Genomic DNA, 242,828 nt, shown 5'->3' with positions numbered 1-242,828 from the left:
TTTACCCAAACCTGTATGATGTAGCCAGACATTTCATGTGTACCTCAGCCTCATCTGTGCTGTGTGAACGGGTTTTTTCCAAGGCTGGGGAAATAGTCTCTAAACGAAGAAACCGCTTGAATCTGAAAACTGTGGATAAACTGTTATTTCTGAATAAAAACTCATGACCAGTTCCACAAGCACACCCTCTTTACCAGTGACACCCGAGACATACTTTGCCAAAATCCATGAAATAATGTTTTGTCTCGACTGCACTTCATTTTATTGACCACTAGGTGTCGTACTCGAGCTGTGTGTGTCATTGAAGCCTCCAGTAATGAAGCATGTTTTTAATAAAGTGTCGAAGGTTCAACAAAGCCTCGATCAAGCATCACTTAAAAAAAAAAAAAAATGCTCCATCAGCAGAGTCCTGTGCAGGTTGTGAGGAGAAGTAAAAAGCTTACAGCACCTGGTATTCCCAAGCGGTCTCCAATCCAAGTACTAACCAGGCCCGACCTTGCTTAGCTTACGAAATCAGACAAGATCGGGCGTATTCAGGCTGGTGTGACCGTAAGCGACAGTCTCATGAACAAACCACACTTTTATAGATGCTGCTGGGACAAGACGTGCTGTTACATTGTGTCGGGAAAGTTTGGGGTCATTTATTATACTGAGAGAAAAGTTTGATCGGATTAGATCCAGAGATCTTTTGATTTAAAATCTGCTTGTTTACCCTCCAGACGATCGGGTCAAACCACAACAGCTAGATCTGGTTTCCAGTCTTTGTGGTCCAACCTCCAGACCTGAGCCTCAGTGAAGCTCTGATGGAGCTGCATGAACATAATACAGCGTCAACACATCCTGGAAAGATCATCTTGAGGTAGAAGGAGGCTCCTCAGTACTTAGTTCTGAGTTTTCAACATTGTGCTGGTTGTTCCTCCAGAATTGGAAGATAAAATAAACTTTATTCATCCTGGAGGAAATTGTTTTGCTAGAGTACAATACAATAAACAAAGGTGAGTGAAATATACACAATTACACAGAGATTAGTAGTAAAATAGAAATGGAAAAAGAATACAAAGTACAAAATGCAAAGCGTCTCAGTGTTTGTGTGAAGTGTCTAAATGGATGCCAAGGAATAGTGTCAAAAAATAAATAAAATAAAAAATAAAATTACACACTTCCAAAATGTAAACTGTAGCAACAACAAGAATCAGATAAACAGGAAGTGAACTGAAAATAAAAGTAAACAGATGAATAGAAATATTGCACGTGAACAATGATAATACAGATAGTGAGACTGTCAAGGAAAAGTCTGATGATGCTGCACATGGAAATAAGTCCGTTGATCATGTATCCCTCCTGCAGCAGAGGGAGGAATTGTACAGTCTGATTTCCACAGGTAGGAAAGACCTCCTGTGTCGTTCTGTGGTGCATCTCAGTGGTCTCAGTCTGTGACTGAAGGAGCTCTGACAGGACATCAGTGTGGCATGTAGGGGGTGAGAGGTGTTGTCTGTGATGCTGAGCAGCTTCCTCAGCTTCCTCCTCTCTGACATCTCCACCACAGACTCCAGCTCAACCCCCAGGACAGAGCCAGCTCTCCTGATGAGCTTGTTAAGTCTGTTAGTGTCAGCTGCCTTCAGCCTGCAAACTACAACGTAGAAGAAATCTGTGGATGTTCTCAGTCATCCAGGTCATGATAAGTCTCAAGCAAGCATAAGTTATGGCAACTGGACTAACCTCGTGTGAGTCGAAAACGTTTCACCTCTCATCCAAGAGGCTTCTTCAGTTCTGAAAGCCTGGTGGGGAGTACCAGATATTTATCCACCAGGAGGGTGGTGGCAAAAACAAGTGGACAAAGACCCGAAACCAATAGACTCGTTAGGTGTTAATGTGAGTCGTTAGCCTTTGATGGGCGGTCGTTACCCCTCCCAGCCCTCTAGGAGGGTGGTTGGGGGTCACCTGACTGCAAGTGGGACAGATGGCTGCACCTCCTTGGGAGGGCTCTAAGAACGGCGTTGTAAGTGGGAGACAAGTGGTGTCTGAGGCCCCCTCCTCTGTTCAAAGATGGCCGTTCTTCATTCATGTCAAACTAGAACGGCCATCTTTGAACAGAGGAGGGGGCCTCAGGTTAGTCCAGTTGCCATAACTTATGCTTGCTTACAACGTAGAAGATGACACTGGAAACCACCGAGTGATAAAACATCACGTTTCTGCAGACATCCAAAACGGTTGCTTTAGAAATGAGAAGCTCCTCACTGTATCAGCTGAGGTTAAAGAAGTTGTTGCAGCTGAAACTCATTCATCACTGCAGTAATTATCCAATGGAACCTCTCACCTATTTGCTGAGTTAACTCCAGGTGGTGGTCTGTCTGTCTATCTATCTATCTATCTATCTATCTATCTATCTATCTATCTATCTATCTATCTATCTATCTATCTATCTATCTATCTATCTATCTATCTATCTATCTATCTATCTATCTATCTATCTATCTATCTATCTATCTATCTATCTATCTATCTATCTTCCAGGAGGAGTCAACCAGGAAAAAGTCCCGTGCATGGGATGACAGAATAACTCTATTCACAACTCACCACCTCCATGGTACAACACCTGGAACATAACCTTATCAGATGCTTGGTGGACAGAATGCAAGATAAAGAAAAACACAGTTCACTGGCAGTTTGCTACACTTGTGGATCCATCAGCAGCCTCCACAGGTATTTATTTTTTCTTCTATTATGAATCAGAAATGACTACTGACATTTGTGGTGATGATGATCTTCACTATTATTCAGAAGTTCACATGTGGAGCCTTTTGGATCAAGATGCAAAGAGAGTCTGACAAAGTGCTAATGCAGTTGTGGAGGTGAACCAGTACCTGGCTGATCTCCTCTGGAAACAAGTGCAGAGCCGCTGATATACTGGACCACCCACAAAACTGTTTACCCAAACCTGTATGATGTAGCCAAACATTTCCTGTGTACCTCAGCCTCATCTGTGCTGTGTGAACGGGTTTTTTCCAAGGCTGGGGAAATAGTCTCTAAACGAAGAAACAGCTTGAATCTGAAAACTGTGGATAAACTGTTATTTCTGAATAAAAACTCATGACCAGTTCCACAAGCACACCCTCTTTACCAATGAAATCCGAGACATACTTTGCCAAAATCCATAAAAAAATGTATTTTTGTCTCGACTGCACTTCATTTTATTGACCACTAGGTGTCGTACTCGAGCTGTGAGTGTCATTGAAGCCTCCAGTAATGAAGCATGTTTTGAATAAAGTATGAAGCTTCAACAAAGCCTCGATCAAGCATCACTAAAAAAAATGCTCCATCAGCTGTGTCCAGTGAATGAGCAGCAGAATCCTGTTCAGGTTGTGAGGAGAAGTAAAAAACTTACAGCACCTGGTATTCCCAGGCGGTCTCCCATCCAAGTACTAACCAGGCCCGACGCTGCTTAACTTCCGAGACCAGACGAGATCGGGTGTATTCAGGCTGGTATGGCCGTAAGCGACAGTGTCAGGGACAAACCACACTTTTATAGATGCTGCTGTGACAAGACGTGCTGTTATATTTTCTACCTTGTAAATTGAAATAAACACTTACTGTAGCATACCCCCTTGATTGAAGGATGACACCGATGATTTTTCAGGTTTATTGGCATTAAACCCTCAAATTTCACCGTAAGAGCTGGAGAACACACAAAACAATGTGTAAGCTAAACGCTATACGCTTACAACCATAAACAACTTCGACTTAGCTTAGCTTTAGCTATAAAATTCAACACATGTACATATTCGGTTCCATGAAACATTCAAAATTGCTCTTCTTTACACACAAACATACCTTGTGCCTCTTTCAAAGCGGCTGCTAGGTGCAAAATACATATTTATGTGGTGATTTCTCTCCGCGTCCTTATCCTTCTCCGTCTTTATATTGCCGATAAGCTAATTCGCGCTTGGTTACAACAGGAAGTACCCCTTTCAAAATAAAAGTGTCAACCGGAAGTTACGTTTGACTCGTAAATAAAGGTAAAATTCCAAAATAAAACACAGCAGTTATCTTTAGCAAATGTACTAGGTTATTTACACTTACATTGAATGAACAGGACCTTTTCAGGAGCCTGTCTGTGTGACTCTACTGCTCATTCACCGGAGACAGCTTGCAAAAGTCAGAGGTCAAATATAAATATTTGAAGAGAAAATACAGAAACAAATGGTAAAAGCAGCAGCAACAGTCAGTCTTGACACTGTTGGCTGATTTCATCCAGAACATTTCACAAATGTAGTGCATCAAAAGTTTAAAACAAGACGAGGAACATTAAAATTATTCTTAAAAACAGGCAAAAGTGATAGAACATTTTTTGAATGATATGGTCGGTACCGAGGCCGATCAATGAAAGACTGTAGACAAAGTGTGTTCATGTGAATTTATTCTTTTATTCTGTGGTTTAGGTGCAAGAATTCACCAAAACACTGACAAAAAAGGCTAAATGAAAAAGCTCATACAGACACTTAAATCACCTAGAAGGTCCACTTTTTTCTTACATAGAATATTGCAACATGTAGCACATAATGTTCTGTGGGCTGTGAGCCTTGTTGTTTTTCACATCACCTGTTTTAGCTAGATTACCAGACTATACAAACATTAATATTAAAACAATTTTAGCTAAAACCCATCTGCAGCTGCACTGTCCTTTAAACATGTGAGTCAGGCGTCTGTCAAAAATTCCAAATGTGAGTTGTTCTGGCGCAGTTAGAATATTATCACCATTTCTTTAATTCCTAAAGGTGAAGATCTGAACTGACCACAGAGCAGCCGCATTGATCTGTTTGTGATTCTATTCGTCTGGTTCATGGGTTCCATATCCAAGTCGGTCTGCGGAGGGGAAATGGGCCCAGAAGGTTCTGGCCAAGTCATTGATTTGATCGTAGCCGGCGTGTTTCCTGAGCTCCTCCACCCAGCCGAAGAAGTCGGAGGCAGTCATCGCCCAGTTTGGGACGTCACGTTTCTGCCTTTCCTCTACAAAGGAAATGAATGAAGTGACATGGACTGAACAGGAATGCTCACATCTGCAAAGTTCTAACAAGCTACATGTGTCTCTTACTCAAGAAATGTTTCACATATTGAGGATTCTTCAGAGAACCTTTCATGAACATTTGTATTAAGCCAGACTCAAACTACAGAAGTATTGAAAAATGACACTGCATCACACACTACAGGATATTCTTCAGATTATGATGCCAGAATCAATCAGAGAGCAGAGCGCCACGAACTCTTATGGGGAAGCAGATGGAAATAAAATGTGGTACAACATTCTGCTGTGACAATAACACTAAAAACAACAGAAGAAGATGACAGCAGTTGTTTAGTGTTGCTTGGGAACGGCATCTGCTGCTCTGGATGGTAGTGATTTGATCATGATCATCTGAATATCCATCCATTATCTGCACACCTCTTAATCCTCATTAGGGTGGTGGGGGGCTGGAGTCTATCCCAGCTGACTATCACAGGGCTACATATAGAGACAAACAATCACACCTACGGACAATTTAGATCAGGGGTGTCAAACTCATTCTAGTTCAGGCGCCACATTCAGCCAAATTTGATCTGAAGTGGGCCAGAGCAGTAAAATCACAGCATAATAACCTGTAAATAACCAATAACTATTTTTTTCTTTGTTTTAGTGCAAGATAAAGTAGATGTCCCACAGAGGCTAAAGACACCATAAAACACAGCTTCTGTTTCATTAAACCTGTGTTCCATCTGTGAAAATGCAAAAAAGGAAGGTTTCCGTGTGTGTGTGTGTGTGTGTGTGTGTGTGTGTGTGTGTGTGTGTGAGGCATTTTGTCGTATGTGATTATTTGACTGGGATCAGGTCAGCTACAAAACTGCTGATAAAACTTTGGTCGGCTCACAGTTTACTTCGAAAAAAGTTGCTGTTTTTATCCATGTGCAGCGAAACACTCATCCTCACCTGTGTCGAGTCCATCCTCCTCTGCACCTGAAACACAGCAGCACAAACAAATGAAGAAAAAAAGACAGTACAGCCCTAATAAGCACTTTAACTGTAAGCAACTCTGTTAGAAATGGGGTTTTGTGTTTTCTTTCTCGTCTTTTTTGACCTTTTCCTGCCTGGCCTGTTTGTTTTCCTGTTCTTTTTTGATTTCCTGTCATTCCTAAATGATCTTTTCCTGTATTTCCTTTTCTTATCTTTTCATATCTTGTCTTGACTTTCCTGTCTCATCTTTTTTCATCCTTCTGTCGCCCCCTAGAGGAGATAACAGTGAATAAAATGTGGCAAAATGGAAAATCCGACAGTGTGAGACTTCGTCCTGCTCTCAGGCTCTCTGTGTTTTGGAGATTTTTTAGCGCTCTCTTGTCATCTTCAGCGGGAGCAATCAAAAACTAACATCCAGGTGAGAAACCTGGATGCTGAAAGAAACTAAACAAATCCACCTGATCCACCTTCTTGTATTCTTTCTTTGCTTCTTGGGTCTCTTCAGGCTAATAAAAGTCTCGCCCTCTCTTTGGGATTGTATTTTTCTGACACAAAAGAAATGTAAAAAAACAACAACATAGAGGTTAGGTTGACTCCAATATTTTAGTCAATCTAAAAATATGGATTTCTGTTGATTAGACTATAAAATCCTGGTTTCATTATACAGTGGTGCTTAATGTAGTTCAGCTGCTGAACTGTGGAATGCATTAAAATGTAGACGTTTGCTGGATCTCACCTGCAGGAATCAGCAGCAGCACGAGGACATTCAGCAGGATGAAGACACTCTGAAGACGCTTAGTCATGATTGAGCTGAAAACAAAGAGTCAACAGACGTTCTGAAGTCTAGATATGTTGTATCTTTAGGAACTCAGCAGTCGCATGAACATTACACCAAGAAATGATCAAATGTTCTCAACTCAGTGTCCTCCTTTCTGAATTCTGCCAACACTATGTGGCATCCGAGCAACACTAAAGGTCCAACCATCTGCATTTACACTTAGATCTTATTGTCATGACTCCAAGTGAGCAACTTGTTAGTTGAAACTCCACTTTAATCTTTAAAAATGCCTCAAAATGTGAAATTGTCCTACCTGGATGTGGATCTGCGTCAGGGTTTGGGTGAAGCTCTGATGATGGGTGCGTCCGGCTCTGGGTCTGATGCATTTGGAGGTTTCTGCTCCGTTTTCAGTCCACATACCTGAAGCGACCGCTGACCTGCAGGCGTCATCCGGCTTTTCACAGCAGGACGACGCCCGACTTCATCCAGACAGCAGCATCATTGTTTCAGCGACGACAGGCGGACACGGCTTCCATGTGAAAAAGAATCTGAGAGTGGACATTATTAGGACAGGAAGAACTAAAAGCAACAGAAAAAAAAGAAAAAAAAATTATTTTGTTTGATATTTTCTGTGGACATGATTTATGGTGGAACAAGAGACTGTTCCAGAGTCTGGGTGCATTAACTGAGAAAACCCTTGAGATATTGTGGTTTCTATAAATGTAACCAAGAGGCAGCCTGGTTAGAGGCAACTAAAGACAGAACCCTGGGTGCTGCTACATATAAGGGAGTGGGAATGATGAACAGCTGCCTACTCTGGCTGAGATGGTCATTCAGGTAGCAGGCAAATAATTTAACAATGTACACTGTAGACCACTAGTGAAAACTCACACTTTTATCCATGTGTTAACATAATTGCACAAGAGTTTTCTAATCATCAATGAGCCTTTCAACACAATTAGCTAACACAATGTAGCATTAGAACACAGGAGTAATGGTTGCTGGACCCCTATGGAGATATTCCATTAAAAATTTCCAGCTAGAATAGTCATTTATCACATTAAGAATGTCTAGACTGGATTACTGATTCATTTAATGTTATTTTCATTGACAAAAAACTGCTTTTCTTTCAAAAATAAGGACATTTCTAAGTGACCCCAAACATTTGAACGGTATTGTATGATGTGGCTTAAAACTGGAGAAAATTATCAAATAATAACTGACCCTCTGACTGACCTATAGGTGCTATCCCACCTCTCTTGCTTTTTAGGTGACTGAGCTGACATTTTAGACGAGTAAAAGGCCTGATGAAAGCAGAGCTAAACCATAATATCAGTCAGAGATGAGCAAATGATTAACATGAATCAGTTTTATTACCGCGTCATTACTTCACATGTCAACATGCTTATATCGACAGAAGATTTTGGAGCCGCCGTTCTGAATCCCAAAACAAACAGCGCCTCCAGATAAGAGAGGACACATATTGACACTTGATAAATTATTCAGAAGATAAATATTGACTCGTTTAATGTCCAAAACCATCACCACAGGGTGTGTGAGACGCAGCCGGTTCACTGATATGGAGCCAAAAACGTGATCAGTGGAAACAGTGATCAGGCTTATAGAGTCCAAACACACGCACACACACACACACACACAAACACACACACACACACTGTCAGTTTAGCAGGTACACTTTGCTAAAACTCGTGTAGCTTCAAACATCAGTCCTACGATAAATCCTCCTGTCATGAAGGTGGCTGTATTTGATATTGATTAATGTACTGTAGTGTCTCTTATTTACCTTTAACTGATACAAATAGAGTGGTCAAAATAATAGAAGCCACTGTCACTATACAATTTAGCAGCACCACAAACTAACCAGACAGTTTTTTCTAACATCTCTCTAAAACACCTTCAACAAACATAATCATTTCTTGTAGGCCTTTTGTATCAGACTCAGGGTCCTGTTTTCTGCCCCTAAGAAGGTTTTAGCCAGTGCCAAAGAGAAATGACCAGTATCAAAATAATAATAACTGAGAATTTAAAAAAATATATAGAAATATTTTGAGCCCAGTTTTGTTAACCCCTTGATGGCTGAATTTATTTAAAATTAAATAAAACAACATTTTTTGTGTGTTTTTGCTTTCCAGCTGACGCTAGAATAAGTGGAGATTTTTAATGTATCTATCACAGATAGAACAGATATATAATAATACTAACAGACATATAATAATTAGGTCCCACTCCGACTTGCGAGAAACCAGTGCTTGCAAAAGGTTTCGAGGTACGTATTGACTATGTACAAACGGGTATTGGGGGAATGGATACGCTATCTCTGCTGCAGTCTGAATGAAAGTGGTATATTGTAAATTCACAACATTAGGTGTGAAGGGGTTAACTGGGGTTTCTTATATCCAAGTATAATAGTTCAAATAGTCAGAAGTAAAAGGAAAGCGCCTAAATTTTATATAAGGCCTATTCTGAGAAAGGAAAAAAATGTTTTAGCTAGGTGTACCTAATACACTGAGTAAATTATGCAAAAGAAACAGTTAAATTCCTGCAAACTGTGAACACTGAGTTCATTATGATACATCTCAGTCAGGGCCTTAATTCAGCATCGCAAAACTGGACTAAAAGCACCAAGTGATTCTCATTAAACCTGCCTTAGACTGTGACAAACCCCCACTGCAAAGACCCCAGCACTGATCTAACTCAATCCACTGACTGCTCTCAGTGCTGATTATCATATTGACAGTGTTGGGAGAGGATTTACACACTGACTGCACCGGAGCCAAAAGGCCACCTGAACCTGGCAACTGTGAGGAAAATACAGAAATACACACTAATACAAGAACAACTGCTATCTAACTGAATCTAAGCTAGTCCAATCCATAGAGGTGGTTTGTGATTTTCAGCTACTCAGATGTTGTCATACATTAGTTGCCAGTCAAATGCGATTAGAGTGAGTTCGACCCTAAAGCCAAACAAACAGTCCCACCTAATCAACCAGTGTGAAGCAGCAGGAGAAGTGGCACCAGCAACCAAACAAGACTATATTTCCATAAAGGTTAAATCGTACAATGTGAGGCAGAACACCTGGAAGTTGCAGAATGACGACTGACTATTAACTGACTATTAATGAAGCTTAACCCTCGGAGCAGCATGTTAAAAGGCATGTTATCCAATTTGTCATTGCCAGAAATTGTAAAAACAGAAATTATCAGCAGAAATGTAACTCCATAAAGGTCCCTGAACTACTCATCTGTGACATATTGTTTAATCATACATAAATCTAAGCCTAAAAAGTCTAGAAATAACACTATGAACAGACAATGCAGCTGTGCTAAAGGTCTGCTGGAACTGTTTCAAAACAACAGCTCCAAAGTGAAGACGTGTCATTTTATTACAGTCTGTTGCTTTGACTTGGTCTATCTTTTAGAGAGGGAGAGAGAACCTGGTTTTAATACAAGTTTATTTGTAACATCTGGATCTTGATGAATACCGCATGTCTGCTTTTAAGAACGTTATCTCAATTATTTCTGTGCTAATTGCTCCAGGTGTTTGAGGTATAGCTCCTCTTTTGATTGGTTGTTGCAGCCTTTGAGTCTAGTATAAATATGCATCTAAATGTAGTGAAATTGATGCCAAACAAAGAACTCAGTGCCAACAGTGTGCAATAATTTAACTGTTATCACATGTACTGAAAAAGCTTTCTTTGACCTTTAAACAGTTTTGTCACCTAAACATTCAAATATATTGACATACATGTTGCAGGAACCTCTGCTGGTCAGTAGATGGTGCAAGTTCTCAATGAACAAATGATTTTCCAAGTGAGTTCTGTGTATTTTCCCTCTGTCAGATTCGTAGTGAAGTAAAGCTCGACTCAGGTCATGAGTCCTTTGTGTCACTGATTTTTACCCTCCAGAACCGAAAGCTCACATTATATAGCCGAAACTGCCCACTCAAGGTTTCCATCCGAGCAGTCTGGATAAATATTGTAAACAGCAAATCTCACATCTCTGTGCCTCTGTGTGTGTGCTTATGTACCTGCTCCCATGCCAAATGGGCCTTATATCGATATATCCTGTCTCTAGTCATAAAAAGGTAAAACACCATTAATACTCCACTGCTACATCAGCTACATCAATCAGCTTGACCTGCTGCACTGCAACATTTTAGAGCACAGCTGAGCAAAGGCCGCTAGGAACCATGGGAAAAATAAACCGCAGTGTTGTGACGGGACGATGAGGTGTACAAAAATCTGTTGCTTTTATAGAGCTATGGCCTCTTGGGGTTCATCTGTCTCCAGTACACTGCAGTCCGAGCTCATCTGTGTCTACATCTGAGTGAACAACTCTTTAAAGTTAGTCTAACTCCTTCCTGGTTCTCCATTTCCTGTTTAAATATGGAGGCATGGAAGAGCAGACTACCCCATTCACTGTTAAAAGACAGATGAAGATATTATATGTACACCAAACTGTAAAACACTTGAAGTGTGTCAGGAGTTTTATCCTCTGTCATCATCCGCCTTGTATCCTTAGTTCAAACCTTTGAAGAAGGACTGTACAGACTCTGACGCCTCTGCTGGCACCACGAGGACTGAATGTGATTGTCTGTGGAGAGACTGTAGGGAGAGTCTCTACAGTCCCTGTCCTGTCAGTCACTCAGTCAGCCCCCTTCCATCCCTCCCAAACCTCCTTCTTCTCCTCTGTGATCCATCACTCAAAGCGTTCGTAGTTCCTGGTTTGTCGGACCCGTGGGACCATGTCCAGCAGCAGCCTGCGGCAGATCAAGAAGAGGCTTTTTTAGAATGCAGGAAAGGAAAACAAACTTTTTCATCTACTTGCAGTCCAGCACTGCAGACACACATAAATTAGTCTTAGGTTCTGGGTGTTGCTCAAGGCAAAAAAAAAAAAAAAAAATCTCCCAGCATCAGCAGCAATGACTGCAAACTTCAGACTAGAATTAAAGAGTTTGTCCTGAGAGAAAGGTTCATTCAAAAACTGTAACCATCTCCATTCCCACCCACTGTTCTGCTATGATGGTGTTATAGATGTTGTAGCTTTTGATCTTTGCTCAGTGCTACACTCAATTTCCTGGTTTAGGAATTTAAAGGTTTTTGAAACAAAGCTGAACTGAAGTAGACTTTCCCATGACTCAGTCATTTCTGTTTTTATTACTACAGTGTACAAAATATGACCCGTAGCCTGCAGTTCAATTATCCGATCTCAGTAAATCGTTTTTTCACAAACTAAAAAATACAGCAGCTTTAATCCTCTGATCTCCTGAACCCACCAGCGGTTTTAAAACCCATCAAAATGCCAAAAAAAATCACCTTTTAATACAGTATTTATCTGTGATATGTTTTGTCAGAAAACTGTCAACTTTAAGCTCAAAACTGTCATATTTCATCAAAAATCACTTTATTCTACATAAATAAACCATTTGTACCAGATTTTGTAAAACAGTAAAAATTCTCCACTCCTCAGTGCAGCTTTGAAATCATTTGTGACTCGTGTGACCAAGTCATGTGACAAAAATTGTGGGACTTTCAGCTGAAGTGCAGGTAGTGTTTACACAAAGGAGAGAGGAGACAAGTATCAAACAACTTTAAAAAAATGTAAACCATCTATAGCATGTAGAGTCATGTTTTTTCTGGTACTGGTATAAATTTTCGTTTATTTTTTGTTAATGATTTATAGCATTATAACTTTGCCATACTGCACACAAGACATGTCTGAGGTCTGTCTACTTGTAGCCATGGCTGTGCTGTTTCAATGGGGGTGCAGGACTTTAAATTGCAGTGAAAAATGAGTGCACAGATATGATAGGAAACTGCTTGAGGTTCAGAGGGCTAACATAGTTGGGGTTTTAAATGGAATCTGCACCACCTAATTAGGCAGTTGGCTTTTAGTCCATATATATCTGACAACCTCATTAATTCCATGAAATCTTTCAGCTCTCTTAGCCTTGAATTGATGAATATTGACTACATCTATAAATAATGTGACATGATCAGTTTTTGAGCTCCCTCCCTTTAAAGACAAACGTTTACATCTTACAAATATTATCCAAATATGTCTTAAAATCATCTTGAAAACTAACTTGAATATTTGATGTGCTTTACAATTACTGCCGGCATACCAAATGAAAAGTTAACATGATCTTGGAAGTCATCGTCACTTACTTTACTCCGTAGGCGAGGATGATCAGTCCTATGAGGACTCCTATTGTTCCATCCAGGTACCACACCTTGGGCTCATGCTTGAACACTTCAGCACTGATGAGGATGGAAAAGCCCATGATCCCTCCCACTAGAGAGTTAAATCCTGGAAAGGGAAATACCCAATGCAACCTTTTCAAACAGATCTAATATAAAGTACTGATGTTTTTTTTTAAGGGGTCAGAGTTCAGGCCTCAGAAAGTTGTAAAGAGTCCAGTGAACATGTGACACTGACTGTTGTGCTCTCTGAGAGCCTAGTGGTGTGACACATGCTTGAAATGCCTCTGTTGTCTCTCAAATACTGAAAGGTCATCTCATTACACTAAAAGGTGACTGACCAAGACCCTGTTCTGGTGACGAATCCAATGAACTCAATGTGAAGACAAAAGACTGATGCCAACACCATTTGTCTTACAAGAAAATCCATACAGTGTGACACAGTTAAAGAAAACAACAAGCCCCTTACCATATATCACTCTGCTTCATGCAAAAAAGAACATCTATGGAGTGCCATCACCTCCATGTCTGCTGTGTGTTTGAGCACACCTACCATCAGTAATAAGAGCTCGGCTTGTGAGGACTTTGCCCAGCATGAACTTGACCACAGCCAGGATGATGCATACCAAGCCGCTGACGATGGACACGCTGAACAAGAAGTCATCCTGGGAGAGACAAACAAGCACAGAGAGTCATCATTGGCTTCCATGTTATGGACCATCTTCACCATTTTCAATAACAGTGGTGTCCCACAAGGCTTAATCCTTGGTCCTTCCTCAGAGTGGTTGATCTGTAATTACTACTACAAAAAAAGAAGGTTTCAGAAGACACTGCAAGAGCTCTCAGGCCCTAAATCTTCAGATTGGTGGAGGACATTTAGGCCACTCTATATGTTGATTCACAGTATATGTTCTTATAAAGCAATGTCACACTTAAACACTAATCTTAACAAAGATGCAAATACACTATCAATATATTTCAAGAAGTGTCAAACGTAAGTCAGTGAAGCTAAATGTGACTTTAAGTAGGGGTTAGCTAGACTACCATTGTTAGAGAAAGCAGCAATTTCATCACCACATACTGGATAAACAGATAGGTGTAGTTGAAAGTCAGAACTCTCCATCTTTATTCATAGAATTCCACCAAAGTTTCACTGTATCCCCTCTGTAACCAAAATGTACAACCTTTCCGTTAGATTTTTATTTCAGTAAATCCCATCTATTTATCATCTACATTCTCTTTTACTGTCCACAAACCCACAGTGATTTCTTCAGACAGCTGCATCCACACAGCAGCTCAGCACTACACCCCCACATATCCTTGTTTACCCTATAATGACAGTTTGTGCACCTTAACGATGAATGAAGCTGTTCAACTATCAACCATGACACCCCCCACTGAATCACATCACTTCACCTCTCACCCATTTACCTGAATTATACACCAAAAGTATTCTCCTTTGCTTCCCACAGCTCTTATTTAATTGCTTCTGCTGACAAATGCTTTTGATCAGTTCAGGGTTGCAAATTCTCTGGCCCTTCATGAGCTGTACTTTTGGCTAAAAAAGAATTTGAAGACGACTTTGTTGCTGCATCTGCTGTGAGCCTCACTGCAAAGAGTGTCAGCTAAATGCCTAAAATGTAAATGCAGAAAGGACGGCTGGAGGAGGAGAGATGGATGAGAAGAGGAGAATAGAAAGGGAGCTGCAGAGCACTCAGTGCCTCTGCGGCAGCATTAATATTGCACTATGGCCTTGGAGCCATGAAAACCTACTTTGGCAAGCTCGCAGACATCAAAGAGGAGATGTAGAAAAAACCTCTGCATAGACCTGAGTCTGTGCTGTGAAAATAAAATCTAAATTGCAAATTGTCCTTAAAGTATCGGACACCTTCAGCAACAAGGACATATCTTCTGCTTCAGCAAAGACATACATACATACATTTTTTCAAATGGGCTATATTTATAGGTTTTGAAGGTTCAGTCTGTAGACATTAAAGGTTAACAGATGAACAAAGTAGTTACATGCGGTGTTCCACAGGGATCTACCCCAGGACCGCACAAACTTCAACTTAAAACTCCATTGAAATACCTTTGTTTATATATGTTTTGTATATGTTTAAATAAAAGAGAACTTTTCATCATGTATCTCTCAATTGTAATTGGCTTTTACTCATGACATGTAACCAATCAGCTGCTCCAAACCACAGAGTGACTAAAGACAGAGCTGCCACATTAGAGCCAAAGTAACACATTTTAAAATACATTTGTTTTATCAGGAATTAGTGAAAAAAAATTACAGTACATATAGTAACAAAAATGCAGATTAATAGGTTGAGTAATTGTTCAACCCCTAATTTATATGATCTCTAAAAAATGCTTTACTGTGAGATGATGCATAATCAAGTTAATCTCTTGAAAAAACAATAAGCTTTTCGAGCAGAAAATGAATAAAAACCTGATTGAAGATTGTAAAAAAAAAGGGGGGGAATAAGCTGGTGTTAGATTAATGATTTAATAAGCACACTAAAATACTAGGATTAATATAGTCATGTTACCAGGTGGTCAAAAGACAAGTATAGAAAGAATATTTGTTAGTCAAATTCATAGCTATAGTTCTTTTTGTACTGAGAATTCCAGCGTGCATGAGCAAAAATCTCCAAGCTTGTCAGATCATGTGACCAAAGTCAGATTCTATTTGATCTTTGAGAAGAGATGGATGAATGTATTTAGAATTTTAATTTTAAAAAAATGTGATGTCCTATGAAGAGGTACATCTACAGTAGTTAAATCTGCATGTCCAAGCTTCCACTTGCATGTGGAATACAGCAGAGGTGGAGCAGTCACAGGAGAGCACGGCACCAATCACGGTTATTTAGTTATTTTGGAATGTTGTGCTTCCAGTCAGCTGAAATGAAGGATGGCAGACTGTGACTCTCTGTTATCAAGGGAAATCCCCAAGCGACCTCCTAATCAAGATTCAAAGTCTGTGGGCTGACATTTCGACCCATGGCAGAGGAAAACGCACAGGCAGAATGAGAGATAGAACTCATGACAAACACACCCTGCCCAGAATATGAATACAGCATCTGACATTTCTTTTTGACAGCTAGAGATCCCTGAGCAAAATCAGCCATCCGGCACCTCTAAGTCCAACATTAACTCCAGTCTTTTAGTACAGACTAAACAAACAAGAGACAACCTGTTAATTAGTTAAGAAAAGTTTCAACCTGACATGATGAAATGAGCTGATTTTCACTGGGTGACATCATCTCACTGCACTGTTTATTTTCACTTGTTTGGGGAAAATAACATCTTTCCCAAATTGACAACTGATTCGGGGAGTAAAATCTGTTGATGATCATGTATTAAACAGATTTCATTAGCACAGAGAGGATGTGAGAACTCTCAGAGGTCACTGCAGCCCTTGAAATTAATTTCAAATATGAAAAACCCTGTTGGGAGCGAACAGGTTTTCACAAAATGCCTGTATGAAGAGAAGAGTTTTGCAGTGGATGCTAACTGACATTAATTGGCCACAGAGGACTAGCAGAGCAGGAACAGTCAGGTGTCAAAACCAAACATCCTCCTCCACGTTTCCTCTTCGCCTCCCCCTCCCATCCCTGTCGAACCGCTGCATACCTAAGCAGCTGCTTACCTTATTAACATTTTATGAAGACGATGAAGAGGGGGAGGAGGAGAAAATAAACCTTATTATATTGCAAAGGCTGTGAGGCATGCATAAGCTATATATAACTCCAACTGTGATCCACCAGAAGCCAGGCTGGTAGAACCCGAGTGTGTGACAGAAGAAGAGCAGGTCGACTCAGAAAAAACACAATCTGTCTGCCTCGCTGCTCCCACACTCTGCCTTTGTTTATGCTTTGGTGCTCGCTGTGTTTCAGGCCGTCTCACTCCCCGGCTGCAGCCACAGATGAATAGAAGGAAAACACAGTGGGTCCAATAAATCAATAAAGGGTTTCTTAAAAACTAATTGAATTTTGAACCTGAGTGAGTTGCAAAGACTATGAGACTCAGAAATGTGCATTTCTTATTGTTCTGCAACTGATGTAAGAATATGAAAAAATCTACGATTAAAATATGTTCAGCTATGTTGATGAGTTTAGGTTTCATGCTCTATATGGCAATCCTCAAAACAACATGTACAGACAGGAACTTAATAAAATGAACAACAAAATCAGAACAAAGCGTAGCATAGCAGGGAATTAGTAAATATATATATTTTTGTAATCAGTGCTCACAAAACAAACGTCAGATTGATGGTTCAGTCTTTCAGTGTCAGTGTCAGTTCACCTACATTCACCTTGACACAAGCACATGAATATACTATAACTATATATAACACTATATATAACTCTATATACATAACCATATACTGAAAAGTATAATCATGTGTTCACTGAATCCAGCTGTCGCATGAAAACTTAAAAAAAGGATTATAAATTAAACTAACCTTTGTGAATGTTGGCAGGACTTTGTTTATAATTGGAGAAAAATGAGTTTCAGAATAATTTGTTTTCATGTGGTTTAGAGAGAGATGTTGATGTCTTTCAGCTGTTTCAAATGAAATCACTGTGACACTGTGTAATCTGAGGTTATTTTTGTGACATGTAATTTAAAATCTACTGGATCATTACAGATCAGGTCACTATCTCTTGCTTTATCTACACAGACTTTATGCTAGCATGTTAACTTTAGCGTCACTACCTGATGTGAGTTGTTGTGCATTAGTAACAGTAAGTTCTACCATCTGTACTGCATTATAAAAAACATGAAACACCACCGTGACTGGACCAATTCTGACACTCAACTAATTTGTTATTCTACATACTCTCCTCTGTTGACATCCTCAGTGTAATGGCTCTTCCAGACAGAATACAACAACGGCGTCGCTGCTCTCAAACCTATTATTTTCAATGGTGAACTTTTACTGCTTTGTGTTGTAACAAGAACCCTCAATACAAATGATTCATCCAATCAGGCATGGAAGATAAAAATGTTTTCTTTACAGAGAAGACGTACATTTTCAAAGGCACATTCCTTAAGAGTGCAGTTTTATAGCGTGCTGTTTGTAATATAATTTTGCTATTCAGCAGATATGAGTATTGAAACAGTCATTTGCAATTACAAGACTTAATAAACCTTTTTACAAAAACAGCTTTGGGCATGCAGATACAGCCTACTCTTTAAAGCATGTAATCAGGCATTTGCGGCTAAAACAAACAACAATGATTCTCCAAATTGCACCAAAGTGAATTCGATGATAGAGTTAAAGTAGACAACGCAAGGCCTGAGCATCAGCACTCTCTCAGTAGTAATTAAGCTCACGACGGTATATTGTTCCCATATTTACTCATCATTCTCATCATTGTCATGATCATCATCATCATCACGTTCAGATTCTCAACAGTGTTGCTACGGTGATGACTATTGCCTGGCAACCGGGTGGCAAAGCTATTTGCAGAAGTGTGAAAGCTCCTGAGCGTTCACACCTGAAATTTGTGACATTCTTCATCCAGCAGCAGCGACAACAACGCAGTTACACCTCCTTCACGTACATTCTCTCTCTCTCTCACACACGCATACAGCCTGTTAATAGAAAAAACAAAAAACTAATCTAATGTTGAGTCTGGAAATCATGTAAGTTTGCATGTTTTCAATCCTAATTGTCTTAACAATGGAAAGTAACTCAAGTAACTGACACTATCAAGACATATTCTGTATACTTTAATGTAAAAACAAATTTAATCCATCTTGATTTACTGCCACCACAGCATTGGACTTACTAGCACGTCCACTTTGATTTGACTTTTGCACCTTTAAGCCTAAATGCACCTACATCAGTAGGTCAAAGCAACATGACAGCTGATGACTCCATGAGAGCGAAGCTGCAACTTTGCATCACATGATGCCCTTCTAATGCTGAATCTGTACGACCCGCATGACCCCAAAGCATCCAGCAGAAAACATACATTCAGTGGATTCAGTAGAGGGTTATTGTGAATGGCAAATAGCAGAAACACACTAGATTCATTTGTGTGTGTTTTTTTGTTTGCTTAAAGACAAAATCCAAGAACGAGAATCCTTTATCTGCTTTATGATCCAAACTGCACATAAAACTTTCTGTAATCCAAGAACATTGTGTTTTCTGTGTGTTAATTTCTCACCACTTCAGGTAGCAGCTTGGTGGCCAAGTCATGGATGGCCTTACCCAGAATGCACAGGGAGGACAGGATGAAAATCACACCCAGGATAACACAAGCTCTGCAGAGGAAAAGCAAAGAAGACAACCGGTGCTGAATAAGAACACAAACACAAATTATTGTGGCAGACAGAAAGAAAACGAGAGCAAGCCACATCTTTATTTCAACACTGAACAGATCCTGATGCAACAGTCAACCCCAACGCTGAAAGTCCACATTAATAATGAAAGAGGTGTAAGCTGGTACCTGCAGGGCCTGAACCAGGATCTCAGAGATACTGAGGTGATTAATTTGACTTCTTCAACACAATCCACTCATATGAGAACATCTTGACCAGCCAAACTCTGACAGAGTGAGTTTGTCTCTAAACATCACATTGTGATTTTTTAGTTAAGTGGTGAATTCATTTTACAATACAATAAACCACAGTACACACATTTAAACATGACTAAAGTTTGAGGTAAAACCACCTGAAAAGGAGTCTGTTTAAAGACACCACTGGATTACAGTATGGGAAATGTTGACTTCAGCGCTCCTGGAGCTTGATCTACACTACAGAATTAAATTTTATGTATCTAGCATGTTTATGTATCTATGTTTCAGCTCCTTCCACGGATGTTCAGTAGGATTTAGATCAGGGCTCATAGAAGGCCACTTCAGAATAGTCCAATGTTTTCCTCTTAGCCATTCTTGGCTGTTTTTAGCTGTGTGTTTTGGCTCATTATCCTGTTGAAAGACCCATGACCTGCGACTGAGACCAAGCTTTCTGACACTGGGCAGCACATTTCTCTCTAGAATACCTTGATAGTCATGAGATTTCATTGTACCCTGCACAGATTCAAGACACCCTGTTCCAGATGCAGTAAAGCAGCCCCAGAACATAACAGAACCTCCTCCATGTTTTACAGTAGGGACAGTGTTCTTTTCTTCATATGCTTCATTTCTGCATCTGTGAACATAGAGCTGATGTGCCAAAAAGTTCCAGTTTTGTCTCGTCTGTCCATACAACATTTTCCCAGAAGCTTTGTGGCTTGTCAACATGCAGTTTGGCAAATTCCAGTCTGGCTTTTTTATGATTTGTTTTCAACAATGGTGTCCTCCTTGGTCGTCTCCCATCAAGTCCACTTTGGTTCAAACAACGACGGATGGTGCCATCTGACACTGATGTACCTGGACCTTGGAGTTCACCTTTAATGTCTTTAGAGGTTGTTCTGGGCTCTTTTGTTACCATTCCTATTATCCGTCTCTTCCATTTGTCATCAATTTTCCTCCTGCAACCACATCCAGGGAGGTTGGCTGTAGTCACAGGAACATCAAGCTGCTTGGAGATGGTCTTATAGCCTTTACCTTTAACATGCTTGTCTATAATTTTCTTTCTAATCTCCTGAGACAACTCTCTCCTTGGCTTCCTCTGGTCCATGTTTAGTGTGGTACACACCATGTCACCAAACAGCACAGTGACTACTGTAACCCTATAAATAGGCCGACTGACTGATTACAAGTTTGTAGACACCTGTGATGCTAATTAGAGGACACACCTTGATTGAACATGTCCCTATGGTCACATTATTTTCAGTCTTTTCTAGGGGTACCATCATTTTTGTCCAGGTCTGTTTCATGAGTTTATTTTTTAAAATAATTCTGTTGAACCACGGTTCAAAAGCAATGTCTGATTTTCACTGGGTAATTTTCATAGAATTTTTATTTATGATTACTTTTGTCAGATTCAAATTATTTCTGTGACCATTGTGGGTTTTTCTTTCATTAACCGAGGGGTACCAACAATTTTGTCCATGTGTAGATGCATCGCTGGTGTTATTTTACAGCTGTCTAATCTGCTTGGAATCTGCTGGGTGGACTCAGTTGTTTGCATGTGGATCAGCAGCTACATATTCCACACATGCACTACTGCTGAGCCTTTGCACTACTGCGCTTGCAGTCACCGTTCGGTCACAAATTTAATTTTGAAATGTCCACGCAAACTCTCACGGACTTCAACGGATAATAAAATTTCCTGAATGGATCCTGCATACTCATGGATGCAGAAGTATAAAACAATAACTATGAGCCTTTGGTGGCCGTATGACAACCGCAACTGAGTTTAATCAAGTATTTAAACTTAAAAAGATAGATAGTTGGATAAACGACACTTTACTGTGACAATATATGATCCAAAATGACAGATAGCATCCATCTAGTGATTTACAAAGCGAACGTGCTCTGTGTGAATTTAAATGAAGACAACAGATGTCCTTTAAACACCTTTAACCAATTAACAAAGTCTAGCGGGACGCAAAAACCAACTAGAGCATATGCCCTGGTCATGCATGGTTACCAGTGTTGATGTGCTTAAGTCTGAGGGCTGCTCTCGAGCATCACTTGGTGTCCTGGGTTTTGACCAGATGAAGTAACCACGGCAACACCCAACATCTCTCTGGGAAGTCCACAGCAGGACACACACACACACACACACACACACACACAAACACACACACACACGGGAGCTCTGTAAACCCACTAACAGGCCTCCTGTTGTTTTCTGCACACTGTGGATGTAAAAATGACACCAAATCTGTGCTGCAGTTTTCTCCACAAGAAAACAGCAAAAAAGTCACCGAAGCCTTCAGCAAAATATTGATTCTGTTTTCATACATCCACATCTAAAGTGGATGACATCATTTTTTAATATCAACACTGGCATGACAATTGCATTGTGCTCTAACCTTGGTGAAGTGAATGAGAGGGTTCTTGTTTCAAAAAAAAAGCTCCATGTTTCATTTAGAAACAGAACTCCCTAATTCGTCTTGTTTTGACACCTCTGGCTTGTTACCTTGGCAACCAGTCAGGACTCGGGCATCACTATTCAACCGCATCTCCTCTGTCAGACACAGACAGATCAAAAAATTAAGAAGAATAGCATGAATCCTCTTGTTGTGCATCAATGTTTTCTCTCTCAGTCTGCTGAGAGCTGCTGACTGTCTGCAAACAAGCAAAGAAAACAGCATTGCTGCAAGAGAAAAACAGAACCACGGCTACAGCTGAGGCTTCTGTGTGCTAGCTGATAAACTGTGTTCACATGGGAATGCATATAGCAGACGTCTATTAAAGCACTGCTATACTTGTGCGTCCATGTGTGGGTGGTGATTCCCACCTTTCTGTGTGTTTCAGAGCATCTCTGCATAAATATACCAGTGTGTTCGTGGCTGTTGGTTCGTGTGAAGCCTGGCCTCTTGGTGAAGCCAATTACTGGCTGAGCAGCTTCCTGAACTCGGCCCAAATTCTCCAATTAGCTGCTGGAATGACAATGAAAAAGTGCTGTCAAGTGGATTTCTGTGGATGTTTTAATGAGAGGATTTAACTCTGTGTCAAACATCTTATCAGACAGATAGCTCATTTCAATCAGTTTGGTGCTTAACCTCAAACATTTATTATGTTCAGTTTGTCTATTTGATCACACAGAATCAGTTAGTAAAATTATTTCTGTGGTTAATAAATGAACTCTTTCTGTTACGCTAGCTAAGACATAAACATAAAACTTAACAGGTGATTTGTGTTATCTCTGAAGTGTTAGCAGCACTATCTATTTTGAATCTTGAAATAATGGACAGCTTTTGAAAAATAAATGAAGGCATATTTTGTGTGGTTTACATAAGATGGCACTGTTTTTTTAATACTGATTTCAGAGTTTGTGCTGTTGATTCATATTTGAAATGTAATCTGCATATAAACAAATATTAAAAACAACTAGTTTTTAAGCTAAGCTAGGCTTTAGCTCTGTATTAAACCAAGTTATGAAAGCGGTATCACTCCTCTCATCTCAATTTGATAAAGAAAAAATCAAATAAGTAGCCCTTCGTTGATCATGGATTTGGTTCTAAAAGGTTGGAATGTGTTTACTCTCTTCAGAAAAAGGAAATTCTGGCAACTAACTGGTATTTTGTTTGCATCCTGTCAGATGTTTGTCAGCTGAATTAATATCTTTTTCCATGTGTGTTACCGTCTCGTCTCCAGAGGACGTGATCTCATCTGTCGTCTCCGCAGCAATTAGCCGTTGCTCCTGAGACCAGGACTCATCTCTGCTCCTGACTGTGTGCTGGGATTGGCAGATTCACTCTATGAATCCAGCAGATGCTCCAACAGTAAGGACGGAGACGGTGAGATTGTTCTTTCATTGGACGCTTTGGTTTTGGTTGAATTTCAGTGTTTGATGTGTTGATTATTACATTTCAAGTATTTCTCATCTAAATAGAAGAGAGCAGAAACAAAGTGACGACAAGCGCATCACACTCTGTTTTCTTCTCTTCTCTCTCTCAGTGACCTGGTGGGCGTCTGAACGTTCACCAGGCTCTGAAAAACCAGCCTCCTCGCACACATGCACACCGTTTTCAGCCAGGTGGAGATAAGATGTGAGGCTCTCGGCTGTGATCGGTCCCAGCGGGCCGAGGCTGACGGAGCTGAAGAGGCCTGCTGTCTGCTCTCAGGACAAAGCCGACCACACACTCACACTCTGCCACATTAGACGCTGTGGACGCTCAAATGGATTTCATTACATTTCTGGGTTCGTGGATGGAACTAAACCTTGTGGGAAAGATGCAACAAAGCCTCAAACAACTGCAGCCGTCTTCTAATGTGAACTAAAAATAGAAAATACAGAAACAGAGCTACTGTCAAGTCAACACTATTTGGGTCTGAGCATTGATAGAAAATATAGCATAGATGGGCAGTATAAATAGAACACAAGTCAATTACGTTTTATGATAACTTGCAAGATTATTTTTAAATTTAATAGATTTTGACGACACTCTCAGCTTGTTGTGCTAATTTCTTTGGTCCTTTGTCTTTAACACACTTTTAGGTGGCTGATTTTTATTTTGCTACCGTTAAATGCAAATGATTTTTCTAGGAAAAGATCTGCCTAACATTGTATCTCCTCAGAATACAAAATGGGAATGTTTTAGTTTTATTTGTGCAAGCCATCATGTTATCTATTTAGCATATAATTTCAGCCAATTTAAAACACCTCCAGGCATTTCAAACACACACAGACTCCCAACTAAAAGTAATTTACATGTTGTTTTTGAGCAGGTTTGAATGGATGTGGGTGAAAGTGGTTGTACTTACATGTACTCGCGGTGTGCTGAGTGGACGGCAGCGGCGTTGCTGTACCGCCACAACACGATGACAGAGGACAACACATCCAGCGTGGCATCAAACTGCAGAGTGAAAACAAACACATTTTATTCTCTCTTCAAAAAAATACATGCTGTTAGTTGAAGTGGAAGTTTTATAAACTGGACTTACAGCAAATCCAAAAGCTGAAGCACTGTGGCGCATAATGGAAACAGCTGGAAAGAAAACAGAGAGAGACTTTAGAAGCACATTTTCCCACTGTTCTTTATTCATAGCCAAATAAGAAAAAAAGAACTGTCTGCCAAACCAGACTAAATTAAATGCTAGCAGTCGCAAGCAGACAGTTATATCAGTCCTTTATTTCACCCTCCTAACCCCAAAACCCACTAGCATGTTTGTTAGGCATGCAACCTTATAAATGGACATTTATCAGGGCCAGATACTGCCCTTTAACTACCCACTGTTCTGTCTGAAAACTTAACAAATCTCAGTATAAAGTCATGATAATTCATCAAAATCCCTTTGTTGTACATGTTTCATTTAAAGCTTCTGTCTAACTGCAGTTCAGGACGCTGACTGGATCGTCTCGTTTAACTGCAGTGACCACTATTGAAGATGATCATTCACATCAGCTCCTGCAGCAAACCTGCCACACAAAAGAAACACCATTGTGCTGATTGAGGGTAATTTGGTTATGTGCGTATTACTTGCTTGCATTTGGCCCAATGATAGTGAGATGTGGATCTGTTAGAAACAAACATGTAGGCACTTGCAATGGGTGGGAATGAGGAGAGAAGGAAGAAGAGACAAAGATGCAGAAGGGGAGGAATCCCTCCTCCCAAGTTTATTTTTAGCAGGACTCACAGGGGGCCAGCAACTCGCCTCAGCTCTGCATACAGACGCACAGGACTGTGGTATCTCTTTCTCCCCTTTAGCTGCTCATTTTGCTTCTGCTTCAATAAAATCAGTTCTTCCCCCAATCCCTCTTCCCTTCCTGTTCACCCTTTTTTCTTTCCCTCCAGCCTCCCGAGCTCCCCTCTCCTCCACCCTTTCTTTTCCTCACTTATTGCTTCATCTACATTCAGTTCCTCTCTCTAGGCTGAAGGCACAATCATCCACTCTCCTGTCATGGCCCAGACCAAAATGAAAACAGAAACAGATGCTGCTTTCACACTCTCTCAAGAACAACTGAACAGCCATGAATAACTGTTGAATACAAATAAGTGGATGGCTTTTATTTTTTTAACCTGAAATCTGCAGAGATGCAGCATGAATGTGGTGCCTTCAGCAAATTGTAAAAATGATCTTGAGATGTAGACGAGATGTAGTCGAGTAGGACAATAAAAGATGTCGGCACACAAGCTAAATCAGAAAACAATAGAATATGAAAATCTGTCTTTATCAAAGAGTGCAGATAACGAGATCTAATATTTTTCTTAACCTCTATTTTATGTAAAGCTGGTTTGAAACACAGTGTGGTTTCATCTCAGTCCCAGAGTTTATCTACCACCAAACAGGATACATACATATACTGAACATCATATAGTGTAAAGTCTATTAGCTCATGACATTCTAAATAAATAAACATGCAGGGTGGAGATGTTCTTCTTGTCAAAAAAAAATAAAAATAAAGAAGTCAAAACCTGTGTGGATTTTCTGTCAGCGTGGCAGCGACACACGTTTGAACAAATAGAACCTGACAGCTGTTGAAATGAGAGTAAATAAAGAGCTGGGGAATGCACAGGTGTCACACATGTGCCAGAGCTGACATGATAAGGAAAAAGTAGTCAGGAAGCAAGGCTTTCCCAACAAGTGAAGGACTTTGGCACAGTAACTGATGTGGGAATGTATGTTAAGTACAAAAAAAATAAAAGTTAAGGCTTATTGAACTTCATGGCTTTGCTGTCAAATGCACTCCTACAAATCTAACATTTCCTCCAAAATCATGAGAAAGGATGCACTGAATCTGCAGATGTATTCTGTAATGGAAATTCTTCAGATATCTGAAAAAAGCCCACATTCCACTGTGACTTTTTCTTTCACGCCATCTAATACACTTTTTCAGTTTTTAAAGTTCTCATGTGGGTTAAAGACCCCACAGATCTGACTGTAACGCAATCCAGAAGTGTGTATCTCCTGCTCCTCTTCCCTTCCTCCCCTCTTTCCTCCATTCCTCCACTCCTCGCTCCTTCATTAGGAGCAGAAAGAAGAAATTGTGTATAAATGAATCTGCTGCAGCTCTGCGGTCGTCAAAGCTGAGCCCAGCGATGGCTAATTGGTTCCCAAGAAAGCAGGGTGGGTGTCAGCGGGGATGGAGCTCCAGCATCGCATCAGGGCGTTGCACACACACACACACACACACACACACACACACACACACACACATACAATCACACACACAAACGTGCACAGTTGAGGTCTCTCGTCTCCCTCCTCCTTCCTCCTTGTCACATGTGACAAGAGAAGCAGGAGAATAGAAGATAAAACACCTTCCAAGCTCTGCTGCTCCACTGGCTGTTTCTGCAGCTGCAGTATGCATATGGGTGAAACACTTTGCTATCAAGGTTGTTTTTACACTTTGTCTCACTGTACTGTTGTGGAAACGTGTACGCCTTGTTATGAAAACAGCAACGAGGAGCACAGTTACATTTCCATTCATTCATTTGTTCATTCATTCATTCAATTAAGCTTCACTGGAGAATAGATAGAGATGAAATGTTACCTCCAGCTCAGACTAAAGCTGAAATTGCCCAGTTATGTGTCAAACTGACATAAAACGGTCCAGAGTTAACCTTTCCTTCACTCGGTGCAGCAGCACTTGTCAAGTGTGATTTGTGCCATGAGCATGTCATTTTCCCCACTGTGATGTCTGCATTATAAACCCAAAGCTGCACCTGCCTGCTCACATTCAAATTCACACACACTTGCATATACGGTACAGTTTGCTTACAGGGGAGCTGATCTTTGCCATGTTTGAATAATGCTAATGTTTTACACGGTATGTTACTCAGTGGCTATCACTCAGCCATCATGACGGGCTGACAGGGAACAGCAGCAGGTGGTGGTGACTGGACTGACGCCCTGCAGAGCTCTGGTAGCTCACTGAAACACTGCCAGGACACAGGCTCAGATTCCTAATGAAGTCCTTTATACTGAATACACCTTACCACGTTTCCGCGAATTTCCTTTGAAATTCCTTCGTCGCCTTGTCTTTTTCTTTCATCTCTTCCATTTGTGATCAGTGTAGCTTCAAACAAAGAGTTTGAATGCTTGTATGGTGGAGGATTTTACCCAGAATTGTTATTTACTTCATTTTGTCAGGCTTCCAGTCCACTTTTAACTATGCCAAGCTAAACGTCCCCTGCAGCTGTATATTTAGAATACAGAGTACAGTAGTAATCTCCTTATTTAACTCTTGAAAAGTGTATTTCCCCAAATATTGACCTCTTTCTTTACTAGGAATAATATACTATGCTAATCTATCCTAACATCATTGTTACAAGCTTTGTCTGTCTGCATTCTCTTCATCTTCAGTCCATTAGTCTCTTCCTTTGAACAATGTTTTGTTTGGTGTGACTAAGTTTACGATGCGACCTCAAGCAGGAGGCTCCTTTATGTAAACAGACATGTCAAAGTACAGAGATAACAAACAAATGTAAAAGATGGTCTAATGCTGTCATCAGCTGCTTATAAGCAGGATTCTCACACGGTCTATGCTCACTAAAATGTTCTTATTTACAGTGGGACTCACAACTGAGGATATAATTTATATTCAGTACGCTCTGGCTTGTTTCCAAGGAGCCAGTGACAGCCCTAGGGAAGATTTAACAAGTGTTTAATGAGCGATCACGCAACTTTTGCAGTGGATTTTGTGCTAATAAATGTTATTTTTCTCTACAGCGCCAAAAAAATAACAGGACGTGGCTCTGCCCTGCAATAATAAGACCACAGTAAATCTAATTTATGCTGCTGTAAAAATTAGATCATCAGCGGCAGGAATATAAAATCTTAAGCACTGATTGAATATTTTCATAACTTCACACTTCACATAAGAGGTTACACTAATGCTAGCTTATAGTACACATATAGCACATTTTTTAACAGAACTAAATGAGGTTGTGGTTTTTGATTACAAATAAAATGTTGCTCCAGTAAAGACAGAACTGTCTGTGTGAACAATTATTTGCAGGTAATATTTTTGTAAAACTGATAAACGCCGTGGCTGTAGTACCTGGTTATTCCAATAGATGGAGCCTCTTACTGTTTAATGAGACGGAGTTACAGGTGTGTTTGCTGACCACCCTTAAGGGTTCTTGCTGTCTAAGTGCCAGCAGTGGCAGCCATGTTGATAAACTCTGAAATGGATGTAAAAATTGTGGAAAGTTATCTAATGGCTGTTCGGTTACTTATGCTAATGCTAAGCTAGGACTATCGAATGCTAACACAGGTCAGGAGCTGAATGTCTGTCAGGAGATACGCTGCTCGGGTTCAGGAGCAGCAGGACTCTAATTACATGTGTCCAACAACAATCAAATTAAAGTGATGAAGTGAAGCTCTGCTCTGAGTATAAATTTATTTTAGAGGTGGCATTAATTACTGACAGATTTCCTGGACTGACTAAGTCGCTGTGACAGTATTTATGGGCATCTGTTCAAGCTGAGCAGCTGTTTCCTGCAGCTGGACTAACAGTAAACAAGTCAATCCATCATGAATATCAGGTAGAATGATAATTTTTTATATCAAACTGCTGCATAGAGATTAATAATGCTGCAGGATTTATTTACTGTTGAAGATTGCAGCTTGTTGCCGTGTTTAATACTTTAGATTTAATTGTCTTCATTTCAACAATTAATCATTTATTGACTGCTAAAGTGGCAGACTATCACTTAAGGAAATTATGCATCCCTAACTTAAATTTAATTCAGACATTATCTAGTTTTAATACTGAAGTTTTCAAGAGAAAACCAAACCAACTGCTGATGTAATTTTTGTCACTATAATGCAAAGCACCTGCAAGAGAATTACTGTCACTGAAATTAGATTTTACACTCTGCAATGGATGCACCTTTCAGGGAGGAATGTATTAAACACATAGCTCAAGTAGGACACACAATAAAGAGGGAAGCTGACCTGTCCTGCTGCTCTACCAGCAGTTCCTCATTAAAACAGGTAGTGGGCAAGATGTCTGAAAGAGCTTCGAATGAAAGGAGAAAGAGGCGGATTTTCAAAATGTCTCCATCCTTCATTGCAACAACCCACTGGGTCACTTTGATAATTCTGACAACAAATCAAATATCAATTTTTAATTTCACACTCAAAGATGCCTCCAATGAGTTTCTTAACTGCAGCATTTTCTTCGGTTTGCTCTGTTTTCCTCCACAGGGTGTCATCATCGAAGTAAAACAATTATGTGCCTGTAATGATGTCGGACCGGAGTGACTCCATGTCAGATCTCTGTTTGCTAGAATAGCTGCTGCTCCGTCTCCCTCATTCATCTCCTCCCCTGCTCATTTCTGCAGCTGATTTGCAAGCGGTGTCATGTTATATTTATAAGTGAGGGCGGGTCTCACTGCAGGACTACAGCAATGTGACAACAGTGTCTAATGAGAAATGAAAAATGTTTAGTGAAGACAAATGGCCTGTTTACTGATGTGGAAAGTTTTTTTAAGCAAGCTAAATAAACACAAACACGTTCACAAACAAGGTGAGCAAGAGCAACACGCTATCACAGGAAACTCCAATATCTCTGCACGTCTGCAAACCAATCTCGAGGTGATCAGCTACACTGCAGCAAAGCCTCTGCTCTGTACTTATATCAAGAACTAATCTGCATTTACTGCAGGGGAGGGGGAAATCGCATCAGTTGAACATTAGCATGTGCAGTGACTGATCTGTGAGATAAAACTATGAAGCGGTATTTTAATCATTTTCAAATCAACAAAAGTCATCATCTCAAGTCAAATTTTACCTCACGTTTCAAAAGTTACCTGACACACAGCTAATCCTAAGTTTCCCCTGTTGGAAAAATCTGTAGAAGTCTTTACAATGGGACTTGAAACCCAATTTACAAATTGGAAAACGTGACAAAATTTGGATTAGATCTACAAAGCGACTCCCTTCTGTTTCAAATTAATCTCAAAGGGACATTTGATGTGCAGAGAAATTGAAAGAGGTGATGTTAAAAGTCTAAGACACAGTCAGTAATCCTCCCTGTCTTCTCTCAAACCCAGAATGAGTCACTGTATCCAGCAAAGGATCCTTGACACGTGGAGGTTAAATGAAAAGAAAAAACAGAATGCTTACGACAAAGATCACACAGTCCTACCTCTAAAAGAAAACAAACTTCAACAATGGCAGTGAGAGTGAAGGTCGATTTTAGAAATGCACCAGCAAAAATGTTCCATGTTGCTTTGAGAGAAGGCATGCAGTGGGAGGCTAAACTTTTAGGAGTGAATTCACTATTAGTGAAAAGTAAAGATCTGACGTGTGGACTGTCAGGGTTAGCGTGTTGAAGAGCTTGTCCTTCATGCTGTCTTTGAATTTCAGAACTAATGTTTAATCAAGCTGTCGGGTGTCACATTAATCCACAGGGTGTCAAACTAATTAACAAACCTGTCCTTCAGCTGAAGGACCCAACAGCAAGCACCCATGACTTTAGAGGGTTTTTTTTGTGTACATGTCTTTATATGTTAAGCACACACCATAAAATCCATCAAAGCAAGAAGCTTCAGGTGCTACTCACTGAAAGCGGCGATGGCCAGGACAATGGTGACCACGATGGACACCCAGGACACCCACAGAGCTTTCTTGCGGTAACTCTGAGCTTCATGAGGCTTCAGACGCATGCTGCTCTCCAGAAGACCTGCGGACAACATGACAGGACTCAGTGACCCACAGTGTACAAATATAACTCAGAGAGGCCAGAGGAGAGACATAAAGGGGGCAGTTTAGCTCTGTTTTCATAGCTTTCAAGCTCAGTTTCCATGATATGAACAGTTTTAAAATGACACTTATTCAAATGACTTAAACATATATAACAAAGAGGAAACATGAATTTGTGCAAAACAAAGTTCTAAGCTAAGGTGACCAGCAGTACTTGAGGAAATGCAAGCAAAAATAAACGTATTTCTCCCTATGGTATCTTTTTGTGTGCTCACTCTCTGGCATGTGTAACAGGTAGAATAAACTCATCTAAATAATTATTATTAATGTTTGCAGTCAGACTTATTTGCAAATTTACTTACTTATTTTGCAATGTGTTAATAATGATAAGACAAGATAAGATAAGATAAGATAAGATAAGATAAGATAAGATAAGATAAGATAAGATAAGATAAGATAAGATAAGATAAGATAAGATAAGATCTACTTTATTCATCCCAGAGGAAATTATTTTGCCAGAGTACAATAAACAATAAACAAAGGTTAGTGGCATATACACAATTACACAGAGGTTAGTAGTAAAATAGAAATAACAAAGAATACAAAGTACAAAATGTAGTTTCTAAAAGTGTTTGTGTGAAGCGTCTCAGTGCGTAAAGTGTTTCAAGTGTGTAAAGTGTCTAGAAGAAATAACAATTAAAATAAATCAGAAAAACAAAATAAGATAACACAAGTAGAGATGTAAACTGTGTGCTAATACTTATAACAAGAATGAGTAACAGAAAATGAACTGAAGTAAGAGTAAACAGATGTATTGCACTGGAGATATTGCACTTGAACAATGATAACGCCGATTATGTGTCTTATATAACTGCTATCCATCGTTAAAGCACTCTGCAGTACTCTGAAATTCAATTCTGTTTCTACAGTTTTCACTGTATCATGGTAAACTGTTGGGTGACAATTTGCAGAATATTGCATCGTATATAATAGTCATTAAAAGGAACAGCTCATCTGGTGCTGTTTTGGTCAGATTGATTTGTAGGGATGCTGTAGAGGTGGATTGATCTGACACATTCAGGGACAAAGTCTGTTCTGGCACCATAACAACAAGCAGATTTGAGCAGGGTCTTTAAAAACACATCCATTTCACTTCAGTCTCTGGTCACTTCACCAAATCAGGATATTTACCAAATTAAGGTAATGCACTGATATTTTTAAGTTAAATTCTGGTTGCTAAGAGTGTTCTAAACACACCCTTTCCTATGCATTAGTTAAAAGATGGAACACCTGTCACTGTTTCAATGGCTGCCTCAGACTTCCCCAAAGGCAATCCAGGATGTTATTTACGGAGTATGTCCTGGCTACAGCAGTGATTCAGGTAACATGTCTACTGGAGTGCAGGATGTCTGATTTGAGCGCAGTTTGGAACAAGTGGGGACAAAACACAGGAAGCAGAAAGCAGCATGTTTAAGCAGAGTTGGATGAAGTGTAAACAGATTTCCAGCGCGTTCAGTGAAACCTTGGTCTGCTCTCCATGGCATTACGCACAGTGTGCGTCCTGGCCACAGGGCATGCTAAACTTTAAACGCATTTCACGCTGCCTACCTCGGTCCTCTATGCTGTCTGTAATCTTCATCTCCTGGTCCATCTTGAAGCCCTCTGCTTGACTTTCCGCGCTGGGCTCTTGCTGCTCCTGCTGGGGGTCCGCCTGCTCGCACTGGCCGTTCACCACCTGGGGGTCCACAACTACAGCCGGGTCCGGGACGGCGGTGGAGTCTGGCGGTGTGGAATCCGTCATGTTGTCTGCGGCGGGACGCGGTTCCAGTGAAGCACCTCAAAAATGTCACACCTGGGTGAGGAGCGCAGCTTCTCCAACAGACAGAGAGCCGGAGACGGAGGGAGGAGGAGGAGAGAGGGAGACTCCTTGCAGGGCTGCGAGTCCTGTTGCGCCAAAACGCAAACTGTGAGGCGAAATAAGACCGGAAAGTAGGAGACGTGGGCTTCAAAACAAACGCCCATTTCTCACCTGAAAATGATGCAGAGATGTTTTGATGCCTGAGTAGACATTATGCCTGGGGCTCTTAGATGTTTTTCATTTAGTCAAATAATGGTTAAATTATCTTGAAGCAATTTTCGAGGCAGTGACAGCTACTTTCCGTTTCCCTAAATGCTCAATAAACAATCAATGATTTAAATTCAAGTAAATAAACTATATGAAAAGATATAACCTATTTTTAAATAAAATGTAAGACAATAGATTACATTACGCTTGAAAATTTACCATTAAAAAAAAACTGATGTTATGGCCTCATGACTCACACTGGATTAGTTACTGAAGTCCATATCAAAGTCAGATGCCATACCAGCTACACTTTTAAAAAAAAGAAAAAAAATTACGGTAAAATTCTGGCTGCTGTGGTCGCCAGAACGCTGCGTAAAATTAAGGTAAAACATTTTTTTCATTTACAGTAAAGAAATGTATGGATACTGCTGATTTTACGGTTTTTAAAAAAGTGCTCCATTCCATATTTTACTGGAAAAAAAAATTTCAACTTTAAAAATTTGAAAATTTACATGAAAATACCATAAGCAATAAAGTTTGTGTCACCTGTTACAAATATTACAGCATTTTTCCATGATCAGTACAACAGTTGGTATATTTAACATTAAATTTATGTATTTTTAGCTATGACACGGTTGTAGCTGCCATAAATATGAAAGCATATGCCCATTATTAATGCAAAAGTACATCAATTTGACCAGTACAAACTGTGATCTTTCCATGAAATAAATCAGCACATGTATATCTAACCGTGAAATATATATATATATATATATATATATATATATATATATATATATATATATATATATATATATATATATATAGTTTATTGTATTTATTTTTTCTCATTTTCTTCTATATTTGAGTCTTACAGGGTTAAGAGTTCAACTTTTGTTTGTTATAGAACCATCTCTACTTTAGAAGTTACAAAATATCACTTTTATAAAATGTTGAATGCTGAGTTTTTTACTTGTGACACTTTTAAAATGTTTTGGAACTTTGAAGCTTTGGGTTAGCAAAAGCAGCTAAGCAGCTAAGCAGCTATCTGTTAGTAGCTGATGCTAACAGCTGCTCCCACTAATTACAGCTTCTGGCTCTAAAAGCAACATGGCGGCTGTTTATTTTGAAGGTTCTGAGTGGAACTAGGGTTCCACATGCCGACTAACCTGACGGAGGAGCTGCTCGCAGTCTGGACGGACAAACCAAGACTAATAATTCACGACAGGCTCCGATTCGCGGCTCCGTTCAAACGTCCACAGCTGGACTCTAATTACTGAGGTCGTGACACCTGCGCTCGCGCTGCTGCTGCTGCTCCGCGCGAGGAGAACATCTGTCCCGGGAGAGCAGCCGGTTACCAGACCGGTACACACCTGTAACCGGCACTGTTTAGAGAGGAAAATAGTCCCAATAAGTACTTTACCTCTGAGATAAGGTTTTACAGTTTATTACTTAACTTTCTCTGCTTGACGCCCACAAACAGACAGTATTTTCTCCTCAGCAACAATTCAAATGTGATGTTTCCTGAATGTTGTCGGTTTAAATAATCATCACACTACACTAGAGAAAGCAACGTGGTTGGGTTGCTAAGATACGGAGCCCCTTGACAGGCAGGTCTGCATTAAAATTCAGTTTTATCCATATATTCCAAATTCATCAAGTCATTTCAGGACATTTTACATAGAAAGTCTAGACGTCACAGTGTTATATTATAGAGAGAAACGCAACAAATCCTAACAATTCCCTGCAAATTCATCCACTGACTGAAAAGAATATAATATAATAGAATAGAAAGCCTTCATTTTCATTATACAAAGTACAAAGTAATTTGAATTTAAAATGGTAGCAGAAAGAAAATTTTTAAGATGCTACGTCAAATTAAATTTAAAAAAAGTTCCTAATAAGTAGCTGTACAAAACACAATCTCATACACATTCAACTTTTAGTGTCCTGTCTTTACTTGTCCAAGTCTATATTAGCTACTGCTCAAGATCAGAACAGGGATTTTATAAATAATCTAATTTTAATATCTTGATGAGTGTGGGCGCCTAAGTTCATATGTCTGGAGCCAGACTACAGGTGCAAGGAATCTAAAAAGTATTGTAATGAAGCTATCTGAAAACACTCTACAGAAGCTACACCAGCACTTGGACTTTCCAACTCACTGCTGAGCTTCATTTCTGTTCTTGGTCTCTGTCTCCCTTCAGTGGAGGACGCAGAGAAATGCAGGTGGTATGAAACTGATGCTTGCACTTGTTAAGACACTATTTCACATTTTGTGTTAAAATTAAGATGACCTGTTTTTCAGATTTATTGGTAAGCTTTACCTAAATCCAAAGTAATGGCTAATCTAAGTTTAGGCCAAGTTTTGTTTTCATATTCATCTAATATTGCTGTGCTCTGTAAAGACTTGGTTGCAAAAAAACAAGGCGATATTTGGTAATGTCTGTGTTAAGCAAACTGGAAACACCTATTTTGAGATGGACATTTTCAGAAGGTTGCATTTGTGGAAAGTCTTAAGTGTTAGAAGTCCCCGCTTAATTGGTGTCACATGGTGGTGTTCATTTTGTTTTATTATGTATTAAATTAAATACTAATCATTAAACAAAATTCTCGTGTTATGCCTCTGGAAAGCACACAAAAGAGAAAGGCTTTACATGCTTACACACCTGCAACTGTCCTGCTTGCATTTCAGTCAAAAATGCTAATCTCTAATTGCAGTGATTCTTATTATTTTTAAAGGATTATTTACTTCTTTTAATATTTGTATAGTTTTTATGAGGTTATTCTTCTTCTTATTATTATTATCTACAATATACATTAACCCTTGTGTTATCCTGCAGGTCAAAATTCACCCGTATTAAAGTTTGAAAATGTGGGGGAAAAAAAACGTCTTCACAGTGAAACTTGTGATGTCCACATTTTCAACATTTTTTGGGAAATTTTTAAAAAATTTTTGGTGGAAAAAAAGAAATGTTTAAAAAAATGTTTCTTTAGGAACATTCACAAAAAATCAACCAAAATCCAGCGAAATTTGCTGGATTTTGGTTGATTTTTTTATGAATGTTGTTAAAGAAAATATAAGAAGTTTTACTGATATATATGTAATCACTTTAAAAATTTGGGGATTTTTTGGAAAATTTTTACTCTTTTTTTGGAAAATATTTACAAGAATTTTCTTGCCAAATTTGGGGGATTTTTTTTTAAAATAAAACTTTTAAGTGAAACTTTCAAGGAATTATTGGAATTTTCTTCCTGAAGGATTTTTGCAAATTTTCTGAAATTTGAAGAATTTTTGGCAGAATTTTTGGATTTTTTCAGACAAGGAAACAATATTTTTTGGTGCCAGTATATGAAAAAGTTTCCCTTAAAAGTTTTTTTTTTTTTAAATCCCCAGAATTTGGCAAGAAAATTCTTTTAAATATTTTCAAAAAATGAGTACAAATCTTCCCAAAAAAATCCAGCAAAATCCCCTGGATTTTGGTTGATTTTTTTGTGAATATTCTCAAGAAACATTTTTAACATTTCTTTTTTTCCACCAAAACATGTTCATGAATTTCCCAAAAATGTTGAAAATGTGGAGATCAGAAGTTTCACTGTGAAAATATAATCTTTTTCCACATTTTTAAACTTTAAAACGGGTCAATTTGATCCGCAGGACAACACAAGGGTTAATGTGGAACTTGCTTAAATATGGAACTAATATGTAAATAATGAACATAAAATCATTTGTTTATTTATTTTTTTTACTTTTAATAAAAAATGTATGAAAGATATATGCCATGGACTTCAACAGTCCCTCAATTATATATTGACCCAACAAATTAGCATGAAACTTTGATGGTTGTAATTCCCATCAGTTGCCGCTGGAGGCGCTGTTTAAAAAAAATGGACGACCGGTTGTAGCGCAGCTCCTCTTTTCGTCCTTCCGGTGCCCCCGCCGCCCCGCTCCCTCCCGGTGCTAACACCGTCGGGCTTGGCTGTGGGAGCGTAATGGCGGTGCACCGGGGACCCTCTACGAAATGGCTCTTCACCCGGGAGCAGCTGGAAAACACCCCGTCCAGGCGCTGCGGAATCGAGGCTGACCGGGAGCTCTCCTACCGGCAGCAGGCCGCCAACTTAATCCAAGACATAGGCCAGAGACTCAACGTGTATCCTTCTGAACCGACCAGAAGCCGGCCGACAGACGGGATAGTTCGAGTTAGCATTAGCATATAGGGAGCCGGAAAGGCGAGGCTTGGTTTATTTCGCATTTTAACTCTAAAAACACACTTTAAATCATTTTTCATAATACACAGAGTCTTCTGTGACTAAAACCGGCTGTTTATCTCAACTAACACGGCGTTAAACCGCCACCGGAGGTGTCGCGGCCTACTAGCTAGCTTAGCTATTGTTTTGTCTCTTTAGGCTGCAGATTCTATTGTTAGCTTTATGTCTAATGACAGCAGGAATACATTAGCGCTGACTCAGATTGTACGTGTGTTTTAAACTTAACACCAACTTACAAGTGGACCCCTTCACCGTTTGATAAGTTGAAGCTAACGTCTTAATCCTGTCATCGGTTTTAACGTGGTTTTGACTAACGGGCTCACGTTTTGCTAGCAATGTTAGCTTAGTGTTATCCGTCAAGGTTTGTAATCTAATGCAGTTTCAGGGTTTCCATTTTATTTCACTCTCTGTCATCCACGTATTTTCCTTAACTGTTTACCCAGGTCTCAACTAATAATCAACACTGCTATAGTTTATATGCATAGGTTTTATATGATCCACTCTTTCTCCAAATTCCATAGAAATGTAAGTATCACTGCAATTTTGGTCGATACCATAATTACTGCTGGTGCAGACTCTGAAAACTGACCGAGTTTCTTTTTCTGTGTAGATCATTTCTCAGACCACGTTGTTCCTGGCAGCTAAAGTTGAGGAGCAGCCCAGGAAGCTGGAGCATGTCATTAAAATAGCCCATGCCTGCATTAACCCACAAGAGCCTGCTCTAGACACTAAAAGCAACGTAAGTAAACTGTGACTAAGGGATCGATTTTGATCTACATGATTCGCTGTTACATGGACACTGTGTCGGCAACATTCTGTCTTGTGGCTTCTCTGTTTGGCAAAGATGTTGCTTTATAGATTTTACACGGTTTGTGCTGATACAGAGAGCGGTTTTGTTGAGACTGGGATAATTGAGGCGTCGAGTTTCTAGTCTTTTTGATTCATTTTTCTGTGACATATGTGTCGTACTTGTTCCTCAGTTGTTTATAACTCCTTATACTCACTCACATCTTCAGTGAGGCTTTGGAGAGAGAAGATACCAACAGAATGAGATTGATGATCGGTTAATTAGTGATGTTTTTTCAAGCACGTTAGCTTCACGACTGTAAGAATTTACTGCTTTTCTTCTCAGTAAATTTGTAGTCTGTTAGTTCTGTACTAGTTGTTTGGCTTTGGAAAACTCTGGGGACTATTCCTCCACAATATTGAGGTTTAATAAACCAAAAGACTAATTGGTTTAAAAAAGAAGAATCAAACATAGTCTTTACATTAAGTGTGAAACATGAGCAGTACTTAAACACTAATCAATCCATTCAGTCCACATCAACTTCATTTGATAGCTGTTCTCAAAACCAGCTGCTCTCTTTGGCAGACAGCTGTCTTCGTCAAGCGCGTGGACTGGTGAAATAGTTGTCATATAGAAATGAGCAGTATTTTTCTGTATGGATTTACTGGTCTTATCGATTTCCAGGAATGCTAGAGAGGGAGGAGGAGAGCGAAACCTGAAAACTGACAGTAAAACCTGGAGCTTGATTTTACAGATGCCATTAGGGAAGTTAACAACATATAAATCGCAGAACTGAGTTATTTATAAAGCTGTCTGTGTCAGTTATGTCTGAAAGGTGCAGAAGGAAAATGACAACCTTAAAGTGTAAAGACAAGTAGGTGTGTCTAACGTGATCTGGATGGCAGCATGTTCCAGATGTTGTTTTGGTTCAGTTAGTGAGGTGAATGGTGGACATTTAAAAACTCTTCTGAAAACAACTTCTCTGTGAAATGGCTTTTAGATTATGGCATATTTCAGACATTTTGTTTACGTAATATCTGCTATAGTTTGTATATAATATTTAGCTTACAATGTCGCAAAGGAGATCTGGGTATAAAAAGACTGTTGTTGAATACTGAGCACTCAGTATGGTCAAAGATAATTTAGTTAACATTCACTTTTTTTAGTGGTTTTTCAATGCAGTTTGTGTCCGCGCTGTGGCTGATATTATGATTTGAGAGTTCAACGAAAGGATACAATAGTAAAGTCAAGAGATTTCACACTGTTAGCTTCTTCTTTTCATTTTCTTATTTGTCATGAGATGTCATATAATGGATATTAGATGTTTTTGCAAGTTTTCAAACCAATTCACTTGCATTAGATTACAAAAAGGTTTCTTTTAACTGAACTTTTGCATTTAGGGTGAATTCAAATATGATGGACGTTGGATAGCAGCTGCTGGTGTCATCAGTTGACGCTTAATATGTTCTGAGCTGCTCTTTGTGCTCACATCTACTGCACTTTCATACAGCTGAGGAAACAAGTACACCATAAGGACAAAAGTAGTTGCTATTGCTGCTCCGTGTTTGCAAAATGTCCACTTTGTCTAAAATACAGGTTGAACCTTTTCACCTTGTTTAGAGGTTGGTTAGAAACTGGGATTTCTATTGGAGTTGCACAACTGAACAAGCCTTCCTTTTTAATTTCTATTATATTTTATTTTATGTTTTAATTCTTCATTGCTTGATCTTTTTCAGGCATTCCAGCAGCAGGCACAAGAGCTCGTAGCTCTGGAAACAATAGTGCTGCAAACGCTGGGTATGTACGGAGTTTTTGAGTTGTACTGGTTTCTACAGTAAGTCGTTTTAGCAGCATTATTCCCATAGAAGGAATCTGTGCGAACAACAAAATTATACAAGTACCACGTTGAATATTTAACGGAGCTTCTTTTAGTTTCTCTTTTTAAACTAAACCACATTATCTGACTGATGTTCTGCTTCTGTTCACACTGGCTGATTGTCTCATTTAACATCTCGATTGCAGGTTTTGAAATAACAGTTGATCATCCACACACAGATGTTGTGAGATGTTCCCAGCTAGTGCGAGGTATTATCTTCTTCCTCAGCTTTTTCTCTCACTTGAGCTTTGTTTTTTTTTCTCCAGTCATATGTAATGAGTGTATGCTGCCTGCCAAGTTTTCACCCTCAGCTACATGCTAATCTAAAATCTGTCTAATGGTGTGTTTTTTTTTTAAATGCTGTTGCCACATAAACTGAACCCTAATTCAGTTTTTCTCCGTCTTTTACAGCAAGCAAGGATTTGGCACAGACTTCCTATTTCATGGCTACCAACAGGTTATTATCCTGTTCCCATTATTGCACTGTAATGGCACACTATAGCTTCCTGTCCTGCAGGGTCCCCCTTCCTGTGTCCAACGCCCTGTTTGCACTTGGATCCTGGGAACCCCCAACACGGGGAAGTACCGGCCAGGCTGCTGTGTGCGGTGTATTGTACAAGGGCTCTGTGTTGGCACAAAGGGGTTGAATGCACAATGTGGAGTGTAGTGGTGCTGTTTACCTCTCAAGGTTGTTTGGTACGGAGTGCACATGTCTAAAAAAACACAAACGGTAGCCTGAATATAGATTGCCACTAAAGATTCTTAAACTTATAGAGTTTCTTGGTAAGTATAGTTCAGTTCTTTTTTAATTTTTCTTTTTTTTTTTGCACATTTTTCAACCCAAAGGAGCTAACAGTGAAACACCAAACTATACTGCAAACTGACGCTTTCTGTTGAGGAGTTTGTGACATTACGGAAATAGAAAGTAACTGAAAAAGTCTTGTTTATCTTAGGCTCAGACAGGATATATTGTGGTTTGAGGAAGACTTTCTATTCACTGAGCTTCTTATTTTGGCACCGTGTTGATTTTACTTGTTTGACGGACAGTTGTAGTTTGATTTATAAATCTGTGAAGATGACGTCCCGGCAGATCGTAGAGTCTTTACAGTTATTTTCCGCACAAAAGACCAAGTTTAGATTCAAGTATAGATCTGTTTCACTTTAGAATCATACCTAATTAATATAAAATAAAATACAAGTAAAAAAATTTGTCTTCGGACTTGAAATGTAATTATTGGACTGTGTTTATCAGCCATGGTACTACTACTACTACTCTAACTCTAAATGATACTACTTATCAGTGTTGTACTTTAATGGTACTCTCAAAACCACAGTGAGAGAACAGTCTTGGAAAATCTATCATGAATTAAAAGCAGAGTTGGTGAGAGAAAATATACGAGATAATGTTTTTTTTAAACAATGATAAACATCCTAATAGCAGAAGTGATAACATTGGAGGATATTTATCCTCCGTTTTTAATTTAGCTGAGAGCCAGTTTATTACCAGGTTTCGTCAGTAGAGCCAAAGAAGTGTGCTAACCTGTTAGCGTTAGCCAAGTCATGCTGTCCATGTGAACAGGCCGATGTGGACTTTTTGGAGGCAGGCAGCAGACACACACATGGTTGTATTCATGCTCCAATAGGTGAAGAACAAAAACAGAACAGAAGAGAAAACAGGGCCATTTTTAGACGATGCAGCAGCTACTTCCAGACTGGACTGTAGCTCTGTGTCAGTGAATATTCCTGAGGCGTGTAGAGCACTAGCGCAGGGTTTGGGCTCTACGATGGAAAGCATGTACAAATGGGAGCACCTAAAAAAGTCCTGCAGTGACTATATGAATTACAACTCTTTTAATGATGAATAGTAAAGGTACTATTACAGAGACGCGCTGATGCAGAAAGCATAAATTAGGTTTCAGGAACAGGCGAAAGATGGAGTTTAAACAGATGTGCATGCATCCTGTAGAAGGAGACGTGTCCACAATCACTACATCAGTGAAATCAAAGTTGTTGATTCACAGTTTTATGGCAAAAATTAATAATTTTGTGACAGACTTTGCGTGGGATGCAAAAGAGAGCGCACACTCACCACAGAAACTGTTCCTCAGATAGTGAATGCAGCACTGCAAGGGTTGATGGCGTGACGATGATGTTGATTCATTCTTACACCTGTGAGAGCACAATATATGAAACGTGACAGTATTACAAAATATAACAGTTGTTATGAGCTGTCTCTTAGTTTTTTTTTACTGTGTTCTAGATAACTAGATAATTACTTATACACACAAAGCCTACATATAAAAAGTAGTGCTTTTTTTCTGCATTCCAGGTTATTCCTACTCTAATTTCAAACATTTGTTGAATATGGGCCCTGGTTGTTTCCAGTGTGAACCCTTTTGAGCCAGTTTGCAGTGTAGTTTGGAATTCAGGGTGCAGGGGAAATGAACCTTTTAAAACTTAAAGCCTAATCATTTGTCTTGGCTACCAACAACAGTGTTTCTCAGTCTCTGATGTTAATGGCACACTTAACATGAGCTCTTATCACAATCCTGATTTTATAGTAATAAATGTGGTGTGTAAATGTTATTTAATATGTGTAAAATTTTGATTATCTCCCATTAAGAGACTGAGAAACACTGTTCTTGCATTATATAATTTCCCCTTATTTCAATAAATCGAAACAATAATGTGGCCTCATAGCTTCAGTGTATCTACATTTCTATTATTACCATATGAAACTGTATGTATGTCTCATTCAGACATTTAGGAACATGCCTAACAAACATAGGTTTTCTTAGATGTTCCAGTTCTGTAAGGTAAGGCTGCATGTATGTGATGTGGAAATAATATTTGAATTAAATTGTCAGTGTTTCTGAGTATTTCTGCCTTTAATTTAACTGTATGTTACTGTTGCTTTGGTAAACTGTGTATTCAGTATGCATGTTAAAGCCCTGTGGCTGACAGTTGGATCTTTTCCTTGTGTTTCTTGTCTTCTCCTGCAGTTTGCACCTCACCACCTTCTGCCTGCAGTACAGGCCCACGGTTGTTGCATGTGTCTGCATCCATTTGGCCTGTAAGTGGTCCAACTGGGAGATTCCCGTGTCCACAGATGGCAAACACTGGTGGGAGTATGTGGACCGCACCGTAACGTTACAGCTGCTCGACGGTAAGCGTTTGCATCCTCTGCTTTATTCTAGTCTTGGATGTCAGATAGAATTCTCATTGTATTATCAGTAGTGGAGAGCAGCTAAATACATTAGTACGTTTGACCTATTAGAGCCTCATTTCACTTGTTTTAATTTTTACACAGCAGAACAAATGTGGTTTAATTATGCATACAGAAAAACAAAGCAGCTGTTCCGACTGAAATCGCCACGCAGAAAGCGTGATCAAAATGTTCAGGAGCTGCTCAAAAACCGTACCTGATTTAAATTTGGCCACCTGTCGTCGTGCCATGATCCATCGCTCCCAGTGCTCCTGTAACGCTCCCTCCTGTTAACATGTTGAGTACCATCTGTGGCGAATCTTCTAAACTGACAAAATGGTGACCCGTCCACTCGAATGTCATTTTGGGGAAGCAGTAGAAGTCAAAGGAGCCAAATCTTGCAAGTAGGGCGAGAGGGGAAACGCTGGTTGTGTTGTTTTGGCCAAATTCCACGTATAATCGGAGTGCTGTGTCCAGAGCACATACATGCCATCAGGGTATATTTCAGGTTGTTTGCTCCGAATGTTCTCCTTCAGACACAGAGACATTACAGAACAGAACACACAAAGGAACACAACAAGCATGTTCCTGGTTCTCTCCTGACCTGCCTGCAGATTGAGATCCATAAAGAAATCACAAATGTGCACCTACCATCAGTCACAAACGTGTGTATAACACAGGAAGTCACACTATGTTCTTTCTCATACAGAAAATTACTGCTCTCAATTAAATGTAATGCACTGAGCAGCACAGCTTCTTTTGACTGCACCATGTACTGTGTGCAGAACAGAGTCTCAGTCTCAGTCATGATCAGTTAGTAGCAGAGTCGTGGCCACTGACATGGTTTTCTTGATTGCTTGCAGAGCTCACGCACGAGTTCCTTCAGATCCTGGAGAAGACGCCCAGCAAGCTGAAGAGGATACGAAACTGGAGAGTATGTCATAAATACTTGTCAGGCAGCCGAATGAGGGCAGCACAAGATGTATAGCAGGACTGGTGTAAAGTGTCAGTATCTCATGCTGAATTGTGCTGTTATGTTTTCTAGGCCATTCAAGCAGCTAAGAAGCCAAAGACAGAGGGCCTGACCGTGGACAGTGCCTTCCAGGGGACGTCCTTAGATAGCCTTCCTGGGGTTACTAACTCCTTCTTCCCCTCCACCTCAGCGTCAGACTCTGCAGACATGCCCACCCTGAACAGCATTGCAGCCCCTTACGCCTCCTACCAGCCACTGAACGACCAGTCAAAGACCTGTGGCTACGACCAGTTCTCCCAGGCTCCCCACTCAGACTTCACACTGGTCAAACACAAACCCAAAGCTGCTGGCGGGTCTAGTAGTGAACACCAGCAGCTTGGTGTGAACACCACAGCTTTTTCACGGCCACAGAAAGTCTTGACTCTGGAAAAGTACAGAGAGAAACACGCAGCCGAGCTGGCCTTGCAGAACGGCTTGAAGGAGGAGCTCAGCACAGACATGTACGCTCCTCCGGTCCTCTCCTCTCACCACCACAAGAAACGCTCTCAGACACATCAGGCCAGCCAGCCAGGTGACAGCAGGAGAGATAAAGCCAGCTCTAAAAGGCCTCGGCTCCCAGCCTCCTACGCTGAGAATGGCTCTGCCACCAGTGAGGAGCTCAAGATGCGAATCAAAGTTTCATCTGAGCGTCATGGAGGCTCGGAGCAGGGCGGAACTCTGTCTGGAAAAGACAAGCACAAAGAGCACAGTGGTCACCGCCACTCAAAACACACCCACTCGCACTCGTATTCCCTCAGTGGGAACAGCAGAGGGACAACGGACAATGCCTCCTTATCTGTACGAGCTCCCAGCAGCCACTGCAGTGACGGGAGCTCCTCCAGCTCGTCTCGTAAGAGACCTCACTCTGACGCCAGTAACCACAACCACCACCACCACTCGTCCAAGAGCAGCAGAACCTCCAAAGGAGGCCTGAACTCATCTCACTACTCGGACAGCAGCCAGAGGATGATGGATCACCACGGCCATGACGGAACCAACGGCATGCTGACGTCCAACGGCCAACACACTGATTACAAAGACACTTTTGACATGCTGGACTCTTTATTAAGTGCCCAAGGAATGAACTTGTAACCCTCAGAGTCCCCAGTGTTGTCTAGAATAAGGTATTACCATGTTTAATAGATTTTAAAAATGAATTTATTTGTCTTAAGTTATCTGAATTCTGCATCACCCTCAGTCGTGTCTACACACTGATTACTGATGATTCTTGTCAAACTGTCAAATGTAAAATTATCTGCATAGAGCTGTGTGCTACTAGCTTGCAACAGAAAAAAACTATCTGAAAAGTTTGAGGAATGCGGCTGGAAAAATGGGATTTTAAACATTCTGTTAATGCGAGCTGACCTTGATTTTAATGTGCATGTTTTCAGTCACAAAAGGGAAGACATAGCTAGTGTTCGCAGCCGTTGTGACAGTTTACAGACAGTTAATGTTTTTTTTTTGTATGTTAAAGCATTTTGTTCCACTAAAAATCTCAGGTCTTGAACTTTTTTGATATAAGAACGACTCTTCCTCTATTTGGGTTTATTACCTGTATCTGTGGAGATGTATCACCTCGTCCATTTGCTGACAAAGATGGCAGAACGCTGGTGTCTGTCTTCGGTAACATGGTCTGCTTATTTTTCAAAGAGTGCATCAATAGTTCCAAACAAATACAAATGTGAGGTCGACTCCATTTGCTATCTATTGGGACTTCCAGGGCCGCGCCTGAACTTATTGTGCAGACTCATAATAGAGCAACAAATGAAGTTTACCTTACATCTGCTGTGAAAGTGCATTTAAGATATAGCGGCTAAAATTGCAAAAAAAAAAAAAGGCCTTGTGATTGTACCTTGTCAATCGCTATTCAGTATGATAAATGTTATTAACTATCAGAAAATACAGATCTCTAAAATGAAATTGTGTATATAGGACTGTAGTTCACAGTTAAAACTGTTGGTTTATTGCATCAGTCCAAACCTTCCTACATTTAGTGTATCATGAGATCTAAATTAGACTCTGTATTGATGAGCATATCCTCGATTTGTGTATTGGGAGCCCGAATAAAAGGTGTAAAAGTCATTTTTACACATTACAGTCATTTTCTGTTCTGAGTTTGCTCAAATTTCTTCAACAGCTCAGTTGCTATTTTGTTTCGTGGTGTTTTTGTTGAGCAGATGAAGACCTTGGAATGTTTCTGAAAGCTCAAACGCCGATGTGACGTCCCTCCCACTGTCTTTGAGGGCAGTTGGCCGACACGGGAGGGTCATCAGCTGATTTATCTCACTTTTTCAGGCTACAAAAGCTGAGCCATGTACTCACTGTCTCTTCAATCCACCTGCTAGCATCCTTTGTACTTTCAGAAGCTCCATGCACACACGACACACATCCATGCACTGTTTGCATTGCTGATGTTCACACAATGTTGTTGTTTTGTGTTAAATTTAGTTGTAATAGTGCAGTTTGTTATAAGCAATTCTCTTGTTTGGACTTCCTACTTGTCTCAACAACAGTTAGTGAGGTTTTGAACCCAGGAAGCCCCACAAAAACAAAGTGTTAAATGTAAATCAGCCACAACAATTAAACCACTGACAGCTGAATGGAAGAACATTTATCTCCCTGTCATAGGATTGGATATATTAGGCTGCAATTTTCCTGAAGTTGAGTTGGAAGCAAGAAAAACAGGCAATGTAGAGATTCAACTGACTTTGACAAGAGTCTCCAAGAAGCAGGTCTTCTGGGATAAGACTAAATTAATCGATTCAATCAATGTAATTAGCAAATCAGAACACTGAACAGCTTTGTCCAGGAGAACAAGCAACACTTTGAGGTTTGAGACGACAGATGTGCGACGTCCGTCATAGAACAGGCACAAGGCAACACCAGAAAATATCAGCACTCGATTGAAGAAGCATCCCAGGCTTCTGTATGGTTGATGTATGACCAAAAAGTCAAGTGGAAGTAGTGATGCTTTTGCCCAGTCTGGTAAACAAATGCATTTTTGTGTTGATTGCAAGTGTTGACTGAAATATGCTCACGAAGATTCGACTAGATAAAAAAACACCATAATGCACCAGCTGCTAAAGACATGGTGTCCAACAACATCAGCAAAGATAAGCTTCCAGCATTTTGCAGAACACTGGATAGAAGATTTGCTTTTATCTCCTGCACATACCGAAGTTGATATCAGAGATCTATACGCAGAATGTAGAAAATAAGGGTATTTCATGTGGTAATTACTCTATCATGTCAAATTGTAACACTTGTCAGAAAAACTGAAATTTGGTACTTCTCCAACACCATTATGTGGTGTTCCTGGTATCTTTTGACCAAAGTAAAAGTGATCCAAGAAAGGGATCAGAAGCCACCAGCCAAGTTCCAGTGATGCATGTAGGGAATGAAAGCTGTTGTCCGATCCCACAAAGGCGCTACTGTAGCCCAAGCTGCTAAACACCTTTATGCTGCCATGATTGAAAGGTGTCAGAACACCTACAACGGACATGCAAGTGTCAGAAGTGGACAATAGAGCAATGAAGGAATAATAATACGTTTTACTTAACCCTTTAAAGGGCACTCATTGAATTCACTGTTTCGTTATTGGAGGATGTAAGACTTTTTTACTTGTGACATTTGTTGAAATTCAAGGTCAATAAAGTTACCATATATGGTTCCTTGCCCGTTAGTGGTAAAAAAGACATTCCAAAAAATGTATATTTCATCACTTAGCACAACTACTCAACCGTAAAATGTGTGACTTTCGTCAGCTAACCATGGTTAGTTTTCACGTTTCAACCGAAAATATGGAAGACGACCGAGCCACAAGTCAGTCTTTTTCCAACTTCGGAAAAAAGAGAAAGTTTGATACGTTCCAGGCCTCTGCTGATTGGTCAAATGCCACGATGTCAACCTGAGAGGGAGGAGCAACGCCATATTTAATGTGTGCGTTAGGTACCAAACATGATCACTTGCCCCATAAAGGGTTAATGTTGCAGCTGCTCCGAGGCACAGAGAGCAAAACGGGGTGAATTGCATCAAAGTCTTTATTTGGCCAACAATGATCAAAATTAGCCTCTCCTTCTGGCCCGTGCCTCCGCTGCAGAGAATCTGCTGCGTCTCCGGTCTAGCTCCACTACAAACTCTGTGAGGCGTTCAGGGGCACTCAGTAAATTACAACACCACAATATTAACATTCACAATAATAACAATGGCACCAAAGACAATACAAAAAAATGTTGTGGGGTGTCTGTGAACCATTTATAATTAATTAACTCTTACTTAAACTGTACATTTGTCTAATTGGAAACTACTAAACCTCAAAATTGTCAAATTCTCTCACACTCTCCCCCACTTAAGAGATGTCGTCCCGACACTTAAATGTACCTGCTCAAGTTTCTATTATAATGAACCAAATAGTATGGAATGGACAGTATTTTAGGTCACTACCCGTTATGAGTAACTCAGACTACCGTGCACCGCAGCTGTGTATACCCCCTGACGCTTGCTCAGATGTTATTACAAGTCCAATACATGTGTAAACATAACCAAACCATTTGACCATTACTTTACATAAGGGTATTGCATCTTTTTCCCATTTCATTCACCAAGAAAAACAATTACCCAAGTACCACAGTCTTAAACCATAAATCGGCCATCAATCCATGAGTACATTTTTTTTTTTTTTTTTTTTTTTTAACTCATATACCTGGAGGATAAAGTGTGAAGAGTTTCAACAGTCTTATAACATGAATACTTCAGTCTTAACATGTCAACAGTCTTTTTGTTTACCAAGGTCGCCAGTAACCATGAACACTTAAACCTTTAGTTGCAACGGCTCGCTCAGTAAAACTTGGTTGACCCAAAGTATTATAAGTCAGAGTTTGTGGTTTCTTTCTGTCTCGCTTTGGATAAGTACTCATCTGCTGTGTTTCTTCCAAAGATTCAGAATCTGAACCACTGTCCACATCTCTCGCATCCTCAGTCTCCTCAGCGTCCTCTTCTGGCAGTTGAGCTGGGATGGGGTCCTCCTGATCATCATCAGCGATTTGAAAAGTCTCATTTTGTAGAAGCTCATCCCTGTCCAGCAGTGGAATGAACTCTGTCGCAGTGGGGTCCAGTGCAGGTGTCTCGTGAGGCTCAGGAACAGTCCATGTAAAAACAGCATCTGATAAATCTTCATCTGACTCCTCCTCACTTTCCACCTGCTGCGCTTGTCTCATCCGGGTTTTGTCATTTTTGTTTAAAAGTCTTTTCTTTGTTTTTGTTTTATCTCCAGTCTTGTTTGTGTCTGCTGAGACTGGGAGAAAATCACAAGGCAATAACATGTTCCTGTGCATAACTCTTGTCCTGCCTTGGCCGTTTTCTGGCACCAACTCGAACACGGGACTGTCCTCACCCTTCTGGTTTTTGATGACATAAATGTTGTCTTCCCAGTAGGAGCGGATTTTGCCAGGACCTCCCTTCTCAGTCACATTTCTCACCAGGACACGACTGCCGATTTTCAATGGTGGCCCATACACTTTCTTGTCGTACTGTGTTTTACCTCGCTGTGACGATTTGCCTGCATTTCGGGTGGCGATGTTGTAGGCTTCTGTCATCCTTTGCCTCCATTTGTCAACATAGTCCTGATAAGGGCCTGGGCTGTCCTGCTGTTCAATACCAAACAGAAGATCCACAGGAAGCCGTGGTAGCCTACCAAACAGCAAGAAGAATGGAGAGTAGCCCGTAGACTCATTAACAGTACAGTTATATGCATGTATGACTTTGGGAAGGTGGCTTTTCCAGTCTGTTTTCTGTTCTTCTGTTAGTGTCCTTAGCATAGAGAGAAGAGTCCTGTTAAACCGTTCTGTTTGCCCGTTTCCTTGCGGGTGATAAGGAGTTGTGTGTGACCCTTTAATACCTGACAGGTCTTTCAAATGATGCAACAGTTTGTTTTCAAACTCTCTCCCCAAGTCGTGATGCAGTTTCTCCGGGAAGCCAAACCTAAGGCAGAAGTCATTAAACAGTCTTTCTGCTACAGTCTTCGCTGCTTTGTTAGTTGTAGCATATGCTTGAGCAAAGCGAGTATAGTGGTCCATGACTACAAGAATATACTCGCAACCGCCTTTGCATTGTTCAAGATGCAGAAAGTCAATCGACACAATCTGAAATGGATGAGTAGTTTCAATGCTCTGCATGGGGGCACGTGCTTGTCTGTTTGGTTTTCTTTTTTTCAAACACTCACAAACATTCATGACAAAGTGCTCAATGTCCCTTTGCATTTTCGGCCAATAGAAACGGTCTCGAGTTAAGTTTATTGTCCTTTCTGAGCCCAAATGACCCATCTGCTTGTGTAGTTCATTTAAGACAAGGGGGGTGGTACACAGCAGGAAGAACCAGTTGCTCTTTGTGTTGCGTTTTTCTGAACAAAGTCCCATCCTCCCTGATACACAGTTTACTCCACTCCCTGGCAAGTGCCTTGAACTCTGAGCTCTCGTTTTGAATCTCATGTGCAGCAGGTTTTCTGTTTTGTTTCACATAACTGTACATTTTACCTATTACAGGGTCTTGTTGCTGAGCTGCACAGATCTCCTCTCTGGGTAAAGGCTGAATAGTGTCCAAAAGTCTCTCTGCTCCTGCCTGTTGCTGAAGAGCATCAAATGAAACCACACTAAACATTGGCGTCTGCTCCGTTTGCTGCACCAGGATGCTCTGCTGTGTAGCTGTTACAGCATCCTGACTGACTGAATGTGTACAGTGTCTCATATAGTCCTCAAAGTCCATGGGCATCCTGGATAACCCATCTGCGTCTGCATTTGTTTTCCCTGGCCTGTACTTTATAGAAAAGTTAAAATCTGCTAACTCTGCCACCCAACGTTGACCTGATGCATTTAGCTTTGCAGTAGTTAAGACATAAGTGAGTGGATTATTATCTGTATAAACCACAAAAGATGGTGCATGAAACAAATAATCCCTGAACCGCTCACAAATAGACCACTTAAGTGCTAAGAACTCCAATTTTCCTGCATGCATATGGTAGTTTTTCTCAGGTGGTGTTAAGGTTCTAGACCCATAAGCTATCACTCTTAGCTTACCATTGCTACGCTGATAAAGTACAGCTCCTAATCCTGCCTGAGAAGCGTCAGTATGTAACACAAAAGGTTGGTTCAGATCTGGATAACCTAGGACAGGCGGATTAGACAGTTTATCAACCAGGTACGACAAAACTTGTTGATGAGTCTCAGTCCATTTGACAGGGGCAGACGAGGGTAGCTGTCCTCGGTTCTGCTTGTTTTTTTTCCCTTTTTTAGTCTTTTTCAATGTCTTTGCATCCTGTGAGTCTTGAACAGATGGACCAGCAAGAAGTTCATACAAGGGCTTGGCTATACGTGAAAAATCTTGTATGTAAGACCTGTAGTATGATAGGAAGCCCAGTATTTGCCTCACTTCACCCACTGTGCTAGGCTGTTTCTCTTTCAGTGCCAGTACAGGAGCGACCTCTGCTGGATCCATACTGTGACCCTCTTTTGATACAATCCTGCCTAAAAATCTCACATTAGGCTTGAACAGTTCACACTTTTTAGCAGTCAATTTTACCACCATGTTTTTGATACCTTTGCAACACGGCCCTGACATGTTCAATATGGTCCTGAAATGACTTACTGTGGACCAAATTGTCATCAAGGTAAGGTAAGCAAATGTCATCACGTAAACCCCACAGACACTCCTCCATGCTTCTTTGAAACTCAGCTGGGGCGGAACTTAGTCCGAATGGGATCCTGACCCACTGGTATAAACCCCAGGGTGTAATGAATGCTGTGAGAGGCTGGCTTTCTTCGTCTAAAAACCCCTGATGATAAGCCTTCCCCTGGTCCAGTACTGTAAACCAAGAGCTACCAGTAAGGCTATCAAGCATGTCTTGTATCCTAGGAATAGGATGTCTATCAGGCACAGATTTACGGTTTAGTTCACGATAGTCCACACAAAGTCTGAGTTCACCTGACTTCTTCCTAACACACACTATAGGAGAAGAATAAGGCGATTTTGATTTTGTAACCCACCCTCTGTTGATTAAGTCCTGCAAATATGCTTTGACTTCCTGGTGTAAAGGTTTGGGTACACTGATGTAAGTCTTTTGAACTGGTGTCTGGTCTTGAAGAGTAATGTGCATTTGGAGGGAGGGAATACAGCCTACATCACTATCATCTTTAGAAAAAGCTTTACACTCCTCCTTTTAACATTTCTCTTACTGCTCTTTGTTGTTCTCTAGTTAAATGATCTAAGGCAACAGGGGGATCCCATGCCTCGTTAGAGTCACTTTTTGGAGGTGATGAGACTTTAACGTCTGCATCCGTTGTTACTTTCTCAGTTTGTTCAGTTTTAACTGGTTGGAGGGCGGCTGGATATATTGCTTTAACCCCCTCAATATGTCCCAAAATAACACGTGGACCTAAAGTGATACTATGGCCCGTGGTATTTGTGACTGACACAGGAACTGTGGTAGAGTTGCCCCTTTTTGCTTTAAACAGTACCTCTTGGATATGAAGTCCTTCGGGGTAACCCTTGGGTTTCACTTGGGCAAAACAGCATTGCAGTGTCCTCCTCTGCAGAAACACGGGTGCGGCAGCGAAGAGTGGCAACTTCACCTGGACCCAGAGCAACTTTACCTCGTCCTGTTTTAACATGAGTCTCAAGGTCTACCGTTTGGTTGGTGTGCATCAACTGGATAAAAGTCTTAGCAGAAACAGCATCAATGTCAAAAGCATTACTCACAATGCTAGCAGCACAGTCACCGTTTTCAGTACCCCCTTGTTTCATTTGCTCATTAAGGATTTCCTCTATCACGTTAAATCCTATGATAGGGTCTTGAGCCACATTTGGGTCACTAGAGACTAGGACAGGCACTGGGAGGCTGGAGAAAGAAGCATCTGCACCTACGAGACTAAACTCTACTGGGACCCACCCCATAAAAGGTATCTCTGTGTGATTGGCAGCTAACCCATTTAAAGGTTCTGGTCCTAAGAGTTCTTCTATACCCCTAAGAGTTGTGTGCGGTAAGTGCTCAGCTCTCCATTTGTCATTTATTACAGTAGCCTGTGCACCTGTATCCCACAGTGCTGTAACTGGTACTTTATCAAAAGTGCACCTAACCATTTTGCGTCTACCAATAAGTTTGATAAGTTTTTTCCCTTGCTTGTTTACCATCATGTCAACATTTCCTATGTGTGAGGACCACTTTTGTTCTTTTGTCTCACCCAAATATTGTTCAACCACCCTCACTGCTTTACATGTGTGTTTGTGTTCCTGCCAGTGATGTGTCTGACATGTTTTGGAACAGTAGCTGGCGGATGAGCATCCTGCACATGTGTAGAGCGGGGCGTCGCGTTGCTCCTCCTGTCGACAGTTGCAGCAGTGGCGGGACTCCTGATGAGGCGGTTGGGTCACTGCTGGTCCCGTGGCAGTGGCCCTCCGTCGTTTCCCTGCAGCAGACGTGAAGCACGGCATCCTCTGGAGATGTGACCCGACTGGCCACACTTGAAGCAGTGGGTGCAGCTGTCTCCCTCACCGTTGTTCTGGCAGGTCCTGCAGCCTCTCCTCCTCCGGGCGCGGGCGTCCTCTGGAAGCTTCTTTGGTGGCTGGGACTTGCTTGCATTCAGAGAAGCGAGAACCATCTGCTTCACTTCGGCCACCTCAGCTTTAAGTTCTGATACAAGGGCATGTACTTCTGGGGGAGCCCGAGCAGTCTTTGTGTTCTCTTTGGCTGGGGCTGAAGCTGTGGTGGTTTGTGGGTTGCTGCGAGGCTCATCTGGTGTCTGCAGTTCATTTATCTTTGTAGTTTTATTGTTGTTCCGCTTTAACTTGTTCAGCCTTTCTGTCTCAAGATTGGCCGCTTCATTTAGTCTCTCTATTAAAGCTTCATCAGTCACATCCGGTGTGTCGAGAAGTGGTTTCAGCTGAAACTTGATGTTGTCATTCAAAAGTCCTGTACCAACTGACCTCAAAAATTTCCTCTTGATCAGGTCTGCTCCGTAGTGCTCCGTTTCTTTTCCCTTTGAAGCATACAGCAGCCTATCTTTAAGCTCAATAGCCCTGAAGAGAAAATCTTGTGGGGACTCTTTGTGATCCTGAGAAATGTTGATCAGCTTTTGATACAAGTCTGATGTATCATCTTCTCTGTAATGTCCTTTCAATATTGTCCTTAGCTGGGTTAGAGTCAAATCAGTTTTTAGTTCAAGCATGTCTCTGAGTTTGAGTCCAGGACTGATGGCTCTAATCACTGCCTCAATCACTTCTGACTCACTGTGGCCTTTGCGGAGTCCGCTTTCCGTTTGGTGGAGCAGGTTAGTGTAAGACAGTTTATCACGCTGCCCGCCTTCACCTATTTGCCCACTGATGCGAAACTCTCTACGAATACTCACTTCAGGGACGCTCCCAAGCTGAGAGCTTTGGGTCGGGACCGCTGCGCCCGCCATTTTGAGCTTCTCCTCTAGCGCTCTGATCTCCTGCTGCAGCTCCTCACATTTTTCTGAAGAGCGGGAAAAGTCGCGCCCCTCACTAGCATCGCCTTTTGGTCCTGTCACCGTTGAACCCAAAGCTGATAAAAGATCCCTCACATACTGGACAGTGTCTTCAGGCTTATAACTTTCCTCCACTTCATCCAGTTTGTGCTCAATCACTTTCATTAGCTCACGACGGTTAGCTTTCTTCAGTGATTCTTCTGTCTCTTCATCAGTATTACATTTCAACAGAAAACTGACCTCCACAAGCCGATCCTTGTTCTGGCGGCACAGGGCAGTAGTAACTTGGTCCCTCAGTTCTTCCAAATCCATTTTTGTACTCACAAGTTGTTTTATTTGATAGTCCGGTTCCAGGTTTGTTGTAGGAGAAGGGGTATCCTCCGGCGCGAGAGCTACCGTTAGCCGCTAACGTTGCTAACAGGCTAACTGAAAAACTTTTTCTCTCGCTCATTAAAAGTCACTTTTTACCCGATCTCCTGGCTGGCTCGCCAAGATGTTGCAGCTGCTCCGAGGCACAGAGAGCAAAACGGGGTGAATTGCATCAAAGTCTTTATTTGGCCAACAATGATCAAAATTAGCCTCTCCTTCTGGCCCGTGCCTCCGCTGCAGAGAATCTGCTGCGTCTCCGGTCTAGCTCCACTACAAACTCTGTGAGGCGTTCAGGGGCACTCAGTAAATTACAACACCACAATATTAACATTCACAATAATAACAATGGCACCAAAGACAATACAAAAAAATGTTGTGGGGTGTCTGTGAACCATTTATAATTAATTAACTCTTACTTAAACTGTACATTTGTCTAATTGGAAACTACTAAACCTCAAAATTGTCAAATTCTCTCACATTAAACTATCGTTCAAAAGTTTGGGGTCACCCAGATGCTTTCATGTTTCCCACGAAAACTCACACTTTTATTCATGTGATAACATAATTGTTTTCTAATCATCAATTAGTCTTTCAACACCATTAGCTAACACAATGTAGCATTAGAACACAGGAGTGATGGTTGCTGGAAATGTTCCTCTGTACCCCTATGGAGATATTCCATTAAAAATCAGCCGTTTCCAGCTAGAATAGTCATTTACCACATTAACAATGTCTAGACTGTATTTCTGATTATTTTAATGTTATCTCCACCAAAAAAAAATGCTTTTCTTTCAAAAATAAGGACATTTCTAAGTGACCCCAAACTTTTGATCAGTAGTGTACATAACGCTTTTCAAGACCCTCAAAGATGCTTTAGATGAGGTGGCCTCATGATGTGGACAGCCAGGTGTTTTTACAGTGTTTATCTGAGAAAGAGATGGGAAGAAAGCGAGCCAGCAGACACTGTGGGCAATGTTCTGCTGGGAAACCTTGGGTCCTGCATTCATGTGGGCATTACTTGAACAGCTCCCTGAACACGGTTGCAGACCACGTACACCCCTTCATGGCGGCAGTATTCCCAGGCGGCAGCTGCTTCTCTCAGCTGGATAATGTGCCAAAATAGTCGAGGAAAGGTTTGAGGAAAATGACAGAGTTCAAGGTGTCGACTCGGCCTTTAAATTCCCCAGATCTCTGATCGAGCGTGTGAGGGATGTGCTGGAAAAACAAGTCTGGCCCATGGAGGCCCCAAACTGCAACTTCCAGGAGTTAAAGGCTCCGTTGCTCACGTCTTCAGAGGTCTGAAGACCCGAACAGACCCGAATAGTATGAGGCAGGTGGTTTTGAAGTTATGGCAGACTGGTGAAAAGATTTGACAAATACTCAAAGGAATTGTCCACCACTGGACTTTTTTGCTTATTTCTGTTGCTGTCGAGTTGTCCCTGAAAGCACCGATTTTCCATTTTCACTCTGCCATCTATGCAGTGCCCCCCTGCCCCGTCGAATCTACACTTCTAAAACCTCGTCTGACGTTATAAAATCAACACGAACCTCTTGGGATGGCCTTGATTCCACTTGTCGAGTGCAGCAAAAAAAAAAAAAAAAAATGTTTAAGCCCCTAATTTTGGCTTCCAAAGCACACATAGCATGCAAAAATGAAAAGAACTGCCAAATCATGCAGATGGTTTAATCCCAGCCTCATAACATTGGATTTATTCACCAATGAATTTAAGCCCTCGCTGCATTTGAAGATAAAACAGTCATTTGTCAAACGCCGCCAAAGAAAATTCTCATCAAAACCGAGTGCATAATGGCTGTTTCTTGCTCTCTGTCTGCTTATATGTAGCCGATTGATTAATTGATTGTTGAAGGCTACCAAACAACAACACTGATTTCATTAAGTGACCACATTCTCAGCCTCTCGAGCAGCCTCTAATGCAGTGCTGAAGTGATTAGTAGTTGGGTTGCTGTGCTACTGAATTAGTAATGTTAATGGGAGTAATGAGACATGATTGGAAACGCATGCTGTTGAGCTGCTGTGTGGAGTTTTTCGAACAGTCTTAATAAGTGCCATCTTCTTTTAGTTGCCAAATTACCTTCCATTCCTATTTTGGTTTTTGCAGAAGGATCAAGCAGCTGTTTGACAAGAAAACCTGCTATTTTGTCCCTTCAACAAACCAGAAGAGTTGTTGTTCTTTTCTTTTTGAGGTTCAGCTTTGGACTCTGCTGCCCTCTCACACAGCACAGCTTCAACGGTTCATTTGTGGGTGGAACATAAATCCAGTTCTTGATAATTAACTAGCACCCTCGGAGCAGACGCAGCGTTTTCACCAAGTATTACCTTCTAATTTTAGCGTGGAAGACAATGGGGAAATTCAGCGGGAGGACGTCAGTGAAAATTCAACCATCTGGACATTCTCGCATACTGGTGGGAGGGTGATGATTTATTTTCAGCAACCTTTCGAGCTGAATAAGAGACGCCTACTGCTCGAAAATCCACAGAGAGGAAGAGATATGAGAGCGGCTTTTGTGAGCAACAAATCCCAGAATTAAGAGCCATCTGAAAGGAAAACACCATCCAAGCTCCTAATTACAAGTCAAAGAAGAGGAGCATACTGTTTAGAGATGCAGAGGTTGCACACACAACCACCATTATTCTCATTATGACTGTCTCAGCAGCAGATTAGAAGTTAATGGGTGGTCAGATTGCACTAAAAAAAGGTGATTTTAAGATGTTTTCTAATTTAGTGTTGCTCTTTTTTGACATTATCCAGCAGTCAGATGAACGCTATCAGCCATGGCAACCATTTTTTTTATTCGTAGAAGTTACAGAAAAAATTTCTCTTGATGTCATGATGTACTGTATGTGTGGCTCATAGCTGTTGTGTTGCTTTGTGTACACTAGATGGCAGTATTACCTTTGGCCTCCAGTGGCACAGCAGGGCCAGCTCCAACTGCACAAACATCCAGTATCATTTTCTGTTTTTACAGGAATTGAAAAAAAAAAAAAAAAGCAAACAAGATGCAGTGTTGAATAACCTTGAAAAAAGGACGCAGGTTTTCATGGCATGAATCCGAGGTGCCGCTCCGCACACTTTGTGATCCTCAGTCAAAACAATCACACAAACACACACGTGTCGACTGCCACAAACTTTGGACTTGATCCATCTCATTAACAGATTCAGATAACTGTCGGACGGTTGGGGCTCAGAGACATCCCAGGAAAAAGTCACGGCACTTGGTAATTTCAGTGGTGGAGCTGATCAAAAGGCCTTTGCCGAGCGGCATGTGCTGCACTTACACCCATATGAGTCTTAATGCAAATGATGCCCAGGAAATTGTGCAGAAAAGTGGCATAATTATAAGCCATTGAAAGTCCATTGTCATTTCTGTCTGAGAGGTCTCTCTTGAAAAATCAGGAGCTGATGGAAACCCCTCTAAGTACCTGAGATAGAGCCGGAGGGGGAAAATGACTGGGCACGGGCTGCCATTATACCATGGTAGCGCAATTATTGCCAATGATTGGCAGGAGAATAAATTAGCTTCTGTCTTCATGGTGTGGTTTACTTTTTGTTTCCAACCAGTGCTAAGGTATTTTTCACATGCTAACAAAAAAATCTGTAGTTTTCTCTTTAGCCAGCTGTTCTCGGTGAAAAACAAGACATTATTTCACAGTTTTACTCTGTAATTATTCCCTTTACTACCCCAGCTTATCTCTCCACCCGATGCAAATGCATCCTCTCGCGGCTTGAACACCAGAGATTCATGTTTGTGGTGAGAACCGCACAGCACCAGCTGTCCTTTAAAAAGAGACAGCTAAAAAAAAAACACAGTTGATGTGAAATGTCTTCCTCCCTACTCGTCCCCAATCATCAATAATTCACTGGCTTCGACATTTGAACTAATTATGGTGCGCCAATGGCCTATTTGAGCAGGGTCCTGTCAGATGAAAGCTGCTAGGTCCTTCCTGTCAGCAGTGGAGGCAGCAGAATGAAGCGACAGCAGTGGAGGCTGAAGCCATTAAAATGAATGGAAGGCTCCTCTAACAATCATACACCTCTGACACACATACACACACTGCTTCCTCAAACACACACACACTCATCCTTTCCTGCCTCATACAGTCACGGATGTACCACACAAATAAAAAAAAAAAAAAGAAAAAAAACATGAATTGCGGCCTCACACACACCCACACTCATATAGACACATACAGACATGCATAAACATGATGCGCTACAGCAGCTCACACACACACACACACACACACACACACACACACACACACACACACACACACACACACACACACACACACACACACACACACACACACACACACACACACACACACACACACACACACACACACACACACACACACACACACACACACAGTGACGTGCCCGCCACCTGTGTGGGTTGTTTGGCCTCCTCATCCAGACCTCTCTGGTTTTAATTAGCCTGCTGCTGAAGTGTTTTCCTTTTTATATTCTCTGAAGGGCGATGATAACGGCTAGAGCCGAGATGGAGGCTCTCCGCTGGTTTGTTTCATTAGGGAGAGCATAATGACCCTGCAATCACAAAATACCTACCCTAATAATTATTTTCCTCCTAATGGTTCAGTTTATAGTCTGCTACGGGGCTTGTCATCACGGCCTCAACAATGGGAAAAATTAATAATGATCTTAATCATGTTAATACTATGAAAATCACGCATTCCCTTGGATTAATTTTGCTCAGATTAGTTACAATGCAAAAAAATATTTATTGCTTAGCCTGATGTGTATTAAAGGTATAGTTTTAGAAATAAAAATACATTTATTTGCTTTTTTTTTGCAGATGAGCTCAATACCATGCTAAAACAGAAGCTACAGTCAATGATTTGCTAAAGACTGGATAACAGCTAGTCTGGCTGTTTGAAGTTAAAAAAAATCCACATATTAGTATCTCCAAAGTGCAATATTTAACACTATGTAAATTGCAAATCTCATGTGTAACAACAACTGCTAGCTGTTTACCCCTTCAATGTACTATTCACTTTTTTGACAATATTTGAAGTACAAATAGAAAGAACCAAAAAATTTTGAATGGGTGCGTTTACATATTTATCACAAGGCCTCAGAAAAGTTTGATACAAGTTAAAAACTGTTGAACGTCTTACTGAGACAATTGAAAAGGTGCTTACTTTAATTTGTCACCTACTCCAGACATCTGTAGTCTGGAGCAACTAATATTTTTCCAAAGGATTCCAAGCTTGTTTTAAAAGTTAACGTAACATTAGTTAGCCAGCTAAAAAAATTAAAGCTGCACATATTAATATTTTTAGAGCCACAACCGATTAAATAACTAGGTGCCGTGTGATAGGAATCATTCTTAGGGGCTTCAAAAAATGTAATCACCTGGCTTTAAATGACGTTTTAGCATCCTCCAGCTAACAGTTTTTACAGCTTTCAATGTCATTTATAGTAGCCGTAGCGGGAAGCTGCTATGCTAGCTGCTCCTTAACAAAGGCTACTTAGCAACTAGCTTATGAACAGCAGCTAAAGGGCAAGACAGCAGCTAAAAATGGTGGACCTAGCCAACAACTGCCTATAAAGGTTAGCAATGCTAGCTAATCGACTCACTTTTGGAGCTTGCCTCAAGTGGATATTCAAGGCAATGCATTTTTAAATTTTTTTGCATTTCTAAGTTTCATTCCCTTCCCACCTAGACTTGGACTCTAAATAATGCTAATATTACTTTTATATTCATCGTACTTTATGAAGTGATAGTTGTGTTTGTAGCTTTTCCCGCTATACCCCACTTTAATGATGAACTAAATATATGTCTAAACAGCGACCTTCCTTCACCCCATTAAAAAGCTTTGTTTCCAGGCAACAACTGATGACTACTCAAAAAAGAAAGAAGGAAACTCAGCTCATAGTCGCGCATTTGCAAAGTTATAAAGTGAGTAATAAAACAAAAGAGTCGTCAAAGGGTGCAGTAACCTCCAGGAAATATACAGTTGATTAATATTGTCTGCTTGTTCTGGAAGAGGCTCCTCAGTGGAGTGAATGGTTGTAATTTATCTAGAATATATAACACACACACACACCAAAGAATGAGACAGCCTTGTGCAACTAAATGAGCTTTGATATTTGTTTGATGACTGTTAATACAGTGGATCTTTTGTTGTGCAACCAGCCTCAGGAAGCACCGAGGTTCAGGGCAGAAATATACGGAGATCAGAGCTTTCAGATGTTTGAAAAATAATCAGTAAAATGTGGAAATACATTCCAAAGAAGTATGCAAGGACTTAAACACTGGCACCGATTGTCTTACAAAGATGCTTTTAGTGGAGGGTTGGTCAGTTAAAAGAACATGAAGCTGGTAGAAGTCCTTGGACGTCCTGTACTCAGAAGTGCTATTTGGATCATCAGGTTTCTGTGGGAGATGCAGCCGGGTGTCATCGGCGTAGCAGCGAAACAAAACGTTATGGATTATGAAGCCGAGTGGGAGGATGAGGAGGAGGATGAGTTGGTTATTGAGAAAGCTGAATTGGAAAGGTAGGAGTTGAGGCTTTCCAAAGCTGGATTTGGGTCGACAGAGCATAGAAATCTGGTTCTGTGTATTCGCAGCAGCGGGGTGAAGCAGTGGGGGTGCTGCCAAGGCTTTATTGATATTTTGAGGTGAAACAGCACAGATGAAAATAGTGACTCTGGTTTCGGTTTTGGAGATGCGGTAACGGTATCTTGATTCTATAACTACATCATAAATACAGCGTTACGCAATAATACAAAGCTATATATTTGCATACCTGCTGTGCCAGAGAAGCACAGCAGGTGTAGTATTTTTTTTCTCCTTTGTTCGCCCATGTTACCGTGCTGTGTCAAATATTACAACACTGACACTGAGATAATGACGACAAAATATTGCTTTGCTGCGGAAACATCTGTAATTTTCTATCGTGTCCCGACCAGCAGAGGTGTGAGTGTGTGTGGCAGTGATTCATGCTCCTGTGTGTGCATTTGTGGGTGTAACAAAGCTAATCCGCCGTGTGTGTCTCAGAGAAATATCCAAAAGATGCACCTGCTGCAGGATAATTCCTCCTGTGTGTGCTCATGTCCCCTTATTATCTTCATTTTCTGCCTTTGAATCAGCTTCTCATTAATTTAACAAACACTCAGTCACTCATTCCAGCACATATGCTTCTGTACATCTGACACTATAAATAACTTATGAAGCGTATTTGCCCATCTGGACGTATTCATGCACCACATCTTAATGCAGTACACTTGCAAAGCTCTACCTTTATTTATTTGCTCTGTTCCTTTGAATGTGTTTGATTGTTGTGTTTACTGCATGTATCACCTTCATTACTCTCCATCTGCCTTCTTTTCTCTATACCTAAAGCCAGCTACAAACATTATTAAAATTTCATCTGAACTTGGTTAATCTATTAAAAAGCAATAGCCCTGATGCTGCATGGTAGATACTGCTGATCTTCTAGCGTTGTGAGAGAAAAATGGGCAGCTCTCCCAAGGAAGATGAACATGAAAAGGACATGTAAGGACCTCTGAGAAACCAGAAGACCCCTTAGGCGTTAGCGCACCTCAAACGAAGCGCTTGTTGAAAGATGTTGTCAGAAAGATTTTGATAGATATTGGGGGAGGTGTTTCCAATCGCAACACCTCCCCCAACTTCTCTTTGAAGATGGAATCAGGCAGGATGCATCCAATAGTTAATTTGTATTTTTCCAAACCCTACAGTCTAACAATCGTGCCCTTTCTGCAGTGGCTGGCTGGGATGTGGAAATAGAAGGAGGTACGAATTGAAGCTCTTTTCTATCTGCTTCCATAACTTATTTTGTGCAAATCTCCTTGAGCGTATATAAAGATGGATGAATGCTATGTGACATCACCTGTAGGTTTGCTGAAGAACAGTTCTGAGGCTCAGTGTGGTGGCTCCGGACATCCCTATCTTGGCACTGCCTGGTTCCTCCTATCTTCCAACTAATCCTAGAATGAGCAACAAGGTAGAGGGTGAGGGGAGCCGAGATGGAATGTACTGTGCGGCCACAAAATAGTCACTCAATTATGCACAACTTTAAGCCTTAATACAATTTAAACAGGTGGTTTGTATAAAAAATGCAACCACTGTATGATTCTTGAATGGGAAAGTGACCTATTGAAATCTAAACTTGTGTTATTTCTGCTCTAAAGTTGGGCATTCTAACACAGAGGTCTACCGGAATTGATTCACTTTTTGAGCAGACTCAAGTGGACATTTGAGGAACTTAACACGTTGGCTTAATTTCTTGCTTGGTAAATCACCAGAAATGCCCTCAGAGAGAGACTATTTGAAAATTATCCCCATTTGCACCATTCAGCCTATATTACCCATCTGTATGACTCTACAGCCATGTAAGAAATTGGTTGATGTTGCATGTTTTAAAGCCCAATTTCTTTGTTTAACCCTTTGATGCACAGCCTGGGTCAAGAGATACCCTTTTTTAGTTGTATTTGGGTCACTTTTGACCCATGTTGTGCATCAAAGGGATAATGTCTACACAAATATGTCTGGCAACTATGGCACCATTAAGGTTATGCCATGATTGTGGTTATGGGAAATAGTTCAAACTAAATGTAGATGTTGTTGGAGAGAGTTAGATAACATGAACACCACTTTCTTGTCTGTATTCTGACTAATAAAGTAGCGGTCAATTAGCTTGGCTTAGCATAAAGCCCGGTGGAAAGAACAGCTGATCAGAAAAGTAGAAACAATCTGCCCAACAGTTGTTAGCTGAATAGTATTCCTTGACCTTGATAAAAAAAACAAACAAACATGTGAATGAGAATTCATGAGGGCAACAGAAAAGGCAAATACAGAGATTTCACCTGCACTCACACTCGGCTACGTAATAATATGACAGTACATTCTTGACAATGCTTTTGTCAGACGGAATTGTTAGATGGCAGTATTTCCTTTAAAAAATGGAATAATTCAAATCACTCTTAGGAGATACTCTTCGAGTGACCCTAACCCCAACCCTACGACATCAAACATACCCTGCTTTTTCATCAATAAAGCAGGGTATGGGACCATTAGGAGCTCGGACAATATAAATGGGACCATAACTTACGCAATGAACATCTTTTTGTATTGAAAGAAGCTTGGAACTAGCCATTGGACCATAAACTCATGTTTATTAGGTCAACAAATCAAGTGAGAAGTTACTTTCTCATAGACTACTATGCAAACCAGACAGGTTGGCCCTTGCTGGTTGTTAAAAATTAAGCGAAACTACTCTGCAACTTCATGATATCAACAAGATTTTTAGATTTCCTGCATTGGCACTGAACATTGCCATAAATATAATATATAATGCTTTTCTCTTCAGGCACATTAGGACGCTGCTTGTTTGAGGCATCCTGATGTTTTTAGCAGCATCAGAGATCCTTTTTCATTAAACTTGCACATTACTGCATCACTGAAGTTACTGTAGCCCCTAAAAAAGTCCTGCTTTTACCTTCTTAACAAAGTTTTTGTCTTCTTCTTAGAGAAATTTGATCACACTAAACCCCTCCGAATCACACTCATATATCAGATGTCAAAATGGATCCGAGCATCCGCCGTCTGGCTGCTGCCAAACAGTGAACACCAGATTTCCTATTTGCTGTGAGCGGGGCCTGTTCACTAACACACCAGATATGAATCTAGGACATCATGTGTTCAAAACTACTGTTAAAAAAAAAAAAAAAAAAAAAAGTGGAATTATCTCATGGTGTGGACTTATATAAACACTGGCACGGTGCTGACTCGATTCTTGCACTCTCAGGATTAGCGCTGATGCTCCTACCCCGTGTTAAACCGTCCGACTCGCTGAAAAGCATCTCCAGGTATGTCTGAACACCTCGCTCCTTTCATCACGGCTGGCAAACCTGCCCTGCTATCACATAATTAAGTAAGATTTATATCATCACATAGAATAACTGTGTGTGGGCTGATGGCGAATGTTGCTCTGGCCAACTTTCCCCCCTTTTTGCACCGGCCCACTCACACAGTAATTGAGAAACTGGCATAACTGAATATTCAACAAAAATAAAATAAAAAATAAAAAAGTGGTGTGGGTGTGAAGATGTCCACGGTTGAGTGGCCAAATGCAACCCACTCAAACAGTCAATTGTGAGAGTACTTATCAATAAATTTCAATGGACATTTGTGACAGGTATAATTGCTTTTGCATGAAATCAGATTTACATAAATGATGAAAGATTGATGACAGACCGGTTGCACACTTTTAATCAGGTGTATTTTTAGCATGTGTGTGGCAACAGCTTGTGAGTGATTTCCCAGCTAATGTGAGCATCATGTGTGTGTATTGTTTCCTCTTAAAGAAACCAGGCGAAAGGCACATCCTTTGTGCTGCAGGATTGAAGCGACGGCCTCACAGAAACTTACAGCACGACCAAAGCGCCAATATAAGTTTGCAGGATTACTGCTGCTAAGAAAAGATGTCCCCTTCCTTCCTGATTAAATTGGACTAATTTTCTAACTATAAAGCGCCTACGCCAACGCTGAACAAGTCTCCAACTTACACCCAGAGAAACAGCTCCTAACACTTCAGATTCAAACTCACCACTTGGCCTCTTTAAACTTATCACAAACTTTTTGAATCAAGTGTGTGTGTGGGGTATTTTTTTGCTAGTTTTATAATTATGTCTACAAGGTGATAATCATCTAGTGGCAGAAATCCCAGATCTGGATCCCCACCAAAGGCGATTCAATTGTTGCTGAGTCCAAAGCCAATCTGTCCACCAATATCCACTGAATGGTGTTCACACAGCGTGGAAAACACAGCCTCTAAAGGTGGACATGAGAACTAATTTTCCTGCTGAGATATACTATTAAAGCTGCAAACCTGTAGCCCTGCTTTAGATTTGAAGCTTCAGTGCAACATGTGCAGGAAAGTGAGTTAAATCAGGCATTCATAAAGCATTATACACAAACACGCACTCCAATAGGAATTTCAAACTAGTTTTGTTTTTTAAGTTTGACACGCCAAGAATCCACAAAATGTTCAACTTAAAAAAAAAAAAAAAAGGACTGCTTTAGTAGATTTAATCCAAACATGTTTTGCCAGCTGGAAACAAGCGGCCACATAGAGGACAGGCTGCTGATATCTTGCCTCCATTTCTTTCTTACAGCCTGCTCACACATGCTGCCACACGATTTTATTGACTGTGTAGAAGTGCGGATAAATACCGAGTCCACCTAAAGCAACGGTGTTTTCAGCTCCGAACTCGCGATGAGGACACTCCGCAGCCGCTGCATTGATGTGTGACAAGACATCCGCAGCTGTTCCGCTGCTCATGCTGTGTGTTCAAGGTATTATGGGATGTTGTACCGACGGAGCAGAGGGCTGATGGAAGACAGTCGCAATCGCCCTCTCCTCATTAGACGCAGGGCTGACTGTGCTCATTAGGCCGGCGGCAGCGCAATGGGGATCTATTCTCCTGAGGTGACCAAAGGTGCTTACACAGACCTTCCAAGTCTCAGTAATGATGCCCCAGACCTGTCACTCTTGTCACAAGACTGACATGACCTTTTTCTGGCGCATGCACTGAAGAAAATAAAAAAAAAATACTAATTTTACAGGATGAGGCAAGAGAGGTCCTGTTTTCCCCTTCAAATCTGACAAATGTGTCCAACTTCCTCAGCTGTTGATTCACTTTTCACAAGCGTCAACAAAGGCTATTTCCTGTGAATTTTATCGGCGATTTAAGTGATTGCGATTCAGGTTTTAATCTAAGCACAATAGCAAGACCTTGCCATTAAGACCTATGAAATAGAGGCATGCTGAGCAGCGACGGAGCGGCTGAATACATGTCTGGAAGCAATCTGTGAGAGACGGCTGATCAATGGCGGCCAAATGAAATGGGAGATGAAAAGATGTCTTTTAAGGCTCATGAAAAGGGAACTTGTTGGAGGGCGTTTTGTTCGGCTTTCCATTTTTAACCTCAATCATCTGAACACGGCACACATGAAAGGGGGAAACGTTAATACAGTAGCCTACTGTGGCTTTCTTCCTCTGATGTCAAGTGTTGCTGGGATTCTTTATGTGACTGCATGTAACATTTCTATATACCAACAGTATGTTGGGTTAATGCGGAATATAGTTTCATCTTTAATGCAGTAAGAAAACCTATTTTATTAAGCTTTTTTTCATGTGCAGATTATTATGCTGACACAGCCTGTGATAAAAAAAAAAAACATCTTGGTGATAATAAAATATGGATGAGATCACATCAGTCCTAAATTGCATTAAACCTCCTGTTGTCATTGACGGCACCAAAAAATATTTTTGCAAAATTCAGCAAAAAAATCCCCAAATTTATACAAATTTGCAGAATCTTCAGGAAGAAAATTCCTTAAAAGTTTCACCTAAAAGTTTTATTTTAAAAAAAAAAATCCCCAAATTTGGCAAGGAATAAAAATTTAATTTAAAAAAAAAAAAAAAAATTGTTAATATTTTCAAAAAACGAATAAAAATCTTCCCAAAAAAAATTCTAAAAATATCTAAAGTCATTCCATATATATATATCAGTAAAAGTTCTAATATTTTCTTTAAGAACATCCAGAAAAAAATCTACCAAAATCCAGCTGGATTTTAGTTGATTTTTTTTTAATGTTCTTAAAGAAACATTTTTTTTAACATTTATTTTTTTCCACCAAGAAATGTTCAAAAATTTCCCAAAAATGTTGAAAATGTGGACATCAGAAGTTTCACTGTGAAAACATATTTTTTCCCCCCCACATTTTCAAACTTTAAAACGGGTCAATTTTGACCCGCAGGACGACACGAGGGTTAAGTACAGATGCCTTGTAAAGCAATGTGGTCAGATCCGGGCCTCACAGGGGCCTTTTCAAACAAAGCCTGGTTGTAATGGACCACATGAAGAGCGAATTTAGCCGCACACAAGCTCCAACATACAAATGAGAGCGAACTACAGCCAAGACATACATTAATCCCGGCCAGATTGGGGACTGTATGAATTATGCTAAGAACGTTATCTGTTATTTCCCCTGATCTCCTGCTGGGTGAATTGATTGCGTTTTTGGTCTTAATCCGCAGCATGCCATGCATCTTGGGAGACAACCAGGGAGCCATCTTGAATAAATAGAATTTGGACTTGACAAAAGCCACCTCCAGCTGAGCAATGAGAAAGCATCCTTTTAGCAGTGCACATCCCCTACTACGCCGAGTGACATTTGAAAATAGCCTGCCGAGGTTTACATGGAATTGTTGTATCGATTTTCTGTTACTCGCTTCAGCTGCAGTATCATCTGTGTATATGACACTCATCAGGATGGATAAGCCCATTTTGGAAAACGCCTTCTGCTGCTGGTTGTTGGTCCTCAAGAATCATCACCGTGCAACCAGAGAGGGTGTTTTAATGAGATTAATTAGATCGCTTATGAGTGATGGTCCTCCACCAATTACCTGGGCCATAATACCGTTTTCCTCCACCCAAGCGGTGCCGGCGTTCTGCAAGCGAGAGGCTGCAGCAGGAAATGATTAATCATCTCATCATCATCCCGAGAGATAAAATGACAATAAAGACAAAAGCCTCTCATCGGCTGTGGCTGTTTAAAGCCAAGAATTGCTTCCTAAACGTCGACTCCAGAGTTCAATTAGACGATATGGGTGTAGCCTTTTAGAATACAAGCTTTGTGGATGTTGTAACACAGCGCTGCAGAGGTCTGACTGGAGGTTCATTCTGTTCTTATAATGAGGTTTTGCGGTTCACGTTCCACCAAATGACAAAATATCAGAGGTGCTTTGGCATGACAGAGACAGTGCCGTGGCTGTTTTTCATTCCTGAAGGAGAGCAGCGGGGTCCGGCCTCCCTCGTGTCTATTTCCTTTTCCTCGCTGAAGGGCAGGGAGGGTCACCGACACAGAGGGATCACAGCGGAGAGTATGGCAGCCAGGAATCAAACCACAGCAGGATTCAGCCACGGATTGGAGAGCCGGCGGCTGCATGCAGCGCGCTGTGCAGGCTTTTATTGGCCCTTCTCCATCACACCTGTCACACAAGATTGGGTTTGTAGAAGCGCTTCCTTCAGCTGAAAAGGCCAAAGTAGATTATGGGGGCAGGCGAGGTTGAAATGGAATAACCAATGGAATGGGGCCAAAATATAACGCCTTGCTGTCTGAATGCAAATCATGATTGAATTATGAATGATTTGTATAGTTTACTGTAAAATCTCCCCTGGTTAGAACAGAGGCTTTCAAACAATTCAATGTCACAGACCCCTAAAACGACACATTCTGTCACCTCAACCTGTGGGGACATGATGCTGAGAATAAACCCGAAAATTACAATAATCCTTCTTACACCTAATGTAATATCTGTAATTGAGGTAGTTCCAGTGGAATTGAGTTACAGCGATATTAATCTATTTCTCAAATTGCCGTGGACCCCCAGGAGCCCCACCCGGGCCCCTGGAGGTCCTCTGACCCACATTGAGAAACACTTGCATCTCTGGTGTTACCATGTGAAGGAAATGTGTTGCTTTTCAAAATGTTTCTTTCTCCTTTTTGGTGACGTGAAAAATACACTAACTGTTGTGCTGATAATGGAAACATGCCGTAATATTTATAATAGATTACAAACTTTATTTTATATAGTATTTTCATGTAAATTTTCAAATTTTTAAATGTTAAAACTTTTTTTAACAGTAAAATATGGACTGAAGCACATTTTTTAAGCCTAAAATCAACAATATCAATACATTGTTTGAACGCTGATGTAGAAAATGCTTTACCATAATTTTATGGCGGCATTCTGGCGACCACAGCTGCTCGAATTTTACTCTAAAAACAATTTTTTTTTACAGTGTACCTTATATAGTGGATCTGCTTCAGGGTAGTTTGTTCATTTCTCCTCAAGGGTAACAATAATAGTGTTTTATTTATATATTATTTATGCAATAATGCACCAGAATTTATCTGTTGATGGTACAGATGAATCGCAACGTGCAGTAAAGCAGTCAGTTAGCTAGCAGCGTTTGCCATCAGTCTCGACATTTTCACTTGAAACATTCCAGCATTATATTGCAGAGCTAAAGCCGCCCCAGACGTGTTTTTAATGAATAGTTTTTGGACACCAGTATTTGGAGTTCAGTGGCACAGAAGAGTGATATTACAGGGTTTGGAAACTCACTCACAACCTGAAGGAAGGATCCATTCATTGCTGGTTTTGAGGAGAAAGAAAAATATGAAACATCGCCATAAATTCATTGTATTCTTTTATTTTGTTCAGGTTCGCTGGTGTGGCGTTTCGTCAGATGCTGCTGTTAATCTTGTCGCTTTCTAATTATACGTGACTATTTCCAACAGCTAATTTTGTGACATCCACTGCATGTGTTGCTATGTAACCTGCAGGAATGTCTCTGCCGCAGCAGCACCGAGGCAAAGACGTTGATTTCACTTAATGGGGGGAAAAAAGTGACTTGAGTTTGGCTCTAAAGCTGACTTTAAGAAAAGGAAGCGAGGGGTGTGAGGTGGAGAGCAAACATGCAAACCTCGGCGGCTGTCCGTCGGTGTTTGAGTCCATCTTTATTACTGTCATCACCTGCGGAGGTAATGTTTTTCCTCTGGGCTGATAGGTTGTCCAATGCAAACAGTGTCACGCGGCTGCAGCGCTGCTCTTTACCCAGCAGCCCCCTGTGGGAAGAAGGCGAGACGTCTTCATCTGGGCGCTGCCTCATTATGGCTTCGTCTGACAAACACACTTCCTCTCTCTTCCAATATACACTTTTTCCAATGCCAAACACACACATTTTATCAGTGTGTCGCACGCTCAGCGACACTTTCCCGCTACTTCCTCACTCGCTTTCTCTCTGCTGCACACACACACACACCTTTTGGGTGTAATAAAACAGCAGATCAGAGTCATTGGCTGCTGACAGGGACTGACACTGAAACCTGCTGTTGTTGGAAGGCTGCCTGGGAGATGTTCATTACTCACAAAGCTTGTCGGTTTGGACAGGAGAGGAACAACGGCCTTATTAAGTGGAGACCTGGAGCAGCCGTAGGGGAAATACACACACACCCACGCGTTCACCCACATGGGCTCCGAGAAAGTTTGAAGCTGTGGTTTGTGCCGACGGCTCTGATAGGCTGCGAGAAGTTGGGGCTGCCAGAAAAATGTAAAACTTTCCACGGATGATGGAATTTGCTGAGTTAGGAGTTTGACACGACTGACAGACAGACAAATCGTGACATGACGACTCGTGCCACGTCGACGGTGGAGCATCGGAGCCGAGAGGCGAAGTAAAACCCTGCTGTGGAGGAATGTGACGGCCTCATTTTCACAGGAGCCTGCTGGTATTGATTGGAGTTTCTAATGTCTGTCTGCCTCATTGTATAACTCTCACAAGACAAGATTCAATATTCCCGACATGGCTGAACCTGGAGCCTTGTTTCCATAGTAACTCTGCTCTCCGTCTCTCTAAACATAGCCCTCCTGACTGACTTTAGCTCTGCTCAGATCATCAAGCACAGCTGAAGAGGAGGTAGATGCGTGAACATGGACAATAATGTTCCTGACTTGAGGCGATGAAACGATTTGCTGGCTTGTCAGAACAACCAACGTCTTGGTGTGCTTACAGTCCAAGCTGTGGTGGAAGCAGCAGAGGAACAGGAGAGGAAAACAAGAAGAAAATGGTCTTTATTTCACCGGGAAACGTTCATCCATCCTTCCAAAACGAGCCGACACTTGTTGAGAGCCCCAATGAGGACACCTGGTTGTGTTTTCTGCTGTAGAGTTTTAATCACAAAGTCCCCGATTCATCTCTCACCTGCTACTGTTCACCAAGTTTGCAAAATCTTAAAATAGCAGCATCTCTCTAAACAACCTGCTCCATTTCAGCCTCGAACAAAAAGGGGGCCGTCATAAATCACAACTAGCGCACTAGTGACGGTTCGGGGACGAGAGGGGAGTTGGCTGAATTTGCATTTGATGCAGTCTTCACTGTTTTTCAGTTAAATCTGCACCATTTCACCTTCCTCTGTAATTTGGTCCAGCAGGACGCCAATGATATAAAAGAAAATGAGACGGAAGATGCAAAGGAGTCAAAGGAAACAACTTAACTGTGACTATCCTCATTGAAAAAACACAACAAATCTTTACCCTAATATCGTACTAAACCTTTCTGTCTTTTCACTTCCTGATGAAGAACCTGCTGATGTCTGACGCAACCTTGGAAGCTGCAACGCTCTTCCTCATCTGGCTCCGTTCTTTGGCTTGCTGAGCCGTCCTCTGTGGAGAAAAATGGAACATGATGTAAGAGGTTAAATCTGCAGTCGGCGCTGAAGAGAAAAGTGAGATCAATATATTGAGCATCTCTAGATTAAAGTGTCTGTGCGGTGGCATAAACAGCGAGAGGATCCCCTTATCGGAACGTGCAGGTCTTCACATCAGTTTATATACGTCAACGTACGACGCGTTTCCTTCCAAACTGACACCCACTCTGACAAAAATGCTTTCTGGCGTGAAAGCAAAGCACATTTTAGGTCGCAATGAAAGCTGTGTTTCGTGTCGAAACCTTTGCTCTCAGATCGGTTCTGTTTTTAAGAAGTGAATTGTCTGTAATTATGAAATATTGACTGAAGAAGCTCAAGAAGGAAAATGTTCCCAAGACAGAGATATAGCCTTTACCGACAAATGCCATATATCAATGTGTCATACAGTCGCATCATGTGATGTTATTACAGGCAATATATAGCTTTGTGTGGGATGGGCTGACTTTTGATCAATGTGTTTGACCATGTATCACATTACTGCCACCACATATGATCCTCAGCATGAGTGATGAGACTTTCTTTTATACGAGGATAAAGGAGAGATCCATCCACTGTACACCTTAAATGTTAGACAAATTGCTTTTGCCCCTTAAGCCCTTTGGCTTTAAAAGCTGGTGCTGCGGTTGTTAAGGGTGCAGCGAAGCGGAGCGTTCACATACGGCTTTGTGGCAGACTGTGCAGAGCGTCTGCAGGTTGTCCAGAGAGCACTGTCCTCCTCCGCTGTACACCGGCCGGATGTGGTCCACCTGCCAGAAATCCCCTTCGACCGGCGCTCGGATCATCTTGTTCAGCTGGAAACACACACAGAATGCAAGAGTGAGCGTCCCGGCGCACCGGCTAGCCTCGGATGTTCCGCTCTAAATTGCCAAAAACAAGCTGTGATTGCACTGCCCTCCCAAACCATCCGTCTGTGCTAAAGTTAATTTTTTCAACTGAAGTGATGTCTTTAGTAAAGCTCGGCCTGCTCCAAGTACTACGGCGACAGAAATTTAGCAGAACAAATCATTCATATAAAGCAAATCTGTGCACTGCTGGGACACTTCTGCAATGTGGCTCACAATAAAAGAAGATAAAAACAGTCTCACATCACAGTAAAGAACATAAATGGCAGCAAATAATGGAAGCAAACTGCAGAAAAAGGCCCCTAATGAAGGTTTAAAATGCTGAGATTAATGAAAGCCCGAGTGACTGTGAGGATTAGACCAGCTGATGAAAACAATATTTCCAGCAAATCAATGACAGTGACCTGTGACCCTCCATTATCCGTCTCCGTTTGACGCCTCAGGTACAGCCACATAAATCACCAAAATGTTTTTGGCCTACATAATGGGCAGCTGTAAGGGAATCTTAATCAGCGAGCACTTGCAAGTCTGCCTGACAAGGAACACAGAAATTGGGTTAAAAATACCACAGGGAATAACACAGTACAGTAGGATGCACACTTCTAAATTCTTCAACTTTTTCTGGGGTTTATTACACATTTCAGGCCCAGTTTTCAGTGGTGTTTACAGGAGTAGTAGAGTTTTCTCAGTTCAAACAGAAAAGTTACTAAAAGTGCAACTTGCAGGTTGAATTTTTCACCAAGAACTTTAATAATTATTCAAAATGATTGAGAAGTTAACGCATGATTTTATACGCATTATAAGGCAAAAAGGCATAGATTAAAATGCGAGCAGTTTGTTTTCCTCAACTACACGACATAAAATAGTCGACTACTCAGTGCTCCACAGTAGTAGGTGGTTGTGAGCCCACCATAAAGGTAATGCTTTCCTTGGTGATTAATTTTACAATTTTTCATTGGTAAATTATTGTGTTTGTTCTGGCTGCACAAAGCCTGTATAAAATTTACCTCCTGTTCCATTTTCCTAAACTTAGACAACTCTTCAATCCTTCAGTTTATCAGTAAAACTTAACACTTTATTTTAAAGTAGACCACACACTGCCGTTCAAAAGTTTGGGGTCACTCAGGCAATTTCATGTTTTCCATGAAAACTCACACTTTTATTCTTGTGCTAACATCACTGCACAAGGGTTTTCTAATCATCAATTAGCCTTTCAACACTGTTATTGATATCGCATGTTAAAAATAACAGGCATTAACTCAAAACACTTTCCAATTGAGAAAAATATTGTTATATTAATATCAGATCTAGAAATAAAGGATAACACCCTACAATATTACGCATAATTTATTTGAATATTATCATTTAGACTAGGGGTGTCAAACATGTGGCCCACGGGCTAAAACCGGCCCTGCAGAGGGTCCAATCTGGCCCTCAAGACGACTTTGTAAAGTGTAAAAATTACAGAGAAGATATTAACTGTAAATTGTAAAGTTGTAAAACTATACATTTTAAATAATTTCTAGACCATGACAAGCTGTTTTGATCATAAAGTAAAATACTATATTGTTCATTTGTCATTTTGTGTCTCATTTTTGTCATACTTTGTTTTTGCTGTTTTTTGTCTTTTTTTCGGACTTTTGTCATCTGTCATTTTGCGTTTCCTTTTTGTCTCACTTGTGTTTTTTGTCTTGTTTTTGTCATTTTGTGTTTAGCTTTTTTCATAATTTTGTGAATCGTTTGTGTCATTTTGTGGGTTTTTTTGTCTTGTTTGTGTTTGTCTATTTTTTTGTCGTTTTGTTTCTTGCTTTTGGCATTTTTGGTCTCGTTTGTATCATTTATGTAATTTTTTGTGTCATTTGTCCATTTTTTTGTCGCTTTGTAGCTTTTTTGTCTAATTTTTTTGTCTCTTTTTTGCTTTGTTTTGTGTTGCCTCTTTTTTGCCATTTTGTTTTTGTTGTTTTTTAGGTTTTTGTCTGACTTTTGTCATTGTGATCATAGAGTAAAATAGCCTTCTATACACTCTGACAAGTCGCCCCATACTGCCTGTTATGAAGAAGCTTTAAGGCACTTTCATATTTGCTCCAGCTCTCATCGTTTCTTTACCGTCTTTGCTGTCATTAAGCATTAATTAGTAGGTTAATGGCCAAGCTTGTCATGCAGAATAGGACATTAGTAAGTGCTTTATCATGGTTAATAAAAGGCCAATATGCTACTAATATGCATGCCAAAAAAGCAGCTAGTTAATGAGCAACATGCGATTTGTGTGATTTGTACACTGGAGGCATCACAATACTTCATTCATTATGGTACGTTCTGACACATTTGACCTTTATCGCAAAATTGCAGCTCTTTCAATGTAGATTTTGCACTTGCACAGACTGCGATTTTGACAATGTTTCGATTAATTGTCCACTCTAGGATGCGGCAAATTATTTTCTTCACTATTGAATTGAATGTCTGTTTTGTATTTATTTATTTGGCTTACTTAATTAGTCATTTAGTCAAAAAAAAAAGACAGAAAATTGTGACAAATGCTGCTAGCTACAGCTTGTTTTGTTGGACCACCACTCCAAAACCTCCAATTTACAATAATATAAAACTGAGAAAAGTAGCAAATATTCAATTCTAAAGTGGCATAACAGATCGAGAGGTAGCTGAAGGGAAGCTGAGCAGTGACTGATGGAGCTAATGAGCAGCTACATGAACCTTCCTCGGACCTGGATTGTTGCTCTGCATCTCCACAGCAGCAGATGTACTGAGGTCCAGTGGAGCAGAGAGCTGAGCTAAAACTGAATCATTATGTAGTTGTTCGCAGGCATCGGTGACGTGCATCTAAACTTTCTTTTATTTTGAAAATACGAAAAGAAAAAGGAAGGAGGGCGAGACAAAAAGACAGAAGGAGAAGAAAGAAAGGACCACAGAAAAAACGAGAGAACAGAGAGCAAGCAAGCAGAAGAGCCAAAGATGATTGAGGGAATTAGGAATAGAGAAGGAGAAGCCTGGTGGGAAGAGTTCAGGGCCAAAAATCTATTTCTCTGCTTTGAGAGCTACTCTGCCGACATTAAGGCAGCGAGTTGGAATTGATCCCAACAGATTTAAAGAACAGGCCTCCTCACAGGGGCAGAGTTCACATCTCTCACACACACACACACACGCACACACACACCTACACACACACACACGCTCTCACACATATCAGTCAGTTGAACCTGTGTTTGTGCCAAAACCACGTACCTTCCTGCGCCAGACCACAGCACACACACACCAGCACCTAAAGGCCTTAACACAGACTGAAAATCTACACACACCAAAATACCTTCACACACATGGCAAAATTCTGTTATACACAACAAAAGACACCCGAAGGTACACACAAAGGCCCCTACACACACACACACACACACACACACACACACACACACACACACACACACCAGAACCCCCAGTATGAACCAAAGAATGAGCCTATAATCTTGAGGCTTCTCCACCACTGCGACGTCTTATCATGTGGCTGAGTTTGTTTCCTCTAAAGCTCGGTGCATCGATCGGCGCTGATGCTGCTGCCGGCGGCACTGGGAAGGTGGAGGGGGTGAGTGTGTGTGTTTGTGTGTGTGTGTTGTGGAGGGGGGTGGGAGTGGGGGGGTGGGGTTGGCTTTGCAGGATAACAGCCAACCGAATCAAACAGGCTTACTGGTCGAGGCCTGGCACTGGGAGAAAAAAAAAAAAAAAAAAATCAATGGGCCCAGCAATCCATTTACTGGGAGCTGGCCCCTTGGAGTGCAGATCAACCTGTGTGTGTGTGTGTGTGTGTGTGTTTGTGTATGTGTGGGTGGGTGGGTGTGCATATATGCGTAGGAGGGTGGGATGGAGAGCACAGGGCATTTTATTTTTGCACTTACACAAGCACAAAGACAGAAATGGATTTCCTTGTCAGTTATTTAGCTCACATTTGGAGACTGATGTCAGCTAATGTTCATTTTGTGCATTTTCATGAATGTAAAACTAATAAAGTTGCTGCAAACTGACTTAGAGCAACAGCAACCTGGTTTCCCCTGAATTCTCAACCCCTAAAACAAGCAACCACCTTCTCTGTAAATGTTAGACTTTACAAAGTTGTCCTGTGGGCCGGATCGGACCCTCTGGTGGGCCGCTTTTGGCCCGTGGGCCACGTGTTTGACACCCCTGCTTTAGATGCACTTAGGCTTTAGTGCTAATTACCAAATGCTAGCATGCTAACATAACATCATCATGACCTATATTAATTTATTTACGCTATGAACACGTAAATTAGGCTACTTTCTAGTCTGCTTGGAGTCAGCTTGGAGGACACGATCTAGCAGTAGCCCGGCACCTGAATATTCAGCAAGTGCACCTTCCTACCCTGGAGTGTAGTAGCGGTGTCACATCGTCATAAGAGAGAGGTGCCACTTAAAAAACACTGAATAAAACTTCCATTACTTGGACCCTAGTGTGCCCTCCTGCACCTGCACATATGGAAACTATAACACGAGCCTAACAGTATGTGTCCACAGGGGTGATTTTAGCGTGTGACGAGGCTTATCGAGAAAATTCCCCTTACATTACAATAACCATTCACCCAAATTTGTCTATAAAAAAAATCTAAGACAAGAAATCAGCCATGCAGCTGCTGAATCTGTCTTCATATTGGATCAACAATGGCAAGCTGAAGTTTTCTCTTCCTGCCAGAGACACTGAATCGGGCTCAACGTCCCTGATTTACATAAAAAGGCCTAGACCTCAATTTTATGCAAATGAGGAGCAGCGAACATGATGACCCGTCTCTCAAAAGGCAATGTGGCGCTACTATAGTACATTGCAAGGCTGCTGGCATAGACAGAGGATGGAAAGCATGAAAATGACAGATCCTGTAGAAAATCACCGTAATATAGTAAATCTACTAAGTGTTTGCACATTATGTCCAAACTCACTCCATTGTTCACACACTACTCTCTATATAACAGACACTCAGTGGTTTAATGTGCAGTGAGCAGTAAACTCAGGCTTCACACACTTGTGGTTTGTCATTCTTTTGTGTAACAGGTGTAGATGCCACGCTAGCTAAGCTCAGGTTATAAACGGTGCATGCTAAACATTAGCAAGTCAGTGTTGTTGTTGAGAGAAAGTTGTTTTGTATTTACCTCATCACATGGCTTTAGAATTACTCCCTACTTACTATACACTATAGTGCACATTATTACTGTTCAAAACTCATTGAGTGCAACAGTTATGGATTATTATACCTTATAGGGATGTTCTGATCTCAGCTATTCTGAACTGATCACCCAGTTAAGTCATCAGTTAGTGTAACTTTCTTAACAAATGCAGAAGGAGCAACTATTACTTAAATTGAAGTATAAATTCAGCATATTCTGCATCTCTTCTTTCTCTTGGCACATTGACTGGTGAATGTGTTCTACTCTGTTTTTACTGTCTGGGTTTCTTTTTATTGGCTGTATAATTTAATTCTGTGTTTGTCTTGTTGTTTTTATGGTCTTATGCCCTGAATGTTTTTATTGTTTGTGCAGCAGCACCTCTCTTAATCAGAGCCAAATTTCTTCCACAGGAGACAAATAAAGAACTTTGACTTGACGTATGTCCCATACTGAAGTCATTGTTTCAAGACATAGATATATGATACATGCTAACAGAATACAGGAATGCTATTCTGACTGATCACATCTTGATCTAATACGTAGGCTGGCTGGATGTCATTACACCTACCAGAAGACTTTGTCGTGGTGCCCCTTTACTATCTAAACCCCACAGTGCTCTTGACTTGTAGAACTGCCCATCACCTCTGGTTGTTACAGCATACAACAGTATGAGGTTCCACCTGGTGGTGCAACCAGGAACTACAGCTAATCTACGATACTTAGTGTATTATATTGGGAAATAGTATTGGGTACCAGCAGATCAGACCGGGGCACAAAAACTTAAAACTCAAAGTATATTCTGCTAACGGTGTCACAATGCCATGCATCACAATTCCTTGTGCGACAATTTGTCTGTGACAATGCAAAACGATAATGATGAGCCATTTAGAGTAAATTGGAAAGAGTTGACAGGAAAGTAGTGACTGAGTCATCGGTTATTATCAAAACTAAAAGTGTTGTGGAAGTGGTATTTCTTTCTTTTTCTTTACCTTTCTCTTACTTCACATGAACACACTTCACCAAGTGTTACAGCTTCACCACCAACTGTAAAGTTTGTCTTGCAACTACTGTTAAGAATGATTTGGTCACTTTTGTTGCTTATTATTAACAGCCTGGTAGATTAACTTCAACAAAGTTTACTTCCTGCTTTGTTGAACTTTCAGAGACAGAGAGAGATCTGCTCATGAGCCAGCTTGTTTTCCCCAGACTTCATCACTCCAGAAAAAGATAACGTTTTGAATTCTGTCTAGTAAAACAACGACCTCCCCTGCTCTGGTGTCTGACCTCTTTGAGTGACAGCTGGGCGAGCCAAGTGTTTTCCAGCATCTCCTTGCGCTGGGAGGGCTGGGTGTCGCGGACCTTCAGGAACAGGTCATGGGCCTGGAGGCCACAGTGCTGACAAATGCCCTGCTCCGCCTCCAGCACTCGGGAGCGCATGTACGTCTGGCTGGAGCGTAGCTGAAACTCCTCCTGGCACCTAATGGTGGGATGACATGGAAACATCTGGACTGGAATCAAATTTGTTTTTGCTTTCATACACAGAGAAAAATCATCCTTGCTGTCTACTGTAGTTATGACTCTACAAGAGGGGTGATATGTAGGGAAAAAAGTGTTTTAAATTTGGCTAACATCCAGATAGACTGATTCAAAGAGGTGAATGTAGCTCTTAAAAAACACTTGAGGAAATTGAATTTCTGCCTTGAATAAGTAACGTGACAAAAGGAAAGCAACTCAAAATGTAGCTGACAGTCCTGTGAGTGTTAAACAAGGGTGCATCAAGGCTACAGAGACACTGCAGAGACTAAAGCAGCACAATTTTTGGCATTGAATGAAAAATATTCCTAACATTGGTGTCAAAGAGCAAGGTCAAATTTATAATAGCTGAAACAACTAGAACAGGAAAGGATTCGGAAACGGACCATTAGAATTGGAAGAGTGAAATTTGGGAGCACCGTCTTGAGCAAACGAGCTGAATTCAAGATAGTTTGAGTTTGTTTTGCCGACAAAGTCTTACAAGTCTGACTAGAATTGAATTTCTACCTGCCAGGTGGGTGAGTTTTGGTAACATAGTAGTGGGAACTGGGAAGTTTTAAAAAGTAAACCGTGAAAGCTCGGTTTTATATGCATCTACAAATCTGCTCTTTATCTTTCTCTGCAACTCTAAACTTGATTCTAAGCTGACATGTTCAATTTATCCCACAGAGTTCCCTTAACTGCAGGTGTTGCTGTACCTGTGGCTGCAGAATCGAGTATCCCACGCCCCACCAGTGGTAGGGCAGGCCTGCTGGCAGGACAGACACAGAGGGACACCCTGACTGTCCACAGCCTGCAGGTAGCCCCACTCCGAAGACGGCTGCTCATCCACTGTCTCACAGGACTGCTTGTCCTGCCTGCAGAGAGAGACAGAGGAAGAAATCCATAGTCTTCACTCAAGAGTAGAGAGGTGGCTGATCACAGTGATTTCAGACCAAAGAGACAACATTGTTAAAAAACCCCAAATAAGTAGAAATATAACAACACTTTGGCCAACCACGAGAGACAAATGGAAAGAAGTCTTCAGCAATCCTGTTCAATTGGGAAAGTTGTAATGATTCTGTCACTTTCCATGTTGATTGTGGAAATGGAGACAACGACAGAAACAAAAACAGCTCATCGGTCATGTGAGTTAAATGCCATTCAGGAAAGGCGTTTCCATCCCATGAGGCTCATTATTTCTTTTTTCAAAAAAGCAAAACTGAAGCTAAAGTAAAAAGTGTTCTTGTGAAATTAAGGGTGGTTTTTTTTTGTTTGTTCAAATTTTGTTTCCATTAATCTTTTTTTTTTTTAATGCGTTACTTCAAATCCGTATAAAAATCTATTATATATAGATTCATAGGTTCAGGAGTTATATATAAGTCTTGTACCTGTACATTTAGCATGGGCAGTGCAGTTTTGGGTAGGTTTGTGCAATATTTAGTTATATGTTATTTATATATTTATTTTCATAAATATATAATATATATTTTGCATAGTATATTTTTTTATTTCGATATTTTATCTTTGTCTGTTGCTATCGTTTTATCTCACGAAGGAGATGCCCTCAAAATTTCGTTGTACATATGTCCATTGACAATAAAGGCATTCGATTTGATTTGATTGATATATAAACAGGATACATTAAATTGAATAAAGAAGTTGTTTAGTTTCTGGATGGAAAATGTAGGATCCAGTGTTTTTGGAGGAAGATGTGAAATTTCTAACCTTACAGTTACTATTCAGCAGTGTTAAATAAGGCCTTAATAATAGTTTGTCTAATTGATTAGCAGTCAGCTAGTAAATTAATCGACTATTACGATAGTCGAATAATTGATGAGTAATTTTTAAGGAAAAAAACATCTGCAGTGTTCCACCCTCTTCAGTCTGAATATTTTCTGATTTCTTTCCTCCTTTTTGACAGTAAAAGGAGAATCTTTGATGACAATCTTGGGCTTTGGGAAACATTGATCGATATTTTATACCATTTTATAGCCCACAACAACTAATTTATTCATGAAGAAAATAATGACACATCCCTCTACTTTATGGGAACACCATAATAAATTGCTGCAGCACCTCTTTAAAAAGACAACCTGAGTAGGAGGGCAGTAACAGCGGTGAGACTGCATCGATGGAATTAGTACAGCTGAAATTTACATCCTCCCAAATTGATCAAGACAAGGAAACATGAAGGAGGTGCAAATAGTTTAAAATGAATCTAATTAATAGATCAAATCTACATTTTACATGGTACTTCTTCAAAAAAAAGACTGTTTGAAAAGGCTAACATGCCTCTAAATATGATGAATTAACAAAGAGAAGTCAGGTTAAATAGACTGACAAAACGCAGCATTCAGAAAGATTCCTCGTGTGAGAAGATAAAGTAAATTAAATGTTCCTAATGCAACTGAAAGTTTAGCCATGTAGGCAATCTAGTTTTTATGTGCTTTCATTCAGGCCGCACGGCTGCCACAGCTTTTCAGTCCTTTGTGCACTAAACTCAAAGAGACGCTACCTTGACCCGTGTGAATAACATCAATCTCTAAGCTCTATTTAAATAAAAGCAAGTAAAGCTCAGTTCTTCCAGCATCAGCAGAACAGCAAACACAATTCAATATAAATATTCAACCAATAAAAATAAATCTGCGTGCTTCTGCAGATGCACAGTTAAGAGACATATGGCTGCAGTGTGTGAAACGCGGCGTTTACATACATAATGGTGATGTGTCTGCGAAACATTTCATCTTTGTGTATGTGCACGCTTGTCCTTTTTGGCAGCGGAGGTTGAGTCTGGGCGTTTGCCATGTTGTCCCAGCAGGGTGCTAGAGCCACGGTGGAAGGGACAGATGGACTAAATTCTCTTTCCCCATGGTTTACAATTCAGAGAGACAGAGAGAGGAACAAAGAGCCAGAGATACAGAGCACTACAGAGGGAAATTTAATCATTGAAATGGAGAAGAAAACCTTCTCAAAAAGGAACCTTGCTGCTTCAAAGTTGAGAAGATACCAAAAATTGGAAGTACCCAGAGACAAATGCTGTGCCAGCAAAGTCTTGTGCATGAAAGAGAGACAGAAATAGACGTTTTATTGGCATGCCCAAACTGAGAATGGTGAGAAAAATGGTACTTCGGAAACTTAACCCAGAAACATATTGATTTCTAGTGATTGTAAGTGTTCAATGCATTCACCAGAAAAGCACAATCGAATCAAAAACACATTTGAAAATCCAGTCTTGTGAATAATGTGATTTGAAATTATAGCAGATAATATATATATATACGTTTTACATTTAGCTTCAAAGTGATTCAAATTCATACATGTGCAGAGCAAATGAGCATGTTGGCAGCTCAACGTCGCAGCATGAGGTAACTCTGAAAAATCAGACTTCAAACCTCACAAATCACGCAACATGCCTTCAGCAAACGGCACAAAGCCTGCTAATGTTTACCACCTCGACTCATCTCTGATGCTGTATACCAAAAGAAACCAAAGGCACGAGAGAGGAAGGAAATCTGATGCTAGTAAGTCCAGCTGTCAGCTGACAGAGTGCTTGCTCACTGTTGATACGGACGCAGACTCTGTCTTCTCAGTTTTAATTTGTTGCTTCCTTTGGATGCTGAGGTGGATCGGAGTTGTTTTTAACATTAGTAACATTTAAAGCAAATGTCAGTGATTTATGTCACATGGCAGCCTGCTGTTTCACCCCATCACCAGAGAGAGGTAATACGTCTCAACACTTTTGTTACAGACTGAAATCTGTACAGCCAAGTGTCAGTTTCCTGATTTTCATCACCTTTCTGGCTGTTGTAAAGAAAAGTCTGAGACAGGTGCTTGTTTGAGGCGACATTTGACAACTTTCTTTTTCACTTTGTCAACACTCTTGAGGAAAAAGACTTTAATTACATTGCTGAAAACAAGATATTGTACTCTGGAAACCCTAAACCCAGTAGCAGCGCTAGTATGGATCATATTTTAAGCAATAATCAGGCCAAACCACCACCTACATGAAACACTTTTGAAATGTTTTTAGGAAGTATTGTTTTCTGTATATAACAAAATACATTAATTTATCAGCTTTAGAAATGTGCTCAGGTAGAATTTTAAACCATGGACTAAATCAAACTAGCAGCTTCCCCCTGATCCATTCACAATGCTAAGCTATGCTAGTATTTCTTCAATATAGCTCAGTCAGGTCACGAGAGCAAAACCTTACAGCAAGAAATGTGGCTGGATATAATCAGAAATAAGCCTAAAGCAGTTGTTTAATTAGGTCACTGTAGTGTAACGAACCGGGGTCCTACAACTGTGGTCCTCAAACTGCAGCCTCCTCTGCTAACAAACGCAAAATACCGGCATCCTTCGTATCACCACCAGGTAGTTATTTCAAGCCAACCACACCAGGCTCCCGTCTACATGCACTAAAAAAATGCATAAACAGAATCATAAGTCAAATCTGATAAAAGACATTTACAAAGTTTGGTGACTTTGGTCCACACTAAGGTAAAAAAAGCTTTTACTTCCCATGTTTGCATGCAGAGTTTCACCACACCACACTTGGGTGCAACAACGTCATTGGCTGGATGTTTCCTGGTTCTGGTGTTACAAAGCAGACAATTGGCTGTTTTGGGGAAGGAGCAGGACTCTTAAAACGGCAACCCTCCTTTAAAACGTCTCTGGTGTAGCTGACCAGTAAGGAGCAAGAGTCAAAATATCTTTCTGTATTTGACTCTAACCGCTAACATGTTAGCGACACAGCATTAGGAGACGTTCTACTGCAGGAATTTTCAGTAGGCACAAGGTGGCGCTAACATTTATGGGAACTGCTACCTTATCATCTCTCTCAGCGGTTTCCTAACCACAAGAGACGACATAGATGCTTATTTTTATTTAAATTAATGTTAATTTTTCATCTAACATTCATTAAATTTTGTACAGCAAACTGTGGTCTTTTTAATAATCTATATGGTGCTAGCTTATACTATGCTAATCTACACAGCAATGCTAACAGTTTTAGCCTTCGCCAAACATTTCTTCACATTTTGCAAATTCTCAAGCAGCACAAGTTTATACGATGTGCAAAACACCATTAAAGCGCATCATGCCCAGACATTTTGTATGTAATACCACTTACTATGTGTGTGTGTGTGTGTGTGTGTGTGTGTGTGAGAGTGTGTGTATTGGCTGCAGGTTTCCATAGCGATACCTCCTGGGGCGAGCTGGCCGTCGCATCTCACCCAGTAGATTGTATTATGGTCTATATTTACTGTACTAACACACTCAGCGGGCCTTTGTGCCTCTCCCACAAGGCACATACAGATCTCCATGGAGACAGCTGAGGGAAAGAAAATACTCTGAAACCCAAAGAGGAAACCAAATGATGAGACAAACCATGTAAACCTTGAAACCTCATCCTTAAAAACCGCAAACAAGACGGGATCTGTGAACTGTGAAGGCACTGTACAGTAGTACATTGTAGCTAAAGGATAGAACTGAATTTAAACTGTAAGATTATATATGTATAAATTATGTAAAGCTCTGAGTCTATTAGACACTATTTAAGGCTGTAAACCTGAGAACAGCTCGACCTCTCCTGCCCTGATCGTCCACCCACACGTCCCTTTAACCAACCTCTCTGCAGCAGGTGGTGCTATAGAAGAGGCAGATCTCCTCTTCGTGAAGTTTTCCTTTGTGAGCATTCGGACGCTGCCTCCCTCCTGCTGGGCTTTGCTCAGGGAAGCCTGGGCCACCTCCTCTCGACTGAGGTACCTGTGGAAACGGGATAAATGGAGCTGTGAGGGAATGGAGGATTTGCAGACGTTACATAAGCGCAGATGATAAGAGCTGATTCACTTCTAGAGCATGGGTGGGCTGCGAGGAGATGGATTCAGAAACTCTCTGGACAGCAATAGCACCAGCAGTAGATCGGACATCTGAAGCTGCTCATGCAGTTCGGTAATCTTAGTCATCTTTTCTGGACAGCAGTAATCCTGGGAGTCAGTCGCATAAATGTAACACACATCATCACCCACAGATCTGGCAACATTCTGCAAATGCTCTCAGCGCAAGGCAGGATACGCTGTAATTTTTTCTTGGCAACAAACTGTTCTTAAATGCTCATATTCGTCCCTCCACTCCTTATTTCCTATTCTGTTTGTGTGCTTATATCCTGTTTGTCTTCTTCCCCTGCTGAATCCTATTACTATTGCTGCAGCAGCAATCTAATTTCCCCACAGGGATCGTCAATCATCTAATCTAATCCATCTGCCCCGCCACTGGTTTTTATGGCCCTTGTAATACAGACGCTTGGTGTGCAAGTTGGAAATTGTACAAAACTCAACATGGCGATCGGGGCAGGATTAAAGTGACCCCGGGATGTCGGAGTTGACAACAAAAACACGAGAGAAAAAAATAAATCACTGACAGGTTTGTTCTGAAAAATTCGAGTGGTCTCAAGAGCAAAGTGAGATAAAGAGTTTCCACAGAGGGAAGGTACAACACTCTAATGGTCTCCACAGAGCAATTATCTTTCCTCTTTTCTCTGCAGGGAAGTCAAAGGTCAGGCCTTGCAGCTGGTTGCTCAAAGACACTTTGGCAAAATTGATGTTTGCTGACCAGCTATCAGCCAAAATTAGTTTCTATTACCTCCAGTGTTAATTACAGATTCACAAGCAACACTCAGGTTTCACTCATCCAGGACCTTCCCAAATATAAATCAAATGGCACAGTGGCTCAAGTCAATGTTGAAGTACCTCACAGAGCAATGCTGCCGAGTTCTAGAAGATGCTCCCAACAAATAGACAAAAAACAGTCAAATTCTCTCTAAAAATACAAGGTAAAGAAAGAGGTTGACATCCCAGACGAAGACAAACCCCCTGCTCTTTATGGAAAACATGTTGCTGACTATGAGCCAAAATTCTGGGTATCCTGCGCGAACCAATGGGTCATATCAAATCTCTCTACATCCATCTTTAAATTCAGTCTATGATATAAATATACAGAGTGAAGGATTTTTAGAGTTACCTTAATAGCTGCTTAATAAGGCGTTGGTAGTTTAGTCACGCAGGTTCTAAATTATTTTGCATTCACTGTGTGCGCAACGTTTTGTTGTATACCTGTGTTTTGCCATTTTTGTGTTAGCAGCACAGCACGTGTTTTGTTCTCGCTGGGCAACCAACAGAGATTCATTCTTTTCACTGGGCATATAAAGGCTGTTTTTAGTTGTTCTGAAAAAAAAAAATCAATGATGAGGCGCCCTGTGACAACATCCCAAATAAAGCAGATTCCTCTTGTAAGTCATCTAGTGTTTCCAAGTCCAAAGCATCTTTTTCCCTTCACACAGAAGTGCTTTCTGCTGTATCAAGCGAGAAATGGATTATTCTTAGTGAGGTGCTACGAATACAGATAAACGGCTTCAGAGAAGTGAAAAATTCAGATTTAAAAAGAAGAAAAATTGGACAGAGAGACAGCGGGCAGCGACTACGTGATGTAGCCGCTTCACAGACAATCAATTCTGGTGATGAAGCTGTTCACTAATTGTTGAGCCGATCAATAATTAATGTTGTATCTTCCAAGCATTTGCTCTGACAGCTATGTCAATTCTTGGACTTAGTTTGATGAAACTTTACTGCTGCCAGACAAACAGTAGCCTTGCCACCTTTGAAATAAAAATCGATAACTGGAATGGCTCCTAGAACTACAAGACATGTAGATAAATAAATTTAACAGTGCTTAACTAAGAAGAAACATGTACTGCCCAGCAACAGACAGGTAAAACATGCATGTCTTGTCCTCTTAAATATAGAAATCCTTTATTTATTCTACTTGAATTAGTTACATGATGCATCTCTATCCTGATTGCACTGCTTTCCTTATTACTAATGCAGCAGCAGCTTCCATGAAACACTCACTATTTAAACAGAAGGTGTTGCCACTGTAAAACTCTGCTTTTAGTGTTTCTACTTGGCCCTGCAGGCTATGCAGTGACATTTTTATGCATTTACACCACCTCCATCTGGACAGAATACTTTTTTCTGCCTCTTTGGGAGCGATGTGGAAAGAAGGTAGAAGGAGGGGGAAAAAATGAAGGAAAGATAGATGACAGGAGGCAGAAAGTGGAGGAGAGAGACACATCAAAGAGGTGAAGTTTCTCTGGAAGCTGAGGGGAGATGAGGAAGAAGGTAAGTCTCCATCAAACACAAGAGCTTCCTTTGCTTCAAACAGTCCCAGCACAGAGGCTGGATGAAACGAGATACCTGGAGTCCAACTGCGCTTCTGGGAGACTGTGGATATGTGAGTGTTTTTGCATGTTTTTATGCAGCGAGGCTCCTGGACAGTAATTCTGTACACGAAAGGTGACTGCTGTTCCTTCCTTATGAATTACATTTTCTGTCAACCTCGTCACCCACTATCGGGGGGGTGGCCATGTTCACTGACTGCTTCTATTTTTGTCAAAATGGCATTTATCTAGAAAATATTGCATGATTTCAGACATAAGTAATGCTAATAATTTAATGTCCTCCAAAACTAATCATTAAAGGACTCTGTGGAGTTGTGGTCGTCTTCTTTATATATGTGGGTCCATTTCGTTTCTCATACTAAGCACAAACAAGCAACACCAAAAAACTTTCCAGCAGGTTTTATGAGTGTTTGTCCATGGCCAGTTGGTTGAAAAAGAGGCACATTTCAATTTTCAGTTCTTTAAATTCAAGGGTAGAGGAACAATGACTGTATATATAATTTTGCTTGTTTACAGGCTTTGGGGAAATGCATTAAGTTGCCTTTTTGCCAGAATAAAACAAGGAAAATGATACTAATTAGAATTGTTTCTATGCTGAGGATGAAGCTAAAGCTACTGGCTAACTTAGCTTAGCATCAGATGGGAGCAGGGGATACAGTAGCCTGTGACAAATCTGCCTTCCTGAATCTCTAAAGCTCACTATTTAACATGTATCCATTATCTATATACAGCGTAATCCTCATTAGGGTCAAATTGCTCATGAAGACTCAACTAATTGACCATTACTTTAAATAACATAAGATTTTTTCCTGCTTTCTTTAAAATATGCTATGCTTAACTCAACAGACGCATCTCTGCACATTTTCCTCATGATTCTCTCCTTCCTCAACCATCCTAACAGCTAGCGTTGCAGCTGCCACTAAATTTCTACCTGTGGCTTAATCTGATTAGTCAAATGTTTGCGTGCTGAGTGGGAGCGCATCTAAATAGAGTATTTTTTCATTGCATTTCAAAGAGTCTTTTGCTATGTGTTTAGTGTGCATATTCCTACTCAGAAGACAATGGAAATATGATATATACCTTAACTATTTAAGGATCAGTAATGTTTGGACTCAGTGTTTATTGCTTGGTAGAAGTACTGGAGGCCTTAATTTGTCAGGAATACATGACAGCATTGTGCCTTTTTTTTCTTTTTTTTACCTCAGCTTGTGAGGAAGTTAGTTAGATTGCAGCCACGATAAGGTGAACCTGGAGAAGATGGGGACCTCTGGATCAGACACCCAGAACCTCAACCACTATTGGACAGTGGGCTGCTGCTAACAACTTCTTTTTTGCTGTAAAACAACCATGACAGAGGTATAAAAATCCCTTTAATATTACTTCCTGTAGTCTTGACAAATCTAAACACAAGCGGTGGATGTTGCAGCAGTCACCATGATGTGAACTGGATTATCTGGACATGGCGTTCTGCTGGTAGCCATTTGATGCCCAGCTGCAGGGATGCTGCTGGAGGCTCAGGGTGGCAGCAGGTTGCTGACAGCGAACCTGCAGAGCTGCAGACAGCAGTTCAGCTCCGCCCGGGCCAAAGCTCCGGTCCAGCACGGAGGCCAGATCCCGCTCAGCTGTGTGAAATCAACCTAACAAGCTGCTGCTCTGCTCTGGAGCTGCTCTGATTGATTGCTGCTCGCCTCCATCGGCCTCAGAGTGACGGGGCTGGTGCAGCAACAGCGTTTTTAGTGGCAGATGTAAGATATTTAAAGCTAGTTTACCGAAAGAGGATGAAAGCTGCTAATTCATATTTCAAACATCTATGTTTACCCATTAGTTTGTTATAGCCACTTTAGATGAACAAAATAACGTGTATAAAAAAATAAAAATATGTGTATTGGACAAGCATTAAAAAAGAAGATTTAAAGCTTCAGTGCAGTCATCTGAATTCTGTGATGGACCAGGAACAATTAGAACTGCTCTACAGAGAGGCACTTAGAAAATGCACATACATAAAATGGTTATTGCTAAAAAACAAAAAAAAAAACAAAAAACAAAAACAGCCATTAAATAGCCATGAACAGTAGAAGAATTGGGTCTGATGCGATGAAAATCTTTCAGATTATTACTTCATCTTTATAGTTCCAGCTTTTCTTCTCACATGAAGTTCATAGTTTGCTCATTATAAGTAGCACTCAGCCTGTGAAAATGTCCTCTGCAGCGTCGGAGGAGCCTTGCCAAGTTTGAGAACAGAGCCCCGTCTTCTCTCAGTTTCAGCTTGAGACTTCAATTTTACAGCCTGTGTTACAAGCCGGGGGTGTAGAGTTTTAGAGATGCAGGCACTTATCGGGAAGGAAGATGCTATCAAATGGCATAATGGGAAGTGTGGGATACAGTGGGGTTTTGTTTTTAGCAGTGTGACTCAAAAAAAATAAATAAATCAGGATCTCTTGGCATCTGCTATTTTAAATTTGATCAATCTTCTACAAATCTGTTTTCTCAAGTCCCTCAACTCCCTCTATGGAAGTAAAATACTGATTTACTGAAGTACAGCTTTAATGTAAGCTGCAAAAATGATATGATGGCACAAAGCGATCGACCTTTACAGAGCCAAATGTTCTTATTTTTAAAAAAGTCATTTATCCACACAATATACCATCCAAGGGGATTGTTTACTCTTTCAAGCAGTATTTAGTCTGTCATTGTCAATCTGGGAAAACTGTATTCCCTGATAAATTGTGTATATTGTTGACTTGATATGAAGCCTGTCGCTGTTTTCACTCAAATTCAATTCTGAAAATTCTTTTTAAAAGGGGTGATTTGTGTCTTTGCTAGTCTGACGCTTCTTTCAGGATGTTCGTCCATTGGTTGTTGTTTATTGGCCACCATTCTATGTTCTGTTTCCAAAATACAACGAGCTTCATCCTGTTTGTGTAACAACCAATCAAACTTTCACCTGGAAAGTTTGGTCGGCCTTGTTATTTATTTATTTATTCATGACCGGCTAGCTTTTTTCAGCTTCAACTTCTAGCTAAAGTCAAACCCTACCTAAGAAGGGCTGATCTAGAAAAAGCTATCCCTGCTTTTATTACATCACGCTTGGACTACTGTAACTCCCTGTACGTCGGCATTGACCAGTCAGAACTCAACCGTCTGCAGCTTGTTCAGAATGCAGCAGCTCGTCTCCTAACCCTGACAAAGAAACGTGAGCACATAACGCCGGTGTTTTCCTCACTTCATTGGCTTCTGGTTAGGTTCAGGATTGATTTTAAGATTCTTTTATTTATTTTTAAGTCTCTGAATGGACTGTCTGACCTTGTTAAGGAGCAGAGTCACCTTTAATGGATCTTTTATCGGTTTTACTTTACTGTTTTATTGTTTTGCTTCTATTGTTCTTGTACTGTTGATGATTTATTTTACTGTAAAGCACTTTGGTTGGCCATATGTCTTTAAACGGGCTATATAAATAAATCTGACATTGACCTGATACGATGGTACAACTTCTCCAAAAAGCGACTCGTAGGTCAAATTCAGATCATCCATAGACTATCAGTGTACAAACTACGGCAACAAAAATTCCCCAACAGCACAGCAGAGTCCTTCATTGTAGAGGTCAAGCATTAAGAAGTTTGCTGTCTCTCAGTGTACATCACACATGGACTTATCCTGTTGTCTAGAATATGGTGAAGGATAATCAGTCTGACCTCAGCGTATTTTATCCACATCTTGGTACACCGGTGCTTGTGGTTTCTCCACCACAGAACTCTCAAATGTGCAATCGTCTTCGTAATCAAGGGTTTATGCACCATAATATCCCTCTGTATGTAATTACTGATGTACTGCTGTTCCACTACGTCACACTCATGGACAAGCAAATGTCGACCACAGTTTTCCTCAGATCGAAATGCAGGTGCCACGTTAAACACTACTGACACACTGGCCAGCTGAGCAGTCTTTGTGACTGAAGCTCCTGCCATCTGTTCCCCAACAAAGAACTCTATTTTTAAGTCACTTTCGATCTTTTCCTCCTGGCATCTTGATGCAAAATCAGAATCAACCGGCCCTGCTCAGCATCCGTGACACAAAGCATGATTGGATCTTAACTGCTTACTTGTAGCATGCAGAACACCTGTGTGGAAGCATCTGTGTTTGCTGTGTTTCTCCATCACTGAATGTATATAAAACCTCTCTAATGCCACTCAGGTTTCCTGCAGAGCCGTTTAAAGGCTCAGTGTGGTGGCTGCAGCTGCCGCCATTGTGGCAGTAACTTACTCTGCATAGCTCTAATGCTAATCGAAAAATGGGTAAAGAGAAGGAGAGTGGGGACAGCAGAGACGATTAATGGGCTGGACCTGCCGAGCCTTTAATTATGCAGAAATGTAAGCCTTAATACAATTCAAATGAGTGAGTTACATAAAAATTCTTCATCCAGTTGTCATGGATGAGGAAATCAGCTACAGAGACCAAAACTATCATGTGTATCAGGCTGCAAACATGTTCATTTCTGCTGTGAAGTTGGATATTTTACTATGGGAGTTAATGGAAATTGACGTGCTTTGGCAGCCAGTCTCAAGTGGACATTTGAGGAATTTCAGCATTCTGTCTCAGAGGTTGCCACTTCCTGCCCACTCATTTATACAGGTCTGTCCTTCAATGTGACATCCATCTGATTACAAATATACATGTAAATATTACATGATAATTGTGTTGTATACAGGGGGTCCTCGACTTACATTGGAGTTCCGTTCCTACAGACTGATATGTTGGTTTTCGCCGTAAGTCGGAACTCCGGAAAAAATGTAAAAAAAGCTGGGATGTGCATCATGATATTGATCAGTTCTTCATAAAAGTCATGAATAACAATGACTTTCATGTTTGTATGAGTCATTTTACAAGAAGATAAAAGAATATGTTCCACTGTTTTTATAACTCGATCTAATAATGCCGATGTTCCTCGGTGTTTTGCCCTGTTTCAAGCGTTGTATTAAATCTAATTTCACTTTCATGATGTGTTGTCCTTAAGGGAGAATTATCGATGTATTTTTATTCTGAAGTTGTCTGTTGATAGTTGCAACTTCCTGTCCGCTATTTTGATGGTTAGCTTTACACACCTACGTGCTTTTCTGGATGCACGGCTCTCTACTTTGTAAACGACACAGAGGTAATGTCGTAAGTAATTAACTTCATTTTTGGACTGACTGGTTAAGTTAAAAGGATTTATTTATATCTATTTGTGTTGTTTTATTCTATTTTTGTTGCAGTTTTCACTCTGTAATTTGTGTCAACAGCCACAGTAAAGAAGTCAAGTTTGCTACGACTCATGATTCATTTTTCAAGCACGAGTTTAACTAGTTGGACAACTGCAGCTTTAACCATCACCATTTTCTTTGACATCAGAAGAGTCTGACTTAGGCTGGGGAGTCATAATGAAGGCCAAAAAAAATCGAGGACGTCGTAAACCGAGGACCTCCTGTATATTGTTGTGTTGCGTTGTAAATACTTCTACAATTCTACTAAAATACACCCTGAGTGTACATTTTCATTGTAATTCATCAGTTCTTACTTTAAATAGTTTTACCACTGTAGTATTCTTCTTGTGAGTTAAGGAACGGAAGACTCAAAAATTTGTCTGCATAACAGTCAATAAAGAAATGATGTGGAAAGTTGGTTTGCACGTATAACTGAAACACACAATGCATATTTTTATTATGGTGATTACAATGGCATATTATAGAAAGCAATAAACCATTTATGACCAATGCTGTGGTAATCCTAACGATGAAGCCTGCTTGGGCAGGACGCAAACCGGATTAAAAACCTCTTAGTTCCTCTAAAATCGCTGTAAATCACCATGAGTGGCTTATGACAGAAATATCCGCAATGTTGGAAACCCAGGCAAAGTACATTAAGTTTGAAGTTGTTGAAAGCTGAGTGTCTCAGTGCAGAGAGGGTGAGCCATGATCGCCCCGCTGAGCCAAAGCTGGAGCTTGATTGGTTCTGATTAGTGAATAAATCAAACAGGTATCAAATCAAGCCGGGCCAATTGCCTCCTACTCACACCTTGATTAGGTTCATGCACCCAAACGCGTTCCCCGGTTGAGAAACACTCTCCCTCACTTACACACACACACACACGAATCTACCCTGTAATTGGCAAACTCTCCCTGCCTCTATCCACGCCAGCTGTAATTAGTGTGCCAGCAACAATGCTTGTTTGTCAAAAAACACACATGTACACATACACAGCGCTCATCCCATCCTCTCTTATGCCTCAGCTGACACCCTTTGATACACCCACACACACATGCACACACGCAAATACTATTCAGCCTTCCATGATGCCTGGGGCAGTTAGTATTTACAAATCTGCTCGCTTCTCTGTGAAATCTCACACGTTGCTTCTTGGTTTCTGACATAATGTCGGGAACTAATTCATCTCACTACTTGCACCGATTCAGAATATACACTAACTGGCCCAAAGGAGGTGCCAAGATAAATGATATCTTACTGATGGGCTCGTGGGGGAAGACCTATTTTTGTTCCCTTGTTACGGTTTGCAGACTTACTGAGGCGCCACAGGGGAGGTGTACCACAACTGACCCTTAGTTAGTGCATACATGCAGTTTATAGTGATGATGAGGGAGGATTTACCACTCCAAATATCCAGTAATTTTAAACAAAACTGGTCAAAATCAGGCTTCTCTTGATTTTGCTGTCTAAAATGAGAACTGCTGCTGGTAGATGGAGCCAGTTTGCTAAATAAAACTGCTGTTTTGATAGAAGCAGGACTTAATACTACAGTAAAAAATGAGCCCACACTGAGAAAAACTGTGAAAGGAGGTAAACTGCCCAAAAACCATTTGGTTCAGAGGGTTGAATGTAACCAAACAAACTAATGTCGTTAGTTGATGATGTGCTCCTTGGCAAACGTAAGCTCGTAAAGTGTCCTCTCACCTTTTCTCTAGTGTTTTTGTGTTTGCAAAGGATAAAACACTCCAAACTCTGTAAATGCCAAGTATCTCTCTAACTTCTGCCCACAAACATCCCGTCAACAAGAGGAGAAATCCATAGTTTGACAGAGCTGCTATGACTAGAAGCAGTATCTAGGCAATGGCTGGAAAATCACTGATTTAAGTAGGGGCTTAGTGAAAGAGCATACTTCCAGCTAGAATCTGACCTCTTGGTGCTGGAGTGAGGGCGCTGGGTGTTGGCCAGCTGCTGCAGGCCCAGGGTTGGGCTGTGGAAGAGGAGGCCACTGCGTTGGAGCAGCTTCTGCTTCATGGCAGCCAGGCTGCTCCACTCCTGGACAAACCTCAGCACCTGCATGGGGGGGAAACACACACACCAAACCTCACTTTATATTCAATTTCAAGCAGAAACTGAAGCCATTCGAGTCTTCATCTTCGACACAAATTGATAGTTTGGACGTTGGAGCCTCTTTAAAAGCAAAACATTTTTTAGCTTTTCAATTTTGAAAATACACTCGAGCTGAAAACAAACTATTCAAAGGAGACAGTTTTCCAGACTGCTGAACAAAACCCATCAAACCAATAGAGAGCGGTATACGCTTTCAGCCAAGTCAAGGATTCAAAGATAATCCAATGGCGAAAATAACAAATAGCATGCACCAAGGCCTAATGGGCAATTTACCTACATAGATTACACTTGATGATAGCCATTGTCACAAAAAGATGAGTTGTCTGAAGATAAAGCTCGAAACACATAATACACACAGTTATTCCAGCATCACAACATCTAGGCTTTCTTTGCTGATGCTTCAGGAGCTGAATCAGGTGCATGAGAACACATAGGACCACATAGGAACATTTAACTTACTTACAAGGTTCGCCTTGAATTCGCCTTTTTACATTTTCTAAAAGATCTTTTCAAGTTTTTGCCTTTTTACTTACAAAATACGCCAGGTTTCCAGCCACACCTGAACTCGTGTTTATGACTCTAATGACAATTTTTGTGAGTGGCGTGAAGACCCTACTGAAACCCAATGGTTTACTTAACTTTCTTCTTCGGACCAAAGAAATGCCTTTTTGAGGCTCTAAACAGACTTGAAAAAGTCTGAAAATGTGCACACACATCAGGAGCAGCCAAAAATTTTAGATTTTAAGGGAAATCCACATGTATATGGCAAAATGGCTCCATAGCGTCACCACAATATTATGAAAATTCAGCCCCCGAACCATGTTTCACATACAGCTACGAAATCTGGCACACATCTGCATCACATCAGGACGCGCAAAAAAGCCTCTTGCACACATACCCAAAACCCAACAGGAAGTCGGCCATTTTGAATTACGTGTCATATTTTTGACGATTTTGGACCATTTTTTGCACATTTTCAAAAGCTATAAAGGCTGATATACATTCAAAGTCGCAGCGTCTTTTCTGAAAGATTTGTCACAATTTTGGACATTTTGGACACATGCAAAGAAAGTCTTAACATTTTATGTCCATTGCTTCTGTCATTTCCAGCCAAAAGACTGGTCAAATGAACTATTTAGGACTTATATTTTGTGTTAATTGAGTCAGTCTCACATACACTTTATGATGCTGTCAATTCTTAGAAAAGCATAAAATGCATATTCATTTGCAACTGAAAATAAGATAAGCTTAAATAAGATTAGCTAAGAAGTACAGTGCACAACTAACCGTTTTTAAGGAATGTACTTTGTCTCATTCAAAAATGCAACTATATACTTGTGAGCTCTTTTAAAAGACTAATATCACCAGCAAGAACTAAGAGTTATAGACACGGTGGGGAAATCAGAAAATTTGTGTTTAAAAATGCTCTTGGCTTTTTATGTAATTGGTAGACAGAAAGGAAAATATAGAACTATGCTAGTCTCATCTTTTCAGAGACAAAAGTACGGAATGAAAAAGACCCTACGATTAAGTTACCCTCTCAGAAATATGGCCCTATTCTCATGAAATGTAGATTATTCTGATATAGGTTTTATAATGATTGGCCATTTATTTTGAAGATATTTCGGTTGTTTGTTTCTATTGTTGTTCTGGGTGTAGCAGAGTTTACACGGTCGTCCAAGACGTGTTGCAGGCCACATTAAACTGCTTGCTTGGTATTGATTTTGATGGACAATTGGAGAGTAACAGGGCATAAATGATGGGTCAGAGGATGGATGCAACACACACCTTGGTTTTACAAACCAACATAAACAACGTGACAGGTGGGGCGTCTGTCAGGAGCCGTTACTGCCGCAGCAGATTGCAGGATTTAATATTAGCTGGTTGGCGTGCGGGGTCGTTTGAGGCGATGATCCGTCTCCTTTAACGACCGTCATAAAACGGCACTTTCTCTTTTGCTGGTCTCCTCAGTCGCCCAAAGTGGGCGTCCACATTCCACCTATCTGTCAGGCTCTCGATGCAGAGCTGCTGCTTTTCCTGCTCGTGATCAGTGGTGTCATTAGTTTCACATGGCAGTGACACGCACACACATATATCCGTTAGGTTTAATAACCCCATGCTGCCTGGTGCCTCATCTTCACTGGATCAGTGGAATTGAGGAGATAGCTCCACGGACTGTGATATGAAACTAAATTATCTTAGTCTAAAATTAAGGTCAGCCTATGGGCATGGCAACTGAAAAACCTTCAACTGCACTCGTGAGCATGTGCAGAATTTTCTATCACCCTCCAAATTCTATAATGTCTTGGCTGCACATTTTTTATCCTTCCAATCAATCAAAAGAAAAAAAAAGTATCGGCACATCATACAACCTAAAAGTCAACCCCAGTTTAATTCCCCTTTACATCATTTTAACAGTAATGACAAATTAAATGCGTACACCTCCCTCGTGTAAACACCGCACATGCACACCCACACACAGCCATGAATATCAAAGCACATGCGAGAGACACACACACACATTCAGCCTGGCGGGAAGGGCAGACCTGGATTCGATTTTCCCGGAGCCGGCTGAAGGCCTCGGGCAGGTCGTCCCAGTTGGTTAGTTTGATGTCCAGAGGGATGAAGCTCAAGTTCAGCGGAGCTCCGTCCTAAAAGATGGGGAGGAGACAGAGACGAAGAAGACAGCCTGAAGCAAAGTTACCACCATCATCTTCATCTTAGTGGAACTGTTGCTAATATAGTGATAAACATCTTTAGCCTGGCTAATATGGGTGTTATGGTTTAATTCCATATTTGATTTAGATTTTATCTCTGCAATATGTCGCAGTGTTGACCAAGATTTGTTTTCTCCACAACATTTACTTTTTATACATTTAGAAGCAAACAATGAAGAACAATACAGTATAACATGGATGCAATCATAAACAGAATGTCTTTATTTTTATTAAATATGATTATGTTTATAGAATTATTTTTAATGTGCATGTATTAATGTATATTTATTTCTTCAAAATGAGCTTCTAAATGAAATCCATGGAATGCAGCTAAAACCACTGTGTAGTCTTGAATTAAAGAGTCCATATTCTATACATTCATCCACAGTGGTGGATTTGTAGGAGGATCACAATGTAAATTTGTAAATTATAACTAACTACTATAAGCAGGGTATGCTTTGGAGTGGTGCTACCTTGTGATTGACATGTCACCCCCATGTGGAAGGTGACGGCCAAATACAAAACTCGAAGCCTCAAAATGCTCTGGCAAAAGCGGTGCTAGTGTAGAAATGAATGCAGATTGCGTGCGAGGTGCTCATTCTTTATCTGAAGGCACGAGACGCTAGGAGCCATTATGCAAATGTGTTACATGGTCACGTAGATAAGTAACAGAAGAAGAAGACTTCAAATTAGGTGTTTCAGCCTGGTGTTTGCAAAACCTTTTACATGCTCAAAAAAGCTAAAACACACTAAAAAGGTGGAAATTGAAATACCCCGAAAGCACCAAGTGGACTCTAAGATGATTCCACTTATGAACGGATTTTAACCCACCTGTTCAATCTGATATCACTGATGGGGATTACATTTATATTAATGAATATCATTTAACCGTTTACACAGAAGGTAATTAATGCTTCATATGTGGAGGTATGCTTTTTGCCAAATTAACTTGAAAAAACTGTTTGAGAATGAATAAAATAAACTATATATCTATAGTATATCCAACAACAATACTGCAGCAGTTCACTGAGTATTGATAAACTATCTGTAAATGTGATCCCACTCAGACTACACAAACATTTTCGGACTAATGTTATGAATAGTGATAGTACCAGAATTTAAATGTTCTTCTTTCCAGAAACAATGTGACTATTGCACCGGAGTGTGCCGTCAACACTTCTTACAGGGACTATTTCTTTGATAGAAAGTAGCCTCTAAGCAAAACAAAAAAACTGCTCAGCGATATCTCAAAGCCTTTATCTATTTCTTCTTTTCATAGACCTGAGAGCCAGGAATTCTGAAGTGATGTATAATTACTATATTTGAAGTAATTTTGCATTTTACAGCTATGATCTGATGTTTCCTTCTCTTTTTCATCTCTCTTAGTATTAAATCGTCAATGAAACTGTAGACAGATGCATTTAAATGACTAATAGTTCACATTTGTCTATGTGAAGCACTTCAAAGCTGTCTTGAAAGGTGCTTTATGTCGAATCCTTTTAATTACGCGCCAACAAAGTCATAACAACATTATTTTATCATTTGTGCATGAATTTGGAACTATAAGTGGAATCAGTTCATCAAAGTGTCGCTTAGCAGATGAAATGACTACTTGATTGACAGAAAATGAATCTACAAAGGTTATGAATAAGGGTTTAAGTTGTGTTTAAAGCAGAAGTGCCAGGAAGATTCAGAAACACTGCAAGTATATTTCATGTGGTCAAGGAAAATGGTCAACAGTTTTGGTTAAAATATCATCCCTTGCTCTGACAAGCCTGAGAGAGACCCACAGAGAGCAGTAAATGGTGTTCTACGCTGCTCACGGTCCCTTCACGATTCTTTGGAGGTTCCTGACTGGCTCCTCGTGATTTCCTGCCCAAACAGTTGGTGAGACGTGGGATTTTGCTGCTGAGTCACTGGTGTAACCAAAGCAAACAGAAATACAACCACGCGAGTTTACTCGTCGGTTGTCCTTCTGAGTGAATGACGATGCAGCGGAGTTATTGTTTGAGTCGAGAAGAAATGTCAGGGTAATATTGTAGTTATATAACTTCGGTACAAACCTAGGAGAAGGGCTGGGTTGCAAACAAAGCTTCCTGATGCTATCAAACAAATGTTCACTCCATGTGTCACAGGAGGTAGGTGTCAGCGAGTGAAATTTCTGTTTTCTCATTAGCTACATCTGAAGAATGCCTTTTATTGTTAGCATTATTTTCTCAGTTATTGCTGATGTTAGCGTAAACCAGCAGGGCAAAGCCAGGTACAGCCTCAACACTGGGTCTGAATCCTTTCTAGCTGCTACAATTAGGTTACTGACTTTAAATCAAACTGATGCTAGCGTTTAGCTCAGAGCACTTTGGTGCCTCAGTACAGTACTGCAGACTGTCTTGTTTTCTAATGCAGACCTGCACATGAGAACGATTTTGTATAATCAGGTTGTGGATGACCACACTGTGTCCCTTTATCAAATACGAACAAGTTTGCAGGATAATGTCAGACCTATGGACATGCATGTGGGCCTGTGGAGAACATTTATAGCAACTGCAGAACCCAATCTGTCACACGGCAATTTTAAATAAATTTCTAGTTTTGCACAGTTCACATGCAATTAGTGTCATTATGTACTGAAGTTCAGTTTCTACTCAAACTTTAGGTGTCTTCAGCCAAGCAATCAGATTTTTAATTACCAACTAGCAGAACTGGAATCCAGTTACATTCAAGTTCTGTAATCTGGCCACACTTTATTCTTTATTGGTTGCCATGGTAACTCCTGAGGTAACCAAGGGGCTCATTAGTGATATGTCTTGTTTTGTCCCCTTAATTCGAATATATGTTTGAAGATACCGCTCGTCTTGTGACAGTATGCATGAATTAAGAACAAAAATAATGAGGAATATGAATAGGATTTTTTTTTTTTTATTTAAAAAAAGAATGTGCTTTCACCTATACGGTTGTACCTCACTGTAATTACAGGTAATCATACTGCAGCGGCTCGGGGTAACCGCATCATCATTGTAAGAAATAACCACAATAAAGAACAGTCTCACAGTTATTACAGCTTCATTAGCACTAACTACTGCCAATTTGGAGCCTGAGAAGCCACTTGGCCTCAGTGATAACTTCAATCAAACAACAGTGACTGTGCCAAACATTTTGGAAGAAAGTGAATTCAGTGAATTTAGGTAAAAGCTACAATCGTTCAGCTGCTGGAGCCACATCAGGCATAATGACGGTGGACAGAGAGGACGGGCAGGAGAGAGGAGGAAGGATAAAGTCTAGAGGTTAATACCTACCGGCCGCCGACACGTGGATTTGGAGATACAAATCAACATTAAGAAGTTTTTCCTGTGCTGTAGCCTCAGTGCACAGAGGCCCACATGTTTATTTGGATTATGGTAAAATAAATATCATGGAGAGTCAGGGGAAATGGTGGAGCAGGTTGTGCTGTAACAGCATGGAGCAGGATTAGAGCCCTGCTAGATGTGATTGAAAAGAGGCACACTATCTTCCACACTAACATGCTCATGGGTAACAAGTAAATCAATTCAAAATAGGAGTTCTTTCAGCCATCCAGTAATTTACAGGAAAAAAAAATCAGGAATTATCACCAGATTACCTGAATAATTTTATTTGGAGAGAATGAATCTTTCTAGAACAATTAGGGTGCTTTTGTAGTGGAGTACATAAAAAAACATTTTTACCGCAAAGACTTTTAAATAATGAACCCTTTGCAATGCTCCTTATATTGTGCAACTCTGAAAAAAGCCTCTTAAATTAAATAGCTTGCTTTCTGTAGCTGAAACATTTCCATACAACAGACTATGGGTGCATGATAATGGCCAAATTGATAATCGTGATTATTTTAAACAATAGTGAGATCACAATTACACACTACCATTTACTGATGTTCCCTAAACGCCACACATGTAGGCTATGGTAGAAGACAGCTAGTCGGCTGTGGACAGAGAAGCCTGTAGTCTCCTGTCAGTTACAGCAGCACTGCAGCTATCACAAGTAACGCTAACACACAAAGTTAGCTCTTGCAGATTGCAACAATGAACAACATCTCAGACCATCTACAGAAAGCTCAAGTTAAAAAAACAAACAAGAAACGCACTGAGAGACTGCAAGTATTCCGCCAAGGCTGCTCAGTCTTTGTATCATTTCCGATGGCTGAAATCTTTAAAAAAAACTTGTGGCAGAAATCACGTCACTCTAGAATGTGATCATTTAATACAGATGTACCGACAAACAAAATTAGGTTGCGCTGAGCGCAGGTGTGTGTTATGCATGTGGACGTTGTGTACAGATACCGAACTGCGTGACCTAAATATGTAGCGGGTGGCGGGAATTGATGGGACTCGGGAACATCCCCACAATCTAATCAACTGTTACTTGTAAAAGACTTGTAAAAGATGCTTGTCTTTTACAATCAAATTATTTCCAAGATGACTTGAGCAAAAAATGCTATGATTATGCAGGAAAAAATTTTAGACTTACAAAACTGTCACAACAGAACTGAATAAGTATTATTTATCATCCAAGGTCATGAAAAGACATTTATGTCAACCCGGCTATTTTTTTTTTCTTTTCTGAAATCCTACGTCTCTGTATAAACAACAGTAACTACATGATGCAGTTTTCTATCAAAAGCTGTCAGTCGGCACCTCTTTGCTGTCAGAAACCCCCACACTGGAACTCAAAGCATTGATCAGAGCCTGACAAATGTTGATCAAACAGCCATAAACACACAGCAACATTGTGAGCTGTCTTCCCTCAAAACCGGCATGTCTTCCTCACCAGTTTCTGCACCAAACCATCCACCGCCTTATTAAAACCCACAGCTCTGACAAGACACTGAGATCAGATCCTTCCTTCTTGGGATATTGAAGATTTCCCATTCATTAATTTTGCAATTTGTACAGTAAACAACTCATGTTTATCTTTATAGATAAAGCCTACAGATGTCTTTTTAGACATTTGAGAATAAAACAGTTATCAACGTGAACAGGCCCTGACAGGTATGGATTATTGATGATGGAAGTTTCTGGAGTCTCAGCATGGAGAAGGAATCCTACACAATAAAATGTGTCTGAATTACTCCTGATGTTGTCAACCACACCCATTTGCTGCTTCTGGTGTCAAAACACCAAACCTCTAAGGAGAAAGGACAGCGAATCCTTGAGTAAAACACCAGTTTGATGTGTTGAAAATGGACATAAAATTCCTAATACTCTCAGTATCTCTCATTCAAGCACCAGTGACAAATCTTCCTCTGATTGTGCTCTGAGCGGCCCCCCATGTGAATTCTACGCCCGGTTCAGGATTATCCCGATGTGACAGCTTTCCAGCCAGAATTCCTCCAGTTTATCATTTAAACGACAGCGGGGGACATTTATCTCCGCGGCTTATCGTCTCAGCCACGCGTACATGACACTTGTCTATTGCCGTCAGGGTAATATTCCATTGGCGATTCAGTTCAGCGCTTTGGTCTTCTCTATGTAAAACCCTCTTGTCTCTTATCTGCGTTAGTGGGGAAGGAATCTGATCCCTCATGAATCAAACAAAAGGGCGTTAAGTATCACAATGCGATCAATACAGAGGTCTGCTGGCGAGCGGCACTCAGGAGGAGTGCCAAGAATGCACAGGAGTGTAATCAGAGTCAGACTGGGGTTAACCTATAGCTTGTATTAGTCTGCTGGGTGCAAGACGCACCACAAGATTCAATGATGACATCAGCTAGAAGAACATTTTACTTGATTACTGAATGAAATACCTGAAGCCTTCACACAAAATCCCCTGTGGGTGGTATAACATGACTGGATGTTGTAGCTAGACTGTCTCTATTCTCCTTTCTGGCTGACTGCCTTTGCTGAAATGTCTTGGTCAGCTTTTTTTAAACAACTACAGCTTGTTAGAAGGTATCTAAACATTTATGACTGATCTAATACTTATGCCCTCGGCTGCCTCAAGTACCGCCATGGCAACCATTGTTGTTGTTCATCATGATTTGAACAGAGCTGCAAGGTGGTCACTTATCATATTTTGAGCAATCTTAGCAACCATACATTAGTCACTGCCAGCCAAGAACACAGAAAACAGTATTATTACTCTGGTGATTTAATACAGAGCTTTCACAAAGTTGGGAGACAAGTGACATTTTGTCCTCATGCTGCTAGTTTTTTTTTTTTGTTTTTTTTAATTCAGTTGCTGTTAGTGCTGATATTGAACATCTAACTCAACAACAGAAGTCAAAAGTCTTGGTCTTGATTACATCAGAGTTGAAACTAATGCAGAAAGAGATGCTTGGAGTATTTAGAAATCATGTCAACACAAAATCTGTCCAGCAGAGCGGCTCCCTGCCCATGGATTACAATACTCTCAGCACTGTCTGCAGCACATGTAGCAGATTACCTATCACAGCTGTCTTCACAACAAGTTGTGAGTTAGTTTGTCACATACTTTGCTAGAAAGGTAAATAATAACCCCATCATTTCCCTTTTTTATGTAACTACCCTGCTAGTAGGGAGTTTAACCACAAAAATAGGCCATTGACTTCAAGCCATGATGCAAAGGTCCTCTTTGGTATGGAAGTACGTTAGGGTCATACAAATAACTTTATCATAAGACACAAGTGAGATCACACTTTGTATCAGAAATAAACATGTTTTTTAAAAAATGGCTGCCAATGTGTCAAAAATTCTCTAGAGCCCAAATCTTTGCTTCTGTTTTAGGTATAATGACACATTTGGTTTCAAAGTATACATTTGTGGCGTCAAGGAATCCAATAAAATAGTTTCCAAGATTAAAAACCCAACAGTTTTCCCCTTACCATGACAACTGTGGTTAAATATGCAAGTGACTTTACTTATCTTTTCCTTCAAAAAACATTTGTATTTAAGCAGCGCAGCTACTTCTGCACATTACATTTGTCCTAAGTACCATGAGATTTCAACCAGTCAGGAGTAGCATATGCCTAGATGCACCAAGGGCTGTGACAGCTGTGACAGGTCAAAGGTGACAGGTTAACAACTGTAAAGGCTAAGTTATTCCAGTATTACATTCAGCTAGCTTACTTTGAGTTGTAGCACTAGTTTAATGCTCATATCATGAAGCTTAATTTGCATTTTTAATAGTAATTCCATGTTAAATCTGGTCTGGGGGAGGTGTAGGAGGGACTATGAAATTTCTGTTTAATAGCGAAGAATGTAAATCACCACAGGCGAGTCATATATGTTAAAATGTAGAGTCAAAATAGGACAAGCAGCTTTCAAGACATCAAACTGACTCAGCTAAAGCAGTGATATTTAGGGTGTACACATTAGCCTCCATATGTTATTGATCATACAAAGTAAGACTGTAGCAGCAGGGTGCATTTATTTCTTCCTGCCAACATCTCACTCCAAGCCACATATTGAGGAGCTTCGTTCGCTCCAAAGGCACTTGATCCTCCATTTTTCATAACACTCATCTCTCAGTGGACCCTGCCCTCTGTCCCCACTTTGGAATGCAGACTTTCTCTTGGCTTAGACTTGACAAAGCTCCTCGAGAGCCACAGAAGACAATCTAAAGCTGTTTTCAGCCTGAGCCGTACATGTCAGGTAAGCTGAAAATGATATTTAAAATTGCTGGGCTGCCCCTGCCAGTTTAGATTCATTTAAAAAAGACATTTGTGCACTAAACATATTGAATAAAAATCCTTAGTCGACTGCCTTCCTGGTAAATACAGCAGGATTGTAGATAAAAATTGAAAAAGTTAGAAGGAGGCTTGGAGATGGGTGGCTCCCCGCTAATCCCTTGGTAATTCCTAAACCTTTAATTTGTATTGAACGGAAGAATATAAATGGATTTGAAGAGCTTTTCTTTCACCTTTTCAATCTCAGAGAAGAGAAAAGAAAAGAAAAAAACATGAAATGACTGGAACAGGCTCTTGTTCCTCTGTTAATAAGACAGAATCAAAGTTAGTATCAAGCATCATGGTTATTCAGGTTTTTATTCACTGTGCTAAACCTGTAATGACACATTAGAGCATGTTTTTCCAGTCTAACTCCATCAAAGTTGATTTCCATGTCATCTCTAAATGTAATAACTCCACCTCTTTCAACCTCCATTAGCAAATAATATTATTCATACCTAAACTTTGACTTCCTTAATGTTGCCTGAAGCTACTTTCTCACATCCTGTCTGCTTGCTAATTGGCAACGTGTGAAAGAACAGCACGTCTCGTATTTTTATACCTGCATTGTTATTTGCGGCTCAAACTTGAGAAAGAGTTGTTGATATCAATGAGACTTCACACTCAGAATCAAGAAAAAGACTTAAGAATGTTTTGTTCACTGCACCTGGTAAGGAACAAAACATTGAGCACGCGTCAAACCTCGTTATGTCCTTTCATTATTCAATTGTTCTTATTGCGTTGAGACCTGAAAAATAACATCAGACACTTTGACTTCAAAGGTAAAATAAGCTCCTGTTTCTTATCACACACTGAAAGCAGTGACAAAAAGGTTAGAATCTACAGATAGCAGCAGAAAACACTTGACTTGACATCAGCCCATGTCTACCGGGAAAAATGAAGAGTGACACTGTACACCAAGGGTGCCAAAAATGCGGCCCGCGGGCCAAAACTGGCCCACCAGAGGGTCCAATCCGGCCGCGGGATGACTTTTTAAGGTGCAAAAATTACAGAGAAGACATTAACTGTAAATTGTAAATTTATAAAACTATAAATTTAAAATAATTTCTAGACTATGACAAGTTGTTCTGATCATATAATAAAATACTAGATTGCTTATTGTTCTTTTGTCATTTTATGTCTCATTTTTGTAATATTTTGTCTGATGTTTTTGTTGCATTGTTTCTCGCTTTTGTCGTTTTGTCCTTCCTTTTTGTCTTGTGTTTTTTTGTCTTATTTTTGTCATTTTGTGTTTTGCTTTATTCATTGTTTCATGCATCGTTTTCATGTTTTTTTTTTGTCTTGCTTGTGTTGCTTGTCTATTTTTTTGGCGCTTTGTTTCTTGCTTTTGTCATTTTTGGTCTCGTTTGTGTCATTTGTATAATTTTTTTGTCTTGTTTTTGTCGTTTGTCCATTGTTTTGGCGCTTTTTAAATTTTTTGTCTCATTTTTCGACTTTTTTTGTTTTGTTTCGTGTCGTTTGTCTCATTTTTTTGTCACTGTGTTTCATTTTTATAATATTTTGTTACAAAAAATGTCCTCATTTTTGAAAGAAAAGCTTTTTTTTTCAATGAAGATAATGTTAAACTAATCAGAAATACAGTCTAAATATTGTTACTGTGGTAAATGACTATTCTAGCTGGTACATGGCTGGTCTGGACATATAGATAGCTCCTTGCATTGTCTGGAAACATGGCAAAATATGCATTGCTAAAAGATGCAAAGCAATAGAAAGTTTAAAGTCAAGCTTCTACTGAAAAGATATATTCAGATATATTTGTAATCAACAACATTTTTCTTATTAACTGTAATTTAATTACATATTTTTTCTCAGTAATTGCTACGGTTAAATATATATTCTAATTTATTTGCATAAAGTTGCACCAGTACCTATATGTATAGTACTGAGGCAACAGATGGACAATAGAGGTAATTGCAAGATTTCCTGTAATCGCACCACCTATTCGCAACCTTGAAAAAAAAAACATAATCAGTGAAAATCATTAGCAAAAACATCTCCAGTCCCCTTAAGGGCTGAGTCAATAATCAAGAATGCACAATCAAACACTCACACAGGCAGCAGTACCTTAGAGTACAGATATATTCGGTCTGTGTGCTGGCTGGCGCAGAACTGCAGTCCATGGTAGACGGGATGGGCGGCGCAGGCGTCTTCTCCACCATCGGCCTCATCATCGTCATTAGCATCAGCAGCAGAAGACAAACACGCCACAGCTCCCCGGTCTGCAGGGAGAGAGGAAGAGGTTGACTAATATCTCACTGAGCATATATTATTGGCTCATTATTGGCTTTCACAGCTTTATTGGTACTGTGTTTGTTCCTATGGTGATGCAATGACTAGCAGAGACATTAAACTCCAGCAGCTTTTAAGATTTATTATACAGAGAACAATATTAAGAAGATATGACATTTGTAGCGGATCATTGAAATGTGGATGCATACACGGTGGATGTTTGGAAAACTACCTTATATTGATTATTATTGCTTTCCAACACTTGATTATAGAATCCCAAATGAAAATGCCGAAGTAATCATCTGTGACATTTTCATATAAGTAGGAATCCGTCAACTTCTTACTATCAGCAGTTGATAAAACAACCAACCAACATGAAGAGGTTTAAACACTCTGATTTCCTGTTGTCTGGATCTAAAAGCAGCAGCAGTAGATTGTTTAGAAGGAACAGAACAATAGTTTTTCAACACTGAAGAATATTGCTCTAGGACCAAAATGTCAAAATAAAATGTCGGTTGTGTCAGAAATAATTTTAACAAAAAAAGCACTCGGCACATGGCAGGAATTCAAATGGAAACTAATCACTAGATTCTTTCAAACACCAGTAGTAACAGCTAAAATGAACCCAGCATGCCCCAGCTCAAGCTGGAGAGACAAACGTACACCGATCGTCACATGTTTACTCTGCTATTCTGTTCACTGCCACACATTCAACACAGTTATGGTGAAATAAAAGTCAGAAAGTCTATAGAAATGGAACTTTCAATTAACTTCACTCACATAATACAAAAAACATGACTATAGGCTAAAGTCTAGTCTGTAAACAAAGGTTCCTGGAGGTGTCCTTGGTTTCAAACTTGTTGTATCACAATGTGGTCAACTGTGGTTGACATGAAATCCCCAATTCCAACTTCTACAGTAAATGGAAGGCCTTACGAATGCAGCGATCATTAGTTTAATTTATAAATAAACAGATACTAAACATCACCTCATCAACGTCCCAATTATTTTTTGTATCAAAATTGTCCTTGCTTCGGCATTTTAACATTCATGTCTTACATACAGCAGTCTTTCTGCTCAGCCAGCCTAATCTCATCTTAAATCCAGCCTCATTTCTAACACACGGACACGAGTTAGATATCAGCCGTCTCATCTCACTCTCTAAAGCAAAACTATCCCTTCAATGTTGTATAATACCGTGCAGCTACAAAGAGAGCCAATTTCTTTGACAGAAACTGCCCAATTTATTTTTCACAAGTTCACTCAAGAATTTGCTGAACAACAGGACGGAAACACAGCTCGAGAGCAAAAAAAAAAAGAGAGTGATAAAATGACAGTCGCAGATGCAGGGAAATAGAGAAAGAGAAGAGAGAGCGGGTCATTAATGTCAGCTATGTGGCTCGCTCATCCTGCCAGCATCTAGCAAGAAAAGGTCAGGCGGTGGAAATGAGACCGCCGCTGTTCGACCACGCTTCATTTAGACAATGACCTATAACACTCTGATAATACTTGCCTTAAATCACTTCGCGTGGCCAGTTGTCTGCCTTGTCGGTGCATGCGCTTGTGAGAATGTGTGTGTATCCATCTGGCTTGCTAATGGGGGAAAATACTGACACAGGCTGATGTCTGTGGCAAGAGTTTCCACTGAACAAGTGCTGCCCTGCACCTGCACTGAATCTCTAGTGGTTATGGGACAGAATCAGCTTTTTCTTTTAAACTCTACAGGGGTCAAGTGACAAAGACATGCCTCCAGTGTTTGGGTTGCTAACCCAATGTATGATTGTGACATGAAAGAAAGTTATATTACAAATGTTTTGAACAGCTACAGGCCCTGCAAACATATTTTCTCTCTCAGCTTCTTACTACAAATGAAAAGGCCCTTTCTGAGCACACAATTTTCTGGCCAGCTTCAAATGAGAGATCTCCGTTTCCTCTGGTTTGAAGTGGGCAGAGCCATCCTACCAGTCAGCAATATTTGAATCAAAATGTGAAGACTGTTGTGGGCTGCTTGTTTATGTTGCCAGGTCGCTGTCAATTACCACTTTAAAGCATTAAACTCATAATAATAATAATAATACTTAAGTAAGCTTGTTTTTGTCTATTTAGCCATGCATATTTAAGAAAAACTTAAGATTTGAAACAGCCTTTTTAGAGGGTTTAATGTATTTGCTGTAGCAGCTTTGGATAATTACAAACGTCTTTTAGGCTTCTGAAAATATTGAAATTCAGCTGCTCACCATTAAGGCAGTTGACGATTTCCATTTTAAAGACAAGATTTGCAGCATTTGTAGGGTGCACTGTGTGGGGAAAAATGGCCTGGTTGATGACCTTAGCTTTACTGCCAAGTTTAAATTCTCTCTTTTGACATCTCATTAATGTCAAAACAAGATAAAATATTACAAAACTGAGACACAGAACGACAAAAGAACAATGAGCAATGTAGTATTTTACTTTATGATCAAAACAATTTGTCGAGGTCTAGAAACTCTTTTAAAGTTATAGTTTTACAAATTTACAGTTAATGTCTTCTCTGTAATTTTTACACTTTACAAAGTTGTGCTGCGGGCCAGATTGGACCCTCTGGAGGGCCAGTTCTGGCCTGCAGGCCACATGTTTGACACCCTTGGTGTATTAGCCTTAGCATGTAGCACTTGCAAGTTTGGTGAGCTGGCTTGTATAGTTTTTTTGTCAGAGGTACGTTTGCTTTGGACATGGTAGTAGTCTTGCAGCTAGCATTAGCATTTAGAGGGGTTTGGAGAGTTTATAAGTATAGTTTCTTTGTCACTTTTTAGCAGTTGTCACTAGGTATTCAGCATCTTACACTAGCTAACTGGTAGCATCAGCACTGGTCACTACCTGGAGCATCTCCTAAAGGGGCCTGGGTCAGTTGAACGTGGCAGTGCTGATTAGATCGTGTAGGAGCAGTGTGAACTGGCACTAGGGGGGGTGAATCTGCCTAGCCTCCTGCAGGTGTTGTGGGACTAAATAGAAGAAACACCGTTGAAGGGAGGTTTCCACCTGATGACCTCCAGAGATGTGCTAGGAATCACTGCTCACTGGTGTGTATAGTGATGGGTCAGGGATCCTAGGTCCTTCATTGAGTGCACATCCTTTTTGTTTGGAGCACAAGTGTCTTGTGTTTAAACTAACGTTACCAAACAGTAAGAGGCTCCACCTGGTGGTGGAACCAGGTATTACAGGCAATCAATAATGCGTATGATCTCGGAAATTGGCATCAGGTATCGGTAGATACTAAATTCTGAATAATTGAGCTCGGATTGGATTGAAAAAACTTGATTGGGACATCGCTAGTAATAAATTTAAAAAAAGAAATACCATTTAACATGCAAGTAAAGTACAAACAATTTCAAAATTATGTGTATCAGTGTATTTGAGTCTATGTACTTTGCATAAATCCTCATCCCTGCATCTACATAAACTGTAAAGGGAACAGGCCTGTATCTGAATGAAGCAGATATTTGAGGGATGCTTTTATTTCTATTTTTCCTGCTTTTTGTCTTCTATCTCTGTAATCTTAGCATGAAGTGCATTTCTAAAGCAGTATTTCTGTCAGTACGGTATCAGTCACGTCATACACTATCTTTTTCTCACAGTTTTTATTCATTAATTATTCCAGTCATTTCTGCTTTGCCGGTTTTTTTTCTCACTGTTAAGCGATTGTTTGCAACACTTCCTGCACAGATTGCTATTATTTATTGGCTTTTATTTGAGAATTCGTGGTCCTTACATTCCATCACTGCTTTGTCTAACACATATGACGCAATTTCATGCTAAAACTGTTTTGTTTCAAGGTGAGATCATCCTGATAAGTCATTTCCTCTCCTTGACCTAAGCTGTACAAAGTCCCTATCTTTCATTTTTATGCTTGTCGTCCTCATAGGTGCAATTTTCCCAAGTCAGGCACACATTGTTCTGATCTCACCCTGGCTTCAGCTGAAATGGGCCACTTTGTGTCTGAAAATACCAAGATAACTAGACGAGGCATTTTGCAGAGCTACAAACCTGGAACCAAAACATTTTTAGGACACGAGCATTTCACAAAATCCCATCTATCCTTCTGTCCTGCTGCATCTGTAATGAAACCTAGCAGCTCTGCAATGTGCACCCTATATTTGTTGTAAGCAGTTTTTTTCCCCCCTTACCCTGTTTGCAGTGGCGGAACGCGCCAGCTGCATTAAGTGGGCCATTTATACGATGGGGGCAATTCATCTTACAAAGCCGTCTTATTAGACTGTCACTTACACAGTAAGAACAGTGCCTTCAAAACACCCCAAGGGATTTATCTGTTATTTTACAGCAAGAGAAAGAAAACAACGCCTAATTGGACTGAGTCATCTCATCTTCTGCGAGATCGAAACGGAAGATATAAAAAGCTAAATTCCAACTTCGGGTCTGAAGACGTTCGGTGCGACTGATGCTGCTGCGGCGTTTGAACTAACGTCCAAAACAAACGGGTATCCGTGTTGAAATGTTCAGGCCGTGCAGAAAGACAGAGCGGCAGACAGTAAGGAGAGCGGCAGACAGAGCGGTGGAGGAGGAGTGATTGCCTGTCTGTGCTGTGAGGAAAGTAATCTCAGAGCAATCAAGAGGTGGGGGCGGCCGACAGCTCTGTGGTTTGCCTCCTAAAACCACAGGCAGGTAGAGGAAAATCATTAGGCACAGCTCCTGACCCCATAGGTCACTTTTATTGGACAACCACTGCGTTTCGTATTAGACCCACGCTGTCGGAGACAGACAGGCAACGGCATGTAACTAACAAACTGACTAAACAACAACAGGATAGATGCCACGAATAGCTTTTTTAAAAATCAAGTCACGTCATACATGCTAGCTGCACTTGCAAAGTTTTTTAAGGTACTCGGCAGGCAGGTTCTACATTTATGCTGTCTCACTACCCTCTTGTCTGCTCATGTAATCCCTGACTGACTCCCTGATGTTGACATCAGGGCTCTGAGGGGGCCAAACCATCTGTTGCAGGACTCGTTGTCTTTCTTGTCACTGCAGATAGTTCTTTATGACTCTGGCTGCATGTTCAGACTCGATGTCATGTTTAAAGTACGAAAACTTTTGCACAGTGCTGCAGATAGAGGTTAGTCGTCTGCAGGGAAAAGTGCATGTCTAAAGGGAACGTGGGGGGCCAAGTTGGTATCCAGCAGTGTCTCTTTAGTGCTGCCATTTCTGATCGACAGTGAGGCTTTTATCTCTCCCCTAGAGTCGGTCTAAATAGAGGTGTTTTTTTTTATAAAAAGAAAGAAAGAAAGAAAGGAAGGAAGCAGGCCTTTCGCTCACCTTTAGTATTTTTTTGCCTGAGAGTAGGAGGCGGGAACAGAGTGCAGAAGGCTCTGCAGGGGAAGCTACAGTGGGATTCAATCCTAGACCGTTGGGGGGCACGGGTAGCTACAGAGATGGGAAATTAACCACTCGACAACCTGGGCACTAATAGATGTCACAAGTGTGTGTGTGTGTGTGTGTGTGTGTGTGTGTGTGTGTGTGTGTGTGTGTGTGTGTGTGTGTGTGTGTGTGTGTGTGTGTGTCTCCCAAGAACAGGAATCTGCCAGCCGCTGCACGCTGATCTCAGGATGTTAAAGGCTAATAGGGGTTGATAGCTTGCCTGTTAAAACCTAAATGACTTGTGCAACAGTCCCCCTATGTTAGGTATTCTGCAAAGAAGCAGCTCTGCGGTCAATTTCATCCATCAACACCCAACCCCAAAATGCCTGCACCCTTTTTGAGGCAACACCCAGGTCACTGGCTTTTCTTAGACTCTGCTAGTCTGGCATTTTTTTAAAGGTCTTCATATTGCACACAGTGTAATTAGTTCTTTGTAATTAGCGCAATTTATTGCTTTGCGTATCCCTCTGAGACACAAGTACTTGAACAGAGGTCTTAATTTGCAATATTACACACTGTGTAATTGGGAATTTGTTCTTCACATCCCTCGGAGATTCACAGACATGTACACATATAACCAGAGTGGATGGGGAAAGCAGGTTGTGTTTCAAGGATGAGCTGGTGCAATGAGGGAACTTGTGCCTTTTATGTAATTAGACCTCAGTCCACTTTATTAAAAAGCAGCTTATCAGAAGCTCATCAGTTGCCTGCTGGACAGTGATACACCCTCAAACCTTGTGTGTATCGTATTTTGTTGCTTCAAGCAGGTCAGTGGAGACTAGTGAGGTTTTACTCCATATCTCCTGTAGCTTCCAAGTGCAGAGTGCAGAAATAGGCAATATCTCCAACTAGATACTAATAAGAAGTAAGAATAATAATGCCCAGCCCCATATGGAATGAGATATAGTCCCCTATTGGTTTGAAGTGATGATATTAAACAGCATTATATGGGCAGGTGACAGTGCGGCACCAGCCAATTTCCCTAGATATGAAAAGGAGAAGATTGCAGGTGGGATTACCCTGTGTGTGGTCAGGGGGGAGGCAGCCTCCACCGCCAGCGACGTTGTCGCCTCTCTCCACCGCTGATTGTTTGCCTTTGAGCCACCGCTTGTCCTCTTCCTCTGCTTCTCCTAGTTTCTGTTTGTCTTTCGGAGGCTCATCCTCCTCCTCCTCGCTCTGTTTGTCTTTGTGTGATTTCGGAGGCCGGGCTTTTCCCCGGCTGAGCTCTGGCTCGCTGTCGGAGCCGGAGAGGACGAGGCATGCCTGGTCCCTCTCGGTTGCAGGGGGTTGCTGAGGCCTGGGTGGCTCTGAGCCAGCAGAGAGAGAGAGGGAGGGAGAGAAAGATGAAGATTACTCTATTGGCCGAGTTGCACAGTGTAATCAGACTTTGAAGAGTTTCATTCCCGAGCGAGATATCCATCATCTGAAGAGTGTGACAGTGTGACAAAATGACTTCTGACATGAAAGTAAAACTCAATATGGCTCATTAGTGATGTTATTAGCTATCATAAGTCCTTCACTGACAAGTTTAGAGGATGTATTGAGTAAAATGAATAGATATAAGCAGGGATTTAGAAGAATGTGTAAATTTGCCTTTGTCTAAATTTGTCATTTTTAAGGAGGAGCACATTTTTACAAGAATGCATTTGAAGTGCACATAAATGATACTTTCAAATATATGATTTCATCTCAGTAGTTGGCTAACTGCTGCATGCTGACCACTAGCTGGAGGTCTGTACTGCTGGGGACATATTAGTCTTTAGATCCTTGCTCAGCAGCACATCAGCTGTGATGTAGAAAGCTGCAGACAGAACACCTGCCGCCCTCCTTTCACCTGCTTTTGGATCAAACAGCCAATATCATTTGCTGAGACAGTGAATTATGCTCGTGTCACATTGTTTTGTTAATTGCTCGCCTGCATCATGTGCAATCAAACCTAAACAAAATAATTGTCAGCAATTGCTGCATCTGTGCCGCGCTCCAGCCGGGTGCAGCGAACACTGTTCAGACAGCTGATAATGGCTCAAGGCCAAAGGCAGATCTGACTTTAAGGAATCGGCTTCTGGCCCCTTGAAGACTGGCTATCAAACTTGTTTTGCAGTTCCAGTGTTAAACCACTCATGATTTCCATTCATGCAGAATGTTGTAATTCTGTGAAGGTCAAGCAGAAATCTAAGCCACGAAAATGTTAATGAATGCAGGGATTATACCATCATCATTCACAGACTTCACATTCTTTAAAATTGTAATTTTTGTGCAGATGTTTATTATCAAGGTAGAATTAACAGACAGATTAGCTACTTAAAGAAAAGAGCGCTATTATTTATAGCCAAATGTAAATGTCAGTCTGAGCAGAACTTCTTCAAAAAACAAGTGCTATATAATTTCCTGTTCCTTCTCTCCTAGTTAAATTTAAATCACATCATTTCACAATATTTGTTGAACTTGAGGTGTGAAATCTAACAAGACAGTAAGTTGTGATTCTTGGGGACGCAGAGGGCTAATTAGTGATCCTGCCTCTCTGTGGCTTGTTTCTTCAAAAGGCCAGCCTCTTGCCGGTTTCCTCAAATGTCATCTGAGTCTCCGGGCTCCTGGCCCCGCCGCTGCCCCCTTCACTAACAAGCCGAGTGAGGTGGTGAAGAGACGGCTCAATTTGTGTTAAGCTGTCCCCATTGAAGAAGATGTTAACGGGGAAATCCTACCGGGCCGTGCCTCGACTTTACCAGTCAACCCTCTTGTTCTCCCACCCATCAGGGCCCTATTATGTCTGTAGTGGCTTGATATGGTTCCAGAAATCAATCTTGAATCTACATACTCCACACGAGCACATTCAAAAAGCATGTGATCCTACATGTGAGCCAACAGCATGAGCTAATGAGGATTCACATAAAAAACAGCACACTCCAGTAGTTCAGTAAAATTTTAAAAAAGCTTGTTTTTGCAGTCTACAGGGAGTGAAACAGCTGCTGTCTGTTTCAAAGAAGAATCAAAGAAAAGCAAAGTAGCTGCTCCTCAGAAACACTGTAAAATCAAACTGTTAAAGACTTGACTGGACCTTGTTTTGCTAAAAAAAATTAGTATGAAAAAATTGGGACAAGGACAGAGTGTTAGCTGAGAGGTGTAGAGAGTCAGGAGATAACCAAATTGCCCTCTTCCTGTATATGTCTCTCACAGTAGGTGCTGAGAGACAAATTGATGGTCTAACGGTAAAAGAGCTGAAGGACGAAACCATGCCCACGCTCTTGTCCTAAAAAAGCTGCAAACACAGGAACCCAACTGATTCAACTCAAATGGTTCAACAGACGCCGTCTGATTGTTTACCGGCACTAAATCAAGTGCAGGAAACCGTTCGGATGAACCCACCTGAGATGCCAAACCCTGTCACAGGAAGGAGGTAATAATGCATGACAGCTTGATTAAAAACAGTCCTGGACTAGTGACAATATAGCACTACAGTGATTCAATTTGTGTCCAATGATTGCAATCTGTTATTGTTTAACACCTGAAAGTAGGTGAGTTCCCCTCCCTGATGCACAGGAGATCATTTTCAGTGCGAAAATAAGAGAAATGATAGCCACCATCGCTGAAATGTCAACTTCAAGACTGCCTGGAGGATTCTATATATTACAGAAAACACAGCTTTACATTACGTGTGCAAATGATTTAAAGGATGCTGTGCCTTGTATAACAACAAGTACAAGGAATGGACTTCGAACATGCAAACTGCAAACATTAGCATGCCAGGCTAACTACCTTACTACCTACAGTCCTAATGCAGTGCTACATTGGGCTAAGAGCACATAGCTTATTTATGCTTCTCTCGAGCTAAAATAAAACATACTATTTCAACATCTAAATAAAAAACAAATATATATATCACTAACATTTACATGCATCCATTTTTGCTGCAATTCTAACGATACCAGGCTGTTTACGACAATACCACAACTTTGCTGCTCCATCTTTCCATGTCCGATTAACTGGGAAGGATGCGGCCACTTTGACTGGGACATGCACACATAAATTAAAGGGGCCAGTTTTTCATTGTTTTTGAAAATAAGTATGTGCCCCTTGTGTGACTACAGTTCCATAAATGTGAGAAACAATCATCCACCTGTTTCTTTCCTTTTTCCCACTGATCACAAAGTGTGTGAGATACGATATGGGGCCTTTGAAATTTTAGCAATACATCATGTATGGGTGCAAATTTATTTTGAACACATTTAGCAGGAGTCTGGATGTTCTTCCTGAGGACACTGGACAATCAAATCACTATTTTTATGAATTCTTCAGGGAGTTTTCAACAAACTCCTTAAATTAGTATTCATGAGCTACTTAAAAAAAAAAAACAGCTTGAACCAGTGGTTATTTTTAGCTGACAAAACTGGCAGTGGTCAGCAAAAATTTCTCAATTATTTTTGTTTACTTTTGTGTGAAACTGAAACCCGCTGTTCTAAAAGAAAATAGAGTTTTGAGTGGTAAATCAACCACTGCAATGTGCTACAAATCAAAACATATCAGACGAAGCAGCAGTCGCTAAAGCAACTCTAGCAAAGCTTCGACTTTCAGGTGTTTCCCACATCGAGCATCAATACTTGCTACTGAATAATAGAAGGCTCTCTTGTCCTTCGCATTCCATGCATCTCATTCTGTTACATTTCATTGTGGTACAAATGCCTCACAGCCAAACAGACCAATATCCTTCTGCATGCTGACTATTCTTCCCCTACAGCTGCTGGCTTGCTGTATTTCTGCCATGGTGTGAAAATCCACAGACGGCGGATGCCAAATGCCTAGAATAGTTTTCCTTTACTTTAAACATGAAGCTCTGATGTCCTTGAATCATGTGTCAGTATTCTATGATTCACAGACAATGTCCCAGCCGTCTTTGTAGTCGTCGTGAAAAATTGTCACTCTTGAAGAGATAACATTTCTCATGTCATACTATAGGCTCCGACCTGATTATTTTCCTACATTTCCACGAGCTGAGGATTGCAGTGCCAAGTTGAGAGATATCTCCATAAATACAGTTGTTATTTTTCAGCAGTCTGTCATTTACAAATTTAGCAGGTTGTTAAATTCCCTGTCTAGCAAGCTGACACAGCCTGCTGCTGTGAATGCAGAGCGCCGCTTGTGACAAAGAAGAGAGTGTGATTGCTGAATAGTTATCAAGCATCTGCTGCAGCTGAGCATGAAATGGGGGGTGAATTTTGTTGGAAAAAAAAGGGGGGGTGTGTGAGTGTGTGGGTGTGCTGCTCAAAAGCTGAGGTACTGGTTGTTTGTACTGTGTGTGTTTTAAGAGCAGAACAGCAGACAACAGACCATCAGCACAGCCAATATTTACTCTATACTTAGACGTGGTACAGATCCTATATTACAATACAGAGGCTTCAGTCCCTACTGCAGCGGATTATATATATCAATCTTAAAATTTTACAAAATGTGACAATGTGCAAAGCATATGTACTTTGTATGTGTTTAAGGGTGATTTTTATGCTGTTATTCTAATGGAGCTCATGAGCGTCTGATTACGATGTGAGAAGACCTTTGTGATCACCAAAAACACTGCTGCAATGCAAAGGCACCCTGGATGCTGCTATCCCTGCCTAAAGAGCACAAGGCTAACAATTTAGCAAGCTTGCTCCTCCATTTTTGAAAGTCATAGACATTTTTGGAGAGGCTTTTATCTGTCATTGTGTAAATCCAACGAAATTGGTGAAAAAAAATTTTTTTCATTGTGATAAACATTTGGGGAATTCAATAATGGCGTCATCTGGTAATTACCGGTATCCTTTGCTCCTACTGGTGGTTGCCTCGGAGTTTAGATTTGTTTAGATGTAATGTTGCCAACATTTTTTTCACCTTTCAACATGACTTGTTGATGAATTTCACTGACGTTCGATTGTCTCTGGTCATCATTTGCTCTCTTCCTATGTGTTGATCCTTTAACTCTGCCAAAAAAAAAAAAAAAATTTTTTTCTAAAATTCTTAATTCTACTCTGAACTATTCTTCTAGGCAAGGTGTGTAAAACTCAATTAGCCTGTCACTGGACTTCTAATTGTAGTGCAAACAAAATGGCTTTTAATGGTAAATGCATTTTTTCTAATTACTTTTCTCCTACAAGTAATTTTCATTTCAGCACGAAATATAAAAGGCTGTATTTGTCAGACACTAAAACATCTTTTTCCTCTTCCTCAGCGGGTCGGCAGCCTGAGGGCAGGAGGCTATGCTCACCTAAGAATTACTTCTCTACGAGTCATCTCGATGCAGAATTATTCTGAAACTGTGAATTCATCTAAATGTGGTGTTAATTAACCAGTGTTCTTGCTATATTTGAATGTCTTTAACTTTTACAAGTTTCAGAAGAAGCTATAAAACATGATTTCATTAAGACTGTGAAGTATGTGATTGTATGATTTTCAGCATTTGTCCGGATTGGATAAAATGCAGAAGGAGATATGTTTTAATGAAAGCGGTAAACTGATGCTGTCTAAACATTACCGCCAGTGAACCCCATCCGGGATTTTTTTTTTACCCCCCAAGTCATTTCTCAACCGATCTGATAGGTCTCAGACATTTAAAGAGCCTGAACCTGCAGTTTGCCAGGTCATAACGACTTCCCTCCCCTCTCTTTTGCAAGATACAATCATAGGCTGTCAGAGATATCAGCTAGAGCCAGCTCAACTTTTCCCAACTTTGTATGAGACGTTTGCAGCAATAGTAGACGCCTGCTCTCTCTCTCTCTCTCTCAGCTTGACAGGTGAGAATTATACTGTGTCCTTGTCATCTGCAGAGAGAGAGAGAGAGAGAGACAGACAGACAATATTCTCCGAACAGTGCTATTTCAGACTCTGGCGAGCCTGCCTCCATCTTTCTCTATCACGCATCTCCATCTGGTGAAATCTGTAATGCTGTTCAAAAGTATTATGTCAACAGACTGCTACGATTGATATTGACAGGAAGGAAAATAAAGCGATGAATGGATTTTTAGCTTCAGGTGCTTCATTTCAAGCAAGAGATGAGTGAATTATTGTTGTTTTCTTAATACAATCCAGTGTGATTTGCAATCAGGGAAATGAAGTTGGTGAATTAAAGTAAAGTGGGGGTAGATCAGATGATTAGTTATTACTTGTTGCTTCATCCTACCTGACCCGGCAGCAGAGGAAGAGCGCTCACAGTAAGGCAACAGGCTGCTGTTGGAGTAGGTGCAGGCCCCACAGCTCCACGTTAAACCAGGATCAGGCTCTGACAGCTTTCGTGGAGCCATTAAGGAGGCCAGAGCGCCGGGGCTGCTGGAGCCGACGCTCCCCGCCGTCGACCTCCGCTTCCCCCCGAATCGAGCTCCGGGGCTCGGGCTGGACAGCGACGTCCGCAGCCTCTTCTGCTGCGGGGAGAAATCCTGGTCAGGTGTGGTGGAGGTTTGGGAATAGGACTGTTCACTGTTCTCCTGTTCAGAGTTCGCTCTACTGCCAGCTGGCGTGGCAGACGTCTCCGAGGACATGGAGGGAGATGTTTCTTCATCTTCCGTTCGCTTCCTTTTCTTCTCCTTGCTGGCACTCGGGGAGAAGAAGGAACGGATGTCGTGCTGCTTGTCTTTCTCAAACTAAGAAAAAAAAAGATGCACGCTCAGATTAGTTTTTGTCTCAGCGGAGTACGGTTTTCAATCCGCCTATAAAGCGGCATCATGCAACATCCATGACACGAGTTTCACTTTTGTTGTCACTGTCACAAAGAAGCCATTTCAGCCTTTTAAAGAATACAAAGCAACACTTTCTGATGAACTTGTGTCCTTGTGAGGAAGAAAATAATAATGGAAAATTACACAATGACACACAATAACTTGGCAGAGAAAAGCTTTTCAGTTCATTAAAACTCTAACAGCTTTCAAAAGATACAACATCTTCCAATCTGGATCACAAATTTTGCACAATGGGACAATATTCCTTTTGTAACCCACCATGTATAAAGTGTCATGCAATCTGTAAATGCATTTTTTTTAATCTATCTAGAGCTAACTTGTAGGAGGCTAAATGCATTTAAGTTAATGTGTAACAGTTAAAGTGCGGTAGCTTCAGTTATGGGAACAGTGGCTGTGGTAAAGTAGTCAGCTATCAGGCATAGAGAGGGAAGCCACACAGTTTTTTTGACCTCTGTTTTCTTATTTTTTTGGATTGCCTTGGAATATTTCCTGGATTTTAGAAAAAGAAGAATTATTTTGTACACTATGTTTTTGTTGTTTGAAGATTTGAGTAAACAGTACAACTTTCACGAGTGGCCCAGTGGATTTTATCTGGAATGTGGTGCGTGGAGAGAGGAATGTTTAATTGGAACCTACATAACGACTCTCCTCATGCCATCATGACCATTCCTCACAGCACCTGTTACTGAATTCAAGCACCTACTGACACAAAATTACAATCATTGACATTATATATTCACAGCTTCTGTAAATTTTACTCATTTGTGTGCACAAATGCGAGCAGAGTAAACTTGCACTTGCGACACATTTTCAGATTTTTGCATCACACTCACAAATCTATCCAGTTCCCAAAGTTTCAACGCACATTTTCAAATATCATTGCCACAATAATACCCCATATGAAGGACTTTATCACCTTCCACTCAATCCACTTTACTTTATGCTGTGATTTGTCTAGGGACAGGGGCTCGAGCTACTCATCTCTGTTCATTTTTGTCATTTTAATCGTCCCAGAATGAACCTAAAGTGAAAGTAAAACAATGCTTTACTACTGGTGTTTCTTGTGAACTCTCCCAGCTGACTCACATGAGTGAAGAACACATCATCTTTGGCATCTCTTGAGTTTCCCTCCAGAGGCAGCACCATCTCGCCTGGCGTCCACATGTTCGCAAAGCTGAGAAACTCCCATTTGTCCTTGTCGCCTTCGGCGGCCTTCAGGTATTCCTTCCTACCATTCAGAGTGCTGCCCGTCACAGTTTCCTGAAGGACACAGGACATTCAGTTTCTTCCAAACAGTCTTCTCTTTTGTTCATGTTTTTGTTTCATCAGCAAACTGTATGATGATGTATCTTGGACAGAGGAAAAATGTTTTAGTGGAATCGTTTTAATTAGAAATCTTGACAGCTGGGATTATTAATGTAAATCCCCAAAGTCTGTTCTCACATGCAAATCAACTTCAGTGACAGACAGTATATAACTAAATGTTTTTCAGAGCAGACAGGGGTATTTAAAGCCCTCCTCCTCTCCAAAACGCTTGATGACTGGAAGCTGTTTTCACAAAGCCTGTGCTCACAATAAATCTCAGGTTAATGTGGATGTATATGAGAATAATTTTGTGACGTCGCACTAGTTTGGGCAGCAGCAGTTTGAACTGTAGCCTCACAGCCAAATGTTTATAGTTTGTAATCTGCTTGTCGAGTTCTGTGTCGGTTTTCTCCAGCCTCCTCTCACAGTTTGAAAAGATGTGCAGCAGGTTAATTGGTGATTCTAAATTGTCACTGAGTGTGAGCGTGCGTGCTGGTCTGTCTCTTTGTGTTAGTCCTGTGATGGACTGGCGACCTGTCCAGAGTGTGCACCGCCTCTCGCTCACTGTCAGCTAGAAAAGGCTCCAGTCCCCGGTGACCCTCTACAGAAAAAGCAAGTGTAGCGAATAGATTGACGGACGGACAACTAGTTTAGTCGTCAGTCATGATCCAACATGGAACCTACACGGACCTCGTGTCCATATATCTTTGCTGCTGGAGAAGTATTTCTGTAAGCAGAGTAACTGTCATGTAGCTCAGCTTACTGTTGGAGAACTGCCAAAGGATGAAAAGGTAAAGGTTTCTGGTTGAGGAAGAAGAACTAATATGGTCTGGAAACTGATATAACTGATATACTGACTAGGGCCTGACCGATATGGATTTTTTGAGGCTGATGCCGATTCCGATATTTGGCAAAAAAAATAATACTGATAACCGATTAATCGGCCGATTAATTTAAAAAATATATAATAAATAAAATAGCTTTTTTGGTCCTTTAATGCTTATAATAACAAAGATATGAATTACAGGCAGAACATTTTACTGTTTTACAATATGTCGTCCTTTAGGATTTGTTTTGCTTTAGAGCAGAGAGGAATTTTCAAGTACAAAAACATGCAACAAAGCATTAAACCTCTGGGAAATTATGAAACCTTAAAAAAAGAGTCAGTATATTAATGAGTTATGAAATACATCTTGTCTTGTATTTCTTGCTGCTGCAAATTAGAGGCAGATTATAGTACAGGTGAAGTTACTGGCAAAACATTGTTTCTCCAGCCTTTTGATGCCCTTTAATGTTAAATCACATTTTTTCTACTCCATTATTTTCTTTGCCATGAAGCCAGGACTCATAAGACCCAAAATAAAAACCAGAGACGCCTTTCTCAGATGTACAACATGTCATCTTTGACAGAGTTGCATTTTAAATATATAATGGTCACACATAGTCCGACACTAATGTTCCTCCATAACAGCACACACAGTGAGTTGCTGTTCCAGCCTGGCTCACTGTGTTATAATATTTTCTGACAAAGTAAAACTAAGAGTGACAGCAGGACGGTTTCTGAAGACGGACAGTAATGTTAATCATCTGAACTTTTTGGGCCTCCTTAAATGCGTCTTAACACGCAGTTGACAGAGTGATGAACACTCGTTCTATACTCTCAAATATTTCGTACACTTAAGTTATTTCTGCAGTTATTTACTGGCGTTTAAGCTGTTAGCTAACGCTATGCTAGGCTGGCATAGCTACAGCGATGTTATTTCTAACAGAAACAGACAGAGTAACTTAAGCTACGTTAGCACAACTTTAGCAATGCAACGTAAATGAAAAGTAGGACGCAACGAAGCAGGCGTCACTCGTCATGACACATGGCAAAGGTGTATGTTACTGAGGACTGAATGGAGTCAGGGCTACATGTATTAGACAAGTACTGAACAGGATTTACTGTTTTATGACATTTTATGACATTTAATCAGCAAAACTCCAGCCGATGACAGTTATTTTGAAAAGGACTATAATTGACCGGCCCATAAATTGGTCGGGCCCTAATATTGACCATTAAAGGGAATTTCTGACCGTTTGTTCACTTTAAAAGACGTTCTATTTGTACTTCTCTTTTGGGTTTCTGGACAATCTCGGTTATTCTACAATATTTAATCTGCCAACGACGCCGCAAAGTGTTTTGCGTTTTCTGTGTTTGATGATGATAGCACATTTCCACGACACTATATTGCTGTTTTGAGGTTCTTCATTCTTCTCCTTCTCCACTTGTGTCTGTTGAGTTCCAGTTTTTGTGTATCTGTTTCCAAACATGGCCCACTCCAGTTCCATGAAAAGTGGAAACAGAGACACGTAGAGTGGAACAGATACGAGCAAAATGAGGAGAAACAGTTGATAAAAACTGCGGTTATTCATGTATTTTTCAATGCTAGCATGAACTAGTGATTATGGCTGGATTATTATTTGTTTATCTCTCGTGTACACAACATTTCTGGTCATAAAGTAAAGGTGTAGCTGATAAGTCCATTTGTTCTGGTCTAAAATGCCGCTCATTTACAAACTTCCAGTGATTCTTCAGGTAAGCTATGTTTGCATATGCCGTCAAAACCTCCATTGAAATGAAAAGACTGAAAAGGCTAATCAGTCTAGGAGCAACAGAATTGATTTATCATTCAAATTAAATATGACATCAGCAAATGCTTAAGCAGCTTTGCATAAATTTCCTCCCAGTTTTCTAGCATGAGGTCACCCACGCTACCTTCTTGTTGAGCATGGACCACATGAAGGTGTCAAAGGTGCCCTTGGCAATGAGGTAGTGCACGTTGACGGAGGAGGTCTGCCCGATGCGGTGGGCGCGATCTTCAGCCTGCTTGATGTGGCCGGGGTTCCAGTAGAGTTCAGCAAACACCACGTGGCTGGCAGCGGTGAAGGTCAAACCCTGAAGAGGACACAAACACACACACACACACACATATACACAGTAATAAGGGCAAAAACACCTCAAATGGAACACTCCAGCCCACATTCAGTCAATTTTAATTTGGTGAAATCCTTTTTAATAACTGAATATTATCAGCTAATTACTGTGTAAGTGTTTCAAGCACTCACTTCTTTTGATTGGAACGCATGATATTTCTGCACCTTTTTGGTCACTCAGAATATTTGATGTTAACAAGATGAAGTTTATTATTAAGAGCGCAGCACATATTTAATATTTATTCGTACTTGAACAAACCTTGATTGTGATTCACTGCAGTGACTACAATAACAGTCATCATTATTCATAATACGTACTAAATGACTCTATTCACCCTATTTATTGTTGCATTACAGCAGCATGACACTTTATTTCCTTATTATAGCCAAGCAGACCTAGGCTAAACGAGTAGTGGAAGATATATGAGAGTTTACTTAAATAGTAGATTTTGTTTTCAGTGGTTACAGTCAGGAAAATATATCATGTTTGCGTTTCAGGATGCTTTCAAACTCAAAATGAAATACAAAGAGTGGTTCAACGCAGAGCGTCTGTGTGTTGTTGTATCTATAGATACCTGACCAGCTGCTTGGATGCTGAGGATGGCCACTCTGGTTTCTGGGTCGCTCTGGAACTTGTGGACCAACTGGATTCGTTCTGATGATGACACCCTGCCGTCAATTCGGACGTAACCTGCCTGTCAGACACCACAGCGTTTACATTTTCAGAGGGCAATTCAGCTCACAAACGATGGTTGAGCACTGCTAAACCACACAATGACACCCAATGTCACTTCTATTTCATTCAAGGGATTAAAGCTGCACTAATATATATTATTTTGTTCATATCAACAATACAATGACCATGTGTGATGTGAAAGGAGTCACTATTAACAATGTACCTTCCAGGAATTACCATTCATCGCTGCAGTTCCTCTCAAGTATGTAAAACATTTTTTGTCTCTTTTAGCTTATTGTTTTGGTTTTGAGACAAGTATGCGGTGTTATTATCAGATTTGTTTGTAGCAGAAGAGGTCAGCTAATTTTAAAAAGGAAGTTCCAATATACAGTATACTGTATCTATTGTGTTTTTTCTGCCTCGCGCTACACTACCAGTCAAAAGTTTGGACACACCTTCTCATTCAATGCTTTTTATTTATTTGTATTATTTTCTACATTTTAAATAAATACTGAAGACTAACACTGTTTTGTTTACAACATAATTCATATGTATTCTTTCATAGTTTTGATATTAATCTACAATGTATAAAATGATGAAATAAAAAGCTTTGAATGAGAAGGTGTGTCCAAACTTTTGACTGGTAGTGTACATGTAATACAAAGTTAGCAACCAGCTAATAAATCTAGAGCACATTTTAGCAGCTAAAGAGATATTATATATTTCTACCACAGGTTGGTGGAGACTAAACAGAGCTAAAAGAGCACATGGTTGAACTGAAGAAGTTGTGAAACAAGTGAGATCGTAAATTCATGAGAGAAACGAGCCCAAAAAATGAGTATTTTTGTCTTTTTCTCATTGACTTCTTAACAATTAGATGTTTTTTTGCTCAGTCGCTCCCTGCTGGCTGTTAGAAAGAATGCAGGTTTACGGGTTTTAGTTTCACTTTTCACACCCTGTCGACTACGTCCATCTTTTACGTGCAGTCTGTGTACCAGATCTTTTAGCAAAACTACTGGGTGCCTTTAACTGAGCAAAGATGTATTTATTTGGTTGTGAATGGCAGTCTTCATGTGGAAACGGATGAGGGTGTTATTTTCCAACAGTGGAAATGTTGTCCTTTATGTGTACACAGTTAAAGAATGATCAGGTAGCCAGGTGGCTGCCTGCACCTTGAACTGAACTGAGTCAAGGTTCACGCTATTTAAAAAGAGAGTGTTGTCTGCCTGTAAAAAGCTGGTGCAGATTGTGCCGGGACACTAAAAGAGTGTAGCTTTTTATTAACCTGCATGCTACACTGTAGATATTTCAATGACAGACGTGTGAATGGAGACAGCAGAGAGAACATGTGCAGGGGCGCTGTGATGAATTACTTACAGCAAATTAAACGAGAACACTACTAAACACACCATATTTTGTAACATTTAAAAACACCAAACAAAGAGAGCGGCGCCTGCATGTTCATTAAACCTGAACTTGAACTTGACATTCACAGAGCCGCTAATGCGCTGTGGTGACGCCACTCTTTTGATTCAGGTCCATCGGTCCTGGGGAGCTGCACAGTGGCCGGCAGCGTTCGCACTGTGCCGCTCCCACATGGGAATAGAACCGCAACTGCATGAATATGAAGGAGAACCTTGCTGGGAAAGAACAGAGGTCTGCTAGACTTTTATCAGAAAACTAAAGGTCAAACAAATAGAGAACTAGGAGTACGAAACAACATCTCAAGGCCTCAACCTGCTGTTGTCTATCTCTTGATTTAGAGCACTTTATTTATTAGTTAACCACTAACATTCACGGTTTGATTAAATAAACCCTGCAACCAGGTGAAATACAGTAACGTGTGGAGCATTAAAACAATGATAACGCTGTGATTGGAGCACAGTTGCTTGTCTCTGCCAGGCTCCTCATCACTGTTCGTTGCCTGTCATTCCTTTTTTAGCTCATCTCTGCTAATTGGTGAGTGTGAACGCACCAGAGAGCGAGCGTCTCAAGGAGGAATGTGCTATCACACGTCGCACCGCTACATTACATTTAACCGACACTTCCTCGACCCCTGCGACACGCACAGACACACACATACGCAAACGCACACGTGAGCTCTTTCACAGGTTGCCTGCGACAAGCTAAAAGATATCATTTGCTTGTGATCGCTTGAGAAAAACTTGGAAGATGAGTTCAGAAAGTAAAGTTTACTTTCTGAGGGAAGAGAAAAAGGAGTTTCTTTCAAGTATTCGGTCATCGTTAATAGAAAACTTTCAAAACATAATTTGTTAATCACCTAAATATTGCACCTGTATTAAACTGTAGACATGAGTTTAGCTCAAAGGCGTGAGACTGAAATAATTCATGACTACTAACATCTGCTGTAAGTACAAGCCCAAGTTGTGCACTTAGAGCTCAGTACTCTGTCGAAGTTAATCTCAGCTATGACAGAGATTTGACTTATAAACACAGCAGGACTATGGATAAAGGAATAAAATTTAAGCATGGGGGCCAATTACCTCGAGTAAGCCAGGAAGCAGGAGTGAAATATGAATACACTATGCACATTTAGTACTTCCAGGTTACCTTTAATAGGCAATTGGGGTCTCTGCAGCTGGAGAAAAAAACGATAAAATGTTGAATGGAAATGACAGGAGTAAACATTTGTGCCAAAATGAAATACCAACCATATGAAAACAGTGCTCCCTCTTGTTGAAAAGTGATTGATAGTGCAAGAATTACACAAACTGTAGTTCAATTCAAACCACCTCTCAGAGGTTTTAAGAAACCAGATTGGAGCTTTTTAACAGTGTTCAAAATGCTCAGTGCACAGGAACCTGACTGATCAGAGCTGACAAAAACTCTGAAATTATGAACAGAATAAGAAAGAAAATTAATGGTTATGTGCAGTAAGTGTCACATCGTTAAACTGACAGTTGTATTTCGTTTGCTTACATTTTCCTCATTGAAATCAAGCACATGAATTACCAGGACCTTTTAGGGAGGAGATGGCTAGGCTGACTCATGGAAGAATGCCGACTTCTATTTTAGGCCACTGGGAGGTTCATCTTTGTGGAATTTAGTGAAATATCTTGACAGGTGGATGGACAAACATGTGCCCCTCAGAATAAACTGTGATAATTTTCTGAGATCCCTTAACGTTTCCTTTTTCGTCACCATGACATCAGTACTTTGGTTAATAACACTGCCATCAGCCTCAGCTGTAGATCATGCTTAGTGCTCATTAACAACATGCTAAACTGAGATGTGTTAGGATTAAGGTAAAGCCCAGCTGTGCCTGAGAACAGCCTCATGATGGTTTCACTTCAGAACTAGTTGTCCTGGTCGATGCAGATGCTCTAACAAAGTGGAAGCTACAGGTGTTGTGTGTTTTTATTGTCATCATGCTGTGATGTGACATTAATTTTACTTGGACAACCCAAAAAAATTAAACTTAGTCAGGATTTACATGGAATTAAACTGCACCACACACATATAGAAACAAGTAAGGCTTCATTGTTACAAAATATTTTCACCTAGTTAGTGTTCGATAAAACCTACCAATGTGATTTCAACAATAAGAAAAACTACTGCTGTCAAATGATTAAAATTTCTAATCAGACTAATCACAGGTTTGCTGTGGATTAATTTTGATTTATCACGATTAAGTATCATTCATTTTTAGTCTATGTTAATCGTGTTTCCTTTTGCCGATAAACATCCACGAAGACAACCAAATTGCTGTTTAGCATCTTCTGTTTCGAGTTGGTTGGTTCTGCCACTGCCAGAAATAAAAAAGTAAATAAAATAAAAATAAATAAAAAGGTTCTGCCACTGCCAGAAATAAAAAAGTAAAATAAAAATAAATAAAAAGGTTCTGCCACTGCCAGAAAAAAATAAATAAAATTTAAATAAAAAATTTTAAAAATAAAAATTAAAAATAAAAAAGTTTCTGCCACTGCCAGAAAAATAATTAAATTAAAAAAAAATTAAATAAAAATTTTAAAAAATGAAAATAAATAAAAAGTTTCTGCCACTGCCGGATGAACTGCCTATTTTTGCATGTTCGAAGGTAAATCTACTTGGACAAACTGCCCGAAATGCGCTGCCAGAGACAATTCAGGGACTTTGAGTCATTTAATTGCATTCAAATTGTTAATGAGATTAATCATGATGATGGATTCATCTGCAATCCGTTAATTTTGACAGCCCTTATATAAACACAATATACTCCTGCCTCGATGAGCTTAAAAGGACAGCTTGGTGAAACATGCAGCTGACTCCTTGTTTCCACTGATGTGACTTTGCAAACGATTTATTACACTTTTCTAAAGGTGTTGCGAGCAAAGTCATCTCTTACAGCAGCTCACATTAGAAGCTTACTAGTGTAAACACAGGCTGTATACAAAATACTGGCATGGCTGCTTCATGGACATTCATTCTTTACTGTCAAGTGGGAAATTTGGCCGCTTTGGTGTCTTGAAATCAGACATGACTAGCAAGGGGAGGATCTGACTGAACTCGAGGACTTGCCAACTACAAGATATCCCCGCCTTAAACCAGGGTAGGTACTTCTACATGGCCCTAAAAAAATTCACTTTACACTGATTGGTCACGCACTGTAAAGACAACGTTGAATGATTAAACTCTGTTCGAAAGATTCTCATAAAATTCACCATATCGGCTAACATAAACTCTTCATCGCTCTATCTTCTTTGTACTTAAAGAATTTCAGCTGCATCCAATAAATACTATTCGTTGTTGTTTTGCCACAGTCGAAGTTAAAATAGCCGCTGAAGGTGTCCAATCCTACACCACAATGGAAACTGAAAGGCTAAAAGGGCCGATTCTGGGGCTGTTATAAACACTGTACCTCCCACCTACTACGAGTTCCTGCAGTGGAAAGAAACCTCCTTTTACTCTAAATGTTAATTGGTAATTTCTAAAATATGCATAATGCTTTGTGAGGTAATAAAACAAGTGAAAATAGGGTCATTTTCTCATAGACTTACATAGACTTGGACTAATTTTTGCAACCAAAAGCGTCGCCCCCTGCTGGCTGTTAGAAAGAATGCAAGTTGAAGGCATTTCAGGATTGGATGCACTTTTCAGACCCAGAGGGGACATCCTTAGAGCTTTAAGCACAAATTTAGTGTTATTTTTTTCAACCTGCTCCTAGAACTTGTACTTAGCACGAGTGTCAAAAAAGCACATACATGTACTCCCACAGGATCATCTATAATCATCCATAAATAGATAAGTGCGTCCCTGTAATCAGCGGGGTATTGTGTTCAAAGCTGCTATGGCAAATGAGGCAGGACTTGTACAGATGTGTCCAAGAATCCTGTATGTGCGTTCCGATTGCAGCAGGGTGAAAAATCAGTCGTGTGTATGCTCTGTTATGGAGGTCCAAAAGGTTGGGGGTGAAGAGGTCAATGAGTCTGAATGCAGTATGTGTAATATGGAACACTCTGTTCTGTCAGCAGTGTATTATGGATTGAGCGATTCTTTTGTGAACTCTTGCTTGAAAAACTTACATTTGAGGCAGTGCTCTGTTTGGAATTTTAAATCATTCCCAAACTCTTCACGCCAGTGTTGCTGTATCTCCTACAGACACTACCACGGCCGCTGCTTACCGCACCTTTAACACATTTTAGAAGATCCAGTTGCCTGCGGACCGCCTGAGGTTACCTTGGCCTCGATGACGGCCTCGGTGCAGGCCTGCAGCATGGTGAGGTGGTGGGCGAACACCAGGAACTTCAGCTGCTCTGCCTCCAGCATCATCTTAATGTAGTCCTTCACAGCTCCCGCCTGGCCACACACACAGAAATAGACACAGATGAAAGAGAGCTACTGAATCCATCACTTCACCGGCCGACCACACACAGAGGAACCGGCTAGATCAGTGAAGAAGTCAATTAATCACCGCAGCATCCTTTCTGTGTGATCGATTCTCTATTGAATGCCAGAGATCCAGACTTTAAAAGGAGAGAGCACACAGAGCGACTGGGGCGCATTTGTCAGCTCGAAGATAGCGAGAGCAAATCAATAGCTCACAACTTGGCGATATGATTGGTGTGCACGCTCTTTATTTTTTTGATTTGGTCACACCAGAAACAACAAAATTTACCTTTTCACAGGCAGATAAACCCCTAAATTACCAAAAACTACGTACAAATTCCAGCTTTATTGTTGGGTTTCAACACTTTTCTACAGCAGAAGTAAGAAATTAAGTATAATGTCACTATCAGGGTAAGAATCTACTTGACTGGGGTGATATTTTAGGAGACTCTACTGTCTATGTGACTGCCTTCAGACCTTTTTACATTTTCTAGGTCTTGCAAACACTGCTAAAAAGATATATTAGGCTGGTTACCTGTCAAAGTGACAGCTGCAGCCCAAAATTAATGCAGTAAGTAAAAGTTCAGCTCCTCAACTATTTCATTGTGGACTTTTTTTTCCCCCTTACATAACCGTGTTTTTATTCATGCCTGGCACTTTTTTTTTTTACCTGTTCGTATTGTTTTATTTATGAAGCCAAAAGGCAACAAAGCCTTAAAAACATCACAGACCAAATTTTACAGACTTTTGCTTGTTTCTGCCGAAGCCTCCGACCTTGATTGACAGCGTGAAGCTAACAATCTAAAAAAGTAAACAGCACAAGAGCGAGCGAGTTAACTGTACCCTGCAGGTATCCGTATCTATCATTTCACCATGCGCTGCTGCCCAGCGATCACACTGTGATGGCTGTGGCCGTTCCCGCTACCTTCTGCAAAGCTGGAGTGCATGTGCTGTATGAGCGTGTCATTGAGCATCCGGCCTCGGCTCATTTCAGAGCCCCAGGCCATAAAGCAGCCAAGAATAGCACCAACTAGTGAGAAATACTGAGGTTTGATTTGAGTCAAACAGAGCCCTTACTAGACGGTTTTGGAGACAGGCCTTCCTCTGTGGTGTGAATCCCACCTCTATAATCTCCACACCTCCTGCAACCTGACAACCTCTGCAGCCATCACACCTGCTCTGGTGGGAGAACCTCTGCTTTGCCTTGCTGATAATTAGCCGATGTGCCTGATAATGAATCTCTCCGCCAGGCCTGCCGACCCTGTTCTGATCTGGGGGGTCCTCATTACTGACGGCTTGGCTTCGCCGGCTTCCTTCCGCTGAGTTTAATTAGTGCACAAACTTCTCGGCTGTCTGAAGCGGCCCGTTAGCTTGCTTTAAAGTCCAGCATCAGAGCTGTCCTCTCTGGGTAATTGGGAGCAGATGCTTGGCGGGTAAAGCAACAAAAATACCCCAAAGGCGTTTGGCAGCTCCGTCGCCAGGCGAACTGGCAGGCAGGCAGGGGCCGTGATGCTCGTCAGAGTGACATAGATGTGTGAATCTATCTCACCATTCCACCCCTCCCGGTGATCCAAAAAAGAAGAAAAAAAGGCTCTTTTTTTTTCTAAAGTAGAGAAAGTGTGTCTGACTCTGAGAACCAATAGGAGAGGAAATGAGACTCGGCCGGCAGTATCGGCTTTGAGGTGGGTGAGTGGGCGGGGGGCTTTGTAATGAAAGGAGGTCCAGTGTTAGGCTAAACTGAGCAGAAATCCAATCAGCAAACAACACCAAGCGCAAAAGAGATCCAAGCTCGGAGGCAGGCTGAGCGAGTAGCGTGTCGATGATTGCATTCTGTGGTTATCTCCGGTCTTCGTTAACCTCGGGGCCATGCTCCTCATGGCTGAGGGCGTTGGGCTAATTGAGAGGAATGCCGGTCCTCGAACATGGCAGATGATCGGAGAGGGATACTATATTTGGAGGAACTGTTTACTTAACTACAAATAGAAGAGACCGAGGAACTGCCTGTTCTCTTAGCATCAACATTAGTGAGCCTAGAAGCAGATCAGAGGTTGAAAAGCTAGAAAAATGTTTCCACTGAGGAAGAGGAAATGTAAATACATGTTAGGTTCTCGTCAGTAGTTGCACTGACCCCAGCTTTGCTCAAACTGTATCCAGCCACCTTCTCACACTGCTTATTTCTCTCTCATTAAAGAAAAAAACATCACTTCAAACTGAGAGCCGGCCGAGTTTCCATAGCAACAGCATCACAGAGATGCTATTTTAGTGCGGTGTGTAACTTTGATATAAGGTGTAATCATGCCAGGCTGGACGCAACTAAATAATATCTCTCTGTTATAACTCCCTACTTTGTCTAAGTGCTTTCACTGGTGACCATTAGGCTCTGTTACCATGGCAATGCTTTCCCATGAGATCTCACTGAGTGGTCGGGCAAGCGCTCTGAGAATGATGCTGTACCATCAATTCACCATTTCCTGAAACATGAAAATGAATAAAAATGACATTATTTAGCCAATTTTTCAGCTGTTTAAACTCTCCTGGATCATATATGTTGCTTCGATTTTTAAACCGTCACACTTCCGGAGGTTCAAAAACCTTTAGAGGACGCATTTACATGATTTACATGATTTGTAGAAAGCACAGTGTGATATGGTGTGATTCATGCAGTGGTCTGTGCTATCTAACAGTCTGTACAGTTACGTAAAGATATAAGGGATAACTTCACCTGAAATATCTTTCAGACAAAAAGTGTTCAGAGAGCTTGTTGAATTTTTAGCTGCATGTGTTGCTGGGTGTCATAACAGCGGGCAGATGCAGCTTACCCAGTGTGACGACGTGAGGAGATATTTTCAGACCAGCTTCAGCAAATAATTACTCAGAACTTTTTGTCACATTCTCACATCTCTGCTGATTTAATTTCCATAAACTATTATTAATATAAGTAACACAGAGAGTCAAGTTAAATGTAATTTCAGTTAACATTATTAACACCATGAGATGAACATTCTTGTGATTTCTGCTTAAAAAGAAATGTAAAACATCCTAATTTTGATGAGTTTTGTACAGGAGGAGCATGAGAGTTAACAATCTCCCCTTTTCTGCATCCAGGGGCAATACAAAAGTAGCTTCCCTGTGTCACTTTTGACTTTGGAGCTCCTTATTTTCTAAGGAATCTCAGTCATTGTCAGTTAATGACAACAAATGTAGGAATTTCAAGCCGATCAAACCACTGACTGATTGACTCACTCGTTTTTCTTTAATCAGATTCTGGCCTTGTCTACACCGTGTCCCAAAGCTCAAAGACTGAATATGCAATATAATCTATTTATTCAATAACCGGTATTTCCGCCTTTCACTTTGATCACGGCTTTCAGTCTTTCAGGCATGAAATATGCAAGGTTATTGAGTGTGGATGGTTCCATCTTCCCTGCACACAGCCCTAGAGTTGAGCCGTTTCGTGGTGGTTGGTGGCAGACTGGTAAAGATGCGACTGTTCAGGATTCCCTCAACAGCTGTCAATTGGGTTGAGGTCAAGAGAGTTTAGTAGCCCTTTAGATACCCATTTCCTTAGGTTTGGTTAGCAATAGCACTTGACAAGTCTACATCTTAACTTGGCGTTTCTGCATCACTTCACCAGCAGAAAAAAGCTTCCGTATTTGGTGTTCACAATAATATTTGGTCCACAGCATCCACAGTTTAAAGTCTGCAGATATGACGAACTGACAATCATCTCTGCTATTTGATGTACTGTTAACATAATCTGGCCCGGCATGGCTGTTAGAGCATGTCTAGTTGTTTTTGCATTCTTGAGTATGTAAAGATATTTGTACAAATGCACACATTGGTAGTGAGGACCAGACTTTTTTTTTTTAAAGCAGAGAGGGTGAATATCTGTAACAGTGCGTACAAGGCAACAGTGCGTCTGCTCCCCCACATACTCATACTGAAAAACAAACCACTGTGTGAAATAAATGCATGGTGGTCAAACTGAAACCAAGGTTGCTTTTTCTGGGGTGCTAACAAGTTAACATTTTTATTGGCTATGAAATAAAAATAACAGCAGGGCTCGCGGTGAAAACAGCAAATGTTGGATGGGGACTGCAGCTCACCACCAGTAGATTTTTTTTAGAACATTATGTACAAATGCTCCAAGCTGAGATATCATTCTCAGTATCTAGACATTAAACTGTGTTGATTTAAAGAGTGAGCTGGGGTCCATGAAAACACTAAATCCAGATCGATATTTTGATTTCACTTCTTCAAATCATTTCCTGCAGAAGGCCTATTAAATATGAATTACAAACATATTGTTTTATTTATTAAAAATGCACAATAAGATAGTAAAACAGCTGCAGATTTTAGCTATTTTCAGCTACATTGAGTATGTAGCAGCAGGATGGTGTATGTGGCCTTGAGTCAAGACAAACTACAGTATATGTGTTCATGATAATGAAGTAAAAAGTTACCCAGTGCAGCAGTGTGACTCATTGATCATTTGGACAACAATGGAACCCTGGAAGGCTTTGGATACCCACACAGTACTTTCCAGCAGAATTCAGAAAAACACACAGTATCCTCAGTCTTACCCTTCAAAGCTACAATGTGTTGCATAATGACAGATAAAACACGATACATCTCCGCCGGCTCTCCCTTTACCTTTGCAATCGCTGTTTGCTTGTACATCTGTGTGACCAGGCTCATGACCTCGGTGAAGGGGTTGTCCGCGGCGACGACCCCCGACCTCAGTCCCTTCATCAGCCTCTCCCACTGTGCGAAGCTGGCTGAGGCCTCCTGCAAGCAAGGAGAGCGCAAAGACGGTGAGGCCGTGTCCTTTATTTCTTCAGCCACCCTCCTCTCTCTCTTGTTCTCTACTGTTTTTGAGATATAAAGGGCAAAACAATTAATGGAGCTGCTGGATGTCCTACTTTCCCTGGAAGAGAAAGAAAGAAAGCGGGAGAAAAGAAGGAAAAAAAACGCTAGAGAGAGAGAAAGAGATGGAGAATTCCCAAGGATGCCAGCCCCCCCGACTGGGCTGCTGTGTTAGGTGGGTCATGAGCGTCTCCCAATTATAGCCGCCTTGTGACAAGCTGGGGTCGAAGATGGAGAAGCAGCCCGGCCGGTACAATAAATCAAAGACGCCTCTCATGCTCTCAAGGTGATTGGCGAGAAGTATTTAAGGCGGGAGCGGAGAGTGGAGAGGATCGCAGTGGGAAAGGCTGCCGGTGAGGAGCAGCATATGCTACCTCCTGCTCATAAACAAGACACACAGGGAGGCTGTGCATTTGTTGTCGACATGTAGGTTAGCCCTGTTTATCATAAAAACAGGACTCTCAGGCCTCGGTACAAGGAAACACATTATACAGAAACCTCGAAAGAAGAGCGGCATGTCATATATTTGATTCAGTTTTCATGCATTACATTTAGAGTAGCTACAATGTCAAGTACTTTTGTAAAGTGCTGAACCCTATTGACTTTTTATAAATACCACAGCACGTTTAAACCACTTTGTTAGAAGAGAGGATTTTGTGCCTGTTTTTAAACAACTCTCAGCTTAATCCATCTGAATTCAAGTTCCAAATACAAAACACAACAACAAAATGTGTGAAAATTCAATCCGACTGCACACAAAAAGCGCTGCATATCGAATGATGCAAAACTGGGAATCACATGGCAAGGTGGCAAAAGTCTACGGCTGATTAAGCGCATATATACGCATAATGGCAAGGTAGGTCAGAAGGGGGGAAGAAAAAAAAGAGAGGGGTGAGAAATAAAGTGGAGCTGAATTAATGCAAGCAGACACACACATATATAATGGAGGCTTCTTCAGCAAGCAACTTTCACAACTGCATCCTTGCACTGTGTTTTCTGGACTGCTACAATGAAAAGATCTTGGTGAAACATGAAAGCTTTGCACCATTTAGTGAAATAATTAGCATTTCAGTGGCTTCAAACCTCGTCAAAGTCAAGGACGGTTGAATGAATAAACAGTATCATATTGCAGGAGCACAAAGCTGCGCTTCCTTCATGTTTTCCCTCAGATGTTTCACTCAGCAGCACCTGCATAAACACAGTTACGGCTGTCTCTCAATGTTTTTTTTCTAATTAAAAACCGTACATTCGAGCATTTCTTTATAATCTGCTTGGGAGAAAAAAAAAAAAACAGAGTGGCTAAGCACTCCACCCTCGATGATATTCACCAGACTAACACTGACAAAAGGCCAGGGCTGAAAACGTAAAGGGCAGGAGGGGCATAAAAAGTGTCTGGCTGTGGAAGATAAAAGCCATTATTAGGGAGTAAAATGAGATAGGAGGACTGAACTGGAGAGTGGTCCTGGTGTACAGGATACATCGTCAGTTAGCAAAACTACACTTCAAAGGACAGTTTGTTTAGAGGAAAATAATGTCCACCCGGTCTTTTATGCTTTATATTGTCCATATTTTCCTGCGTAATGGCATAATAGCTGTGGATTTGGGTGACTGGCCTCTTAACACCTCTTTTTTCATCTCCTAAAACCAGTCCATTTAGCTGTGCGGATAAAATGCCCATCCATTCTTCTCAGCGGACAAATACCCGTTTAAAGAGAAACCCGCAGATTCATCTCATGTACAATAATAAGCAGCTCCAGCCAGTCGCGCTTTTTGTTTTCACCAAAGACAAATGATCTCAGAGCTCATTTCTCGGAGGATTTTACGCATCGAAGCTGCTGTTTCAGCCAACTTCAGATAAGAGAGTGGCGCACGAGCAACTACAAGACATGACATGAACTTTTCCAACGTGTACGCTCGCTGGCCTAATTGGTGTGACTGTGTAGACACACTGACCATATTTAGCCCCCAATTAAAGTGTCCCTTAACATTTAGGGAGAATGGGGTAAAATCCTGCATCATCACTTTACCGAGCAACTTCCTTATTGTTGTGTCATTCCTCGGACGCCAGCTCAAAGCATAATTAGCACTGAAAGAGCTCCTCCAGTGTTTTTCCACTCCTGCAGATATGATATAAAACAAAACAAAAGCTTCTTATAGGATGCGTGCGAGTGTGTATTGTTGTTGGTGCTGGTTGCTCCCAGTGGGAAACTAACCCCTTGTAACCTTGACCATCGGTGACCCAACGCATGGAGAGCACAGGACACGCACTGACAGGCGTACAGGCCAGGTCAGAGTCGCATTAGCATTCACGTGTACATTCACACGCATCCGATACAAGCGTAGGAGGCAGAAACTGCAACCATAACTTTGGGGAGACTAAAAGAGAAACAAACACCTACACACCAAACATGACATTTACTCTACAAATACCCTGGTATCCTCTTTACGATGGTGGAGAAGCAGCTGCACACACAGAGACCTCTGTGCATCTTAGCTTGGACGAAAAGGGAGTTATTTAATCTAAAAGCAGCAACAGCCAGTTTTCAGTTCGTTTCAAATAAAAGTAATTTCCTTTATGTGTGAATGGATGAATGGATGTGCATGCAGAGGTGATTAACAGAGAAATTGCATAAAAAATTCATTGTACTATTAGCTAATCTGTTGGTCATTTACATCTTAAACACCTCTGCAAATGGCTTGTTTTGCACAACCTACAATCACAAACCTAAAAATATTCAGTTTACTATATTTAAAAAGAAAAATGGAATTTTTTTTAAAAGAATCCCAAAAAATTATTAGCTTACCATAATAAAAAAATATTTTAAAAATATTCATTTTACTATATTTACTAAAAACAGTTTTACCTTTTTTTTTCAAAAGCTAAAAATTACTTTACCACGTTAAAAGAGCCTAACAATATTCCGTTGAATATAATAAACTGATTTTATTCTTGAAAATTTTTTTGAAAACAAATTTTAAAAAAAGAAACAATTTGTTTGCTATATTTAAAGATGAAAAATAATCAGTTTACAATGTTAAACTATTAATAAATTCACTTTTACTTTACTAGATTAAAAAAAATAAAAACACTCTTTACTATGTTTAAATAAAATACATAAATATATATATTTAAAAATATTCAATTTACTATATTAAAAGAGCCTAAAAATATTCTGTTTATTATCACACACTTATTTCATTCTTATCATCATCCATTATAAAAAGAAATAAAAATATTATGTTTTCTAAACCAAAAATAATCTATACCGTATTCAGTTCACCAAAAGAAATATCAAAAATATTCCAGTTACTATATTAAAAAAAAACCCAAAAAAATCAGTTTAATTCTGATCCCATCATCCCATCTGTTTTTTGTCAGATGTTTGCTCATACAAGCTCATTCATTTCAAAGAAGCAACAAGAAGAATCCGACACTGCAGACCTTTGAAAAGAAAAAAGACTCATCTGTGTCAGTAGTCAAAATAATTAGAAAATAATAATGGAACTGCCAGCAACGTGTCGCTGTATGGTAACAGAAATGAAGGTTGACATAAATTTAGATGTTATACGTCTTTGAAAAGCAAAGTAGTCTCAGACAGGAGAGGTCAAGCAGGGGTGACAGTCATGTAAAATGAATGATGCAGAAGGTGAAATACTATTGCACACTGTTACAACAAATCTGTTATGTTCCCTCAGACAGAGTCTTGTTTCAGTCAGAGAGGTAGGTACTGAAATTTCAAAGTTACATGCAAAAATATGCCAATTAAGTCTGAGCACATTACTCAAATACTGCTAGGTACAATGTATTTCTATCCCATTACAGTTCACGGGCCAAATTCATCTTTACTTTTGTACATTTATTTGATTACTGTCATTATTTGTTACAACTGTAATTATTTATGAGGTGAACTATGATCATACTGTTTATACTATTCATTGAACTGACAGATGGACGAAACATCCTGACTGCTAACACCAACATGGGACATAAAAATGCAAATTTATAATATGTTATTATTATTATTGACATTCTTTTGACAAATTTAATTGCCGATTATGAAAATAACTATAGAAACACACTATACGTGTGTAAATATCTGATGCAATGCGTCACAAATACACACACGTACCTTTACAGCCTCCTTAGGCAGGTCGAATGGGATACGCTGACGGATTTTGGGTGGCAGCTGACTGAGCACCTCAACCTTGAGGCGACGGATCATAATCTGGCTCAGCCGCTGGTGCAGCTCCTTCAGGTTGGACGCTCCACGACAGTCCCACAGCCTGCGAGGCCCGAAATACCTGTAAGAGAATGAATGAGAGGTGAAGCTGCTGATGCATTTCTTTTTTTATATACACACTTTTAACCGAGAGAAAGTTCCTAAGAAAACACACTTATTTACAGCAATGCCCTGAAGAAATAGTTAAACATGTTTAAGCATTCCCACTTGGGAGCTGCCCAGCTCTGCAACAGCTTTCCATCGTTTACCTCTGAGCAGCTCTGCTGGAGCAGTCGGGGGATTCGTTTTTTGCTTAAGGGCACTTTGCAGAGCAGGAAACTATTTTGTCTAATGGCCACGGCAGCAGGTTCATCCCAAAACTCGCCGGCAACTTTCACAGTTTATTAGCCAAACGGATTTTTAGAATAGAACTGGCCCTCCACACAAAGGCTGGTTATCTGCCATGTTGGATGGAAATGTAGACAAACTTAACAAGGCACTGCCAAAATTTGCTGTTTCACACTTCAGTGTTGAAAGTTGTAATTACTGAAGGATGGTAAACTGACTCACTACTTCTAAAATAATGTTGCCGCCTGGTGTACAGATTTGAACCAGCAACTCTCTTGCTGCAATGCTGCTTTCTGTCGGATCGGCTGCTGCCATTTCCCACAACAACTTCACTATTACGAAAGAAACAAGATGGGAAGTCTGCTCAGATGCCACCGCCTTGTGCCCTTCTGTGTGTGTGATAGCTTTAGTGTGTGTGTGTCCTTCAGAACGGCAATCCCCAGCCACACTAAGTACTATTATATACAAAGTGTTATCATTAATGGCGCCAAGCCCATCCCCAGCCGAGTTGCTGACTTTGATGGACATCCAAAACAATGCATTTGATGTGTTTGTTCACACATGTAACTGATCATCACTGGCAACTGGCAGCCAGTTGGCATTTAACGCTTGGCTTCAGTCGCGGTCTGGCTCTGACAACAAACCCTCAACTCAGCAGCACCGCCACTCCACACTCAGGTATAGCCCACCTTATCCCAGCAGACACAATTAAATGGTAGGTGAGATCTTCTGAAACTGTGCTCATTTCAATAAGCTCCATATATTAAAACCAAGAAGAGAAGCACAAACTGGGCTATTACACTTAAAGGATGGAACTGTTAGGCATTTGATTTGTTGTTACCATGTTAGAGGGCAAAATCAAAACCACTCCCAAGACTGCCAGTAAAATATGGAGCTGGAGCAAGAAGATGGTTAGCCTAGCTTAGCCTCATTTACCCACTTTGTTGTAGAGACTTGGATGGGAAGATAACACTAAATGTGTGGCGAACTAGGAGGCTGTTAGCTTAGCCTAGCATAAGAGAGGAAACTGGGTATCAACAAGCCTGGCTGCATCCAAAAGTAACAAATGTGCTCACCACTAACATACCTGACCATTTATTATCCTGTCTAATATCATATCTTGTCACAACAATTCATTTCTTTGTGAGCTTCATTGGTGCTGGCACAGTTTCAGGCTAGCTGTTAGCCGCTGCTTTAGGTTTTCATATTAGGCTAGGCTAACAGTCTCCTAGCTCTAGCTAAGTCACTGCAACAATGTGAATGAAGTGAACTCAAATGGCAAAATATGAATTACATGACACATAAACTACACAAAATGTAAGCTAAATACATACTAGAATTAAGACACAGCACGTGTGAACTAGTAAAATCTGAAAACTTCACCTGTAATGTGCGTTGCAGTATTTCTTGGCATAGTCGGTCCAGGTTCCAAAACTCTTGTGATAGAGGGCATCAAGCTGCATGAAAAGCTGTGAAATACACAAACAGTTAATGCACTTTAACAAAAAAACCACACAATACAGCAAATATATGTGAACACTGTACGTCGGAGACTGTGTGTGTCTGTGAGATGGAGACTCACAAGTCAGAGAAATTGTGTGTGACTCATCATTTGAAAATATCCTCACATCTCTCACATATTTTATCCTTTTATTTGCAGCTTCTTTAGAATAGCATTGATCTATTTATCTTTAATTATGTAGAAATGCAATATTAAAAAAGCAAATTTAAGACAGTGAAAAAATTAAAACATTATTTTCTGGTATGATGTGTTGCAAAGGCTAATGTTTTCAAAGCAGTGTTCGCACGTGAGCTAGTGAGCAACAATGGCTGTAACTGAGAAAAGCAAAAACGTATATATGTTCCACCTTTTACAGAAGAGAAGTTGAATTAATGAATAATAAAACACACTTTGGCTCATTTCAGCACTTTAATGGATTTTACAGCTATCGCCTATTGATACGACCAGTAGCTCATGGTGGCTACTATTAGCCAGTGCTAGCAAACTGCTAGCTAGGTAGCAAGAGTGGCTGAGATAAAGTGAGATAAGGAATAAAAATAGCATTCTCCCTCTTACAGTTGAGAAAATTAATTAATGAACAATGAAATACACATTTGCTCATTTCAGTAACTTCATTGGTTTTACTGCTACACGACTACAGATACTGATATGACTTGCAGCTTATGATGCTAGCGTTAGCCAACTTTGTATAGACAACGCCCTATCTCTGAGATTAGTTTACTGACATTAAGACGTATTAATTTTACACAGTGTTTTAGCTTTTAGCAGTATAGTGTAATTCAGGGGTTTTGCTGCCACTGCTTTATCATATTTGATATGGTTTGTAGCTTGTAGTGGCTAATGTTGTGTAGCGTTAGCAAATACCAGATAGGTATTGCTTTTAAGCTAAACTAACAGATGTTAGCTTCAGGTTCACATTCAGCATACAGACATGACAGCCGTATCAATTTTCTCATCTAACATTTGACATTAAGGCAAATATTATTTTAAAACATCATTTTGGTGCTATATTTTGTGTAAATTTGAACAGTTTAGTCCACTGTGCATCATTAGCTTTCCACTGCAGGAACTTGGGGCATGTGTTGTCACAGAAATTATTCCAGGCAGTCAGCCTTTCTGTTTTCATTGTTGTGTAGGATCCAACATTTTCAACCACAATGTTAGCTTGAAGTGCACAAAAACGACAAATAGTAGCTGCTGGATGTAACTCAACTTTAATTAGTATGTAAGGAACAGAACAAAATGGTGTATGTTGTCCTAGAAAAAATTGAACGAATCTGTGTTGTTTTCTTTGAGTGTAACTAATCAGCATTGGGCACAGCAGTTTTATAGGGCCGCTCAGAAATAACTTCCCCACTGAAGGTCCATTTTTCTCCTAGAAACAGTTGTGAAAGAAGTTCCGCAGGGATGGTTCTTGCACATACAAAGGTTTGGTCCACCCTAAAACTGCCGACAAGTTCCTGCAGTGGAAAGCTTTCTTCTGAGACTGCGTGCTGCTTTAGTCCCCAAAACTTCACACCTTTTCCTTCTGAAAGCTGCACTTAATAACTCAACACAGTGTGAGCTTTTTTTGGCCTTAAACAGAGACCTTACCGGTGCTCACGATTAGTCTGCTGTCATGAAGTACATCTTGTGTGCAGTTTATTCAAGGTCCTGTTGTCCTTCGCCTAGTTTACTAGTCCTGTGTTGTGCAACCGTGTGGTAATTTGTGTCAGCACCAATTAACCGGGTCAAACCGCTGTGCAGTCCAACTAGGTGGTGAAATTTAATGACATACTCACAATCGGCTCACACCCACTAAATAACTCCTGCCATGAAAATTCTGCGTCATCCAAAGATCTTTGCATCTGCTGATTTTGCCAGATAAAAGACAAGCTGCCGCTGTTTCCTGTCTTCAGCGGACATATGTCATTTTAGTAGGTAATGAGTGTGTTTACATCACAGGTTGCAACAAAGCTTTGTGCGCAAATGTCAACATTCCTGTGCAAACACCCCACATCCCTGTCAATTTTCAGCATTTGCGGCAATTTCTGAAGTAATGGCAGGTAATGATCAGCAAGGCGATCTGAATAAGCAGCCACAGTGAGGAGTGCTATTCTAAATTCAGCGCTTGTTCAACAGGAGCTTTGCATTTTCCCCCTTCACACTGTTGATATAATAGGTGGGAGGAATGAGGGCACATCATGAACGGTGCAGCATGCCCTGAGCTGTGTGCTAACTCGATGTCAGAGCTACAGTGAGTAATGATGGCAGCGAGGAGACTGGCACAGAAGCAGGGACAGGGCTTATCAGGTTTATGCTGCAGATGATAAAATGTTATATTCACTTTCAGATTCTAGTGGCAGAGAGAGGGAGAGAGAGATGATATCTAAAAACTAACCTCAGCACTGCAGGCAGGCAACGGCAAAGACAGGGTGGCATGTATCACACACACACACGCCAAGTATGTAACACACACACACACCCACTTTCGTGATGATACACCTCGAGATTTCTTACAAGTACGAACTTCGTTTTGGAATTAATTAGGTGCCTGAATTTCATCAGTTAATTATCATGATCGGGTCTAGGCAATAATTAAGTTTTCCTCGCAGCAATGTGGCAGTTCGATGACAGCGCAGTCTGAGTTCTGTACCACATAAATAGCTTAACATAGTCGAGACAAAACTACAACGTTTAACCTGGATAACTCGTGAAAAACGCTACTTTAACTAAGCCGCGATACATTAGCTACATGTCTCGTTCTAAAGGACAGACCTTGCAAAATAGATTGTTCTTATCGTCAGAAATCTGAACATTAATATATGCGATTCATTTTCCATCAATGTTCAAAAATTACTAGAAATACAAACTAGAGGACAAAATGCGCTGAAAATAGTCTCCAACACATTCAAATTATTTGCTCAAATTGCAGTTTCTCCTCACAGGTTCACAAAAAAAGTCAGAAAGCAAGGCATTTTTGGATTGAACTTTGCATGCGGTTTAGTGACAAAAAGCTAATTTTATTAAATTGTCAGTCCTCTCTGTTTAAAATCTGCTTACTCAATCACCTCCTTTTTATGCAAACAACAAATATTCTGTTAAAGCTGCAACTGTTTTGGTTGCTTTTATGAGGGAGTTGTGTTTTTATGTGGGCGTGGCTTAACTGGGGAAAGGTGATGTCACAAACTTCTGTGCACCAATCAGGAAAGAGCAACAATTGCCACGCTCACACAATCCTGATGAAGCAGAATAGCTGATTTTCTCACTGTTAAATCTATTCCCACACTACAAATGTTAATATTGATTCTTATTTATTTATTACTATTAAATTTCATAGACAAATAGTTTTTGAATTATTTAAAAAAAAAAGGGGGGGGCTTCTCTTCAGTCTCTTGTTGTTTCATACAGGGTTATTTTATGCATCTTTTATATATTTGTAAAGCAATTTGTAACCAGACTGTATTTATGACATTGTATTATTCCCCAATATGCAGCACAGACATTCAGAAAAAGAGGTTTTCAAAAGATACACTGCAACTTATAAATAATTATGGGGCCTGTGTGTGTGTGTGTGTGTGTGTGTGTGTGTGTGTGTGTGTGTGTGTGTGTGTGTGTGTGTGTGTGTGTACTGGAGAGCACTGCAATTCACAAACAGTGTTCTTTACAGTATACTGTAATAAAGTGGAGAAATAGTCTGCATGGTACTTGCAAACAAGGAGGAAAATTGAGCCACATTTTTAAGAATTATATGTCAAATCACCTGCATAATTATGTAATAAAACAAATATGTATGTACGTATCTAATTATGAGAAGCTCTCACAATAATAATTTGACAATTTAGAAACTGTAAAAGCCAAAAGCAACACTGCTTTAGAGGCTGGAGAAAATGAAATGTGGAAAGTTTAAGCTCCGGCTGCATCAGTGCCCCATCATTAGGGTACAGTGGGCACACAGTGCTTGATATTGATACTGTATTGTGTTCTCACGATGAGACTGTGAAAAGATTTTCAATTCACAAAGTCGTCTTCATCTTCCACGGCTGCAGTGATGGAATACGGCTGTAATCCACAGCTTCAATATAACATATATAAAAACGATATAATAAATCATTATGGAAAAGGGAATGGCTCAGCCGCTCTCCAAACACTGTTGTCCTGTGAAAAGCCCTTCTTATTGTTTCTAAATTCAATAGTCCCCCCACCCACCCCGCCCTGTGTGCTTCTTTTTATTACTTGTCTCATTTATTGCAGTGCAGTGTCTGTTCATATCGGGCTTTGTAAATGAAGTTTTTGCAACAAAGGTTATTGAAATAAGACCATGGGATCCTGGAGGATAAGTGACGCCGGAGAGAGTTAATTGGCTTTTTGAATGTTAGATCGCAGTATAACCTGCTCTGGAGCAAGTTACCATGGCGATCTACCTGTGCTGCAGAATGGAACACCTTTGTGAGCTGCCTGAGCTGGCCTTCTAATCTCTCTTCATGAGTGTGGGCTCAGAATAATCTTTATAGTCTCCTGTTTGTCCACAGCAGACCTCCTCTTCAGCTCCATGTCAAATATTTCATTAAAAATTCAAACTAAACTTTGAAGTAATTTTAAATCTGCACAGTCCTTGTCATTTGGTGAGAAAACAAAACAGCTTACTCCACTTAAATCTGTATTCTTTACCCTCGAGGCGTCGTTAAATTTTCATTTAATCAAATTTAATTACCTCTTCAGGTCGACCCAGGGCAGGGGTACCGGTGAGCAGGATGGCCCGCTTGGCACTCTGAATGAGAGGAACGACAATCTTAGTCCGCGCTGCGTTTCTGGATTTCAGGTAATGCGACTCGTCCACGACAACCACTGCAAACTGCTGCCTGGTCAGAGCCTCCACCAGGGGGCGTGCATCAGTGCTCAGCAGGCCGTAACCCAACACTGTCACCTTACTGCTGCTGATGCCCCTGGAAGGACACAACAACACAACACATGCATGAACATTAACAGTGAGCTCGTCAACACAGCAAGATGCCCAGGAATCACAGGTTAACTGGCTGTATGACCCATATTTATGTTGTTAATACCATTTATTAAGGGTGCAACAAACGGGTATTTTCATTAACTCTGCTGATAATTTCCCCTGAGTGACCAATTCTTCATTTTTATTCTGAAAATGACATGAAATGTCATCCATCATGATTTCCCAGAGGCCTGGATGGCATCTTCTAAATGCTTGTTTTCTGAAACCAATAGTCCACAATGCAAATACATTCAGAGTACAGTAATCGAAGACTAAGAAAATCAGCAAACAGTCCTATTTGATCGCCTGAAACCATTGTTTAGCTTAAAAAAAATTAATGATCAAGTCTTACAATTACTGTTAACTACATATTTAATAAACATTTGTGAATGATGACACTATCCATGCATATATAAATAGAGAATTATTTTGTTGATATCTTACCTTACTATATAAATTATTATGCCATCTGTTTCATATTTATGAAAAAAAACTCCTTAGGAAATGAATTGAAAATATCAGAAAACAAAGGTAAAATCCAAATTCCAGGGACTGCAATCCAGCTAGTTAAGGCTAGTTGAAGCCAATTTACCACTTTCAGACTATTTTGATGCTCTACAATGTTAGGATTTGAGTTTTTCATGCAATGTACCACATAGAAATAGTTGAATCTTACAATATAATGGAGAGAAAAAAGAAAGGCAGCCTAAACTAGCCCTGCTACATACTAACTAGCCTAATTGGTTGAGAAGCAATAACTGCAGCCTGTGTGGAATCGTTTGTGGTTAAGTTAATCTTAAATGATATAAAACAAACTATATTTACTTAAGTGGGGATTTTTGAAGCTAACTATTAAGCACAAATACAAAAGAGAGCTAAGATTATTTCTAGCTACTGTATTTTCTCTTTAACTGAGAGGGCTACATTAGTACCAAATGCTGGATTCAGGTTTTATATCAAGTCTGTGACATTGATTAGTATGAAAAAATTAAGGCTTTACAGCTTCTGTTCATCATAGGTTTCATATATCTGTTACACAATTCAGCCTTTCTTTCTTTCCCTAAGCCCCAAATCCTCTGGCTCCTTGTGTAGTTCATTTTTAAACAAAGAATCGCAAATACATAGTTAGCTAGGCACTGTTGAGTTCAACAAAAACTAATCAAAGAGCAGGAAATAGGGCATTCATCAGTGGATTAATACACCTTTTATGCTCCAGATAGTATTTAGTGGCTGTATTTAAAATAAATCTAACTACAGTGTCCATGTGATTTGTGATGAAGGAACGTGTCACCCAGCTAGTTTTTAATACTTTCTGGACAAAAATGCAGCTTTATGGTACCAAAACAGGTACACAAACAACACGGTATTGTAGGTTTTCATGGCATTAGTTGGAATTAGCTCTTAAAGGATTCACCTTTAACACTGACAAATGTGTTTCAGCAGTTACAACTAAATAGAGACTCAGCAGCTGTTCAAATGTTTATTGACATGGCAACTGGACCCTCAAGGTAAAGCAAAGCTGACTATTTATAAAAGGTCTGTGGACTTAACTAAACGTCGAGCTCACACACAAACTTTTCATGTTTCTCCTCTTCTCTGCCACCTGATAAAATTCATTCCCAGACTATATTGCAGTTCCTATACTTTTCAGATGAACACACACATCCACAGACAAACAAACACATTCAGCTGCATGAAACTCAATAAGGATCTCTGAGAAATCAAAAGCATTTCCAGCATCTGTCGGGCTCTAACTCTTTGCCTTCACCACACACACACACACACACACACACACACACTTCCAAGCTGAAATAAACCGAAGGTGCCGTTCATGTTCTACAAAAGCACACGCAAGTCAAAATACCGGTGCTGCATAATTTTCTCTTGCCTCCCCGTTCAGTCATTAACACATCCAGTTCAAGGACACGTTTTCCCCAGAAGGCTTTCACAACCTCTTTGCACCTCATCTGTGATGTGATGTGAGGTGGGGAGTTTTCCCCCGCCCCCCTCTCCAAGTCACAAATATAGAAAGTTTGTTTCATTCAAAGAAAAAAAAAACAGAAAAAAACCCAGCAAGAACTAGGGAAAAGTTGAGAAGATAATACAAGTGGCTGTTGCCAAGACTTATATGCAACATTAGTCCACGATGCAGAAATGCAACGCAAACCTGAATCAATGTACACGGCTGTGAAAATGATTTCTCCACAACAGCATTTTTCCGCTTCTTGCGGATAAAAAAAATAGAAATTCACCTCTTGTTCAATATTGCAGACGTCGCCTTGACATGATTTGTCTGTCAGTGCTGTCAAACGTCGGCCCCTGCTGGCTCCTGACACCGAGGGACACTTTGAGATTAATATATCAGGACCAACTTTGCTGTCTGTCACACTGCCTCCCTTTTGCACTACATGGCCAAGAGCGCTCGTGTTTTTTATTGCATCGCTTTAGTTAAATTACGACCGTTTGCATGAGCAGGAGGCTGGAGGGATGAAGTTGTAGCAAGACATACTAGACTCAGCTTGTTATAAAGGCAACTTCTCCTTAAGTTCAAATAATTTCCCCCCACGTAGTCCTTTGCATTGATGTCTGAAATGTATTTAAGAAACCCTGTATGTACTTCTGCGTAGAACGTGGGTGTAGAATGTGTTCTTATCTGCTACACAACATGGTTCATTTTGCTTTGAATGGATTAAACCTGAAACAATTAGTTGCTTGAAGGTGCAGTCTGTCAATCTTGAGAACGAATATCTAGCTACTTAACACGGGCCGTGTGTGTGGTTCAGTCCAAGTCACTTTGCATAAATATGATGTTTTTCTTTCAGCGGACACACAGAACATACAGGAGTCGCAAAAAATTCATAGTTTCTGCTCCTCAAATGTAAATATTTGTTGGTTTTCATAGTCTTGCCAGTAAATGGCTTGGCTAATACAAGCAATTTCAGGATGGAAAAGGCATTTTTTGCACCAAGAGATTAATTTGTTATTGAGGAAAGCAACCAAAAGATTAATCCACAATGAAAATTATCCGTAGCTGGAGTTACAGAATAGATATAAAGCGGTGTGTCCAAAGATAAAATGTAATTTTTGCCTCTTCTAGAAGTGTCCAAGTATCAAAGGTGTTATTGGTTAGATTGCTGATAATATGACCTTTAAGAAAAAATTGCTTTTGCAATAAACGGCAGTACCAAAAAGTATGAAATTCTGCATACTTTCTTCAAACTGCAGCTTTAATAAGCTGTCAACCTACTATTGTCTCATACTGAGACTTTATCAGTTTGCTAATATTAGCCTTTCATTAGGAAAGAAGCCAGCCAGTACTAACCACAACTGATGCAAAGAAGTAAATGAAGTTTTATGATTACATATTTCCTGTCTATTTGAAGTACAGAATTAAACTAGAACCTAAAAAGACATTTTGTTAATGATGGCCTTCATCTGTCCAGCACCAAACAGGAGACAGACACAATTAGCAGCTAGCTGGTGAATATAGGGGAGCATTTAGGAGCTAAAGAGCCAATGGTCCAATTAGGAGGTGGTGGAGACCAAAAGCGGAGCAAAAAGAAGAGCTAATATTGGATTTTGGGTGAGCAAAAACAACACTTGAATTCAAAGCTAATGTTGCTGCTAAGTGTGTAAACAACTATTGTGTTTACTGCTTGATTATGCTGGTAAGTAAAACGGTTAACGTTCAAAATGTGGAATCTAAGGGGCAACAGTTAGTCATTGTCCATGTTTGTGTGGCCTGGCTGAGGTGGTCTGGAGGGATGAAGGTGAAGGAGAAGGTGTAGTGGGGTGACCTACATGGTGTCGCTCTTGCTGTCCACCAAATTGATGTCTCCCGGCTGCAGCTCGGGGATCCACCTCTCCAGCTCCTCGATCCAGGGGTATTTGAGGGACGAGGGCACCACCACCAGGAGAGGCCACTCCTGCCTGAAGGCGTACGCCACCGCGATGGCCTGCACCGTCTTCCCGAGACCCATCTGGCCCGAGCAAATCAACACATGGCGAAGGGAGAGAAAAACAAGTCAATCGCGCACAGACTCTGCGGCAAATTGCATATGACGGCCGAGCTGATGCGAGGCCCAAGAGTAATAAGGTCTCAGAATGATTCTAGTGTCAAAACCGATTAGGCACGTGGGAGTGCAGCGCAGGGCTGACAAATTAATTTGGAAGGCATGCAGCAAAGTCTCAGGTTCATTTTTTTTTTTGGAAAATAGATTTCTTGAGTTAGCGTTGTGTGTGCTTACCTCATCAGCGATCATACATCTGTAAAACAAAAGAAAACAGAGAAATCCTGATTAGACGGGTTTTTGAGAAATTGTTTTTAGAGCTGACCAGCAGCCAGTGGTTGTGGCAGACTTCTTAAGTTTACATATAAAGACATCAGCTCCCACAGCATAAGGGCTTTACTCAACGCAACCAGAGCTGCATCTATTAAAAAGGCAGAATTCCTGTCAAAACCAGACTTCTCAGACACTTTTGGCGCACAAAGTCAAAGTGTTCAAGCACCACAACAAACTGAGCTGTTCTTGGACTTCCTACAAATCTGTCACCTGTAATTTAAGTCTGCCCCCCTCCTTGCTATTAAATATTTATTATGTTGCCGTTCCTATTGAATATTTCTGTGTGTGATGCTGCAGTGGTTTGTGTGTGGGTTCATCCGGTTCCTAAAAAAAATAATAATAACTTGCCGGATGATGCAGGCGCTACGTCTAATCAGTTTGAATAATTAAATTTTCAGATTTTGTGTGCTTTTAATTAGGAATGTTTATGCACCTCAAAGAGATGATGCACCAGACTCTAGCAGATATGAGCTATTAAGATTTTACCTGAATTTAGTGTTCATTTAGTAGTTCACACAAACCAGGGCTCCGTTCCTTGTCTAAGAGGCAAATTTAATTAAGGTCAGCTCTTTGAGAAGGAGTCGAGCATTTTTTGTTTGTACCGAGCTAAGTGGGCACAGATAGAAGAGTCAAACATTTCTTTATCGGGAAAACATCAGTGTGGTCAAAAAGCAGACTGTATAAACAGACATTTAAATAGGCAAGAAATCTCATTTTTAAACACTGCACATGATATTATAATCAGGGAAAAACGAGCACAAGGAAACCGGTCGCATGTGAAATCCAATGAAGAAAATGTAAATTCACTTCTTGCACGGTATTATTTTCACACTCTCATAACGCAGAAGCCGTTGGCCTGATGTGTTGCGATACCACAGCATTATTACAAACAAGAGCTGCAACAATAATCAGTTAATGCAATTAGTCCGTCTCCTGAAAATTAATTAGCAGCTGTTTTGATAATGGATTAATCATTTATCCAGCAAAAATACCAAACATTTATAGGTTCTTTACTGCTTTAAACGGAGCATCTTATGCACTGATGATCACTTTTTTTCTGATATTTAACAAGCAACTAATAAATTTTTTAAAAAACTCAATACATAAATCGAAATTAATAAGTAGCTGCGGCCCTATTGGAGATTATTGTCAATTTAGTCCGGACAATGATGCTGATGCTCTGCCAATTCTGCCTTTTTAAAAGGGAGTAAGATTATTCTGCGACTGAACCTGAACAGCTCACCTATTGTGCATGTCTCTGATATGTTTTAGCAACCACACAAGAGCCAACGAGTCCCCCCTCTTTCCACATCACACGCTGAGGAACAATGGAAGCGCGACACAGTCCTCAGCCGAAGTTGTCCCCGTGGAAAAAGTGCTGCTAGATCAACCTCTGGTTCTCTCTGCCCAGTGGGTACGGGCCTATTGTCATGACCTTGCTTATTCATAAATGTTTCCAACATCATGTCAGAGCAAACAGTGCAACAGAGCAGCTCTGAATACCTCAGACACAGTCTCTCATTATTCTTTCTCCTCCTCCTCCTCCTCTTCCTCCCCCCATCTCCGCCCCATTTCTCTCTTTCAGCTGAGGAACATGATTAATGTGCACCTTGCCACTGGTGGTTTTTCTAATTGCCAGCACACCGGCCCAGTCAGCGCAATGCGCACACACACACACACTAGCACACACACACACAGGGCCAGCATGTGTGTGGAAAAATGCACACAAAAGGCATGCAAAACTGGTAGTGCACGAGCACCTATAAAGCCATGTAAAAGTAGACGCACACATATATGTGCTGGCACACACCCACCCACACCCACCCACACCCACCCACGCACGCACGCACGCACGCACGCACGCACGCACGCACGCACGCACGCACGCACACACACACACACACACACACACACACGCACACACGCACACACACACACACACACACACACACACACACACACACAAACTGCAGAGGGAGTGTGGCTGGGGCAGGTGCTTGCCATTTCTCAACACATTAATCATCCTCCTTTAAATAACCTGAGTGTCGTCTTGACGGTTTGAGACTGCGAGCATGCTGCAGTGCTGTTGCCTGACGACGGCACGCTCCCCGTCGCAGCATCTCTCTAATGTTATCTCTGAAACCCACAAGCCCCAAAGTGTCAGGAAATGGGCTCCGCTACCTCCCAGGCTGGCTGCGATGATTTGATGGCTTTGACCTCTGCACGGTGATGTGTTGCACGGCCCCGTGTCTAACCCCAATCTTCCAGCCCAGTTAAAGCTCTCCGCTGAGGACTGGCCCTGCGGTGCTCCGTGGTCAGCGGAGAAAACCGCTCAGAGGCTGGACGCTAGACAAAAGGCTGACTCGATGGGCCCCACGATCGGAGCCACTTTGATCCCACACACAGTTACGGGTTCAGAGTGCAGTTTTGCTCTGTATTGTGAATTAACTTAAAATCCAAACAGAGCAGCCTTTACTGGGAAATGTTTCGGCTCGTTTCCAGGGGTAGTAGAGAGGGAAGGCTCAATAGTGTTCGTCATTTCAAAAAGGTTTAAACCCTTTAAATGGGGCAATCCTCAACTTATGAGGCCCTTCTCTTCACATCCAAAACTGTCCAAACTAACTGAGCTTCAAATAACATTTAAACATTTCTTCGTTTTTGATTGTATTTCTTCCTTAATTCAAGCCAGTGTTTCCAGTGATTTTTTTTTACTAAATATTCCTGATAGCGTTTCACCTCAGCTTGACATTTACATTAACTACATTTTTTTATATTATGTAGACATATATATTCAACCATATCCAAACGCAAGAGAAAAAGCAGTAGACATGGAAAGGCTCACATTAAAACAGCAGTGACCTGTTAAATATACAGTTATGCAGTGGCTAATGGTTGCTGGTTGTCATGGAAAGACGGAAAGGATGGGGAAAAAAAACACTAACTCTCAGAGAGAAAATATTCAAATTTTCTTTTTGTAAATGAAAAGTTAATAAGGACAAAAACACATGCTAATTTCAGTACATCGAGCGGTTTTGCTGCCACGTCCTGAGGTAAGACCAGTAGTGCCTTTTTCCGCTAAAGTTAGCAAACATTAACCTACATTTAAGATGAGTGAATATGTCCAGATTGTAGAAACAGACACACACAGAATGGAGGCAGGTCAAGTTAAGATAACATTACTCAAGTTGACAACAAACCCCTACAGCTACTTACAATGCTAGCGCGGGATAACGGTTGTGGCTGCATTATTTTGTTGGTTCTCATGTGCTCAACCTTTCTGGCTGTAAAAAATGTGAAGGCAGATGTGGCCAATAAGCCTGCTGTGGTCTGAGAAGCTGCTATTCTAGCGACATCCAGCGGTTCTGAAAGATTGCAGAATCTTTAACGTAAGAAGTGGTGAGTTTTACTGCAAATAAATTCAAAGTTTAGTGCCTAAGAAAAATATTATATTTCTTCTTTTATAAGTCACATAATGCTTTTAAGGTTTTAAAAACGCCTGTATGCATGACTTCATTTAAATTTGTGCAACTAACCTATTTTATCGAAACAAAACTTTTAGAAAATCTTCAATCAAGCAACACTTCTGTTGGATTTTACAGTTTTGTGCAGTACTTGTAACTGTCAGTCTCACAACACAGTTTATGTGCAACTTTGTATGTACGCTACTGTTCAAAAGTATGGGGTCAACCAGGCAATTTCATGTTTTCCATGAAAACTCACACTTTCATTCATGTGCTAACATAACTGCACAAGGGTTTTCTAATCATCAATGAGCCTTTCAACACCATTAGCTAACACAATGTAGCATTAGAACACACGAATGATGGTTGCTGGAAATGTTCCTCTGTACCCCTATGGAGATATTCCATTAAAAATCCAGCTAAAATAGTCATTTTCCACATTAACAATGTCTAGACTGGATTCCTGATAAATTTAATGCCATCTTCACTGAATAAAACTGCTTTTCTTTCCAAAATAAGGACATTTCTTAGTGACCCCAAACTTTTGAATGGCAGTGTAGGTGTGACAATACTCTTAAATTATGGCCTTAATATTTTGCAATGTTTATTCACAATCCTTGCTCTATTGTGTCTATTACAGCAGATAAAGATGCATAAATTGAAACGAACAAGATGAGTGGGGAGAAATGATGTATGCATTCTGAAAATTCATGTTGTGAGCATATGTTTCTATGTTGCAATAAGCGTTAAGCGTCTCTCAACAAAATGATTCTTCCCTCTGAAACACAAAACACACCCAGCAGGCTGTGACATTTATTTATGATGTGTAGCCTCCACACTTTGTTTCTATAAAAACCTCTCCTTTACATCGTGGATGGATGCTGTCCAAACAATGGAAATTTGCCTATTAAGGCCACGGGTTACAAATGCTGAGTGAAATTCTTCATGCTGTTTAATAGAATGCATCTCCTGCTGTCTTTACAACACAAAAAATATCCTATTATAAAAAAAAAAAAACAAAAAACCAAAACTTCCATGCCTTATTAGGAGTAAATGGAATTTTGAGTACCTTAGGAAGTAAATACATTAACTAAAGCACAACTAAAATGTACAATAGGCACTTTTTTATTCATAAGGTGACAACGGGACCCAGTGTGTACTTTTCAGTTAGATTTACAGACTAAAAGTTTAACGTCCCATATGGTAAAATTCCATTTTTTGGGTGTCAAGCTGCAGCTGCCTCACAATCTACCAAGGTTATTTACTTTCTATAGCTGCTTCTGCTAACTCTAAAATTCCTTAGCTACAAGCAAAGCTCACCAAATGCTGTTGGCTGCAAGAGTGAACACAAGACTCATGTACTCCCAGTGGATTACTATAACCAAAGGCAATGTCACCACAACAATAGAAGAATCTGTAGTGTTAGCACTTCACACGACTAACATTAGTTTCCATTTTTGTGATATTTTGTCTGACTTTCGTCATTTTGATCATAAAGTAAAATCCTGTATCATTCAGTCCCAGATACCTGTGACTAAATGTTGTGTTCCTTTGTAGACACTCGAAGACACTGTAAATGACAAACTGAGGAATATCGTTGAAATTGAATTTATTTTTCTTAACAAATTTCAGGTTGTTCATAATGTTTTATAAAACGATAATTCCTTAAATGTGAACATTTTCAGAATGTACTTTTTTGCTCTAAAACAAAGGAAAAATGTGGAGTTGTGGTTATTTATAGGTTAGTATGTTTTGATTTTACTGGTCCAGCCCACTTGAGATCAAGTTATGCTGAATGTGGCCCCTGAACTAAAATGATTCTGACACCCCTGCTCTACAGAAACACTCAACAATCTGAATCCCTTTTTGCCGCAGATTTAATATTATTCTCTCTGAATGATGTCCGTGGAACCTCTGACACTGATTATAAAGAATTTTATGGAACCATTCTGTTTACAGACTCTTTCTATCTAAAAATATAGTGTGAATGCATCAACTTGTATTAGTTCGGAGAACAAAACTCTACATCTGGACCATTACAGGGACAGACAGCATAGTACTGACCTCCTCTTGCATCAGCAGAGCGCACTATATTCAATAAAAGCATAAGCAGTCACTTCCAATAATATTTTGGGCAAATCCACAGAGGGTGGACATGCACTGCACCACATGGCTCGCTTCAAACTGCAGTCACCACCTTAATGGAAGAGACCAAGAGGTCTTAATGGATGTACTTTTACTCTAAATTAATCCTTTTTTCTATATCTAGACAGGTCCACTCAGGTGCATTTTACAAATGTACAAATGGGTAAATTTCTGCTTTTAAATAGCTGAGTATATACACAGATGTCAGCACTCGAATGGCAAACTTCTGCCCAACTTTCTAAACAATACAATCAACCACATCTCATGGGTTTTTATTGTCGCACTGTAGCACAACTTTCCCACATTATCCCCCATCTGACTCGATAAAATTCACTCACCCTCCTACACAGGCCGATACAGCCGGCTCCATAAGTATTTGAATTGCAACAACATTTGATGTTTTGGTTCGGTACTCTTGATGCTCTGGATGTGAAAAGACACAATGACTATGAGATTTAAAGGAAAAATCTGCCCACGGATCCTCCTACGCTCTTAGATATCCAACATCAATCTGTGATGTTCAGTGCATTTCAGGAGTTATTTTATAATGAAGGGCTGCCATTATTATGTTGTGGGTTTTTTTTGGTCTGTCAGCCTTCATTGTCTAGCTCCATTTCAGGTAGTGATATCCTTCATTCTCCAGAATTGTTTTTCCTCTCCCTAAAAATCCAGCAAATCTGCAGCAGCATTGCATTGTGGTTTGCTCTAGCTAGTAGACAGACATTATTATTTCTATCTTTACTATAATGAGATTCTGTTGAGTATCAAGGATACGGACTGAACAAATAAAAGGAGTAGAGCGCCTCAATACACACAGAAAGAAAGATTCCTGCCAAAAACATTTTCATTTTACCTTGTGATAAATCTTCCGTCTGTCTAAACTCTCAATTTAAGCCTTTTAACCTCCTAACCTACATTTAAGCCTATTGTAGCAAATAAATGAGAGCTGTAACTCGGAAAAGCAGGCATGTCAAACTTTGAATTTCTCGGCGTACCAAAGCTGTGAACATGGAGCTGTGGTAAGAGTGAGCATTTAAACAGCTTGAAGGATGGTGTCCTCCTTTCCTGGCAATAGTCTGTTTACCTGCTTAAACATCAGATGGACTAACCTGCCCAGCTAAATGCAAATGAGCTATTATATATCTAAAAATGTCCTAATTTGTAGTAATTTCCAGAACAGATATCTGCAATATTTGACTAAGCCGACTAAAAAAATTGGGTCTGATTTTGCCAATTTGTCAGAGTCAAGGGTTTTTACAGAGGAGGTATCTCTTTTTATCACTCCACCTATCAGAAAATACCGTCAACAGCCTGACAAAAAAAAACATTCTCCACCTGATTTTAGGAATGAAATGCTCTATAAATCAAGCTGTGAATTGTTCATTCAAAAACCCCCAGAACATAGTGTAGACAGTAATAAAACTAAAGTTTTGCTGAATGTAAGTGGTGCTGAGGTGGACATTTGTGGCTCATCGGAGGAGAGAATGCTCATTTGGAGAAAGCGAAGTAAAAGGCACTGTTACTACTCTGAAGGAAGACACATTATGGCAGAATTATATCTTAGAACACGAGTGTCAAACTCATTTTAGTTCAGGGGCCACATTCAGCCCAAGTTTATCTCAAGTGGGCCGGACCATTAAAATCACGAGACAAAAAATAACAAAAGCGAGAAACAAAACGACAAAAACATAGACAAACCATGCAAGCGAGACAAAAAGGAAACAAAAAATGACAAAAATGAGAAACAAAATGACAAAAACATCAGACAAGCAACAAAAGTCAGTCAAAAAGACAAAAACAAGACAAAATATCACAAAAATGAGACACAAAATGACAAAAGCGAGACACAAAACGACAAAAAAAATGGACAAATGACACAAGCGTGACAAAGAAAGACGATGACAAAAATGAGACAAAAAAATAACAAAACAACAAAAACATAGACAAAGGACGCGAGCGAGACGAAAGGGAAATGCAAAACAACAAAAATGAGAAACAAAACTACAAAAACATCAGATAAGCAACAAAAGTCAGACAAAAAAGACAAAAAACAACAAAAACAGGACAAAATATCACAAAAATGAGACATACAATGACAAAAGAACAATGAGCAATCAGGTATTTTACTATATATATATATATATATATATATATATATATATATATATATATATATATATATATATATATATATATATATCGGATCCTCTGGAGGGCCAGTTTTGGCCCGCGGGCCGCATGTTTGGCACCCCTATCTTAAAATTGACCAATGGATTAAAAAAAACATGTTTCTGCCTGCGGAGGTTCAACTTGAATGTGACAGCATTTAGCTAGCAAGTTTGTTAGCTGAGCAGCTTTAGCATATTACAGCAATAGCATATATGCAGCTATCAAGTTCATATTTCGGAGCCCTTTCACAGCATTTCCAAATGAGACAGCTCTCCTCTGTTTGACTGAGCTGCTGTCAAACCAGCAGCAAGTGTGATCACCTGCACAACGGCTCACCTGCCTCTGCTCTAGGGCTGCCACAAACGACGCGTCGACGAATCGCCTAAGCACGATACGTCATCAAAAGCGGAAGTGAGCGCGCAATGCAACAGAAATCACCGTCCGAGTGGAGCGCGGAACACGCATGGACATCCGCGCTGTATCGTGCATATATAGTATATGCATATATTATATACGCACAATACAGCGTGGACATCCGCGCTGTATCGTAAACGCGGATGTCCGCGCCGCATCGTGCATATACTATATATGCACGATACAGCGCGGATGTCCATGCGTGTTCCGCGCTCCACTCGGACGGTGATTTCTGTTGCATTGCGCGCTCACTTCCGCTTTTGATGACGTATCGTGCTCAGGCGATTAGTCGACGCGTCGTTTGTGGCAGCCCTACTCTGCTCAACACTCCGCTCTAGAAAACCCCGGCTCAGACCTCACCGTCTGCCAGATTGTCAACCGAGATTCATGTTTTGTCGTCTGCTCATCACTCTGAACCTTCTGCTGCCATACTTCCAGAACCCCTGAACTCTGAACAAGCTTCACCTGGGAAGGGAAGGTCACACCTTTTGTGAATAAACTCCTCCTTCACTCGTCTCTGAGCTCGTTGGTCTCGTTAGTGTCTGCACCTGGGTTCTCCGTAACCCTGTGACCATTAAAGTCATTCAAATAGTTCCAAAAATACAAGGAATTTTGAAAAGAAAATTTGCAAGTGGATGAATGAATACAGAGTTTGCCATTTTTAACCATAAATTGGGATGCCCCTTTTACTGTAAAAAGACCATTAATTGAGACTGTCCAATGGCAGTTATGAAAGTTTTACCTCCATTCTGACCTGTGTCAAAAGGAATATTACATAGATCTAATGTTTATATTTCGCCCTATAAAATTACTTTGGATATATTCAACTAGTTAAAATAACTAATAAACTAAAGCCTCACAGATCGAGTTAATGTCATTTTACCTTCAGACCTCCTCATTACCTATAATACTGTCTGCTAATACCATCTGTCTGTCTCCTGAGAGCAGCAGTGTCCACGTTGCTCTTGCTGTCAAATTGATGCCAATTGACTGAGGTAGCTGTCCACACCGTGCAGCAAGAGCCAATTGACTCCTGACCCCCCCGTGCAACAAAGCACTGCCTCCCAGTGTTCCTGAATCAATATGGCCGCTCCGCATCACAGCAGCGCCCCTCAGATTGGCTCCCCCTGCGCTGACCTTCCCGAGAACCCGAGCGTGCATCGACTGGTCGGGGAGGAGGAAATGGACCAGTCCTGGTCTGCTCCTGCAGCAAATGCTCCAAACAAACACTTGGGGACTTCAGGGCAACTGAGAAACTTCCCATGGACTGGTAATTGTTTTCAAAGACACAACCTGGACTCTTTCTGAGCATCTGGATTTAGAATATATTCACATACAGTCTCGACTTTCTACTTTCTTCTTCAGCCTCTGGAACATATTATAGGAAATCACAGCTCTCGTTGCACTATAGAAATGAGGTGGAACTGCCTACTTTAAAGCGCCATTAGGCAAATTATCTTTGTAAAAATGCCATCCCATTTGACCGAATCACACACACTGATGCTGCAATGTAGAATATATTATGCTGCAGATTTGTTCTGTATGTCCAAATGAAGTTTTTGCTGCTGATATGAACTTTATGACTGCAAAGTGAAAAATCTAAGCATGAGAAAATTGTCACTTTTTATGTCTTTAGCATCACAGAGTGAATGTGCTGATAAAAATATGTGCATTTTATGTACCTGTTTAATGTTAGACAGATATCGATGAAGTTTTTTAGTAAAAGTTATATTAATAGTCACTGAAGGGTACTGTGAGTGTGCTTGAAGCCTCATGGGTTATCGGTATTCACTTAAAAGCATTACACATGGTCATTTTCTTTTATAAACAATAAGATGAATTCATGAGGAATAAAATGCTTGTTTAGCACAGTCAGGTTTTGCGCTGCTAAAGCTGTATTTGGTCTGCTATGATCAGTAACCTATGATGGCTAATGTTAGCTACTATTAGCAAGCTCTAACCTTCTGAATTTCAAGCAGTTTCTGGGTGTTTTTTGCTACCGTCATATTTTTCCTCCCTGCAGGCTCATTTTACAATGCAATGTACAGCCCGTTGTCGTCTGTTTCTATGGAAACAGTTCAATCACGGCTAAAAGTACAAAAAATGCAAAAAACTCTTCTGTGTAGTATAATATACTACTGTCATAAATTATGAAAAAGGGCAGAAACGAAAGTGGAATTTCGATTTGAAATCAACATGTTCAACATTTTCCAGGTGCACACAGGTGTTAATAATACTGCACAAAAAATGGTGACTCTACATACTATAGATATTTCACGATATGCATTTTATAACCTCTACAAACTAGGTGTTTTTCACACAACTCTACTGACAAGATATATAACCATCCTGAATGTACCTATCAACAATTTGCAGACAAATTGCCCTCAATGTACCATTTTTTGAGCCATGATGCATTATCTTATTGATCCAGTATATTTTGTTTTCCTCTTAGTATATTGTCGTCTGTTTTGTGGATACGTAGCCTGCAGTTCAGCCAAAAACTATGTGCAGTTGTCCAGTGAGGACCTTTAGTACCTACCTCGTGTTGTATCTACTCTCAGATGTACGTCGCTTTGGATTAAAGTGTCTGCTGAATTTTTTCTAATGTTTCTAACAGGATCTGGTGCACATTGTTATCTTTTGGTACATTTCTGAATGAATTGTGTAGAAGAAAGCCAACTTTATTTTTGGTTTATTTTCCTGGATGAACCATATGCCACATAAGAAATGTTCATGGACCTTCAGAAAGCTAAAAATACAAAAACGGTATCTGATTTTAGTTTTTTGTTTTCATATATAGTTGAACTTTATAACTCTTGGCCACTTGAGCTACTGTACGGCAACATTTTAGCCTCTCTGTTTCAGCATAACACTATCACTTTATTGTGACTTGTGAGACAAGACAAGATTTGAGGAGCTGCTTGTATTCTTCTATATGCTCACACAACAGATTTGAGTTGAAAGCATTGTCATAAATCAATATTTAGACTCTGCAGAGGTGGAGTGGAATGCAATACTTCAAACAGAGCAGAACTACACTGTTGCCAAAAATGAACAATAGACCTGCCCATCTGCACATCTACATTTACCTGACAATATTTTTCTTTGACATATTTCTTTTAAAAAAAGGCTCTTTATTTGACGTTATGACTGATTTGCAAGACGCAACCCGACCTGTGTGTGGAGTTTTAAAATCACTTGAAATGCGATATGTCTGAGTGTTCCACAGTCAAAGATGTTTGGGCTGGACTAGCTGAGCGGCAGAATTGCTCACCGTCCATTTTTGGATAAGGCGAACTCCACTCCCTCCCTTTGGAAAGGCATCAGGCGCTGCAGGAGCTTGTGAGGAAGGCCTGACAGTTGCTGTGACCATCTTGTAACACAGCAAGAGGTCTGGAGACCATTATCATCCATTTCCATTTCTAGGTCCTCATCAGTTTCTTGGTCCTTGCTCATTCACCCAGCTCTGGTTTAAGGCTGCAAAAAATATATATATATATTATCAACAGAAAATATACATTTAGGAATAGTTTAGTCTGAATTAGCATCTAGATAGCACTTTTGCTTAGCATACTGCTTGCTGTTTTAAACAGGTTTTATAATAATGGTGTGCCGCATTCCGCTGCTGTCTACTAGCATTGACAGGAATACCATCATTAGAAGCTGGATGACGCAGCATAGTGGACACAGAAAGTCAGAATTTTAAATGAGATTGTGAAAGTTGCCTGTCTCAGCCACCTACAGTGACAACAGCAGCATCTTCTTTGTGTTGCCTCATCATTCTGGTCAGGTTTCTGCATCTACAAGTTATTAATCATGAACACCAACATCCCAAAAAGTATTAAGGCTAAAACAGTGAAAGCCTCCAATAAGGACAGAGAGACAGCGTTGTCCACAATTAGCAGTCATGCATGACATTTATGTGTTTTATGATGTTATTGGTAGATATTATATGAGAGGAATAATCACTGGTGGAGCCAGACATTTTTATAGTGGTGGACAGGCTGACTCACTTGAGATGGCACGTCTTCTTCTTTTTTATTTCTTCAACAAATCTCTGAAGGCCAAATAGTCTTTTTTGTCATTCATTCTGGTCATTTGCTTAAGCAGGCAAGTCTACCATGTAGAAGTAAATGACAAATCATATACAGATATTTTTATGCAACCCTCGACTGACACAAACTGAAAATGGTTGCTAAAGCTATGCTTTTATAAATGTAGGAAAAGCTCAAAAGATAAACACAACTTTGATCATACAAGTACGAGTAAGACTCATGTCAGAAGGGTTCTTGTTCTACTCAGGATGCCCGACTAGTTGAGACATCACACTGTGTTCATCCAGCCTTTTCTTTCTTTCTTTTGGCTGCAGGTTCTGGGTCAATCTTGCATTCAGCAGTTTGCATCACTAGTTTCTAGAACTCTTCAAAGTAGGTTTCATCCCTACAGTTTTAAAAAGTCCATGCAAGAGTGTCAACTAAATTCACAGCGAAACTAAAATCCTATGCACTTTAACTAATAACAGCATCTGCAAACACATTCATTATCCACATATAAAAACAGACAGCATTCTTACACTGTCCGTAAATCTTTCAATGGCAATAATATGAAATGTTGGAGTTGCTGCAAAATCAGCATAAGCATTTACTGTTTGGTCACAAGTGTTTAGTTGTATGTGGTTGGAAGTAGCTTGCTGCGCTTTTAAAATGTACGGGAACAATGGTTGTAGAGTAATGGTTCTGCAAAAAAAAAGTTCTGTAAGAAATGCCCTTGATTACTCTCAATGTAGAAGTGCTGCAGATGCCCACATATGCATAGTTGTTGCTGTTATATTACTTTACAAGTCCACAGAAATCTACTCCGAAGTGTCCCTTTCATACATGTGCAGTAGATCAGATCATATCTATGTATTCGATGCATGCACGCTGTTGCTTGTAACGTACTCATGGAACTATTCTGTGGAGAGTCAGTGCAGACTGTCGCAGACTTGGGGAGATGAAGAACTTTATGTCATGTGAACCTTTGCAGACTGTTGCACACTCAAGAACACAAAAACTAAAAGACTGGTCTGATGAGCTTCACAATTTTGGCTGTGTTGAGTGGACACCTATTAGCTCCAGCCCTGGGATTGATCATTGTAAATTGTGTGTATTTTTTATTAGTATCATTAGCACCTATAATATCCAAACCTCAACAACCATATATGAGATGAATCAGAGTCCACATGTGAGGAACTGGACTTGTGTGTTTTGGTGCTCAACACTGACAAATAGGAAGTATAAAGAAGGGCAAAAGGTTTATTATAATATAGCATGGGTTGCAGGTCAAAGAAGAGAAAGTGTAGCAAGTCGATTATAAAAGTAATACAGATATTTATATTGTTATTTGAGTGAGACAGCTGCATAGATTATTAGCCCGGGAATATGCTATATCTACAGTATTTAGTGTAGTTCTCATTTGTACATTTAGGACACTGATACATAGCACTCTGTAACAACAACCAAAGCAAAAGAGATTAATTTTCTACTATAACAACCAAAAAGAGTGAGATATTATGATTTCAGCGGCAGTGTCCTGCAGATGTAGCCGAATATGGAGTTTCTAATCACCTGTCATCATTTTTTCTGACTTGCTGACTTTAAAAGCAACATGTTAGACAAAATGGCAGCCAAATAAACAACTAAAACCCCCAAGAACAATGTCAGAGTTGATACAGACTAAAATATGGATGTAGCATGTTTAGCTAGAGCTAGCAAAACAAAGTACTAGCTTCTTACCTGAAGAGATAAAGGCACTGTCCGTTAGCTAATTACTGTTTAAAAAACATTAATGAACGCTGCTAGCTAGCGGTGACTGTCCTCGTAGTGGTGAAACTATTCTGCTCTGCGTGTTTACATAGAGCATTGCAGTTATGTTGTTGTGTGAGCTACATGTGAAGTGTTCGCAAAGCGAAATGAGAGCTTTATGTCTGTATGTGTGGACGGTTTTCCTACCGACACAGTGGGACGAGGAGCTGCAGTCACTCGGTTTTAAAACGGCACACTGACTGAACTGGGACACTAGAACGGTTTCGCGGCAACTTGGAGGTACACTCGGTTTATGTCACCAGCCAGCCGCTGCCGCTCACTCCCCATCCGACGTAACTTCCTGACAATCTTAATTTAGCCACAGCTCACCTGAAACAACAACGGATTTACATCATTGAGTGGGATATGTCAAACAAATGACGAAATTGGCGGACAAACTGCGTACGCTAGTGATGCCGTAACGCAAAAAAAATAAAAATAAAAATAACCGTGCAACGGCCAGACGGTGACATATTTCCAACGGCCTGCGTGCGGAGCGTGAGGATCTGACGCACTGTGCCGTTGCCTCCTTCACTCCGCCACAAACACGAGCTGCTTCACCCTCGGTGGAGACAACGGCTGTGCACCGATTGTAAACCAGAGCGGTAAGGCAACATTAGATATCTGCGGTGTCCTGTCCAGCAGCTGCCGGTTTTTTCTACCAATAACCGGGGTGGTTGTGACCACGTAACACGAGCTTTGTGAGCCGTAAAACGCGTCTCTTTGGCTGCCGTGTGACAGCTCAGGGCGCCGGTGTTCAGTCGTTTTCAAGCGTTAGCAAGCCGCGGTGCCAGGTAAGAATGTTAGCTTAGCCCCGACTCCGATCTCACCCAAATATGTTCAAATGCTCTCCGGCAAAAGTACACACCTGGTAACCAAACCCAGCATCTGAATTCTAAGAAGCTATACTTTAATTCGGCTTCCTTTCATAAAACGAAATGGCAGTTATTAAATAATGCTGTGTAATTCAATAACTTTTAGGCCTGGTTCGACTGTCTCTCTCACTGTAATCTGCCGCAACGAACAGTGTGTACTAATCATGGTTAGCCCGCTCACTAAATTGAGCTTTAATTTAATTATTGCGTTGCTTTGTTCAATATCTTATCAGCCGAATTTTAGTTCCAGATACCCTTTATCAGACTAAAGCGTCTCATGTTGTCTGGGGTTCGCAGGTCTGCCGCTACAAAGGGAACATTAAATCGCCAAGTTTGTAATGGGTTTTGGTGCGACGTGTTCGCTAAGGAATAGCGAGCAAAAACTGTCAGCAAATAACATTTAAGTTGCATTGCTCCAAATTATTGATCAAAACAATCGCATTTACACCCGACTGACTTGAACCTTCCCCCTTGCTTTAACATGGAATGGGGTTTCGTGTCTTGGTTGTGTATGATTGACTGTTTCACTTATTAGTCGATGGAAGCAAAAGGAAAACAAGCCACATGTAGTAATGAATGACACATTTCATTGCGCAGTTTATCAAAGGTACTTGAGAGTTTACCAAAGGGGCAGAGAGAGTTGATGTTGGATTAAGACTTGGAAAAAATAAAAAGTCAGAATTGTCTGTCACTGTAAGTCATCCAGCATTTGTCTCAGTTTAATTCTATATATGGTTAAAAGGAATGATTGAATCAAACATGTATTTTTAGCACTGACATGCAGCAGTTCAGTACATCTCCAACACTGTTGTGAGAGGGGGTTATAAAAGTGGACAATAAAACCTGACATGGGCTGGATTTATCCTGTTCAAAGGCCATAAATCTTATATCCAATAACTCAATTTAGTACTTGCTTCATAAGTAAGCCATAACCACTATGATTCAGATGCACTAACCCAGACAATTATCGCCTCATTGACTTGGTAGAGATGGCAGTGAAAGCCTCCGAGTTGCCACCAATGAGGCTGAGCATCATGATGGTATCATTTTCATTACGGTACCAGCGGAGCCTGGTGGGTGGAGAGTGGATGCTGGTTCAGTCCCTCCGGCTGCTGTTTTGGAGAGTGGAGATGATGTGTTAATCTTTACAGGGCTGGCAACTCTGCTGTGCAGCGACATAGTCCGTTTTGAACCCTGTAACATGCTCTTTTTGCGGAAATGTTTCTATATTTCGCATCTGTGTGAGCCACTGTGATTTAAGGATTTTAAATTTGATTGTGCCCATGCTGGAGTGATATATTTTACATACTGGGTGAGAGATAGTGCATTAGTCGCATTAAAGTACACTAAGTTTTTCCTCTTGTGATTGTCTGCATTCTGTTGCAATCTCCTCCAAGGCTTAAAATAAATGCTAATAATTGTTTGCCAAAACGGTTTCATCCGGCGGCTGCTCAGGCCACTACAGCTGCTGCTCTGTTGACCATTCATTACGCAGGTTGGGGCGTATTTGGAGCTGATGACATTATCAGATATTGAGGCTGCCGTGTAATAGCTTTCACCAAAGATGTGGCCCAATGACTAAATAATTCATTGCCTTCCAGGGGGAAAATCTCTCATTCCTATAATATTTGGTCTGGGCCATTAAATAATTCATCCGCCTATCCATAAATTGTTTGTTCAATTGGTGACCTTTTCATGGGATTAAGAAAGCACAATAATAAATTCTTCAGAGACATGGCATAACGAATGGTACAATTATGAGGCAGGATTGGATCGGATCGTTTGTCGCAGCCTGGTGTTGGTTGCTAAGTGACAGCAGGAACTTTTCCGCCCACTGTGTTTGCTGTTAAAGTCTGAGTGACTGAAAGGACAAAAACAATCACGTTATGGCAGTCTAGACTTCGGCTGCACATAGGACCCGTTTGTGACTTCTTATGCCTTTGACAGCCTGTCAGTCACTTAGTGATGAAAGTGCTTTGTGAAGTAGATTATTTTCACAACTCAATTATCACTCTTCTCTCCTTTGCTTGTTCAGAGGAGAAAGAATTCTTGATCTTTAATGAAATAAGCAAGTGAGGACTGGAGGATGCTATCATGCCTTATGTTTTCTAACACATCTCTAATTTCATAAAAGGCAGATTGAGATGAAATGAAGGAGGTGAGCGTTGTGGTTTGATCATGCATGAGCGCCTTTTTTTTTCTTTATGCACTCGCTATGTTGTTCCGTAGCTCATCCGCCAATAAGCTTATCTTAGATTTGCCTAAAGCAAACTGTGTTATTGCAGTATTTCACTGTTCTGTTCAGTAATAGGTGGAATTTCAGGTGGTGGCTCGATCTAAGTCAGTGGGATTTAGCTGTAGCCTTGTCGTCTTGTGTGGAAAGCAGGGTGCCAGCTTTAATGGGAAGGTAGCCCAGTGAACAGCTCGGCTGCTCAGCGGCCAGCGCCTCCCCATCGACTCTCCACCTGGTCTTTGAGCACCTAGCTGGCCACAGACATGTCGCTCCTGTCCCCCATCTTCTCCTCCTCCCTGTTTGTCGCCTCTCTTTCTCCTTCGCTTTCTTTTTGCCTCCTCTGCGCTCCTTTCTTTTCGGCTTTTCTTTCGTACCGCTCTACCTCCCACCCTCCCTGCTTTCTCATCTTCCTCCCGGTCTCCTTCCATCCATCCCATGTCCCTGTCTGCCCTTTCCTCCTCCTCCTACCCCCGCCTCCATCCTAAAGCAGAGTAGCTAATGAAGAGCCCCATTTAGCCGGTGACTTTGGTTCAGTCAGCGCTCCGTAGTGCCGGCCGGCCTCGGCTGCCGTGACTGGCTGTTGAGGCTCTGACATCACACAGGGGCCAGCTGTTGATTTGGCGCTGTCTCCAAGGCTGGCTGGCTTGATGGGTTGTGGCAGGTAGACTTGTGCTCACACAGTGCTCTCCCTCCCTCCCACCCTCCCTCCATCCATCCCACTCTCTCCCTCCCTCTCTCTCTCTCTCTCTCTCTCTCTCTCTCTCTCTCTCTCTCTCTCCCCCTCCCTCTCTCCCTCTCTCTCTCCCTCTCTCTCTCGCTCTCTCTCGCTCTCTCTTTGTGACACCCACTCCCCCTCGCCCTCTCCCTTTACACTCTCCTCTCCCCGGCTTCCACTCTCACTCAGTCGAGCGAGCGTACAGGAGGCAGCAGGCAGCTGCTGAGGAGCGAGCTGGAAGGCGACTCCAGCCTCCTGTCCAGCAAATTGTGCCTCCTGTACAATGGAAACTAAGCGGTCGCGTAGCAGAAGGGATGGAGGGCAGAGCTGCCGGGCAGGTACGTCCTGCAGCTTCCAGCCACTTTGGTAGCGAGCAGACAGGGATCACGCATGCCTTCTCTGATTTCTCATGCACTGTTAATATTTCTTGTGCTTCTTTTTCTCCTGCTTTTTCAGCATTTTCTTTGTCATGTGCCTCTGAGGCTGTTGCTTTTTCTGCTATTTCTAGCCAAATAACGCATGTTCCATTCACTGTTGTTAAAAACCTACAAGATGAGGCGACCTCCTCAAGCTTTTCTGTCTCTTTTATCATTGCATCGCATCGTCAGTAAGCAACTGTGCAGTCTCTTTGGCTTGTTAAACTAAGCGCAACATGAGATTTGGTGGGCTGTCAGCGCCGTCTTACTCACTGAGCTGAGCCAGAGCTTTCGAAATCTCCTGGCTAGTTTGCCAGTGCTGCTTCTGCTTTTCATTACAAGGATAATTAACCGAGATCAGCCAATAAGAGGCTTCATTCTGCATTGTTCTCTAGCCAAGCTCGTCCTCTGTCTCCCCTGTTTCCCCTGTTTGTTCTGCAGGTGTTGCAGGCAAATGGACTTTTAATGACTCTAGCAGACTTTTTGAGTTATTCCTCTCTCATAAGGCTCCATAGATTGAAACTGCTAGACTTGCATGTTCGCTTTTTGTGTTTATTGTTTCTTCTCTAATTGCCTAGATTGATATTCCCTGGAAGCTCTCCTGTGGGATAGGTAATGGATTACCTACATGCTCTGCTGTGGATTTAATTTATTAATGCTGGCTGACTGCGCCTCTGCTGCACCGCACCGCCTTATGCGACCTGGAGGCAGAGCGAGCAGCGCAATTAGAGACTCATTTGTGCCTGTTTATGTTTTTTCTGTTAATTCAGTCTGAGCTATTACAGGCAGTTGCTAAAACTGACACTGCCTCGGTCGCCTTGAAATTGAGGCAAGCAGTGTATGAAAGTGATATAATTTCAGAGGCTTTACCCTAATCGTTTTTTGGTCCAATTATATAGCTCCCCTGTCAGTGCTTTCCTTGCTTTGCAATTAGCAGAAATGGCTCGAAAATGGGAGATTAGTTACTCAGTTAAGCAAAACACCAAAATCAATTTTATTGCGCTGCCATGAATGTGAACCAGCATTAGTAACCTAATTAATTGTTTATTTGATGCCTGATTTTATTAGCCAGGGTGCATGTCCTGCCATCTGCACAAGCCGACTTCTTCTGAATCTCTTTTGTTGGTTTGGAAGTCGGCAGTTAATTGCACAGCCAGGGGATGTTGGGCTGCGTTTGCTGTGTTTCCTGCGGTTTAAATGTAATGTTTGAGAGATTCAGCCGAACAGAAGTGGCAATTTTTATTCGGAAATAGCGAGCAGGTGACACAAAGCAGACATGGCATTACCTTTGTAACTGTGTTTCAGCTTTTGTCTCGCAGTGCTCCGCTGAATAGAGCTCTGTTTAATATTCTACATGACTGCAGACAATATCCCAGCTGTTTGGCGCCGCTCCTGCCGTTGTCCACTCGCAAAACCCCATCAGCACCAGTAAAGCATCAAATTATTTTCCAGCACATCCCTTCTGCGTCTGCATGCAGAGAGAAATCCTAGCTTATATTTTTATTGCTCTGGCACTTAAAAATCAGCGATGGGTTTTCTTCGAGATCAGAAGCTTGTGAAGGTGATAGCTCGTTCTCTTCCACCCCTTCTTTGACTCATCTCCTCGTTCTTGCCGAGAATAGAGCCGGGGATGGAGTAGCAGATAGAGGGAGGGATTGAGGGTCCTTCACCTCCAGTTGAGCTGGTTATAGCCCAGACAAGAGCCCTGATCCACTCAAAGCTGAGCAGAACGGAGCGGAGGTGTGGGAGGGAAAGGTCAGCCTTTGCAAGAGAGAGGCAGGTGAGTGTGTGTGTGTGTGTGTGAGTGTGTGTTCGTTCGCGCTTGTGTGAAGGGGAAACAAAATAAGTACACTGGAGTGTGCTTTCTCGCCCATTCCTCTGTGTGCGTTCCATCACCAACAGGCTCTTACATGCTTCATAGTGATTGAGAAATTTCTCATTAGCTTGCTATCGAACATAATTGTCCGTGAGAGTAGTCCGTTAAGAGGCCGGCGTGTGATTAACTCAGCTCAGTTGATGGCCACCCATATGACCTCGCTGTGGGTTTTTCAAGAATTAATTTCCATCAAGAATATATGTGCGGGAGGAGGAATGTGTGCATTCGTATGTGGCTGTGTTCCACATAATCAAGCTGGATGATATTTGAAATAATGATATTTTACTGGCATTTTTTTTCTTTGCAATTACAAATAATTATTTCCATGTTGGCTGTATTCTAATTGAGCGTATCTGCATTTTAATATATTCATGAATATGTGCTGCGTGCAGATGGGTTGGTTTGATGCGTCTGTGTTTGTGTGAGGCTGCTGATATGGCATCGACCGTGGCAATGAAGGTGGTGTGTAGGGGCGGTGTGACACTGAACGATGCCTGAGGGAGCCTCTTTAAGGTTGCTGCGCTCTGCGGCTGCTGTAACACCAATGAACCACTCCCTGTCAGCTCCAGTACAATACTGGAGGACGCACACAGGCGGAGCGTTTCTACAAGTTCACCGCTGTGCGAGAACGTGCGCGTGTTTTGCAGTGTTAGGGTGTGTTAGAAGCTGTTAAGCACCTATCAAATGGGGATGCTTCCCTGTCTGTGCCTGTCAAAACATTTTTCTAAGGGGAGGGTGTGCATTGTTTGCAGCATTAGTATTCAGTGTTTACTGCACACACACAGGCTCAGTGTGAAGTCCTGCAGCCAGCCGGCTAAGCCGTGGCTGCACCGTCCGCTCAGCAGCGCTGGTCATAAAACCTGGAGCGCCCACGGCCAGACTCAGCCACACCACTGTCAGAGCAACTTTTACACTCTGCGTGCGTGTGTGTGTGTGTGTGTGTGTGATAGCTGCAGGACCAGCGCTGAATTACAGAACAGGCTCCACATTTTTCCATTTCAGACATTTAGCTGGCACTACATTCGCAGAGGCTTGAATTGGCACCACTTCTGCTTTCAACGAGGGCAAAATCTCGCACCACCAGCACCAAGATGATACTCCTGTCACACATGAACAACCATGTTAAAAGTGCTGGGTGCGTTTAGAAAGAGATGGGAGTCAAAAAAAAAAGGGAGGGCAGAGGGGATAAAGATAAAAGCATCTCAGAGGAAAAAGATACAGGTTAATATGTCTTAAAATGGTAAATGTACAGTTACAGATATCCAGGCTACAAACTGCATTTACCAGGTTTTGCACTCGCCACATGGAACATTGATGAATGGATCTTACCTTGGGTGTCAATCATGCATTTGCCAAGAGGATATTTTCTGAAATGTCATTTCAAGCTTGGAGGATAGAATTCCTATTTTACTAACATATCTTAGATTCCAAGTCTTGGATCGTAAATAACATTAATCTGTGCTGTTCAAGCCGCTGTTCAAGCATTAGAGTCACTACTGGTGGTTTTGTGAGGCAGTTTTGAACACAAGCAACAAACCAAATGGCACCTGTTCCCTGGCACATCTCTGCCACCCTTCATCATCTCAGTCTGCAGCTCTGGCTCCAGGCAGAGGTGTCATGAGAAGGAAGATTATAAAGTGAGCAGAGATTCCACTTGACCTTTTTTTTTTCTTTTTTTTCTCCTCCCTTTCCGGCTGGCACAGGGGTCGTACCAAGATCGTGTTGGGAGCAGCAGCCACACCTTGGCACCGTTGGGTGCCAGAGTCAGCGTGGCACCTCGCCTGCTCACTGAGACGGAGATTAGAGGAGGAGAGACAGAGAAATGCAGAGAGAAGCCCAGGCATGGGTCAGTTGTAGGAGAATGTACAGCATCAAGAGCTGAACCAATTTATCGATGAGTTGTTTGACAGGGAATCAAGTCATTTATTTAGCAAAAATTCCAAACATTTGTCAGGGTTTCTGGCTTTTTGGGTTTTCTATCCTTTTCCACAGATCATTTTTGTGTTTTGAACTGCTAGTCAGACAACAGAAAGACATTTAAAGACCTAAGTTTGGGCTTTAGGAAATTATAATGGCAGCTTTTCTGCATTTTCTTGCATTTTATACACCATTGAACAATCGAGTAATAGTGTAAACAGCTAAGAGATTAATTTGAAATGCAAATAATCATTAGTTGCAGCCCTAATCTGATGTTTAGCAGCCTCATTTGGCAACTATACCCAACTGCAGCCAGTGAAGTGAGCCATAATGCCACATTTTCACAATTTAGAGAAGGAACATAGCTAATTAAAGCAGCAGTTTAACAGCAGTGTGGAACAAAGTGAATGGAAAAACACAGATTTGTAATAAAGATGGAAATCACTTTTTTTCTCCCTCCAATATTGTGTCAATATTTTGCTGCTCTGCTGTTGTTGCCGTTTTCAGATGTCTGCCCTGCCCAACCAGTGTCACCCTGTAGTTCAGCTAGACAGGAATTTGCAGGAAAATAGAGATTGTACGCTAGACGATTTGAAATTTATGTGCCACCAAATGGCAGAGGATTTTGAGCTGAGAAATGCTATCTTCTCCCGCTGCTCTCTGAATTCCTAATGCTTGGTTTTTACGAGGTTGGCAGGGGTGCCTTCTCCTGTTGCCTCCGCCGCACTCCCAATCTCTGTGCTCATCCATTATTTATGGTGCATCGGCACGCATAGGCCCAGAAATACACACTCACCACACTTTTACTTTTTGCTCCGGCACACAAATATTTCAGAGTTGCTGACATCCTGACTGCTGTCAGTCCACGTGACCTCAGTGACAGAGGTGCTGCTGACCCCTGACCCCGAACATCACAGCACTAACCCCGTTCCTCTCATGGTTGCAGGTCAGCAGGGGTCATGAGGGTGATGGAGGCCCCGCTTGCTGTTCAGAGCAGCTGAAGCAGACATGGGCAAAGAAGTCTCGGATGGCATCGGTAGGCTCAGCCTCATCGACTTCACCAGCCACATCCTCCTTTGCCGCAACCACCACTGGCTACGCAACAAGTAAGTCTCTTGTTTCTTTTTCGACAAGAATAGTGAGTCAGAGAACTCAAATTTTAACTAATTTTACATAAAAGTGGCCATAGAATACATGATATGTCCATTCATTACTCTTGTGCAACAGCTAGTGGCGCTAATTCTGCTAAAAGGCCTTACACCTTCCAGACGAAATGCACAATGAGATGACGTAGCTTAAAGTGTCAGCTAAACCTCAGGCAGTGATGACGAGACATGATGGAATTTTAGCAGTTCTGCTTGTTTTTTATTCTACATCTTTCAACACTGATTTTTTTTTTTTTTTGTCTTTAGCTGTTTTTTGTTCATTCAGTGGACCATAGTGCATGCTTTTATTAGTGATATACCACTTTTCCACCTCAACCAAATGTAAAAAAATGATACCATAGTTGGACTTGTGCATATTGCTGGCCGTTCTGAACACACATTTAAAATGTGCATATAAATGGTGAGTGGAGACACACTTCAATAGAGGTGGGTAGCATATCCACATTTACATGGTAAGTGTATCTCAGAGTGACAGATTTTGGTAGTATTTCGCTTGTGACTTAACAAGAGACTTTTTGTCATGAGGTGATAAATGATAACACTGAACTCAACCCTAGCTGCACCCGAATATAGCAGCATGTACTGTTCAGACATAATCGTTTTTAAATATTCTGCAGTTTAGCTGTGCAGTAGTTGTAAAAACAGTGCAACCTTTTTTGTATCCAAACATTTAACACAGGGAAAAAAAAAACATTTCCTTGTTTCTTTATGTAACCTGCACAGAACCCTACTGCTACAGCCTTTTACAAGATCAGTTATCATTTATCACATCCTGCCATCACACAGCAAACTAAAAATAAGCAATGCATTTTCCTCTTACTCTAACAGGACCCTGCTGTTATAGTCTCTAAAAAAGCACTTTAAATTTCACCTTCTAATTGTAAAGCACATCAATAAAACACCTTTGCAGGGTAGCAGTTTTGGTAAGAAAACTGCAACCTGACTAAGTGGTGTGTTTTCTAATAAATATATCAATTAAAGTTTTGCACCTCGACTAATATTTATGTTTTTTAGGCAGAAAAGCTATTGACACTGCAGTAAAACTTTGTGACTTAGCGGGATGCTTTAGCAAAGTGTTAGGTTGAAATAAGTAGCGAAGCTTAATGTGCACTCGTACCTGTAGAGTAGCTAAGAGAGCAGAAATCATTTGAGATCAAGCTGAGCAGTTGTCCTGCAAAGTAGCTAAAGTTGGAAGTTGTCAGCATCTACTTGTGCAGTGAGAGGATCATTCACAATATGACATTACAGAGTGAAGAGAATCAAGAATGTATTCTTTAGATACACATATATAAGATAGTGATGTCTGTCTTCAATCTCACTCTTAAGAGACCAATTTGCTGCTCCCTAAATTCCTTAATGTAGCACTAAGGACCAAGTGATGATGCAGATTACTTATGCAGTCAAAACATCAGGGATTCTAAACAGGCGCACGTTGCAATTACCTCAGCCGCGAGAGACGAGACGGTGAAATTTGGATGGATCAAAGTCTGAAGCCAAATTTAGTCCAACACTCCAGTCCCATGATAGAATGTGTTTGGGAGAATGAATGATTCGGTGAGGGACAAAATGGCTATCCATCACAAGCCCGGCTCCTGAAAATATCTGTCCAATATTGCAAATCGTCAACAGAGCGACTCAAGAGACTTCACTCATCAAAATGTCAGCAACAGACACTAAATATTCAAAGGCGTGCACAGCACTCTGGAGTATTAAGCTGTTTTCCTTCAGAATGTAAAAATAATGTAAAGCAGCAGCCGGCGTTGCTTTTGTCAAACCTCTGACAGGTCATTGAAATTCAACGTCTGGCTCTCCAGTGCCCTGCTAAATTTTTGCTCACCTCTTAGCCTCACACAGGATTGGGTTAGCGGTACATTTACCCGGCAGAGGAGCACCAAAGAGCGGCGGACCTCACTAGAAGTCAATTACTCTGACATGGAGGAATTGGATGCCACCTTTTTAAAGAGAGCCGCTCTCCCGCTCGCTGTCTCAGCTCTTCTGGGACGGAGATAAACAATCAAGTCTCAGGCTGCCGCTTTGCTGCTCAGCGATCAGGTAGGAAAATGGCTCTGATCAGTGCCGGGCAAATAGGTTGAGGCCTCGCTGATTGGCTGAAGGCTGGAACACACACGCAGCCGGTCACGTACACACTCAAGCACAGAGTAAGTGCTGTCATGTGTGGATCCAGTTTTGATGTGCAAAGTACATTTGATGAGCCCGTTTCTAATTAACCTATTAATCATAGCTCTCATGTACCAGATGTCTGCCCTCCCTTCTTGTGAGCCTGCGTCTGTGTGTGATTGTATGTTGCGCTGCATGGGGCCTGGCTGCATAATTGGGGTATCGCAGGATGAACTCACACCAGGGCTTCAACACAGGGAGGTCATGATATTACACAGACACGTCCTATAGCAGACCATAGGTGCAAAGCAACGTATGCTCCAAGATTGGAACCATGTAAGGGTCTTTTATGTTGAAAACTCCTCTTACTCTGCTGATTTAGGCGGACGTCTTCTAAAAAAGCCTACATGTTTTATGCACTGTGTTTGAACCAGTCATTAAATTAACTCCAGTCTTTTCACTCTGCTTTAATGATATACACACTTTTGGGGGTAAAATGAGGATATGGGTATTTCACCTTTCCATATCTTTCTGCTGAAATATTATTTTTATGCACTTTGTACTCATAATTCAAGTTTTTGGACAACTATGCACAAAGATTTAAATTAGAAATTTTCCATTCATTCGACATTAATCGAATAAAATTTAGATTTAAATAGAATTTAGTATTATGACTGCATAGGGCTTTAAATATGTGAGCCAATACCAAATTTAAATGAAAATTAATCAAAAACTTTAATGGATAAGTAACTCCAAATTAACGTTAATGCTAAATAAACACTTTTGTATGGTGACTAGGAGTTGCAATTTTCTACAACAACCTCCCTCAAACCGCTACACTCTATATTTATTTTCCTACAGGAGCAAACTGTGCTCCTGCAGCATCTTGTCCAGCCATTTCCATTGTCTCAAGCTGAACAGCTGCAGAGCTATGAGACGGTGCAGAGAGAATGTAGTGACTGATGACCAAAGACTGTGCTCATGACACCAACTGCATCCCACCGCCTGCTGCTGTATAGATCTTTGTCATCGCAGGTTTCTTTGTTGTCAAACCTGATGTCACTTAAAAAATAATAATGGCTGAATTCCATTTTGATCATCAGCCATTAGTAATGTTAATAGAAACACGTGGTTTTTTTTTTTTTGTTTTTTTTTGCTGTGTTGGGGCTGCTCTTTTTCAAAATTGTGCTCAGCCAAGTCAATGCACCTTCATACATTTCAGGGTTATTGCTTTTGTTGTGTTGCTGCTTTCTCTATCAAAATAATACCCCCAATAAAAACAAAGGAAAACAAATAGTAAGCAGTTCTCGAGCTAAGATGTGAGCCGCATCAAGGAAGAAGAACACGTTTTGCTGTGGGCATGAGCTCATAATCCACTGAGAACAAGTAAGTTTTATTTATTACTTTCTATACTGTAGCTATGGTATCAAACTTGTTTACTGATGTTTTCTTTAAAGCTTGGGTAGGCAGTATTTTAGTTTTTGTTTTGTGCATCATTGGGAAAAAATTAGGCACTGATCTTCCAATTTTTCTAGTCTGAGAGGAACCTAGATTTCTGCATGTCCTCTTCGCTCCATTTTCAGACTTTAGAAAATCAAACCATGACAGTAGACTTCAGCCAATCACAGCGCTTTTTAATGAGATCAGGTGAGATCAGATAACAACAAAGTCCGCATTAAGAGTCATGACGCAATGATTTAGACTTTCGCTATAGAGAAAAGGGTTCAAATCACGTGAAGCTACAAATGAATGTTGAGTTTTAGCTGGACTATATTTGCATGTTTGAAGCGTGTGCTCATGTCGTTCTAGGGGAGAGGGAAGAGATTTATGTTTTCTATATATATTTTTTTATCACTTTTAGTGGCCCTAATTTCCTTGTCAGTTGTAGACACTGGTGATATTGTAATAATTGTGATTGTTGGAATATTAAAAAATAGATAAATGATCAATTCTGAGCTTTTTCATCTTTTCCACAGTCTAAAGAAGAAGCATGATGACTGATGAATGATCTCTCCTCAACTCCAGAAAGCTGCTCATCCATTACTCTTACTTAGTTATGCCTTTAGAGATGCAGAAAATTCTGGATTTGCATCATTGTTGGCTGAAGTTTTTTCTGAGCTAATAAATCTGATCCAGTTTGTGAAAAAATGCATTGTTTTGGTGGTATTTGCACATTCACATCCCATGTTATTTTAAAGAGCTGTAAATACAAATTTTGATGTAACACAAATAATGTAAGTTTAAAGGTAGCAGAAAGGATGCTACATCTCCCCAAAAATGCATAAACCAACAGAAGACTCTAACTTAAAATGATGCTATAATGGTACTCGTAGACACAATGCCTGAGAAGTCACAATTTGGTGCATAAAAAAAATCACCAGAATCCAGAATGTCAATGAATAACACTTAAAATGCTCTGGAGAGCTTTTCTGAAGAGCTGGATTTAATCTAGTCTTCATGAAAAAACCTTCAAATCATGGAGAACTTCAACATGTGGAGTCTCTCGTTCTAATATGCAACCTATATACATAATTTTCTACTATTCTTATCTTCCATCCTTCAAAGAAGCAACCTCTCATGGACACGTTCCTGTCTTTCAGGTTGTCTGTATTTGCCAGCATCTCCCTGTAAGACTTTGCAATGAGAATGTCCGATATCGTCGACACTGAAACGATGAAGGTTTCCGAGGCCGCCGACACGGTGTCATCTGCGAAAGACAACGCTACCAAGTCTGAGGTCTCTGACCAGAGCCAGAGCAGCAGAGATGAACACGGCAGCAACAATAAGAGGGACGTACAGGTAAAGAGCTGAAAGCAATTCAACCCAAAAACTCTCCAGTAACTCATCTTTCATATCCACCACTGATGGGTATTTTATAGACCGAATGATTGAGCACTTTTGTGAAAAGAAGTGTCAGTCTCAGATATTCTCTTAGCGTCCTAACTGGACTGGGACTGAGCTGGGGACACTTGACAGCCTCTCCAAACATTTTCACTCTTCCACCGCACTCATTTCCATTAAATTTCACTAACGGTCAACGTCAAACACCAACTTCCCTGGGGATCTCCTGTCACCCGCGGCATTTAAGATGATTTTTCCAGCTTCTTCAGCAGGAAAAAATATTCCTGAAAAGTATAATCTGCACAGACCGAAATAATAATGCAGGGCCAGCCAGAGTGAGACAGCTTCATACCTGGCTGCTGAGAGTCCTCTGAGTTGTAAAGATCATCGGTTTGTGGAAAGTAGTCACATGTGGTCCATGGGAAACATTTAAGTGGTGATCTACTGGGGATTCACGACAGCTGAGATCACTCTCAGATAAGCTGCTAGTTAATTAGGTCTCTGTGTCATTGCAATGTTGTGCTTTGGGACTACAGAGAATTGGCACTTTTTAATTTGGCTTTTAAAGAAAAACTGGTGCTGACTGGTTTGTGCTCACAGAGGAATGAATATTCAAAGCCAAAATAGTGAAACCACGTAAAATCTCAGGGTATGGTCAAAAAAATCCAGGAAAGAAAAAGGATTGTCTCTTTGGCTACAACCTAAAAATAGGATTCAGGCCAATCTGGCCTTGTGGTTGGAGGCAGGGAGAGCGAGGGAGTCAGGCAGGCGGATAATCGGAGCTCAAATCCTGGCTTATCTACCAACTTCCTGCGTCTATGTTACCCTGAGGAACAGAATGACACCAGCATGTGGGGAGCAGTGGGGGAGGGAGGAGGGGACACAGGAAGAACAGGGAGGGAGAGATGAGTGGAAAGGTTGTAAGAAGGAGGGATTAGGATGAGGAGGAAGGTAAAGAACATGAGAGACACGGTGTTGGAGGATGTCGGAAAGAAAGGAACGCTGAGGCAAGACAATGAGAAACAGGAGGATGGAAGTGGGAGGGCATTTCTCCTTCTTAAATTATTCTTCTCAGCTGCTGAAAGAAATCCTCTTATTAGTTCAGGCAGAATATATTTAGTCAACGTAACTAGCTTTTGACCAAATTTGAGAGTCGCACTTGTAATTTGAAAGGAACTGAGGTCACTATCATTTAAAGCTACATCTGTCTGACACAGACTAAGCAAAAATCCTCTGAGCCCCAAAATTCTTTAAAAAAAAAAAAAAAAAACTATCAGAATGACACCAATTATCAGAACCTGAAATTAAAATCAGAAAAATATTATAAAATTATCAACTTGCTGACTGAATGACTTTTATGTAATATACATTTTCGTCGGAAAAATGACCGAATCTGAGCTTAAAATTGTGATATTTCATCAAAATCGAGTCATAATACATGTGTGTAAGCTAGCAATTAGAGGGAGTGAAGGCAAAAAAAAACATACTTGATCAATTAAACAAATACATCAATGCAAAATGATTCAGTGTTCCTTTTGGAAATGGCAAGTTCAGTTCATAAGCAAAAAATTATACTGTCACATATCAGTACGGTCAAAGGTTTTGCTGCTCTAGTTTGCCTCTTTACGTTTGATGGCTAATATTAGCAAATTTTACATTCATTTTACTGATTAGCAGACATTACGAAGTCATTCTGCTCTTGTCTGCTTGTACTACTGGTACACACACTTTAGCTAAGGTCTTGTATAGATGATATATTTTAAAGAAATAAATGTATTTTGGGAAAGACGCTTATTAGTGAGATTACAAGATTGACGCCACTGTTATCAAACCAGAAAAATTTGCTTCACATGAGTTCACATGATTCGCAGGTTATTTCTCATTTGTTCAATCCATATAAAAACCAAATTGTGGTTTTTGAAGGTAGCTATTTCTTAGCTGGTTGCCTGGAAACCATATATTGCCTCGTTTTTTTGTTGTTTAGTCAAATACATTCAAAGATGCACAAACACCACATATTTACATTTAAAGTAAGTGTTTCCTGATAAATGAGAAGAAAACTGAAATAAGGCTTTAATTTATACTATTGGAACAAATAAATTACTTTTTGAATCAGTTCTTAGCACCTAAATAAAGCCTGTGTCGTCCTTCTTTTATGACTCACCTTAAATTGACTTTGCATGTTTTGCTGCCTCCTCTGGTGTGTTTTCTGTGACCTCTACAAATGTAGGTTACTTCTCATTCTCCTCCTTTTTCTAAAACTCACCCTGGTATAATTATTTTATGGTCAGAGGAATGCCAGGATATGCTGACGGCACCGACACCGCCGACCTTTCCGCTCGTAATTTTCAGCTGCAGAGGAGGCTGAAGCTAATTCCGTCGCTCTGCGTAAGGGCACCGGTTAAATGCCTGAAATGTTCATTGTGAGGGAAATGGACGAGGCAGGGAACGGGGGATAAGGAACAGGGGATAAGGAACGGGGGAGGAGGCAGCGGTAACTCAAACAAGCGAGGGGGAGTCGAAAAGCATTCCGACAGTGGTAAGAGGAGGAGGAAAGACCGGGTGACTTTGCCACCATCTGCCTCCAGCTCCGTCCTCTGCGGCAGGACAGGTGGCTGGTGGCCGCCCTACTTCTGCTGACTTCAGCCCTTTCCCTCTCCCCCTTTCCCATTCCTTTATCTCCTGCCGGCATTGTTCATTCCCCACCGGCCCCACGCCGCTCAATTAGCTGGTGTAGCGGTGCGCTCACAGTCCCAGCCCTCCACTCCCCCTCCTCCACATCCAGATTACCTGATATAGAAAAAGGGGCGCAGCAGGTCACACGCATTGGAGATGGGTGAACAGCGGCCCATTTCAATTTTTTCTAGGTGTTATTTGGCCCTCAAGCTCAATGAGGGAGGGGAGGGGTTGTCCTTTTGATTTTTAGAGGACAGGTGGGAAGGACAGAGGTGTGTGTGTGTGTGTGTGTGTGTGTGTGTGTGTGTGTGTGCGCACCAACGTGTGTGTGGATGCATGTTGGGATTAGGAAGCAGAGGACTGGGCTCTGTTACAATTTAGACTGAAATGGCTCCTGCCAGGTCTCCCCCCTCCTCCCCATGCATGCTACTGAGAGACCTTCTGTTTATATGCACACACACACACACACACACACACACACACACACACACACACACACACACACACACACAGCCACCAGTGCGTGAAGCGCAGAGGCACCGAGCTGTCTCACACACTGTTGGGTGGCCGGCCTCTCTGCTTTCTGCAGCTCACCTCCAGAGCCTGGAGGTGAGCTGCAGAATGGTGCTGACAGCTAAATGGAGCTGGGAGCAGCACATAGAACTGACCCGAATCCCTCACAGCCAAACGTATGGCTTTTGTTTTTCTGCAGGGTGTGTGTTTGAGAGTGTTTGCATGAGAGGAAGGTGCACCCACAGTGCTGCCGCTTTGGTAGCATATGCTCTGCAGAAATTAATTCATGCTCCCAGGAATTGGAAAATGTTAATGTTAGAATCTTTCGTTTACTTTTGCACATCAGCGTCACAGAATTTTGTGAAGGTTATTTTTTTGTTTATTTTTTAGCTAATATGAATTTTCCCAGCCTCTTTTGCAGAGCTAGAAGCATGCACAAAATGTAGGCCAGTCATATTTAATTCAAAATTCTCGACTTTTAAAATAACAATCCTCTTTCCCCACCTTTCTGTGGTTTGTTTAATTTTAATTTTTTTTTCCTGCACCCCTCCCCTACCTATGGACAGCCTGTGAAGTACTCAAAGGTACGGTATGCTCGACATGCATGTTGTACAGGGATGCTCCAACATGTCTCGTGCACTTGGATTGCGTTGTTTGCTTGGATTGCGTTGGAAGCTGTACTTGTGTTTTCTGTCAAGCAAGTTGTCGTTGCTGCAGATGTCTAAAATTACTTCACTGCAATATGCTGAGATTCCATTATATGAATATAGCGGAGGCTACGTTGTGAATTATGCCTGAGAATACAACTAGTCTGGACATTTCCTCTGTGCTTGCTGCATTGATGTTCCCTCAGGAAAAACATATGAGAAGGGTTTTTGCGAAAATGCAAATTTTTTTTTGACTTAAGTTTGTTCTGATCAAGTTATTTGAGAAGCTACAGATCTACAATAATCTTGAAAGTGAAAAGCTCAGTCGCTCGGGAAAAGTTGTGTCAGCTGAAATGTGAATTATTGAAACTGTATGATTTGCTTGCAAGAATTGATTGTGCTCGCTGGCTGTTTCGCTGTGTTTTTGTTTTTTTTGTTTTTTTTTTACCTTGGCTTGTCACTGTGATGATTTTGATGCAGTTGTGTGTGTGCATGGTTTTAACTGTGCCCACCTACCTGCACCCCCTCCCCCTTAGTCCAACACCAGGCTAAAGCTGGTGCGGAGCCTGGCAGTGTGTGAAGAGTCCTTTCCTTGCCCTATTCCTGAGCCTTCAGCTGCACCTCAGGTAAAAATCTCCCTGAATAACCAGAGTGTATTCATTCATTAGAGATGTGCCGGTTTAAACTCTGTATCCTGTTTGAACGTCCTGTTGATAAGGGTATCACCAGTGTTGAGGTCACTATGAATGCAACTGTCCCCCTAGTAGCAGCTTGACTTAGATTAACCGCAAAGATGCAGCTTTTTATCAGCCAGACAAAGAGGCAGGCTCCTAGTGTGTCTACTTTCAGCTACTCCAACCCTGCAATGCCATCATTAGCTAAGCAAAGTATTGAAAAGCAGCAAGTTTATGGGGGTTGCAGTATTCTGAGAGAAAGCATGCATTCTGCTTAACTCCTAACACAAAACTGTACACAGTTCTCATCGGCTGGCTTCGTTTTTTCTGTTGTATTTGCTAGAATAAGCATTCCACAGTCCATTGATATGTTCTTCTTACGTTCCGCCCTCATACCTACTAGCATACATGAAGCTCTTGCCCTCCAGAAAGCCTTATGGACAAGGGTGGAGCCTAGACCCTGACTGATGAATTCATTAATGGTTAATCCATTGCAAATAAGTGTTTGACAGGTAGATCTGATTTTCTGTGTTTCAGTTTGTGCATTAAAGGAATCTGAATGAAAACAAATATAAATTTCATATTTCCAGTAGTTTCTTTTGCTGTTTGACCACAGTTGTTGTGGCCTTTTGTTCTTCCGTAATTGTTTAATGACACCTGATTGGATAATTGACATCTTTAACTCCTAATAGTTGCATAAACATAGAGGATAGAGATATTAATTCATGTTCTTTACAAACTTTGCACTAACACTATGGCTACATGAAACACGCTCCAATGCTACTATTCCACTATAATTAATGACAGTGGCTATACTATTCTTAAGAGAAGTTTGTAAACTGTTCATATGTGCCACACAGATCTGCTTGATTATTCTGTTGTTTAAGTTCTTGATTGATACATTACTTGCTTAATGTTTTAAATGTCGAAAACTGGTTTTAAAAAAATGTCAATCAGTGTTTCCCAAAGCTGAAGATGTCCATAACCAAAAGATATTCAGGAAGGAAAAAACAAAGTAAACATATTTACATTTAAAAAGCTAGAATTGGAGAATTTGAACTTTTTCCCTCTTAAAAAATTGCTCAGATTGATAATGGAAATAGTTGGTGAATGATTTGATAGTTGGCAACTAATTGATGAATTGTTGCTGCTCAATTAAAAGCAGACTGTTCTTCTGCATGGAGTTTAGGCATAAATGAACACGAGTGGATGCGCAGAATCTAGACGAAGCTAATAATAGTTTAATAACCAATTTGCTTTTGTTGAAGATGTTTTGTGCATATTGGAAGTTTAACATCTGTGCTATAGAGATAATAGAGTGAGGAAAATTTACCGTATTTCAGCTTTAGTAGTCTATCAGGGCTATTTTATAAATATAGTGATGACGCATTTTATCCGATATTTTCGGCCACTTTAACCGTAACGCAAAATTTGACACCGGCACATCTCTAACTACAACCACACTCTGTTCATGTGGACTACAGTTTTCTCTTTAAAGACTGTAAAATTCATCTCATCAAGCTGAGTGTGATGTAGGTGTTCTCCGGTGCTTCAGCCCAGTTGGTGAAGCTACAGCGCTGAAAGTGCTGACCTGGGATCAGTTCTTCATTTCAGCTCATTACAATCGAGCAGATAGACCTCAGATGCTTGATTAGCAGCCTTCATCTGACAGCTATGATTAAATACCTGGCCACGGTCGCCTGGTGAAAACATCACATCATCAAAACAGAAAGTGAGGAGCTCCAGCAGCGAGCCGGCCGTTACTCTGCTAAATCCACTCTTCTTTGACGTCGTATCTCTGGGCAAAGCCCCCCTCCGATCAAACTTTCTCCATTACATGCCACCGTGCACCGCTCCTGGCATGCTTTCACACACACCCGCGTACACACAGGTGAATCTGTTCCAGGCGTTTCAGCCAGTCAGCACCGAGCTCCATAACCAGAGGGCGGTGTTATTCCCACAACAGTCTCGCATCGTCTGCACTCACACGACGTCCTGTATTACTGCCATCAATCATGTCGAGGAAATTACAATTTCCACACGTCAGCTACAGAGAGCTGTGGAGCGCTCTAATTGAATACTCCTGATATTTCCCCCGCTCCCGTTATTGGCCCCGAGGCCGAGACTCCTTCTGCGGCAAACTAAGCTAGAGGGGTGAGGTAAAGCAATAAAGAAAGAAGAGGAAAAAAACACATTAGTGGAGTACACATTCAGCCGCACTGATTCTCAATCAAACCCTTATGATCATCAAATCTGAACATCCCATTGTTCACAATTTTGCATTACTGTCTCCACTGTCAGATAGGAAGGATTAACAAAGGCCTGTATGGATGTATATGCTGCCCAAGTCGTTGCGGCTTCCTGAAAAGCTACATCTGCCCTTACATTGTAGGCCTGGCTGTCAATTCCGATCAATGGCCGATAGTGAGGGGCCCCTGAATGCTCGTCGTACTTTTTTGTTTTAGACTGACAGCATGTTCATTACATATTCACAAGACCATCATTTTCACGCTGTTTTTCCTTTATCTCGAGGTAAATGGATGTCAGAAAACAAATGAGGCAGCTCGCAACAGCTGCACATCAACCAGGCGGCTTCCATGTGATGCTGAGGGTGGCATTAAGTAGCAAACATCAGCGCTCCTTGCCAGGAAAAAAAAAAAATCCTTTTGCTTTGACACACACACACACACACACACACACACATGAACTTGCTGTCACTTCTTCAACACGCAATCCTAGACTCATTTTCACTTTATCCCAGTCTCACACAGGCAATTAGTCAGTCACGTTTCTCATTAGCATATTACATTTTCACATATATTCAGAGCGTCTTAAAATGAAGGAGAACGCAGCGTCTCATTATCTTGCTCCGCAGCTGTTACAGGGATCAAACTCGTGATCTTTTTTCGGTTATGAGCTGCTCTCCCACCACTAGGTCACCCCTTCCTCTCTCTCATTCATTCATTCTCTCACTCGCACTCTCTCTCTTTCTCATGGACTCTCTAATGTTAGCTTTCCAGAGTTGTGTTTAATCCACTTACGGTGCACTGGCGACCCCTCTCCTCTATTCAGCTTTCCTTTCAGCCTGTACAGAGTTGTCTGAAAAGCAAATCAGATACTGCTGTGAGTTGTGTGCGTGAATGTGTGTGTGTGTTTTGAGGAAAACCAAGGCTGTTTTTAATAGATTTCAGAAAAATCAAAATCCACGCCACTCTGCAGCCAGATTGCAACACGGTCGATTTTTAGAATTTCTACAGTTGGCGGGGGATTACAGCTACTCCGCATTCTGTTGAATTTTAAGGAATGAAATGTGCTGTGTTGTTTCATTGCAAGTTCATGTTTTATTCAGGTGGTTTAATAAAAACAAGCTAATCTGGCAGATTAATTGCCATAGTGATTTGGAATTCATGAACGCAGGTGCATTATTACTGGCAAGGAAACGGGTTTCAATGATAGACCACGAGAGTTTATTAAGTGTCTTACAGTGGCCTCTATTGCCCGTGCTATTCTCTAATTAACCCAGAACCTCAGGCAAGATCATAGAGAATTAAATGCCTCATATTTAATGCCACTTTTCTAAATTAAGGTCTCATGTCTGTTCGTCATTCAGATGAGACCTGGGTCACATCTAGCATTTGGCGCTCTTGTAAAATGTTGACATTATCACACTTGTGTGTGTTGCGTGTGCTATTTAGAGTTTCTCAAAATGGTTTAATCGAGGCCATTTGGCACACATACACACAGCTGCCCTTTCATTTTCGACTTGACAATTATTTTAAAATGCAAAGCTCCCGCATGCCTGCAGTTTGGTTTTTTTTTTACTAGTTTTTTTCTCCCTGGACAGGATGGATTCCTTCTCCAGCCCTTTGAAAAGGAAGAACGAGGCGCACAGGACCAAGCTGAGAAAGAGGACAGCTGTGATAAGGTGGACAAACCCGAGAAAACGATGAGAAAAATGCTGTCTAGAGGTGAGATCCCCAAGCTCATTTCTGAAAATTAATTTTTTTTTTTCCATGAACCTCTTCACCTTCTGCTCTGCTCCTGCTTCATATTAAAATATTCATGACCTCATATGATCAGGTACAGTCCGGTATATGTGTAGTTTTATGTATTTTTAGTTCAGTTTCAGTTAAGTCAAACAGATTTACCATCTCAGTCACAGGAGCTGAAATATTTCCATTAGCACCTCAGCTTTCTTTACATCATAAACACCTGGGACCTCATTTATAAACATTGCTTGCACCCAAAAAGGAGCTTCAAATATGCATGTGCCTTTTTCCCCATCCAAAATTTGTGATTACATATAGACACGAATGAAAAAGAATGTATACAAAATCCATGCCATTCAGCCAAATTACAGCCTTCTAAAAAATGATATCCTTTACCATGCCACAAGGAGCATCCAATCCTGAACATTTTTTTTTTCTGGTTCACTATCCTCCAGTTTGTCCAAAAGCATTTCTCCTCTGTAAATGATATCTCATTATAGGCTGATAATTGGCGTGATTCAGTTAATTGCGACAAGCTCAAGGTGTGAAGCAATTATACAGATTCCCACAGGCGTAAAAAGGTGTCTGCTTGCCTCTGTGGAGCAACACCACTGATGAGGCAGCCGCCAATTATAGAAACCAGACACCCACCGAGGGGAACAAGCTCCACCGTCCCCCTGACTCCCACCGATGGGTCCTATCCTTTTGTTGGTGCACAGGAGCATATTTTCTTCATTGTCAACTTCGTTATCCCAACACTCCTTCATTTCTTAAATGGTTCAGCTGGCAGTGCTCCTTGCTGCTGATGCAAGCTGCCAGATTTTTTTTTTTCCCCCCTCACACTGGTCACACTAATAACTCATCAAATAGCATTTTCCTGACCAATGTCACCCTCAGTGAAGTTTACCTTTTTGACTTTTCTGTGTTTCCCTCTCGAATAGTTGAATGACAAGCTGATTAATTTGCATATCAATATTCACAACATGCGTTTCATTAACTGTCATTAATTTGGGGAGTTAACGGGGTGGAACATTCTAACTTCCTTGTCATTCATATCAAGAAAATTCTATTGAGAAAAGTCCGTGCAGGTAAGCTTAGGAAGCTTTTTCATAAATCCTGATTTATTTTGAGCTTGGAGAATATTTCGAGTTTGTAAATGAGATGTGTAATACATTGAATTTGTTCATCATTGAAACAGGATGTGTCTGTTTTCATTAGATTCCAGTCAAGACTACACAGATTCAACTGGTATAGATCTCCATGAGTTCCTGGTCAACACATTGAAGGGCAACCCCAGGTGAGCTCAGAATACTCAGTTCAACTACTGCAGTAAAATACTAACTGTCAGGCGTTAATCTGTTGTGTCTAATGGATCACCGCAGCATTTAAAATGTCACTATTTAACAGTACAATCAATTCATGTCAGTAGAATTGCAGTGATGAGTGGATTCACTTGCGGGTGGCTTAATGTTGGTGAACATTCTCCACCATTGACCGTTAGTAAGCAATCTTAAGTTGACCTGATCGCCTTCACCCTTATATCATGCTGTTCCTTTGCTCTCTTTCCTGATAATTCTGGTCTCTTTTCACTGTCACATTCAAAAAATGCCAAAAAAAATTACAAACATGTTCCATGTTTACTGACATGTTTCTACAGTAGCCCAGAATGGACAAACTAAACAGTGGCTCAAGAGAGGGCTTTTGGTGTTTTTCGTTTGCCGCTTCAATTAATCAGTCCCATAATTTCAACCTTGTCACAGAGCTAAAATGATCATTTTCTAAAAAGAAAAAAAAAAGTAAAACAATACTAATGGTTGATAGTTCCTAGCTGACTAGCATGTTAGCAGTTAGCTTAGAAGGTACAACATTTGCTAACCAATCCACTACACCTCGATAACCAAATATTTTGAGACGATAAATGTTTTACTGCTGTTTTCTGCTATGACTGGTCCTTTAGAAAACTTAGGTCTGCTGTGTGAAAATTGATTAGCTGAGAAATAAATAGGTTATTTATCATGAGCCCAATTTTGTGTTCCGACACGTCTCAAACACAATCTCACCTTTGTTATTTTTTAGGGATCGAATCATGCTGCTGAAGTTGGAACAGGACATCTTGGATTTCATCAGCAATAATGAGTAAGAAATTCATTCAAATGTGATTTAACTGGTTTTCATCCTAATAAAATGTTAAAGCACCTAGTTTCACTGAGTTAAACGCATTCGACCAGAGATGGAGAACTTGACTAGTTGGCTAATTCCATGAAATATCAGCTACTAATGGACGATTTGTTCGTCAGCTGTTTCAATCATGACTACTCCATATTCTGTCATGATGCGTTCCATCATCTCCAGAAGGAATCTTTGAGCTTATCATTGGTTCTGGTCGCCATATTCTGGGTCATAGGTAATGGATAAATGAACTATTTAGTCTAGATCAGATCAGTGAAAGCATGTTTGTCTAGAATTACTGAGGGTTTCAAGTTCTCCTGAACTGAAAGGTTCTTTGTATATAATTGAACCAAGAGCAGTCACAAGGTAAAAATGGAACCAACAACAGAGCAAACTGAAGGCTTAGCTTCACCTGCCAGGCTCCTTCAGGTTGGGATTAAACGATGGAAGTCAGGTTCACCAGATTTACCCGGATTTCCCGTGTTTACTTCTAGAAGCCAAAAGCGCAAGTTCCCGCCCATGAAGTCCTACCATAGGATGCTGTTGCACCGTGTAGCAGCCTACTTTGGCATGGACCACAATGTGGACCCCAGTGGGAAGTCAGTGGTGATCAACAAAACCACCAACACCAGAATGTGAGAATCGTTTTTTTTTTTTTATTATTATTATTGTTTAGTTGATGCATAAATTCTAGACTGCCTGACATTGCGTGATGGTCCCTTCACAATAAAACTCTATCTTAATAGAATATTTCTGCTTGTTAATTGGTGTAGAATTTTCTGCAGCCATAAGCTGTTTCAAACAGATCAGTTGATTTCCTATGCTGCTCGTTGGTTAACATATGTTGCTGTCAGCATCTGCCTGAAATTAAGCTGCCACTAAAACTCTTGTGAATTCCCCCACTGACAGACCCGATCAGAAATTCTCCGAGCACATCAAGGATGACAGGGCGGACGATTTTCAGAAACGCTACATTCTCAAACGAGACAACTCCAGCTTTGATCGAGAAGACAGCACGGTAGGCTTTTTTTTTTCCCTTTTCTTTTTTTTTCCTCTCTCCCCTCACCAAGCTGTCACTTTCATTTCTGACATGTTGGTAAGAGTGGGACAATCTGGCGTCCCTGACATAGCTGCTAAAGAAGCGTGTGTGTGTCTCTATGTGTGTGCGGTGTGTCCTTGCCAGATTCGAATGCGTTTGAAAGCTGACAAGAGGAGCAAATCGATGGAGGAGAGGGAGGAGGAGTACCAGCGAGCCAGAGAAAGGATATTTGCACATGATGTGAGAGCTGTTTGTGTAGGCGGAGTAGGGGGGTGGGGGGCCATGTTTCACAAATCTTTGTGTCTTTCTATTCATGTGTAAATTCAGTAGATTTCTTGCCACCAATTACCGCTGCTGGATTTATGAATTTATAGACAGGAATGGTCCCATCTGGAGCCACTTCTTTGTGGAGAAGTCAAATTTATAGCTAGACTTGCAAGAGGCTGCACTGTGGTCCAAGGACCTGATCAGACTTGTTATGATGTTTAATAACAAATTGATTAATACTTCAAATTTAGAAGATGAGCCATTAGTTGTACCCTGGAACTGATGGGAATTTTCTTTCTCACCCACAGGGAGATCACTTCATACTAGACAGAAGGTAGGTAATAAAACTGTATTAATCACATCCAAAAAGCTATGTCTAATATGGATGATGAATTGTCAGTTAATTGGTCACCATGGAGCTGATTTCAACCTTTTGAAGTGTAACTAAAGCTCTTCAGAAAGCAGCTACTTCACTTTTATGCTGTTCCTGTCAGAGCAGCAATTAGAGTCAGCCCTGCCATGTTTTAAAAAGGTAGATATCTCATTTAGCCAGCACCTGTTCTTTAATACTTGCTGTCCTCCCTTCAGTGCTCAGGATGAAGACGCATGCATGAGCACCCAACAGAGGCGGCAAATGTTCAGGTGGGTCCACCCCGTCGCACGTCACTCAGCTCCTTTCAGAGGCAGAGAAAAACCCTTTGAATCGCCGTCTGTCTTGATCGGCTCGCGCAGGAACAGGGGTGCTGATCTGAGGATTTGTTTTTGCTCGTCAAGAAAGCTTCTGTTCGAGAGGATTTTCTGCCCAGGCTTCCTCATGTGGGACGGCCTGTTCAGATCAAAGCTTTCCAATTAAATCATCATACCGTTTTTATTGTTTTCCAAAAAACATCTTTTATTGATCAAGCATTGAAGAATACGTGAGTGTAATGTTTGTTGGGCAGTTGTGCTGTAGTGATACAATATGATCTTATAAGAAGACTGCAGGCTGTAGCATGTTGAAAATTCTGTAATTGAGAAATACAGTCACGGAAAAAGTTATTAGACCACCCTTGTGATCAAAAACAATGATTATGCAATCAATTACTAACTCCTGTGTGCATCATGTGACTAAAACAGACAGAAAAGAAAACACGGAATGCCTAAAAGCTCTGTTTATGGCAGTACAATGCCATAGCTACTGATGTAAGCACTGAAGTGATTTTGGTTATTATCAAGAAAACCATGGATAATGGCTAGATATCAGCTCTTATGAGTTATTTTTATTGTTGTCATTGTATTTGTCCAAACAAGTATACCTTTAGTTGTACCAGGCAGTAAAATGAACAATAAAACAAGGGTGGTCTCATCATTTATTTTTATATATGTGTGTATATATATATATATATATATATATATATATATATATACACACATATATAACAGCTTTATGCTGTTTTCTAGTTTTCAGTACATACTGTGAAGAAATTACATTTTTAAAAAATGTTTTGTTTCTCCCAGGAAGAAAATTGTGGGCAACTGTTCTGTCATTTAAGTCATTTTTTAAAGTCAGAATGTCCAAGTTGTCTGCTTCCATCTGTTTTTGTGATATCAAACTGTCTTTAGATTTTTTTTTTTTTTTAAACAAAGCAATCTGAATATGTCAGCATGGCATCTGGTAAATTGTGATATGCATTTTTACCATTTTTTTAGGCCTATTCACAGGTAATTATTAAGCAAATATAGAGACAATATTTCTACTTAGTTATAAACTTATTTAGCATGCACTTACTGTGATGCAGTCATTGTAAATCTTAATGCTGTGTCAGAGGTCAAGTCTAGAGCAGAATCTATATTAGCAGTATTACTTCAGAGTGAAATTAGGTTAACCAGTTTTGAAAGAATACTCTCTTGCTTTCCAGGTTACGGGCTGGTCAGTCGGGCACCAGCCGTCAGAGCAGCTCTGAGACAGAAACGCTGCCACGACACGGCGAGCCTCGGCCATGGAGCAGCACTGACAGCTCAGACAGCTCCAACCGGCTCGCCCCGCGGCCCGCCATCACCAAGGCCAGCAGCTTCAGCGGCATTTCACCCGGCCTCGTCCGAGGAGACAGCACGGCCAGCAGCAAGAGCACCGGGAGGCTCTCGAAAACAGGCAAGAGACACAGCAGAGATGATGTGGATCTGTGTGAAACAGCTGCAGCACAGTGTTTAGATACTGGTGTGTTGAGAGACAATGCCCTCTGAATGTCCTCCGCTTGTTTGAAATGGAAAAACCCAGTGCAGAAATACTAACTAATGCAGCCTGAAATAAGAACTGACTGGACTTTAAAATGTAGCACTCTGCTGTCATCCGATATTTAATCAACTGTGTTTCGACGTGATTGTTTGTCCTAAATGTACAGGTAAATTCTGAATATAGATGGATGGATTTGTCATATCAAGAGAGCATTTAATGTATTCATTCAGTCACACAGACAAGAGAGAAGAAACTCTGTCAGCACGAGGAGGAAAAATTCACTAATTAGATGCTAAGTGGGGGACGGTAACAAGAAATTGCATATTGAGCTTCAAGCAAAATCCTGTGGCACTTGGAACACCTCAGGTCTTATCAGAACAAATGTTTGTTGTCCTGCCGTGGTCGATAAAAGTCTGTGGGCCGCCCTGTAGCCGGACAGCTGTCAAAACTAATTACCGTACAGCATCCTGGTGATGGAGGAGGCTCTTAAAAAGTGTTGTAGCAGCAGCAGGATAAAACCGAACACTGAGGAGTTGCTGCATAATGTATAAGTGTAAGCGCTGGAAGTGCCGCGCACGTCACCGAGATGAAGTTAGGGCTGCATCTCACCTGCAAGTGCTTAGTCCACAGTATGATACATTTGTAACTTGATTGGCTGAGATTAGGTGCTCTGCATCATGACCATGTCTTCCTTACTTCTGTGAGAATCCTCGGTTGGTCTTTCCATTTTTCTCCTGCCGCCATTTTTCCTTCTATTTTTGCCAATCCCCTGTTGTTTTTTTTTTTTTTTTTTTTGCAGAGAGGTAGCAGCAGCAGGCTTCTTGCCTGAGCGGTTTTTTAAGTTGTTTACGAGGCAGCTGGCTGCCCTCACTTTGTGTTTTGGGAGACATCTCGCCTGTGCTGCCATGTTATTCTGCATTTGTTCTTCTCCTCAGACCTCAAATAAACCTTTCCTGCGGCCAGCCATCTTTACCCGAAAATAGCAGCTTAGGGAGCAGATCCCTTTCTATTGAAATATAAGTCTTAACTTCATCTTTCTGATGTAATTATGACATCATTAAAAACCATCACAAAATTTGATGTAAATTCAAAATACACTTCATCTCGCCAACATTCGTCACACAGATGAGCAACTCGCGTTGTTAAACAGGTCAAGTCGTGCTGTTTTGTTTGATATGTGCTGCATCTAACTGCAATAAATACTTACAGCGCAAAAGAACTGAAAAGAGGGGACATGAATTTAGCCACAGAATGTTCCTGTGAGGCTCCAAGAGTTAAGGATTGATTAGATCCTCTACATGTATGTGTAAAACAAATAAACTTGAAGGTTTTCACTATAAAATTCCATTCCCAAAAAAATGCAGCCTGTGTGAATATACAAAAGTTCAACAGACTACTGATAATCCTGCTGCTTATTTTTTTAACTCAGCCATGTAAAGTCATAAACACCAGACTGCAATGTTGATCCTTCCTCCCAAAAACCAAGAGCTTCTTTGGACAGCTGTTCATTATACAGGGAGAAATCCATCACAGATCACTCAGATACCAGTTTCTCCATCAACTGTTGCCTCAAGAAATCAGAATGCAATGCAGCCACAAGAGAGGCTGCATTATTAGCAAGCAGCTCGACTGTGAATATCCTCCCCTGCTTCATTATCACTGGGAGCTCCGCCACCCAAATGAATAACTAACCTGCCTAAAGCAACAAGTTAATGCTATGCTCAGTGTCTGTCTTAAAGTCGCTCTGGGAGATGTAGGAAGTAGATGATAATCTGCTCTTTGTTCCGCCTTCCTTCAGGTTCAGAATCGTGCAGCAGCGTCGGTTCCTCGTCCAGCTCACTATCCCGTCCCCAGCTGCCTCTCCCAGTCCCAGCCTCCTCCCGGTCCAACCTCCCCAACACACCCTTAATGCACCCTGACGCTAGAGGCCCTGGACACCCTGAGATGACCAAGAGCATCTCCTCACAGCCACCACCAGCTACAGATGCAACCAACTACTATATGTTGCCGCTGGAAGCCTCAGGGATCCCACCTGGCAGTGTCCTGATCAACCCACACACAGGTGGGTGATCCTGCACCTCCATGAGAGCACGACAAGCCACAGTTTCTAACTTAGAGCTCAGTTTTACAAATTAAAAAATCGCCACTTTTTTTTCCAAGGGTGGTGACCCATTCTCAGTCTGCTGCATTAAATCAAAGTACAATTTCCCAAAATAAGTTCCTTGTCTTGTAATTTTCTGGTTTCCTAATGAATATTCATAACTGTGGGACAGAATTACAGGTTGGCATAGGGCTGCACTCAGTTTGTCTGTCAAATTAGTAGTCAGCCTAAAGCTTGCTGATCAAAATGCAGCGAACAGATGGGAGAAATCTGTAAATATGCATCATGGGCCTAGCACACAGTTGTGCACTATTGGGCTGCGAACTCGTCTTCAAAAGCTGCCAAGGTTGTTAATTCCTGTTGACTCTCCCCTCATGGACCTCGTCTGGGTGTGTCCTTCGCTGTCATGAGGAGCATCATTCAAATGTTTGCTTTTGTATGAAGCTGAATTATTTGTGTGTGAAACGCTCGCATCACTGTGGGTTTTGGTCTCTCATGATTTACATTTGACAGGCAAGCCTTTCATCCATCCCGATGGCAGCGCTGTAGTTTATAACCCGGCCAGCATCGCCCCCGCTGCTGGCAGGATCCCACAGCAGGGGAAAACCCCACAGCAGCCAATCCCTGCCGCAGCGCAGCAGCCAGCCAATCACCTTCACTCCCAGGTCAGTGGGCGGTACAGTTTTTTCCTCATTCTTAATGAACTCATGCAAAGACTTCAGTGTTTTTCCAAACTTGTCCTTAACCTCACTAACTTACAGTGTTAAAGAGCTGATAGTAGGAGCCATTTAATTGACCGTTAACACTAAACCCCTCCCTTAAACAACAATTGTCCAATCATAACTTAGGAACTGGCTTGTCAAGCTTTGTTTTTCTCTACATTCTGAAGCATTTTAAGCCTTTTCAGAACCACATTGCCTCATTTCCGGGTAGCTCTGTGTACATTTCTGAGTCAACCGGAGCCTCATTGACGCTCGTCCTGCTTTTTTCCTGTTTGGAATTTGCCTCGAGTTCGTTGTAGTCTTGAATCTTTGCAGCAGATCTCAAACGTAGTAGACTGTATGCAAGGAAGGTGGAAAAACAAATGAGCTAACAGACGTTTCAGTGGCTTGACTATGTTTGGCTATTATATATATGGCATTAGGGAAGTTTATATCCAAGATTTGGAGCTAATCTTAGCTAACTAATAAAATCTAGAAAAGAGAAGCCTACTTTTGTCTGTCTGTGTTTGTATTTAAGAACTAGTTGATCCAAAAGTTAATACGATATAATTGTCGGCTGTTAAATGTGTCCATGATTACTGTAAATCACGTACGTGTGAGAATGTGAAGCTTGACAAACGAAGCTAGGCTAACAAAGAAGGAGGGGCTTAGTGAGCGGCCAGTTGGAGCTCCTGCTATTTTACTAGCATCCTTTGTCCGATCTCATCACCTGTCCTTCTGTCCGTCTCTTCTTCCCTTCCCTCCCCAGCCGATCTGTCCTCCTCTCCAGCCGTCCTCTGAGCCTGTCCACAACCCAACGGTCTCTTATCCTCTAATTCCTCCTCTTCCTCCTTCTCAGTACCTGCCCGTCTGTCCTAACCAACAGTATACTGTGGTACAGAACTTCTTTCTTCCATTTTATTATTCTCCCCCCCTTGCTCCATCTCCTGTCAGATCTGGCTCATTAGGAGTTTATTTATAGGCTTTTGTCTGAGCAGTTAGATTAGTTAATTAAACTCTGACACAAATGTCCAGAAAGGCAAAGAATTCAGCTCAGTTTATGTCTATAGAAATGCTCTGGGCTCTACTTGGACTCAGGTCTCCAGACTGTATCTGAGCTCCCTCACAAATTAATACCAGTGACATATTTAACAAGTTCCTGAATGATTTGCTGCACATGTTACATTCTTTGTCACAAGGACATTTATCTTAGTTAAGTTTGGTATCACATAGCATGTAGTTAATTTCTTGTCCTCACTGTACATTTTTGGAGAGACTACTCCTAACAAGGTGTTTTTTCAGTGGCGTTAAGCACAGAAATATCTCACCTTTTAGAACTTCAAAACACACTTCATTATTTCCATAGTATGGAAAGGTGTAACTAAATCCAGCAGGAGCCATTACCCACATATGTAGATCATGCATTCACTTAACCTCATTTTTGACCTGGTTTTAGTGAAAGACATGCCTCTGCGACTAATTATGCCTGTGGAAAGTTCCATTAATATTTAATTCATCACCAGATGTTAGCGCTGAATAATCCATGACTAAAAACACCACTTTTCCAACAACATGTCAGAAATGACCTGCACTGGTGTGCGCTGGTGGTACAGATGAATAGTTCACTTTAAACTGGACTAGTCTCTGCAGACCTGGGTCAGATATGAGCTCTGTGCATTTGTTTAAACCTTCAAGTGAAAGTCAGTTTAACAACTGTCTTTGATTTGCACTTAGCTTGGAAATTGTCCCTGGTGGTTGATCTGTATTGATCCTTATTCTGAGCAGAGTTAATGAGTTAAATACTGTGACCCGGGTTCTGATCGTCACTGCCCTTGTCCTGTATATTGATGCATATCTGGTGGCGTCTGTTGTTGCATTTGATTTACCACTTGTTAAAAATGTAATTGCCTCTGCAGCCTGACACCCTCAACGCCCAGTTCAGTCACATGACACTGGCTCAGCAGCCGCCCAATGACGGCGGAGCTTCAGCTCCAGACGGCCGCCACTATCCCTCTGTGTACCACCACCACCCGTCTCCCATGGTGCTGCAGGGAGCTCCTCCACAGCAGGTTGCGAGCTATGTGGTGGCCGGGCCGTCGGGAGGACACCCAGGGGTGCTGCAGGGTCAGTCCGTCTCGCTCCCGACCCAGGGCCCCAACCATGCATACCCCAGCTCCACCCCGGGCCCTGCTGCTTTCCCTGGACACACACTGAACCAGCATCTCCTCCAGCAACACACTTACATCCAACAGCCTGTCCAACAGGTACAGACTCTAACTGCACATCTAAAATCATGCAGAGCAATTTGAAAATGTGGTAATTTGTCATCATGAGTCACTCCTGCGGTGAAAACCAGCTTTATGACTAATCCTTCAATTCTGCTCGAGCTGTGAAGTGGATTCAAATGAGACTGTGATGCATCATGCAGTCCTTGAATCTGTATTATGTGTTTCTGGCAGATGTCCACGTGTTACTGCTCTTCAGCTCATCACCCACACTGCTCCAGTCAGCAGCAGCAGCAGCAGCCGCCACCGCAGCACTACCGACCCCACATCAACGCGCTGCCATATAACTGCCCTCAGAGCCAAAACCTGCCCCAGCAACAAGGTACAAACACAGCCATTTTAAGGATCCATGTCAACTGTTTAGTCTTAAAGTCTTTATTCACATGTGAGGAAATCTGTTTTCTCTTTTAACATATTTTCATTGTGGTGGCTTCCAAAGCAGCTGAAAATGTTTTTGATTAAGATGCACACAGCCACACAGGGTCCTATTGTAAAATAATCCCTTTCATTGCCATTAAACCAGTTCAGAGTTGCACACCTGGATACCAAACAGCAGCGGGTTGCTTTTCTTTTCTCTGGTTTTCTCTGTTAAACCAAAACTACAAATGATTCAAATAAAGCTTTGAAATAGTAACACAGTGGATCTGAAGACAAATCAAACAATGTCATAATGAAGAAGATCTACAGTTCGCTTTTAATTTTCAGGCTTCACGTTGTTAAGAGCAAAGCTCTGACTTGCTGCTTCATCATGAGTTGTACTCTGTAGACTTTGTTAACTTCCCTCTTTGAGCTCTTAGATATCATTTTGTTGTTGCTGTTGTTTGTTTCTTCACAAGGGAGCAATGCCTGCTGCAATCCGACGGCTCTAGTGAAGGACAAATATTCCTCCCTTCCTTTCCTCTGTGTTTGTTTTGTTTTTACGAGTTCAGATGTCTCCCCGGGAGTCATCCACTCGGTTATTCTGTTTTTGTTTTTTTATTCCCCCCCCACTTCACCACAGGAGTTGAGGTTGTTAGCTCCTGCTCAGTCTCTCCCTCACAGCGCACACACACACACACACAGACACACACACACACACAGTTACTTAACTAAATGTAACGTTGCCGCAGTTGTGACTTGTACAATCGCACACACACACTGGTGCACACACGTCTCTGTAAGTGGCTGCGGCACTATTCTGTCATCTGTAGGCTGCAAATGTGGCTTCCCTGCTGGGGAACTGGGGAATAGACAGCGGACAAATGAAGCTGACCTACAAAGGCAAAGGACAGCAATTATTTCTCAGGGAAACAGGGAAAAAAATGACTCCAGCGCCTCGTTTCCCTTCTGTTTTTGCATTAATTAAAGAAATACACACGTAAGACCGTCTAAAGGTGAAGACAAAGCGCTGCAGGTTGCACACATAATAAATAAGTTATCAATGGAAATTGTCTCATGGCCCAGTCAGCGTCCGCCGAGAAACCTGTCGGCGTTTCCACTCACTTGCATCAGACAGCCACCAGCTCCACAAGGCTCCAGCTTCTGTCATGGTCATTCTCAGAGAACATCTTGTCACACATGTGAGGGGATTGAACGGTTTCTGTACTTTCCTCTTTGCTGTCAGGCAGCGATGGAGGTTATTAAACAGGAGCATGTTATAGACTTAACATCACAAGCCTACTTTCAGTAAAAGCAACGTTAAAAAGCATTTCTTTGACAGAACCTCACAATGATTTCATTTTTCAAACAAAACCATTCTGTGATCTCCGCTTCCTCCTGCTACAAACTAAATGTCATTGCTAGAGAGAAAATGTCACTTTGAATATGTGTACATTCAATCAAAGGGACACTGAAAAAAACGTGTTGTAGAGCTTTCAGCGGTTTTTAAATCGTACTTGCAGATAAATTGCATACAACACCCCACAATGCTTCAGCAATGGACCTGCAGTGTTAATTGTGACTTGAGTGATGTCAATAACCAGTTAGCTCTTGGAGTTTTTTTGTTTCGCCTTTCTAGACACAACTTCAGATATGATTTAAAGTATCATTTTTTGTCTGTACAGGATTTTTCCAGTTAATAAAATATTTATGTTCTTTAGTTATATAGCACTTTCCAACCAAAATGAAGACACAATTCGGTGCATAAAAACCAGTACAATTGAAAATGCTCAATTATTTTATAGAAAAAGGAAAGGAAATTTAAATTCAAGTAAAATCAGGAAGACTCGAGAGCCTCTGTTTAGTCAAAGTTCACATCGTGTGTTTTTTTTTTTTTGGTTTGGTTTTTTTCTCAATAAAATAAGCAAAACCATCTGGACTTGGCCTCTCAGATCTGGATACCTTAGAATTGTGACCAAAACACAAACTGATCGGTCCATTTTACTGTGTCCAAATCAACCTGTCAGTATTTTCTGGTCCACAGTTCCTTGTAGATTTCAGCTGACATGTACACCAGCACCCACATAACTGCGATGTCATCCGATATCGTCCCATCCTTCGCTCTCGCTCTGCTCGAGGAGACGTCTGGAGCCTGAGAGGCGGGATGCGGGGCCGGGACGCTGTCTGAGAGGCCTCTATGAATCTCACAGTGAACCGGTCTCTTTTTCAGCCCCTCACTTCCCACCTGCAGGATGTACAACCTCCTCGTCACTGCTTCCCAGAGAAAGAACAGCGGCCTTTGACAAGGAAGCACCTGTGAATCCGGTCGCTGATGGAGGATGGATGCAAACTGGCTCAAACTGATGGCTTTAATCCCGAAACTGAACCAGAATGTCAGGACGCTCAGCCTTACTTTCACAGCATCAGGACAGCTGGTCATGTGCTGCAGGCTGGAAGGGGAATAAAATAGGGTGCGTTTGATATTATGGTCATTTCATGCTTGGTTTGTAAGTGAAGGTGGAGGCGAGGGTGGATAAAAATAGTCCTCCCCGCTCTGTTCCTCGCTGAGCTCCTTCATTGTCTAGTTGTACTTTTCTCCCAGGGCGGCAGACTGTAAAGACACCTTCACAAAAGGACGTCCTCTCCTTTGTCACTTGGATTACTGTGTGTGTGTGTGTGTGTGTGTGTGTGTGTCACGAGGGACAGTATTTTCAAATGTCTCTTTTTGTCACCTTGACATTTAAGTGTCTGATTTACCCCCAGCCTCCGGTCAGGAACAGAAGCCACCATTTTAGGCTGCTCGGAAAATGGTCGGATCCGTGTGACATTGCTTCGTCTTCTGTGTGTCATGTTCCCCTGCCTGCCTTTAAATGGGTTTTTAATAAGTAAGGTAGAAATGAGATGTCTCGTTGAAGTGAAAGTTTTTTTGTGTTTTTTTTCCCCTCCCTGGCAGAGGAGTGGCTCAACCACTCAGATTTCAGGTCCAGGCCACCGCAGGCTAAATCAGATATATTGACTTTCTCATTTATTCCAAGTGCCTCAGACCTGCTTAGCAGTAACAGCTCAACTCCTCGAGCAGAGCCTCGACTCCTTCTATTGTTCTCACCGCGATGGAGCTTCTTTGTTGTGATTGTTTTAACAAGCAAATATCGCTTTAAAATCAATAAAGTGTTGGACAGTTTTCTTGTAAAATCTTGATAGCCGAGCCTTTTTCCTCCAAGCTTTTATTGGTGCCCTCCTCTGCTATACTGTGTAGGAGTCATGAATATTAAATGTGGTGTTTTCAGGGGTTATTATTATCACCGTGTTCCTATCTGGAGTCTCTTTTCATTCGGTCACAGCATTGTGCCTTTCTCATTTTGCCTCAGTGCACCAAGCCGTGATGCCAAACCCAGCGCCCAGCTACCAGACCGTAGTGGGCGTCCAGCCAACACCCAACCTCGCTCTCACTGGCAACCAGCAAAGCAATATGGGCAACCAGATGCAAGGCATGATGGTCCAGTACCCTCCAATGCAGTCTTATCAGGTACTCTGATGATGGGACGCCTCTGTGAGCTTTTCCCTGTGAGCGTCAGATAGGTTAATATTAGGTATAATAATAATATTAATATTAATATTTCAGTTCAAGTCAGTACGAATGAAGCATGCTGAGCTTGGGGCCATTGTTCTGGAAGGGGGCTGTTGGTGGCTCTTTATTCATGTTGAGGCACAACAAGAAAAGAAGGCTTCTTTAAAAATGAGAACAAGCACTTGATAGTCTTGAAAATCAACTCCCAAGTGTTGTCTTTTGACTTGTTTGTCCCGAAGCTTTAACAAAATACAAAACCATGTCTTCAAGGATTTTGAATTCGAAGAATAAAAAAACAGTTATAGTGCATCAAGTAGTCATGTTTCCATAAAATATGCTCATTAGAAAAATAGTCAGTGATGGTGGCAGAATTTGAAAATGCATCCATAATTTTGCAAAAAATACAAAAACAAAAATGATGCTTAAGGTATTTTTTTACTTTTCTGCAAAAAATAGTTAATATGCTTCAGTGGAGATGGAAACAACTGGTGAGCAGAACATTTAACTCACAGATTTATCCATTTCCCCTTCTTTTGTTGCCTTTTTTCCCCAAATATTCCAATGTTAACTTCAGTTTTGCTTGACTGTTACAGGGAAGCATCTTGAGTACTACTTCCAAAGCCTGTTGCTTTGAGGGGTTACATTTTTTAACAAAAAGCATTCATGTTACCATGTTTCTCCTCACAATGTGGAGCTACTTTATCAGAGTTTATGCCAGCATTAGCTGTTTGGACCTTTGTCAGACTGCAGTCTAGCAACACTAGCCAAGTTAGCATTGTGTTAGCCAAACATATTGGCTAGTATTCATTTTAGTAGCCTTTTCATCTAGGTAGCTTTTATTTCTGGCTTCACCTTCTAGCCATTAGTAAAATGAAGTCTAGTTCATTCAGGCCAAAGCAGTTAGTGGAAACAACTTTTTCTTTTTCTTTTTTGCAGCAGTTCAAAAGTAAGCTTCAAATGTGTTTGACAATTAAATAGAAACACATCTACTGCTGCTGTCAGAGAAAAAGCATTGTTGTTGTTTGCTTGATTTCCCGTTCCAATCATTTCTCTTTCTTCTGCAGCAGGTTTCAGTCCCTCAGCAGACGTACCAGCAGCCAGTGCTTGTGTCCTGCCAGCCAGGACAGGGAGCAGTGGCTGTTGCTGGCATGCAGCCCTGCTACAGCCTGATCCCTCCGAACCAGCACACCACCATGAGGTACGGTTCCACAACTGTGAGCGAGATCCAAAGGTAACGGTAAAGTGTCCGTATTTGATGGATTACCTGGGTTTACATTCATTCAGGAATTTCTTGGCACCCACAAAGAAAAAAAATGACTGACAGCAGCATCCTAAGAACTGAGAATATAAACAGCACTTTAGTCGTTTAGCCAGCTTAAACAATTGGGGTTTTGTTTTACTCGAGCATGATAGATGTTTTTGTTCATCACATGGTTAGAAATACAAGAAAAATGCAAAGAATCTGTCAAATAAGGGAACACAAAAACATTCCCCCTCCTGTATGCAGAACGATCATGTTTACAGTTGATTGTAGTGTCCAAACGCTCATTTTAATCCCGGGAAGAGAGTGTAGTTCTTCTAGTAGCACCCTATAAACAGTCCTGACATGACTAGAATACTGTTTTTAGATGAGAGCAGAGAAAAAAGAGGTGGTCAGGAAGGAGTCTCGAGGGGTTTTGAGGTGGAACAGGCTGAATAATGCTCTTTGTTTGACAGAAGAGAAATCCAATTTTGACCTTTAATTTGCGAGTCATGTGTTGATAATCAGTCTAAAAAGTGGCATTCTTATGCAGGGAGAGTTCCACATATTCATTGAAGAATTCCCTTTGGGATAAATAATGTTTGGTTTTATCTTATCTTGTAATAATCACAGCCTGTCCCATGCTGGATTTTTGAGGTTGAAGTCACACAAGATTCATTTTCATTTTTTATTAGTTGTAAATGTTGCAAGATTTTTGCAAATTTGATTTACAGTTGATGCTGATATTGATATGTGGGAGTTAAAACCTTGGAGTCTTCTAAGATAGGTTTCTGATAATGTTGATTAAAAATGAAATTTAAAAAAAAGATGACTATATATTTTACATTTCCACCATGTTGAATGTTTCTTCAAACAACTTCTGGACCACTCACTCCTCTGCTTCCCATTTTTCAGCCATTTTTTAACCTAAATATATTTTGTTTTACTCTCTCTATATAATTTCTTTCCATACTTGTCTTGTCGCTGCTGTGTGTAAACACTGCCTGCCACTCAGGCGAAATTTCTGGAATTTTTATCACAAAACCGTTGGTCACAGCTGTGCCAAGGAGCGCAATATTTTTTGGTAGTTTTTACAACATTTGGGGCTTATTTTTTGCAAATTTTGAGCTTATATTTGCAACAGAACTACACATCAGAAGTTGAAATTAACACAATTCCTTCCATTAAACGATTGAATTATTTTTAAGGTTGCAAGGCTTTCAAACCCACTGGTAGTTTTAAGGTTGCATTTGTTTTATTGCATCAGGCACTGTTCACTTCTACTTTCCAAGCCAAAACTTTTCATGCATATCAATATTTTGATGTGTGAGTCTAATAACTTTAAAGCCCTGTTTTATTTCTTAATATTTAATAACCCAGTTTGCATTAATCTATTTTATGATCAATTAGTCAAAAGTCGCAGTCTAAAATGTTAATTGTGTTTTCTGATGCATTGTTTTGCTCCAAAATTAACTTACGTCATGTTTACAGTGGTAATAAACTCACTCTGATTTATGTTCATCCTTTTCTAACGACAGTTTGTAATAGCTGAAGTCGCTTTAATCAGGTTTAGCTGGAATAATTAGCCTGGCCTTAGCTGTACTTTGTCCCAGAAACCGATTTGCAGGTACTTGATGGTGTTTCTCACTCCTGAAGGTGCCTCTTATTTATAGACCGAACAGGCCTGATGAGTGAATCCCCAAAGCACCTCTAAGACAAGGTCATCTTTGTTCACTGTGGGGGGAAAAAATGAAGTTATTACCACAATGCTTTTGGTGAACTGGGTCTGCGTATAGCTGATGAATGTCTACTCTGACACCGCCTCAAAGAGCTTTAGCCATTTTCCTCCATTACTGGGCTGCTGTGGAGAAGTGTGGAGTGCCTCTCATTATAGCTGATTGATAGAACTAGTTCATAGAAAGCAAAACATGTAATTAGTTTCTACCTCCATGGACCCAATCAATCTGGATAGTGGTGAGTGGAGCACTACTGGGACCGTTGTGCATGCACGTATACATAACAAACAGCGGACATGAATGCAGCCGTGTGCAAAGTCGTCACCAGCCCAAGAACAATGCAAAGATACTCACATGTGAGGAGAGGTCATTTTCTCATTGTCCCAGCTGTAAAATGAGGCTGCTTTAGTAGGGCAGTCGGTGTGGAAATGATTTATGTGGCAGCGTTGGATCGGCTCAGGCTTCTCCCAAGAGGGCCGACTGTCCACCTGCAGCCTGCTTTTCCACCAGCTGGAGACGAGTCCCTGCAGGCAGGGTGCTTACAGAGCAGAGTGCCTACTTTCCAGATGGACTTAAAGTTAGATTTTAAATTTAATACCCCAACTGCAGCGCTCAGATTCCACAGATCTGTGGAGGGTTAGAAGAAGATTTCGCTTATCACTTAGGTGTCAGCATTGGACTTTATCTCTTCAGGTGTTCAAGTCATGTCTAACGATAAATTAATGGCGTTAGAAATAGTTGTTACTGGAGCTGCAATGACAAGATGTTTTGGCTTGAACCATCAAATGTTTGCTTAAATTGATCAAAATTTGGATTATTAGACCAGTAATTACTATGAACTGCTCGGAAAGTGACAAAAGTATGATTTAAATGTCACTCCACTGAAACCCTGCAGGAACGCTTTTTAAAAAGTCTCAAATTGAATCAAGGAAACTATACTAGAAAATTAGAATTACGACGCCAAGGAACGTGACGGAGTTATGTGATGGTGGGCGTACATTTGTCTGTCCATCTGTTACTCCATCTGTGCGTAACATTACTCAAAAACAGACTAACAGATTTGGATGAAATTTTCAGGGAAGGTCAGAAATGACACAAGGACCAAGTGATTAGATTTTGGCAGTAATGCAGCTTATAGTCTGGATCCATGGATTTGTTAAAGATTTCTGTATCATTGTGAGATAGCGGCACAGCGTCACTGTAACTATGACAACAAGTGAACGCTACGTCAGCTGCCTGCTGATGATCACATGATTGTGATCCTACTACAAATCCACCACTGCACACTTATCGGGACTTACCTGTCGGAAATGATAAAAGGAACGGTTGATTAAACTGGGTGGATGTTTCCGAGTCCTATCGATTCCTGCCTCCCGCTACATATTTAGGTGTCAAAATTCGGTATCCGTACTTAACGTACACATGCGTAACACACACCTGTGCTCAGCGCAAGGTCATTTTCTTTGTAGGTACATCTATATTAAATGGACACATTCTATGTTGCAATGATTTATGATCATCAATAACTAATAAACAAATGCTGCATTTCTGCCATATGGGGGAATGAGCAGCCTTGGCAGAGTACTGTGCTCTCTGAGTGCTTTTCTTGTTAAAACATGTGGTTTACTGTGTGTCTTCCATCACAGTTCAACAGTGAGTTTCCTGCCCGCCCCGATGATGGAGCAGCTTCAGTTTCCTCAGACCTCGGCGCCCTGCGTCTCCCAGCAGCACCCGGGCCAACAGTATGCAGGTACACTTTTCTCTAGACCAGGCAGAGGGCCACGTTTAAACACAGCGATCTACAGTAGGATCACGCGCTAAAGTGCGAATATTCACTTTTTCTGACATTAGCCGCCCTGGAGATTCCCCATCACTGCCACTGCGCTCCCACATCCTTTATTTTCCCCATCTCTCAGTGTCAATATCTGCAGAATGGATTCCTCCGCAGCTACGACCTGCACTTCATAATGAAATAATCTTCGCTGGGTTTACTTTGCCGATGTATGTGCGTCAGACGCATGATTAGATTTACACTCTGGATTTTCGAAATGAAAAAGAGCGAGGCGCCGTGATGACGGGTCCCTGGAGTTTGGATAAGTTAAAATGATTTGCAGCATCCAGAGCTGGACGGAATTAAACGGCGATTAGGTCGACCACTGCAAATGTTACGCTGGCGTCAAACTCAGTCAGAACACTGCAAGTGTTTGCTGCGGTGAAAAACTATTAAAGTAAAAAAATCACCGATGGCATCGCTCATCAGAGGAAGCTCTTGGTGTTGCTGCTGCTTTGCTCCACTGGTTGCATTGAGACACATCATCACGTGGTTTGACATGAGCATACCTAACATTTTAATCGAGGATGTTTCTTATTTCCCAGTTGTCCCACTCTGAAGTGATGATTCTCAGTTTAATTTAACATGGTCATGGCTGGATGATAATATTTCACGTGTGTATGTGAGTGTATACAGGATGTGGATATTTATATGGATGTACACTTGTATCGTTGAGCTCTCCAGGACAGCAGATAACTTGTTAGCTAATTCTCAAACATACAGAACTTTCTCAAAACACCTTATGCATTTTGGGTTTTCCCTTTGCTTCACTTTATTATATAGCTAGGGTTTTTTTTTTGTGCATGTACAAGATCACCAAAGGGAGGTGTCTCACAAAAACAGCAGTCATGTTTCCATATAAAAGTGAATTCAAAGCAAACTTTTAAAATGTTAAAATATGTAAAAATTTAGGCCAGTTTCCGTTAACTGTTGTGGAATGAGTGAACTAGGCTTCTATGTGAGACATGGCTGAAATAAATACAGAAATAAAGGCCAGACACAAAACCAGTTGTGTGCCAACCACTAAAAACACACAAAAGAAACAAAACTTTGTGCAGAAGCCAAAACAGCCATTTTAGTCACAACTGTGAGCTGAATGTTCACTATGTCAGAACTTAGTTGAAAAAGTGGTTTCTGTCACCTGCTCAGTGCATTAACTCATGTTCAATAAAAGTCAATAACTGCCTCAAGCGAGTATAAAATTGGAATGTTTTTTTTAAAACTTGTTCCATTAGATTTTTTAAAACACATTACTTCAGAATGGACATAAAACTACACTATCAAGACATGACTTCTGCTCCTTACCTGCCTGAAACACGTCCTTTAAAGTCCAGGCTTCTCTTATCTACATCAGTCATGATATGGATATTTTTGTTGTAACATCAGTGGATGTGTCAGCCATATCAGTCTAATTGCCCAGTTAGGTAATCACACAGGCAGATGGATGAAACTACCACAAAAACATGAGAAAACGCAGACAATTAAAACCGACTTTTGCTGTTAAAAACATCCTAATAATAAGCCTTATTTTCCTGGTTATTTCCTGTGTGTTGTGTGGTTGAATGTCCGTCCAGAGGCCCAGGTGGGGTAGTCTCCTCACTAATGACCTTTATTATTCATGTCTGATTATTATGGGAGCCCAGTGGAGGGAGCCATCATTTCCAGCCCGTCAGTAATGAGGTCAGATGAAGGTCTCACGGCGGCCTTACCTACAGCGTGACCAGTAAACACTTTTAATTGGCTAGGCTGAGGCCAGAAATAATCTGCAGATTAAGCCCAAATATCCATTGTCCTTGTTACTGTTAGGAGATTTTATTCCATAAATCAACAGCGCCGTCGCCTGTGTAAAGTTTGTGTAGGATTTCCACCTCGCGTGAGCTTAATGTAAACAGAAATTAATTATGCTTTTGAATTCATGAGCAGGAGGGTCTTGATTGATTGTTTTTTATTAGCCACATGTGTCACAAACAAATAATTTAATTGGATCTCCGGGATCATGGCAGAGGGTTTAGCAGGAGAAGGGAATGGACTGTTATTGCCACTATCAACGTGCCCTTATAATGAAGGCACTTAAGACCTAATTGCTGTGTGAGAGTTGTTTCCGCTGATGAGGTGTGTAGCTGAACAAAAGTGCCGGAAAGGAGCTTTGGGGCAAAAACACATTTAGCGTGGCGCGTAAATGATGAGCCGACGTGATGAATTAAAGAAGTAGATTTTGTGTCGACCCGATTTGACTCTCGCCGACAACAACTTGTGTTCCTTTAATTTGTATGTGTGCAGGGTTGTTACCCCCGGCCCCCAGCGGCGGCATGGTGATGCTGCAAATGGCGGCGCCCCCCTGCCAGCAGCCCCGGGCCCCCTCTCCCTGCCAGAGGAAGCAGCCCAGCCACAAACACTCGGGACCAGAACACCAGCGCAGCCGTCGGCCCGCTGAGCTCCCTCCGCTTCCAGACAACACGCAGGTACAAACGCTGCCCGAGTGCATCCATCCGGCAGAGACAGAAAGACCCCGTCACTTAATGGTTTCCTGTAAAGCGAGGAGATTGTATTTATCACCTTTTTTTTAAAAAAAAAAAAAAAAAAAAAACCTTCATCGAGGTTGTCTTGCAGCTTTGAAAACATTTAATTAGCTCTGTGGCCCAGAGGTTTTGACTTGACAGCAGCAACTTCCACGTAATTTTAAATTGAATTGTGAATTTGTTTAGTTGATGTTTTGCCACACAGGACAATGCGGTGCATGTCAGAAAGTTAAGACGGCCACAAGAAAGCAATTTGAGAGCCAATTTAGTTTGGTTGTCTGAGTCTGACTGTGACGTGAGAATTGTCGCCTTGAGCCAAACTGGGCCCGGCTGCCGTTCAGGCAGGTTAAATGTCGTCGTAAATAGGCTCTGCAAATGAAGTGAGTGCTGCTGAAACCTGAAAATGAGGAGAAAATAGTCCTTAGCATTAGGGTGTAATGGTACATTAGTGGGACTAATGTGGATGGAATGGTACATTAAAGCAACAACTTGAACACCAGAATGACTTTGTGAGAGGAAGATATCGCCAGAGTTGCTGTTTCTGAATGAAAGTGTTTGTGTTGGTCCTGTTTCCTCTCTGCACCGTCGGTGTGTTGTGTGTAGAGCAGCTTGCCCTCGTCTCCGGCCCTCACTCCCTCGCCAGGCCAGCCGCCCAGCGTCAAGGGCCTCCCATCAGGCATCTCGCCCATCCCTGTCATGGCCCACCACCCGCACCACCACCCACAGCTCCCTACAGCCTTCTGCCACAGTGGACAAGGTCAGACACACACTGGTGTTTACGCCCTCACACACACTATCACAGAGAATTCATGCTCCGGTCCAGCCTGTAGAAGGTTCTGTGTTAGTACCTGACCTCTGAGGTTAGCTGGAGATGATTCATTTTTGGGTTTATTGACTTAATTTGACAAAAGACAGAACAGTGAATGACATGAGGATGAATGGGAAATGTGCAAATACAAAATGTGTCTGAACCACCTGATAGTGGAGTTCATTTACAGCCTAGCCCTTTTGGTAGATAGCTAGCTGGCTAACCTCTCTTGGATAAGCAGTAGCTACCTGAGCTAGCTGGGTGAGTTAAATATGTATATAGCTAGCTGACTTGCTATTAGCCACCTTGTAGCATGCTTTTAGTATTACATTTAGCATACTGTGTCCAACAAATGTCAGATTTTTTATTTTCATTTACAGACAGTTTTTGTTCATTTTTAAGTAACTGCATTATGATGTCAGAATGAACGTCTTATTGGCTCCTTACATTGAAGGCTAGGTGATGAAGCTAATGAACCACAGACTAACTTGCAATTGAATTTCATAAACCCCAGTATGTAGCCAAATGTGCATAAGCTAGTGGACGGTCTAAGAATATTTCTCTGTGCTCATTGTGTTCTGCGACTTTAATCTCAATAAGCTAATGTTTGGGTTAATGTGAGTTTCTGTAAATGTGTTTTTGCTGTGATTGACTTCCAGGTGAAGCACACTATTCTCTACTGGGCCAACCTCTGCAGTACAAACCCTCCATCAGACCTCCGCTGATCCACACCGCACACATGGTGGCCAAACACCACGTAAGACACACAACATTTACTACAATTAATTCTTCCCCTCTGAACCCTAGACCAGGATTGTCAGGGCATTTCTTGGTCTTGTCACATTTTTACTCACTGTAGACTCATTTTTCACTGCAGTATAAAGTCCTGCAGCTCTAAGAAACACAACAAACAGATGATATGTATACGTAGAATAAAATGATTTTTATGCAATATCACAATTGAAGCTTAGATTTGATTTAATTTCCTGACCGAACAGTGCATCACTGATGACTCGTTCAAGGAAAGTCGAACAATTCTGTCAGTTTTTACAGTTTCTATCTGATAAATGGCTTCTTTCTGGCTATTTTCTCTTTTCCAGTGATGAGTCTTTCAAACCCACTGGCGGTTTTGGAGTTCAAAAGGTTAAACATTGAAATATTCCATCACTAAGAAAAGTTTTTTTTTTTTCAGCTTACAAGTGAAAATTCTGCCGCTTTGTTAGAAATTTTTCCCACAAGGTTGTTTTTCAAGTCCATTTTCTTTTCTTGTCTTCATCTCTGCCCTCCATTAAAAAACCTAACGTTCTCCTTCTGTCTCCTCAGGGTCCACTGGGGGTTTGGCGTAGCGGTCATGGGAGGAAGGCCAGCAGAAAACCTCTGTCTTCAGATCTCAGTGTAGGTGAAGCAGGTAATAGGAAGTCCAGAGGGAGGCTTAGTGAAGTTGGCCGCAGTCGTTTCTTAAGAGGTTCTGACGGAGTTTGACCTCTTTTCTACAAAAAGGAAAACCAAACGTAAATGTTGTCTATGATTAAGTGCTTTTTTTTTTTAATTTAGTGGAGAAATTCTGACTGAAACACGAGACTTTAGATGTCTATCAGAAACAGAACCTCATGCTGAGATTCATCCCGTGATAAATCCAGCTGCTCTGCACTTCTACTTAGCAGATTAAGCGAAGTAGCATCACCTTTTTTTGTGTGTCGGAATATGCTTGCTGCGCTCCGACGCCGTGGAAAAAAGCGCGTCGTTTGTGAATGTAAGCAGAATAAATCACAGACGGGGCAGAATTCACACCTGGCAGTGGAACCTGCAGCCCCGGCAGGATTGAGCCGACAGAAATGTGCTGATTATTTGGAATATCGCGCTGTAATTTCTGCACTCGCCGAGGTATTTTTCTGCATTATTCAGGCGCTCGTGTCAACAATCCCACCAGGACAATCATAACGGAGGAGGGAGGGAGCGCTCGCTCGTCAGCAGCGTGTTTTCACAGAAATTAACACTGAAAACCCAATATTGGAGCGCGGTTTCTATATTCGATCGCTTTGACCGGCCTTCCAGCTCCGAGCTTTAAAGCTGACAGCAGCATTTTATTGAAGCCTCCCGATGGTGCAGGTCTGATTTGTTTGGGGTTTTTTTTGTTTGTTTGTTTGGTTTTTTATTTCCTCTTCACCCATGACAGTTGTTTTATTTACTGGCTCCGCTGCTCACTGTGCTGTCTCGTGTGTCTGCAGTGAGCAGTCGGATGCTGGAAGTGACACATCCTCCGGAGGGGATCAGCTGTACAGACTCCCACCACCTCCTGGCAGAGCTCTGCAGAGGGGGCGAATCGATCCAGCGGCTGTCGGACCGTCGGCCCCGGTTGTGCAACGCGACCAGAGACGCTCCCGGCGGAGACTTGGCCTCATCACACTCTGTCTTTGCCATGCTCCCCTCCGGATACACCGCGCTCCGCCACAGCGGCCCCCAGGGCACCTTTAAACTCCGAACTAGCAGCAGACACGAAGGGGAGCTGTGTGACTGGGACGCGGCCGGCTCATAGCTGCTCAGATCTCGGTGCATCTTTCGAGGAGCGCCACACGAACGCACATCCAACCACCTGCCTCTGTTGCCTCAGTCTGGACTGTCTCTGCCCAGACTCTGTCCAAATATCAAGTGTTTGAAGAATGAATGTTCACTTTTAGTTTCTTTTAGTTCATTTTTTATCTTTTCGGTCCGGCCGACGGGTCTGTGCAGGGTGGAGACCGACGCACCGAAACTTCTTCTTTATAAAATGTGGCCGCTGAGCTCAACTCCCAAGTTTGCTGCTCTGAAGTGTTTTCTGAGATCCACTGTGGCTGTTTCTGACAGCAGGTGTGCGAGTGTGTGACGGCGCCGCATCAGGAGAAACACTCATAATCTGTTTGTTTCTGGTTCTAGAATGTTTCCGTGCCCGATGTAGAAGATTAGACGGCATAATTGTGTTTAAATCGAGCGTTGATATCATTTTTGGTTTGGTTTAACTTTGATCCATGAGTCCGTCGGCTTGAAGAACACGAACACGCAGCAGCACCTGTACAATTAGAAACACTGAATGACAAATATGCTACCTGAATTATCTGAAGTCACCGTTCAACACAGTGAATGTTGCTTTTGCACTGAAGTGATGATCAAGGTGGAGATTGGTATCGGACAGAGCCTGGATTTTCTTTTATTAACCCCCCTATTAATACCTGTTTGTTGCACTCGACCAGGCCACTTTGTTTTATATATTAAATTAAAATGTTTATATGCACAAGAAAAATGCAATCGTCACTCATGTTTGTGTGAATCATGAGAGGTGTTCTGTGTATGGTGTGGCTTTTTTTCTTTTTTTTTTTTTTGGTTTGACTCTAATAAATGTTTGCACCACACGTGTTGAGGTTTTTCCCCCCCTCCAAAGCCAAAACATAACTAGAAATTAGAAGCTTTAATCGAAAATGTGTCGAAATAAGCAGCAGATGAGGCAACTAGCTGGTAAATGTTGCCATGAGGTTTGTCTTTGTGCTTGTTGGGCTTCAGAGAGCTGCAGAAATGAACCATTTTGAGCGCTTCCTGCTCAGACGAAACGTGGAGAAACAGCGACACCCAGCGGCCAGAGGGCGCTACTGCAGCTCAGTTCAAACCGGCCGAAAGTGAAACGAAAACAGATGATTGTCTGCCAGCAGCGGGTGTGTTTATAGCAACGAGGTCTAACGTGGTGGTGACCGTGAGCCGTTAGATGTTCGCACGGTTCCGGCCGAGATGGAGTCCAGGGAGAGCCGCAGGACGGTGGTGGTGTCCGGAGTCCCCGCCGCGCTGCCCGCCGGGAGGATGGCGGACAAGCTGATGATTCACTTCCAGAGCCGTAGGAGGAGCGACGGAGGAGACGTGGAGGAGCTCGAGTATCCCACCAACATGGACGGAGTGGCGTTCGTCACTTTCGACAGAGCTGAAGGTAAATTAGCAGCTTGCAGCTAAACTCGGGCTACATGCTAACAGGTAGCTGCTGTTAGTGTGACGTTGACGCGCCCGGGTCTGTTCAAAAAGTTTAAGGGGACTTCCTCATCAGGGGCCCCAGTCTGTGCCTGTTTACAGAATACTGTCACAGTGAAGGTCATTCTGAGGAAAATAATCCCAGCATACAACAGAATAGGTGTAAAATATCACCTATATGTCAAAATACATCACCTCTCAATAGTTGTATTATGGCTGCACTGACACCCAGAATATGAACTAATTTAGAGACTAAACTGAAAATACAGTCCCCAGAATAGAACTTCAGTATATTACGTGATTATAGAATGAGCTGTAAACAACACATCTTTCTCCACCTTGAACCTATGAGTTTTGTTGATCTTCATGTCTTCATCATAGAAGCCATGATGAAGGCATGCAGATCAACACAGCTTCTTCTTCTTTTCTTTGAAAACGAAGGTTATATAAATCTTGGAGTCAAACTGATCAGCCAAAGATTCCCTTTTCTTCCGAAGTTGAAGACAAAGTCGATTTCTTGTTTGATTTCTTCATGAAGTTGGGTCCCCCGTGGTTAGGTTTTGATGGTAGTGTCTTCTCTTGTGCAGTGTATTTTGGCTAAACTCTTTACTTCTGTACTTATGCGCTGGATAAAGGATGGAGCTCGCTGCCCTTTGCGGAGACAACACATCAAAACTCTCAGCTGGATCTTCGAAGTACTAACTATGAACCGATACAGTCAACAAATCAGAAACAAACTAAGCCTATTTCTTTTTGTAGAAGGGCAGCGTTGAGGAGGGGAATGGTCAACAAGTTAAGACTACATCTCATCGATACGTCATCAGAAATCCATGTTTTAAGACAAGACTTTCAAGCCAAATTAGTTTTTTTTTTCCAACTTGCTCATTGTGTCTGTTGATTAAGATTTACCAGAGGATTTTTTTAAAAATCTGATTGTAAGACTTCAAAGAGACAGAAAAAGATCCAGGAAGATCTGTGACTAACTGGAAATCAGTGAATCAAGACGTAGCTGGAATCAAGACGTATAGAATAAACCATCCATCCATCCATTATCTATACACCGCTTAATCCTCACTAGGGTCGCGGGAGGGCTGGAGCCTATCCCAGCTGACTCAGGTGAAGGCAGGGGATACCCTAGACAGGTCGCCAGTCTGTCGCAGGGCCACATACAAAGACAAACAATCACTCTCACATTCACACCTACGGGCAATTTAGAATAATCAATTAACCTCAGCATATTTTTGGACTGTGGGAGGAAGCCGGAGTACCCGGAGAGAACCCACGCATGCACAGGGAGAACATGCAAACTCCATGCAGAAAGATCCCGGGAAAGCCGAGACGCGAACCAGGGACCTTCTTGCTGCAAGGCGAAAGTGCTAACCACTACGCCACTGTGCAGCCCTTAGAATAAACCATAGTACCACTAATCAGAGTTCTTAAAATGACTCCACTCCATGGGATAACTTTGTTTTTTATTTCTTTTAAACAGTCGAATCGCTCATCTGACCCATAACTGAATACATAAAAACACTGTGGATATTTTAAACACGTGTTTAAGTGAAAATAACAATTAATGCCAAATAGTTAACCAAACCATGATGAAATAATCTATGGAGAGACCAGTTCTTTTGAGCTCTGCTTTTAGTATTCAGCGATTATTTTTATTTTTGTGGGAAAAATCCTGTTGTGTTTTGTTTTGTTTTTACTTTACTGGACTAAAAACCTTAATATGTTTGTAACTTAATTGGATTAATTCTGAGCTCCTGGGTCCCAAAACTCAGAGAATTTCATGAACAAGTTGTACCAGTTTTGCTTCTTCCAAACAAAGAGGCAGCTTTATCATTTATATTTTATACTTTAATACAACAAAGACATAAATAATTTTCTTTTGTTGTTTAAAATGAGCAAGTTCCACCTATGAAGCTTTACAAATTTAGAAAAAAATTTAATGTGACTGTTGGAAAATCAGGCGCTGATTTCTGTAGATGTCTCCGTATGGAAACAATACGCCCGCTGATGATCATGTACTGTCGTATGAAAGCAGCGTTACACTGGTAGATAATGAGTAGAGCCGGGCTTTGTTCACGCTCTGTCACAAGACATAGCAGCGTAGCTTTGTGGGTCCATGAGGGATCATTATGTTGGTCACCTGCTTAGAGAACAGTGCAAACTCTTGGCAGATGCAGCGAGAGTGACGAGGAAGGAGCAGCAGATCATGATGGACAGCGAGTTTCCTCAAGAATACGTCCTCACTGTGTTTCCCTTCAGCAGAGACGTAAGTATGGATATCAGTTTAAAGTAACACAGGAACTTTAATGTGTTTAACCCTGTAAGGCCCAAATATAGAAAAAAAATCCCAAATAAATAAAACTAAATAATAATAATGTATATGTGCGTGTGTATATATATGTGTGTGTGTGTGTGTGTGTGTGTGTGTGTGTGTAATAGAAAATAATAATCACCAAAATAAACTGATGTTGTATTTTTGCAACAGTGGGTTTTACAGGGTTAATGAGAGGAATGGATGTAAACTGAGTCTCTCAATCACATGATACAAGACGCTGATCCAGATGTGCTCTTATACTGCAGGTGTTTGTGTACGTCGCCAGCGCTACAGTCGATCTCTCCAAATTCGGCAGTGATCCGGCGCCCCTGATTAAGAGTCTCCAGTCGGCTCACAGATCACTTCGGTTCCAACCTTTGCCACCTGGAAAAGTCTCCATCGAGGGTCCTTTCTCTGCCGTCCAGGCCCTGAGAGCAGACCTCATCCGCAGGGACAGCCAGCTTAAATCCCCAAACTCAGCCATCAAACTAACAGAGACTCCTGTTAATCCGAGGCTAATATCTCATCACAGGCCTGTCGGTTCTGTAAGCCGCGGCGCTTCTAAAGCTATGCGGGAACCAGCGAGCTCGAGCAGCTTATCGACGTCGCTGCAGAGCACAGGTGAAGTAAGTGAAGTCCAAAGCCTGCTCTCTAAAGCAAAAACTCCAAACGCTTCCTCGAGGCGAAAAGTTTCTGATGGGAGTTTGGCTGGAGGAAGGTGTTTGGATGCAGACGGAGAAGAATCGAGAGGTCGGCCCAGGTCCAACATGTCCACAGAATATAGAAGAGAAGGAACAAAGGCCAACGCCAGACAAGTGGTCGGGGCAGAAATCGATGCAGGGATTATTTCTGCCTTATCGAGTCTGGACCTGCTTCCTGCAGAGCAAAAATCAGCAAACAAACCACAACAGCACCTCAGAGCAGATGGGATTTCAGAATCCAAAGCCGGAGGACAGGATCATTTGGGCTACAGCGGCTCAGCGGCCAAAGCCAAGTCATTCCAGAACACATTTAAAGACGTCTCAACACCGTCGAAGAGCAGAGCTGGTCTGAGTGATGTCCATCCGGAGCCTCCAGAAGATATCTTGGTCGACTCGGACACGTTCAGATACGTGGAAAAATTCTCCAAAAAGGAGCTGGACGGATGTTTGAATGGCGTTAAAATGTCCGTCATGTGTTTTAAAGAAAGTGGCCTCACTAGGATTTCCCTGACCAGGAATCTAACCAACACGGCAGCTTCAAGCATCCAGAAGGCCTCAGAAAGATTAAAGACTTTGATGGACTTCTGGTTGTCGACTTTAAGAGTTCATGAGATCATCTACGACTCAGCAAAGCTGCCTGATAAAGAGAAAGTGACTCAGATCTGCAATGATGTGAATTCACTGTACAAAGACGTTCTGTACGTATTTGAGGGTTCTTTCATTAAGGTCATCGGTCCATCGTGGTCCTCCTACTTGTTCCTTAGGAGAGTGGAGGAAACCCTGAGACGGTCAAATAAATGAGATAAATGGGCAGATTTACCAGCAACCACATGGTGGAGCAGTTGTACCTTGACAAAACCTTCTCCTGCCTTTGTTAGATTCCTGTGGTCGTAATCTCTAATAATTAGAAGCATATAAATCAATCACACCGTGTATATTAGATATCTGCCTCAGACACCTCAGAATTATCTTCTATTAAATAAAAATAGGAATAAAACACCATCCAATATCTGAGTCCCGTTTGTTTATCCCTGGATTAGTAATTAGGCATTTAAACAGCAGGTTTTAATCCGAATGATGTTCTCACAGCAGTAGGGGTAAGTCTTAATTAACCTCCTCACATCTTAATTACAGATGATAGACTTCTAATTAAAACTTGAAGAAAGCAACACGCCAACCTGTCTCACACAACCAAATGACGTTTTACCAGGAGATTAACTTGTATTTCAGTGTTTGATCTCGTTATTTGACAAAAAAATTATAAATTTTTTTGTTTTTTTTAAGTTGTTTACATCACTTTTGAATGCAAAATTAAATAAATAGATGGAAAAAGTGTAAATTTGTGCCAGTAATGCCTTAAAGGCCCCCTAATGGATGATTTACATGACACATAAACATATTATTTTCCATAATAATTTCTATACAATTGCTTTTTTTGACAAAAGTAGTTCAAAAATCGTGTAAGACAAGCAAAAAAATTCCCCAAATTTCTGAAAATTTGCAAAACCTCCAGGAAGAAAATTCCAATAATTCCTTAAAAGTTTTATCTTTTAAAAAAATCCCCCAAATTTGGCAAGAAAATTCTTTTAAATATTTTCAAAAAAATTTGTAAAAATCTTCAAAAAAATCCTAAAATATCTAAAGTGATTACATATATATCAGTAAAACTTCTGATATTCTCTTAAGAACATTTTTAGCTTTTCTTTTTTTCCACCAAAAAAATGTTCAAAGATTTCCCAAAAATGTTGAAAATGTGGAGATCAGAAGTTTCACTGTGAAAATATTTTTTATTTTTTTCCCATATTTTCAAACTTTAAAATGGGTCAATTTTGACCCGCAGGACGACACGAGGGTTAGTTGGAGACCAGCAGGGGGCGCTGTAACACTTCCCTCCACGTGTTTTAAAATAGAGACGCTGTAGCTGCCACGACTCGCCTCACTGAAGTAATTCTGGAGGCTGAGTTTGGCAAGCGGGGTGCAGATTGGCCGGCAAATGATGTCGGTTGGATGTCCCATTACACACCCTCTACACACACACACACACACACACACACACACACATACACATACACACAGTCAGGGTTGCACCTTTACCCAAGAAAAAAACATGTGACGTGCGAGGATGAGGAGTAGCATCCGGTTGCGTGGAGGCAGCTTCTTCCTGCTCTGCCATTATTCAGATGAGCTCGCTTGAGCTCTGCAGCCTCAATAATTGATTCATTATGTAAAAATAAGCCACGCTACCATAATGAACGCACACAAACACAGACAGTCTCCCAGACACACTCACCCTGACTTGTTACCATAGGAACGTGGTGGAGGAGGTTGCCGAGCTGCGGCGTTGTTAGGAGGGGGGGAGCGTCGGATACAATGAAAACATCCAGGAGGATGGAGGAATTGCATTTCCAGCATGAGGACCCTTCAGAGGCGAGGAGAGGTCAGACCTCACCGTTACCTGGGAGGAGCTGCAGTCCACAGCGGGAATGAACCCTCCTGAAGCAGATTCTGGGCCTCCATCACTCCCCCTTTCAGTCCTTCTCCTCATTATGCACAACGTATAATTAGGTAACGGCGTTTTTGAATACATTAAACATGTATGACTTCAGCGATGGAGGTCAGAAGCAGCAGCGGGCAAGAAAAAGCAGCAATGGAGTCTTTCTCAAGGACGTTTTCATGGTGGACCGAGTCTGCTGGGGATCAAGGCTGTTATTGGACTCAGGATGGATGACTGAGGCCTCCAGCCCCCGAGGCCTGTTCCTCTGTCTCATCTCACTGTTCACATCTCTGGTGAGGAACACAAACACACAAATACATGCAGCACAACGCAAAATGACAACAAAAGACATTAAATCTCCACTAAACAGCCACAAACAGTGACAACAAATAAATGGAGAATGATCGCAAAGAGGCAAAATAGCCATAAAAGGGAAAAAAAAAATAAACAATTCTACAAAGAGGGACAATGTGACAAATGTGTAAAATGATCAGAGTTACAGAGTAGCTAAAAAGACCGAAAGTCCCAGAGAGACAACTGAACTATAAAGACATAAGACTCCAAAGACACAAAGGAAACACAAAAAGACGACACAAAGTAACTACATAGATATAGCATCTATGAGGACCTGCCAAATAATTAACTACAGACACAAAACAACCACAGACACAAAACAACCACAGACAAAGCATCTACAAAGAAGCACAAAATGTCTATCCAGAGAATCGAAATAACTACAGAGAGCCTGAAAATGACAACAAAGAAGCACAAATGACTAAAAAGTTTAAGAAAATGACAAAAAAGTAAAAACATACAGCTGACAACCCAACGGGGAACCTGGACATAAATGGAGGCCGGATGACTGAGGAGATGCAGCTCTGGACTGGAGGCTTCTTCATGTCTGAACCGTCCAGCACCACAGCAGCCGTTGTGTTCCTTCTGATTGTGCGTGTTTTGTCATGTTCAGACTCACATCCATGGAGGTCAGGGGTCAGACAGACGAGCAGCGTCTCTCCTCGCTGAGGAATGAGGCTGCAGTGATGGATAACCTTCTCCAGGCTAAGTGTTGGCGCACGTCGCAGCCACAAATTACATCTTAATGATTCTCTTTACAGATCATCACCCAGAGGAGGGAAGCAGGGAGGGATACGACTGCTGCCCTCCGACGCTGCTCGGCCTAAACGTTGCTGGGTATGATGGAGGAGAAATTAGGGGCAACAGAGCAAGAAGATGGTTTGTGTGTTGGCTGTGGAAGAAAGACGGATGGTGTTTAATTGGTCCTACAGCATACAAGCCTTAATGTAAGCAGACTGGATGCTCTAGAATCTGCAAATGGAACCTAAGTGTGACTGATGGTCAACGTTTAACGTTCAGGTCCTCAGTTTAGCATCAGCTCATTGATCGCACTAGTCGTGGGGTCATTAAAGCATTTTACCCCAAATATTAATAATGTCCTCTGCTCTCAGTCTTTAGTCAACCCTCGTGTCGTCCTGCGGGTCAAATTGACCTGTTTTAAAGTTTGAAAATGTGGAAAAAATATATATATTTTCACAGTGAAAACTCACACATTTTCAATATTTTTGGGAAATTATTGAATTTTTATGGTGGAAAAAAAGAAATGTTAAAAAAAAAGTTTCTTTAAGAACATTCAGATTTTTTCCCGAATGTTCTTAAAGAAAATATTAGAACTTTTACTGATATATATGGAATCCTTTTAGATATTTTTAGGATTTTTTGGAAGATTTTTTATTCTTTTTTTTTTTTGAAAATATTTACAATTTTGATTTTTTAATTTTTAAAAAATTTTATTTCTTCCCACATTTGGGGATTTTTTAAAAAAAATAAAGCTTTTAAGGGAAACTTTTAAGGAATTTTCTTCCTGAAGATTTTGCAAATTTTTATAAATTTGGGGGATTTTTTTGCTGAATTTTTGGATTTTTTTCAGACAAGGGAACAATATTTTTTGGTGCCGTAAACGAGGGCAACAGGAGGGTTAAAGCTTATTACCATAGCTCAACATTTTGGGATTAAAATATTCACACTACTCTTTGAAACCCAGGAGTTGATTAGCTTAGCTTAGCATAAAAACTGAACGCATCTCAGCTGTTTGAACTACACTTCAAAATCAACAGTTTACAATGAGCAAGATGCAGTGTGTCAAATACAAACCTTTGGAGGATTCAGTTGGTGTATTTTAGACAGCTAGGCTAGCTACTCCCCCTGCCTCCACTCTTGATGCTAAGCTAAGCTAATCACTTAGCAGCTTCATTCAGTATTCAGATCTGAGCTTGGTATCAAATATACAACTGTAATTGTATAGCCCTGCTTTTAGCATTCACATACTGTCATCATTTATAATGCTGTGGACATGTTAGCAAACATTTAGCTATTATTATTTGTTTTTTTATTTGTTTCTGGTCACCTGATCCGGTATTTTCTCTGCTTTTTAATCTGTTTTTAAAGAACAGAATAGAATGGTATTGTCACTGGACCGCAGTCCTGTCAATGCTTTCACACAATCAGACAATAATTCAATAAGAAATGTGCAAAATAAGCGTAGAGTTGAAGAATTGTATGTGCATATGTCACTAAACAGTGATATAGCTTATTTAGTGTACTGACAACTATAAAAAGAGTGTTTCACTTGTGGAAATTACACATTGCTGAGCAAATATGAAAATGTGGTGGGTTTAAGTAGTGCATACAATACATGCAAGGATCATTTGTATAGAAACATATCTATGTGTTCATGAATACGGACGTCCCAAAAGCGTTGATTTTTCCAGATTCTGTGACTGTAACAGTGTGTAAATAGCTGATAGACACTCAGGTCCAGACAGAGTGAGTGCTTGGAACAGTTCAGTTCTCTGATGATTATGGGGTAAAAACTGTTTTTCAGTCTGTTTGCTCATGATCTGATGAACCTAAGACTTCTACCAGAGAGCAACGGGTTGAACAAATGTAGATGACGGATGAGATTGGTCCTGAAGCTGAAGGCAGGAACTCTTTCCACACAATCCCCGTTGTTGGTTGGTGGATCTGGGTCTGCTCGATTTTTCCAAAAGTCTATGATGAGTTGTTTTGTTTGTGTGGAGTTCGGGACCAGGTTATTCTCTGCAAACCACAGGTCAGTCTTTGGACCAGTTCCCTAGCAGATGGAATCATCTCCTTGTGACATAAGTCCAACCGGACTTGTGTTGCAGACCTACTAATAAATCTGTTTCCTTGTATTCAGGAGCTGTACAGTGGTAGGATTTGAATCCACACCTCAGAAGAGATTGGAGTCTTGATCCACACCTCAGATCCCTCAGCCACACTACCCTGCGGTAAGACGCTTGAGTTTCTACATTCTACACCAGCCTGAAAAACCAAAACACTTGAAACTTGAAAGATGCTAAAACACTGTAGAGTTGATGGTGATAATTCTCTATGAGTTCATCACTATTGACAAAACCTGTCTTTACGTATACGTATTTCATTTATTACTGCATCAATGAACGGTGGAGTTATGTGACGATCGGCGTACGTTTGTCCGTCTGTCTGTCTGTGGGCAACATCATGCATTTTCAAACAAACCCCAGATTAGCTCAATTCATGTGACAGACAAAACAAAAGCCGAAGATGTAATTCTTAATCAAAGTGTGTTTTCGACATTCGTCACAGTTTTCAGATTTGTTGCAGTAGTGAGATCATCGGGGCGGATTCAGGTCACTTAGGTGCCTTTGGCCAGACATCCACTGGCGTCCCTGAGGGGTCTGATGTTTTCATATCAACATAATTTAATAATATTTTCAGTTAATTTGATTTGTGTCTGTGTCATGTCATCAGTTTAGTACCCTTTAGGGGTCCAAGACAACCTGGGCTTTCATGGTAAACTGTAGACCTCCATGGCAGTAGTTTTAATGCACTTTGACACAACAGAAATTTTTCCGATGCAATGGACATTTGAGACAGTTCAGTTTAGTTTTACTTCCAAACACTGCTGGTTTGTTTACAGCCCATCCAGCCACATTTGTTAGCAGCGTTGCTTAGATTTTGGCACTACCTAAGATACGCTCAGTGTTATCATCGCCAACAGAAACCACAGCCAAGCCTATCAAAAATAATTATCCTTTCACAATTGTACATCATCTGTTCCGTCTTCCTCCGTCCTCGCATCTCAAACTCCCACACGAGCCGATCCAGGAAGTGTCAGTATAATTATCAGTCTCTCCTCAGGCCATTTCAAAAGGCTCACAGTTAGTGGGGTGTGAAGAAGAAACGTGATTGCCTGTTAAACCTCGACACCGCAGGCCGCAGCATGGAACACCCGGACGCCACATGTGGGCCCCTCTCAATTCAGAACTATAATTTAGCTCTTATTTAAAGACGGGACGGTCGTCTGAAGCTGTCGGATCTTTGGCAGGTTCGTCTGAAGAAGCAAAGTGTGAAAACAACAGTTTACTGTGGATGCAAACAACAGCCCCTCAGGGACTCCAGTTCTCATTCAAACTCTTTTTGGAAGGTGATCAGACAGAATCAACTTTAGAGTGAATCCAATTGTAGCTGTTTACATGTGGCTTGTTTTCAGATTTAATTATGTTTTTGTAGTTGATTGAAGCGCTGTTGTTGCTTTTCCAGTTGGTTGCGCTCACATTTTTAGTTAAGTATAAATGTCCAGAAGGTAGACACAACAGTTTGCAGCAATATCAATCCATTTTAAAAGAAATATCATCAGTAAAATTCACGTTTAACCTCAGAACCGCCAGCAGGTTTCGCCAAAAATACACCACTTATCACAGCCAGAAACAGTAAAAACAAAGAATTATTGGATTTTCAGCTTTTCCAATAGCCAGGACACATGTTGGAGATGCAGAAATTAACCAAAAATAAGCGCTAAATTTTGATATTCTGCATCTCCCATTCAAACAGACCAAACCAGGTTCAACCAGATCTTGGATGGGAAAAACAACAACAAAAAAAAGATTTTGTGTTTCTTAGTGCAACAGTGAAGCCATGACTGACAAAGCTTGAGTAAATGTTCAGGTGAACTGTAGGCAGTGTTTCCACAGAGAAACTGAGAGTAAAATAGAACTGAATTGCTACAATACAATGCAGCACGGCTTGAAAATGGTAAACAGAGGAGCCAGTTGTTGGAAGATACATTCAACATGGTGAAACATCTCTGCAGAGTTGTGTGAAAAGCATCGAGTCTGTAGAGGTTGATGAAATGTAGATACTTAAATTTCTATAGTGTGTAGAGCCACATTTTTTCCAGTTTTTGTAGCACCTGTGAGCACGTGGAAAATGTTGCATTGAAGAAACTGATTTCTTTCCAGTGAAAGACTTTGAATTGCAGTGAAAAATGAGCCCACAGTGAGTCAAATTGTTGCAGGAGCAAGCAAACGTACAGAAACTGATGAGATTCAGAGGGTTAACCAGTAGCAAGTATCTAGCTAGCTGTGCATACCGTCCACTTTTAATTAAGCTCATCTGCTGCAGTATTTCTGCAAAAAAGAGGAATATTTGCAAATGGTTACAAAACAGGAACTGATGTGTCACCTTAGCAACACTGCTAACCAGCTTGCAAATTGATATTTCACCTCAATAAGTCATTATTGATTTTAGCTAATGCTTGGGGAGCTAATTTAGCTTCCCACTACCAATTACATATTTGGCTAGCATGTTACCATTAGCACTTCAGCTAGTCCTATCTTAATATTGCTGGCCAAAAGAATTCACAAAAACAGTATCATCATGATATCTGTAGAAAATATAAAAAATATTATTGCTCAGTGTAAAATCAGTCTTTATTGTGCGTTTTGTCTTTTTGGCACTTGAAATATACTTAAAATATGAGTGCAGGGAGTCTGTAAGCATAACACTTTACCATTTTTTGCTCCTATGTTGGTGTGTTAACCAGATAATTACTGGAGCTGCATTATCTTTTAGAATTATATATGTTTTAATGTGTATTACTAACTAGATGACAATGTTGATCACTGAAATTCAGCCATGTGAATAGTCGCTATGTCCCCTTCAACATTCTGAGGAAACTTTGGTACTTTATAATGTAATGTTTTTAGGGAGACTGAAATCATAATGGGACAAAAATAAGATCTTTGTGGAGAACGCATGGGTAGATTTGTTCTCAGATTCAGCCTTTGGGTGAACTGGCTCATTATCTCCTGCGATCGTCTGCAGCTGGTCCAAAATATCGTATGATTCGTCCTGCTGCCTTGTGGGAGAGCTTCTCAATTTCATCTCTCATCTCTCAGCTCCATTAACTGACAAAAGATACCAGACGCCAGAGAGGCACATTTCTCAGGTGGCACCACATGGCATCGTAGGATTTGTGGGTCCTCGGATTATTTGGGGCACTCTGTCTTATTTTAAACTGCATATGGATGTGTCCAGGAGGTGGAAACGTGCCAGAAATAGGTGTGATAATTCAGATTTGTGTGAAAGCACCTGCACGATTTAATGGCCTGGACATTTTTAAAATTGAAGCCGCCGCAGAAATGGCATCAGTAGCCCCATCTCTTATTATATCTGCCATTACACATGCTGCACTGACCATGACAGGCCCAGAGGGGGATGATAAAACATGTGACATTGTGGAGGGTCAGAGCATGTAATCATTGTGGTGAGTTCAATTACAGTGTAGACAAACTGCAGTGAACTGTCCCCAAAAAATGAGAACTTTATACCCTCTGTGGCAGCCTCAATGAAAATGTAAAAGATCCCCTTTGACACTTAAAAGATTAACATTAGTGTAAGAGCGAGCAGATGAATCAGCGTGCCTTCCCTCCACACCTGTGTTAACTGATTTAGATTTGTCTGGACTAAACAGCGAAAGGAGAAGGAACAGATGGATCAGAGAGAGGCGACGACATACAAGAGGAGATCGTGAATACATCAGTGAGCCGATAGGACGTGTCAGCATGGGTGTGTTTGCACATGCAGGTGTGTGTGATGAGTTCATTTGTATGCCGTCAGCATCAGAAATCAGCAGACTGGTGAAGAAGAATGGCGCTGGCTTTATGTGAAATGTTAATGCTTTGACAAAGGGCAAAGATAGATCAAAACTACACCTCAGAAAGAAATTTTAAAAGATCATATAAACTAACGTGCCAGGTGGAGGCATAGCACAGCAGTGGGTTCCAGCTAAATATGCCACCATGAAGACTTTATATATAATTCTAACCTTTAATAATGATGAGGTGCAGTCAGACCATTCTACACTGTGTTGTGTGAGCGCCAGATAATGATATAAGTGTGCAGGACTACATCTATCTAGCATCAGCACTACTAGGTCACATCTGGTTTGATAAACACAATAGAAAAACAAAGCTTTTTTTAAAAAAATGACATCATCAAAGAAAAACAGATTCAGGAATTTCAGGAATATGAGCGGTTTATTGAAAAAAATATGAATTAGAAAAGATCTGAGTCAAGGCTAAGGATTAAAAAAGCAGAAAGTATTGTATTATACATGCATAATGAGCACAAGCATCATCATTTTCACTGCACTTTGATAAAAAAACTTTTATTCACATAAAGAAGTAGAAAGTCTAAGCATCATTTCATTCATTCAGAAAGCACTTAGACACAATGTCTCCTCGTCTCTAAACCATAAAACACCAAACTCATAAGAGGCTGACCGCGTCCATGCTACCTAACCTCGGATGGAGAGAAAGCACACTGATTTGATTAGGCCCACTCGAGTCTTTAAAGTCTCCTGGAAATGTCAGCAGAATCATCAAAGCGTCCGTCTCCTTCATAAAGTCTTGATCAAAGGCATTCTCAACATACTGCGCCTCTATATTGTTAGCTCACGGGCACGGCGTCTACATCTGCACAACATTATTGGTTTTATGGGAGTTTTATAAGTGGAGACAGACTGAAAACAGGAGAGACAAGTGACATTTCCCCCTCTTAGCTACACCCTCGGCCCACCAACTCTCTGCTGCATTTGCAGATATGTCACATGTACTCTGTGTGATATCAGCCCTGTTTTACAAGGAATTCCTCTTTGTTTGCTGAGGCTGCTTCAGCAATGTTATGTGTTTGTTTTCATCTGCCTAAACAACAAATTGAGCAATTCGCCACGTAGATGACCAACATATTAAGAAAATTAGACTTAATGAAGTGCAGCAATTCTGTGGGAGGCTATTCATAAATCATAATGCGTCCACTCTGTACACAAACCCCAACTATATGTACAGTGTGCATTATAATGTATTCAAACACAAGGGAAATTCCCTTATTGTACCAGCACCATGCAGCCATTATGATACACACACTGAAATAAATCATAAAAATTCCTTTCAGTCTAATTAAATAATTTGATTCTTCTCAAATCAATAGTTGGCATTGGTGCAACTTCATTTTCAGGATTTTCAACTTTTGTTTTTACCTAAATGGAAAATGGAAAACATGATTTTATCATGATTTACTTCATAGTTATCTCTTTTCTTTTCTTCTTGTAATCCTACTTTAAGAAAATGACAGTTGAATTCAGCAGAAAAATCTGAAGAACTGTGGACGTCATATGCACAACACTGAGAAGCAAACCTGAGCTTTAGCCAAAATTAAAGGGACAAAGAGTAATTTTAAGTTGTACAGCTCAAATACACGTTTACTGTGCATCATAGACAAAAAAAATTAGAAAATGTATATTACAGATGAGATATAAATAGGTTTAAAGGCAAAAGGCACAAGATCAATGTTAATAATAATAATTAATATGGAATAGCCAGGGAATGCAGTTGTTAGTAAGAGAAAAAGTTTGAATTACAAATAAATAAACACGCACACATTTGTGTGTGTGTGTGTGTGTGTGTGTGTGTGTGTGTGTGTGTGTGTGTGTGTGTGTGTGTGTGTGTATATATATATATATATATATATATATATATATATATAAAATGAGGGTTTCTTTGGCGTTTGCTTGTTTTGGTTCATTTTAAATCTTGCCGCATGAATTTCAAAACATTACAGAACAATTTTCCAACTGGCTTGCTCCTTCAGTTAGTGGAAAAAAACAATCTAAAACAATCTCACCGATTAACAAAACTAATGTTTAATTGCCTGTAAAAGCACCTTGACTGTATTTTGCCGCCTCCTCCAGCCTGCAGCAGCGTTTCATTAAAGCTGTGAGCCTCCTGAACCTTTCTGTTCGCTCAAACCACATTTATTTTTTTTCTGTCACATTTATTATCCTACCGTGTCACACACACAAATACACAGACCATTATTCTTGCATTTCTATTGTCTCTCAGACCGTCTAAATCTTACTCGCAGCATAACTTCTTCTGTCTCATACAATGGAATGTGACTGAAGACAAAGGTGTGTGTAAGTCTGATTTATGAACTAAACTTCCTCTCCTATGAATCTCACCTGCCACAAAATCTCGTTAAAACAATGCGATGTGTAACCTTGGGTTTTATGTCTTGAATTGCACACATACTTCCAGCCGACTCTCAGCAGGCTGCACCGACCTCAGGCCACTCCAGCAGATCAAAGTACTGCTAGTATGAAGCCCTGCCTCCTGAAATCCTCCAAATCCCAGCAGCACCACCCCAGTGGCTCAAACTAACCCCATAACACACTTCTTTTTAACTCACTCTCTCCATCAGAGAGCCCCAAAAGGCCTCACCTTCGACCGCTTACATATCAGATCACGCCCCCTGCTGCTCTAAAGAGAGCTTTCATTCTTGCCTGGGATGTCCAGACATCCACGTTCTCTCATATCAGGATGGAGAGTTTCCATTTTTTCTGCAGATGAACTCACAGATGCTGACACAGTCGCACCTTCTCCACCCATCCCCTGTCACGTTGGAAGGGTTTGGCTCGCCACGCTGCATCCTCACCACGTCTGCTGCTGATTTCCAGGCCACAGTGCAGAAGCCTGCCAGTAGAGGAGGAGAGACGGTGGGGGGGGCTGCACGAGCATCACCACGGTGACGCTGATGAGGAAGCAGGAAGCCCAGTGTTGCTGTCATCTGACCGTGTGATGCTTCAGATGACAGCGGTTTGCCGAACCAAGCGGTGAAACAATTAGTGGAATCGCTGGTTGTAGTTTAAGACCCTTAATTTCAGAATGGCATGCTTCTCAATTTGGAGGTGTGACTCATATGATGGTCTGGAACAAATCTGCCCCTTTTTCAAACTGCTGGGAAGGTGGAGCGAGGACAATTATATTAAACAAGCCACTTAAATGTTTGAGATCGTTTGCTTGCATGTATGATCTGAAAGTACCAAATATTAGTTGGTTATTTGCTCTGATGTCACTGTAAAGTCAAATTTTTTACAATTCTGTTGCATTTTATTGAGTAAAGCTTGAATTTTTTAAATCAATTTTACAAAAAAGTGGGGAAAGATGATCGATTAATGATGGAAATAATCAGACAGAGCCAGCAGACAGTGTCAGAAGCCTAAAACTGAGGCAGCTAAATCAGCCATCAGTGATTTTATCGTTTACGTCTGTACTTTTTCTGCTGTGACACGTCAAAATGCTGTTTTACTGACAGGGCAAAAAAATCTAAAGACAAACCAGTGTGTATAATTAAACATATTCTGCAGTAGTGGCTCAGATATTAACAAGGTGCACGGTGTTTGAGCACATTGTTGCCCAGAAGAGGCTCTCAGAACTCCCAGCAGCCGTGTGTTGTACTTTGATACAGATCTGCTGGATAGTAGCTCCTATATGGGCCACAGAGATGCCCTGGTTGGCAGCTATATTTAGCCAGATGGAGAAAAGATGTAGAGGCCTGATTTGAAGTGCAGAGTGGTTTCTGGTCAAGTGTTATGATTAATGTGTCACTGCTAAATTCTATTACTGTGTCAAGTTGAATACGAAGCTGTTCTGGTTAGCTAACTCCAGCTTCCAGTTACAGAGACAATGCAGAAAATGGGGACGCTTCGAAGCTAAGGTTAGCTCACTTGTGTTAAGGTCAATTTTCCCAACAAAACAAGACTATACCTAAATTAAAATAAACATTTAATAACAACTCATCCAAAGATATCAACATGTCTAGTTTGGAAAGAAAGTTGAACTTATCAGCAACATCACACATTTAAACACTATCTATTGCTACAACTGATGTTAGCTTCCATTAGCTACATCACTCATTAATGTTTGCTAATGTTTGTGAAACAAGGCCATTGTGGTTACTTCAGTAAAGGTTACATTTGTGGACAATCTCATCATAGGTTAACACGAAATGTTAGCTTTTGGTTAGCTACATGGATGCCATTCAGGATAGCTAGCATTTAGCTCCTGGATAAAATTTTATCACTTTAGCCCCTTCAAATGTTGGAGAATCTGTGGCAAGTCATAGGACTTAGGAAAGTTTTAATTTTGCACCATATCCAAGCAACGTTTAGAACATGTCTGTGAGATAGCAATATTCAATCACACCTTGAAAATGGTGCAAGACCTTTAGATAAAAGAAATGCTATCTTGCTTCAGCTAGCATCCTTGTCAGCTACAGAGACATGTTGAGCTAGGGACATTTTAACTTTAATGTCTGTTTTACCATTTGTTAGAGGAATTAGAAATACAAGATAAACTCTCCACTGTGCAACACATCATCCACAGATACACTGAGGAGGTGAAAGGCCCTGACAGACCTGGAGGCAGCATCCTGTGGATTGCAGAGCTGAAAAGACACAAGGCCTTTACAGAAGCAGCTGGAGCAATCGATGGCTGCCATGCAGGCATCAATGCCGTGGAGCGGATCTAATGGTCAGTGGAAAAGGAAACTGCTCCATTCTGTGCTGCTGCAGGCTGCTTGTTGCCATTATTGTGTTGTTTGGGACCATGACTGACTCTTATGTGGGTTGGTCTGGGTTAGTCCATAACTCCAGAGTGCTCCGTCACAGTCCACTGTACAGGACGCTTTATCCTTTCAGGTGGAGGCTATTCATGCCTGCTACACCCACGACCTCCCATCACTCCCCAAAGTGGCCTGTACAGCATGTGGGCGCCATCAAAGGCCTTTAGTGGCCATCAGTCCAGGGAACACTCCATTGTATGCTTGTATTGGATGCTTTTTGGATGATGAAGACCTGGAGCTGCACCACACCTTCATACCTCACACAAGTAATCACTCAGAGGGTTTTATTTTGCTATACTGCAAAAAAAAAAAGTGAATCAAACAGGATGAATTATATTTACAGGAGGTTTTTTTTGTACCTGTGCCTATCCAATTTATTTTGTAAATCAAGCAAAAAGCACATTTAACAACAGCGGATCGTCCACTGTCTCTGTCTCCCTGCTGGCTGGTTTTCCTCCTCCTGGTCATCCACTGCTGTATTTGGCCCTGGTTTGTCTACAGGGATGGAGGTAATTAGGCCGGGGGTGGTGGAATGTCTCTGTCCCAGCACTAACACCTCATCCAGGAAGAGAAACCACGGCCAAGATGCAGCAGTGGGTTTAACTGATCCAACGTTTGTGTAGAGGAAATCAATCAGGGCAGTTAACAACAGAACAACTCATTTCAGCACAAGGGTAGGTGGGTATGAACCTACACGATTAAAATAAGTGCAGTTTTCATTTTAAATCACATGTACAAAGTTCTGATTGCAGATTTAAAACCATCATGTTGACTCAGAGAGGCAAACTTAGAAAGATTATAAAAGACGACACAACAGGACAGATCCTGAATCCTCCAGAAATTAAGAAGTCATTAACTTTGATGCCTCAGGTAAAAGATTATGAATCAGCTTTTGTTGCCATACCTCCAGGCAACACGGGCCAAATGTTCTGCCTCAGTGAACAGATCGCTGTTTTACACCCTCAGGTTGATATTCGGAGCTGTCGGCTTCCTGCTGTCTAAAACAAAACTAAATGTTAGATCAGGTTTTCCTTCACACCACCAAAAGAAAGCATCTTAACTTGAGTATATGCTAATTATCATCATTTACACTCGACCAAGCAGGATTTACAATTTGTCCACTTTGGTCCATTAATGAATATAATATGAAAAATCGAGTCTGTTTACTTATTTAGCACATTTACACAGAGCTAAAATACTGACAAAATACTGCAAGATGCTGAACATAAAAAGTAAAAAAAGAAAACAGCTCCTTAACAACAACAACCAAGCTTCCTTATTTTGAGTCTCATGTGATGTCCACAATCAGAATCATTAAAGGTTTAGACTGAGACAACTGTCCTCAAAGTGATGAATGCAACTAGTTAAACAATTAACAGAAATTACAATTTATCATAAATTATTTAATTACCTAATGTCTAACTAATTTAAATTTTAATGATATTTTAATTTGTAAATATTACTGTAAATATGCACATTTTTAGTGCATTTATTGTACAAATCACTACCAAAATATGAAAATATATGTGCATTTTATATAAATAAGAACTGTGGCTACATCTTGATACTGTTAGATTAGCTACTATAATGCAAAACAGGTAGAAACACAGCTGACTCTGCAGTACAAGGATTATATCCAACAGAGTGGGGCCTTTAATGATACATATCATTTTATTAGCTTCAGCAAAAAACAGCTAATATGCATTTAAACAGACAAAAGTGCACAACAAAATAAAACTCAATCAAAACATAACAATATATTTATTCGGACCTCCAAGTGCTAAATGTCAATTAATACAAAATTAATTGACTGCCTTCATGCTGGGATTTGAAACTGCCCCCCCACCCCCCCCCACCCCCCCCCACCCCCCACCCCCCCAAAAAAAAATAAAATAAAATATTGGATGCCTGAAGGTCCTGGTCACACATTTAGAAATACAATCAGCTGTTTTCTGTCATTAACAGCTGAGGACCTCCAATAGAACAGCCCAAGGCCACATTCTGTCACCTGGAAGCCTGTAAAATCATGTCAGAACTCCACTATCATGTCAACATTAACATCAATCACTGGTAATTAATATTTTAGAGCTTTTGATTGACTCACATTGGTGACAGTCGTGGTTGCATTATCTCTCTTGTGTCTGTTTCGTATTTTAGATCTAAGGGCAAATTTGCAGTCCTGACATGAAAATCACTGCCTCACATATGGAGCTTCTCATTTATCATTAGTGTGATAAAGAGCTGGACGACACCGGCGGCTGTTTCCCGGCTGTCAGCTTCATCTCCACCTCACACATCACACCCGCCGCCTCAGCTCTGGATGGCCTGTGATGTGATTGAGTCACCGAGTGGCTGTGGTGGGTCTCGCACAATAAAAAAAAAAGCCACATCCGAGCACAGCAGCCGCACATTTCCGAGGATCATGAAGAATTACAGCAGGCGCTGGCTTGGATGCGAGACTAGATGGCTGCAGGATACAGTCAGAACAGGGGCTTATTTACTCAGTGAAAACTAGGATAAAAATGAACCATTACCAACCTTTTATTTTCAAGAGTGAAAGTAAATAAACAAAAGCAACATACAATAACCAGAGAGATAATGCAACCACAACTGTCACCAATGTAACATTTTAATGATTTTTTCACTGTCTTCATTTACTGATTCAACTCACAAATATTCTTTGTTCCCGTCATGTAACTGACAGATATGATTATTTTCCCATCATGTGGCTTATGTTAATGAAGACATAATTTCATGCGCCATTAACCCCCAAACAGGCACACATCCTCCCAAACACACATATGCTCAAAGTTCCCCCGAAGAATCAGGTCATCCCTGGAATGATTCATCCTTCGATCTATTAAACACACACAGACCGAACACCATCGCTATGCCTCATTACATCAGTGTGTATTCAGGCCTGAACAGACCTAATGACTGACGGGAGACACTCAACACACTGACTGTACTCTGGCTGACATGTCACTGCCTTTTCCCCTCGTGTCAGCCGTCACAGTGTGTTGTGCCCTTGCAGCCCCACAGTACATCCAGCAGAGGATATTAAGCTAATGGTTTATTAAAAGAAAATGTCATGTGTTAGTAAGCCGAGGGGGGGAAGGAAAGGAAGACGAAGCTTGTTAGGATTAATTAGGAGGTTCCAGTCGGTTAGAACTGTTTCATGCACTAGAAACCCCAGAATGTAAGAATAACTCTTTTGTCATTCTGTGGATTTACATGCAATGTGAGGCTGTCCTGCCGGCACTTTACCTGTTAGCTGATGAAACATTTGGCTCTGGTGCTCCACGCTGATGTTTTAGATGATGTCATGTTTAGTGATATTAGGTGACTCACAGTATTTGGGAAAACTGGACTTCCTTAGAAGGTTTACACACACTGATACTAGATAAATTACTCATAACCATTAAAAAAAAGGGTTCTCAACACACAAATACACCAGACACAGCAGAGGTTATGTAAAACAACTAACAAACTGTCAATATGTAAAACACGCTTTGGATGTGAGGAGGCTTAAAGAACAGAAATGAACTTTGGGTTTCTGGAAAAGCAATTTCTCAAGACATTTTTATTACTAAAAGGAATTTTGGAAATGTTCCCTGGCATGTCCAGTAATGTTCTCTATGCTTCAAACCAGTCAGAGTACACACAGTGCTGCAGGGTAGTGATTTCAAAACACAGCAATTACAGTAAATATTGTATTTCTGAGTAACTACACAGCAGTGATATCAGTCTAAATATACCAAAGTCCTAAATGTGATGTCAAACAAACAGCAGCAACATTCCAGAAAGTTTCCTGATGTCATCTGGAAAGAATCACAAATGAAAGAGAAGCTATACCAGCGTCGCAAAGTGAATCATTGCTTAGCAGCAGGCACAGGGTGATGTCTGCTTATATTGTTTTCCCAATACAGGAGCTAAAGTGTAAGGAACAGATAAAGAAACAAAGGGACAACAAGCAAAGCACTGAGAGAGCGCAGTTCTCCGCCAAGGCTGCTCAGTCGTTGTATCATTTCCGACGGCAGAAATCTTTAAAAAATGGCAGAAATCACGGCAATATAGACCGTGGCCATTTAATATAGATGAACCCATTAACAAAATGACCTTGTGTCAAGCACAGGCGTGTGTTATGCGTGTGTATGTTATGTACAGATACCGAATTGCATGACCTAAAAATTTAGCGGATGGCAGGAATTGATGGGACTCAGAAACACCCCCACAATTTAATCAGTTGTTCCTTGTATAATTTCAGACGGATAAATCTCAAATCTCTGCAGCAGTGGATTTGTAGTAGGATCACAATCGTGATCGTCAGCAGGCAGCTGATGTAGTGTTCACTTGTTATAGTTACAGTGACGCTGTGCTGCTATCTCGCAATGATACAGAAATCTTTAACAAATCCGTGGATCCAGACTATAAGCCGCATCACTGTCAAAATCTAATCAATTGATCCTTGTGTCATTTCTGACCTTCCCTGCAAATTTCGTCCAAATCCGTTAGTCCGTCTTTTAGTAATGTTTCTAACAGACAGACAGACAGACAAACAAACCAATGGCAATCACATAACTCCGCAGAGTTCCTTGATAGAGTAAAAAATAAATGTTTTCTTTGCTCTAACATAAGCTGCAAACATTAGCATATGTGACTGACTAGCTAGCTAGAGTAGCAGAAGTGTAGTTGTTGCTATTATACTACTTTTCTAGGCCACTGGATTCTGCTGGGGGGACTCTGTTCCACTAGTATACATATATATTTGCAGAAAGGTCTGCAAGGAATTTCATGGACATTTCCATCACAGGTATCCTCAAGTACATGCAGTTGCAGAAAATACAACTAACCTAGAATTTATTACAAGGACATAAATTAGCATATCAATAGTACATAGCAGGACATAGCAGACTTTGAAAGTTATAGCCAATTATTTTTTTTCTGTGTCAACACATTTGCAAGAGCTGCTGCGACATAACTTCATCAAATACTGCCTTGCGTTAGCATCTGTTAGCTTCAGTCTTAGTCTGCAAGCATAATATCATGTATGTATCCGTTAGAAGCATATTTAAGAGTTCAGCTGACAAAACTGTCATGCTGCCATATGAAATCAAAGACCCAGTGCTTTAGTAATTAAGAATTTTTACTTGCTAGTCAGCCATCATTAGAACTGTAAATTATATATGTGCCATGTAAGAGCTAAAAATTTGACACTCACAGCAAAAGTGAGAAGCAAGTTTAAGGCTTAGCAACGGGCCTGTTATTCTGTTTTTGTCATATGGTGGAATTACAGTAACTCCAGTGATTATAAAGGATAATCTTTAGTTGATGCATTTGTTCTTCACACAGATTCCTTCCAGGAAACTAATCAGTGTGAAAATGGAGACAATTATTCACACACACACACACACACACACACACTAGCACACACATGTCATGAAGGGTCACTCACTAGCTCAGCTGGTGTGAAATAGCATCTTTCCTTGTCCTGAAACTGGAGCACTTTCATACCGCGACCCCCTGCTGCTGTCAGCCTGAGATCAAGGCTGGGAGCTGAGAGTCGGGGAAGTTCCACAGAAACACTGCGAGAGGTCAAACAGCTCTGACATCTCGTGTTTAACAAAATGTATTTTATTTTACAGGGGGCCCTTTGAAGAGTTTATTCAAGCCGTTAGCACAAAGTCCCAGCTGTGGCACAGTACAAAGCAGGTGATTTGAAGATTGAGTCGAGTTTGTGTGAAAAATGGTCCCATATACATACATAATTAACCCTCGTGTTGTCCTTCGGGTCAAAATTGACCCGTTTTAAAGTTTGAAAATGTGGGAAAATAAAATATATTTTCATAGTGAAAACTTCTCCACATTTTCAACATTTTTGGGAAATCTTTGAACGTTTTTTGGTGGAAAAAAGAAATGTTAAGAATGTTTCTTAAGAACATTTACAAAAAAAATCAACCAAAATCCAGCAAATTTCACTGGATTTTGGTTGATTTTTTGTGAATGTTCTTAAAGAAGATATTAGAAGTTTTACTGATATATATGTAATCACTTTAGATATTTTTAGGATTTTTTGGAAGATTTTTCCTAATTTTTAAAAAATATTTACAACTATTTTTTTTGCCAAATTTGGATGATTTTTAAAAATAAAACCTTTAAGGGAATTATTGGAAATTTTCTTCCTGAAGGTTTTGCAAATTTTCAGAAATTTGGGGAATTTTTTTGCAGAATTTTTGGATTTTTTCACAGACAAGGAAACAATATTTTTTGGTGGCCGTACATTAAGACAGCAGGAGGGTTAAACTTGTGACTGATCACAACAACGTCTTTTTCATGGATGCCAATATTGCCCACGGCGCTTGCGCTTGTTTTTGTAAGGAACAAAGAGACGTCCATCGCTGTTTCTCCCTGAACTGTTCTGAATCTGCCCTTAATTTCCCAGTCACGGTGACTAACCATCGAGGAAACCCCTCTCAAACTGAAACAAGTGAATGTGTGCTGCGTTTGCCCCGGCAGTAAATGTCAGTGCCCCGCTGATTGAATGCACGTCGACAGAGATAACTGTGGGGCAGCATGTTGTCAGGGCAGAGGCTTGGAGACCCACTGACCCAGACTCGTCACACACCTCCAGCACTGGCGGCCTGCTGGATAAAACCAGCCCACTTCAGACCTGGCTCAAACTCCGTTATTCATTACTCACGACCTGTTTTTACCATCATTTTCAGACAGCTGCATGTGATTGCTTAACCCTCCCGCTGTCCTCATTTACAGGAACCTAAAAATATTGTTTTCTTGTCTGAAAAAAATCCAAAAATTCAGCAAAAAAATTCCCCAAATTTCTGAAGATTTGCAAAACCTTCAGGAAGAAAATTCCAATAATTCCCTAAAAAAATTCCCTTAAAAGTTTTTTTTTTTTTTAAATCACCCAAATTTGGCAAGACAATGAGTAAAAATCTTCCAAAAAAATCCTAAAAATATCTAAAGTGATTACATATCTATCAATAAAACTTCTAATATTTTCTTTAAGAACATTCACCAAAAAATATTGTTTTCTCGTCTGAAAAAAATCCAAAAATTCAGCAAAAAAATTCCCCAAATTTCTGAAAATTTGCAAAACCTTCAGGAAGAAAATTCCAATAATTCCTTAAAAGTTTCCCTTAAAAGTTTTATTTTTAAAAAATCCCACATATTTGGCAAGAAAATTCTTGTAAATATTTTCAAAAAATGAGTAAAACTCTTCCAAAAAAATCCTAAAAATATCTAAAGTGATTCCATATATATCAGTAAATCTTCTAATATTTTCTTTAAGAACATTCACATGAAAATCAACCAAAATCCAGCCAAATTCACTGGATTTTGGTTGATTTTTATGTGAATGTTCTTAAAGAAACATTTTTAACATTTTTTTTCCCACCAAAAAATGTTCAAAGATTTCCCAAAAATGTTGAAAATATGGACGTCAGAAGTTTTCACTATAAAAATATATTTTTTTTTCCACATTTTCAAACTTTAAAACGGGTCAGTTTTGACCAGCAGGACCACACGACGGTTAACATTTCTGGAAGTCATTGCAGAAACAGCAAATCCCTCCTATTCGGAACTTTTCCAAACAGGAAGTGACCCGCACATGAACTGCGCTGGAGATCACAGATGATAGGTGTTTGCTGAAAAAGAGCTTTATCAGGGGAAAGTACGCTATTGCTGCTCTGAGGTATTTCCAGCATGAATAATTGAGAATATTTACGGTTGCAAAAATATCTGCTCCTGATTTAATGTTCGCAGCTCTTGGGGTTTTTTTTGTTTTTTTTTTTACTTTGCCAACAAGCAGAATGCTGTAAAAATCCTGCAAGGTAGACATGAGCTGACCTAGTTGTGCAATTAAGCATTATAAAATACAGACCAAGGTCCTCTCGTTTTCATCTAAAACATCATACACGCTTCGAGATTTAATAATCAGTGTATTAATTGAAATGCTCAGTATATTATCATTATTTTGCTACCATAAATTGGGGGAAAAAAACATCCCGAATGATTCGGTCTAAGGTTCACATTCTTTGTTTGTTTCTCCTGCTGTCACACACATTCAGAAATCCATCACTTTTCTGAGGAGTCGCCACTGCTTGTCTCATATATTTTATTATATGTGACAGACAGTGAAGAATGGTGGGTAGCTACATATGTGGTGCAGGGATTCCCAGAGGAGAAAAACACAGGGTTTGAGCTTATTGATGTTTCAGTCAAGGATACCTCAAGATCATCCTTGAAACGCAGCTGATGCTATGTCTGAGTGAAGATGCCTGCTGAAAAATCAAAGTATAAATACGTAAAGGTCGTAGAAAATTAGTTCTGAGTTGCCCTCGTGGAAATTTACAAGATCTGCAGGATGTTGACAGCACCATGTGACCAGAAACAGGTGGTACCCTCATTTCTATTCCGGGAACCATGTACAGTATTTAGGCAACTGTATGTGTCTGCCAACTCGATTAACAGAAAGACCCAGTTTACTGCGCTGCGCGTCCTTCAGGGTCCATTTTGTCATTTGTCTCAGCAAGTGTCATGCTTGGTGACATTCACACAGAAAAAAATAAACAGAAGAAAAATACATTGCAGCAGAAGCAAGGCAGCAGTCTTTATGTAAGACTCAACAGAGGGAAATACTGCAAACAAGATATGGTGACCTTTTGACCAGAATATGACGCTGCAGGCACTTCAACCCTCCTGTTGTCCTCATTTACAGGCACCAAAAAATATTGTTTCCTTGTCTGAAAAAAATCCAAAAATTCAGCAAAAAAAATTTCTCAGATTTCTGAAAATTTGCAAAACCTTCAGGAAGAAAATTCCAAGAATTCCTTAAACATCTCCCTTATAGTTTTTTTTTTTTTTTTAAATCCCCAAAATTTCTCAAGAAAATTCCTGTAAATATTTTCAAAAAATAAGGAAAAATCTTCCCAAAAATATCCTAAAAATATCTAAAGTGATTCCATATATATCATTAAAACTTATGATATTTTCTTTAAGAACATTCACAGAAAAATCAACCAAAATCCAGCAAATTTCGCTGGATTCTGGTTGATTTTTATGTGAATGTTCTTAAGAAACATTTTTAACATTTTTTTTTCACCAAAAAATGTTCAAAGATTTCCCAGAAATGTTGAAAATGTGGACATCAGAAGTTTCACTGTGAAAATATATATTTTTTCCCACATTTTCAAACTTTAAAACAGGTCAGTTTTGACCCGCAGGACGACACGAGGGTTAATACACCTTCACTGAGGTGTGCTTATAGGATTATGGGGACAGTAGGAAAATACAGTGGAATTCTGAAAAGGACCTAAATGCATCCAGCATTACAGACCAGCGATATCTCCCATATCTG

General features: G+C 40.9%; 6 protein-coding genes, 2 long non-coding RNA genes, 1 other non-coding gene and 1 pseudogene across 25 annotated transcripts; 4 read left to right on the top strand and 6 right to left on the bottom strand.

Moving 5' to 3' along the window:
- Positions 1-436: 436 nt before the first annotated feature.
- Positions 437-555, bottom strand: LOC111575483 (5S ribosomal RNA; annotated as a pseudogene).
- Positions 556-886: 331 nt separating this feature from the next.
- Positions 887-3,971, bottom strand: LOC129348229 (uncharacterized). Its single transcript, XR_008600698.1, has 3 exons — positions 3,832-3,971; positions 3,592-3,675; positions 887-1,630 (listed from the first exon to the last, which is right to left on the bottom strand). It is a non-coding gene; the product is annotated as an uncharacterized LOC129348229 (long non-coding RNA).
- LOC111575482 (5S ribosomal RNA) lies at positions 3,379-3,497 on the bottom strand. Its single transcript, XR_002746745.2, has one exon. It is a non-coding gene; the product is annotated as a 5S ribosomal RNA (ribosomal RNA).
- A 429-nt stretch (positions 3,972-4,400) lies between the features above and the next one.
- On the bottom strand, positions 4,401-7,967 carry otos2 (otospiralin 2). Its single transcript, XM_035952979.2, has 4 exons — positions 7,078-7,967; positions 6,723-6,796; positions 5,963-5,989; positions 4,401-5,007 (listed from the first exon to the last, which is right to left on the bottom strand). The coding sequence occupies exons 2-4, from the start codon at positions 6,787-6,789 to the stop codon at positions 4,826-4,828; spliced, it is 276 nt and encodes a 91-aa protein (XP_035808872.1). The 5' UTR covers positions 6,790-6,796; positions 7,078-7,967; the 3' UTR covers positions 4,401-4,825.
- Positions 7,968-8,118: 151 nt separating this feature from the next.
- Positions 8,119-43,239, bottom strand: LOC111575473 (transmembrane protein 163-like). Its single transcript, XM_023280619.3, has 11 exons — positions 42,307-43,239; positions 41,758-41,851; positions 34,455-34,670; positions 32,829-33,184; positions 31,081-31,200; positions 24,510-24,553; positions 24,330-24,421; positions 19,173-19,269; positions 13,541-13,652; positions 12,955-13,096; positions 8,119-11,546 (listed from the first exon to the last, which is right to left on the bottom strand). Exons 4-11 carry the CDS (start codon positions 33,019-33,021, stop codon positions 11,486-11,488), a joined length of 861 nt encoding a protein of 286 aa, XP_023136387.2. The 5' UTR covers positions 33,022-33,184; positions 34,455-34,670; positions 41,758-41,851; positions 42,307-43,239; the 3' UTR covers positions 8,119-11,485.
- On the top strand, positions 37,207-46,535 carry LOC111575478 (cyclin-T2-like). Of its 2 annotated transcripts, XM_055008142.1 has the most exons (9): positions 37,212-37,436; positions 37,998-38,079; positions 38,165-38,293; positions 40,078-40,138; positions 40,364-40,426; positions 40,629-40,674; positions 43,220-43,383; positions 44,286-44,356; positions 44,468-46,535. In XM_055008142.1, exons 1-9 carry the CDS (start codon positions 37,279-37,281, stop codon positions 45,524-45,526), a joined length of 1,833 nt encoding a protein of 610 aa, XP_054864117.1. In that variant the 5' UTR covers positions 37,212-37,278; the 3' UTR covers positions 45,527-46,535. The 2 variants fall into 2 exon arrangements, 1 of the variants encoding a protein (XP_054864117.1); XR_008600706.1 differs by lacking the exons at positions 44,286-44,356; positions 44,468-46,535 and having other exon boundaries at positions 37,207-37,436; positions 40,629-41,000; positions 43,220-43,359.
- On the bottom strand, positions 42,249-166,944 carry zranb3 (zinc finger, RAN-binding domain containing 3). Of its 6 annotated transcripts, none has more exons than XM_035952966.2 (23): positions 166,783-166,944; positions 164,067-164,269; positions 152,505-152,523; positions 152,059-152,237; positions 147,970-148,201; positions 143,138-143,223; positions 141,317-141,488; positions 136,974-137,108; positions 132,171-132,290; positions 126,394-126,513; positions 125,601-125,780; positions 122,624-122,797; positions 120,985-121,441; positions 114,857-115,144; positions 108,261-108,415; positions 98,330-98,434; positions 95,584-95,726; positions 85,811-85,948; positions 80,899-81,057; positions 79,952-80,144; positions 73,308-73,439; positions 72,494-72,604; positions 42,249-42,386 (listed from the first exon to the last, which is right to left on the bottom strand). In XM_035952966.2, the coding sequence occupies exons 2-22, from the start codon at positions 164,246-164,248 to the stop codon at positions 72,506-72,508; spliced, it is 3,468 nt and encodes a 1,155-aa protein (XP_035808859.2). In that variant the 5' UTR covers positions 164,249-164,269; positions 166,783-166,944; the 3' UTR covers positions 42,249-42,386; positions 72,494-72,505. The 6 variants fall into 6 exon arrangements, with proteins under 6 accessions (XP_035808859.2, XP_023136393.2, XP_054864114.1 ...); XM_023280625.3 differs by lacking the exon at positions 42,249-42,386 and adding an exon at positions 70,573-71,007; XM_055008139.1 differs by lacking the exon at positions 42,249-42,386 and having other exon boundaries at positions 70,573-72,604.
- Positions 166,945-167,105: 161 nt separating this feature from the next.
- Positions 167,106-215,513, top strand: LOC111575476 (R3H domain-containing protein 1-like). Of its 10 annotated transcripts, none has more exons than XM_023280628.3 (27): positions 167,106-167,240; positions 175,614-175,773; positions 180,552-180,750; positions 184,548-184,565; positions 185,165-185,254; positions 189,147-189,270; positions 190,510-190,588; positions 191,368-191,427; positions 191,955-192,095; positions 192,370-192,478; positions 192,644-192,739; positions 193,075-193,100; positions 193,355-193,408; positions 194,665-194,897; positions 196,780-197,043; positions 197,596-197,747; positions 198,553-198,678; positions 199,700-200,047; positions 200,243-200,390; positions 203,794-203,951; positions 205,058-205,191; positions 208,616-208,719; positions 211,081-211,262; positions 211,923-212,076; positions 212,787-212,884; positions 213,451-213,535; positions 214,356-215,513. In XM_023280628.3, the coding sequence occupies exons 3-27, from the start codon at positions 180,592-180,594 to the stop codon at positions 214,661-214,663; spliced, it is 3,450 nt and encodes a 1,149-aa protein (XP_023136396.2). In that variant the 5' UTR covers positions 167,106-167,240; positions 175,614-175,773; positions 180,552-180,591; the 3' UTR covers positions 214,664-215,513. The 10 variants fall into 10 exon arrangements, 9 of the variants coding, with proteins under 9 accessions (XP_023136396.2, XP_023136397.2, XP_035808864.2 ...); XM_023280629.3 differs by lacking the exon at positions 167,106-167,240 and adding an exon at positions 167,286-167,429; XM_035952971.2 differs by lacking the exon at positions 167,106-167,240 and adding an exon at positions 170,639-170,796 and having other exon boundaries at positions 205,061-205,191.
- Positions 215,514-215,750: 237 nt separating this feature from the next.
- Positions 215,751-220,140, top strand: LOC111575479 (uncharacterized). The gene is made up of 3 exons (XM_023280637.3): positions 215,751-216,076; positions 218,295-218,389; positions 218,704-220,140. Exons 1-3 carry the CDS (start codon positions 215,884-215,886, stop codon positions 219,937-219,939), a joined length of 1,524 nt encoding a protein of 507 aa, XP_023136405.1. The 5' UTR covers positions 215,751-215,883; the 3' UTR covers positions 219,940-220,140.
- A 1,140-nt stretch (positions 220,141-221,280) lies between these two features.
- On the top strand, positions 221,281-235,279 carry LOC129348240 (uncharacterized). 2 transcript variants are annotated; one of them, XR_008600708.1, is made up of 3 exons: positions 221,281-221,925; positions 224,868-224,958; positions 233,215-235,279. It is a non-coding gene; the product is annotated as an uncharacterized LOC129348240 (long non-coding RNA). The 2 variants fall into 2 exon arrangements; XR_008600707.1 differs by lacking the exon at positions 221,281-221,925 and adding an exon at positions 221,958-222,933.
- Positions 235,280-242,828: the final 7,549 nt, after the last annotated feature.

Source organism: Amphiprion ocellaris, chromosome 24 (genome assembly GCF_022539595.1).
Source record: "Amphiprion ocellaris isolate individual 3 ecotype Okinawa chromosome 24, ASM2253959v1, whole genome shotgun sequence".
Classification (NCBI taxonomy): domain Eukaryota; kingdom Metazoa; phylum Chordata; class Actinopteri; family Pomacentridae; genus Amphiprion; species Amphiprion ocellaris.
Note: the sequence above shows the minus strand (reverse complement) of the source record. Positions and strands in the feature narration are given on the sequence as shown.

Excerpts from the sequence above, each read along its gene's own strand:
- LOC111575476 (XM_023280628.3), top strand. The coding sequence starts at position 180,592 with ATGAGAATGTCCGATATCGTCGACACTGAAACGATGAAGGTTTCCGAG. Across the intron at positions 200,391-203,793 it reads AAACCTGCCCCAGCAACAAG|TGCACCAAGCCGTGATGCCA; the intron begins GTACAAACACAG and ends ATTTTGCCTCAG. Across the intron at positions 212,885-213,450 it reads ACATGGTGGCCAAACACCAC|GGTCCACTGGGGGTTTGGCG; the intron begins GTAAGACACACA and ends CTGTCTCCTCAG.
- zranb3 (XM_035952966.2), bottom strand. The coding sequence starts at position 164,248 with ATGAGCAAGGACCAAGAAACTGATGAGGACCTAGAAATGGAAATGGAT. Across the intron at positions 141,489-143,137 it reads TACTGCAACGCACATTACAG|GTATTTCGGGCCTCGCAGGC; the intron begins GTGAAGTTTTCA and ends ATTCTCTTACAG. Across the intron at positions 132,291-136,973 it reads AGCAAACAGCGATTGCAAAG|GCGGGAGCTGTGAAGGACTA; the intron begins GTAAAGGGAGAG and ends GTGTGTGGCCAG.
- otos2 (XM_035952979.2), bottom strand. The coding sequence starts at position 6,789 with ATGACTAAGCGTCTTCAGAGTGTCTTCATCCTGCTGAATGTCCTCGTG. Across the intron at positions 5,990-6,722 it reads GCTGCTGCTGATTCCTGCAG|GTGCAGAGGAGGATGGACTC; the intron begins GTGAGATCCAGC and ends GCTGTGTTTCAG. Across the intron at positions 5,008-5,962 it reads GGAGGATGGACTCGACACAG|AGGAAAGGCAGAAACGTGAC; the intron begins GTGAGGATGAGT and ends TTTCCTTTGTAG.
- LOC111575479 (XM_023280637.3), top strand. The coding sequence starts at position 215,884 with ATGGAGTCCAGGGAGAGCCGCAGGACGGTGGTGGTGTCCGGAGTCCCC. Across the intron at positions 216,077-218,294 it reads CACTTTCGACAGAGCTGAAG|ATGCAGCGAGAGTGACGAGG; the intron begins GTAAATTAGCAG and ends AACTCTTGGCAG. Across the intron at positions 218,390-218,703 it reads TGTTTCCCTTCAGCAGAGAC|GTGTTTGTGTACGTCGCCAG; the intron begins GTAAGTATGGAT and ends CTTATACTGCAG.
- LOC111575478 (XM_055008142.1), top strand. The coding sequence starts at position 37,279 with ATGGCGGTGCACCGGGGACCCTCTACGAAATGGCTCTTCACCCGGGAG. Across the intron at positions 38,080-38,164 it reads TCTCCAAATTCCATAGAAAT|ATCATTTCTCAGACCACGTT; the intron begins GTAAGTATCACT and ends TTTTCTGTGTAG. Across the intron at positions 40,139-40,363 it reads AATAGTGCTGCAAACGCTGG|GTTTTGAAATAACAGTTGAT; the intron begins GTATGTACGGAG and ends TCTCGATTGCAG.
- LOC111575473 (XM_023280619.3), bottom strand. The coding sequence starts at position 33,021 with ATGACGGATTCCACACCGCCAGACTCCACCGCCGTCCCGGACCCGGCT. Across the intron at positions 24,554-31,080 it reads CCTGGCCATCGCCGCTTTCA|CTGTTTCCATTATGCGCCAC; the intron begins GTGAGTAGCACC and ends TTTTCTTTCCAG. Across the intron at positions 11,547-12,954 it reads ATCCTCGCCTACGGAGTAAA|GCTGCTGCTGGACATGGTCC; the intron begins GTAAGTGACGAT and ends GATCTGCCGCAG.